General features: G+C 41.0%; 4 protein-coding genes across 4 annotated transcripts; 1 reads left to right on the top strand and 3 right to left on the bottom strand.

Annotated features, from left to right (window-relative positions):
• Positions 1–12,900: 12,900 nt before the first annotated feature.
• LOC104035955 (cytosolic phospholipase A2 beta-like) lies at positions 12,901–44,740 on the top strand. The gene is made up of 21 exons (XM_075713329.1): positions 12,901–12,921; positions 20,355–20,427; positions 21,488–21,664; positions 22,296–22,432; positions 23,125–23,256; positions 25,032–25,090; positions 26,814–26,856; positions 28,084–28,147; positions 28,577–28,704; positions 28,827–28,937; positions 30,001–30,038; positions 30,945–31,080; positions 32,075–32,211; positions 32,469–32,691; positions 33,283–33,400; positions 34,453–34,590; positions 35,794–35,898; positions 36,515–36,700; positions 40,245–40,411; positions 40,951–41,137; positions 44,496–44,740. The coding sequence occupies exons 1-21, from the start codon at positions 12,901–12,903 to the stop codon at positions 44,738–44,740; spliced, it is 2,625 nt and encodes an 874-aa protein (XP_075569444.1).
• An 11,844-nt stretch (positions 44,741–56,584) lies between these two features.
• Positions 56,585–155,243, bottom strand: SPTBN5 (spectrin beta, non-erythrocytic 5). Its single transcript, XM_075712881.1, is given in 69 exon segments — positions 56,585–56,787; positions 56,790–56,836; positions 58,745–58,880; positions 59,374–59,459; positions 59,655–59,746; positions 60,158–60,244; positions 61,774–61,845; positions 62,839–63,180; positions 63,182–63,460; positions 64,482–64,586; positions 65,466–65,642; positions 66,639–66,828; positions 68,343–68,560; positions 69,087–69,242; positions 70,336–70,530; positions 71,266–71,470; positions 72,059–72,255; positions 72,631–72,843; positions 75,702–75,888; positions 76,069–76,325; positions 77,060–77,197; positions 78,822–78,968; positions 79,592–79,682; positions 80,742–80,914; positions 82,344–82,421; positions 83,421–83,609; positions 85,515–85,677; positions 86,324–86,445; positions 87,987–88,100; positions 89,089–89,203; positions 89,846–89,964; positions 92,691–92,786; positions 93,418–93,609; positions 94,242–94,397; positions 98,638–98,823; positions 99,856–99,960; positions 111,712–111,861; positions 113,082–113,285; positions 118,060–118,239; positions 119,416–119,526; positions 121,532–121,646; positions 122,389–122,534; positions 123,359–123,491; positions 124,781–124,944; positions 125,529–125,645; positions 126,826–127,026; positions 128,305–128,491; positions 129,066–129,292; positions 130,055–130,219; positions 130,312–130,482; positions 131,181–131,280; positions 132,274–132,413; positions 133,284–133,530; positions 134,182–134,469; positions 135,132–135,383; positions 136,637–136,767; positions 137,307–137,459; positions 138,213–138,404; positions 139,570–139,776; positions 140,992–141,192; positions 142,093–142,246; positions 142,690–142,922; positions 144,364–144,502; positions 145,477–146,108; positions 148,905–149,133; positions 150,013–150,170; positions 150,988–151,107; positions 152,373–152,540; positions 155,133–155,243. Coding segments are annotated over 69 exon segments (11,691 nt in total). The 3' UTR covers positions 56,585–56,647.
• A 12,421-nt stretch (positions 155,244–167,664) lies between these two features.
• On the bottom strand, positions 167,665–196,197 carry EHD4 (EH domain containing 4). The gene is made up of 6 exons (XM_075712882.1): positions 195,965–196,197; positions 188,619–188,795; positions 183,664–183,761; positions 175,530–175,942; positions 171,317–171,481; positions 167,665–168,782 (listed from the first exon to the last, which is right to left on the bottom strand). The coding sequence occupies exons 1-6, from the start codon at positions 196,195–196,197 to the stop codon at positions 168,246–168,248; spliced, it is 1,623 nt and encodes a 540-aa protein (XP_075568997.1). The 3' UTR covers positions 167,665–168,245.
• Positions 196,198–199,926: 3,729 nt separating this feature from the next.
• On the bottom strand, positions 199,927–242,614 carry LOC104032095 (cytosolic phospholipase A2 epsilon-like). The gene is made up of 22 exons (XM_075713025.1): positions 242,513–242,614; positions 236,391–236,582; positions 235,954–236,040; positions 229,661–229,736; positions 220,423–220,559; positions 219,473–219,601; positions 218,757–218,797; positions 218,150–218,192; positions 217,663–217,726; positions 216,555–216,724; positions 216,340–216,435; positions 215,541–215,578; positions 214,174–214,309; positions 212,558–212,694; positions 212,029–212,254; positions 210,493–210,607; positions 209,919–210,056; positions 207,679–207,786; positions 206,400–206,588; positions 205,336–205,502; positions 204,426–204,612; positions 199,927–200,237 (listed from the first exon to the last, which is right to left on the bottom strand). Exons 1-22 carry the CDS (start codon positions 242,612–242,614, stop codon positions 199,927–199,929), a joined length of 2,889 nt encoding a protein of 962 aa, XP_075569140.1.
• Between the last annotated feature and the right edge of the window lie 8,093 nt (positions 242,615–250,707).

The raw sequence follows: 250,707 nt of genomic DNA on the forward strand, positions 1-250,707 counted from the left end.
GAATGTAGAATCATAGTTCTACCAGTTGCTTACATCTACCAAGTGGCAAAACTTTTACTTGGAAAACTTACAGGTACATTTTCAGAGGATGCTTTTGCAAATATCAGACTTTTGAACATATGCTGAAATCCCAAATGGTCATTGGCTTTGGTTTTGTATACCTGTTCAGATGACAATTGTTCTGTCCAAGTTTACTCTCACCAGTCGTTATAGTTGCATCTGAGCATCTCTAAGCTAAATTTAATAAAGCAAAAGAAAAAGGAGAAAACTCTACATTGCCCTTTCCATTAGCATGTAGTTTCCAGCCTAAGTAATTGGCCGCATGGTGTCACTGTGTCTTAAGGCAGCAAAACCTCTAGCAATAAAGCCTTTATCAATTCCAAGTTTTCAAAGTATCCCAGCCACATGATATTATCTAAGGAGACGCTTCAACAAAAATGCCAAGGTCACAGACACTTTGCTATAGGAGTGTTTTAGGAAGATATTTTATACAAAACATCTCTGTATCTTCCTGGAATGCATCAGAAATATTTTTAGCCCAGAAGTACTTGTTCTCCAGATGTCTGTATTTGGGAGCATGCTTATATGGGAAGGTTTATCTTAAACTGATGCAAGTCAGAGATTTAAAAATTCAGTGGTGCTGGACTCATCCTACACTTCAGTCATAGTGCTTCTCATTTCCTTCTGTCTTTGTATATCTGAATGCACAACATCCTTTGGCTCTGCCGACCAGAGGAAACTTGGCCTAATGAAGCTCAGAGCAATATAAACTGCAGCTCCTGGGACCCACAAAATGCCATTTAATCCCTGCTAGTCCTGAAGAATGCTTTGCACAACACACCTGCTCAAGAGAGCTGTGCCAAAAGCTGATGTACTGGGTGTTTAAGGAGTTTCATAACGTACAGCTATAGCAACACTGAGAGAAACAGTTGTGTACGGATACAGTATAAGCCTTAGCCAAGAAGATGATATCTGGCTCAGGCCATATTGAAAGACTGCAAAACCTCATGCAGTAATAAGCGTTGGTGTGCACTGTTTCTTCTGTAAAATGGTGAGTGAGCCTAGAGTAGCAGGCCTTATGCTAACATCCTGATAGTCTGCGTAGGTTAGATTAAGATTTTATAGAAAGGATAAATGACTGACTCTGGCAATGACTTACCACCCGTGTAGAGTGCAAGGTGCTTTGTTTTTATTGCTAGGTAGTTGCAATGCTTTTCCTAAGTCAGCTGCTCTGCTTTGTACGAAGCTTACTCTCTGCATAGCTGCTGAGAATGGTAGTGCTGGTTTTAGGTGCATATTTCTCAGTGATAATTTTTGCTACTGACTTTGTTTGGGCCAGGAGTTCACCTGCAATATAAGTGTTTTGATGGCCATATCTTCAATTTAAGTGCACGGTCAAGTCACATTTAGAGTTATTAGGTCTACAAACATGGTGCTTTGAAAATTCTGGTGCCTCAGTATGAATGCAATAGTATGAACAGAGGAAATGGCTGTGTTAGTCTGGCCTTGAATGTGACATGAAACTAAGTGCTAAATAAAACCTGGACTGTCAGATCTCACAGGCTAGAGTAGAGCAGAGATGCCCTGGGGTATGTGACTCTCTCAAAGAGACAGCAACAGTATGCAGGTTTGGGTTTGGAAGACCAGAACACATTTGTGAGTAGCAGATTAAGTTGTGTTTTCTCTTGTTACTTGCAATGTAACAACAGCTTAGAAGTATGTTCAATGATGTTTGTTTAGGAACTCTTACTTGAATATGGTTTTGGCCTATGATTCCTCCCCTTTCAGCCTCCTCATTGCTTCTGTAATTATCTTAGCTGGAAGAATTCTCCATTGGCCTCTGTGCTGGTGGTGGCCCTTAGGATGGGAGCTTCTGCAGAGGGTAAAATGTGGTATGGTTCATCCTGGGGGAAGAAGAACCTGAAGCAGAAAGTAGCATTGAATGGTAATGCAGAAAAGCAGGTGGGGTGTACTGTAGGAGAAGGTGGTACAGGCAAACTTGGGAGTGAATCAGGAACATTGCCAAAACAATTTGTCCTTGTTCCGCAAATCTTGGAAATTGCTGACCTCGTTATCTAGACACAAAATGTCTCTTGGTAGTATCCAAGGCAGTTCTATCATAACTATAATTATCCTAATGGCATTGCTGCCATGATGGTATATAAACTATGAACAGGAAAGGCTGAAACCCACTGACACAGATGAGATGCAAATGAAGGGCTGGTGCCTCTACTATAGGAATATGAATAAGAAATGGAAACTGGCTGAGGAAATCCCTCAAGATTTGTCTCCAGGAACTGCCTTCAAAATGCTTTCTCAGGGAAGAAGGGTGTGAAGAAGGGGAAGGATGTGTGTTTCCTCCCCTTGGGGTTTTATGAACCCCAGGCCTTGGAACCAAGGCTCCTTTGGATTCAGCTTTTATATGTTGTCCTGTGCAATGTATTTTATGGGAAGCTCTGTTACTACATATTTGTTGGAAGAGGTACACTATATATCAGTGCCAAAGGCATTTAGTTTCTAACACTATTAGACTACAGAGCGAGTCTCCTTGAAATAATGGGAACAGCTTGTCTCTTCCTGTGAAACTTTTTTATAAAGCACATAGACCATCACTGCCTATGGATATTAGTCAACTACAGGCTCCTAATATATGTTTGAGATGTGAAGAAAAGCTTGATGCATGGAAGAAGAAGAGATTTTTAAAGCTATGGTTATTTGGTCTGACCTACATAATGCATGCATTTTTCTTAGTAATTCCTGAATCAAGTTCCTAATTGAGCTGAGTCTGATTGAGCTACACATAGAAGACAATCATCCAGTTTTGATTTAAATTTAGCTATCATGTGGGAGGGAAATGTGGTGTGGAGGCTGAGAAAAGTCAGGGGTCACAATGTAAAAGGAAGGTGTAGGAGGGAAAATATATAGTTTAGCTATAACACAGCTTTCAAGGATCAGAAATAGAATTTATTGTAATTTGTGGTACATTTATGGCACTGTGAAAAGTCAACAGAGAAGTGAGCACCATTTTGCTAAAAGTGATAAAAGTTCCCAGATAAGCTGTAGACCTTGCTCAGAAAAAAACCTGCAATCTAAATAGGTTACATGAACACCAATGCAAACACCAACACAAATGAGAAAATAGAATTAAAAGCACAGGAGTTAAACAATAATTAAGCCTATGAATAAAATGTGATATGTTTGTTTTTTGTGGGGAGCAGAGAGGGGAGACTGGGCTAATGTTTTGTGTATATTCCTTTGTCTGTTGTTTGGTTGTGCTCCAATTCATCATACACTTGTGCACCTGAGGTGGCACTTTAACTGTGAATAATCCTATCAATATCAGTTAGACTATTCCTGAGAGAAACATGTGCAAGTGTCTGAGAGGATCAAAGCTTTTGACTTTTTAAATGCATGAGATAACTACTAAATGGATAGCAGAAAAGCAGGTATTGTCTAACCAAAAAACCTACTAATGAATTACCAGTAGCTGCACATCAGGAGGGTGTCTCTGAATCTTTTCAGCACATCTTTTTCCAACAGCAAACAGACAGCTTTGAACTTCCAGAATTTTACTGTAGGTTGTTTTTTGGCTGGCTGAGTTTTGACTAGCTCCCCTCAGTAATCTGGAGTGGTGAGGAACAGGAGGTGTGGTGTAAGAGACGAGGACTTTACTTGTGCTTGGCACCACACAGGTAGCAGTAAAAACAGTATGTTTTGTGTTAGACACTGTTCTGACACAGACAGACCACATAATGGTGGTGACTACATATGTCAGAAGGAAGGAAGTGAAGCTCAAATGATCACAACCAGAACTAGAATTAAGAAATCACATAGGTGCATAGGTGTTCCTGTCTCTAGAGGCTGAAATGGATTGGCATGGGTTCATCTGTACAGTTCTTTCAAAATGTTAGGTATAAAAGGAGTTGTTAATAGACAGCTATTAATATCTGTTCACACTTAGGAAGAACTTTACGGTATCTTTGTTTCTTGGTTTTGCAATGGATACTGTAATATATTCTATTGAAGTTATTAATATAGACGCCCTAGTACACGAGTGTATTGAATGAAAATTAAGCTGCCCTGCTCACTACCTCTTATAGACTGTCCCTGGTGCCAAGTGAAACCATTAATTAACTTTCTGACTCCCAGGTTATTCCCCACAGAGTTGAAGGATGTTTTGCTGGGGACAAGTGAATAGCATTTAGCTGCATCTGTAATAATGTAATACAACCATTCATTTAATTTGATTCAGAGCCACATAAGGCTAGACAATGTCCTATATGGAACAAGAAGCATGTTCGAGTATGAATTCAGAGGGTGGGACACATTTCTGGCCCATGCTATGGCTGATGGACATTTTGGTGCTCTCTGGACCATGTGTAAAATGATGTCTCCCCTGGTGCAGATACTTAGTGGGAAATACACTAAATTTCTCTGAACATCAGCAGTGTCAGTACGCAATGTTTGGGTTTATAAATGGAAGGTGTCTAAAAGGGATGTTTTCAAATGATAATTATTTGGAAGATGGGCCAGTAATATTCTATAACAATAAAATCATGATAATTTTTCTTTGCATTGCTAGTTTGTGTTTCTTCTGAGTTGCTCCAGTTTCCCAGATCTCAGGTGAACTGGCTGTTGCTACTTTCATTTCACATTACAAATTGTTTGCTAACTTGCCTAAGATGTGCAGAGAATTTAGGACAGAGCCAAGGAGTATTCAAATGGAGCAGGGGGTGCATTAACATTTTCATTCTCATTTCCTCTCTCCTCTTTTTCCTGTAAGCAAGAGCACACAGTTGTTGCACAAGGCATTCCGTGCTCCACATATCTGTCCATGTTGTCAGCTGTTTGTGCATCAAATCTGAGGAGGAGGAAGAAATACAGGTGTGTTAACAACAGTCAGGTACTTCCCATTCACAGTTTTAGCATACGTGAGGAAGTGATGTCTGATGAAAAGATCCGATCATAAGTTTTCTGATGCAACACTTCTCCTTTTGAAAATGTTGATTGGGTTCTGTATTGCTGGGTTGGCTGGTTCTCCAGCTTCATGGAAACCTGCTTGGAAAGTTGTCATGCTGTCGTAAACCTTGTGGACCCACCTGGCCTGTTCCACTGGCTACCCACCATTCTGTGATGCCATGACACTGCTGGCTTCTCCCGGTTACCAGGGGCTACCCCCTAGGCTGGTCAGCAGTTGAATGAGCTACCCATTAGATGTCCTTCAGCTGTTGGCCAATTCCTTTGCTTCCGCTTCCAAGATCTCTTAGCTTTGAAGCTCCTAACCTGCCCAGGTGACTGCCTAGCCACCCATGTGGTAGCAAAACAGCTAGGTAGGCGGGGTCCTGGCATGTGAACTGAGGCATCAGCCCAGAAATGTTTCAAAATCTTTCTTATATATGTGAGCGAAACCTTTTTGGGAAGGGTGAGGGGAGGTGTGCCAACATGATTTCCTTTGTGGGACAAACATTCCAGTTTCCAGCACTGATGCAGGCAAGTCACGGGACATTTTACCTTTTTGCGGTTCCCAGCTTGTTTGCTAGTACTTGGCTGACAAATGCATTCAGTATGTGTGTGAGTACACAGTAGGGAAGACCAACAATTAGTGGATTTGAATCATACAAGGCGAGAGTCTCTGCCACTTTGTAACTTATCTGTTGCATGGGGAGAGATTGCAGAGTACAAATTGCGCATGTTGCAGAGAAGGCACCATTACTGGTTTGTGCTCTGCTCCATTGGCAGGCTGTGGGTGAGGCTTGATTCCTGGAGGTATTTATGGGAAAGGTCACCACCTGAAATCTAGTCTTCCATCAGATCTCTACCCCTGGAAGCTAGAGTCTCTCAGTGAGTGCATCTCCTCCAGCCCAATCTCTCCCTGGCTAGGGCCAGGAGACCAATTTTGAACCTTTGGTACATAGATCTGGATCCTCTGGCAAAGGAAGCAGTGTAGGTAGCTTATTTTAATGTTCTGCTCTGAACAGACTCAATGCCTCTTATGAACTACATGAAAATTTTCTGGCTTGTTGGCCATATCATGTCTTACCTGCCACATAAACCATGAATGTTGGAGGCTCAAGGTTAAAAACACCCTAGTTCATTGAGATGCTGAAGGCTATAAATTTCTGTTGGCTTTGGTATGAGTTTCTATTCTGGGTTCTCAGGTTTCAAGAAGCATTGTACAAAAACCTTAGGAGCTTCAGAAGTCCCAAGGTACTATATGAATTAAGAGGTTAAAAAAGATCTGTGCCTGTGAAAAATCAGTTTTCTACTAGAATGAAAGCATTTAAAATTGCAGTCAAGTGTTTTATGTGCTGCTGAAACAGAAGAATTAAAACAGACCTAATACCTAATATGCATGCATAGAGACACTCAGAGATAGTATCAGGCTCCATGGATGACTCTGCCTTGGCACAGGTTAGAGTAGCTTTCCTGAGACAACCGAGATGCTCAGTGTGTTTCAAGTGCCAGGCTCTCTGCTCGCACTTGTCTGCCTTCTACACTGGGTTAAGAGGAGCAGGTGACAGAAAGCTGCTTTCGTACTGCTGGAATAAAGCTGAGAGTGCTCTCAGTAATGTGAATTCCCAGTTGCGCTATTAGGAAAAAATTCTGACTTCTTTTTGTCACAAGAATGGTATAAATGGACTAGAAGAACAGACTCATACCTAAACAAGAAATTTTTCTCATCAGAAGTATTTTCTATAGGGATAAGTATCAATGCAGAAGGAGCTTTTGTATTAAAATCCCCATGACTCTGTAGAGCTCATGAAGTAGTCTTCTGCTGTCAGAAGTTATAATCCACCAGAAGTGAGTCACAGGGTTCTTAATTGCTGTAAATAAGCTTGCAAGGCTTATAACTCATAATAGCTCTAGTGGCTAAGTTAAACTCTGGTTATTCTGTTTTAAATTGTTCCCATACCTTGGTTTATGTCCAGAGATTCTGTATTAAAAAACAAAAAAAGATAAAATGATGAACATAAGTGAAGGAAGGGAAAAATTCAGTTTTCAATTTTGATAACCTTGCAGTAACCTTAGAAGAACCATACAAAGAGGTAGTGAAAAGCCCCACAACTTTCTGGTACTGGGGTCAATGAATTGTAATGATCCACTCGCAGGGATGTGCACTGAATTGTCTAATGTCTTTTCCACCTCTGATACTCATTTCCCTCTAAGTATTGATGCTTTAGGCGGCTCGTATGGACAATGCTATTTGCCCATGGTCAGATTCCCACTGCTGAGCTCAAGGTGAGTTTGTATGTTTATAGTAAGCTGAGGTAATGGCTACATGCCACTAAAGAAGGGCAGTCCTGGAAATTCCTCAGAAAAAGGAAAAGAGTCGTTTTCTGTTGCTTCAGCTCCTCAAATGAGCTTAGCATTTGGCCAGAAGAGTGCCAGAGAAAATACTGTGGGGTAGGGGCAGAACTCTCTAAGCTTGGGACTGGGATGGGAGTAAGACCTCCTCTTTTAGTGACAACTAGCTCTTAGATGACTTTTGCTGCAACATGAAACTTCACCCTCACATATTTTTAAGACTTGAGCATTTTCAGATATTTACCAAGGATTCTGTGCCAGTATTCGCTGCTTCTTTGTGACCAGTATGCCTGCTACAAAACCATACTTCGCAGCTATTTCCAAAGCTACTGGTGATATACTTGGATGTATTCAGTTCACCCTGAACTGGTTGTTTCTGTGTTTCTTTGCCCTGCCTCTATGCTCAGATGAGTGGTTTTCTTACATTTACACCTCACTGAAGTCTTCCAGATTACTTAAGCTAGGACATAGGTTGGCTGATGCTGCCTTTATTTAAAAAGCCTACCCATTAACTATACTAACCCGCAGAATAACATAGTGAGGATACCTGCTACTGTCTTTAGTCTTGTTAATTTTGCAGTGCTAGTTAGAGGATAAGTTACTGCCAGGAATGAATGAATTGAACCCTTAATGCATATTATTTGAAATAAATCCTTGTATATCTTTTATCCCTTTCTGAGCCAACATCTAAGGGCTATGCTCAGGTAAAGGTAGAACCTTGAATAAAATCACATACAGGGCTGAAAGATGATTTGACGTAGCAACAGGGTTAGAAAGGAAATACTGCTATGTGTGTCATACAATCACAGTAGCCTTTGTTTTTTTAATTACTGTCGCCCAGTATAACAACATTTAGTAGCAAACATTTCCTTAGTAGGTCCTGCCCCAAAGAACTTACAGTCATAGAGAATGAAAAATAATAGGAGAAAACAAGAGTTACCCTCTTGATTCTAAAAAAGTAATTATCAAAAAAGTGTAAGAGGTTGGTGGCAACTAAGAAAGAAACCCTTCTCTTGATAATTTGAAGCTAAATACCATAACGATAAGTCAAGCCTTCCTGTCAGCCAAGTGGTGAAGTGTAATACTTACCTAACTCTTCTGAGGTCTTTACTCAAGCAATTTCATACTGACATCAGTGTCAGACTATTTGAATAAGATCTGGAGATAAAGGTCTCAGAAACTGGCTTGAGTGGAATAATGCTGAAATATCGTACTCAATTATTTCAATTAGATGCTCTGCAATCACTTGGTTTAAAAGAAAAGAACAATTTCTAAACATAAACACAGTGGGTTTCAACGTGTGGCTTTACATTGACGTGTCTTGGAAAGATAACACTCCAGTCCTCAGATACCCCAGGTAAGTAATAAACAGCTTCCTCCCATCTTGAAGCTGCAAAGATCACTATCTTGCCGTATTTACAACCATACCTGCAAAGTATCTAAGGAAATTAGTAGCTCTCTTACTCTGGCCAGGAAAAAGAGCCAGTGCTACTGGCTTTACTGTATGATATCTTTATTTAAAATTGCAGTGGTTCAGGAGATAGGTAAGAGGATATAGCACCTTTTACTTTTCTGAAACAGGTTTGGCTTTTGATAGCCAGAAGGATGGTTCATTTACAAGTGCTGCTATCACCTGACTGCTACTCAGATAGACAACTTGGTATTTTGTTCTAACTAACATCAGATGTGCTGAAAATGATTGGTTGGAAAGGATTCGAAGATCTAAAATAATTTCAAATTAGCTGCGTTGTTTTGCTCAAAAAGAATGAGGTGGGGGGAAGCAGTGAAAAATTAGAAAGCTTTTATTTCAAAATGAAATGTTTCCGTTTTGAAAGGTCCCCAAATCTGGCATTTCGGAAGCTTTGCTTTATAGCTTCTAGTTTCACATGGCAATGTTGAATTGGAAAATGGAGATGTATTTTAATAAAGATTTTTTATAGCGGTTAAATAACCCAGGTATGAAAAAAAATAGTTTGGGGATGAGCTGGGGAAAAATAGGGCTTTTTTTCCTCAATTTCTAAGAACATTTTGATTTTTTTTGGTTTGAATCCACCTATAGACAATTTTTTTCTCAGATTACTATAATTTTTCTAACTCAGCCACTGAGCTGAACAAAGTATGAACTGATTTATGAGGCAAGGAGAAAGCGACTGTCATCGCCCATTGTCACTGTCTGGCACAACAAGAAGTCTCTGCGAGGCTGCACAGTCTTCCACCTCCATCTCCTCCATGATGTGGCTGCACCTAGCCCTAGATCCATCACTTATCTCTACCTAACAGTTTTCATGGGATGAATAAACAAATGTTCTCAAACAAAATCATAGGAGATTTATATTTATAGGAGAGTGTTTCAGCAATTGCCATCCTTGCTTATGAAGCTGTTAGGATCAAGCATGGAAGGACTATGAAGACAGTACTTCACTGAGGGCGTTTTTTTGTACACCACCACTGAGAGTGTTTGTATGAAATTTTGCTGTGCTGTTGCCATTGGTGGGGTAAATAATGCACTCCACTAAATGAGTATTTAGTACCTTTGGTAAGCTCTGTCCCAGTTAGCTTTTAAGTTTATGCCAGCAGTAGGATGATCCAAATCACAGCCATTTAGAGCTGCTACCACTCTACTGCTTGGTTTCTGGCAGCTCAGCTGTGACTGAGTAGCTTCTTGCAAGGGGCTGTTAGTGAGCAGCTCATGGGTTAAATTGCATGAAGCTGAACACTGTATTAATTAACTTCTATTTCTTGCATACTGGGAACAGCATGGGCTTGCATTCCTTCCATTCTGATTCTGTTTCATGTACTCTCTTGCGTGCATTATCCGAGTGCCAACAGGTAGAGTATGAAGCAATTTAACCTCAGTGTTATTTGATATGCCTTTTTATCTCTTTTTTCCCCCCTCATAGCTTATTTCCAAGTACTTTCTTAATATTAATTCAGAAAAGAAATAAGATTTGGTCATAAAGGTGGAATGAGACCAGCTTAATTAACATGTAAAATCTTTCTAGAATCCCTCTTCTCTTTGTCTCCTGACAGCCTTTTACAAACTGAACTGCAGATACAGTGTTATATTTTCTGAATCTAACAACTCCACTAGTATAAGCCTGGCATGACTATGTTCTCCCTATAACAAGGGAAGGGGGAGGACTTTCTGTGCTGCCTTGAGGGGGGGTTTGGCTAATGTTTGGCTAGTTAGCTAATGCATTGTGCTTTGCCTGCCCTCTTTGCTTTAGATTTAACCTTTTAGTTTTGTCCTTCCTTCTTTATGCAATTGACTTTCTTTGTCTTACTTTCCCCATGATGTACATTTTTTGTGTCTGTAGTAAGGCCTGATATCACGTAGCCCATCTTCTTCATGTCCAGGAGGAAATGGATGTGGTACTTGTCGGTGTGCTTGTTGACAAGCAACACAAAATGTTTTATGCATTTTGGCCATGCTGATTTACTGGAAACATTAACTTCTTGGAGGGGCTATTGGAAAAATCCATTCCATAGCTCTCCAAAATAACTTTTGCACCTTGATTTGAAGACATTCTGGGAGCTTTTTTGATTCTTTCCTGTTCCATTAAAACCTGGGTCTCCCTGCTGCAGCTGTTCTGTTTTTAATGTGTTGCTCCGTTGCCAGGCAGACATACCCCTCTTTGAGTAGAGTTCATTTTTCTCTGGCTGTTTTTCCATTTGCCTTCTCTTTAGGAGGTAAATTTGTCAGCCTGCTATTTTGGTCTCTCAGTTCACTACAGCAGCAGAACGCGTGATCAAAGCTGCAACAGCAATATAAAGGAGGAAAACCAAAACTCCACTGTGAATAAGAGCTTTTTTCCCTTTTTCTCTGCTTTTTTTCTTATCTCTGGAAATGGGATACTACAGACTCCTGTGTCCAAGGGAGCATGGAGAAGAATGCTTGCACTGCAGTCTTGGCTGCTACTGTAAAAATGCCCAAGTGAGGCTGTCAAAACAATATTACTGCAGGAGCACAAGACTTGCATGGTTGATTGATCTGAACCCCAGATTGCTTTCTGATGAGTTTGGCTTATTTTTCTGGGAGTTTTGTAGCTGCCCTTTGATTTGCTGCACATACACAGCAGACCTTTACTTGAGATATCTTTCTTTTTGGTGTTTCAAAGATGGCAACCTAACTAAGCACTCAAGTTCTCACCCTGCTGCTTGGGTAAGCCTGCATCCAGTCCTCACTGCTAGCATGGCGACTGCGTTGCCAGCCACAGCAGAGTCTCTGTGTAATGTCAATTTGAGCTGTTGGTTGTCACTTGCGTAAGCCCAGGAGCATCTGACTAGAACTGATTTTCAATTGGTGACAGTTTTTTTGTGGAAAATGCTTTAAAAAGTGGTTTAAAGGTGATCCACAGTGTGCATCTGAGTTCCAGGAAAAATCTAAAGTCAGGGATCTCAGGTAAACCTATTTTCCTAAACAATTATTGTGGTTACATTTAATTTTTTTTTTTTTATTTTGCCAAAAGCCAAACTCATAACTACTTTTTGATGAAAATTAACTCTGGACACTCTCCCTTTCTATCAGTGTAAGGTGTCCACTGGTTGTTTGGTGAGGCTTGGCCCTACCTGATATTACTGTCCCCCTGTGAGAATGTATCTCACTGCAAACTTATGGTGGCCTCCAGGCCTTTTCCAAATCTGGGTCTGCTCAACATCCAATGTGAAATTGCAAGTGTGGATTAAGGTATAGCCAGAACAGATTGCCTGGAGCAATCTCCTGACAGGCACCTCACGGGTTGTCTATCAGCAGTCCACAGTAAGTATGGGAGAGGTGGAGGAAGCCATGCCTGTGCCATCTCCAGAGGATGCCTTAGGACCCACCACTGTCACCAGGAAGCTGATTGGGGAATAGGATGGGAAGCTGGGAGATGTCAAGTTGTCATGTTCTTCTTATAAGAAGTGTGTAGAGGGGAAAAGACCAGAAGATATGCAGATTTCCCTTTCCCTACCAATATTTATCTCAAATTCACCAGCATCTCTGCCTTGGCCAGGTAATCATCCAGTAGGTACTTCAAAGTAAGGAGACGCTTGATTTACTGGTTGGCTGAAAGATTGCCAATAATATATTAAAACAAGTCCCTATTGTAGGAAGAGTTGAAAAGAGCATTCAGAAGTGGGTTGGTCTTCCACCAGAAATTTTAATAGATGAGATTTGGCTATCACCCTCCTTTGATTTTTTTTCCTGGAGTACTTTGTGCAAGAACTTAAAAGCTACAGAAAATTCAGCTACCGACTAGATAGATGGAAGAGATGGGGAGTGGAGGAATACTTTCTGAACATGGAAGAATCCACCCAAAAAACGGACAGGACAATATTGGGGCAATAGCAAATTGTGAGAAGTAATAAAGTGACAGGCAAAGATATAGTGACTGCAGTTTTCCTCTCACCTCTGACATTGCAGATCTTTCCCTCTCAGACGTAGGCAGACTCTTCTCCACACAGAGGAGGCAGAGGGTGGAGCTCAGCGCCTGTATAAATTATATGTGTCCTTCATGTTATTTCAGCAGCAACAACAAGCTGTGAGTGTGTTTGTCAGCTGACAGATCTGTTACCCAAATTTGGTTTTCTGTTGCTGTCGCCATCTTGCGTGTCATGGGGAGCCCACCAGCCAAGGTAAGAGAATTGCAGCTCTATGCTTTGCTGTGGCCCAGCACCTTGCTGTTGGGACCTCCTGCTCCAGTTCTTGCGAGCAAACTCCCTCCTCTCTGCATCTGCTGAGATGCAGAGACAAACTGCTGCTGGTGCAATGTGGTAGGGTCATCTTGAACTTTGCAAATTTAGCATTTTCCCCTTTTACCTCACAGTAACTAAGCGAGCTTCAGCAAAAATGTGCCTGAAATATGGCTCTTTTCTTTTATCATGAAGCATACATGCTGGAGTGAACACCGGGAAGGAAGAGAGGGCTGGCCTTGATGAGTTTACCTCACTGTAAAATGAAAGTGCTTTAGCCCTACTGCATGCTTTTCTCAGGATAGCACATGTTTGTTCCTTGCCCCAGCTAAAAACAACCAACAGCTTTTTGTAGCAACAAAGCATAATTTATATTACTCTACCTGCAGGGGAGAGTTCTAATGAGCTATTTGGCTGATTTAGCTATCTTTAATGTAATGTTTACAGTGTGTGCGATTCTAGTGGAAATATTTCATGTCTGGACTTGAGTTTTGTAATAGTAAGTTCTATTCAGAGATTTTAACTGATAGTTTTTAGTATAAATCGACAGAATTATTAGCTGAGAGTTATTTTCTCATGTATATCTTTAAAAAGTAATGGATGCAGTGTCTGAAATGCAAGATGTGAATTATTTACAAACTAACCATTTTTATGTATCAAACCCTATGTCAAATTTTGCAGCAAATAAAAGAAATATGGGCATTTACGGGTTTTAAATATAGTGAGAAACAATGTTACATGCTATGGCTTATAGAGAAGCATTAATTATTAAGAATAATGAATACTTGCTGTACTTGTGCCACGGTAATATTTGCAGGTGAAGTTAAAGATTCAGGAAAATATCAGTAGCTTGAACAGATAGCTCAAATGATAGATTAAAAATATTCAAATATTGGATGCTCAGGACAAATAATATAAATTGTAAATGTAATGTACTTTCTGGACAAAATTTGTATCAAATCTGTCTACCTGCTAGACCCAGAGCTATCTATCTTAGATATAAATGTTATCTATCAATTTTTAATATCAATGTTATATCTAATAAGGTAATTCTGGATCTGATGGATGAGTAGATAGCTTAGGTATAATTTTATCTAGAAAGTCTCAATTACAGCAAAAGTTCTTGCATTTCATCCTAATGCTCCAGCTGCTATTCCACGAGTACAGACATACTCCTGGTTAATAGGCAACACAGCCAAAAGTTTAGAGTACAAGCATAGCTTCAGTTCAGAAAGCTTCTATTCCCAAGTAAGGAGATTCATTCAATACTGTAGGTAGCTCTGCCATTCTGTCAGGGAAATGCATTTTTCAGTATGTGTACATTGGTAAATAGATACAGAAATAAGAACAGAGTGGGGTTTGTGGTTTTTTTTTCTTTTATATTAAAAAAAGCAAGTTGTTTAGAAAAGTGTGGATACTTTGAACTATCTAGGAAGACCTACTAGAAGTCTCCCAGTTAATTTTTGCTGTTTAAAAAAGCTACCAAATTGGCATAGAAGTGATGGACAATATTAATTTACAACATGCTGGGAATGCATTTGATATTCATAATGGGGTCTTTTCTGCTGCTCACACAAGAATAATCACTCTTTAGCAGTTTTATTTTGCGAAGTACAGAATAATTTTTATGTGGTAAAATACTCAGAAATTCTGTCAATACAAATCCCCGAGGGACCCACTCATACATGTAAAGAGGTAACTGATAGAATATGAACAGGGGTTGCATCCCAAATCCACAATGACTCTTGAAACAATCCATCAGTGATAACGTGAAATTACAGTAAATATTTGTAAGGCAAATTTGATTTCCTCACTAACTGTTCCACTTCCAATGATACGATTTTGGATAATTGTGATTCCCAAGGAAAACGTGGCTTTCATGGTCATGCTCTCTCCTTCTATTCCCTCTCCTGGTTTTGCATATTTCTTCAGTCAGATGCTTTTCGCACCAGAACTTCATATTCCCCTAATTTTAATGAAAATAGGCAGCTGTTTGGAAGGGCAAATTGCTAGCAGTATTCTCACTGGTGAAGGGGCTAATAAACTCAGCCCATATTAGATGTTAAAGAATCTATGTGGAAGGGAGTGCTTTGGAACCAGGCTGGTCATGAAGCTTTTTTATAGTTTGTAAGTTTATAGCTTTAACCTTAATTTGATAAATTGCCAACTTGTAGTTGAACCAAATCCTCAATATCTAAGATAAAATAAATGGTAAGAATATGCTAAATGATTACATTTGGTGTGAGATCTTGTCCATAAGATATTGTACTGCTTCTAGTACGCCACTGGGGAAAGAAAAATTAATCCATGAAAAGAAGTAATTATTCATGTCTGAAAGATACTGATAAAGCTGAGTGATAAATCTTACAGCTATTTACAGAATGTCAAAAGATAGAGAGCAAACTCCTCATATAAAACTTCATATAACTTAGTGTTATCCCATGGAGACAACTCTGCTCAGAGAACTGCTTAGGGGGAGTGAAACGCTGAGATTCCAGTCAGCCTTCCAACATGTACAAAACAAAGACTTTTTTTAAAAAAAATAAAAGAAAAAAGAGGTGGTGATAGGAAGAGGTTCCCAGATTGCCAGGCTCTGCAGAAACTACCCCATAGAAGAAGAACTTTCTAGTGAAGGTAGCCAAGGTCTCATTCTAGGAGCAGCATGGAGGGGCAATAAGGAGTAAAATCAAAGATATGAGTTGTTGGTAGGTTTTTCTTCTTCTACATCCAAAGACTGTCTTGGTAGGCTCCTCATTATTAATGAGCTTTGAGAAGATTTCATACTTTCAAGGTTGTCTTTTTGGCATGAAACCTTGAAGTGACTAACCACGTGTAAACAGGAGAATTATGTGTCCTCCTGAAGCTGACTGGCATATGACTATTCTCTGGAAGCCAGACAGCAGGCCAGCAAATGTGTGTTATTACAATCAATGAGATGTTGGCAACAGATGTGAATTTTCAGTTTGCTAAGGTTTGACACAGCTGTGGCAATTCTGCCATGTTAGTTTTATCTCCTGTTTATTGACTTTTCTGTATTTTAGACCTGAAATGGCTCCCCTGAAACTTGCTTTGAGAGTACAGAAATGTAGATTAGTGCTAAATGCTATCAAGAAAAGAAGTTTGGAGGTTGGTTTTTTGTTTGCCCCCCCTCCCCCCCACCTTTTTTTTTTTTAACCTACTCTTTGGGAGTCTGGGCATGCTGCTATTTATTGGTCTGGAATGTTATTGTCTAGGATGCAAACATACACAGGTAGCTGAATCCTGCACTCTGTCATTGGCCTCAATGTGGCACTACTAATTTTCCAGCAAAAATAGAATGATGCGCTTCTGGGAAAGCTGCCTTTGACTCTGGATATTTACAGAGGGGTTTTGTTATTCTCTGTGTGCCTATGCAGGAAACTATGGTTATTCTAAGGAAGTGGACTAAAAAGAGCAAGACCAGGACAGCTGCAAGACTGTCAAGAGCTGTCTGGATATGGTGTTTGTGCCTGTCAGTTTGCATTAATCATGAAATTACACGTTGCTCTTCATGTTATGAAGAGCACCTATGACCTGGTGACCCGTCTGGTAGATGATGGAAAGGCTGTGGATGTCATCTACCTCGACTTTAGCAAAGCTTTTGACACCGTCTCGCATAATATCCTCCTCGGGAAGCTGGCAGCTCACGGCTTAGACAGGCATACTCTTCGCTGGGTAAAGAACTGGTTGGGTGGCCGAGCCCAGAGAGTAGTGATAAATGGTGTTAAGTCCAGTTGGCGGCCGGTCACGAGCGGTGTTCCCCAGGGCTCTGTTTTAGGGCCAGTCTTGTTCAATATCTTTATCAATGATCTGGATGAGGGGATCGAGTGCACCCTCAGTAAGTTTGCAGACGACACCAAATTGGGTGGGAGTGTCGATCTGCTCGAGGGTAGGATGGCCCTGCAGAGGGACCTGGACAGACTGGATCGATGGGCCGTGGCCAACTGTATGAGGTTCAACAAGGCCAAGTGCCGGGTCCTGCACTTCGGTCACAACAACCCCATGCAACGCTACAGGCTTGGGGAGGAGTGGCTGGAAAACTGCCTGGCCGAAAAGGATCTGGGGGTGTTAGTAGATAGCCGGCTGAACATGAGCCAGCAGTGTGCCCAGGTGGCCAAGAAGGCCAACAGCATCCTGGCTTGTATCAGGAATGGTGTGGCCAGCAGGAGCAGGGAGGTGATTGTCCCCCTGTACTCGGCGCTGGTGAGGCCGCACCTGGAATACTGTGTCCAGTTTTGGGCCCCTCACTACAAGAAAGACATTGAGGTGCTGGAGCGTGTTCAGAGGCGGGCAACGAAGCTGGTGAAGGGTCTGGAGAACAAGTCTTATGAGGAGCGGCTGAGGGAACTGGGGTTGTTTAGCCTGGAAAAGAGGAGGCTGAGGGGAGACCTTATCGCTCTCTACAACTACCTGAAAGGAGGTTGTAGTGAGGTGGGTGTTGGTCTCTTCTCCCAAGTAGCTAGCGATAGGACAAGAGGAAATGGGCTTAAGCTGTGCCAGGGGAGGTTTAGACTGGAGATTAGGAAGAATTTCTTTACGGAAAGGGTGGTCAGGCATTGGAACAGGCTGCCCAGAGAGGTGGTGGAGTCACCATCCCTGGAGGCGTTTAAAAAACGGGTAGATGTGGCACTTCGGGATATGGTTTAGTCTGGTCTACCCTTGATTAGTCTAGAGTGGGCTTGGTAGTGTAGGTTAATGGTTGGACTGGATGATCTTAAAGGTCTTTTCCAACCTAGATGATTCTATGATTCTATGATTCTATGTTATGAAAATAGCAAATGATATCCCTAACAACCTTTCTGGAAAGGTGTTCTGGAGTGCCAGCACTTTTGGGCAAGGATGTTATTTTAGACCACCCAAATCAGCCCCCAATAGGCTGAAAATTAGCTCTGCCTTTTTCTGATGAAAAGAAGAATTAGGCCAGTTCTGGAAGGTTATCACAGACTGCAGTAACTGCAGTCTTGGGAGCAGGAAGGCTTCTGGCTTCCCCTGGGGATTTGCACAGCCCATAGGGTTTATTAAGGCCACATTTACCCATCTGAATCTGTTTGTCTTTTACCCTGCAACAATACAAGGACTAAGCTGCACCAAATCAGAAGTAGTGAAGAGTCACCTTTGATGATGTTTCCATTGACAGGCAGATGTTGACATGTTTAAGGGAAGTGATTGATGTTGAAAGGGGAAGGGAGGAGGAATGGGGCGCTCTGGCTCTAGTGGGAGAGGATGAAAACATGACACCTATCACAATTGAGAGTACTCTGATGATGAACTGCAGATGCATCATTTTTGTAAGCAATTATGAAATTTTCATCACAGAAGGTTCAAAGCAAACTGTATACCACCATCTGTTTCTCCAGTGAAGGCAGACTCTGAGAATGTTTTGGGCTTCTGTTGAGCAAGGGGCAAGTTGATTACAAAATAACACAGAATTAACATATTAATTAAAAAGTCATCCCTGTAATTGGCTACATAATCCAATATTTCATGTTAATCAAACCCACTAGGAATGCTGACTGAGTGTTCCAGTTGGTACTTCTATGTTAAATAACTTTGCACAGAAAAATTAAAGTAAAATTCTTTCAGTGGGCAACTGGAATAATATGGAAGTGTCCTAACTAGAACTTGTAATGTCCATAATGCATTAAACTCAGAAAGTTTTAAATATGTCAGTTTCAAATTGGAGGAAAACATAATAGAAATGTTTCTTGTCACACAAGAACAAATACGTCTTGCATTTTTATATAAAAAGTGTTTCAATCAACCATTAAAAGGCTAAGAGACAGTAATATCTGATTTTGTAGGTTTAGTAACAGGGTTTCTCTGCTCAGGGTGACTCTTCAATCTTAACATGAATTTAAAAAGGATGTAACTTTAAAAGTGACATCATAAAATTTAGTATTAACCCTTTATTTGAACGTGCTAATTCACAGTTCAAATGGTATCCATTTGATGTAACATAATTTACCTCTGAAGAAAACTGAATGAAACTGAGTGAAGACCATTCTCATCTCTAATAAACATGTCTAGTAGTCCCCACTGCATTTTAAAAGATTTTCAGATTAACTGTAGTGAGTGACTCCTTCTATAGAGAAATTGCTCCATCGCCAGCTCCTTGCATCTCCAGAATGAATCATTTCAATGTTAAGAAAATTAATCATGGTGCTATCTTTCAAAATAAAATTGTCCAATTATTTTGTTACAGTGTAATGGGATACTCTCATTTAGACAAATAGATACGGTGTTTCAGTCAGTGTGTAGTTTAAGCTGCCATTCAAACTAATGAAACACTTCCAACATGGTGTGGCCCTGTTTTAATTTACCAGTGGTAGCAGGACTCTACATTATTATTGCTAATTATTGCTGACAAGCCATGCTAATATGCAAAAAAGTAGATAAAACACTCAAAAGAAAATGAAAAAGAAATTTAAATGTTCCAATTTGAAAAAAGAAGGAAATACTTTCCTGCTTTCACTATTAAAATTGTCACGTGTCTGTATGTTTTCCTTTTTTCAGGCCTATTGGAATGTCATTTAAAAATGACAAATACTTTCTGACCAGCTTAGGTTGGAAAGCTTAATTCTTTGTTAGAGTTAGGAACATGTAACTTGAAATAGGCATTAGAATGATAGCTGGCCTATGATAGAAATAAATCTCATGTCTGGAAGGGAAGTGGTTCCATTCCCATTAGGTATTTTCAAGACACGTAATGATGTGGGATTCTATGATATTATGCCTCCAAAGCAGGGCGCTTTTTTTCTTCATCTGAAGGATCTCTGCTGGGTCTATTGTCCACTCACTCAAAGTTAGTAGTGCATTCCTCTAGATGCCTTTTGGTGAGCTTGGCCTACTAGAAGCGTCATGAAAATTTAGTCCTAGGTGGGATACAAAGTCAGAAGCTTTTAAAGCACTGTGGTAAATGCCACGTCCTGGCCCAGTGTTACTGCTGTGCCAGGACCCAGGCAGGCAGCTGCAAGTTCCTAGTATTGCCTTCCAAAGGCCCACTGTTGACCCACCTGTGGCACAGGACCCTCGGCAGATTGGCAGTACAACTATCACCATGGCCATGCATACATCTGGTTGTATGAAAACAGGCACCTCTAAGGTGACTACAGAAGCTTTCCGTACCATTGTCTGAGCTTGTGTTTTCTTTCTCTGTCTTTACTTCCTCAAGCTACATAGCAAATGGCCCAGTGTGCAATCATGCTATCATCTTAGTGTGGTGTACTTCCACTGGAAGGTGGTCCCCTCACTTCAAACAGACAAACAGTAAGGACAGAGTGTCCACTGTGCTATTAAAAATACATGTGAATTTTTGTATTCTGAGCTGATAAAACTAATTGCATTTGTTTTCTCTGCAGATGGAGTTTTGCCCCATCCACATGCTTTCTGTAAGAATCATACAAGCCAAGAACATCAAGTCAAGAGACCTGTGTGAGTTGTGGTTTGATTGTGTTTTTAGTCACCTCTGGAGTTTACACAATGAGCAATGTTCCTAAGTTCTGAAGGTATACAAGCAGCATACATAAAGCAGAGCAATAGAAATACTAGTGCCAGGGCTATAATTAGATCAAATGTCTGAGGTATCATTAGATTGGAGGACATATCTAGTGGCATTTCAGGGAACTGGTAAAAAACAAGACTCCCAGATGAATTTTCTGGGCCAGTAAGGGAAGGTAGACCTTGTGAGGGCACTGCAATCTGTAAATGTGCTTGGAGTTGTTTATTTTTGATGGTCATAATGGTATAAATCATATCATGGACTCGAATTTTGCCATACAGGCCATGTGTTTAGGAACCTTTTATTGAAATGTATCAATTACACATGATAATCAAAGTTAAATTAGAGAATTCAAAAAATACAGTATCATTCGGGGTATTTGCTGTCCTCAGATGACCAGTCATGTTAAATTATATTGATAGTTTCTGGTTAAGAAGGGCCTCTGCAGATCCAGCCCTAAGCACATGCTGAACATGCAGGCAAAACAGACTTTTCTGTGTACTTTTGTATTCAACTTTCTTTAACTCATTATCTCACCCTCACAGCCTCCTATGGCTCCCTCTCAAGGTGTACTATGGACCAGCCGTTCAGCTGCTATTTTTGCAGAGGTCTCCTATGGGTTCCTCGGTCAAGACAAGGACCTTGAACTGCCTTTTCTCACACTCTTGAAACCTCTGTCCTGTGTATTCCTCTAGTGAAAACCAACATGTTCAGCCAAAAAAGTGTCACTTTGCACTGAGTTACTTGAGTTACAGCTGAGACCCTTTGTGTCTTGCCGTGCAGGGCTGAGCACAACCTTGGCCAAGCCCGGATGTGAGGGAGACCAGAGGGAGCGAACCCCATGTGGGTCGAGTAACTGCCTGCTACAGGCTTCCTGTACTCCTGTGGCAAATATCATGTAGCAGCGCCCAGAGGTGGACACTAGAAAGGTGGTAGTGTGGTGAGGCCTGTATTTCTGAGTTTCAATGATCTCTTCTATCTACTCTATTGAAGGGACAGTTCCACTTTCCTGCCAAAACCTTGCGGGGCAATGTTATTCACTGCTTGATACCAGTCTGAAGTATTTAGGCATCTCGGGCTGCAGTAGAAATCTTCAGTCAAGTCCAGACTCCAGCTCTGAAAGACATCACCTTGGAGATTTCCTTTCACACCGTTGTCAAGCTTCACAAAGTAAATGCGCTTTCCCACCCTGGCTCTTCCCAAAGGATGGCTGCTCGAGGCACTGACTGCACTAACCATAAGGAATAGATGTAGGCTGGAAGTGAGATGAAGATTTCCGACTTGCTCATGCCCTCGTGTTCTGGGGCCTACACCGGCCTTTAGCTGCAACGGATCTCCTTTAGTACCTAACCCTTCTAGATAGCTGTCATGTCCCCTCTGCATGTTTGTGCTGCTAGACTGAGCAAGCCAGTCTCCTCTGATCTTCTCTGTAATATATGTTCTTTCCTGTAATCATCCTAACAGCCCTTTTTGGAACTAGCTTTAGTTTCAGTGAAACTTTTTTAAACATAGGTGACTGGAATTGTAGGGAATATGCCTGATGAATGGTCAGTGGGGTCTTTTATACCTTTCTCTTCACATGGGAAACACGGCTCTTAGTGTACTTTGTGTGTGCATGTGTACATTTGCAATTTGTAGTTACCCAGGTATTAGTATACCAAGATGGTATACTTCCAACCAATGGTCTCTTTACTTATTAAAAAAACCCCAAAAGTAGTATTTATTAGTCCCCAGAATCATGGCCGTGCCCTACTTTTCATCTATAATATTGGCATTGGGATTTTATTTTTTTTCTGTGCAGTGACTGCATCAGACTGCTATGTGCGCTTGTGGCTGCCGTCTGCTTCAAATAGAAAGCTTCAGACCAAAACCATCAAGAATTCTGACAACCCTGTCTGGAATGAGATGTTCTACTTTAGGATCCAGAGAGAAGTTGAGGTAGAAATTTCACCATTTTGAATAGCCGGGAATCCTCAGTTGACACCCCGTTGATCAACTGTGCTAAATAACTTAAGAAAATGCTTGTGTAACAGAATTAGCAACTGCCAGGTTAACCCAAAACAGCAGACGTATGTAGTAGTGTTCCCCTCACCTAGTTATACACATCAGTTATATGAAATGCCTACATCTGAGCTAGTCCAGATTCCCTTTGTTGTCACCTGAGAGAAATAAGTACTGCTGTAGCATGCTTTGTCTGGGCTATTTTGAATGGTTAATTTAGAAAGAGTTTTTCCTCTGTTGGTTTTAAGGGAAGGGTGGAGAAGTTGCTGTGGAGTAGGCAGCAAATTTAATCCTACCCTAAGCTGTGTAGTTAAGAGAATTTTGGGGATGAGGAAACTAAGTGAGTTCTTTGGGCGGGTTATCAGTGCAGTGCAGTGCACTGACATCTTTTCTGTCTCAGGATAGTGGGAGCACTCTGTTATAGATAGTTGCCTTCTATTCCACGACAAGTTTCCCAAGGTTGGGTTTAATGACGGTGTTCCACATTAGCAAACTGCTGAAGGAAAGACCGTGCTTCTTTATTCTTACCACTGTGCTAGTCAATCAGCTGCAAAAGTCTATAACCATTTTTTTGTTTCTGTGTAATAGCAGCTAAATAAGAGTTCTTATTTGTTTTCTTCTACTACCAGAACATTTTAGAATTGGCAGTGTGTGATGAAGATCCGCTCACCAAAGATGACATGCAGTTCACAGTTCTTTTTAATGTTGCTAGAATCAGACCCGGAGAGACACTCCGTGAGATATTTGCTTTGAAATCAGAGGTAAGGGCTGAAAAAACATGGAGAGATCAGCAAGACCTCATTGTCCACATTGGTTTCCATGTTAAGTAAGACTTGGGTCTGCATAAACAGGTATCCATATGTATTGGTATCATTATCAATATTTCATCAAAACAGATATAATTGTGCTGGATTTTTGTGACTTCATTAACCTCTTTTCACAGATTCAGAAAATGAAGCCGCCTCTCTCTCATGCCCACCGTCTCTGTGGGGACAAAATATGTTAACAGTTAGCATCTGTAAATAGTCATGTTTATCTTTGTCGTGGTTTGACCCCAGTCGGCAACTAAGCACCACACAGCCGCTCGCTCACCCTCTCCCCACCAGTGGGATGGGGGAGAGAATCGGAAAAGAAAAGAAGTAAAACCTGTGGGTTGAGATAAAGGCAGTTTAATAGGATGGCAAAGAAAGAGAAAGTAATAATAATAATAATGGTAAAAGAATATGCAAAACAAGCGATGCACAATGCAATTGCTCACCAGCCACTGACCGATGCCCAGCCAGTCCCCAAGCACCGATCTCTGCCCCCCAGCCAGCTCACCCCAGTATATATTCTGAGCATGACATTATATGGTATGGAATAGCCCTTCGGTCAGTTTGGGTCAGCTGTCCTGGCTGTGCTCCCCCCCAGCTTCTTGAGCACCTGGCAGAGCACGGGAAGCTAAAAAGTCCTTGACTAGTATAAACGCTACTTGGCAACAATTAAAACAATTATTATTATTATCAACAGTTAATATTATTATCAACATTATTCTCATGCTAAATCCAAAACACAGCTCTATACCAGCTACTAGGAAGAAAATTAACTCCATCCCAGCTGAAATCAGGACAATCTTTCACAATCCAAATAAATAACTTCCTTAGGTTTTGGCTTTATTCCACTTTTTCTGTGCTGAGAGGACATTTCCTGTTAAATGGCAACTTTTATTAAAAACATGAAGACAATCCACTCACCACTTGAATTAAATGATTCTTTCAGGCTTGTCCTATTGGTGTTCATGCTGGGTTTCCTTCCAGGTGATTCAGGTTTCTCTAGCCCATAGTAAAAGGATGCCTGTTCTGCTAACATCTTTGGTATTCTGTTAAGAAGCCCATGAAAGAGAGTTGTCCAGAGAACAAAGCTTGGGTAGGTCTGTGACAACTCCTGGGCTTGTCTGAGCTGTGGCTGAGGCATTGCTGCATGCTCATTGCAGGAAGGAGACAGTCCGTACCCAAAAGAACAACTACTTCCCTAAATGCTGAAAGCTATTAATGTGGATCTTCCTAGTGACTCTGCAGGCTGGTGCCATGCACTTAGCCAGTGGGCGAGTCACTGGGAAATATAACGAATCAGTCCAGTCCCGAGTACTCTTGCCTACTTCATCTCTGCTGGATTGAGTGTGAATGTGATTTAAATGGTTTGTACATGGAAACAACACTGGTGTTAGTTACATTTGTTGCTGGGCTTCAATGCCTTTCCCCCACGCACACCATCTTCACAGAAAGCCATAATATTTCTGTTTCAGTCAAGCTTTCCCTCTCTGATTGTATCTTTGGAAATATATATAATTCTGCATATCCCACAATGGGAGAATATTAATCTTCCCAAGGCTGTGGTTTCCATTGCAATCTCAGCTTTGGAAAGCGGTAATACACAGCTTTTTTGGTAACATTAGCAGAAGAGATGTCAGCCATGGAAGTGCTTTTTAGATGTGTCTATAGTGCCAAATTCTTGCAGCCTCCAATAATCCATATTTATTTTACCCTTTTCTTTTTAGAATGAGAGGTGCACTAAGAAATGGGAAAGTTTGGAAGTGGAATTCTGGATGGAAAGAATGTGAGTAAAATTCCAAAGCTGAAAGTTATGGATCTGCCAGGGAGCAATAATATCTCGGAGAAAGAGGAACTTCTTCCAGCTCTTCCTCCCAGCAGTGAGCCAAAATCACTGTTTCAACCTTTTTTTTACCTTAACTTCCCCAGCTAATTCTGCCTTTCAGTGTATTTCATAAATGTAGTAACATTGGCACAGTGTGATACTTCTACACAAGATGCATGTAAAACTTAGCAGAGGTGCTCTTCAAGTTGTTAATGTTAATTGAACAATGCCTAGAACACTTGTGGTGTTTCTAAAAGACCGGGAAACTTGTTTTGTATTATTGTTATAATATATACATAGAGTTATGTAGACAGTATTAGAAAAGTCACCCATGAGGCAGTAGCTTAGTTAAACTGAAAAAACATACAATCAACAAATAATAAAATTAAGACCACCCCCCCCAAAGTGATAATCAACATTGTCTGGAGGAAAAGAAATCCATGAGATAAACTTTATCTCTCTTTTAAATGCTGTCAGAAGTTTGGTTGAAAAAAGCCCCTAAACTACTTGTTCTGGCATATTTGAGCTTAGCATTACCAAAAAAAAGGAATATAGTCCAGTCAAAACTGACTAACTGCATGATTAGAAGAAGGAACTGTAAATAAGGCTTCTTATTTAGAGGTAAAACATGGAAAGGCTGCAGAAGCAAATCACTGGTGTTCTTGGTTAATTCCTCCCACAGTGAAATTCAAGAAAATCTATTTAATTTATGTATGAGAGATACCTTAAAAGATGGTATAAGCATATCCTGTGAATGTGGAAGCAATCACAGCCAGATATATAAAAAGGACAGAATGAGATGCAGTGCTTGGAAACTGGACTGAGTAGATTCAGATTAGAAATAAGAGGAACATCTTTCACCATTCAAGTTATATGGCATGTGCAGGATTCTCTATCCTTGGAAGTCAAACCTAGTTAGTTACATTTAAATACATTCTACAGCTGAAATAGAATTTTAAGGCTGGAAGTGGTGCTTGGTAAAATACCCTGCAGAAAGTCAAAGATTACATACTACATAACTTTAATGGTCCTTTCAGATATATGAAAGCATTTTTGAATGTGTGTAACAGAATGATGTTGGAGTATTGGCCTTAATGAGAGATGCTGTTAGTAGACTTTATAGATTACTCATAGTATTAAATAACTACATCCATTCAGTGACCGACCTAGGTCTTACAAGGTAAAATATCTGGGACAAAGACTTTTTATTACTTACCTCTGTGTTTTCCAGTCATACATACAGCACAGTGGGAGCTAATTCTTATTTGCCATTCAGTTGTGATCAGTTGTAAATTATAATCTGGAACAGTCAGAAATGTCTTTCCTAATAAGTATTTGCAGAATACATTAATAGTAGTCTTTGCTTTCCCTAAGTCATATGGTCATTTGTTAATAGCAGGACATGATTCCACATAGACCAATATGTCTTTGTTCTGCTGTATCTTAGCATATAGTTTTAAGCATTGGTATTTTTTTGGGCTCTCCTGCCTTTCTTCTTGTTTGGCTACTACATTTTGGTTCATGACCTTAGCAGGTGATTATGTATTATGCCTTTTAGAAAACAAATTGTGATAGTAAAATAACTGTATGCAATTTTAAGCAGAAAAGGTCATAAAACTACAATTTTTAAAAAATACCAGATACTCACACAGCTTTTGTTTGTTTTTTCATTCTGTCTTTTCAGTCCTGGCCCTCCAGAGCACATCATTACCAATGATGTCCTAGTGGTAAGGTTCACATATGAATTTAGCTTGGGGTGACTTTTCCTCATTTTGATTCTCGCCTCTTCCCCCCAACCATCTGACATTTTATAGAGAGAACAGAAGCTACCATGATAGATAAGAGCATGGTGTGCATTATAAAGTGAAAGATGTGGGACGATTCCCATTCGTTATGGCTTAACTGTTGCACTCTCCATGCAAAAATAGAAGCTGTGTTTCTTGAAGTCCTCAGATATTACAGATGCCAATATTTTGCCCAGCTGTGGTTTATTAATGTTGCAGAACCCCATATTTGTTGGTGTTCAAAGTGAAAACTGCTTGTGTTTCATATAATATAGTATGGCACTTGGCAGGAAAAACAAAGGTTATAAAGGGGATGACAGTGTAGAAGGCAATAGTGAGTATTCAGTGTGCTTATGACTGGAAGGTTATCTAATGTAACAGCTCTTTGGGAAATGAGTTTTTTAAAAAAGAGTTATTTTAGCTGTTGAAACACAGAGTCCTCTTTTGGTATTAGTCATCATGTGGTACATTACCTATCTCCTTGGGCTGGCCCAGCAGCTAAGGAGTACAAAGTACTTCATGCCAACCACTCCAAGCCTGTGCATGATTTCCAGATGCTAGCCTTTAATACCCTTGAGGCAAAGTAACACATATTCTGTTCTTTCCCCCTCATTTTCTGTGTGAGGCATAAGAGCTGTAATGATTGGCATGCATTGTTCCTGAAATGGCTTGGAAAACTGTCCTGGCATGAGTTATTAAAGGTGAACTGGAATGACTCAGGTGGAGGGTAGGGTGGAATAAATCCATGATCTCCCTACATCAGGACCAGCAAGAAGATGCCTTGCAGACTAATCACTGCCACAATACACAGAAACTCATCATCAGGTGTCTTCCCGCACCCTTCCTAAATAATTATCAGATATATGTGCAGCAGTTTGGGCAACAGTGTGTTGTACAGAGTTTCCTGATTTTGGGATAATTTGAATGGGTATAACAACCTCTGGCAATGCACCATGGTATGGACAAGCTAGTTCTGAAGCAGTGTAACTGGGCTACTGTCCTGGGATAATGAGCTCTGAATTTACTCTTGTGCAGCTGGATTGCTTCCAGCATAGAGACCAGTTTAGTTGGCTCTATATTATAGCTAGTGGTTGCCTGCATGATGTTTCATTATTTGCTGCAGATGTGGCATTTGCTATCTTCACACTTTCCCAATCCTGTCTTTTACAGTCCCGTGAGGTTTGCTGCTTGGAAGTGCAAGTGGACATTAATGAAAGCAGGAGGTATTTGAAAGGTATGCCAATTTCTCTGTGAAGTGAGGACATGACCAAATCAACCCTATCATAGTCATTCAGACCCAGATGGAGGCACTTTAGGATACAGAGACGACTAAATGTTCTGAAGACAATAAAACATAACACAGTGAAAGTCCCTGAACGGCCTCCAGTTGCAATGCTGATCTCTGTGTCTTTTCCTTGAAGCTCTCAAATCTGGACACAGTAATCTTTGCTGGTGGAAGTATGAGAGAGTGCTGACTCTGGGAGCACTCCAGGCTATGGGGTAAAGGGAGGAGGACCAGTTCCTGTGCTGTAGGAGACTTGCCAGTGTGGCAGCTTACGGAGGAGTTACCACAGAGAATGACTCCAGCAGAAAGTTTACCAACTTTGTTAGCTATTTTACCCGAACAACGGTATTATCCTCTAAACAAATCTGTTTTCACTAGAGGGTAAAAATCTCGTGCTTACGGTGTCTGCATCTCATGAGGGAACACAGAAAACTACAGAGGACACAGATACTTTCTACTTCCATTGTGTGAAGGCTTGGGAACCAGTTCTAAAAATCAGGCTGCAGGTAATGGGCACTATACATTACTACTGTTCATACTGCTTGCTTATTTCCAGTGTCACCAAAACAGTGAAGAACTGGATTGTTTCTATTCTATGAATAACAAACATGTTTTTTGTTCTCTGTAGAAAGTTTGTGATAAGGAAGATGACAATAGCAATTTAAGTGACATCTTAACAGTACCACTGAAATTTCTTCCTGTTGGACATAAAGTGAAAGTAATCCTCCCTGTAAGACATGTAAGTGCTTCACCATTTATGTGATCTTTTGGAGAGAAGAGCAGAGTAACCCTCAGTATTTAACACCATAACATTTTAAAAAAAAATTCAGTTAGTAAGTCTGAGTGAGAATTTTGTGCAAATACAAGTTTTCTGTGAAAAAGGTTAGTTTTCTCAGAGAAATACCCATTTTCTGTCCATAAAATTAGTAATTGGGAATTCATCCTGGCCAGTTTTAGATGCATTTAAGACCAACTTCTGCTGTCCTTACATGGTTAAAAGACAATATTCAATACCCCTAGCAAGGCTTTGGGATGCCCCACTGCTCTTTATCAAGCCTGGGTGGCTGGCTCAGTCTGTATACCTAAATTTTAGATGGCTAAAGTTAGATGAGTCAAATCTTGCCCTCAGAGAACAATTCTGTCACTTTCTTCTATGCGTACAGTCAGGATGGTAACTGGTGGAGAGATACAACTCTAAGTTGCTTTAAAAGCAGTAGTAATGCTGCTGTGTGGCCAGGTGAATCTGATAACAACAGCCAGACATCCTTTCCCAGACCTTGCAGCAAATGAGAGGCAAAAATAGGAGGAGAAGAATTTCTCAGCAGCCTTTCCCATAAAGAGAAGGGAGAATGAATGTCTGTTTCACCACTAGTGATTCCCCACCCCTCTGTTTGGACTCTTTTTTACCTCCAGTAGGTTTTTGGAAGGATGTGGTGACTTGTATTTCCTCTTCTATCACTGTCCTTATCTGGCTACTGCTCTTCATCCTCAAGAACAGGAGGGTGGCAATGTGATGCTGCTGCTGGGTTAGGATGGTACATGGAGGTATATTCACAGTGAGGAAGAAATCCTGTTTCACAGCCCATTCATCTAGTCACTTCGACTCCTCCTGCCTCTTTTGCTTCTCTGTAGAATATGTTCGGTATTTAGTTGCTTTCCTTCTCTTTCCCACTACAGTTTTCCAAAAAACTGTATGCAGGGTGGTAGTGGTGGGGCATTCCAGGAGACGCTGAAAATCAGCATTTCAAAACTTCTCTTTTTCCCAGTCATTCATGTTCCTACTCTCATTTCTTTGTTTACAGAATGTGCCACTGCAGTTGTACCTCCAACTAAATGATTGGTAAGAGGACTGTTTTTTTCTCTAAAGGTTTTTTTTTGCTCTTTGAACTGTGAATTCTAGAACAGAGTATCCTTTATTTAGATACAAGGAATGCACAAGTCTAGGGGCAAAATATAACAATAGTTAATTCACCGTTGAAGAGTCATCAACAACAGATCAAAGTTAAATGTCCTTGGGGCAAAAGAGTCATGCCAAGATGCAAAAAAAAAATTATAAGAATTTTGAACAGTGAGTAGCATAGTTGCTCAGTGTCCTTTGCATCAAAGAACCAAAGACTGAGATTGGAGGCTTCTTCCAAAGGGACACAAAAGCGGGAAGAAGGCAGAGAGAAAAGGGAATCTGAAATAAGCAAAACATCCAGAGTCCATACATTACTTAAACCACACAGGTATTCTTAAGAAAATAGATTTGTGGCTCTGGTGATATCAGTAGAAAGAAGCACAAGCTAGGGAAGACGAAATGTTACACTGTAAAATAATGAGACAGACAGCAAATAGACCAAAATTATTTGACTATCTTTTTCATTGTACTGGTTCCAGATAAATCTGTGATACAAATCCCCATGGAAGACCATCTTAGGTTCAAGTCACGCTTTGCTCAGAAATTATATGAAGCAGAAATAGAAAGGATTCAGCTTACAAAGCTACTGAAAGACACAAAGTAGCCTTTCTTTTTTCAAATTTGCTATCCTTAGCTGGCAGTAAAACTTACACTGAAACATCAGAAAATAGACCATGTAGAAGCGAAGCAGTTGATTTCTTTGAAACTGGAAGCTGCATTTCTGTCTCTAAATCTGAACAGTGAATCATGATTTTTTATGATATTTAGTAGACTGCAGTTGCTGAAAATAGATCCATATACATTTTATACACCAATCCTGTGCCTCTGGATTTATTTATGTTTCAGCACAGAAAAACTAGATGTGCGCTTAGGGTATGATCTGTGCCAAGAAGAGCAAGAATTCTTGCAAAAAAGGAAGAGAGTGGTTGCCAGTGCCCTGAAAAGGGTTCTTCATCTGGAAAGAGATCTACATGGACACGAGGTCTGTGAGTTGGAATCCAAGCATGGGGTGTGGGTCTGTTGAATTAGGTTTGGCACAACTCCCCACAAAATTTCTAGTAGTTTTTGCATGTTGATGACAAACCCATTGATTTGAATGGCAGCAGAACAGAAGTTCTCAGTGTGGCATACCACATACTCATCTAAAATTTCAGCTCAGCTATTCATGCCTCCATTCTTTTCAAAGGGTCAAATTCCCAAGGACATAATATACCACCCTTCAAAGCCAAAGTTTCCAACAGTGTGATGCAGCGGGTCAGCAATATATGAGGCGTTGGTACATTGTGTTAGACACAGCCTAGCCAGACAACCCAAACCAAGTAGGAAGACAGAAGTATTTGAAATTCGCCTCATAGAGATATTATGAAATCATTGTAATTCCCTTCTTTAGGCTTACGGCTTACCTTTTTTTTCATTTTCAGAACACTTTTCACAAAAGTCAATATTCTTTAGGGTAGCGAAAGAATATTTTATAACAAGCTCCAGCTGAAGTATGTTTTGTTGCCAAGATCCAGGATGAATTTTTAAGTGAACGTCTATTTTCTCGCTGGAATTATATTTGTTGATTGCATACTGTCCAAAGAATCGTTTTGTTTGCTTAATATATTTTTTTTGAACTCTTCTCAGGACTTCCTTGAATCCATTCTCTAATTACATTTATTGAAATTTTGTTAGTTATAATAAAATCTTATCATTATCTGTTATCAATCATTGCAATTCCAATTATAAAGAACAAGGGGAGGAAGGAAAGTTAAAATCACTGCATATTCAAACTCATCCAAGCTTTGGGATTAAGGGAACCCACTGAGTATCTGGAGGTGAATTTAAAGAAGGTACTGGTAAAGGCTGGCTGAATATTGATTTAATTTCACTGTCCTCCAATGAATTCTGCTGAGGAAATTATAAGAGCTGTAATTAGACTTTTCCAAGTAGGCAAGTGAGTAACTTTTTGAAGATAATACTTATGTTTTGAACAGGTCCCAGTAATAGCTGTTATGGCAACAGGTGGAGGCCTCAGAGCAATGTCAGCTATGTTTGGCCACCTCTTAGCTCTTCAGAAGCTAAATCTGTTGGACTGTGTTACCTATGTCACTGGGGCTTCTGGCTCAACATGGTGCGTATAGAAAATGAGATTTGTATTTGGAATGACTGTGACACTACATTTCCACACAGTGAGAGAGATGCCTCTCTTTCGAAGTCTTACATTGTTAATAAGTGAACGTAATTCCCTGGTAAAGCTATTACTGTTGGCTCTTGATCATAACTTCAGTTTAGGCTTGCTGATTCTCTTCTTTGGTGAAAGTAGTTGGGTAAATATAGTAATTTTCCAAACCATCCAAATAAATGGATGATTTTCTCACATTTCTTTAGGACCCTAGCAGACCTGTATGAACATGCTGACTGGTCACAGAAGTCTCTGGAGGGGCCACTTAAGGCAGTGAAAGAACAAGTGACAAAATGCAAGCTCAACCTTATGTCTATAGAGCATCTGAAGTATTATCACAAGGAACTTGCTGAAAGGGCAAAAGCAGGACATGTGTCATCTTTTACAACTTTGTGGTCACTTGTTCAGGAAATGTTCTTACATGAACGGGTATGTACATGGTCCTGCCACACATTTGGGAAACATCCACTCATTTTCTTTAGAGCTTTACTCTTTAAGGGCATGACGTAATGTGTGGAACAAATCCAAAATGACTGAGGCATCCCAGTGTGATTTGTAAATAATGACAGAGGATATTGTAGCCAGGATTTTCCAGAGTAGCCAATGGTTTGAAGGTGCCTCTGTTACCGGAGTGCCTAACAGCTAGCAACTTCAGTAGGCTAACTTTCAGAAAGAACTGAGCAATTCCCCCTGAAAAGTCAGGTCTTTTAAAGTCTGTTTCTAGTTGGACACTTCAGAGCTAGAGTAATCTGTCCTCACATGAACATTAGTCTCAGCCTTGGTAAAGATCTGTGGGATGCAGGCAATCGAGGCACTTGGATATTAATGAAGAGGTTAGTAGATATCAAAAAGGCAACCAGGAAGAAAAGTGCAGGAACAGGAAGGAAGAGGTCTCTCATAAAAATGCGACTCACAGATTCCCCTGGGTTGTAAAACATCTGTACTCAGGTAGATTGTGTCGGTGTTTCTGCGTTATGCACTTCCGGAGGTTTACTGTGATTTTCTTATCTCTTTGATTAGCCAAGAAAGTACAAACTCACAGACCAGCGCAGGGCATTGGAGCATGGACAAAACCCATTGCCTTTCTATGCAGTCCTCAATGTGAAAGAGGAAAAGTTCAGTACTTTCAAATTTAGAGGTAAATATTCATAGAGTTTCTTCTGACTCTGAGTAGGGACTAAAGAGAATTTGGAGGGAGGGTGCGTGTGTGTGGAGAATAAAATGGGAATACATCTGTTGCTTGCCCTGACTCAGTATTCATCTTTTAATAAAATGTTTGTCTTTTTTGTGAACTGCTGGGTGTTGATTAGAAAGAGCAGATCTGCTGGATAACATCCTCAGGCACAAACAGGGTATTTCTGAAGATCTGGGCTGAAGTTCTAGTTTTGCCACAGACATTGTGAGTGAGTGTGGGCAAATCATATGATCTTTTTCTGCCTCAGTTCCACACCTATAAAATGGCTTTGATGGTTCCTTAGTTTGTAGAGGTGCTGTGAAATGTAATTGTCACTTCCCCGAATACTACACTGATGAGGGTATGAAAATGGAGTGGAGTATGATTACTATGATGGGTGTGATATGACACCCTTTAAATGGAGACAGGCTACATTCAACAAAAGGTATTAAAATGAGCAGATACTGAAAAGAAAAAACAGTTAGTACTTACATTTGGTTAGGTTTGTAGCTACTGTTCTACTGCAATACCTGTACAGGACAGCTTGAATCAGGAAACTGCACAGCCATGCCCACACTGTGATACTTTCTAGTTTGGAGCTGATGTGTCCTCAGGCTGCTTTGTTATATCACGTAGACTGACAAGTTTGGGTTAGTAGAGGTTTCGTGCCAGTCATTCCTTGCAGGCTGGATCACACTTGCATGTTGTACATTTGATGCTCTTGATTTAGAGATGCAAGTGGGATCCCAGATTCTTTATATAGAAATATATATCTAAGCTTTTGAAACTAACGTTAGACTCTTTCTGAGCTGAAAAAGCTACTTTCTTTTGTATGCAAATCATCTCTCAGTTTGCATTGAACTAGGCAGTGTAGTTTGCAATACAAAGCCACTGATAGGACGGAGCTGCTGAGAAAAGGAAGATCCATGGAGCTTGTGGATAGCTTTATCCACAGGGGAAGGTTTTGTTTTCTTATTTTATTACAGTAAATATGCTATGTGTCAATTCTTTTGTAGAGTGGGCGGAGTTCTCTCCTTACGAGGTGGCCATACCAAAATACGGAGCCGCCATTCGTTCAGAATATTTTGACAGTGAATTCTTCATGGGAAGGCGAGTGAAGAAGCTGCCAGAATCTCGGATCTGCTATCTGGAAGGTGACCTAGCAGTGCAATATAGTTAATCACAACATGGTAGAAAGCATGGTGCTAGCTAGCCACTGGTCAATGTACAAAACTCCTTGCCAGCAGGTCTGCTCTAGGTCTTGATTCAATGGGCTTTGTACCCCTTTTGTACACTTCTGCTTTTTGTAAAGCTTCTTTCTTCCTGTCCTCCCTTGTAGCCTGGGCAGATTTGGGAAAGTTGCAGCATGGTTCCCCTTCCCATTTTCTGAACCAAACAAGAAGGTGGGGAAGGCAAGTTGAGGAAACAATAAGCCTTTCTTCCCTGACCAGTCATCAACTCTTCAACTTCATCAACTATATTTCTAGATAACACATTGCTGGGGTAGAATTGGAAGGAGCTGAAAATAAAATATAACTCATCTAGAACAACCCACAAAAGTGAGAACCATCTGGACTTCGTGGGTTGAGAATGGTGTCACTAATATTCCCTGCCCATAAGGATGAAGAAAGCCCTTTTAACCTCCAGCAACTGCTTTGACTGGCTCTTCTGCCTCTAAAGGCGAAGAAAAAGGGAAAAGCAGCTAGTCAGAGGAATCCACATGCCCCAGGCAGATTTTAAATCCTTGTCAGAATTTTAGCTTTTGATACAAAATAAAGGGTCCGGTGGAGAAAAAATTGTATTTCTCTCATTGTGAAGTCTGCTAGAGGTTGAATTTGTTCCTCATGTGAGTACCTGGCATGGGGCTTAATGACAAAGGACAGTTTGTTCTTTTCCAAAAGCAGACTCACATATGGAGCCAATTCTATTTTGATCCTGGACCAGTTGCGCTTCACAGAAACAAAACATGCCTGAAAGGAAAAAATGGGTCTTAGATAAATTTAAAGAATAAATCAGTTTAAAGAAGGGCCTTATGCTTATATGGCTTCACCATGCTTTCAAAGCCTGCTTTCTTTCCCAAGTACACAGTAGACACTCTAAAACGTTGTTTGGGTGATGGATACCACTTATTTTGTTACTCTGTACTATACAGTGGATGGTCTGTGTGTGGTTACCTCTTGAGAGAGAGCACTGAAGTGCTGACACCATTATTTTTGAACTCTGTGAGACCTACTGCTTAAGCTGTATCATGACAGGGTCAGTTCACATGGGCCAATAGTATGTAGCATGGATACTTGTAATAGCCAGTGGTTAATATGTGGTGGTGCAGTATTTTTCCCATGTGGTTTGACTTGCAGGTCTTTGGACAAACATCTTTACTAGGAATTTGCTGGATGGCTTGTACTGGTCTTCAAATTCCAATGAATTCTGGGAACGATGGGCCAAAGATATGGTAGATATAGGTAAGAGTTTCAAAATCAGTATTTATTTTTGATGAGACAGTGCTTCCTATTCAGAAGAGGATTAAGAAAGATACACTATTGCTACTGTTTGTGAATAATCTCTCACATGTTCTCCCTAAATTGCTGCATGTTGTGTTGCCTCACTGTGGATCTTTCAGCATGATTTTCACCTGTATCAGAATGATCACTATGTGATGTTTTCACCTTTATTTTATTTTATTTTATTTTATTTTATTTTATTTTATTTTATTTTATTTTTAACTCAGAGGCAAACTTCATGCTAGTTACAAATGTTTTTCATTTAAAATTTGCTCATGGTCTGTTAAATGACTCCTCCCATGTCTGCAAATGAGAAGGGTGGCTTTTACTTGTAGACAAAAGTACAAAGCCAGTGTGTCATCTGAAAGAGTAAAAGACAAAAGCTGTGCTTGCTTTAAACAAAACCAAATATCTCTTTGTTTAAATGGGATTGATCATGTGCATATGTTTTCAAGTAGACTGCAAGAAACAGGGAGGGGAGGGAACCACAGGAAGACAGCAAGGGCAGCTAGCCAGTAAAGGTGCCTGGCAGAACAGATTGCTGATGTTTTTTCTCACAGTTCCTTCTCTATTTCAGAAAAACGTTCCCCTGAGGATGATGTCACTGTCATCGAGCCTCCATCTTGTTTGTCAGGGAAGTTGTATGAAATGTTTCAGGACATTATGACCAAGCGTCCACTACTGGGAAAGTCTCATAACTTCCTGAGAGGCTTAGAATTTCATAAGGATTATATCCATCAGAAAAAATTTATTGAATGGAAAGGTAACTGCAACAAAGAGTTAGCTGCAGTGTGCAGGTAACATCTCAGATTTTTTTTTCTTTGGACTTTGGAAATCTCACATTTAGAGATATTTTCTCAGGTTTTGGAAATCTGCTGAGGTGGAACTATGTTCATGGTGTCTGTTTCTTTAGGGTAACAGGTTAAAATGAACTAGTCCATGGGCCACTCTTTCATCTCCTGAAGATATCTGTAATTTGTGTCAACGCATGCTCTTCTACAGGAAGTTTATCCCTCGCATAGGTACAGTAGTCAAAAGTTTCAGAAAGGGTAGAATCTTTTGAGGTCAAGAAACAAAGGAAGCATAAAATAGCAGGCTATTATGTGGATCGGATGAAGGAGAGGACTGGCTGCAAGCATGTGGTTGCCCGTATGTGTGGTATTTCTGCCTGATGATTTATCCATCCAGAGACCTCTCTTTAACCCTTCAGAAACAGAAATACCAAGATCCAACAACAGAAATTTAAAGCCACATAGGTTTCGACTGTATATATATTAAACAAACAGAATGTGCAGACTTGATATATAAATTGAACAGCAGTTTTTTATGGCCTGTGCTCTGCAGGCAGGCAAAGTAAACAGTCATAATAGTTTTACCTCAAAATGTATGAAACAATCTGTGAAATCATAGAATCATAGAATTGTTTAGGTTGGAAAAGAACTTTAAGATCATCCAGTCCAACCATTAAACTAACATTACCAAGTTCAGCACTAAACCAATTAAGGGGAGAGTAGCAATTTCATGTTTCCTGGCTTGGTGGCTGGATCATTTATAATGAAAGTAAAAACTAGGAATCATTAAGATTGGAAAGGACCTCTAAGATCATCATTCCAACCATCAACCCAACACCACCGTGCCCACTAAACCATGTCCCAGAGTGCCACGTCTACCTGTTTTTTGAACACTTCCAGGGATGGTGACTCCACCACCTCTCTGGGAAGCCTGTTCCAATGCTTGACTACCCTTTCCATGAAGAAATTTTTCCTACTATCCAATCTAAACCTCCCCTGACACAGCTTGAGCCCATTTCCTCTTGTCCTATCACTAGGTACTTGGGAGAAGAGACCAACACCCACCTCACTACAACCTCCTTTCAGGTCATTGTAGAGAGTGATAAGGTCTCCCCTCAGCCTCCTCTTCTGCAGTTGATAGCAACGTGATGGAGCTGAGGTTTCGTGCATCACAAACCTTCCTGTAATCCCAGCGTCCTCATTTATTCCATGAGCAGGTAGCAGTGTGGGAGGACCCCACCCTATTAAGGTTAATCTGACTTCAGCAAGAAAACGTGTTCTCTGCCTCCTCTGAGTCCTTTCCTTTGGCAACCTGTGTTTTCTCTCCCCTGTTTCATGCAAGTTACGATACTTTTTGTCCCTGGCTACCATTGCTACATGGTTTGCTGACAATGGCAAGAGATGGTGGAGCTTTTTTGTGGATTAAGGCAGAACCCACAGTGTGCTAAGTGCTTGCAAAATGTTCAGTAAGAAAAAAGTCCATGTCCTAAAAGAGTCTGCTCTAAGAAAACAAGTGAGGGAAGGAGAAAACAAGTAGAACAAGAAGTGTGGGTGAGAGAAGGAGCAAGTGAGTAGCTTAAGAAGGTGGATGAAGGATAAAATTGTCAGTCAGTAAATGTTAAAAAAAAATAATTTTCCTTATATTTGCTGACTAACAATTTTGTAAAGGCAAATGGGTAGAAGCAGATTTCAAGGAGGATTTGGAGGAAGAGAACATAGGGACACTAAAGACTACCTCAGAGTAGATATTCTACGAATAAAGTAAGATAAGTGGAAAGCATGAAGTCTGGAGTGGGAAAAATTAGCAGATTTTGTATCCTCTTTTGGCTGCCTGCATGAGACCAAGCTGAAACCAGGTATGAATCCATCTCTAGGAGCAAGAGGAGATGCCAGCTCTGTGAGCAGAAATGATAGTCTCATGGTAGGTAAAGTCTCCAGTATATAGCTGTGTTTTAAAGGCTTCCCTGCAGCTCAGGTTATCTGATACATTAAAACAAGACTTTAAATGCCATGTGAAAAAACTAATTTTCATGGTGAGAAATTTGAGAACTCATAGCCTGGAATTAGTGTAATGCATTTCCAGTAGGGTTCATGCTTTCAAGGGAATTCCTGAGGCGGGACTTCTTTAAGTCCCTTTTTTGGGGAGACAAGAGACTCTCCCAAGGAAATGCCTACTTCTGATTCACATATCCAGCTGGAATAAATGCTGCACAGTTCCGTCTCCATGATAAGAAAATCGGGGTAACAGAATTTCAACTAAAAATATTCACCAGGCCAAATAAAACTAAAAAGTATACTCTATTTCTGCTGTGAGGGACTGCAAGAAAATGTCTCTCATTACAGCAGAATCTGTGAATTCCCAGCAGCCATGAATGCTAAAATAAGCAAATAATTTTGTAAAGACCTGACAGTGAGGGAATGGAAAAAATATGAGGTATTACTTCAAGCTGCTGTCAAACATTCCAGGCTATGGAACAAGCTAGAGTTATTCTGCACGGTTTAAATCAACACTACAGAATGAGGCCACGGAGGCAGAGAGATCGAAAGAAGTGAAATGCTGGAACTTACCTGCAGTATTTCTGTGATCAACAGTTTCTTAAAATACCTAAGCACAAATGATTTAGGGCTCAAGGGGTCTGCTCTGGGCTTTGCTACCTCATTTTGTGAAGTTGAGGAACACTCTTAAACCACTATTTCGATATTTAAAACCATGGCAAAATGTTTTGTATTCCATGGGACTAGAAATGGTACTGGGGGAACAATAGTGGACTTGCTGTCTACAGGGCAGGCTGGTGGGGTTGCTAGCAGAGAAATAAGAGTCTAATTATCAGAAACTGGCTTTAGAGCTCAACTTGCCAGGTGGTATAATCCCCTTTTGGCTCCTTCTGGCATTAATGTGAGGTTTAATTAATTCAAGCAATATTTTAAGCTGTTGGTAGGGGATGCTGTGTGCGTGATGTGGTGTTTTTTTTGCAGCATGGCTAAGACAATTTATATGAGAGATCACTGAAAGTAAGTTGAAGTCAGGTTTTTCACCCTGGGAGAGGAGTCTAATCCTGAGAATGCAAAAGCAAAAAACGAGCGATGCAAAAGTGCAGTGATGTACTGCATTTGTTAGATTTGTTGCTACACTATGAAATTGTTTTTGTTGTTTGCATTTTTCCCAGTTCTTAGGGGAAAAAAAAATCGGCTAAAGTCTGTATTCTGTGAAAAATCACTCCTCAGAGCAGCTGTGAGGCCAGTGGAGTCTGTGCCTCACCTGTACTCTGCGTGGCTGCCTCGCGGCCTGCCTTTGTGAGTGTGCCTGGGGGAGTGTGGTAACAGGCCAGATGTGCTCAGACGTGCAGTTTGGAGGGCGTGCTCCTGCGGCCACATTTGTGGGCTCGCATTATGGAGGGAGGTGAGCCTGGTCTTGAGGGCAACCAAGGGGCTGCCCTTAACATGTAGCACAGACAGAATTACTGACTCCTCCTTTCTTAGCAATGCACCACTAACTGTATTCAAAATGTTTTTCAGACACTGTGCTGGACTGTTTCCCTAACAATCTGACACCGCTGCAGAAATATCTTTGCCTGATAGATGTTGGCTATTTCATCAACACCAGTGGTGCAGCACTTTTCAAGCCAGAGAGGAACGTAGATGTCATTATCTCACTTGATTATGGTTTGGGGAATGTGTTCAAGGTGAGAAGATCAACGTGCTCTGCTCCTTGCAGCCCTGGTAAAACTCTTCTTGTCTTATTAAAACTTTTAAGTAAGTGGCTGTCTAAGTCTTGATCATATACTCAAGAGCAATCCAGTCACCATATCTTGGAGGAGGAAAGAAACTTCCTTCAAGACCAGAACTATAGAAACTGTTAGGCTCTTTTCTCTGTAGTGGATTGCAGCATACACTTCCTAGGATCCTACAGGAATTGCAGTAACAATTGGTTGCTGGAGACATGACCTTGATCTCTCCTGGTCTGTCCTCGTGCCAAATTCTAAGTGTGGCTTTTGGTCATTCCCTCTAGCTGTAAAAAACATTATAGGGTGATAAGAAGCATTGTCTGACTTGTGGTGAGTGGCAGAAAGTAGGGTTATGATGTGGCTACTTTGGACTACACATTCATTGCAAAGTGATTCTAGGGACTGAATTAGGTTGCCGTAGTGTTTCTATGATACCTCAGTAAACCTGATTCTTGTCTTAGTGTTAGCTTTAAGGCAATGACATTCTGTGTCCACAGCAATTAGAGATGACATACAAATACTGCAAGATACAAAAAATCCCATTCCCTAAAGTGGAGATAAGTAAAGAAGAAGAGAAGAACCCAAAGGAATGTTACGTGTTTTCGGATGCAGAGGACCCCAGAGCACCCATAGTAATCCATTTCCCCCTGGTGAATGACACCTTTAAGGAATTCAAGGAGCCTGGTAAGTTCAGTCAACAAAACTATACTTTCTAGTTGAGCTCAGGCCATTTGTCTTTCTACAGCATGGATCTTATTTGTCTTTTGTAGCAATAATTTTAAGCGAGGGCACAGCCTTTGTGTGAGTGAGACCATCTTGTCTCCTACCCATCACTGTCATACATGTATATTTGCCTCTTCCATTGGGCTATGAATGAGCATGCCCACTCATCTGTCAGGCCAGGTTTAGGTTACTGCATCAGCATAAAGTGCATGAGTTTCCACCATGGCAGAGGAGAAGGAGGTGTCAACTCTTTCCCTCTTAGCCTAGTCATGTTAACCTTCTCACCAAAACTGGGATTATGTTCCCCATATACAGAGTGAAACTGTGTCTCTCATCCAGTAAACCATGATGTGACAGAGGTAGTTGAGGCAGGTCCATGTCTCTAGTGATTAGCCTCCACGTACTGCTTCAAGAGGCAGGTTAGCAAACCACAGCAGACTTCATGATGTTGAGTAAGACACAGGACAGAACAAGGCTTCAAGCCACAACTCACACTGCTAGGCATGCTGGAGAAGGCAGCACTTGCAATGGTAAGATGTTGGGGAAAAGGTAGGGCCAGGATTCCTCCTCGATCTAGAAGAGACCAAGAACATCTGCCAACTGCTTCTTCCCTCACCTTCCCCCTATCAATTTAAGACCTAGCAGTAAGCAAGCAGGCTGGGCACTGGTTGCTTCTCCCATACTCTCATGCCTTTGTGCCAACCACCATCTAGATGGAGAGAATTAGCAAGTCTCTCCAGCAATAATAAGAATGATGTTTGTAGCCCAAGACTCAGAGCAGAAGGATCGGGCACATGGCTGCTAACAGCTGGGTCAAGTAATTCTGTTGTGAACATGTTCAGAAAAATAAGTAGTAGGAGATGAAGGGGATGCAATGTTTAGTTGGCGTAAGGATAAGAAGCATAAAAGTTACTGATCGTCCTACCTTGGCCTAGCCATTATATGATGTTGGTAGAAGCACTGTGGGAGAAGGAGGTTAATTCCTTTACTAAAAGACAGTGAATAGAAAGAGCTGCCAGAAAAGCTCTGTTAGTCTGTGGTGTACACAAGGGAAAGCCTGTATTAGCTCACAGAGAAGGGCCTTGTCCTGTACTTGCACATGAGTTTGGCAGCCTTGTGCACATGATTAACAGACAGCAAGCCCCTAAGTTTCCCAGGTAACACAGCTCATATCCTTCCTCCCTTTCTCCAGGGAATTCAACAACAGACATGGCTTTGCTGTGGGGACATATGCAGTTGGGTTGGTTCTGCGAGGAGGCGCAGCAGGCCCTGGGCAGTGGAGTCTGCCGTCAGGTGTTGTTTTTGAATGCAGGCATGAAGCAGCAAAGGCCATGTTAGAACAAGAGAGCCTCAGTGTAGACTAAGTTTTTCCAACAGCTTGCGGGATACTCTGCAAAAATCAGACAGGCAGTATCTTATTGGTGCCTCTGCTGTCTGACTTCCTTAACCTGAGACCTTCCTCTGTGCTGGAGCTCTTACAGCAACAAACCCTGAAGTATCTCACACACCACCTTTTGAGTTATCAGGCCATGGTGAACTTCTGCTCTCCCTTGCTACTGCTCAACACAGCAGACAGAGCCTTCACTCTTCTAGAGTTACCCAAAATTATACTGTGGTACTGGGACCACAGCAAAAGGGATGTCTCTGAGGGAACATTTGGGGAAGGTTATGAACAGCAGCAAACCAGGTTAAGTAAAGCTCCTTTTCTGCTATGATGTTCACCAATGCTCAGAGAATATGTGCAGTAAGAGATATACCAATAAAATCATGTTTAGAAACTCTACGGATGAACAGAGGAGATACCCAGTAGAGAGAACTAGGCTTATTAGGTAGAGGCTGGAGATGATCCAAATGGCAATGCACAGTGAGATATGACTATTGAGTAATGGCTAGCAGGTAAAACAGGTGAGTGTTTTAGAGTCTCTCTGCATAAAAAATGGATGAGATTATGCAGAGCAAAGCAGCTACTGCAGCTTCTCAGCGCTCCAGGCCCAAATTCGTGAGCTGTGACACCTGCACATCCCTGAGCAGGCAGTGATTCATCAGTCAAGCTGACAGCCAGCAACTGATGTGGGTGGTTGGGGGAGGAGGGCCCTTGGCAACCTGTTTGTGTATATTTCAAGTTTAACAGTGGAGCTTTTCATTTCCAGATGGCTGAGAGACACCTTGTGGAATGTGGGTAGTTATTTTTCTTGCTTTTAACTATTAAATTTTAGAAAAGAGAATCAGCTTGTGAAGTGCCCATTTACAATGCAACTATAGACCGTGCTTTTGTGTGCTTGAGGCAGATGCAGCTATATCTGGATGTGGATAGCACAGATAATACAGTTCTCTGAATATTGGGAGGCTCAGTGAAGCAAAACTTGCACATTTTTAATACAGCCACTTCTAGTGACAGCCTGTGCCTAGCACCCTGAGATCACACTGTTCAGAAACCACTAGGTTAAACTAAAACCTGCTATGTCTCAAGCAAAATTCATTTGTCATCTTCATGCGGTTCTGGTAGACATCGTAACAAATATCTCAGCAGCCTGTTTGTAGCCCCGCCGACAGTCATCTCACAATACATCTGTGGTTTGGGCATATTTGGTTCAGACTGCAAGGAGATAGGTAAAAAACAGAGAAAAAATGTAACTCTAAATATTTTGTAGCAGCATAAATATGAGGCTGCTGAAGTCCCTGGTAGAGGTAATTAGGGTGTCCTTTTAAGCAAAAAGATTGACGTAACAGAGAGGATGGATGTTGGCAACTCCAAGAGGTTGGGTTAACCCAAGGCTGAGTTGAAGGATGAGAGGCTGATGTGGGATGCTCTGTTCCGTCTGCACCTCCACACTCTGCAACAGGCAATCCTGCGTGATTAGCGTCACAAGGCCTCTTTGTATGTACTAGGTTGTCCACTCGCTCTAGCTGGCAGATATGCTCTCATCACCACTAACTGAGGTCTGGTCATGGATTTTGAAAGGTGCTCCAGGTGTGTGGCTTGTTTGAGAGTCAGGCTTACAGGGTTTGGGAAAGGATGTGGAGCCAGGGGCACGCTGCCCAGGAATGACTGTCTGCAGGGGCAGGATGAGGGGGAAAGTAACAATTCCTGCCAGCCCTGCTGAGGATTTCCAGGTCTGAGCTTTAGCAGGAGGGGCAAGGAGGAGCGGCTGGGAAAGCTGACCAGGAATGGCTCTTTCAAGCTTGGGGGTGGGGATGCAATCTTTCCTGGAGGCTGTTTTCAACAGCAGGTTCTGCAGAGTAGATCAGTCCCCTCCAACACCATGTGTTTTGTGCTCCAGATTCAGCTCACTGTGGTGGCTTTTGTCTTTCTCTGCAGGGGTAAAGCGCAGTCTCTCAGAGATGGAAGAAGGCAAAGTAAATCTGGAAAACAGCTGCTCACCCTATTACCTCATTAGGCTAATCTACTCCTCTGAAAATTTTGACAAACTTGTGAACCTGAGCAAATACAACATCCTCAATAACAAAGACCTGCTCCTCCAGGCAATCCGGAGTGCCGTAGAACGGAGGAGAAGCAGCAGGACTGGGAATCTCCCCAGCCACTCTGGAGCTGGATACCCCTAGGCTGGGTTTTTGCACTGTTCCCCACTGAAGGCTATGACAGTCACATTACGACACATCACAGTCACATTACAACACATCACAGTGTTCATTATTTGCAGGAAACTGAGGAAACCTGTACATTTCTCATCTTGCCTTGTTCAAGTTCCTAGCTTTCAAAAGGGTTTATTTAATCTCCTCCCCGCCAGTTTGCAGACCACGAGAGCCTCACACTGTGGTCTTACTTGTTAAGAAATTAGGGTCCTGGTTAGCAGAGACCTTGCAGGATCTCCCCAATGTTACAGAATATGGTGGTGGTGATAGTGATAGTTCTTCTTTATGCGCCTGTCCCCTCATTCCTGAGCCCATTGTCGGTGTCTTTTCAATGCTTCGTTACAAACCAAGTCCTGGCCATTTGCATTCAGTAATGTCCAGATTTTCAGATAGGCTGAGCAACTAGAATTTGCACTGAATTGGTGGGCTCAGCTTTGAAGTCAGGCCAAAGAGTCATATATATCTGTGAACAACGGCCAAACTGCAATGTGGACAATTGCATTCTGTCTGGCCGATTCCCCTTGCTGATGTAGAAGTTACTCCTTTTTTCCATTCCCCTGCAAGAGTTTGGCACAGAAATGCTGCTCCAGACTGCCACGAGGGGGGCAGTTACATTTCAAGAAGAGAGGACATTAGCTGCAGAGAGTGAGTACGGTTCTTTTGAGCATTGGCTGGAGGAAAAATTCTGCATAAGGCATGAGTGATTATATTGATTTATACGGGTAGTGCCTTTATGCATTAAAATGTCAAGAGCCTGAAAAAAGCTTTTGATACCAGAAACTCAAGGGGAATAATTAACATAGACTCAAGTACATTTAATTTAATAATCATGACTGAGCCATAAGCTGGTGCTCCTTACATATGTAAACTGAATGTAGGATAACATAATGCACAAACAGAGTGCATAGCCATTGTATTTTCACACCCAGAAGATTTTTTCCCTTTACAGTCTTCTATCCCTAACATCATAGGCAAGGTATTTTTAATAGGTGCTACACTAAACTAGAGCACAAATAAAAAAAAGGAAATTCTTTATCACACCTGCTTGCTGGAGGAAAATATTTGGAAAAATGACACCTGGTTTTCATTTGCTTTGGAGTGCAGTGAGAGACTTTGCCTTGAACTGGGAGCTTGGAACATCTTTATAGACCTCCAGTATATTAAAAAGATGGTAGGGAAGGACAGTGAGCAATAGGAAACAGAGCTCCACAGAAGTCAGAGACTTCCTAGGACTGAAGGATTTGGACCTGCTTCTGGATTATTTAATCCAAACACTGCATATTCATTGGGACCTCCAAGGAAAATCTTATACATTTCTTCTGTGTTGGAAATTTATTTGCTATCTGCAATTAGTTTTACTTGAAATCCAAAATTAGTCAAAGAGAGAGAAACAGGAGCCTGCTTTTTTTGGTATACACAGACAGTATTCAAGCTCAGAGGGAGAGCATTTACAAAAGGCTTCATTGTCTGAACCCTACATCTACTGAATGCTTTGTCTGCTGCAAGCGGTGTCAATGAATAAGCTTCAGCAATATTCCTTGTACAAGGCGTTTTACTGAGCTAAGGAATACCATGCAAAACCTGAGGAGTCTTAACAGCTGGAATGCAACTGTACAACTGAATTCAGACCATGAGAAGATAAGAACTAATCAGATACTGGCTGAAAAAAAAAAAAGAACCATTTTGAGTTGAAAGGTGAGATGGCAGCAGGGGGCTATCTCAGAAGAGAGAGTCCTACCAGCAGGATCTGTTACCTTTGCGTAGGAGAGCAGCACGTTCTGGCACAGTATGCTGTGATGCAGGTATGTGCACATACAAGCACATGTGGCGGTGTGCACGCACATGCACAGGGTGTGCACTGTTTTCATGCTCCTCTGGCTGGTCCTATAAAGAAACCCCTTCCTATAACCTGCTTGCACAGAACAAAAACTGATTCCAGCGTGACTGTGAAGAGGCTGCATGCTCCCACGTCCCTTGGCCTGGCGCACCCTGATTCACCCGGGCTCCAGTGCTTGGCCGGTCATTGTTTGACCCCCTGCTCGCCTCGCCCAGGCAGCGGGAGCAGAAAGGATGGATGAGGAGTGAGTGATGCCATTGTGCTGCCCATCTCCATGCCCTCACTGCGTTGGTGCGCTTGGGGTGTCGAATTATTACTCACGTCTTCCAGCATTATGGTATTACACAGGAGGAGCAAAGGGCTGAGCTGGAGGAGAGGGCTGGGGGCTGAACAGCTTATGGGCAGTCCCAATAATAGCAGCCCATAGCGGCTTTTCTGCTGCAGTGGTTAAAGGACTCAGTTCAGTCAAGGGACACTGGTGTTCTCCACAACAGACTGGGATTTCTTTTGACACTAAACCAGTATCTAACTGAAGCTGGAAGACTTGGCCTTCAGGATCAGAGATTCAGAGTAGCCCCACCAAGATACAGTAAATTCATCCGGAGCAAGACCACCAATGATGCTATGTGATTGCCTTTCGTTTACGTCACCCGTATTGTAAATAGGAACACTGTTTTACCTCATCTACCTAATTTTTGTGCTCTGCTGCTGCAAAAAGATATCCCTGTTTTGTTCATGGCCTACAGTGAGTGTAAATCTTGTGAACCTTGGCAGCATGTTCCCAGCAGAGGGGCAGCTCAGCCATGCCGAGAAAATCAGGTCTCTAAATGCTCCCCAGACTGATAACTGGGGTGTATGTGGTGCATTCATAGTGCTGCTAATGCAAACAGAAATGTCCACTAAAATGTGAAAGAGACAAAAAAAATGCACAGGGCTTTCAGGTAACCCACAGTCAGTGGAGAATAACTTTTCTGAGGGACTGTTAAACCCTGTTACAGAGTGAGGGAGGTAGCTGTGGGTAGGGAAGGTGGTGTGACTCTCCCTTTGCCAGGAGAACTGTCACCCAAAGTTGTGCCGACACTTAAAGAAGGGCTGGGGAACTGCTGTTTAATCTTGCAGCCCAGAGGCACAAGCATGTGCTCCTTGGTCTCTTTAGGGCGCCATGTGGTACCCCTGTAGCCTTAAATGACAATAGGTTTTTTTTAATTACAGTTTTGCATTTCAGAGCCTGAAATTATGTGAGGGCTGTATCATTGCCCATCAGAGTGGGTTTTTTCTTCTGTTGCTGTTGTTTTTTTGGTTTTGTAGCATGACATTGAGGGAGTATGTTGCTAGCCTGATGGTGTGGCAGGAGGACATTTGTGAGGGCCAAGGCTGCTAGAGGACTCTGCAGGGTGGAGGGAACCACACCTGGCACAGTCTTATCCATGCAGCTTGTCGGAAGGTGGTGGCTGGCACATGCTGTCCCCCAAAGCACACATGGGCTCTGGGTCAGAGCGTGCTAATTTGCACAGCCCAAACCCCACAAAACTATAGAGCATAGCTGCAGTGACGTGCGGCTGATCAGTGACCTGTGCTCAGGTCTGCTCCTTGGTCCTTGTTTCCTTTAGGGTGTTCACGGAATCTAAGGGAATGGACCGCTGAAATGTCTTGTGTTTGCTTCCCAAAGGTTGTATGTTTGTTCTTCATCCCAGTCTTGCCTGGCCTTGTGCCACAGACTGTCAAATGGCTGTTTGAGCAGAGTGCGTGAAAACCAAAGCAGGCACTGCACAGAGAATGTCTGTCTGCGTCTCACTATAAAAAGGTGTGTGTGAAAAGGCACATGGCATGCTTATAAACCAGGCCTTGCTGTTCTGGCGTTATATTTGCTTAACCACTGAAGATGAATGCATGCATGCAAAAAAAAAACCACCCCTTATCCGAAATGCACCCCAAGTCCCTGCTCTCAGATGAACGTTTTGCTGGAAAACCCCCACAAATACAGAGCCTGCTATCTGCTGCCAAACACAAAGGAAACAAAAGTTTTTTCTTACAACTGTTAGCTACTGTTTATGGAAATTGCTTGCTTGTGTCTTTTAACCATTTAATAATGTATTAATTAAAAATAAACTATTGCAAAGGAGCACCAGACCCATGAAAGTCTTTATGCGCTTAAACACAAGACTACTTCTTTCCCAGTTCGTATTAGCACTACTTATGCTAGATGCCTGCTGAGCACTTTGTAGGGCATTTACAGGTTTCAAGATTGGGTGGAAAAAAATCAGAGAGAAGTTGTTCTGCTTTACAAAGGCATTGAGAGCCCGGAAAAAAGTGGAACAAAATCTGCCTCCTGTGGTAAAACCCCCTTCAGTGGAATGGCACAAGGCCGGGTGGGAAGGCAGCTGTACTGAGCCACAGCCAAGGCACAGCTTTATTTTGCCTCTTGGAGATTTGATTTAAATGTGTACAGAAGTCTGCCTGTCACTGAATAGTAAACTGTTATCAATTAAATGGTGAGTTTAAAATACCTAAGTTTAAAAAAAAAAAAGTTTTAATTTTTTTATAAAAGCAGTTAAAAATGATCAACACTAAAGGAAAAAATGCACCATTTTCCCCTTACTTTCATTTGCTGTATTTTTTTGTGACAGGCAGCAGCTCCAGCAGAGGTACAGCAAATGAGAGAGCTGGATGAGCCAAAAAAAATACAATGATTAGATCACCTTGTTGGATGCGAGTGACTGATCTGAATCAGTCTGAACACATTTAAACTCTAGATGTTGCATGTACCCATAAAGTATTTACATGAACTTGGTGTTAACACACACTCCTTCTCTCCTGCTGGAAAATTAGTCAATGCAGAGGAGAAGACTGCAAGCAAAGAGCAAGAGTCATGCTTCAGACTGGCTAAAGAAGGACCGAGGCTGAAGTCCTTGTCAGGAGTTAAGGACTTGAAGCTTTAGTTTCCACCTGTCAGGGAAGAGCCCCCAGCCGCTACACTGCCCTGTGTGAAAAAAATGCCATTTCTCCCCAGCTTCATGCTGGGTAACTTTTTCTTTGGCTCAGAAACAGAGATAAATAGGGTGGTGGCAGGGGGAAGATACTCTTCCTCATGATTGCACTATACCTTAACAAGTAGAGCCTAAAATCCAAATGCTTGTGCCAGTAGATAGGTATCTAAGCAAAAAAAGGGCTGAATAGTCCCTTTGCTGGGTGTTGGCTAAACAACCCATGCTGGAGGGCTCATCTGAGTGCTCACTCCTTTGTTAGCCTCAGGAGCCTTGGCTAAGTCTGGCGTGGCAGGACTTGAGTCTGTGTCTCAGGTGAACAGTCTCATCGGCATGTTATTCTGAGGTGCACCAGGAGGCTCTTTCTTTCCCTTTTGGATCTGCTCTGCTTCATCCTGACTGGTGAAAAAAGTGAAGTCAGAATCAGAGCTGAAACTTGCTCTCTATGAGCCCATTGCAGGGGGTGGGCCTCCAAATGTGAGCATGTTTGGTTTCTGGACAAAAATGCATGCTCAGCTTTAATTGCATGCCTGCCACTTTCCCGTATTATTATACCTCTTAGGCATAAGGATTTAAAGTACATGAAGATGAGTATCCCAGCTGAATCCTCTTGCATATCCAGGTTCAGGCACAGTAAAAGAAAACACAAAGCCACCAGCAGCTCTGTGCCAAATGTTTTTCTTCCAGGCTTGGACCTCTCCCTGGAAGAGCTTGTGGGGAGGAGCTACATTTCTAAAACCACACTAACTACTAAGTCTTACCCTCTTGAAGAGAAAGGACGCTGTCTGCATCTGCTAAAAATTTCCAGGTATCGCATGCTGCTAACGCACTGTTCAGATAGGACCTCTTAAGAGAAAAATGCCCTTGAGCAGCCCTGGTATATAGACAAATTGGTTTTGTGGTGGTGAAAGGGAAGGGAAGAATAACATGCATTTCACATCAAAACCTCCACTTCCCAAAACAACCAAACCTGTCTAACCTACAGTGTACAAACAACCCTACTAAATTGTTCCTATCAGCATTTTTAATTGGCTTGGATGCTGTGCTGTGCAGTGACTAACGCTGGTAGCGTGCCCCAGGAGTGACCTGTGCCAGGTGGGGTCCTCCAGGGACACGCGTGGGCTGGGCCTGGGCAGGAATTAGGGCGTCGGGGTGGTCAGCAGAGCTCGCTGCTGTGCTTGCAGATCTTCCCTTGGGAAGCAGGAAAGCTTAAGGCAGTTAAAGATGTTCTGGGGAAAAACATGATATTCATAAACATTTAATTAGATAGATAGGGCTTCGTTTTTGGGTTATGGGGGGGACTTGCTTGCTTGGCATCTCCATGAGTTTCTTCATTTCGCTTGCTCAGAGTCCTTGGAAGACTAAAATCTGCGTCTCCTGGCTTTCACCCTCCCGGAAGAACAGTTACTGTGAATTTTCTTTCTTGTGGGAACTCAGGACTGGAGCAGTCACATATATCTAGCTTGGATTTCCCTGCTGGAAACGTGTAATAAACATTTAACCCATTGCACCTCTACGATACCCCATATTTAAGGATGCAAGGGTTTTTCCTAAAGCCTTAGAACAATTAACTGTTCAGTACCAGAGGAGAGAGGAAGTAGGCAAGAGTCCTACCTCCCAGAAATGGCACGCAGCTTCGTATTATAGTCCTGCTGTGGAGGAGTTTAGGTATCATCCTATGTAACCAGGTTTCTTAATGCTAATGCCAATATATTCTATTCAGGCAGCAAGATACCTTGGGCAAGGATTTTAGCTTTCTGCTTCAAGCATTCACAACTAATTAATTAATACAAGTGCTACAAGTAGCTGTATGTAGTGATAAACTACTGACCAGTGTGTATTGCAGAGTGACAAACCCAGGCAGAACCTTAAAAGAGCCATGGGCATATGGAAGCAGCAGTTTTAATAATGGTGATGATACTGTTAACAGAAAATATAATATATATATTTATATCCCACATTCATGGGATATAAACCAGTTCCTGAAGGTAAAAGAGTTATTTGCAGGAGGGAGAAGGAAAGAATTAAGTATTCAAGCACAGAGCACAATCAAGGTAAGACTGGAAAGCCAAACTGATCTCAGTGCCTGAGAGAAAAGTGCATGACATTGCTTCGGGTTGTTCCTAGCCAATTCCTGACGGCCAGCACTGTCGAAAGATATACGGTCAAAATAAGGCTGGTGGTAGTTTTATCTTTGAGCGCACTACCCCCTTCTTGCTGATGCATCTCGAGGGAGGGCCTCCTGCTGCTGCTGTACAGCACAGTGTGTATCTCTTCTCAGCCTCTTCGGGGTTTCTACTGGAAAAGCTTCTCTGGGATAAACAATGTCGAAGGGTCACACGTATCCCAGCTTAAGAGCCACGCTGTCAACAGTTACTGTTGGCAGTTATTAGAGTCTTATTGAGCAACAGCAGCTTATGCCTTGCAGGAAGCAATGGCTCGAGCCAACCCAGCTGCCTCCTCAGTGCCAGGACCGAAGCATGCAGGTAAGGACACGGGACTTGAAATGTAGGTGTAGGGGGATGAGGAAACAAGAGCTGTGTGGAGGTGGATGGAGTCCTCATTTGGGATCACACGGCACACGAGGCTGCTGCTTTGGGAAGCCAGACTTGGGAAAAGCACGAGGACTGGGCAATCCAGCGGGTGAGATAAGCAGGCCACTGCATCTCTCCTATTAGGAAACTCATTGAGAGACCTACACTACATAGAAAATGCTTTAAGGTACTGCCCTTATAAGTACTAGTGAGCCCCAGCTCTGCCTGTGGCTGTGGATGCCTGGAAACCCAAACCCCGCTCATTCTTCAATTAACATTTGCAATAATGCAATAATGAGAGGCTTCCATCTCATGAGCTACTTTTTTTCAAGCCCTCCCCCTCCCAACCATCTGGCAAATGGCAAAAGAGATGTTTTACCTCTTTATTTGCCCATTACAGTGGTAGATGCAACCCCTCTGAAACAATTGCAGAAACTACCTTTGAAAATTGACTATTTATAGCTTAACAAAGTGAATTTTGCAAATGTGACTTTTTATTAGTAAAGTCATGCTTTCTAACCACCAAAATTACAGCCTACCTAGATCTGATGATCATTCCATTTTTTTTTTTTTTTTTTTAATTGTTGAAAATGATTTACAGTGGAATAGCATGAAGTGCACTGATACATTGGCAGGTGCAGAAAGACAAGCTTACACACACTAATTTAATCCCATGGCATCTTGCATTTCTAATGTGTGAATCACTGTCAAAAGGTTGAATGTCTTCCCTGCAAGAATCTGGCAAACCCTGAAAAGTTCGTGTTATTAGGAAATAACTGCTCTTATTTGTTTTTTTCCTGGGAGTGACGCTCAGGTGGCTGCCAAGTGATATTTTTTTTTTTGTCAGATCATAGAGTGAGGTTACTGCTTACGTTCAGTAGCTGTGACTTTGCAGAGTGCCATTCAGAGCACTACAAAAAAAATCTGTTACACCAAAGCTGCCCTAACTGCACAGCTGATTCAATGGGTCCTTTACGTCAGCACCTCAAGGCAAAAATAGAGCACGAAAACATCGTAAGACAAGACAAAGCATTAAGTGCAATTATCTTTCATCTGTGGAGACTAGGGATCAGGTTGCAGTTATTCTTCGTCTGATCTCATCTAAGACCACAGCAATGCACTTTCGTGTGGCTGACGATCCCCAGGCGTGAGGTGCACACCTGACAGCATCTAATTCCTCTTGTTTGTCAGTATGAAGCTTGAATAATTTAAAGACTGAAGCCTTTTACAAGCCTGCAGCTCTGGCCACCTGGATTGTTGTTACAGTTCAATTTCTGAAAATGGTGACAGCTCTTTTCTGCAAATTGCTTCCATTTTGTTCAGATGCTCATTCCTCTCTCTTGGTATATACTTTTGACTTGCCATCTAGTTTCCAATGCAACAAAGTATTGTGAAAGGAAAAAGACCATTTTATCCAGAAAAATCCCTGCAGGACATGTTCTTATTTCACAGTAAAAAACTTTTTAAAGACTTTATTTCATTTGTATCACCACCATTCTATCAGGCTCTATAACTGCTTTAACTGGGATCAGTGGGGGGCCTCATCTTTACACTCTGGTCCTCAGTCTTAGCCACTGAGAAGGAACTAGTAATACAGCATTGCTGTTAGGATGGCAAGTTTGGAGCATGAGTGTCTCACAAGTACAGGCATGTGCAGGCATGTGTGTGGGTGTGCACATGTCTGTCCATCAAGAAGGTTCTGTCTAGTCCCCTGTATGAAAAGATTCAGTTCACCATACCTATCCACTTAATCCAGCAATTTCATAGCATTATTGCCCAAGTTTTCACTCTAATTTGTTCTAATTCTCTGCTCTGTCTCCCAGTAGGGAGACAAATGGAGGAGAAAACCTACTGATGGGCGATGTGGAAAAGGCTGAAGTATTCCATCCTTTTTATTTTTCCTCCTCTTCTTTTTTTTTCTCAGTACTCATAGGTAAAGCCTGGACCCAGGCCTCTGTGTGTACCAGCATGGTTAAGGAAGGAGTTGTGAGATCTATCACTGGGGAAGCAACAGATCAGGGTCTACTTAGAGAAGCTAGGTGTTCCGTAAAGTGCTGCACTAGCAGGCTGTGTGACTCTGAGACTGCTGCTCTGTTACCTATGAAGCATTATGGTGGCTGACGAGGTCTCTCATGATGGGACACAGTCTAATGTGAAGGCAAGAAAGGATCTGGTAAACTATATACAAGGCCAATCAGCCTCATGGCACTGGTGAGATCATGCAGCAAGACCTCCTGGACTTCACTCCAAGCACAGAAAGGACAAGGCAGCAATCAGGAACATTCAACATGGATTTACTAAGGGGACATCAGGCTTGGACCATGTGATTGCCCCTCATGGTGAAATGACCAGGTACGTGGTTATGTGGAGAAAAGTAGATGTAATATACTTCAGCTTTAGTAGGGCTTGTCCCTTGTCTCTAAGAGCATTCTCATTTAGGAGTTGTGGAAGTCTTGCTTGATAAACAGACTGTTAGATGGCTTGAAAACTGGATGAGCTGCCTTCTACAATGGCAACAATTAATGGGTTGACTTCGAGACATTGGCTGGTGACAAATGCAGTATCTGGGGCAAATACTGTGACTAATATTGTTCTGCTACTTCATCAGTGAGCTGTACAGTGAGGTAGAGGACACCCTCAGTACATTTGGAGACAATACTAAAAAATCAGGGAGTGGCTGACATGACAAATGGCAGATCTTCAATCTAGGAGGACTTTGAGAAAACTTGATGATTGGACTAGTGGAAATCTCGTGAAGTTGAACAAGGAAAAGTGCAAAACTCAGCACCAGGTGCAGAATATCCCCCTTTGTCATCCCAAACTGAGCAGCAACTGCCTGAGTAGCAGCTCTGCTGAAAACATCTGGCAGTTACAGTGGATGCCATGGCCAGTTTGAGTAAGCACTGCAAATAAAGCAAACCTCATAATGGGCTACATCAGGAGTGTGAACCCCTTTAGCCACAAGTGACAAGGACATACATGTAATATGGTGAACAGTTTGGGGATGCCCATTTCAAGGGTGAAGCAGAGAGACTGAAGTGGGTGTGATGGAGGGCTACCAAGATGGAGCAGGGGTTTGAGGGCACACCACCTATGAAGGGAGACTGATAGAGTTACACTTGCTTAGTCTGGCAAAAGAGAAGGCAATACGACAGCACCTTCAACGCTGAAGTGCAGGTACAAAGCTGATGGGTCCATGCTCTTCTCGGTAGTGGTATATGACATAGCAGGGGAAAACAGGCACAAGTCCTGGCTTGGAAGGTTCATACGAAACTTCAGGAAAAAATTCACTCAAAGTAGAGCAGCACTAAAGAGGTCACCCAGAGAGACTCTGGCATTGCCATCCATCCTTGGAGGGTTTTTAAGGCTTGTCTAGACAAAACCATACCTGATCTGATCTAGTGCTGATGATTATTTGGCTTTGAGTAAGACACTGAATTACAGACCTCCAGAAGTCCCATCCCACCAACACTTCTGTGCTTAGCTCAAGGAGTGGTATCTCTTTGAAGTAAGCTTTATACTAACTTGCTAAAAAGAACAGACTCTTACTGATGTGGTCACCTGTCTTTATGGCACTGCTGCTGCTGCAGCATGCTCCATGCACTGCGGAGATAAAAGTTTGGTAATTTGTGTGCACTTGACACCCTGTTGAAGTCTAGGAATTTAAGAAGAGTGAAAAAGACCAATAGTGTAATGAGAACAAGATGAGACTTCATACAGGTAACGTACTATTAGACATCTTTTTTCCTTTACCCACATTTTCCCAAAAGACTATCTTATATAATTCCTACTCAACCTGGCTTCCCAATAGGCTGGTTAATCAACCCAGTTTTTGGTCTTTCTGAGAGCAGTGGTCTGGGGACTAGACTTCCTCCTTGCTATCCTGCTTTTCCTCTCCTTTTACACTGAAAGACTGATTGTTCATGCATTATTTTAGTTTCAGATTCCATTAAAAATTAGTAACTCTGCAGGACGTTTTTACCTGGTGACTTCAACCAGAAAGAATTGGCAAATAGTTAGGGAATCATTGGTTAATGTGTTGTAAAAATGAAAAATTGTGGAGACTACAAAACACTGCAGGAATTATATAACAAACATTCCCTTTGAGACTTCTGCTTCTGTGGTGTACAGACCACCCACCCCTCTTAAATCTTACCTGTTGATACCTGCAAAGCTACTCGCAGGTGGCTGCTGTTCACTCACACCTTGCACCTCGAGCTCTGCTCAGTGCTCCCCATTTCTGTCTCGCAGAGTCACTTCACTTGAGCTGTCTGGCTTAAAGGTCCCTCTGCTCTTCCATTAAGCTAACTTGGAGTAGATATCACTTAGGTGATAATGATAAATGACAGAGTTGTTGTATTCACAAAAGTATACCAGATGCAGTCCTGTTTAATTATATTTAATGGCTTTACTAGATTTTAATACATAATTAAAATAAGTTCCAAGGGTAGTGATTAACTTAAAACATATCAATACATTTCCAGAGGGCTGGGTTAAGAGATAATGGTGAAGGGTCTGGTATTCATTGAGGCAAATGTATTTTTTCTCTTCCTGCTTCTAGTAGAGTTGGAAGTAGTTTTGTTTTATTACCACTTTGTTCTAGGCTCAGGGTGGTGATGCAGGCTCCTGTCACTGCAGTCCCATCTTCTGAAAATCTCCGGAAAATTCTGCAGACTCTCTCTCTGGTTTGATTTTGAAGGAAGGTGTTCTCCTATCAACAACATGCATCACCAGAAAATCAGGTACAATCTAGAGAAGTTTAAGTTACTGTGTATATGTAAGAACTTGTTAGGCATCTAGCTCAGCAGCAAAAATCCATCGGGCAAAAGGACTAGGATTTCACATCATAGGCTGTAAGATTTTTCAGACTCCAAATGCAACAGAAATTGATTTACACTACAGGCCAAATTTCCTAATTTGACTGTGGCTGTGTTTTACATGCCTGTGTGTGGATTCTCAAAACTGCCTTTGAGGAAAGTATTCAAACAGTGCAACTTTAGACAACTGGTTTGGCTCCTTAAATTAGGAGGCTGGGTTCCTTTCAGACCCTGCTGGAGAGGATGTTCAGAGGAAAATCCAAGGCACCTATTGTAGACTCCTGCTCTGGCTCCCTCATCTGCTGGAACAAGACTCAATCTGTTGAGCATACAGGTAACCCAGTCTTCAGATCAGATACTTTATTTCAGTAACTTTGGAGCCTACAATAGGTGATACAAGAATTCCTCTGGGTGTCCCAGTTTTAAGTCATCAACCACAGACAGGATATGGCTGACTATAGTGAGTCCATTTTTAAAATCTGGCTGTAGCACATCATAATAACTTTATCAACGATCTGGATGAAGGGATTGAGTGTTCCCTCAATAAGTTTGCAGATGACACTAAACTGGGTGGGAGTGTTGAACTGCTTGAGGGTAGGATGGCCCTGCAGAGGGGTCTGGACAGGCTGGACCGATGGGCCGAGGCCAACTGTATGAGGTTTAACAAGGCCAAGTGCCGGGTCCTGCACTTCGGGCACAACAACCCCATGCAATGCTACAGGCTTGGGGAAGAGTGGCTGGAAAGCTGCCTGGCTGAAAAGGACCTGGGGGTGTTGGTTGACAGCCAGCTGAACATGAGCCAGCATGTGCCCAGGTGGCCAAGAAGGCCAACAGCATCCTGGCTTGTATCAGGAATAGTGTGGCCAGCAGGACTAGGGAAGTGATTGTCCCCCTGTACTCGGCACAGGTGAGGCCACACCTGGAATACTGTGTCCAGTTTTGGGCCCCTCAATACAAGAAAGACATTGAGGTGCTGGAGCGTGTCCAGAGAAGGGCAACAAGAAAGACATTGAGGTGCTGGAGCGTGTCCAGAGAAGGGCAACAAAGCTGGTGAAGGGTCTGGAGCACAGGCCTTATGAGGAGCGGCTGAGGGAACTGGGATTGTTTAGCCTAGAGAAGAGGAGGCTGAGGGGAGACCTCATTGCTCTCTACAACTACCTGAAAGGAGGTTGTAGTGAGGTGGGCGTTGGTCTCTTCTCCCAAGTAGTTAGCAATAGCATGAGAGGAAATGGGCTCAAGCTGTGTCAGGGGAGATTTGGATTGTATATTAGGAAGAATTTCTTCACGGAAAGGGTAGTCAAGCATTGGAACAGGCTTCCCAGAGAGGTGGTGGAGTCACCATCCCTGGAAGTGTTCAAAAAACAGGTAGGTGTGGCACTTTGGGACATGGTTTAGTGGGCATGGTGGTGTTGGGTTGATAATTGGAATGATGATCTTAGAGGTCCTTTCCAATCTTAATGATTCCTAGTTTTTACTTTCATTATAAATGATCCAGCCACCAAGCCAGGAAACATGAAATTATTACTCTTCCCTTAATTGGTTTAGTGGCGGACTTGGTAGTGTTAGTTTAATGGTTGGACTTGATGATCTTAAAGGCCTTTTCCAACCTAAACGATTCTATGATTCTATAAATGACACAAATTAATTGAGGCAGGGTCATACTCAAGAATAATGTATTTTACTGGATTAGTGATAGAGGAGTGGGACTTTTTGAACTAAGGACAATCTCCCTTTGTAGGCGACTGCTGCCTAAGCACAAGCAATGGTGACCTCGGTTCAGCCTTGCAGCACAGAGCCCCTACCTCAGGAGTGAGCTTTTGCTGGTTAGTTTTTCAGCAGAGTCTCTGTCTGGAAAGTCCCACAGTCTTGTCTGGGAGGTTTCTGTGTTTGGAGCAAAAGGCTGCAGCATCATTGTGGAATGTGATCTGTTACTGTGTCCTGCAGAGTCAAAGAACACAAATAAAAACCTTCCGAAGTAGTGTTAGAGGCAGAGTATGCCATTTCTGGGTCCATAAAAATTTTCTCCGAACATCATTGTTATAATTGTGCTCTGGCTTCCTTTCCAGTAAGCCACTGCCTAGTGAGGTGTCCAGAAAGAGATCTAGATTCAGAAGAAAAGCTGTTGATCAAGATCCAAAGCAACTCCTTAATAAAAGGATGAATACAGCCCTTGGGCAAGGCCCCTTCCTGGGAATAACCTGATGTCCACTGCAATACAACTGAAAGGCTGCTTTGCAAGTCACCCTGGGCATTCTCCTGCCGGGTCATTACGTCCCAAGGTGGCAGGTGAGTTGTGCACTTCTGTCTAACAGAGGCAAAAAGGACAGCTCGAAATGCCCCAGATTAAGGACACTTTCTCATTCTCTTATCTTTCTCTCACCTTCACTTGCTAAAACACCACAGTTCATTCTTGAAGGAAGTGAGAATGTACCTATATTATTCTGCAGTGATTGCAGCCAGTCCTCCATCAGTGATTGAGAAGGTGCTGCGAAGAAATACTCTGCACCATCTCTCAGCCTGTAAATAAGGATAGGAGAAGGTCAATTCTAGTTAGCCTTGCCTTATGCCTGCTGTCCTTATGAGTGGGGCAAGCACTGTAAGACATTTCAGTTATGCCTCCTAACAACATACAGTCTTAGGTGACTATAGGCAAATACAACTGTACAGGTAGCTGTGTAGGCTTTTATTAGTGTACTTCTCCATAAGACTTACCGCAACATGAAGGTGTTCTCTTTCCTGATGTAATTTACCAGCCTCTCACATTTGGCACCAGGAATGCTGAGGGACAGGAGTGTGGATACGTTCTGAAGGAGGGTGAAATTATAACAAAATGTTGTCTGTGTCTTTTCTGCTAGGATTCAACTCCATACCAACCTGCAGGCTGACTACACACTCCTACTATCTTTTTCTGCTTTCTAACTAGGACCACTGAATAGGAAGAACCACAGAGGAACAATGGACTATTGCATTACATCTTGAAGGCAATTCTTGAATAAGATACTTCTTTTAAGGAATATGTTTGAAAATTTCTAAAAGCTTATTATTCTGTCTTATAGTTAGATTCAGTTGAATAATTGTTGAATTTTCACTCAGCTGACATTTGAAAGAGAACTGATCACCCCATCCCCAAAGCAAAGCAAATGTAACATTCTTTTAAATGCATTTTTAGGTAGGTAAACACAGAGAATACTAGAAAGATTCAAAAACCAAATTACCTTAGATGCTTCTTTTTCATCATTATAGAAATCAAGCTTTAATCCATCAAGTTTTACGTAGAAGGATTTCCAAGACCTTGAGCCTGGCTACATGAATAGAAATGGCAATGAAATCCAATTATTAGCTATATATTTTATTGGAGTAGTGAAATCTTTCATGTGCAGCTTCCACAGGAAGCCAGGAGCTGCCCAGATTATGATCACAGAAGCTCTCTTAGTCATGATTATCTCCTAGAAAAACAGAACCTGCTGTAGTTTCTGGTGTGGGTGATTCAGGAAGGGTCTCTCTGTGAGTCATGACTGAACAAACAATATAACATGGTGCAAGCAAGCTCTACACCATGTTGTGGTCAGCAACATCTTTGAGAGAAGGTGGGTAATCAGTTATGCCCTATTTTTGGCCACTAAAAGCTCCACTTTTTTCCCAGCTGGAATGCTGGCCCTTGCCTGCTGGTCACAGTCTAGTTTTATGAAGTGTGTGGTTTCAATTTAATGTGGCTGCTGAATTCTTCTTCACTTCCTAAACTAACCCCACTGGAATGCTACTGAACACAGTGCAAAAGCAGCTGCTATTTCCTACCCCAACTATGTACCAGTGAAAAGTTAGCCTAGTGCCGTGACACCCTTCTGGATGAAGGATCCTACTACTTGTGTATATTCTTATTTTGTTATGCCACTGAATCAAGTTGACAATTTGGTCATTCAGAGAAAAGGAAGGAAAAAGTCCTGAGGAAGATAAGTCATAGTTTTTCTTGTTTGGTAAGATGGAAGTTCAGTATCACAGCAGACTAAATTCAGTGTATCCAGAAGAGAAGAAAAACTAAATTTCTCTTCCAGAAGACAGAGTCCATACCCGATTCAATTTTTTAGAGGTCTTTCAAGTTAAAAGTTTCAGAGGAAATATTCTATGGGACAAACAATTCAAGACAACTTGTTTACATGCAATACCTCAGCAAACACCCAGATGTCTACAGATTCTGGTGAATATTAGAAAATTTCCTGCCCTCTTATGATCATTAACCTACTGACCTGAAGTGATCCTTTCCCAGGATGAGAACTTAGATTTCAGTTTCATTCAACCTTGGATTAAACAAACCACTTCAAAGCTAAACAGAAACTTTAATTCTCTTCTAGCACAGTTAGAAATCATAACCATTGGGAGCATGGGAATGAGGGCTTTCTCTGCCAACAAACCATCACATGCTGATACAAGCTTGTATTTTTTTTTTTTTTTAATATTGATCCCCCCCCCCGCCCCCCCCCCCCCCCCCCCCCCCAATTCAGCTGATATATTGATACCTGTATTTATAATTAGGGGAACATAATTACATGTTCATACAGCCTAGGCTCTGGTTCATAAATCCATTAAAGTAGACAGACCCTGTTCTGCATGATTCCCATGACAGGCAAGAATTCCATTGTCTCTTTCTCTTAAAGACTGATCAGGTACTGCCAAAGTCAGTGGACACTTCTGCATGCATTTTAGTGGTAACTGAACTAAACCCACAGTCCTGACCTCCTCTTCAGCAAGAGCTTATCCTGAAGAAGTTAGACTAGATCTGGACTATAACTCAGGGAAAGATGAATTAACCCAGAGTGATGGTATTTGTTTCTACCTGTTGTCTTCCTGGAAGGAGCTGGTCTCTTTTTTCTAGGTATCCCTCCATGTGCTGGAGACTTACAGAAACCTGAGACACACAAGAACATTGCTGTTTAACTTTAAAATGGCCCTTAAACATGTATTATAATTTCTGAAAGTCTTTCTAGATAAATTCCACACAGAGAAACTGACCTCTACTGCCTCTAGCCTTTACATTCACAGCACAGCAAGAAATCCTCTCTAGGTTGCCGTTACGTCTCTGATATACTACCTAAATGAAGAGAATTCATGTCCTTCTAGAACAATTTGCTCATGGAATTTGCTCTACCATGGTGTATTAATTAATTAATATTATTTTTATGTTATCAAATACAACTTACAACTGAAATTGCTAAAGTCATTCATATCACTCCTGCAATAATACTGAGTGACACCAATGTGTAGTGCTGTACTGGCACACTTGGGTATGTGACAAACACATTCCTCTCAAAGTGCAAGAGGGGAAGGGAGGAATTTTTACCTGTCCATGAGTTCACAGTGCATTTCCTGCCAGGGTGAGCAAACAGGAGTTGCTGGTTCTAGTCTTGCACCAGGTCAGCTCTTTGGCAAGGGTGCCACTCAGTCCTGCCTCTCTCTGACTTCTAAACTCAGTGGACGCTAAGCACCACCACCCCACATAGAGGGCATGGGTAAATCAGCAGTCTTGCCTTTTCATGAGACAGCATCTCCTGGCTCTTGTTAAGTGCTCTGCTGAGTATTCAGCAGCAAGAATAACCTCTAGTTTGAGAAACAAAACCAGAAACCAATACAGTTTTTAAGACCTAGGCTATAAAGCTGAGCAAATTAAAAATGCTTTTAAACTATACCTAGCTGCTTAAGTCAACAATCTTTCTGGGAAGTGTATCAGCTGCAAAGGCACATAAAATGCCTCTTGCTGCTCAGATCCATGAGTCTATCCACTGAAATGCCCACTCTATAGTGGTCTTTGTGACTTTCATACAGAATTTCCTATATTTCCTTACTTTAACTAGCACAGGATAGCAATTTTGTGAGGAGAGAGCCAGGAATCCCTGGGACTTACCGAAGGTGTATTCTCTAATCTCTCCCAAGAGGAGTTAGACAGCAGTAAGTTTGGTGATTTTTCTAGTGGCCTTTGGCCAGGATCAGGTGGAGTTGCCATTACTTTTGTCTGCAGGTTGGAGAAAGAGGAGCCTCTAGCACTTTTTTCCTGAGGTGATAAAAGGCCTGTGGCATAGGATTCTGACACACTGCTGCTCCATTGCTGGCTTATGGGAGTAGGAGATAAAGGAGAGCTTAAAGAACTGTGCCTTTCCAAAGATGTAGCTCGTGGACCCACCGTCTTTGGTGTAGGTGGAGTGATAATCTCACTGAGCCTCTTCTCAGCTTTCATTTCTGTTTTTTTTGCTGCTCAGCACTTCTGGGACTCCCCCAGCAATGAATTGTTGGAATGTCGATGGAGACTTTTCAATGGGGGAGAAAATAGTTTCAAGTGGGACCCTCCAGGACAGGCTGGCTAAGGGCACAGATGGCAGTGGTGTTGGGCTCTTTCTCTCTGTCACTTTTGGCGGTGCATTCCTTTTGTCAGATGTTTTTCTTTTCAGAGAGGGAACTCGTACTACTTTGCCTTTATCCTTCTGCTCACTCTCTTCTGTGTCCACTTGTTTCAGAAGATTCGTCTCCCTCTGTAGGACACAAGTATTACATTTTAAAAAATTGCTTTCATTGCACTCATGGGTACTACCTAAGCTTTTTTTAATTTTAAGCAGGAATAGTTTTTCAAATACACTCTCTCCTGACACTGAATTTTAAGGCCTGTACCTCCACTGGCATTCTTAGAGTTAGAACTGAACTTAATTGCTATGTGCTGAGCATTATTTTGTTGCCCAAACCATGAATACTGATGGCAGTTAATCTCAAATACAGCGAATCCTGTCCTTGCTAAGTTCTCTAGAGGCTGAGTCTTTAATAAGCTCTAGAGAGACTATGCTTCTCTTCTGTGGCACTACTTCTTTCAGTTTGCTGTAGGAACAGTGAGTATCCAGGGGTGTTCTCATGGAAAATTTTAGAGTGGAGGACCTTTGTCCCTTCATATAGCCAATTTGCAAATCACTGAAAAAAAGGCAGGCTCAGCTAAGCTAATTTTTAGCCTAATGCCGAACACAAAAGCTATGTTTTGCTGGTTATTTCAGGAAAATAATTTAAAACCAAATTGAAACAGGATCTGGGAGGCTGACTGAATATTTTTGGTACCTAATACAATCCATTGTAGAACTCTGATGCCAGAAGGAAAAAGGCCTATCTCTGCCTTGGTCTCCCTTTATTTTCAGCCCTTTACTATTCTCCAGCACTGTCAGGTGGCTGCAGTTCCCCACTGAAATCCTGAATGAATCAAAATCTCTCCATCTGTGTAGTGACGGACCACCCTGTTTCTCACACAGCAATGCGCACTACACACCCTTTTTGCTGCTCCTGGCAGAAGAAAGCTTCCACTTCTCCCCTAGAGCTTTGCAAACTAGTTGGACTCTTTTGATCCACATACAGGTGTTGGTCTCAGCTGGTCTATCTGTAGTATCTCAGCTTTGGTCACTTGTTTACTCCATCTCAGCACAGGAGTTCATTCTTACATGGAGTGACTGAGCCCAAACATTCAAGGACCCACATTATCCTGTCTCATACACAGCTCATCAACCTTCTACTACTTACCTTAGTTTTCCTGCTGAGCTGAGCAAATTTCTCCTCCTGAGCTGCAAGCATCTTCTCAAAATCATGGTGTTTCTTCAGTAATTCCTCTACTTCAGACACTGAATCCTGAATGGAAAAATGATCAGATACAGAAGTCCAAAATCAAGCCCATTGGAAGAGATTATGCCAAGATTTTCAGATTTACCCATTCTATTTAGCCAAATGACGATTCTGAAATTTTTGTAATTGAATATCTAAACCCCTGGTAATGTGTGAAAAATCTTAATTTACACTTAAAAAAAAGGTCGGTAGCTTGCAGTCTGCCTGCTGTACATGAAAAAAAGAGCTCAAATAACAACATTCTTTTTTTTCTGTGAAGCCATGTGGTACCATTGCTTCCAACTGTAACTGTTTACATACAGATTAAGTACTTGGATTCCAGCTTGTGCTAGATACAGAGTTTATTCCTGCCCTGCAACACATGCATCTTAAACCTCTGTCTTGCTTAGTTTTTGATACCTGACTTTATGACATTGTTTTCCCATCTTATAAGACGACAGTCAACAATGAGAAAAAACCAAACCCATGGTTGCTGGTGTTTAAATAGGAATTTACAAACTAGCTATCAAGCCATCTGTGCAAAACATTCTACCACCCAACACAAGGTGGGGAAAAACCCTTTGTCGTTTTGAAACAGGCTCTCAGCATGACAGGGAAGGTTGAACCCTCTGCAAGTTATATTATTATGTGAAAAAATGGTCTGGAATTCTCCCCAGTCTTCTACCACCCCCTGGAAGCCACCATCTCCTGGAGCTCATCACCATGTCAAATGCAGCAACTGTCCTGGGCTCACTTCTCTAAGAGGACAGAGCTCCTGCTCTTTGTAATCTCAAGGGTGCATTACTATTTAGATCGTGATTAACTTCAGGCCTGAGCTGATACATGCTCCAAGCACTCTGTATATGCTAAGAGACATTTCAGAAGTGCTGCACTGTTGTTACTCACCCCGTAGCTAGGATCTGAAAGAAAGCTCTCCTTGGCAGCCAGCCATGCTTCTGCTTGTTCTAGCTCTCTGCGGAGCAATTGAATCTCCCAGTTTTCTTCATATAACTCTTTCCTCATGTCCCAGCTCTCCTTTACCTTCTTCATCAGCTCTGACAGCTCTAACAGTTTTTCTTCAATCTAGAAAAATAACATTTGCAATGCCAGGAGGTGAAAAAATCCAATCAGACTTTCCTGTGACAGCCAACTAGTGTGTAATCTGCCCTCAGGATCCAGAAGGTGACCTCTAGATAACTTTGTGGTGTTAACATAGTTTAGAAAGGATGTCCGAGTCCTCATTTTTCTTACTTGCATTCATTTAGCCTGTATGTTGTATAGCTATATATTATAATTGTATGCATATTCCACATACTATATGATCAACATTCTGCTACATACTTTCCCATGATGAAACTTTATACCCAGGCAATTTGTATTATAGAACTAGCGAGAATCAGAAAATTCAACAAATGCATCCATTTATGGCAAGACAACAATGGAGAGCTGTAAACTGTAAAAAGTTCTCTAATTCTTTCTACAACAGAAGTATTGTGATCTTGCATAAATTCTGAAGATGTTTTTGATGGTGTGATCTCTGGATCTACTGACAGTATCAAGACAAGCTTGGGACCACTACGAAGGTCAAACTCTAAAGGTACATAGATAACGGGATCACAGAAATTTTAACATTCTTGCCTCTTTGGCTCTATGACATTTCTGAAGAATTACATATCTTCTGGTGTACTCAGGGACATCACTCCATCATATAGTTGATTGTATTATGATGTATTTTTTTCTAGGTCTTGTGTAGTTAAATGCTAAAATCTCATTTACGTGGCACGTCTTTTCAGTGGAATAGGAATACATCCCTACCCCCCCGACTATTCCTCCCCGCCATAATCAATCTAGTGACTATTCTTTTATGGTCAGCTTCAAAATCAGTTTTTAGAGGAGTAAGAACTTTAAAAGGCGTTTTCTTTTTCTACATGTCACACAAAGTCTGCAGCTTTCAATAGTAGAGAACCTGACTGTCCTGTTTAGTTCTTCTGTTTTGAAAGACACAAAGCCGCAACTCCTGCCTATTTAATGTCTTCTTTATTCACTCTTGTTTGTAAAATATTTAACTCATCAACACACCTCCACAGACATGAAATGTCCCTTCTTCATTAGGTCACCTCCTGCCCGCTCCATTTCTTCATATTTTAGCCACTGCTTCTCTATCTCACGCTTGTATTCCTCATGACGCTTGATAAGCAGTTCAGCTCCCAGGACATCATTTGCCAGTTCCTCAGATATCACTAGTGCATGCATCTCATTGGCCCAGGCCCTACAGAATAAAGTCCACATGGTAAAACCAGAAGGAATCCGAGTCTGTTGGATACTCAGGAATGCACACATCCCATGGCTGTAGACACATGTATACAGACTTTTATTTGCTCACAGAAGATATGAATATAGTAATACATTGATGAAGGTTCACTCATGCATCCACAGATTTTTATAACCTGATATAATATTCCCAATGCTGTTTCAGTACGTAGCCTGTTAGAAAGGCAACTGGAGAATCTATACATACTAAAGCATTGCACATTCAAATCCTCAGAAAGAACCGTAACTGCAATGCCTAGGCTGTACACATTCGCAGTACTTTTATACATGGCACAGGGAGACCGAGACTTTCAGATGTCCATCTAACCTTAGCCACATGCATGAAAGTACTTCATATGCATACAGAGCACTCATGCAAAGAAGCATATTGATAGATACTTTTCAAGGAAAATTTTCTACTCCATGAGCCTCAACTGGCATAAACCAATGCATCTTGATTTACCTGAGCTCAGGATCAATCCCTTAGCATAGTAAATGTCCAATAGTCAGTGGGAACCACTTTAGTGTCTTTGTATTTCTACTTCTGTTATGGATTAACTCTTTCATTAACTACACTGAACTAAAAATGTGCATATTTCTTCTGTGAGAAATCCTGTTTAAAAAACACAATTTCCATCAAAAAATACATCAATATTGATGAAAATGACATTAAAATGATAAAATATAATATTTTAATGTTAGTCTGCCACTTTGACTATAGTATATTTCCATTATTTATTTCAATTTTTACATTAGACCTCTGCTTATAGATGTTTTGGCATGATTGATTTAAAAAAAATGAGATGTTTAGCTCAACATATCTTTTTTTTAAAAAGCATGTTTTGCAGATGCTTTAAATATTCAGCATTTTGTTCTAAGTCATATTAAAAAAGGGAATTTCCCAGCAATTGAATTCTTGCAAAAAACCTGACCCCTAATAAGAATGGACAGAAGAGTGTGTACATATGGGCAATGGCATTAAGTACATGTGTGCAAAACAATTTCAGCACTTGAGCAAGTGCTATCCTGTTCTAGAAGATTATCTTTAATGTTGTTGCTTTGACTCAGAAAAATAGGCACTAGTGTCTGTACAGCTGAACAAATTACTTGACTATCTAGCAGAGACTCCCCCATCTTCTTACAGAATCAACAGTATTTTCAATTGGAATTGTGAGACTACCAAATCTATCCAGAGTGACTGAATTCTCCAAGACTGTCTAGGAAATAGTCTAAAAATATGCGTTTGTCATGCACACTGTGCTGAAGTGGAGTGGCATGGTCACCTCTGATGTGCAGTAAATTCTCTGAAGTGCTGTTGAGAAGATGTCATATATTATTATCCAAAGAGATTTGCAAGTAAGCTGCAGACCACCTGGGACAGGAGTAAATAACTGACAGGTGTAATTTAGAGAATCTTGTATAGGAAAGACAAGAAATAAGGTCTACCGCCAAACTCAAGGGGCCAACACATACATCAACTCCCTGCAGTCATTGAAGTAGAGCTGGACTTGTTCTGCCTGGGTCAGTCTGGCCTTCCTCTCCAGAAACTTCTTGCCCAGATTTTCCCAGCACTCATCCACATCTGTGAGTCTCTCCATGATGTTTTCCTTGACTTGAGGGTACGTGCGGCTGAGGTGCCAAGCCTCTCCCCGAATCCGATCCAGCTCTTTCGTGATGGCACCTAGATCTCTCTGGAACAGAGACAGAATGGATTGTAAGACCAAGTCACTACGTACACCTATCAAAAGCAGATTTTAAAGATGGTGCATATCTTTTCTAGCCACTGGCTGCACAGAGGCTGGAAATATGACTCTGTCAAGACTTTTCCTCTCAGTTTCCTCCTAATGCCTTTTAACATTTATCATCAAACATCAAAGAAACTTCTTTAGATGTGACACACTGATTATTTTTATAAGTGTGGAGCTGAAGTCTCTTGTAGTTCAGAAGACACTTTTGCAATTATAACAATTTGGAATAGATTTTAGAAGAGAAGCTCATCCTTAGAAGTAAAAACCTTAATAACATAATATCACAATGTTAAAAACAGGACAAAAAGGCCCCGTTCTGTGAAGCACAAAGAATATTTCAGTATGCAATAAATTTATCTTTTGCTGGCCTGCAAACAAGGCACTTGAGAGGATTTCAAATCAAGCATCAGTCTCTTTTTTTCCCCCCATTTATGCTTTTCTGCCACTGCTTCATGACAGATCCCCTTACCTCTACTCCCTCAAGCTGGCTGAGAAGTGTCTGTACACTTGGAAGATCATACCCATAATCTTCTATATCCACCACTGCCTCTTTCTCCTGCATCCAGCCCTTTACTTCATCCACATCATGATCATACTGGTGAACTTGCTGGGCTGCTCTTAGATTCTGGAATAAAGAAACAATTCAGTGGTAATACTATATATCATGTCTGCAGCACAAAAAAGGGCAACCCTAATATGTCCTAATACAGTACAGACTGAACAAGAATGGGAGTGAAACACCTTCCTGATTAAGACACCTGAAAGTGATGTGTTCAAGCTAACCTAATTTCCCTTCTCTTTGTCAATGGAAAGAAACAGATGTCTCTAAAGAGCAATTTATCCCTACATAAGATGAATGATCAAGATGGAGAGCATGAATTGCCCTCTAAAGGTAACTCTCAATCACAGAAAGCCTCCTAAAAAACTTGCTTGGAATAGAAGCCTACAATGCAAATGGTGAAAATAAGAGGAGTTAAGTGAAAATTAGGTTTTCTGAAATGAGAGGATTAAAAAACGTTCTAATACTGTTTTACATTCAAACTATATATTAAGAATTATCATGCATTTACTGCTGCTAACAGACAATAGTGTATGTAATGGTAGTGAAAAAAAGAGTTCAGGACATCTGACATTTTACGTTCTCCTTAAAGCAAACAAAAAAGTTGAGTTCTACATGTCTTCTCTGCTTTTCCAAACACATCTGTGACTGCAGTTTCATGAGAGGGGGTAAGCTGATTTAACATCTAACTGCTGACAAAAGGTAGTTTTGGCTCTGTGTCCTCTATCACCTTCTCTCCCATACCCCTTCTTTTACTTCAAGTAACTAACTCAGCAAAAAAATCTGAAGAGTTTTCATCTTGTTTAATAAGCTGAAGTAGTTCAATAAAGAGTCCAATGAGGGCCAGAGCCAGCCTCCTGTTAGTGGTGGTAAACCGTTAGATTGGCTTAGTTTTTCAAGAAACCAGAGCTAGCAGTGAATTAAGGAAAACAGAATTACTCTATGCTGATAAATATCTTTCAAGTATAAGCCTTGCGAGGAACAGTAGGGTAAGCAGTGGCTGTAAAAGGAAACAGATCAAGAAAGAATAGAACAGAATACACCCATTGCTCTTATAAACCTTGTGTTTCAACATGAGCAATGCACTGGCTTGGGAAAAAGAGAAGGACATGGGAAACTGCAGGGAATTCAATGCCCCAGTTTGTCATGTATTTCCTACCTCTGTCCTTGTCTGGATGGCATGGCACAGTTTCTCCCACATCTCATTGATCTGTTTTGTTCTCTTCTGGATAATGTCCATCTTGCTGTGGCCCTCCTTCTCTAGTTTAGATGCTAACTCACCTAAGACGACAACTTTGGAATGTCCCAGGGGTTTCACCTCATTTACAAAATCTTTAAACTTTTTCTCCAGCACCTGTGGGATAAATGGGGGCAGAGACTTAGATATAAGAATTTCAGCCTACCTCTATGAGAGAGGCAGAAGGAATCGCTTTCTCTGTACTGTATAAAGCAAAAGCTATGTATTGCAGTCTACAAGTGCAAATCACTTGATAAACCCAGATGATCTGGAGTCAGAAGGCTTCTATTGTCTTGATCATTTAACATCTTATGTCACAGAGAAAATTCATCCACATCCTGAGAAACAGGTGCTGCCCAGATCGTAAGAAACATAACCTGTTAGGCTGTCCACATATGCATCAGTTGTTGATAAGTGGACACTATGAATTATACCTCTCTGCACTGTGTGCCCTGAGGAGAAATTTATCCTTGAAGTCAGCAGCTAGAGGGGTGAATGCTGCATCCCAGCGTTTTCCACTGAAATTGTTACAAGACCATGGCCCTGGTCATGTCAAATTTTTTAGGCCGTGTCAAATTTATAATCAGGGCCAGCAGTGAAGTGTGCTGACCTCACCTTATCCCAAGAAAAAGCTAACTTTCTGATGCACCTACTTTTTCTGTTGGAAGAAGCTACCTCAGAGAGCCCTGTATAAGCAGACAGAAACCAGTCTGAGTTCTTGCTGCAGAGAGAACTTGTTTGCTAGTTTTTGTCACTGTAACATGCTTCACTGTCAGCAGCTACACAAAAATTGCAGCAAATATATTCCTGCTTTGCAACACAATACGTACAATACCTTTTATTTTCTTTTACCTCAACATCATCTAAGTCCTGCCCATAGTCATCGGACTCTGCTACAGACTGTTTACTGGAAAGCCATGCATCCACCAGCTGGAATTCTCTTTCAAACTGATAGAGCTGGAATTGTTCTTGCAGGCGTTTTCTCTGGGTCTCAGCCTTCTGTAGGAGAGACTGATAGTCTCCTAGGACCCCCTGGAGCTTTGAAAATATGGGTTGACTGCAAAGAACAAGAATCAGAAAGTATGTCTTTGTTTTACTGTTCTTTTTGAACATTGTCTTTTCTCACTGGTTGAATTTGCAACACCCTCAAAATACAGAAGAAACCAGGTAACATGATGGAGTGAGTTATGCCGAGGTGTTAAAACCAGCTAGTTCAGGAAATTAAAGTATCTCATATGAACAGCCGTTTTTTTCACTTCCTCCTCCCCAGATATAAAAGCAAACTGGCAATGAGAAACAGTGAACTGTCAAGAATGTCCACTTCCTTTCCCAAGCATGGTCTTTTTTGAACCTTTATGGTGTAAGTGAGAACTAGATGATAGTTCCTGGGAATAGACAATGGACAAAGAAGCTGATCTGCACTAATTGGCCTGTTGTTAAAAACAACAGTCATGAAAACATTGAAATAATCATCAAGCTTTTTGAGGGCTGAGTGTGTGTGATGGTGGTGAAGGAGGGATTGACGTCCCCTGGACTCATATTTCTGAACGAGCCAAACAGCTACTGAAGGTTGAACTTTTCCATATTTGCCTTCACTGGGCATTTATGTTAGACCTGGAGCAGAAGCCTTTTTTCACTTTCCTACCTCTCTGGGCTGTCTTTCTTTATTAAGCTGGCACCTGTCTCCTGTACTTTCTTGATCCGGGGCCTGAAACCATCCATGTCCAGCTTGGTAGCTTCAAGTTTACGCAGTAAAGCTTGTGTGGATTCTTCATTCTTCCCATAATCAGAGGTCTCCAGAATGAAGCTCCTCTCTGCCAGCCATGCCTCCACCTCCAGTAGCTGTATGAAATACAGGGTTGAGCCTGAACACAGTTGTGATTTAGGTCAAGAGAAAGAAAACTGGAAAGCAGTGGTGCCCGAAGAGACACATCAGTGATAACAGAGAGCAGCTTAGGTGCCTTCCTGTAATGCAATCTAGCAGACACTATTCAAAAAAATGTGTACCCAGGACCTGGTAATTAAGGTTACATGTTTATCCCTCATGCAGTTACTTGGAAAAGACACTGTTATTTCTCTACTGCATCCATATTTACCAGATGTGAAAAATCAGGACAGTGTGAATTCTGCTCCTGTCTCAGCACTTGCACCCATTCAAGATATCAGTTCTTTTAAGCAAAGAAAGACCAAAATAAATGTCTCGTGAACCATCTTTACCTCATTCAGGAACAGATGGGCCTCATATGACTGCATGAGCCGCTGTCTCCTCTCTTGAGCCTCTGCCTTCAAGGTTTCTACAGAAGTCTCAAGCTCCTTCATATGCTCCATAATCTTACGAGAGGCTGAGTGGCCTCCCCTTACCAGTTTCTGCCCTGTACTGAGCACTGCTTTGGTCAAAGCATCCCGACTGCTTATCTCATTCTCCAAATTCTGGAAAGAGTAAAGAGTAAAATGAGAGACCAAAAATAAAAGCTATGGAGATTTTTATACCAGATAACGTAGTCATGTAATTCCATTATAAATCTTATACATGAAGATGGGTCAGTGGTGCAAAGGCTGATTGAATGCTTGAAGTGGAGTGGAGGAGTTTTTTGGGGGTGATGGAGTGATTATAGAAATCAAATATAGCCATGAAGTTTGGACCCTGCTGTGTATCCACCTCAGAGTGTGGAGGGAAGAGGTTCTAACCACAAACCTCTTATCTGTAGATTCCACCGAAATATACCAGCTTCCACCCCATTACATGGTGTTTCTTGAATTAAAATGTGTCTAGGGAAGAACAATCAATTCACCTGCTCATCAGTATTTGTCACTTGCCAATGCCTTTGTAGAAGATGCAGCTTTGCATAACAGCCATTGCAAACACTGTGGGTACACATACTACCAGGCAGCCAAGAGGACAGGGAAAGAAGAAAACTACCCGAACCAGTTCTCAGAGACTTGAAATTAATTTTTGAAGACTGGTAGATTTTAAAACCATATGCATTCCTCCATATAGCCCCTCATACAATATTTGCCTGGGTGGGCAAGGACCGTGCCATCAATTCATCTGTGGGTGGATGTGCATTCAACACCTGGCTATGCCTGAGCACCTTGAGCACAAACCAACCCCACCATTTTACAATTGTTCTGTTTATTTTCATAGCTATGAAACAGGCAGTTTCAGAGTTAGACTACAGTGCTATGTTAATGTAGAAGAGATGCCCTTTCTGAGGAGAGGAGCTGCTTTTTCAACTTAAGTATCAGACTTGGCTGGAAGAGAACTCTGATTCTAATCTTGCCTTTAACTTCCTCCTATTAATTTCAAGACAGCCACTATGTTGTTGAAAAGTGACACTGTATCTGACCCCAGCAGAATGGAATCCAGTGGCAAAGATTATAAAACATCTTGTACTGTGTATTAATAATAAGCTAGCAGCATGAAGACCAACTTTACAGTTGAACATTTAGGAACATGTATTCACAGTACTTCATTTATAACAACAGGAATTTAAAAAAAAAAAAAAAAGGGTAGGGGGGTTCCAAGCCAAGCAGCTGTGTCTGTGCATATTATATTTGTGTGTAAATGCAGTTTTGCAAGACAGTGTTTTTTGGGTTTTGGGGTTTTTTTTAGGTTGCTACATTTCACACACAATCTCTTCTGTGGCAACAAACCAAGGACTGAATTTTGCAAATCTGGCTCAGTAGACAAACAATAGAGGGTGGAAGTAATAGTATATTCAATTCTTGACTGTTATGTTACCTCTGACATTTGTTTTTCTGTGAGCCAACATTTAAAAAAAAAAAAAAAAAAGGGTGTAGAGACTCTAACTACTAAAAGATTGAGAATTCAAAGCTTATATTTTAATCCTGCTTCCAGGAGAATAAGAAGCAAAATGGCAGGAAGAATTGGCATTTTATTATGCACTGGTATTATGGTCTATATCTCCCATTCTCACAGTTCATTGAAATATTTTAAGACCTGGCCAATTAGCACAAAGATAATTGCAGCCTAAAGCAGTATCTCCACTGTTCCTTCAGTTATCCCAAATATTTTATCAGATTAATTCAGTTTAAACATTCCTTTCTTCCATGAACCTAATTAGTTCCTTACCATGTCAATCAGCTCATAATTTTGAGGAGTAATTGCACACATAACATTTACACTTTCAAACATGATCAAACAAGCTTTTTGTTCGTACTGTCTAATCTCAAAGTCACCAACTGCATCTTGCTTAAATACAGAATTTTTACAAATACAAGAATTACACCAAATACTAAGAAGGTGCAAACTATTCAGAATATACCCATGGGTCTTACTCAGGAATATTCTGGAAGATGCATTTAAAAACATTTACAATTGTTCATGAAATTGTGAGTACACCTAGGATAAATCGACTTTTTAAGAGACTTTATCCCTGTCCTAGTATGTCACCTGTAGCAGTCTTAACTTTTCACCCTGGAGACACTTCAAATTTTTTGTAAGTTCAGCTTTTTTTTTGTAGACATGCAGATTGCACCAAATGTTTGGGCTTACTCTCTCTCTCTCTGTATAAAAATATCACACACACTCCCACTTTATAAGATATTCTTTCACAGTCCTATTGCAGATTGCAAAGATTTTCCCCAGAGGCACTTGACCTGGCACTTAAACAGGCTGTCATTTGCTAACATTAAATACCAATAGCTGCTGGAGACTTTTAGCAGGATTTTTTTTTTCCTTCCACCTCATGTTTGCTTTCTCTGATGGCCCACCTGAACCTTGTGAAACAATTCAGCAGCTATCTAGAATGAAGGTCAGCTAAGGATCATCATAATAACCTGCTAACTCCTTCCCTCCAGAGCAGAACAAGTTTTGGGGAAAGATGTTTCCCTGGGAGGTTATCCTGAGACATCTGAGCAATGAACTGCATTGCATGTACTTACTGAGTTTCAAAGCATATTTTTTAGGACATCTGAAGCCCAAAGAAGCTATGACAGCATGCACAACAGTTTGTAAAATCTATTTTGTATTGCAAAGGCCAGGTTTTGAACTCAAGTCACAGAAAGAGCCTATGTGTCCACAGAAAAGCGTATGGTGTGGTACCTGCACCACCGCAATGATAAGCAGCATGGAATCCCATATGTTGCCAAGTCTCAGACACATCTTTCAAAAAATGTCATTATTATCAGACAAAGATAACAGTAATCCCTGGCATCATGAATCCTGGTAGCCAAAGCACAGCAGATAAAGTTTGCCCAGAGGCAAATTGAATTCCATGTTCTCTCTTTGATTCTAAAGATTGAGAATGGTTCTCACATGACATTACCTGGTGCTTTTCTTGTAGACTCTGAACAGTTGCCAGGGATTGGCCATAATCCCTGGAGGAAGCCATGGGGAGCTTCTCATGAACCCAGGCCAACTCCTCATCAACATCTCGGAAGAACTGGTACTGAAGTCTGCTTGCCTCCAGACTCCCACGTCTCTCCTGCAGAGGATCACGTAGACTTTTGTATCTGTAGGTTTTAAAGAGAACCCAATGAGGACTGCAGATTAATAAGGAATTAATGCAAAACATTCTTTTCAGAATAATGTAGAGAAGAAAAGAAAAAAAAAATATGCAGGGAAGAAAAAGGTTGATAAAAATAGGAAAAAGATGGCTTCTACCATCTTCTACAGGCCAGACACACACACACCTCTGCACCAGTTGATCCACTCTCTCTTCTAGTTCATCAGCAAGGAAATGCTTCTCCTTCTGGAACTGCTGAGCTGTGATCACAAGCTCTTGCAGCCGGTCCCTATGGCCAGCAATATCTTCCTCCAGTTCCTCCTGTTTCTTCACATGACTGTTCAAAACCACCAGGTCATTGTTACTATATGGTGCTTTCAACTCATTTTCCACATCTTCCAACCATTTCTCCATATCCTCTACACTTCGCTGAAAATGAAGGCCCTGAGGACAAGCAGGAAGAAAAGGTCATTTACACCTTTAGGACAGACAATATGATATAAAAATCTCATCCAATTTCAGTAAGAATTACACACAAACACACAGAAGCTTCCCAGTACTCAGTGAACTCTTCCCCGATACGATGGTGGTCCAAATGAAGAAAGGAATTCAGTCAGAGTGAATGCAAGAACAGAGGCACAGAACATCAAGAGCTAATCTTGCTTGTGTTGCACAAATACAAATGATGGACACGGTACCTTAAAAGGAAGCCATTTAAAAGGAGAGCTCTATTTTATACCCACAGAGTGTCTGATAGCCCACTGAAAACTCACAGTCATGAGAAGTCATGTGCCTGGAGCTAGAGGAATGAAAAACAGATGTGGGTTTCTTTCTCAATGTTTTGAAGAAAAGATGCCTTTGGGACTGATGCGGAGAGTTGACATATATGAGCGAACGCATTTTCCCCTCAGTACCCTTTCTGGAATCCTGATCTAAACCAGCAGCAGAAAGCAGAAGGGAACATAACCTACAAATCCTTTCCCCTCCATAGGGATCTCCAGTTCTCCTGCTGATTCCATTCAATCAGTCTACACTTCGTAGTTTCTTTGCTCTAATGGTCTTGAGGAATCAGGTCTGATTGTATCAAGTGACACACTGGTTGATGAGACATGTAGCAAGGCAGCTGTGCTATCTCTGGAAAGGACACCAAGACACCACCGCTGGCATCCCTGTATTACCTTGTAAGCATCCTGCAGCTTGGCCCGTTTATCCTGGCAACTTGCTAGCAGTTCCTCCCATAGCTCTTCCATTTCTTGTAGTCTGGACTGAATGGCTTCAGGGGCATAGTGCCTCTCACGGACCATCTTCTCCCCTTCCTGTAGCAGAAAGAACAGTAAAAGTTTTCTTCCTTTGCTGAATGCACCAGAATATATCACTTTTTCCTCCACAAATGAAGTCTACTGGCACTGCTATGTAAAGGGCCAGCTGCAGCCATTGCTTCCTGACGTAACAGATAGAGGCTGCAGAGACGAAGAGAAAACAGATAAAGGCAAAATGCTTATTGAAACTAGGGCAGAGACTGATTTTCCTGTTCTTCTGGCCTCTGAGATTATTTGAAATGCTAGAAGGCAATACTAGAAGACAAAGGGTAAAGAGAATCTTCATTACACAACAGCTACATTGCCTAAAAGCTGGCAGGGAGCCTTGTTTGCAAGCACTCAGTTTTTTTCTGTGATGTGCCACATTCTATGATCACTGTTTGAGATTGCCCAGCCACCTATCCTTTTCTATTCCCTTCCTTGAATGTTGAGAGGACTATCTCATACAAGTGAACCACTGTACGAGATAATAAAAGCTCTTTTAACCATGTACTGTTGTACCACTGTATTATGTGACAAAAGTCTATGTGCATTTCTAATCCCTGAGCTGCAGATGCTTAACAGGTTGGTAGAAGAAGAGGTAGGGGGGCACAGCAAGACCTCCATCAGGTAGAAGAGTCTGTAGATATATCCTTAAGCTGGGACCAAGTTTGCTTTAGAAAGCTAAACTGAGCTATTTCTACATTTTGCAGTGGGGAAGAGGAGGCAGAGCAAGAGAAAGATGCTGTATCAGGACAGAAGATGTTAATTTTCTTCTAAAGAGCAACTACTAAGGCTATTCCCAACAAAAAGACAGGGCATCAAGAAATAATGAGAAAGAGATTGTGCAAACAACTCTTTAAAAACAGATTAGAGAGAATTGTAACTCCACCCTTTAACCCCTCTGTTGTCTCTGCATACAGGGGTGTTAAAAGTTTGTTGGGTTTTTTTTTTTTAAAAAAAGGTGGTTTTTTTTCTACAATCCTGGATGCAGGTGAGTCTGAGGAGGGAATCTACCTTTAATGCTTAGTTATCTATTGCAAAATACAGCTAGTAAGCACTGTGCTGAAAATAAGATTAATAAACATGTAACAGTCTGTCCTTCCAAACTCATCATCTGATCACAGTTTCTGCCAAGTATCTGACAAAGCTTGCCAGACTTCCCTCATATCTCTCCTACTAGCATGTCTCTGCAAAGACAACACTTGAAAACTCTTCTTGATCCTTTTTGTTGGATACTTCTTATCTGACTTGTTGAAGTTGTGCATCCAATCAGCTAGCTTCCCTGCTGGAAAGAAACAGGTGTACCTCTAAAGAGGTATTCACCCCAGAGAGAAGTCCCTAAAGTCAGCAGACTGAATCTTTCACTGAAAGCACCCATCTCTTTCCATTGCGTGCACAGTGAATATAGGTAGCAAGCTCACACTAGACAGTAAGAGAGAAGTTGAAAGAAACCAACGGACACAGAAAGCTCTTGATGGACTAAAGGAATAAGATTCCCAGTCCCCTCAGAGACAGCATGAACATGTCAGTGAGGGGACAGTGATTCCCCCTTGCTTGTTTGAGATCATTGTAACTCAGACTGCCTGCGGAGTCTTTTGTGCCAGTTGCCCACCCTTGCCATCAACCCCACTTCTCTCACAGATTTAATGGAGTCCAGGCGATTTCTGTTTGCCATGATCTCTGCTTGGAAAGTCTGGTGCTTCTGCAGTTTGGTCTGCAGATTGCTTGGATCCTTCCAGCTATCATCCTGGGCAATGCTATTCTTCTCATTGATCCAGGCAGCCACCTTTGGGGAGGAAAGAACAGAAGTGGACAAAACCTTCAGTGTTTCTTCAGCTCCAGCCCGCCAGGCTCTCCTCTAATATGTATAAAACATGGGACTAGTGACACAAATGAGTTGTCCTCTTGAGGTTCTGCTTCCCTAAGCTCCTTCTGTCTTTCATAATGAAGTCATCCCTATATCTCTGTTTACCAGCGCTGTTACCTGGAAAGGGGGCTGTGTCCATGAGACATGCAGTGAGAAAGTGCATGGGCACATGTGTGCATGGGGGAGAAAGGGCAATTATCTCCCCATTTCTAATCCACTGTCAGTATTTCACAAAAAAATAACTGATTTGTCTCTTCCCATGAATTTTAAAATGGTGGCACATTCACTTCTAATGCATTTGTTTCTTCTGCACTTTGCTGGCATCCAGTGCACACTAGATCTTTCATCTGGTGACTGGAGGGAAGCTGTGACTTGAAAGCTGAAAAATATCCCTTCACTCTTATCCTCATCTTTCCCAATATCATCTCATTCCAGAGTCAGTTCCTTGATTTTTCCTGCAGTAAATCCCTTCACGGATTCAGATCTATGCAGCACAGTATGTTTTAAGAGACCAGAATACCATGAATCCTTTGTAATTGTACCTCAAAGGAATTCCTCAGCAACTTCTGCAGAAGTCTTGATTCCTCTAGCAGATGTCTGCGAGCAGCAGCATTCTCCAGCAGTTTCTCTTTTCTGAGATTAAGACAGATGTGTAAGGTAAAAGCCACAGAGTGAATTAGACAGGATAAGGGTTGTCAATTTTCATCTCTAAAACACACGTGATGTAACCCTCCATTCTCTAGGAGAGAACTGTCCATAATATGCAGCCTCCCATGATTTGGATTGTCAGAGAAGATGCTCAGGACTCTACGGGAAGGATTACTAGCAGATAGCTATGTTTAAAGTACACACAAATTCTGTATATATGATATTTGCCTCTAGGAATCACCATTATTACCTTTCAGGGAACAAGAGAACAAAAACTCAACACATTTCTTATATGGAAAGCCTGTGAGTATGATAGTATTTGTTGCTAATAAACCAAAGCTAAACCATCCTTTCATGTTTTTTCCAAATGTGGACCTGTAGCACTTTATTCATGTTAATGCAGGCATGAGATAGTTTGATCATATCAATAAATTCATATGGTCACTTTAATCGTAATGTATCTCCAATCTCTCTTCGTAAATTTTATGTATACCTTTTCATCAACCATAGCACTGAATACAACTGCTTCTACTGTCAGCATTTAAGATGAACAATATGCAACATGCTAGGAGAAATAAAGTAATTCACATGAAAGGGTAAGATCTGATCAGAAAAATTACAAATGCCCTAAAAGATGATTTGAACAGGACTTTAAGATCAACCCTATTAGAGCAGTGAAAAAGCAGTTGTGTAGCAAATTACTTCTGTTGATGGTATTTAATGATAATGAACTATTTAATGGTGCAGCAGGCCTCTGTTTTTTGTTTGCAGCACTGTCCCTAAGGCCAGGCCAGGATACAGAATTACAGGAAAACTGCTTTTTTCTGAATCCTGCTCCCTCTCCACTTAACTGTATTTTGGAAACCTCCTAATGAAATATTGACTAGACTCAGGCCAATTTGGCAAGACCACAGTGCAAGGCACAAAGTTGAGTAAATGCAAACCAGTTCATGGTTCTCGTAAAACATTTAAAGATATTAGTCACATGGGAGAGTCTCATTGCAAAAGAGATGGGTGGCTAACATGGGAAGGGTTTGACATCACCTCCTCAGAACAGCCTGGCATCTGTTGGTGATGTTGTCCGAGTCATAATGCTTGTTCTGCGTTAGCTGCTGAGCAAATGAGGCCATCTCATCAATTTTCTCCATCTGAGCTTCCAGGGCTTTTTCAAACTGTGTGTGCTTCCGCTGTAGGCTCTCCACACTAGACACTGAGTCCTGGATAGAATTCCACAAAGGGAAGCTGCTTTCAGTCAGAGTTTTTGCATCCACAACACTGATAATTCAGAACCTAAATGGCATTTACCCCATACTTGCAAGCTGTCAAGAAAATTTGTTGGTCTTTGAAATTTACTGACATTGAATCTGAGACTTGGGGGCTAAACACATGGTATATGCATGGTCTGAGGCCATTATTTCAGGGTCAAAACTGAACCAACTGGTGGATGCTTAGCTTCTCTTGCATGTTGTTGTGCTGCACAGAACATATCACTTCTTAAGAGATAAAGCATCATCTCCTAATCGTAAATCAATCTTAAGACAGATACTATTTTGGACACAAAAGTGGGGTGCCAAACTGAGATCAGAGTTAAGTGAACAAATATGTTGCAGAAAGATTAAAATTAGAGCCTCGGTTTCAACCCGTGGAATTTGGAAGAGCTCAGATCCAGATTTGAATTTGAGGACTGGAGTGTGATGTTGCAGTAATGAGAGAAACACAGAATTTGACTTGTAACATTCGTGAATCCCAAGCTTAATGACTCGGAGTTCTCTTTTTAGCACCCAGCATCCCTCTGCACTTTTGTTTAGAATCAGTGGTATCAAAATGTTGTTACCACAATAAACTCTGCTTTCCCACTATTCTAAAGGAAGCAATAAAGCTCACATCAAATGCCTCAGAAACAAATCTAGGCTTCTGGGTGCTTACATGAGTCATTGGAAGGGAAGGTACTCACAAAGCATTTTTTTTGTGCATTCCTGAGCTAAACATGACTGGAAAATGAGTGTCTAAGTCTCATATACTTCAATGGAGGGACTGTAAATACATACCTCCAGGCTGAAAATTACAGACAGACACCAGCCACTAGCATTATATGTTTTTCATACCATTTGTACCAATTATGTCTACACTGAACTCTGAGATGTAATTGTAGTACCTACAGAGATAACTAATTTAGTAGCACTACCTATACAAGGTGCAGGGTAAGCTAAGCATCAGAATGCACATCCATCATCCTGCATAGCTTTTGCAACCCATCATCAGTCTGCAGTTTCAGTTACTGCAGTGTTACTGGTGCCTGAGGTAGGTAATTTAAAGCTACACTGGGTATGTCAGCAGTGACAGCAATGATGACTTGCACACTGCTGGTAAACGTATTTGAGTCAGATATGATCAGTTAGAGAGATGCAGTCTCATTTTCGTGCTATAATCGGAGTAGTTGGACAGTTTCATTACTCTTGGGGCTGAGAATACTATCCCATGTAAAGTATCAAGGAAAGAAATCTGATCCTAAACTGTCAACAAGACGGAGCAGTAACTTCAGAAGGAGAAAGATCACAGGAAGGTTCAGAGCACATCATCATACTTCACAGCTCCCTTTCCTCCAGACCAATTGCAGAGAAAATTGTAATTTCTCAGAGCACCTACCCCTAAGTCCTCATTGGCTAGGAAAGCCTCTTTGCTGCTGAGCCAGCTCTCAGTCTGTTCCACATAGCCACAGAATTTCTGTAGAGGGAAAAAAAGCAGTCATAAACATGGTGTAAAACAGAGGCAAACCTGACTTTGGCAGAGTACACTGAAAAAAACAAACTTCCAGGGCTACTCCAAAAATTAACTGCATAGCACTAGATGCTACAAAATCCACACATGTAACAATTATTATTGTAACTTCCTCCTTTAAAATATGATTATTTCTTTTTGTCTAAGACATAGGATACAATACAAGTACTTGTAGCTAGTTTACTAATAGTGTAGAGAGTGCTGTGTAAGGTAACTGGCCAATAAAAAGAATGGTAACATGGCCTGAAATAAGTAGAATGTAATACATAAAGAAGCATGAAAGCAGCCCTTACCATATGGTTTAAGTTCTCACATATATGAAGCTTTTGAGATGGGACTGGTAGCACCAGCTGTTATTTAAGGTACTTGACATTCCCCATTGTAAATTTTCCATTTCAGTTATTTCTAACTTCTGCCAACAAGGCATTTGAGCAGAAATTTTTTGAGATGACTGTTACAGGGAAGTATTTCTGGAAAACTGCAGCCAAAACAGTTCTTTTCTTAGAAAAAAAGCAGGGAAAAATACAGTATTCTCTCTGTGCTAAATTTTTCTTCAGTTTTTTTTTTTTTAAATACTTGCCTGCCTCCATGTTTTATGGGGGAGGTTAGAGAATTTGGTAGAGTAGTGATGTTTCATTTTAAGTCTGTGCCTTTGGCCAGCTGCACGAGAGTTTGACCAAATTTTGCTAAGTTTTATAGCCTTGAAAAACATATGAGCACATATTCCACAGAAATTTCTTTGATTTGTAAAGGTACAATTTCTAAAAGTCCTGCCACCACTGAATGTGCTTGGCCCTCAGCATGCCTTCCTGAAACTGGTGAAACAGACATGATAATGGGTATTATTAGCATATCTTTCATAATACCACCTTATAAGTTTGCTGTTTATACTGAGAAAAGTCATCAGTGGCACATGCATTCTCTGTTGAATATCTTTTTACTCACCTGTAAATCTTGTGCCTGCAACAATTTTGTGTATTGCTCCTGCCATGCTTGGATCAATTCAGACCAGGCTTGCTGTAGTCTGGAGAGGGACTGGTGAATCTCAGGGTTTGCGTAGTGACCAGAATTGGCAAGCTCTTGACCATAGTTACTGAGAGAGTTGAATCTTTCCACTCGTGCTTCAATCTCCTCCTAAAATATATTACTAAGGTTGATGTCAAGGGTTTATGGAATGCCAGTTACTCAGAATACAAGCCTTAAGGGGAAGAATATGGGCTGTAACTTTCCAACACTAATATTTGTATGGAAAATCATTCATCTTTGAGCTATGTTACTGAAAGAGCATAGAATTGCTGAAGAGAAAATAAACATGGACAATAAATGACTTTATTGCTCTAGGAACAACTGGTGTCCTACAAATCAAAATTAGGATTAAATTAGAAACAGATTAGAAAGTGCTTAGATATAAATGAACACATTTTTGAATATCCATAATACCGTATCCCCCCCCAGTCTTCCTACATAAAGGTGGATCTTATGAGAAACAGTGCCTAGAACTTTTCTTCTTCTGCCAAATAGGTCAGCATCAGTTTATTGCATTAAAGACATGTTTTAACTTTATTTTGTGGTGTTAAAATAAAATACATTTAACTTTTTCACCTGGCTTGAGGAATGAGTTATGCCTATATACTGAATCCTGAAGGTGAAAGCATTACAAGCAACTATAACCCCAGCAAACTGAGTGTGGAATTCCCAATGTAAATAATTTGAAAATAAAAATAACCATGCACTGAAATAATACCATGTATTAACTCATAAACCACCTTAAAAACTATGGCATGTACTATTAAATGTCTACAATTAGAACTGCTGTTTTAGGGCTTTTTTAGGGGGTGGTGTTGCCCAATCATAGATAACACAGCTGTAAGATAGCTGTTCTATTTTTTTCATTCAGATTGGCATCTTTTATTCAACTCCAGTCTCTCCTAAGGTCTTTGGTTTGAGCCACCAACCTGAATGACAAAACCTGTCCATTTTTCTTGCCTTGTCTATAATTTTAGTTTAGTCATTCCAATACAAAAGAACATATTGCCTGGATTCCTCCTCTTCTGTGTGACTACCTCCTTAGAGCCATTTGGATTCCTTTATTAACAGATATTAAAGACTCAGATCTTGCTGCCATCTAAATTTGGAGTACACTACATCAGCAGTTTGGGGTATTTCTGTTTTGACAAAGTATCATTAGCAAAAACATTGTTAAGTATGTGACACGAGAGATCATTGTTAAAATGGAAGACTCTGTAAAAGGAGGGGACTTCAGGTACTTCATACTAAAATTCAATCCTAGAAAATGAATCAGAATCTACAAACTATTTGTGCTAACAATGGGACCCACAAAGCATTGGATATTAGTCATGATTTGGGGAACATGATTTTTAGAAAAAGTAACATAATTGCAAAGAAAATGTAACACAACAGCTGAAAGATAGCTATGACACTTGGGAAAAAGTAAAATATTAACTTTTTTCTAAGGTTAACGAACAGTATCACTTCTTTTAGAAAATCCACCAAAAATATTAGCCAAATTAGCTGCCAAAAGATTGTGTGGTAATTAGTACTGGGATATGAAGTTTTTCAGAACGGAATGTGTAGTACCATCCAATGGTGATTTATTGCCTTGCGTGAGACAAACGGCTGTTTTTATCTTCCTCTCAGGCAAATGGAGTTTGCGTGACAAAATCTAACTCAAAGCTAGAATTAACTGGCATTAACTTTTTGGCGATATGAATAAAGAGATCGGCAGTGAGCATGTTTTGATACTGAACCAGCTTTTTACCTACAAGGTTGGACAGCAGTACAGGTGAGAGATAATGGGTCTTCCTGAGACTTTTTGCGGAGACATGAGCTGCCAAACAGGCCATGGGATAGAGTTATGTCAACATGTAGCTGACTTTTGTCCCTAGCCTGTTACTGAAAACAGTCTTTTCATCATGTTACTGACAGATGCATGCAGCAAAATTCTGCTGTGTCTGCAGCAATTAATTCCCATGGGAAAGATTCCCAGTATGTTCAACTGGAAGCAACGATGATACTTGCCTTTCTCTCCTGGTGCTCCTCAATCATGCTTTCCGCTTCATTTGCACTTTTAGGAAGCCCCCCTGCTTCCATTAAGCCTCTGATGTTTTGGGTCCAATCTAGCATCTCCTTCACCTCCAAGTTAAACTTCTGCAACTGGTACGAGGCTGCCAGCTTCTCCTTCCTGCCACAAAATGTGCAGTTCAGCATTATCCAACACAGAATTATCTAGTTGCCTCTCCCTCCCCATTTGCAGAGGAAGGTATCCTAGGAGAAGCTAAATGAAGTGAATTCAAGCCTCCTAGCTTTCCCTTACAGCTCCTAACAGTCCTCGCATTAAACCAAAATCACAGGAGATGCACACTGCCTTGGAAACAACATGCTTACCTTATTTTCTACATCAGTTCATTAGGACAAGAAACGTGAAAAAGCTTTTATAGCTGTTGCTTTCGGCAGTGACTACAGCTCAGGCCTAAGTCTGTCTTGTTTTTGGAAGATTCAAGAAAAAAAAAAATCTTCTAGAACCATCCAAAAATACATCTTTCACAAAGGCTTCATGACATATTTAATCTGATAGCCTGGAGGCATTTTAATAACATTATTTAGTGGGATAAGCCACAAACTCATTATATTAGTTTTCCCGAAGTCACATCAGTGGAACTTTTCTTGTACCAAGTCACACTTGTTCCAATGCAGGTGTCTTAGCTGTCTGTATAAACTTTGTAAAGGATCCTCAAAAACTTTTAAAAAGCTCCTGGCAAGCCGATTTGAGACTCCAGGGAGCAGCTTTGCTGCTGCTGAGAGACATTCAGACCACTAGAAGTCTTTACCTTTGTTTGGCCTGTCCCTGGAGTCGCAGCCAGTTGTTTTTCATCTCCTGTTGCTTCATAGTCAGTTTGTCATTTATGGATGGATTCCTTTTGGAAAGGCGGAAAGATTCCAATTCCAATGGCTGGGAAGAGATTTATAGTGGAGTGAATTTATGCCAAATGCTTATATTTGTTCCTGAGTTTGCCTTTCAGGAAAAGTAGTTCATTTTAAAATCTCAGCTTTCAAAAGCAGGTACTTAAATTACAATAACAAAATATACAAAGGGACTTGTTATATGCACAAAAAAAATATATGCACATTTGTGAGCAATCATCCAAGTGAAGAGAGGTGTGTGTTGCTTCACATGCACAAATGTTAATTTACAATTAAGAAAGTACTTTTGCAGACTAAGGACAAATATACAGGAAAACTAAGTGCTAATTGTAGCCTCTATTAGCTTAATCTAATTAAGATGGGTAACAAAAGCCATGAAATACGGCAATACACAGAAGCAACCCGATTTGCCTTTCAGCAGAAGACTCAAAAATCGTTTGTATCTATTTCAGCTAACAGCAGCATCAAAACACTACTTTTAGTATAGACTTCTAGTTGATGTCGTTTTCCTTAGCACTGCCTTATGAACAGTAATGAACACTCACCAACCCAGGTTTAAAGTTGGTACCTTTCTCAAATAAACCGATGAAAATGGAGAATTTTAATTATGCAGAAAGGAGAATATGTCAGGCTGGTTTTAATCCAGAAGAAAAGTACAGAGGTACTTTGTACATGGTATTTGTAGCAGCACCAAAAAAACCCCAAACCCAAACCTTGCTCATCTTTCTGTTTCCATGCAGCACTCTCCCATACAGCCTTGCTAATGCTATCTGTAGAATGCTGACTAGTAATTACCCATGTTTCATATGAGAATTAGCTAACAAGCTCACAGTGTGTGAAGGTATCACTTCATATTGTCACCATTTGCATACTATCATAAAGAAAAAGTTTAGAGAAAGTTTGCAAAAATATTTTCTATATGGGTTTAACACTCTGTCCAACAATGAAAACCATGAAAGGTTGTTGTAGGATTTCTACTACTGCAGTTCACCTGAAAACATTTATTTTTATTAAAAATATGCAATTATATAGGAGCTCAGACCCATATTTAATACTCAAGATTAGTCCTAAATAATGCAAACTGGCCATTTTACAAAAGCCAGAGCTGATCAGGCAGGTGATTAGAACCTGAGATTTCTGGTTTTGATGTCTACGTCAGAAAACTACATGCACTGTGGGTCTTGCATTTTAGTTCAAACCAGAACTAGTTGTGATTTTGTTTCAAGTCAGTACAGAAACTGGGGGAAAGATGGAGAGTTAAATTTGGATTCCACACTTTCCAAAAGATATAGGACAGTCTAATCTGGCTTGTAGGTGAGGGCCAGAGAATCAGCTAACATATTAAAAAGGGACTTCCATTCTTAGATTTGGTGCATCAGGAAAAATAACATTTGACACAATAAAGTGGGATTAAGCAGCACAGTATTTTACTGAGAAGAAATCTGTGCTGCATTTGCATTGCAGTGCAATTAATGAATCTGAAGAGTCATGCTGTCATCTTTGCACCATGTTTCCAAGAAGGAAAAATGAACTTTTTTACAGTATCCTCTGTACTTCCTCACTTCTTACCTCCATTTTGGACTGAATAACACTGATTTCTCTCTCCATCTCTTCATGCCTTCGAATCAGGTTTTCCACACTTTCCACATCTTTCCCATAATCCAGTGCTTGTATCAGTACACTCTGGAGGGGGTAGTAGGATGTGTAAATGGTGAAGATGACAAAAAGCAAAAGGATCATATCTTAATCCTTTCAAATAGTCTCCTCTTTCCCTTCTTTGTATTGTCTCTGAATGTTCTTATTGTCTTTTTAAATATCAGCAAGGCACGTTGTCTGCACCCCTTACAGAGATGGAACAAGAATTCACAACTCTTTGAACAGCCGCAATCCTACTTAAGGATTCTGGCCATTCACATATAAAACAAAGACAGGAATGCTTCCCTGCATTTCTCAATGTTTCTCTTCCATTTTTTTCCATACACCAAAACAGCCAAATATTTGCCATTAAATTGTGGCACAGAAATTTTCAAGTGTGTTTTATGAAAATATGGAAGATAAAATTGACCCTCAGAATCCTACCAGAAATGAAATCTCAGACAATGAAGAAATATATTTGTAAAAGTTGTTACAAAAATTTCAAACCAACAGCCTTGTAACCTTTAGTACCACTATGTATCTGCCTACTGACTTATAGTTAAATATCATTAGTTACGTGGATGAAATAATTAGGTTTTATATAGCCTTTTTCTTCTATTAATCTCAAAATTATAATCCAGGATAGGCATTTTTACCTCAATTTTCTGAACAAATAAGATTTTTATACAACTTTTCAAACTTACATATTTAATATGTCTGCATTGTGCAGCAGGGAGAGATATGCAAGCTAGTATTGAATGAACTAAATTTAAATTTGGAACACCAGAAGTTGGTATATTCAAACTAAATAGAAAATTCAGAAAAAGCTCTATGGTAGCTCAGCTAAATGGCTTTTGGTATTCAGAACTGACTTGGCTCAGCACTGTGAAAGAGATGCAAACTTGATACACAGACAGCTATCAAAGGTCACTGCTGGATATTCAGTATCTCTCTAGCAACTGGCATGCCTGGGTTTATCACTGTTAGCAAAATAGAACATTTTCCCATTTCAATTAATCAAAATCTGAGAACTCACCTTCTCAGTAATTCTCTCTGTGATGTCATCAATTTCTCTGATTAAGGCATGAATCTCTAGGGCTCCGTCTAACTTCTTCCTGTATGCATTCAGGTTACCATGGAAACTGTTCCACCTTTTATTGAAAAGAGTATTTTAGAGGTGTATTTCAGAGGTGAGGATTTCCACAACTGAGTTTCATGATGCTCAGATTGAAGTAAAAAGATAGAATTTCTGAACTGCCTTGTGTATTGATCCCCACTTCCCCACAATGAGGGGCGTATCACAGAGATAAAGCATTATCCTGACAAGACTATCTGGTTATATTTGTTCCAAGTTTTCAGGATGGCATGGGGCTTAAAAGCTAAAAAGTACTGATCCAGTTTCCTTAAACTCTCAATAACCTCACAATCCCTTTCTTCCTGCTTTGGGTTCTTTGCTAGGGGGCTATGAAGTAACAAAAGCAATATGCACTTCACCAGGACAACTATGTGAAGAGATGGAAGTGTCTTAGCTTCATGGATCTAGTGTGTCAAGTGCTGTGAAACATCATATTTGCCTCCAAGGCTAGAAACAGGACTTTGGCCCTGCTGGATTAGAAATCCTTCTGGCTAACTGCTCTGAGAGTATCGAAAGGCAGCTCCAGTGCCTGATATTTGGTAGTCATGACATTAAAGAAGAAAATATATGTTGCAATTCATCCATTTATCCCAGCCGAAGACACCTAATTGTCCCTTCTTGTTTTTGCTTTACACAGAAGCTTTAAAAGCATACTCACTTCTCATTGAGCTGCTTCCGGCGCTCATATATTGTCTTTGTTTCTTCCTTGTTTTGTCTCTCCAGTTTCATGGCCAGGGCATTGATAGCCCTGATGTGAGCATCGTCTACTGTTGTCTCCTGTAAAGTGAGAAAGGGAACAAAGGTATGTGTTTGAAATGCTTGTGACTGAGTTTTCCACTGAGACACGAAAAATAACAATAACAGCAACAGGCAAGAGTTTTACCTCACTACCAAACATTTCAGACATGTGGGGTTTACTCTACTACAACTGCTGGTGTAGTCCCCGATGAGAAGACAGTAAAGGCAAGAAAGGACATTAATGACTATAGATACAACAATGATCTAGGTCTCGATGAGGAACCTCAGAGCTTAATTTCTGAGCCAGGCATTCCAGCAGGGGCTTGTTTGTTGAGGAAACATAGGTGCAGTTGCTGGTTACATAGGTGGCTGCTGTGGAACAGCTGATGTGTGGCAGATTATTCCTGTGTCAAACAGGTAGTGACTTGTGGCTCCTAGACCTACTCACTGGTTTTTTTGAGATAGGCTTCTGTCCAGATGTGCCTTCTGTACTGTGGACAACAGGCTTAAAATCCATACAGCCTTGAGAAACCCAGACAACCCATGCCATTGTGTTTTCTTCTAAAGCAACATCACTGCATTTTAAAAGGTATGCTAAGTCTTCAAGGCAACTTGCTTCCTATGTATATACCATAGAAAGGATAATATTTGCACATTACACATATCATCTGGACTATAGTGGAATAATTGTTCTTTTGGAGCATGACAGATGGACAACACTTAACACTGCTCCAATATTCAAAAACATTCTCTGTTTTTCTAAGACCAGTAAATCACAAGCTTAGTGGGGAGACATCAATCACTGGTGTAATAGAAGCACAGCTGCAAGATGCCAGCACACTGTTAATAGAAGTATTGACTCCATTTGTATTTTATTTATGCTACATCCATACCAACATGCATGCTTCCATATGTGCTTTACTATTATACACATCCATAAAGTAAACAAGAGAAACCAGCAGACAGCCAGATATTCTTCAGAAACCCTGCAATGTCCTCTCCTGGGAAATAATAGCAGCACAATGTGACAGAATATGAGTAGAAAATCTGGCAGGCATCAATGCAGGATGATTGCTCCCTACTCTGACCTCAGATTTGTCTAGTGGGGAAGCTTAGACCAGATGGATGCACACATTGGCCAGGACCACCCTGCTTCTGTTTGTATCACCCTATGAAGTACTGTGTAACCAAGCATCAGCTATGATGGTATCACTGTCCCAGCCTTTTTCTGTAGGAGTCATGTTCAGAGTGGTACAGGAGCAGTAGCTACAAGCTGATAGTATCTAAGGCCAAGAGTTTCCTGTGGCACATAAAATCTACCTTATGCTGACTGGGACACTGGGTTGTTTCTGTCTCTTTCACCATCCTCCTTTTGGCTGGTACAACCTGTAGCAGAGCCCTTGCTCCATCCCTTAGATCACAGTTCAGCTGGTGAGGACTAAAGGGCCACTAATTCCTTGGTGCTGAAGCTTGAGTATTTTGGCTCTCTACCCAAATCCAGTACTAATGCACTGTCACAGGAAATTCTGCCAGCCTCTGGAAAGGGGAGGTCAGGGTTTTCTCCCAACTGTCAGGCATATCTATACTGTTACTTTGCATAGAAGAGGATTGTCTCCTTCTGCTATTAGGCAACAGAAATAGAAGATGGGAGCTGCCATAACAGGAATTGACAACAAAATAACAGGCAAACAAAGGATAAAGAATATTAGGAGAGAACATTAGAGTAAGCCTCATTCATGAAGTCCTAATATACCTCTTTCAGACCTTCTTCACAGCTTCCATATTAACAAATCAGCACAGTAATCTTTCCTGCATGACACTCAGACCTGTTAGTCCACATCTGTAGCAGTTCACACAAACAGAGATCAAGAAGCTGCTGTAAATGCATCCCCTCAACATATGGCCTCACAGCTCTCACAGTGGGAGCTGAAGCACATCACAAGGAGGGCCTTGTTGTGGCAGGGCCTGTTCCCCAGCATTCCCAAGGTTTGGTGCCCAGGTTAGCACATCTCACTGGGGGCAAGAGAGGCAGCTGGCATGACTCAGCACCACAAAAGAGGGTCAGAGATCTCAGCACAGAAAGGTGAACTGTGCAGCTCAGCTGTCTTGTCACATGGCTGCCATCCAAAATGTAAACCATTGCTCTATTTTACTAAATGTCTGATTATTAATGTTATGATTCACAACCTACCACATGTGCTGTATAAACAAAGTGTGTGTGTGTGTGTGTCCCAAAGTGCTTCATTTGGATGAAGGAATATGAGAAACGTGACTGTTCCTCAGGAGGAGGGGGAGGGAGAAATAAAGGAGGGAAATGGAGAAAGTGGTCAATTTTTTTTATGGGCTTGTTCATGGAAGGTCTATATCAACTTTCAGATTCAAACCAACATGGCTGAAACAACATTTTTAATCCGCTTTTGGGTGGAATTCACTGTGACTTGTGGACTGCATGAACCAAACTTGAAATTTGTCCAAATTCAGAGTCAAATTCACAGCCAGCTTTCCAGTCATGCAATACAATCCAAAATTCAGGTTGCGTCATGAGTGCCAGACAGCTCATTTAGACATCGTCTAAGCAGAAGGCACAATGAAAGAAAATTCTATCTATTTTAATGGCTTATAAAGTGGTAATGCTTCCTAGCCCCCTGATCTTTCACCTCCTCAGGGTACTGGCACTATATTTGCTACCTGGACATATTGCTGGGATGAAAAAGTAACTGCTGCTTCCAGCCATACAAGGAATGTGCGTGAAAAACACCTCTTACCCCTGATGTTGCTCCGTGGAACTCATTCAGCTTTTTCATGAGCTGCAGGCAGTGTTCATAGTCATTTCCCACATCACCTACATTAATCATGACTTCCTGGGGAAATAAGCAACAGACAGGCAAACATTCAGGCTAAGAGTACAAGAACACAGCACATCCCAATGCTTATGCTGATGCAATCAGTTCTGTGATGTGTCTGTAAATCATTGACCTACAGCTTCTGAAGTAGTCTCTTCTAATCTTTAGGTAATTATGAGACTTAGTCCAAACTCCCTCTCCAATCTATTACTGATTATGAAAGCAGCCTCTGAATGAAAACTTAGTGGATCAAGTGACTCTTCCTTCACTCTTACAAAGAGAAACTTTCAGATTTGATACACAATGCGAGTGACTGCCAGTTGCCAAATGCTTCAAGTCTCTTCCATTCTAGTCTGCTTTCATTTCTCTGTCTCGATACAGACAATCGAGATGACCACCAATAATCACAATCTCTTCATGTGCACATTTTACATGAGAACTGTCCAACTGACCCTGGCATAGAAACACTACAGAAATTTTTAGAATTTGTTGAATCATTCCTTCCATATTGTTTGTAGAGCATGTCATGATTCTTCCAGGCAAAAGCCACTAAGAAAATGTCCTGTAAGATGACACATTTATCAGAAGTTCACTGCTAAATGGCAAGTATCTAGTGTGTTGCTTGGGTTAAATACTATAATCCATGTACCTTCTCCCTGATCCAGGCTTCCACCTGGTCCACCTTCTGGAGAAATTCCAGGAAGTCCCGGCTCTCCTCCAGCATCTTTCCACGGGCAGCCACAGCTCTCTTCAACTTCTCCCAATGCTCCTGAAGCATGTGGACTTGGCGACGGATCTCTCCTGATTTTGGGTGCCCTTTTGATACCAGGGCTTCTCCTTTCTTCACATTCAGAAGAAAAAATTAGAAATTAAGTTTGCCACTAATTTTTAATGTGATTACCATGTTACATGACCTCTCTAGAAGGACTCTCTCACTTTCCTAACCTGGACTGCACAATAAATTACCAATATAAATTCTTACTGCCCAAATGATACGGCTCAGCTGGAAAGCTTTTATGTCTGGAGGGAATCAAGAACACCAGGATTTGAATGTTTCCCTGCCAAGAATGACATTCATGGAGTGGGAGAACTAAGAGAGGTATTACAGATGATTGCGCTTTTCAGCTATGTGATTCACCTAGTTTCAACAAAAATGTTCACAAATTGGGCATGAAATCCTATTTACCTTTTGTAGGGGTAATCACCCCAGGCAAGGAAGAAATCAATGATATCTTTCTATTCAGGCAATAAGGAAAGATGGAAGTTCCCTGGATAGAGCAATTAACAAATCTCTCTGTTGTAAATTAACAGCATTACATTTCCATGGCATAGCAACTGGGTTCTTGTCACACAAGTAGCGTAATCGATACAGAAGCGGTGAACAAGCTACTCTTCCTTTTCATTCCATCTATCTGTCCTTCTTTGGATAACCAGCAATAATCTGTAAAAACACTAGCAGAGTGAGAGAGTTACCTTATTAACAGCTGTGATGATTTCTTCATTTGCTAGAATCTCTGCCTCAAAGACCTGATGTTTCTGCAGCAGCTTCATTTTGTCCTGTAGACTGCTGGGGTCTTGTATGGAAGGATCTTCTAGCTTCTGCATGCGCTCACTGATCCAGTTTTCTGCCTGCAGCGGTGTGAGGCATCAGAGTTAGCATGACATGCATGGGCCTCCTCCCAGAACATGTTGTTGTTCTATGCAACTGCCTATGCCTGGGCTGGGCAGATTGATCTGGGAGCTGAATAGCTGAGGTGGCTCTCCAGTTTCTGAACTATTCTATTTGCTAGGAAATAAAAGCAGGTAGGGATGAAAGTAATTTTTATCTGGCTACCACAATAATGAAAAATTCCTTGAATACCCCAAATTTTATCACAAGCCATAAACAGATTATACAATCTCCTAGATTAGATACAGAGAATCCTTCAGCAGATATGCAGCTTTGACATGGTAGACATTTTTAAAATGAGATTATGACAGCTGAGCTTTGGATTTAGGCATCTGAGTGTCATCTCCTATCTCTGTCATTGACCTACCTGTGAGCTGGGTTAAGATTCTTAAGAATTCTGTGCCTCACCTATAAAACAGCACTAACATTTCCTGATCTCAGTGATGTTGTGAGACCTAAATGGAAAATGCAAAGCAAATAAAGCCTTACTGATGGGGCCAAGCACTAGTCAGATTATTTGAAAGCAAATACAACTCTATTTGCCTTTACATTTCATAAAATTCAAAATGGTCTAGTCAGGAACATCTGATTCAGACAAGCAGGTGAACCATGAGGACTAACAAAGCAAGGATTATGTGTTTCTCTTAGGAAATTCCTTTTTAGGGGATTTGAATGTGTGCAGAATAAAATGGACAATAGGTAGTGAGTTTTCCACAATTTTCTTTAAAGTCTGCTAAACTTTAGCCCTTAGCACTATCCACCAAAACACTGAGAAGTGAACACCTGACATACATTGTAACTGATCCTGTTGTCCTCAGACCAACTGAAGTAACCTAATGTTTTGACAACACAAGGACAGCAAATTGAGGCCGGCTTTATCAGTTTCAAAGCATCTTGGCGGTCCTTGTGGAGCTGTGCTACATGCACACAAGACTTGACAACTGGAGGATTTTCTCAGTTAATTAATGATTTGGAGTGCTGCTTCAGCTGCTGAAATTCTATAAACAAGAACAGAAATAGCTTTCACTAGCAGCATGCTCTCCAGAAACTCTTCCCCTCCAAAGCACAGTTAGAGACTGAAACAGGAGCATTATGTCAACGTTGCCCAGGACAGCACACTGTCATCTGCTGTTTTCATTTCTGACATCCTCCTCACAAGCAAGGGCCTTCTCCCATTACCCAGCCACACATTAACGCTTTAACGTCACTTAACTGACTTATTTGTATGGGAGAGGCTCACCCATAGAGCTAGGATAAGAAACAAATGAATCCCCTCTATATAGTCACTTAAAGGGTGATTTCTCTCCTACTTTTTAATAATAAGCAATGGCTTAATGACAGACTGAACAAAGCCATTTTAAAAAAATCACATCTGCACTCTTAGTGGCTTGGTTTATTTTAAGGCTTACTTAGGATGGCTCTAGAGAGTGAGATCCTTCTCCTGGCCCCATGTCCACTTTCAGATGTGAAGCAAGGCTGACCTGTTGTCCCAAGATCTTTCTATGGAAAGACTTATGGTTGTCTGGACAGGCATCTTCACTTTATGGAAGACAACAGCGAGACTAGTGTTATGCTCAGTGTAGGCACATGGGACTAGTCTTATTTCTATGGGACTCAAAAAATGTGGGCACTATCAGTTTAGAAACCTACATTTTCAAAATATCAGTTACTGTAACCTCAAGAGCATAAACTTTTTGTAAATTACACTGATTTTTTAATAACAGAAATATTTAAAGCATATAAAGGGATGTGCCTGTTCTAGACATTTAGAGATAACAACTAATTCTCTCTCACTCCTCTGAGATAAAGTAGTAAGTGGGTTTTATTCTTTTGTACAGAGGGTGAAAGGGAAAGGAAGTTAAGTGACACTAATATGATGAGCAAGTTTCAAAGTCACCATTAAAACTCAGAGCCAGCTTTAGAAGTCAAAACTTTCAACTTTATGATCTTTCCTCTGCAATAACTTAAATACATACACATATTTCTAAGTAGCAACATGCTTATCTGCCTTCCACGTTAACACTGACGTGCAGATCTTGTGACATAGTCTATATCTGTCTCACTTCTTTGGGACTAGAAAAGAACCCTATTTCTACTGTAGGAGAGTGTGTCCTATTTTGTGAGCTGCATGTGATCTCCTGAGCTAGTTGTTGCAGGTTTTGCGCAGAAAAAAAATGAAGTCCTATGTCCTGAAAAGGGTACAGACTGCAGCAGTTAGCCTTCTAAGCAGACCATATGATGCTGAGCTCTCCATCCTCTCATCAGTAATCACAGACTGTGTTGTCTTTGTACCAATGTGTGTAGCTCTCTCTGTAATTGCTTCTAGAGAGTAACTAGGAGACTTTTAATGATGACAGTGATCACTGTTTTCTGCTGACACAAAAAATTCTATTTGATCAACAGAAATGGCTTAAGATGATTGCAGGAGGGAGAGTTTTCAGGGGAGTGGGACCTGAGCTGTGGGACTTGTTCTCCTAATGAGTAAGAACAAGCAATGACTTCACTGATTTCACAGCTAAACTCAAAACTCATCTCCGCAATTTAACATCCCTGTGGGGACTATTCTCATATATGAACTTGTACACACCCAGAACATCATTAAAATCAAATTAAACATTCCATTCTACTCAACAAAGAGGAAGAGAGATATTACTGTAAGAATACATTTTTTCACTTCATTGGTGGCATTCACATTCTACAGCAGTAAGCAATGAATTTAGATTGGTGAGGTAAATGAGCAGGTAGTTTGAGAGCAAAAACTCCCTGTAGAACTCTTGGCTAAATTTATGTGGAGAAAGTGGATGAGAAAAGGCAAATGTTCCTTACTATACAGGGCCAGATCCTCTGCTATAGGTGTGTGATTCAAGAATGAAGGGGGATCCAAGCCCAAGCGCTGATTTGACAATTACAGAGAGATGGGAAGAAATGCAGAAGTATTCCTACCTAATGGGTTGATTGTATCTCTAGGAGGGCATTGACAGTTTCTGTACCAAAGGGGATGTTGGCAGTTCTGTGACCTTTACATCAGAGGTACATTGCTCTTTTGAAAACGTCAGCACTGTGCAATGCACTGTGCACTCCATCTGCCCCCCTCTGCTAGTCCACAAGGTGGACTGGCCATTACTGGTGGACTGGTTCATGTGATAGAAAAAGCATAGCCAAATAATACGAGTTAATATTTGGCTGTGTAAATAATTCCTGATAAAATTTATTTAAAAAAAAAAAAAACAGTGTGCAGCTCTGGCTCTTTAGTGTAGCCAAAGAAGAGGGTATTTACATGTTTGATTATTTTGGGGGGGAGGGGCAGGGAGTAAGTTCTAAATATATTGTGCTGTAAAGGGAATTTTAGCAGCCATTTATACCTTAGATTACTCTTTTAAAAAAAAAAAAAAAAGTTGTCAGGAGCAGCTGCATTACAGACATTCATTCACTGTAATTTGACCTGTGTCAGGACATGTGTCTTTTTCATGGGCTGGGAGGTGAGAAGCACCTGCAGTTTTTCTTTAAATCATGGAGGATGTTCCACGGCATGCAGCAGCAGAAGGGGTGCATACCAGACCAGCAACAGAGTTTGCAAATGTCCCTCCGGGCCTGTATGCTGTTGTTTATGCCAGCACACCGGATGCTAGCACGTTTTTCGGTCACACACATTGTGTTGCCCTCTGAAAGACTGACCTAGTATGTCTTTCCAACAGTAGTGCCAGCAGCAGAGCTACTCAGTTACAGGACTACGGCCAGAACAGGAGACAGAGACAAACATTCTGCAGAGACCAGTCTACAGCAGCTGAAGAGCTATGCTAAGTTACAGCACTGTTTTGAAGGCCTTTGGTGAATGCTCACTAGTAAAGCTTGGCACCCCTGCCATAGCGCTTTCTACTTTATATTCACCCTGATTTGAAACATCTTTTCTTCCCCACCAAAGGAAACATAAGGTAGTAGCTGGCAGTTTACCTTTTATTAGTTTTATTTTAGCAGAGCTCCTGATGCGTAAAGCAGCTGTAATGGGCACAATGCCGCAACGATGGTATACTAACAGTAATAGCATTGGAGCACCTACCCCTTCGTGTGAGTGTGGCAGAACAGGCCATACCAGAGTAGAGTATCAATCCACCTGATCTCTGGCAAGGGAGACCACTTTATCCAACAGAGGTGGGCAGCTCCTTTGCCTTCCACCCCCATCCCAGTCTAAAACCCCCTTACCTCTTCCAAGTTCTGGTAGAAAAGTGACAGAAGAAGGGCGGTCTGCAGCTTCTCTCTCCTACTCTGGGACAGATCCTTGATCTGCTGCTTCCTCTCACGAATGGCATTCAGTTTGTGCTGGAACTTCAGCCCTTCCAGTCCACCAACCTTTTCTAGCTGGCTTGCCTGTTCTTGAAGAGATATCATCTGAGAAGGCAACAAATCTGAAATTAATTTTATGTTTCCAAGTGGTGTGAAAGAAACAAAACACAGGCTCCCTTCCATACCTAAAAGATTCTCTTTTTTTTCTGGAATGAACCAAGAATAGCAAGGACAAGTTAACCAGCATTTCCCCCACCCTCACCCTGTATTATGTTACATCTATGATGTCCTTGTCATTGGTCTCTGTAGTGCACCCTGGCTAGTTAAATGAATTAAAGCTGTAGCTCCAGGATTCCCTATGCAACTCATCATCCAGTGCAAGGAATCATGGAGCAAGCCTGACACCCATGAGTGCTCAGGTTTTATTGCTTTGTGGAAGTCAGATGTTGGAAGGTAGCTCTCAATATGAGCAATCAGTGTGGCAGGGAGCTGGCATGGGTTCTGGGAGCTTGTTCCTTCTGGGAAACCCAGGCACATCCCCAGGTGTGAGTTCAGCCTTAGCCTGGGTGAATTACAGCAGTGGCCACCATCCAGGCAGATTCCTTTACATGCAGGTGAGAAATTCAGCACCTATTCCAAAGGTGCAAAGAGGCTAGTGAATTTGGTGCAGACATTGTATATCAAATGTATATTTAAATAGTTAGGCAAGTCATCTCCTCTGACCTACTCTATTTTACTTGCTTTAAAAGCCACTGATTTTTTTTTTTAATGAAAAAAGCAGAAACTTCTGATATCCATAACACAAAATATGGCCTGTTTTAAATGTTTCTTCTGGTAAGACCCACTATTCAACATACTAAGTGGTTTTCCTGTTTACTGCAAGACAATACAGGCAAGATTTGGGCATGGAGTGTTTAACACTTGTTCTCCACTGCTCTGCCTCATATTTCACTAAGCTTCACCACTTTGTCTTTGGTTCAAGCATATCAGGCATATCACACCTGTCAGCAATTTAATGTGTTGCCATATTAAAAAAAAACCCAACAAACCAACCCCCCAAAAACCCCAACCAAACAGAAAAAAAAAAAAAAAACATTCTAGCTCATGGGTTGGTAGAATATTTATTGGGTTTTGTACCTTCTCATCCTGTGATGCCAGAAGCTTCTCAAAAGCCTCATGTTTCCTTATCAGTTGCTCTACTTCATCCACAGAGCTTCCGAGATCACTGCTTTTCAAATAAATCTATAAAAAAAAGTTTAATATTTTTCTCAGTGGATTAATTATCACATAAACCTGATTCATAAATGTGAGAAGAGTTATTAACTCTGCAGTTGAGAGTACACTTGAGAGGAAAAAAAGGAACAGAAGGCAACTGAAATTGGAAATTAAATAGTAGAGCTCCATGGTCTTGAGCAAGAAAGAAAAGCTTTAACAGGTCCGGCTAAGGAAAGTGACCTATCACTGCTTATCACAATCACTAAGTCACAAGGCTGGCAGTGAATTTCAGGGGTCTAAGCCATCCTTATAATCCAAAGCAAGATCAACACTGTCATGTCTGACAGATGTCTGTATGATTCCTTCTTAGAAGACTTCTAGTAACAGAGACTTTGCAACCTCCCTGGGCAATTTATTCCAGTGCTTCATTACCTTTACCATTAGCAAGATTTTCCAAATATCTAGCCTGAAAATGCATTGCTAACACTTCACCTCATTACATGCTGCCCTCTTCATTACAGAAAGGGGATAATTCCTTTTACATTTGCTTCAGCCTTGTACGCGTTTGAAGGCTTTTTGCATACTGGGATATCTATCTTTTCCAGGCTAAAACTACCCTGATCTGATCAATCATTCTACAAAGGCTGTGTCTTCTTGTCTCTGCTGATTCTTACTGCTCTCTGTGTTTTCTCCATTTCCACTTATTTTGAAACAGGGTTCCTAATACTTGATGCAATAAGTGGCAATAAGCAACAAATTTGCCAGAGTGAAGGCAGTGAAGACAGCAGAGAGCTTATGTATGCTTTCCAAGCTGTAATCTTCTGCATGTATCTGCGTATGGTGCTTATCTTTCGCACAATAACATGAACTCAAGTTCACCTTGCAATCTGCTATAAGCTTCCAGAAACTCTTCAGAAGAACCGCTATCAGACCAGCTTGTCCCCATCCTGTATTTATGCAGTTGATTATTCCTGAAAGATGTTATAGCTTGCACCTGTACCAAGTGCATTACCTTTGTTATTTTTTTCAGGCGATCTTTCCAACTTGCCTGCATTATTTTTATTTACTGTCTGTCCTGTTAGTCTCTGATGCAGAAAGAGCTTAGTCTAAAACAACAAATGCAGTTTTAAGGAAACTGACCTCTGTGCTATTCGCTTTTAACTCTGTGAGGACCTTTTCTAACTAATCCACATATATCTCTATAAAGCACCACAGTGTTTCTTGACTCTTTTCTGGTGTTAAGAAAACTGACTGCCCAATTACTTCTCCCAGGCATTGTTACATTTGGTTTTGTCAAATGCAAAAGAATAGACAATGTAGTTACCTATTATCAAGAAAAAAATAAGCTTTTCTGCAGGCCAGTAGGAATTTATTCTTTTCCAGTGGATTTAATTCCCTTTAATCCCCAGTTCCTTCCCTTATTCAATGACAAGACAACAGCAGGACAAAAACCCCAATCAGAGGCTCTGATGGGACATGAGCAAAAATTACCTGTGGACAAGGTTCACAGTGGACTGAACATGCCTGGACAGACTTTTGGAGTTCAGGCTGTTATGAGGGACTGTATTTATAATTTGGGACATAGCACTGTGTAATCCATTCTGTGAGCTCATTGAATCACAAGTATTTGGATAAGGATGAGAAATTCCAACCAGTAATTCTACCTGGATACAGTGCAATTAGCAGGGGTGGAAGAAGAATTTGAGATCAGTGTGAAAGAATTAAGAGGCAGGAAAGAAACAGAATAGAATCAGTGAAACAACATGACTGCTAATAGTTTCAGAAGAGGGCTGGTAAAGAACACAGGTAAATCTGTGCCTTAAAACCATAGACATACACAGGAAAAATAACATCTAAAGAGATCTCTCTTGCTTTGCAAAACATTACAGTCCTGTAGCAGTCTGACAAGGTGTTTTTTTATAGGAGAGAAAAGATATTCTTTGTAGCTACTTTAGAAAACTAGTAATGATGTTCATCACCTGGACAGAAGTATTGGATGACTGTTTAACCCCACAGGTCATCTTCTGAAGGAGAGGTTTCCCAGGCATGTGTTATGTGCAGGGGAATCCACACCTACTTGTCAGGGTCTGAGTGCACCAACAGGCTCTGGTGGCCCCGACCGTCCCTTGGATGGCCCCCCTGCTCCCACCTGGGGGTCCCTCTGAGGCTCAGCCCTGGCCCCAGCCCTGCCTGAGCTTCACTGAAGGGAGGCCTGAGCCCTGCCCTGGTCCTCCTGGACAGACCCCAGTTTTCAGTCATTACCTTGTTTTGTCGCCTTGATCTCTGTCTGGTCGATGGACCTCATTACTGCTGCCACCACTCAGCCCTCCTTGGCAGCTGTGGCTAAGAGGACTGACAGCCAGACTTGGCCTGACTTTCTGGTTCATTTTTGGGGAATTAATGAGAGGAATATTTTGCATATTCAGAAAAATGCGCAGAAGAATATCATGCCCAGGCCAGATGTTCAAACCACTCTATTCTAATCCATGCCAAGTATCAGAAGAGAGGTGAATAAATCCCAACACAGTAATCACTGTCAAGAAGAGGGGAAGGCTGCTGTACAACAGTCCTAAGTTTTTAATAAGCCTGGCCCACAAATCTCCAGGATAACTAAAGAAATACATTAATGCCTCTGTTATGCCTCTATATGTTAAATACAACCCCCTCCAGAAGGCAGATATTCTGTCATTCAAACTTTAATCCTTTGATCTGTCCTACTCATCAAGTGTATGAAATTATGACAGTTTGGTTTTTTTTTTAAAGTTTTTGGATTTGCCTTGCTCTTGAGGAAGATCTCCACACGTGTGGGCTCCATGTCTGTCTACTGTAGTGCTTTGTTAAACCACTTATAATTACCATCCATAATTACACTGCTGTTACTATCACTGAAATAAAGTTCTTGGCTGAATCTAACTCACTCCTGTTTGGGGTACACAAACATACAGCCACATGCTGCGTGTCTATTTTGGTGTTTTAAACACTGCTTTAAAAGCACTGTAGCTTCTCTGCCATATTTTGTGGATTTTCTACCATTTTTGGTCAAAAAGGATTTACCTGAGAACCAGAAAATTTTCCACATATCACTCCAGGACCTTTATTTAGTAACTGTTAGCAGTGAAACTGCAAACTCTGTGATACTTGAAGAAATGGTCAGCCACTAGTTTCCCTGCTCCTATATCTGTGGTGGAAGAAAAAGGCAAGGGACATCTACTGGTAAAGATGGTTACTTTCTTTGGAAAAAGAGAACAGAGACATCTGAGAGCAGGGGTGTGGGATGGTGAGTCATAAGCAGCTGCCACTGGAGTGCTCAGTGCCTTGCTCCCACTGAAAATCACTACACACAAATAACATTGAGCATTCAAAGCCCCATCCCTTCAGCTGTTAGAGCAGCAGGAAAAAGTCCTCCTGACTTCTGAAAGCTTTGGACCAGGTCCTCCAAGTAGAAGCCCATGCAAATGCTCTTTGGAACCCAGGTTTTAATGCTGAGAAAGAAAACTGGTGCACAAAACGAAACTTGGTGCAAAAGAAAACTGGCTGCATACACTACAGGAGAGGCGATGGCAACATGTTTAGAAGAAAGCAGCCCCAGTAGCACTGACAGTGCTACTTGGAAAGCTGGTGAGGTAAAAACTTTCCATTTGTCTTTTAAACAGAAATCTTATGACAGCAATTGCTAGAATCAGAACCGCAACTTTTTTTTCATTTAAGCATTTGTTATACCAATCTGAAAGCAGAATGGAAACTGGCTCCCACACCACAATGCTGGCCTGTGGCCAATTACATCACTTTTTGGCATACTTTTAGACAGGTCCCCAAACTCCTGCTTTAAATGAGATGTATTGATTTCAAATACAAAACACTGTATAGCTCTCCTCAGGTAACCTATGAGGGTCTCCCACAGCACACAGCAGGTATAAACTTTCTTTCAAGCTTCTGTTATGAATCATGGGCCATCATCAGGAATTTAATGCTCAGCCACAAAAAGCACCGAGGACTTGACTGCTCACTTTATAATGGACTCATTTTTAAGTGAAGACTTGCAAAGATGCTTAAAACCACAAAATGGACTTGGTCCTTTTTGAGCTTTGAAACAGAACATGTAACAAATAGCCAAATTAACAATGCAAAGCACAGAAACAGAGGGTTTAATCCTACTTAACTGGAGTTTTTCACTATTTCTGAGCATATTGCATAGATTTAGCCACACTGTCATAAGACCTCTTACATACAAGTTAATGCAGAACTAAATGCAAAATCCAATTTAAGAAAATGTTCATTTAAAATAAAATAGTACTATATACACACTTATGTGACAGCACAGGCCAGCTCTAGCTTTTGGAGAAATACTGAATGAAACATTTCAGTCATTAGTATACCTATTTTCTTTGCACACCACAGCTTCACATTTATACATGCTGGAAGCTGACACAGCCCCAGAAGAAATCTGCCTTCCAAGAAGTGTCATTTTTACTTCTCTAGAAGAAAAATTTTAAGTATTTGTGCAAATCCACTCCCTTCTCCTGCTTCTGCTCTTCACAGTATAACAAGATCCACATATTTTGCCCCCCACTGCCTGCCCTGGGCTTGCTGCTGAGATTGCTGGAACTCCACTGAAAATCTTTCAGCTCTAAGAATGTACTAAAAGCCAGAATTTCTCCCAGTTTTAAATACCTTCACTTAAAGCATGTAATCAAGTCCAAACTCTCTGCCCAGATAGATAACAACAAGGTTTGATTTGACTTACTTCTGATAAAAGTAAATACAAAAAAGAACTAATAAAAAAAAAATGTAAATTTGTTTTAGCAAAGTAAATAAATGTGCTTAATACCATGATTATATATGGTTCACAAATATGCTGTACTATGCTTAATTTCAGTAAAAGTTATAACAAGGTATCATACAACAACCATAAGTGGAATAAAACACACTGATGTTGTTTATAAAAAAAAATACATACACCTTTTCTAGCATACTGACATCACTGTATTATTGGCCTCTGACCTCACAATCTAGATGTGAAATTCTAATGTTAAACGTATTTAAAATTTCCTTCCCCCCTCCCACAGCATGCTGTCTCATCAGCATAAGAATATAATTATCTGATATTGGAAATGTATATGGGACAAACACAGAGAGAAGTCAGTTCTTGTTTTCCCGTAACTGCTACAATCCCTTCCTCCCACCTATGCCCTCCTTGTTCAAAATTTGCAAGCGTGACCCCTATCCTGTAAGTAGTGGGTTTTAGACCAGAATCCTATGCCCATACAACATAGTCATTAAAATATTTACTTATGAAACATTTGTCTGAAGGCAGACAAAATTCCTCTTAAACTGCCCATAGTTTCACTGCTAGAAACTTTGCTGGAATATAAAAATTTGAGATGCTGTAGAGACTAAATTCCCTTTATTTCCCTCAGGAAAGGATGGTACCTCTCTTTTTCTACATGGGAAAAAAGTGATTTCTTCCTACACACTTAAATATTTTGGGGTTTGAAAACAAGTATTACTTTTAGAAGTTACAAAACCAGGAATTAGCCATTTAGAAATATAGCATAATCTGACAAGTAAGACAATGAAAACAGTGAAACAGGAAAATCTAAGAAAAACTACACTGAGGATTTGTCCCAGGTCCCAGACCAACTAGCAGAGAAGAAAACCAGTTCTTGGCCCTGAAATTTTGAACCTTCAAAGTGCTGAGCACTATGGCCCAATTATATAAAATCTGTAAGCACACACATAGCATTGAGCATGTCATGTTGACAACAGTACTCTAATGGTTAAAATGAAACACTTGTTAAGTGCTCGATCAGATCAGAGTGCTCAGCTACATTTAGGATGGATCAAGCTGTAGCTGCAGCCTTGGTGACAGCAGAACACAAGTAGCTTTCTGATTATCCCGTAAGTCATCTCTAGGAAGTGGGAACATGGCAGGAAGCATACAAAAAGAAATCCACATGGCTTGATCAACACAACTTAGAACTTCTGTTTGCAAATGTTCCTAGAATGGAATGGAAATCTTCACCACTCTCCTCCCAGATCCAAAGGATGCAATGTTGACAGCGATAGATGGACACCATGCACCTTCTGTGTCTCTGTGAGTTGAAGATGTGGTGTGAGCTGGTAAGTTTGTCAAAAGGTTGTCAGGGCACATGCTTTTTAGAGTGCATGTTTCCTGGGAAGGTCTCAAACCAGATCTTGCCCAATGGCTAGAAAGCAATCCTGAGCAGCAAACTGGATTCACTGATAGAGAGAGGCCAGCTCCAATCTCCACAGGGTGAAAGGGTGGACCAGCTATTTCTGAATCATGTGTTTTGATAAAGATTGTTGGACTTGGGCTTCTTCTAAATTCTCTTACCACCTGGATAGGCATAGCAGTCCAAGGGGTGGCAAGTATCAGGGTGATTTTGGAAACCTTGTGGTGAGCAGGTGTTAGACCACCACATGGAGTCTTCCTAAACTCTGGCCTAGATGAATGGTGGTTCTGAAAGACAATTAGCTCCGGGTTTAAATCCTTGCTCGTGACCTCATTCCCACTAGCTGAATTTTCTCTTCCAGTCAGCACAGCTGGGGACAGCCATGTATCTTTGGAGACAGTCTGCTGGGGAAGGCCAGGATACTTAGAGGAAGTCACGTGAAATCTTGTGATTTGAAGGGCTGGAGACCCACCTGAAGGGAAACCTTGTTTTGGTTGCTGGGAACCTGTTGGAAGACCAGCTGGAGTTTCAGGCACTTTCTCTAATTGTGGCATGAGTAGACTTGAATGAGCATGACTGCTTCCATGGGTAGCTGTTCGAAAAGGCTTTATTGTCAAGCTGCAAGTTGAAATGTAAAGCTTCATTGAAGCATGGAGGTCTGGCATTTGGACATTGCACTGGCTACAGCCTTGCTGGGGTGGGAGAGAATCGCAAGGTTCCAGGGCTGCATGCAGATTTTTGCTGCGGAGTGTAGAAACAGCTGGAATAGCAGACAGATCAACGTCTAGGCGTGATGTCCAGCTTGGTGGAGCTTGGCAGGAAAGGACATCAGAGGGAAAAGATACAGCAAGCTTCAAGGGATCATTTTTTTCAGGAGAAATACAATGAAGATTTTTTTCTCTTTCTGAATATTGCTTGGAAGATGCAGTTGTTGACCAAGTGCCAGAACAACCATATCCATGGCCCCTAGGGTCCCTAGGAGGACTGGAACACCTGGACGTCTCATCAGAAGGATTGACACAGTGACTAGCACTCCTGAAACCTTTCCTCCGCTCTGTGTGTGCCAGGACGACATCTAGCCTTGAACAGTAAGCTCCAGAAGACACACTGCTTGGTGGTGAGCTGGCATTTCCTGGAGCAAGCTCTGCAACTGATTGACCAGTGGGAGGATGCCATGCTGATGCTGGCATCTTTTGAAAAGGCCTGTCCTGCACAGCAGATTCAAAAGGAGGAGGCGGGGTCATTCTGCTGGAAGACAGCATCACTTCTGCAGTGGAGACATAGGTTGCAGATGAAAGTTTGCAGCGATGGTCCCTGCATGACATTCTGAAGCTTAGTCCTAAGCGAAGCAAAAATCAAAGCCACAGAAACTTGCCTTTCCCCCTGTTTTTAAAACCAACTCCTAATCCTTTTTCCTTTGGCACTGGAAATTTCCATTCTTCCTCTGAAGCAAAGGAATGAGAGATGAATAAACGTTCTCCAGGAAAAAAAAAAAAAAAACAAACCACCTAAAAAATTCCACATTCAAAATAAAAATGCACAGCTCTTCTAATACTGCTACCACCGCCTATCACGTCTGCAAAGTGATATGAGAGTGGGATGGGCAGAAAGATAAATTACAGAGCATGAGGCTCTGCTCCCTGAGTGTTCTGACAGTGAGACTGCAGACAGAGTAGGAGGGAGCCAAAAATGCCTGCCAGAGACAGCCTGCAAACTCGCTGTTATTTCGTTTGTGAAAAAAAGGAAAGCAGCTAACCTGAGCAATGCATCTGCTGCCGTGGAAAGGTTAGAATGGAGCAGAGTGTACTGGACACTGCTTCTGCTTAAAGCAAAAATGTTTTTTTTCTTCGTTCTCTTTTTCAGCTGTTGCTTGTCTGCATTCCAAATGGCAAGATCTCAGTTCACAGGTCTGTAGGAGAGTTTCCTACAACAGTTCCATGCAATGGCACAACTGAATTAATAATAATAAAAAAAAATTAAAAGACAGATGTTTGCCTAATTTTCTCCACATGTGCTCTATTTTCTTTAGCATAGAACAATCCTAGGCTAAATTCTGCAGAAATCCTTCGAAGGTTTAAGTAACTTGGATGTAATATAAGATGCTGGCATAAAGTCAAACCTGTCACACTAGCACAGACAGCAAATGAGAGAGCAGTTCTCAGTAGTAGTTCTTAGTTTAAAACACTCCTCTGTTGCCTTCTTCCTTCCCCTGTTCCTTGCTGCTGGGGGAGAGACTTGGTCTAAGGCATATGAAGTACTGGGAAAATAGGGTCCAAAAATTATGGGGTGACAGAAGCTGCTTTCTTACACACATATTGTGCAGGTGTGCAAAGTGAAATGCATATGACTGAGTTTTGCCTCAAACACAAAAGTCAGAAGAAACACAAGGGGTGGAGAGATTACTTATATTTGTTTGCCTGATAGGAATCTTTCTTGAATGTGTGTTTGCTTTTATCCTTTCTGAAAACAGCAAATGAAAATACTCCCATTGGGAAAGTGGTCTGGGAGTCTTCAAGTGATGTTGTGGCTGAGTACTTTTTGAAAACATGTTTGAAAGGACTACTTTCCTACCCTCCTGCCTGTCTCCCTGGGGAGCAGAGTCTGTGTCACTATGCAGCCACATTTTAACTCCATATAGTAGTAATAAAGCTCCATCCAAAAGGAACAGATACCTCTTCCAATTGTTCTTCAAATGCAGAGAGGTAAAATACAAATAGTGACTAAGGAACCTCAGTTCACTATCAAATTGTATACACTGATCCATAAGGCAGATGGTGGCAGCTGCAAAAGTCAGCTTTGTGGTTCTTGCTATTTCTCCCTCATTTAGATGGGAGTCCTGCAGCACAGGAATAACCCTTTTGAAGAATGATCACTGTCCTGGTTTCGGCTGGGATAGAGTTAGTTTTCTTCCTAGTAGCAGGCATAGTGCTGTGTTTTGGATTTAGGATGAGAATAATGTTGATAACACATCGATGTTTTAGTTGTTGCTAAGTACTGCTCATGCTAGTCAAGGACTTTTCAGCTTCCCATGCTCTGCCAGGTGCACAAGAAACTGGGAGGGGGCACAGCCAGAATAGTTGATCCAAACTGACCAAAGGGCTATTCCATACCATATGATGTCATGGTCAGTATATAAACTGGGGCGGGGGGTGGCTGGGGGACAGTGATCACTGCTCGGGAACTGTCTGGGTATCGGTTGGCAGGTGGTGAGCAATTTCAGTGTGCATCACTTGCTTTGTATATTATTATTATCATCATTATTATATTGTTATTATCATCATTACTATTTTACTTTATTTCAATTATGAAACTGTTCTTATCTCAACCCAGAAGTTTTCTCACTCTTACTCTTCCAATTCTCTCCCCCATCCCACTGGGGCAGGGGGAGTGAGTGGCTGCGTGGTGCTTAGTTGCTGGCTGGGATTAAACCACGACAATCACACTTAGAGATCAGAGAACAAAAGCAATGAGGGATATTCTGGAAATACAGGAATTCCAGCTGTAGAGGAATGAGAACAATGTTGCCATTTCTATTCAGGGCCAGGCTGATGCACTGCTTATTAAGGAAGAATCCAGTAGAAGGTTCTTCCATGAAGAGCAGCAAATGAGCCTGTTCCTGCAATGATGTGCTTCCTTTGTTGATTTCATCCCAGAAATTCTTCAAAGATACAGCTTATTTTGTATGTAAACACACGTAGTCTCTGTCTTCTCAGCAGCATAATAGCCTAAACCTGCATCACTCTGTATTTGTACTCACTGTGGACTGACACTGCCCTGGACACTGAGGTGATCGGCAACGTTGCCAGGTCTCAAATGAACAAAATTGACTTCAAGATAGCAAAATATGTTTTAAAATGAGCAGGTAGCAGTGGAATTTGTGAAGTACAGCTGAGATGTGCTTTCACCAATACTCTAGCTCTGAGGCAGGCTGATGTTCCTGGGTAGCTGCCTTTTCTTCATGGTACTTTTGCTCAGTGTCAGCTGTGGATTAAAACCAAGATGACAAGAATGGACAACACAGGATTGAGTCGTCATGATGGAGGAAAGCTAGTAATTCCTGAAAGGAAAGCTGTTCACAGTATCAGCCTGATTGGTGTATCCAGAGTAGTGAGAGTTGAAACTCATCCTGAATGCTCACAGCTCATTGAGGATCTGTTTGGTTGCATCCTTGGATATGAACAAATCCAGTCTCTCTTCTTCCCACCTAACAGCACTTTTAAGTTTCCTGGATTAAATTTGAGCACTAATCCATAACAGTCTCTTCAGGGCATTGTGGTAGCTCAGTGATGGTAGGGACTGCGTCAGTGAAGGAGGAGACATATGGTGTTATAAAGATAGGCATTTCCTTCAAGGAATGAGTAGCAGAATGCTTCAAGCCCATGTGTCCCAAAGGGTTAAATGTCACTGCATGGCACAGCTCAGGGTCAGTTTTCCAAAAGATTTAGTGCCAGTGGCAAAGCACTGGTGGAAAAAAGACCTCAGCACAGAGAGCCATTATATTACACTGCCAGTGGTCCTGGAGAATTAAGAATTATTTTTCCTTAATAAGAAATGATCCAGAGGTACAACCTCCTTCAGCTTTGCTTCCACCCTTCCATTTGGCAACCTTCAACCAATTGATGTGGTTTGCATGCCAAGTCTCAGCACAGTCAGACCAATCTATCAATCCATGAATTTGCACAGAGTGACTAGAAAAGACTTCTGAATTCTGCACTATGTTTTGTAATAGCAAATGTCAGGCCTCAAGCTGGAATCTTTTAAAATGGTTCCATGAATCCAGGAAGGTGCAAGAAAGACAAAATATAACTTAATATAGTGAAAAAAAAAAATCAATTTCAAGAGCTGCAAAATGATAACAACATCCTTCTATCTCTTTGCATTAACTGTATCAGCCCTCTCTTTTCATGAGTGGGCTTTTTTTCACTAGCTCATCTTTCTCTACTGCATTAAACAGAAACTAATATTCCTTACAAACAAATTCTTTCATAGTTGTTCTCCACACTGCTATCAACTCCCTTGCAGAACTGAAAAGTCAATTCCTTTTCCTGGATTAACTCACACTGCCAACATTCCTTTACTACTAGTTGCATTTCCCCAGCACTAACCCCTCAGCTTGGGGTGAGGTTTCCAGCAACACCCACAAAGTAATCTCCCTGTCTTCCTTCAACCCCTCTTTACAATTTCCCTTCTCCCTGAAGCCTACAAAACAACTTGCCAATGGTTAAGCAGTTCGTATGCTGCTATCTGTTTGTAAAGCTAATACTGGACCATTGTCTCCCTCTTCTGTTGTGACTTTCATCTGTTAGCTCTTATGTTTATTCGCAATGAATTATCATGCAGGCAATGATCACCTTTTTGTTTCTGGTTCCACACCTAAGCCCCATAAGAAAAGGGGGGGTCTTGTATACTCCTACAGTCTCCAAGTGATACCACAATGCAAATAATAACAATAAAAACAGTGTCTTGTCTATACACAGACCCGAGGATTTTAAGTTGTAGGTGAACAGTAGTGGCCCTTTTAGTTTGGAAGAGTTCAAATGCTTGAAGAGTTTAACTGCTTATTTCAAGTTTATAATTCACATACCTCCTGTGAATTCAGGAGCATGTCCAGGTGATCCCAATCCTTGTAGAACATTTGTTCTTGGTGTATTTTCTCCAGCCACTCCTTCTTCTGTTTCCATTCATTGTATACATTTCCCTTCTCTTCCAACAGAGCCTGTAGCTTCTGCTGAATCTGAACACAATTTCCAATGAAAACCCCATGGATCAGGGTAAGGTGGGAGGAGAAAAGATTAAGTAGAGTGGTGGATAAGCCCCTTAAATTACAACAAAATTATCAAACAGAAACAAGTAAAACAAGTTCTAGCACTTATAGTTGGGCACAGAGATAATTAGAGGTGCCTCGTTTCAGGAACGGAGGAGCGCTTCTTACAGCATATATAGTAGTCCAAGCTAAGAGCAAAGGTAGGTAACTGTTTCTCAGGTGTACCTTCTAGAATCAAATCCTAATTCTCCATTATCTTTAGTCGTAATGGTGCAATTACAGCACTTCAACTTGGGATAGGACAGATACTTAAATAAGTTATCAACACAGCGTATTCTCCTAATCAGTGAATACATGTCTCAATGTTAGACTTCATGCGATTTCAGCTTCTGAACTCTGTATATCCACAGGCCTTCTATAAATGATTTTTTCCTACATTTTTCTACAGGCAAAGGACTTTACAGTCAAGAAGATTTTTAGTTACTACAGTAATACATTGCAATATTCAACAAATTTTCAGGAAATAGCTTGGTCAGATGGGAGAGTAATTTGCACGAACTGCAGTTTTCTGAAGATATTCAAAAGACATGGTAATGAATTGTCAGGGGAGAAGTAAACTAGTAGGTACCGGGAAAGAAATAATGCTGTGAGAATCTTAGAAGCTATTTGTCTTGAGTAAACTGACATTTTGATTTCCATCTTTCATTTCTGGGGAGTTAAATATACCAGCATAATTCATTACTACAGAAAATGTTTCAATTAATCTTTAAACTCTCTCATATGTCTGAGTGTTTTCATTCTTTGGTTGACAGGTTTTTGCCCACCCTGCTCTGGTATGGATATAGCACTGTAATGTGAAGCATAGTATTTGTGTGAAAACCCAGTTTGGGAAGTGGGTAGAATTATCTCCATTGCTCAGAACATAGCAAACTTCTCAAATAAGCCCAGCTTTGCTGCAGTGGGCCCTCAGGAGATGCCAGCACTCATCTACTGCTGAGGTGGGAAATGGAACAGATCATTTTGTGCCCAAGCCAGGTAACGCACCGAAGCAGATGTAGGTCATGCACATGGATATGTGTGAGTGTATAAATGCATTTGTATGCTTACAGCGCAATAGAGTATAGAGTGGTAGTTACAGTGGTGTTGAGTAGCTGAATATGTGTGACTGAACTCAAATGAGTTTCAGTTACCTCTTTTGATCCTATTTCCTCATCTTGCAAGAGTGACTGTCCTAGCTGTACAACATGATTATACTCCTCTTCTCGTGCTTCAATCTCTGCCAGTAGCTGTTGATGCTGGGTAAGTCTTAGGCTGCTAGTAGATATGTCCCGAATAGTCTCCTTGGCTCTCATTTCCCTTATTATTTCTGCTGTCCATGAGAAATAGTCCCACACCTGGAACCCAAGAAAATGTGAAAGTTGAGGTTAGAGCTCAAACGTGGGTTATCAGACAGGAAAATCATAGGCTGACTCTTCAACTTGAAGTGAATAATAGGTAATAAAATCACAGATAAAAAAGAAAATATTTCATTAGGGTTTAGAGTACTTTTACAAATTTTAACAAGGGTGGATAACATGATTGCAGGAATTTCCACATACTGTGTTAAATCATACAAGTTTTGTAATATGATAATCATAACCAAACTGTATCATATCACATCAATGACAACATTTGTTTTAGAGTGGTTTTGAGGATTCCTGCGGAAAGAATGCACACACACACAGACTATCTAGCAGCACAAAAGACTTTATTAACTACACTACAAGCGTTCAGCAAAGCAATAGTCTTACCGACCCGAGGACCGTGAGGAAGATGGTCCATCCGTACAATCATGTGCCGTCTTGCACTGCGAGCTCAGCCCAGCAGTCGATAGGTGCCAGCTTTACGTGGGTGTCCCCACGGAGGCAACGGTGACCTCGCCGTACACCTGCCCACCCCTCTTCAGGAAATCCCGGTATTTATATTGCAGAGGAAACATGTTTTGACACACGTGGCCAGTGAATGCCAAAACACGCCTCGGTTGTAACAAAGGGAGCCTATGGCACATGCGCCCACTGGTCAGGCGTGCTGCACACCCATAAGTATCCCATCTATTGGTTCATGGGCTTTGTTCACGCGGCGTATTACCATAATCCAGCAGTCATGTATCGACTATGCTCAAGCCAATAACAGGATGCTTGCAAAGCAAGAAAAATCATGAGCTGTACCTTGTATCTTCACAGCTGCACATCCTCCCTAACATTTCTCAGCTTTCTTATCTCTGTGGTCAGCATTTCAAACAATAAATTATCTGTCTCCTGTGCTAGCTGCATTCCTTGGCTACCTTGTTCTCACTCAGTGTCCCTCCACGGACCAAAATTCCATCTTTTAACCCTTCTGTACACAACATTATATCATTTATTGCTCTTTAGTCCATCATTCCTTAAGTGTTTTCTGGTGTTATTCTTTCACAGAGGATAAAACAATACCACCCTATTCTTCTGAGACTTAGCTTTGGCTAATACAAGTCTGTTCAAAATTTAAGTTGCACACATATTCTAAAATGAGAGTGAGAATTTTCAGGTGAAAAACAAATGAGCTCACTCTAATAAAGGTGGAAAAAAGGCAAATCACAGGTCATAAAAAAATTGCTTAAGTGTATCAAGTATGCAGATTCAGCTCCTAGTTCATGCAACTATATGACTGAGATTGGCACAGAAACAATTCTGGAAGGAATAACGATGTAATGCTAGTTTTCTTTCAAAATCTGATGAACTGATAAATACATTTACAATATCTTAGAATGTCTGAAGCATTCAGCAGAGGCAATTATGAGCAAGAAAACTCTTAAACAAGTCTCAGAATTATTTTCTGATCGTGACTGAAGAAACTTATGCAATTAAAAATAATTTGACATTTTCTGTGTGTCTTTCTTTGCACTTGATTCTGCACCTTCACTAGTCCACTTACTTTAGGCATCTCATTTGAATCTGTAATAGGTGTTGTGCTCTTACATGTCAGTTGATAAATAATAGGACTGCAAGGGACTGTGCTGGGGATTATATGGAATGATTAATTAAGTTTTGTTATAGTTTAATTGTGTTTGGATCAGTTGATTCAGCTCTGAGGTGGTAAATGGTCTTCTAGTTTTTAAGTGTATTTTAAAAGACTGTTACGGATAGTAAGTGCTGAAGAAAAATGCTCTTTTACTGCAGAGAGCTAAAATTTTTTTCTTGTGAATGGTTGCTGGCTTTTCCACTGAAGGAAACTATGTAATGGAAATGGCTTTTTGTCTGTTCCATTTTACCCATGGATGTTTACCCCTATCATCAATATTTTGTGCTGCTCAAAGCTGGCTGGTGAACCATCCATCCAGGAAAAAATATTCTCACAAAAGCTCCACAAAGCTGAAAATGGCCAATCTGGGGTCCTAAGAGTTTAGACTTTAAAGCCAAGACACTCTTTCCTTAAAGCCAGTGAACACAGTTACTAAATGACTCTTTAAAAGGACTCTGGTCCTTTTAAAGGTGCCCATGTAGTGCACACATGTTGGCGTCATTTTGATTCGCAGAACTAATTCACACACAGCTGGATGTCACTGTAAACACTGATATTGCACTTGGCACTACAAATGTCTAAGACTCCCTGAGCTTTTAAGCTAAGCATTAGGAAAAAATCCATAAATCTCAGGACACTTAATGCAATGGAACAAGTCAAAAGCCAATAAGAGGTTATTGGTCTGCCACTGCCAGCAACATTGAAGGATAGACTAGGCATCAGTCTGCAGGAAACTCCTAAGCAGAGCCTGACTGAGACCATGCAGATCCTAGCACAAACTTCAGAATGAGAACCTCAACCCATTCAGAAATACTTTAAGTCTATGTCTAAATTCCTCTTCCTTGACAGAGTTTCTTGGAAGATTTGGAGCCCTCTGCTGTTACTGTGTGTTGTCAGTTAGGGCCAGCTCTGCTATTGAATCAGACTAAAATTGTACTTGATGGGATGCAAGGAGATACACTGGATGATTGTGCAGAATTCTCATTTCATGGAAAGGCTGATTTGTTTTTATTTCACTTCTTAATCTGTGTACAATTTCATAACAAAAAAGCCCCATGGACTGCATATGAACAATACTAATGAAAAAAGTACACTGAACAACTGTAACTAACATTGTTTATGGACCTCTTGGCACGTCTGAAAGAGGAAAGGGAGTGAAGCTTCCTCTTTGCGCTCAGCAATCTGGGGGATGTTCTGCAGCAAAGCAGAAGAACCTAGAGCTACTGAGATTCTTATAGCCATTAGACATGACTGTATAACCCTGCCTTGTCCCATCTGGGCAGAAAGATGAGCTTACCCAATTTGCAGAACCAGCTTTTCACTTCTTCAGGAATTATTGTCAGGAAAGGATGTTAAAACTGGGACATCAGGAATAATTTTTGCCAGTGGACTGACATCAAAGAGACAGGGAGATGCCTGATGCATAATCCCATCTAGGCATGTCACTGAGAATACAGTCACCTGGCTTTATCATTTTGTTTTATGATGTTAAGAAAGTGCATTAATGACTGTGTAGCCTTATCTATTAACCACTGACAGATTTATATATTTTTAAGGTGTTAATTGCTTAGGAATTTACCAACGCAGATGAAAGGACACACTGTCAGATTAAGAAATGGGCTATAGATTTGCCATTCAGATCACATGATGCATCACAGATTTCAAACAAAATTAAAAGCAAAGGTATTTTGTATGGTTCCAGCAATAAAAAGAAAGAAGCACTCCCACCAACAGGACATTTTCTATCTGAAGTCAATAATTAAGTTTATGACATAAGTTATGAAACAAATCAATACCAAAATGAACTCTGAGTGACTATGTTTTAATGGATAAATCCATCAAGATCCATCTCCTGATGAAGATTCCCCCAGGCTGAAGACTTCCAGGATCTAATATATGTTAGAAGAATACATACTAGAAGATGTTTGCCTTGTTCTTACTATCATCCCTAGATCAGTGTCAGAAAGACAGTGGACAAATGAACCTTTCACTTACATCAGTAGAACCACTCTAATTTTCCTCAAGTCAAATTCTAATTAATTTTATTTCCCCATCAACAGTTCTGCACAAGATAATGGACCAAAGTGCCACAAACATCCTTTATCTCTAACTGTACAATATATTTTCAGATGAAATATGACAGGTAAAGCTGTTTGAACACTTTTAAGAGACTTAAAGCGGATTAGCCTAATGTGCAGAAAAGCCTCTCATGATAACACAAAAGCATCATGTACACTCTATTGTGGTCTTGATCCCAGCTCACAACCTTAAGACAAACTTGTGGGAAGGTTTTTTCCAGGTAAGCATACCCTGGATATTCTCTGCTTCCCAGCAAACATGGAAACAGAATGTGTACTACTAGAGGTATTTTTAATTGACACTGAAGTTACACCTGGAACAGTTCAAGAATATGAAGAATGTAAAGGTATTCTAGAAATCTACATGAGCAACTTCCTTTGAGATAAAAGGTGGCACCCTTACTGTTTTAGTACTTGCTGATGCTGTACTTGAAGCAATGCAGTAATCTACTAATTTGCAGTGGTATAGTTCACATGCCTTCACTGACACTACTGACATTCTCAAAGTATTCTGTGGCAAATCATAGCTCAGTGACCTACTGAGTTCTTTGGAGAGAAAACTACTGTGCATTGCAGATGATGATATTATGCTGATACGTGCATATCACTGTGTTTAAGCAACTTGAGAGGTTACTGCAAAGACCAGTGAGTTGCATTTGATACATTCCATAAAGTAAGTTAGTTGAGGGTTATTGCATGCCCTGAGAGAGAGACAACAAACTTCTAGCCATTATAAATGGGAGTCTAACACCTGTTTTTATCACTCTTACTCAGTGGGAAATGCAGAGTCTTTGAAAAGACTACGGCTACTCCTGTGAAGTGATGACCGTTTCTGACAACTATCAATTATTCCATACACAGTTGGATACAAGCTTCCCTTCCTACAGAAGGTAAAAGAACCTTATCCTCTAACACCTTTCTAAATATCTACAAGCACTTAAATACTTGATTAATAACACAGATAGCACCTGCAGCCTTTTACATCAACCTTCGCAGCTTGGAAGTACACCTATGATTCACACACATTGAATGGACAGAAGGCAGAAGTGCTTACATGTGCCTGAAACTGGTAAAGCTTGTATGCTTGTTCCAGAAGTTTCTTGCGCAGTTCCACTTTAGACTTCAGGGCCTTCCAGTTGGTCGCTATTGCCTGCTGCTTTGCTTTCAGATCTTCCACCTGCTTCTTTGAACAATGGGTCAGTACATGACCTGCAGAGTGGATGAGCTCCTGAAGCTATACACAGGGATGAAAGAAGAGGGTGGAGAGAGTCATAGAGATCCAGCTAATATCAGAAAAGTTATGATAAGGGCTACGTTAATTGTACATGAAACTACAATTCAAGCAACATTTTCTGACCTAACTTATCTCATGCTAAACAAAAGATTCCCTAATTTAAGTTCTGTGGAATAAGACTGACATCCAGTGTTTGCTAAGGCTCATCACAACGGTGTTTTTTCAAATAGGCAGGCAGACTTTGTTTCTCCATTTTACTATACTGTTTATTACATGAGCAATGCAAATAATAGCTAACCATACCTTGTTTTCCCCAGTGACCATATAGATTAAATGTGACTTCTTTCTCTGTATGCATATCTCATGCTCTTTTACCTTTAAAAGTAATAAGCAGCTGGTGGGATCAATTCTAGTGTTATCTGCCACAAGGCCAATATATGAGGCCACTGATAAGTGACACTGGGATAACTTCTTCAGTAGTTTCAATATAACACATGCTGTGTTAACTATACCATTGCATTTACTAAACAAAGAGATGAAGAGAAAACTCATACTAGTTGTATTGGTCTAGTTGAAGCTAATCAAATCTCCTATATACAAGGAAGCTTTCTAAACAACAGCTGTCCTCATGAGCTGAAACTTTTCACAAATTTGTATAATAAACCCTATGCTTCTTTCTCACAGTCCAATTGCTACCCCTCTAAACTTGTTGAAAATTCCAGAGTGCTGCCCCATCCTTCCTTCTATGATTCTCTCCAGTTAATCAATGCATTTTATGTTCAATGAATATTCAGTTTCTCTGCACATAGAATAGATTATGGATTTTTCCTTGTAATCACCTGGAATACTTTGAAGAAGACAGTAAACACATCATAAAGCCTGGCATAATCATACATGTCAAACAGTGATCAAAAATATCCCTGTAAATCACTTCAGTAGTCAGCATTCATTATAATACGTCCCTTATAAATAAGGTTTTGAATGACCTAGTGTATCATTGCCATCAAACCTTGAACATGTTAAAAAAGCAGAAGACTAAGGAAGATCCTTAGAGACTTCCAGGCTCTCACAGAGAGCCTGTAATGATTTGGTTCACAATACTAAATTATTACTATTGATTGTCTTGGGAACTTGAATTTTGGCTACACATTAAAGACCACAATTGACTTTCATTACCTGCTGCTCATTCCCAGAGAGCTCGTGCTCCAGGGCCACATGGTTCCGGAGCTGGGTTTGCACACCTCTCATGTCCTTAGCAACATCATCTGGAATACTTTTGGACTTCTCCTAGATGGAGGAAGTCAGAGAAAGCTTTGTTACTTTCTACTTCAAGCAAAACACACTACAAGCCTGCTTTAGTCATTTTACGTAGTGCAACTCATACTGCACAGTTAAGGGCATCCTGGGTTACTCAACTATGAGAGGTAAAAGGAAGCTGGAAAATCTGTCCTAGTACATCAGTCCCAGTAACTCACTTGTAAGTAACTTAGTGATTAAGCCACCCAACTGGACTGTGAGAGATGAATGTTCAAGTCTTTCCTTGATCAAACAGTACAGGAGACTGTCTTACAGGCTTTGAGTTGAAAATCAATCTTGAATAGCTACTGCAGTGACATATAGTGAATTCTTAAAGTAGCATTAACAACCAACAGTTTCAGGCCATTCTTTGGATACAGGTGGTCTATCTGCGAACCGCCTTTAGATAAAAATTTAGTTACACATGCTCAGGAAAGATGAGTTAAAATTAGCATATATGAAAAGAAAGATTACTGCAGAGATGAGAGAAATGAAGAAACCATCACATAAAGAAAACTTAAAGATTTATTTAGCTCATCAAAGGTTCTGAGGAGATTTAGTTGTTACACAGACACGACTGGGAACACAGCAAGCAAAAAGAAAAGGCATTTCAGGTGGAGGACAACACTTACTAAAATAAAATGATTAGAAACTTGCTCTGGGTCAATTTAGGTGAAAATTAGAAGAATATTTCTAACCATTCAAGAAGAGCATTTCTATAACAGATTCACAGGCTAGTCTGGGGTACCAACAACGCATCTTGGTAAGGTGCTGTAAAAGGAGATGCATGTTGTAGTTCCCTATGACATGATGGCACTGGAGTTGGTGATTTAAGCAAGATCTTCTAGTACTATGTTCCTAAGAGAAATGGTTTTCCCTGCTAGACATCTGACCAGGATACACAGGAAGGGACGGGCAAGATGACTGAATTGCCCTCCCCCTCAGTACTGAAGCTTATTAACAAGATGTGATGCAAGAAGTGTGTATTGGTTGCCTGGGCCAAACTCAGCATGGGGATGAACCAGCAGCTGGTCTGTGAAGTGTTTCTGAACTATCACTTGTCACTGCCACAGAATTAACTACTTCATCATTGAAGTTAAATATGCACCAGGTTCTGAGAACCCCAGCTGGTATACAGTGAAATATTATGATGTTTGATTTTCCATTCATGACAGGGACAGAAAACAGGAATAACATAGTTGAATAAGGCAGCCTCTGCCAGCACAAGCAAGTCGAAAATCTACTGCACATAACATAACAAAGCGCTGTTGCCTTGCAAACAGTGGAAGCTCTGTTGGATCACTGCCTCCTGTACACATCTGCGTTAGGGAAACCACACCTCCCATTACAGCAAGGATGTGGTTTCTCCATTAAATTCTTCAGGATGCTCAGATAAAACAGAAGCCTGAAGATTTTCATTGGGACTTCTCCCCCCAGTTTTCACACTGGGACTATTTGAAATTATTGCCAGTACTGGGTACTGAAATGACAGGAAAAGATTTATGGCCCAGCTTTTCACATCAGGTCACAGGACTGCTTGACAACCTTCCAGGCTAATGGTCACTGTAATCCAGAAAAATGCCTTTTTCACAAGACAGTTCTTTCTTCAGCACAGAAAGCTACAATGGTGTACAAAGAACAACCACAGTAAGGCAGTAAACAGTTTCTTAGTTAGGCCTGATGACTGCAAACAACACTACTATATGCATTGCACTGTGAGACAACTTAGTTCAAGCCCATGTCTTCTCAGCTTATCCCACAGATTGGCAACTCTAGCTGCGCCTGGTTTCACCAATGGTTCTCATAAGGGGACCAATCAGGCATCTAAGGATTACACAGGATATTTTTTTTTTAAACACTTTGAGTAATCACACAGGTTTCTTACTGATAATTTTTTCTGAAGTTGGCAGTAAGCACGCTGAGAATCATAAGAATACTCCACAAATTAAGCTGAAATGAAGTTCTCATATAATGAGATTTTCCCATTATTTTTTACCTCAATATGGACCAGAGCATCTGTCAGATCTTGGTAACACTTGTGAATTATCTCAGCATCTCTCAGCCGCTCACCTCGTAATCTGGTAATTTCCAACAGCTCCTCCCAGGAGTTCCTACAAGGGAGGATGGGGAAAAGAACCATGTAAAACATTCAAACTAGGAGTAAAGGAGATTAACAGTCTGAAGAAAGACTGAAAACAAGACCTCCTCTTACTTTGTTTTTCATTCCTGCCATTAAATTCTGTTGGAGTGATTCTCTGAGGGGCAGCATGTCTCTCACCCTATTCTGTCCATGTCCTCCTGTCTGCTCCAGGCACTTAAATACCTGATATGCAATATGCTTTTCAGGTTATGGTCCTATATAAGGGTGCCCCACTCCAATATGCAGGACTTGGAGGACTGAGTCAGACCCTACTATTCCTTCATGCTTCTCTTTTTGGGCCAGTTTGGACCAATGCCAGACATAAGAAGCTCAGAACATATTAACGTTCTGCTGAGCAGTCATGGGATTCAAACTCAAAGATCAGAAGCAATAAAGAAGCAACTAAACTCCTAGCCTTTCAGTTTGGTGATCCTGTTTCAAAGGGCAAAAAAAGTTCGCTCATCTCTTACTTGTAAAGCACCTCTGATGCAATTTACAAGAAGCCAAATCAGCAAGCAGATGATGTCTGCATTATAATAGTCTATCTTTAAATGACACATAGCAGCAGCTCTGTGTCAATGAGCAAACCACATATTTTGCAACTAGAGAATTGGGAGGACAGGCCTTATCCTTTTCTAATTCCTTCTCACTTCCTCCTCCTTGAGAGTGATTTGAAAGGACAAAGCATTACAGAGCTAACACAAGTGTCCTACCTTAGCTCTTTCTGCTTCTGTCGAATTTCCCGGGCCTCAGAATGCCCACAGTTCAGCAAGCTGTCTGCCAGCTGCTGGCAAGCCACAACTCTTTTCCCAGCTGCTTCCAACTGGTGTCGGAACGTGTCATATTTGGCACAAAGTTGCTTTTGAAGGAAAAACAACAATAACAAAAAGGCATTTTGAGTTCTCTCTTTTCCCACATACCTGCTCAGCTACCAGAGCACAGCCAAAAGACAGGTAATAAGCTGATCATATTTGGAGATGGAGAAACTGCAGAGAATGACTGGATTTTACTTCCAAAGACCATGAGGAGCTACAAACTATTAGCGAAACATGAGGTTTGTGATGCAGATGGGAGGCAGAAACGTTATTACTGGGGATAGAAGGAAACATTCAATGTACAATGAATTTCAGTTATTAAATGATATGCTTTCACTTCATGAATGCAGATGAATATTCAGTACTGTAACTGAATAATGTTGTCCAATTTTAAGATTTAGGACACAAGATATTTTGAGATTAATTATAAAAATGAGGATTCTGAATGGTAATTGATTTCTAATGGGCTGACATTAGATTAGTTTCTGTGCCATGTGAAGAGGTATAGCTGTAGGTGTCCATACATCAGCATTTGTGATGGAAAAAATCCTTAATGGGCACCACACTGAAATATCTGTTTACTACAAACAGAAAGGAGTTTGCTCTCTGAAGGCATAGACATTTTAGCATGTAGTTGTTTCATGCAGTTCAGCCCCCATGGTAACAGGATATGTTAGCCAATGTTGCCTGCCTATCATAATGAGTCAATCCTTCCCACCCACTCTTCACCCTTTTCTCTTCCTGTCTCCCAGTTATTATACTTATTTCTTACTCTGTCTTATAAGTTTTCAAGGACAACCTTAGAATCTTTTTACAGTCTCATTGCATACAGTTTGGTTGATTTTTGATCTGTTACTCAAAATCTCACCAAGACATGTTCATAATCATTTCCATAGTCTTCAGAGCTAGCTGTTTGTTTCTGGTGAGTGATCCAGTCTTGCAGATCTTCATATTCTCGTAGAAACTCATGCAAGACAAGAGTCTCATCCAGCTTCTTCCTTCTGTTGGGGGAAAAAGACAAGAGAATATAATTAGACCAAGGGAATATAAGAGGAGGACAATCAGTAACTTCTTCCTATTAATCCCCCAAACCTCTCACCATCAAGACTCATTCACTTTAATGAAAGAGCTGACTTTATTTCTCAAGATTGGAAATTACATTTGTAGGATGACAGCTGTCAGCCAGGTCAGACTCATTGGCTGAGTTTCCCAGAAAAGCACTGTGCCTAGCTGGGCTCTCTCCCTGGTTTTGTTTTTTGGGTTTTTTGGGTTTTTTTTTCCCTTCCCATGAGAACACCCTTCATATTTTCCCCAGATTTGTCCTGATCTGGCTGTCTAAAGGTAATTGCAGTACTTACGAAAATGAGAAGGAAATCTTTCTGAGGATGGTGCACCAGGAAGGCAAGTGCTATGAAAGCCATTTTATGCAATTTTGTTCATATTGCCTGTTCAGCAAAATTGCTGCAACCTGCGGCATATTTCTGATTGTCTAGAGTATCTTACAATACAGCCTGACATGTTACAGGCCTTCCACAGTAAACGAAATACCAATTTTCCATCTGCTAACACTGCCTGGCCATTGTGCAAATATTCCAGGAAAGATGAACCTGGCTTCCCTGTTTGAATCACAAATGCTTATCCCAAGAGATGTAGTCTGCTGAGAGAGTCCAGCCCGCCAAGGAGAATGCAGATCAGACATACAAACCAGAGCACCAATAAGGCACCATGAGACCCAGGTTAACATTAAGCATGAATGAACACAAAACATTTCTGTGTTCAACACACACAAGCGTTTTGATATTTCTAGATTGAGTACTTCTTTTTCTGAACTTTTCATTCACAGGATTTTCTATGGATGCTTTTACTTTTTAAATTGTAAAAAAGAATAAAAACAATAGGTAAAATATCAGCATTTTCTCTAGGCTTAATTATTCTAGTATTCAGACTCATTTATTTGTTATTCTATTTGCAGAGCTCCATTCCTTTTCTGAGTGAAATTTTTGTGGAGGAAAAACCTAAACTATTCAGACATTTGTTCCTTCCTGACAAGAAACCAGAAGTGTTTAAAAAACCTGTACACAAGCAAACTGAATAAAATGTAGAGTTCTTGCTTAGCAATAATGAAAAGCTCATAGGTGCACAGAATTCTAATACAAAACCAAGCAATTTCCTAAATACAATTGATAATGGATATGATCTAAATTCGAGTGAGGTAACTGGAGATATTCTTTACTGACTTCAGTGGGCTTTGAACCAAACCTAGGATCCAAGAGACAGTTCTAGTTTATACCTTGCTGCTGCTAGTTCCTGCAGCTCCTGGAGTCTTGAATGAACTTGTTCCTTTGGTGCATCAACCTCAACATACTGGATGGAGCCCACAAGAGGAAGAGTTTTGGCACTTTCACTCAGTTCTTTCATTAAATTTTGGTAAATGGCAATCTCATGCTCCAGTGCCTGGCAGAGAAAAGAGCGGATTGAGAGCCAGTTGTCCAAGATATCCACTGTTTGAACTTTTGCATCAGCCTATGGTGTAGTCATTGAGACTTTAAAAGAGGAGAAAAACTTTCTGGAAGTATATGACATTTCCAAGACTTGATCAATTTTAGATCATTTTCTGCAACATTTTTTGGAAAAAAAGTGTACAAAAATTCAAACAAATTAGGTGAATGAAGACTATTAGAAGTTTCTGATGCATTATTAGGCAGAGAAAAGTATTTCTGGAAAATACTCTGTCTGTATCTTTGATTCTGGGAAAAAAATAAGGCTTCTGCATGTACCTGTTGAGACTGAAAAGCAGATATCAGATCATAGTCAGTTTTGGCCTCAAAAATAATATGAGAATATCCTCCTTTTTCCCCAAACTACCCTTTTTCCAACCATATTAGTAAGCTGCATTGATCTCTTCTACCAGTCCATTCACACATAGACACACATCAATGTGAAATGTGTTGTAGATGGCTGGACACTTCAGTCCCAATGAGACAGAAAATTTTACAGCTGCAGACATACCAGTGTACAGAATTTAAGCAGAGAAATACCTTGTGTTTCTTGAGGAGTTTCAGTGTTCCATCTTCATCCTTACCATAGTCCTTGCTTGTCACAAGTGGATATTTTTCTGCTATCCAAGCCTCCAGGTCTGAAGTATTCATTAAAAACTATCAGTTAAAGAGAAAGCAAATTAGTTTCTACCTCAACTTTCAAAATACTCATGTCATTTTTTTGACCTAATAAATTCTAAATGGAGGGTGCATGGTAAGATTTCCTGTGATGTTTTATTAAATAACACATAAAGAATATTTCATCCCAAGAGCTACTATTCCACACTGTTGTTCTGTGAAATCATACAAAGGTGAAGGAGGCCAGAGATGGAAGACTTCAGTGCAGGATAACTAAGGTCTTCTCCAGGCATCAAAGCTCTGTCAGTAGGTTTCAAGTGTCTCACTTTTCTTTCTTCACATCACTATCCTTAGCTGACTCTTCCTTTACCTTATTCACTAAGGGTAGGGGCTAACAGTATAATATCAGTGTGATGTTTCTCCTTCCCCTTCCTGAGAAGTTAAATCACCTATAAAAATCAGGCTTTATAAAGCCTATAGTATGGACAGCTGTTTCTATAGATGGAGATAAAAAGAGCCACATGATCAAATACCCCAGGGAACATACTTTAGGTAGGCCTGTGAACTCTGTGCAAATGCTGTTTATGTCTACAAAACTGCATGTGTTATCTGAATAACTGCACTCCTACATGACCCACTGATGACAGAAAATTTGGATTATCGAGATAAATACTTGCATGCAATTTTCTTTTTTTTTTTAAACAGGCTAAACATAAAGGTCCAGTATCCCATTGAAAATAGCAGGGCCAAAGTTCTAACTTGGTCTGAGAGTGAAAGAGTGTTATCAGTTTCTCAGTATCATTTTGTTACCTGGAACAGGCAAAGATTGGGTGGCACAAGAGATCCCTTCTTTTCTGATTTCCTTGTCATAATTCTCCAGTCTGAAGGGCCAGTTCAGGATCCATTACATTACTTAAGTCAAAGACTGAGGCTGTATAAAGGTACTGAGAAAGGAGCTACTACTAGGAGAAATGTGTGTTCTATACACACAACCATAAGGGGTGGGTACAGAGTCCAAGGCAAAACATCTAGAGTGGGAGCTCTAGACTGGGGGCTGCATTTAGCTATGCAACCCAACCCTCAATTCCCACAAGTCTGGCCTCAAGCAACTGAAGTGAATACCAGTCCCAGCAAAGCTGTTTTGTTATTCACTTTAAAACTTTGGTCCTCTCGTTTGTCTGAAGAAGCTACTGTGTAAGCACTTTGCTGTAATTTGTACCTCCTGGAAGCCAACTGAGTGCTGCAGCTGCTTCATCCTTTCCTCACAGGCCTTCTCCAAGCCCTGCCAGGCAGTCACAAGCTCCTGGCATTTCTCACTTATTTTCTGAGCTGATGGGTGCTGGCCTACAACCATTGTCTTTCCTTTATCCAGGACCCGCTGGACTTGCTGTTTGTGGGCATTCACTTCTGCCTGCAGTTCCTGGGAATGAGACAAAAGAAAAAAATAGGAATAAAGGAAGGGTATGTGAGGACAAAGTAATTCTATGTGCTCCTAGTGCTAAGCAAAACTGGCAGCTGGTGACAGTGGGCAGAGTATAGCCAGTGGACACAAGGACTGTCTGTTTCTACAACAGCTGCAGCCTCAGCCACCAGCCCCAGCCCTGCTTGTATAATGCTCTGCTCTTGTTGCTGCCACTGAGGGAGGAGATAAGAGTCTGTAAGGTGGCAGCAGACATCCCTTAACTTCCCTCACCCTCAGCATTACTCACTGAAGTTCTCAGCCTGGTGCTTTGGCCTAATTCTACCCTTTCTCCTTACCATGCACCTGCCCTTCCCCTGCCCAGCAGCCAGGGAGGTTTGAAAGATGGAGCATGACAAGGGGTGAGACAAAGCTGGGGGTTTCAGAAAAGAGTGTTGAGCTGCTGATGGGAAAATAAAACATCCCAGAAGATGAATGGGCTGCAGGATGATGGGAGGAGAGACACTGTCAACAGTACCATGAAAATCATTAGACTCTTGCTCCATAAAGCCTCCCCATTGGTCTTCATAACCTTTCTTATGGAACTTGCAATCCAGGTGCTGCAAATTCCAGTGTTCCCTGTGGTGCAGGGCAGCTCTGAGGTGCCCCTCTGGCTGTGAGGAACTGCTACAAAGAATCAAACTCACCAGAAATCAGTGTTAACTTGTCTTTATAAATATATTGACTTTGGCTTGTTCAAACCATTTTACAAGCAGTACAGAACTAAAATATACATTAAATGGCTGTTATATGCTCTCCTAGAGAATCTAGCATGTACATACCTCAAGACTGCATAATGAAGCAGTAAGCATAGAACTAAAATAGGATGAGCATATAAACAGCCAAAATATTTGACCCAGATCAACCCACAAAGCAAAAACCTCATTTTTTCTCCTTAGTGTGAGGTACACTAGCTTTTTATCCACTTTTAATGGGAAGAGCTACAAAATTTCTCAGAGTAATAGTACTGCAAAATATGACAAATTTTGCAGTTCCCACAGGAATTTCATGTTTGCTCTGCAAATCATTGCTACTTTGCTGACTTGTCTCAATTCACTGGAACCATTTTAGCTGGGCTAGTGCTGGAATTAGTGAATGTACTCATTGAAAGCGTGGCAATACATTTTGCTCGCAATGGCCTTCCTGAAGATAAAGGAGAACTGTGCAGGTGCCGGTTTGCAGTCCAAGGTGAAATGCAATGTGCCAATATGCTATAATACACTTGATTAAATGAGTTACCTTGTGTTTTTGCAACAGGCTTTGAGCTGCATCCAAGGACTTCCCACAGTTGGTGGAATGGGCAATAGGCAATCGCTCATTAATCCAGTTCAGTTCCATGTCATGATAATGGTAGAACTCATAGAGATCCACTGCAGCTTCCAGCAACTTACGCCTCTCATCAAGAGGTGCTTGCAAAGACTCGAACCTAGGGGTCATCCATTAAATATATGATAAAACAAAACTTTATCCTGATTCTGCCAAGGGAATTAGCCTATGATAACGACTGTGAAGATTAGAAAACACTGACTGCTTCTTTGCAATTAAATTTCAATGGTTAGTGCTGGCTGCACAGACAAGAATCCCTTCTCCAGAAGGCTACTTTTGGCAGGTAGACTTATACAATAACACTAAATGTAAGCAGAGGAAAAGTGATTTACACTTTTGAAGTCCTAGGCTTGTCCTGTGATGTTTTAAGGAACCAGTCACTATTGAATGCTGGATCACTGCACCTCTTAGAAAGCAGTGGATGACCTATGGATAAGCAAAGGACTAAAGGAAGAGTGCAGCAGGCAAGGAGCAAGGTCCAGTAATAAAGGTTGGGGTCCATCAACAAGCAGCTGTGTAGATGCAGACCAAAGCACAGTTGTGGTACAACTGGGAGGAGAAATCATTCCTGAGTATGTATTAAACCTAATCAACCAAAAGACATTTTCTAGAAGGTAGAACAAAAAATGCTGTTTGTCACAAGGGGTGGAGGCAAAAAGAGAGTTACTGCTCACCTTTTCAGATATTTCTGTGTTTCATCCAGAATCCTCTGGGAATCAAAGTGATTGGTGGCCATTTTCCTGGCATGAGATACAATAGAGTTCATTTTCTCCGCCAGCTCATGTGTCTCATTTTCCAGCTGTCTGTGCTGCTTGAGTAGATCACGGCTGGAGCGCAAATCATGGCCCGTCTCAGATTCCTGAAGAACTTTCTCAATTTTCTCTATCTTCTTTTTGGCATCCTGCCAGGAGAAGATTACAGCATGCTCATACTGACCTTTCAACACTGTTTTCTTTCACTCAGCCCTTCCCATGACAGCTTCCTGGACACAATTTTTAAATCCATATGTCCTTTCTTAGTAAGGTGACGGACAGGTGTCTCTAAGAGGCACCTCCTGGGAATATTTTGTTTTGCACACTATTTTGGAGTACTCTTCCCTCTGAGACACTAAAGCACATCATTAAAAACAGTCTCTCTGAACTATCTTCAGTGTCATAATACAAAACAATCAAACAATCTTCAAAGGCTTCAGATTGTAGCTACAACACAACAGCAGTTCCATGACATACTCATGTCAAAACAGCTTCACAGCACTTTGTTCCTCATACACAATTTGCCTGGATGACAGCATACTTAATACAGTGCCATGCCTCCAACCCCCAAACTGACACCAAGCAAGCAGTTATGTTTGCACAGCCTTGGCCCATGCAGAGAGTTTTGGTGGTTTTCCCAGTACAGGATGGCCACACAGATGGAGTGCTGAGCCTGAGTTCAATAGCTTTGTGTCTTGGTGCTGTGCTGGCACTGTTATTCTGCTCATAGCTTTGGAGTAAGCTTGGTCAGTTTTATGCTGGGTTTTCTCTCCTGAGACTGTAGATAAAATGGACACCTTAAAATACACTTTTATCTGGATGGTATTCTGTTCTTTTTTTGTGAGGACCACACAACAGAGGAACCAGGCTCCTGGGACATTCCTCCCCTTTGTTCCCCATCATCTCCTTACCTGGAGCAGTTCCATGAGCTGTTCTTGCTGCCCAGCTTGTCTCAGCTTGTCACCCCGTTCTATCATCTTGCCATACAATTCCTTCCACTTCTTTTGAAGCTCTGACATCTTCTCCTGGATAGAAACTGCAGCATAATGGTTGTCTTGAATCAGTTGATTTCCTTTCTGGATAAACACAGCACATAATTTTTTTGAGTAGATCAGCATCTATGAAGTTTGGGATAAGATGGAAGACTTAGCTCCAAAACTGCCTTCACCTTTATCAGTGTTGCAAAGTGCTCCTCATTAGCCATCATTTCCTTCTCAGCAGCCTCATGCCACTTCAGTTTGCGCAGAACATTTGTTGGATCACGATAGGATTCATCTGATGCAATCTTGTACTTCTCTTCCATCCATATCAAAAGCTCAGCAGCATCACGATTAAACTCCTTACAGACACAAACAGAATTAAATTGATTTAACTTCTGATTCTGTGTGGGTTTGTAGTGCATCCTTGCTGTTAGGATCAATCCTTGAATTTTTTCTAACAGTTAGGAAATGTGATATATTTTCATATAAAAGTTGTTCTACATAATCAACACTTAATTGAAGAGGTATGATCTTGAACCATTGATGAGTTTTTAAGCCCTCAGAGTAATCTCTCTTAGTCCCTTTTTACCACATTTACTAATCTGTTCCCTTTAATTCTCAGTGAAGTTCTGCATTTTTGATAGACTATTTTAACCATAAGTGGTCCAATCCTCCAGTATAACTTTACATCTCAGCACTGGAAGCTAAATTTGGTGCAAAAACTACAGTTACTGTAAGTAACGGATGAATTATTAAGACCCAGAACAATAATAAATAATGAGCAGAATAAACTCATCCAGTAGACAAAATATTCTGTTGATATTTTCCATTCAATACCTCCATTTTTGTTTTGGTATTTTGTTATGGTTATAGCTTTGTAAGATTTATCACCAATGCATCTCCTGCTTCCTGGAAAGTGAAATTCTCTGTCTCGTAGCCAAAGAGAAAGTGAGCTGCAGTAGGAATGCTCAGCAGTTTGAGATTTGTCCCATATTAAGACAAAGGGTAAAATTACTTCACACATGCCTGACCATATCTGCAGTATCAGTCCTTTTACCTGCAGCTGTAGAGAATCCAACAACCTCTGTTTTCTCTTGGCATTGCTTTGTATCAGCCGCTCCCACCTTTGCCGGAGAGTGACCATTCTCTCTTCAATACTACCAAGAAAAACAGGAATTCCAATGCAATATTAATCATATTGGTTCCCCTTGGTTGTACTGTAGTCATGGCTATGATATAAATGGAATCTAGTTCAACACCTCTGATGACAGGATGAAGGGATATATGGCCCTATCCTATGACCATGCTGGGCTCATTTGGAAGGCAGCTATTGCTTGCCAGCTGCTCTGGATTTTCCTTTTGTATGGCTGTGTTACATTACTGAATTGCAGTCATGTATGTTTGACTAAGACACCCAGACCTTTCTCTTTCCCAAATATTCCACCTTAACCAATAATTTGCTCTGTGATGTAAGTGCAATGAGGCTCTGGAATGGCCTTCTCATGGTAGTAGTGCTGGCAAGAAATCAGATTTTAAGAGCAGTTTTATAAACTTGTGGAGGGAATTTTCAAGATATTATCACTTGTGATCATAAGAACATGGTCTTTTTGACACAAGAGGTCCATTCTGACCCTATATTTCTAATTTGTGTTTATGCAGACATGCCCTTACTAGTTAGTAGTGGCTCTAGCACAGTAAAGGAATTACAGATGACAGTTCAGCTTCAACAAAAACATGAAGGAGCTGCTCCTGATGAGTCATATCCTTGTGAAGTCTTCTGTAACTTTTTGACAGCAAACATTAATTCTAATATGTGATACCGGTAACTGAAGGAAAATTTGTTTTGTGTAGGCATTTAATGAGTTTATATTAAAGAAATTTTAACACTAGATGTAATTTATGATACAAGGTGAATTATTCTAGCGTTCTGTCAAATGCCACTTTTAACCGAAAGCATTTTGCTTATTTGTCCTGAGAGCACAGGGAGTTTGTATTTTTTTGGAAAAAATCCCTTCCCCTCCTCCCCCCATCCAGCAGATCACAGCTTGGAGGTCAGCTAAATCCTGGCTCAGAGAAAGTTTTTCATCTCACCCTGATCACACTGGATTGTTTATTACAGCTAAATAAAAAAGGAAGGAGTTTGGACTCACACACGAGATGCAAAGTGCCTGCTCTCTATTAGGTTCACCCCATTTTCATTAAGTGCTTCAAATCGTCTCTTCAGCGCCATCAGCAGTTGTTCAAATTCCTGATGTTGCTTCAGCAGGCTTCGAACAGCATCTACATGGTCCTGCATTTAAGAAAGAAAGTTTGATCAAGTTTTTTCTTCATCATATGTTGTTTTTGTAGCAATGAAAAAAATTTGGGACCTTATTTTCCCCCTTCTCTTTCAGGCAGGAGATATAGTGTACATTTTGCATGTGCCTAAGGATGTTCCAGGCTACTAACAAGCAGCAGGTGTTTAGGTTTGTATCATATCTGGTTCTTCTGTTTTATGTTTCCATTATGGTTCCATTTTCACCTTTTAAGAAAATTTGCATTATGAATTTATGCCAGCACTCTGGCACATCTAGTTACACACAATACAAAAGGCCATAACTAAGTAAAACTTTATTCCACTTAGTTGAACCAAAAGTATCGAAGTTTCAGTTTCAGCTGAAGACACGAAAGATGGTGAGATACCACAACCTCCTCCTTCACTGATCTTGTGAATATTGCCTGCATTTGTTTTTTCCCTTCATTTGTTTTAATGTTCTTAAAATACTCAATGAAAAGAAAAAGCTTTATTTTTTTAAAGTCAGGTTTTTACTTCACAAAAAAAAAAAAAAAAAAATTAATTATGTTCAAGCCGAAACCTTTTTTTTAAATGTTAGCCACCAAACTAATGAGTCAATTGTATGTAAACCACCTGACATGTACAAACACAGCAACAAATCACAACTCTAGCTGGTTTTCAAATTTTTTTGAGAGACAATGAGCTTCGTTCTCATTAAGATGAGTGAGAACATAAGAACATTAATAAGAACCTGAAAGTGTAGTTTTCAAGTATTAAAATGCCATGACCATAAGAATGAGGAAACTGATCTAATTAAGAACATTGTTGCTACTCCCTGGATGGGGAGACGAAGTAGGAGAAAACAAAATCAGCTGCTGTACATACCCCAAGGTCATCCCCACGGAGAAAGGCCTCATGGCCAGAGAGGGCTGCATTGATACGGTCTCCCTCCCTATTGAACTTCTGCAATTCCAGGCCATCCTGCAGCTTTTTCTGTCTCTGTTCCCACATTTTCTCCACCTCTTTGTTCTCCTTGGCAAGCCTCTCCATGGACTGGTGGACATCTGTGGTCCTGCTGTTACTGGGTTGTTCATGGATTACTTTGCGCCCTAGCTCTTCCAGCCGCACAAATCTTCCCAGAGTCAAAAAGAAAAGTAAGACATCACTGCATGACAGAATATGAATTCTCTTTCATCAGAGCTCTTTCCTCTCTTGGCAGTACCTAGACATTAAGTTTCCCTCCCTCCCTTTCACTCCTTTCCTGCTAGCCATGGTTGTGCACTACAAAGTGCAGATGGTTGCTTGCTCAGGGATACGTGCTGGAGGCAGTAGGTGAGATTTCTCCATTTGGATTGAAAGCCTATATAAGCAGGCTTTTCCATTAAAAGGGAGAGGAGGGCCAAATCAGTATGTGGAACTTCATAACAGTGCAGAAGGAGAACGGAAGATGATGGCAACTGGAAGCATAAGGCCTGAGAAGGGAAGGACTGGGGGAACTGAAATACAGGGCAGATGGCACTGTACGAGTGTCAGAAGAGCTTGTGGAATACTACTCCAAACATACAGCTCCTCCTTCTTCCTCCATCAGCCATCAGGATAAGTATGCAAAAGCTAACTGGATTTTGTGTTTCAGAGTCTCCTTTTGACACTAAGTTTCAAGAGCATTTGAATAAACTCTCAGCATCACTTTCATACACAATGTATGTACAAGATAGACATGTTTCATCTCACAGTACTGTTGTCACATCACCCCGCTCTGCCCACCCTGACAGAATCTCTGTACCTTTCTTTCTGAGACCTAATTTCTTTCAGCAGGTCCTGATGTTCCTTCAGCAATTGCTCTGCAGAAGCCACATCCACACCCATTTCTTCACTGCTCAGTTTCTCCCGAATGCCTTCTGCCCACAGCAGGAGCCTGTGGCTGTCTTGCAGGAAGGACTGTTGATTTTGGGCCCGCTGCAGAATGTCGTGCTTCTTTTGGGTCTCCAGCTTGAGCTTTGCCAGAAGCCTCTCCATGTTCTCCACCTGTGCAATGATGGCCCTGCTCTCTGCAGGGTTGGTGTCCTTAATCCTACAAGAGGAAATAAAATAAATTGAATTGGATGAACACTTCAGGCCTTCAGGGCTTGAACCAATAGCCTTTCAAAGGAATGGATTTGGATATTTACACTTCCATTAGAAAGCAAGTCGGCTAAGGCAACAAATGCTCTACACTAGCAAGAAATATTGGTGTGAATATGGTGTACTGCAGAAAGTGCATCCCCGAAAGACTCTGGTAACAATGTTGTGGTCCAATTCATTCCCATTGCGAATGTACAGAAAAATTAAAGTAGTAAAAAACTTCAAATTCGTATTTCAAATGCAAACTCCTGTGCACAATTCTCTGCTGTCTGTCTTCCTTCATCCTTGCTTCCCCTCATTACCCTCTTCCAGGACCTAAATGATACCTAGTTCAAAATGTGGAAGTAACTCCCATTAGTAGATATAATTTGTTAGATTTGTGGTATTCATCCTCCTACAACAGTGAAGTCTGGAAGCAATCATTTCACCAATCACCCAGCCGTGCTCAAGAGAGATGATCTCAACCCAGCAGGCAAGTCAGTTCTTCAGGTTGCTAGAAAGAGAAACTTAAAGAGAAATTTTGTAAGCTGCTCTTTCTCTTTACAGCCATAATTTACAACATGATCTCAGAGAGCTAGCAAAGAATATGGAAACAAAGGGCAGATTCCTTACGATTTTGCAACACTCCTCAAGTATTCAATTTTCCTCTCTATCACCAGGACCTCTCTCTCTACTGTAGCCAGTTTGCGCTTGTCTGCTTCCAGCCCAGCAGATGAGTTCCCTGGTTCCAGATCCCTGAGTTGGTCCATCTTGTCTTGCAGTAGTACTCCTATGCTCTGACAGTCCTGAAGAAACATCCTCACATCAGCCACTCCGATCAGCTCAGAGCCCTTCTCCTCCTTCAGATTTTCCATGCGTTGCCACCTTGGAGAGAAATAAGCTGGTTACTTGCATCTAGCCTCAGCCACTACTCCAAAACTTGCCTTCACCTAGACAGCAGATTCAATTTATAGCCTTCATTATACATGAGCTATATCCTTTTTCTATACAGAAAAAGGCTTGTATAAAGATTTTGTCAGGACTTATGTGGGCTGAGGGGGTGAACACTAGCACTCCCCCACAGCCTCAAAGTTCATCTCAGTGCTATCTTAAGCAAGGGGACGCTGCTCAGGTGACCAAAACACACTGGACATGATGCCAATAAACAGTGGTCAAAATCAGGACTTGGCTGTGCCTCTCAGTTCCAGCTGGGTGGCATGGTGCCAGGAGTACATACACAGCAGGTGCTAAACATACTTGGTGAAGTCAAACAGGGTTTGATGTTCCTTTCAGTATTTGTGAAGGGCACCCTCACCCTGATATTTAAGTAACTAAATCAGCTGCCGCAGCACAATACAGACAGAACTGCTCTGAAGCCATCACCGTCATCTGAGGGTGGATTCACGTTGTGCTTTAGCACACACAGATGAATCGTTGCAGTTTAAATATCTCAGTGTCAGGGGTCTAGAAGCACCCCCCAGTCCTGGAGGCATGACACCAGGCTCAGGGGCAGTCTAGAACCACTGTGGCTGAGGGCTGCCCCCCTTCCCACTGGTGACAGTGGGAACAGGCTGCCAGGCAGCTCTGAGGATTGGGACTCACCTCTGGCCCTGGCTACCATCCCAGGCCTGCCCTGCTTGCCTCCCTGTGGGACTGGCCCTGCACGCTGAGGCCCCTCTGCCCATGCCGGCTCCCCGTCCCAAAGGGAGCAGCTGGCCCTCACTGCACCCTGACAGTCTGACCCAGGCCCAGGCCCCACATCAAAAATGGGCTTCCTGGCCACGCCACAGCCCTGCCCCCTCACCACAGACTAGTTGGGCCGTGGGGACTACAGGCTGCCCACCCGCCTGCCCTGCTCCCTGGCTGGGGCAGTGGGACAGGCCCAGGCTGCAAGGCCCAGCCTGGGCCCCAGGGAGCAGCCCCTGCTCCTTTGCCCCAATCCCTGTTTGGCGGTGACAGTCGCACCTGAATTCAGCAGACCTCAGTCACATGCGAAAACCTCCCCTCAGGCTGATTCTGGGATTTGTAAAAATCTAGCAGACGGGTATTCTCTCAGTGTAGTCTAGATCAGGCATGAAGGGTCAGGTCTCCAGCTGCCCCCATGAGACAATCCTCTGTTTTATCAGTAGCATCTTTACCTGCTGTTGATCTCTTCCAGCCAAATCTGGATCTCCGAATGTTTGCTGAGACTGATCTTTCCATATTTAGCAGCTAAGTTTTCAATATCCGCCAGCTGGCCTTTGCCTGCAGCCAGTTCCACTAAAAAGATCTAAAATAGGAAAAGACACAAGAACACAGAACTTGAGGTTTCTCCATTTCTATGGACACGATTCTCAATAATCCATCATATCCACTCATCTCCCACTTTCACCGTTGGCTTCTCCGTTCACCTGTCTGCTGACACCATACACACCTGAGCATGTAGTTCCCCTATAGCACCCCGACCTCCTCTGGTGTGCACACTATGCCTATGCACTGATGTCTCACTCCGCTGGAATGCAAGTGCACTGCAGGATTTTTTCATTATCTGGCATTTTTCTTAAGTGGCATAAGATAAACCACAGAGAGTCCTTTTGTACCATGTTACTTGTACAGGATACCACATCCACAGGAGAAGTTAAAGGGACATAATTACATCAGCTTCAATAAGCTTGGCATAGTTAATATGAAAGAAATATCCGATCTATGCATGACTCCATAAGTTGAAATGAATGAAAAGACTCTCAAAACTTCATTTTTTAACTTCATCTATTCTCCCAAGTCAATCCAATTTAAAAGGTGTCATCTGTGAGCAAGGAAAAGGGGTACCTGATATTTCTGCTGCATGACTTCCACATTGTCTGCTTGAGGCTGAAGAGTCCGGAAAATGTTCTCTTTATCTTTCATCCATGACTGAAACTCTTTGCAAGAGCTACAGAAGCGGTAATATCCAATCACCTCCTCCAGAGCCTTTTTCCTGTCCTGTAAAACAGATGAAGACTTAAGTATTGCTGTAATAACCCCTTGGTGTTTGAAGGAAAAAAAAAAAAAAAAAAAAAAAAGATCCTTGCATTTAAACTACAATACACAGGTGGTAGCTTAGTAGTTTTGCCAGACACTGCTGAAAGGGAACAGAACATGTTAACTTAAGATCACAATACTTCTTCCCAGAGCAACAGTGGTTTAAATGCATAAGAGAAGCAGTCGGAGAGTGCTCAGCCCCTGACAGGCAGCAAGGTTGCTCTGCTGCTTGCTGTGCTGCTTGCTGCTGCTGACTGAATACTTACCTCAGTAATCTCAGGAATATGTAAAACTCCCATACAACATGTTTTTGTTGGTCTTTAGGGCAGGATGGTGGCAGGTGGGAGTGAAAAGTAATAAATGGAGAAAGTAGATTATGGTTGTTTATTTTTTTCTGGGATCAGGTAAGACAGCCCAAAGATTTAGGAGCTGCAGCAAGCAAACATTAGGAAAAAAAAAAAAATTACACAAAAGAATCCACTCTTCATAAAGCAAAAAGACTAGAAGGTAAATGGGAAGTTTGCCAATATAAAATGCATTTTGATACAAAACTTCAGTGATAATCTCAAGCCTTGAAGTCCCACAGCACTTCACAGGATTCAGGCACATTATTAAACTAAAAAGCAGAAGCCAGCACAGCGCTTAACCTCACTTTGCACTGCTTTGGACTTGATTATTTTTGTGAACTGCAAAGCGTTGGAGGGGATACTATACCTCAGCCATGCTCTGTAGATTTTCGTAAAGTGAATGTATTTCATCTTGGGTCTTCCAGATGTTTTCTGGAAGAAAATGAACATCTGGACTGGTGGTTCCAGAGAATGCAGTTTCAGATGTTGCCCAGGTTCGACTGAATGGTAGCTTAGTTGTCTTTTGATTTAAGTCACTTGGGGCTTCCGCCTTCACCATCTGTTAAGTAAAATTTAACAGAATCAATGGGTTAATATTTCTTATTTGGATAAAAATTTCACACGGAAGCAAAATTTGGACTTGCTAGTTCAAATCACAGCATCCTGACCCTTTAGACAAAACATATCCAGTACTTGTTTGAAACTGTTTCCTTTGTTCTATTCTGAAAGAATGAACCAAATAACTGAAAAACATTTTAGTCTTGTTTAAAGAAGAATTTTCATTTAGCTTATTTTAAAATAATATATTGATTCAGTAAAAACTCTCATTTTGTGCCCAAATCAAGGTTGTGTGGGTTTTTTTTTTTTAAACTTTTAAAATTGCCAACAAACCAAGGAATTGACAATGCTCACAGGTCTATTTGTGGTGATATTTTAGTACCTGAACATTTCCAGTTTCAAAGCCTGTGAGTGCCCTAGTGAAAAAATGCTTTTATTTGCACATCGATACCATCTTGTCACATGCTTTTTCATGTTTAATAACAAAGCAATAAAATTTTTGTTCTAATAAAAATTAATGTTGGAATGATGAGGTAAAGGAAAGACCCAAAGTGCTCATAGCTTTCAAACTGGTTTGGCTAAACATTGAGTGATCATAGAAGTCTATGAAAGCTATGAAATGTGTCATTCATCTTCCCTGACTTCTGTTGTCAAATGAGCTGATCTCAAGTCAAAAGTTCCCTTTCTAGTCAGGTGAAAAAGAGGGGCATCTGCAGAGGTTGACTTCATCCCATGTGCCTTAAACATCCATCCTGGGATGGTATGAATTGCTCCTGGAGCTGTGGGACAGTTCATCACTACATTAGGATGCAGAAAGAATTTGTATAAATGTTTAGAATAAATGTCTGCATTTTAAAGCTGATTGAAATGAATAACGTTATGAGAATAAAAAGCAAGAAGGTATTTGGGAGGACCAGTAGAGGGAACTAATATAGGCAAGCATATTTCTAGCATTTCCCAGAACTAGGTGGGCTACAAGTGGCCAATGAACTTCTTTGTCATCTAAAAATTTGCCTCAATTATAAATTTCTTCCAAATTAAAAAAATACTCTTGTTTAGGTCATTTGGAGTACTCTGTTCTGGTAAAATCAAAATATTTTACATAATTAAAAACCATTTCATTTACATTCTTCAACAAAATGTGACACCACCCGTCATCTACTTACTGCTGCTGGAGCTTGCTCTGCTGCAATGTCAGCCTGCTCTTTCAAGCGTCTCATCTCAGAGGAGTAGGCTGCAATCTCCTTCTCCAGGCGCAAGTGACGATGTAACAGCGCTTCAGCGCTTGATTCATCTTTTCCGTAGTCCTTGCTGGCTAGAAGGGGCTGCCTTTCTCGTAACCATGAATTTGCTTCATCGATGTCAGCAAAGTACTGAAGGAACACAGGGAAGAAAACACTTGGTTTCATCCTGAAAGTATCATATCCAGCTCCTCCTTCTTTTGAAAATAATGAATAAGGCAGAAATGCCATTAGGTCTGTAGCTATAAGGTTACTTCCAGGTGTTGTGAAAGCTATGAATAAGGTAGCTCTAAATCCATGATGTATTTCATGATCACATCAAGCATGCATAATTCACAGAATCACAGTGAGTAAATAGATTCAAGGATTGCCCATATAACTCTTTAAAAACTCCTAACTAACTAAAACTTTATGGTGCTTAATAGCAGCGGTAAAAAGAACCCACAATGTACAATGTTGGTAGGCACCATGTAATTCCAACAGATATTTACTAAAGGTTCTAAGGAATAGTCCAACAACAAACAATGAACTCAGTCTACAACAAAAGCTTTCTTCTTTATTCCAGAATTTGCAGTCTGCCTGGCTATGGTTGTAAAAATCAAAACAAGATTTTGAGATATAGACTAAAGGTGCAACAGAAAAAAAGAAAACCCATAGCAGCGAAGGAAAAAGAAAGAACTAAAACACCATAATGATGTTAAACTTACTAGAGAAAAGAGAGAATTTAGACTTTGTCAAGAACAAAGCTGTTAAGTTTTATTCAAGCATCTCATGGGAACAAGAGACTGAGCAAAAAACTTAGGAAAGGGAGAATAAGAATACCTGAGACAATGTTATGATTTGTGAATGCTGCTTGTATAAGAGCTCTTTTTTTTCAGATGTGTGAATGTTTGTAGGTGTAAAAGTGTAGATCAGAATGACAGGGTCAAACATTTCCCAGGCTTTGGGAAGTTCATGGTCAATCCAGGTCTTACGGCATGTTTCTTTTGTTGTTGGTTTTTTGGTGGGGTTTTTTTCATGTTAGAAAAATGTCACACAGCTGCCCAGAACCCACCCTCGGAAAAGACTCTGCATCAGCACTATTACGTAGAGCTATTTCCATTAGCATTTTTAACTTAGAGCAACTCCCAGCTGCTCAGATCTCCTGCCTGGCTGGCTTGCAGGAGGATTGAGACTTCGCTGCCAGAGATCTTTTTGAACAAGATCATCTTCTTCAAAACCTGAAGGTTTTTTGAAACCAACACCTGAAGGCTTCCTGCCACTGTTGCCCTGTATGTGGGGGCATGGAGCAGAACTGAACCACATCCATGTCCCCCATACCACACACCACAGCAGAGCCCTGCTTACCTGTTTGATGAGAGCCGCTGCCTGCAGGCGGCTTTTGCGATCAGCCACCTCATCTTGGAGCTGCTGCCACAACTTCTGGAGGTTGTCTGTCTGCCTCAGAATGTCCTCCTGGCGCATGGGGTTCTTCTGGCTCAGCTCCCAGCCCCTCCTCATCACATCTGCACATATAGCCCTGTGGGAATTGCACTCTGCTTCGAGAGCCTAGCAGGACAGGAGACATGTCAGCACAATTTACTCCCCACCAGCTGAGAGTGAAGAGGGGGTCCTATTCTCCGCTACTGTAATATGTATGTGTGCAAGAGCCCTGTGTCTTATCCATGCCTATGACTTTCCCCTGAGCCCTGAGGTGATTGCCCCTTGGCTCCTCACACACAAGTTACTGTCTTACTTTTTGCCTTTGATGTGAAGTTTGTTATGCAGTCTCCTCTGAAGGAGATACTTGTTTGTCACCCACTAATTCAGCTGTCTTATGCCTTCCAGAAGCAACAAATACATAAACAGATGCACACAAATGTATATTATAACTACAGAAGAGGCTCCTGTTTCAGTTTTGTCATGCAAGTTCTCAAGTCCACAGGTCTCTTCACTTGTTCAGAGTACTTCTTTGCTGTAAGAAGCTAGTAGCTCATATAGCTAAACTTTTGATATTAGCCCACAGCAAGCTCTTAGGGAAAGTGGTAACAGATTTGGAAGCTCACACAATGTTACCCAACCTGACTGCTGATATCTGTCTCCTTTTCACCATCTTTTTTTTCCCCCCACATCTCTCTTGGCCAGGAAAGGTGGGTGGGAAAAACAAAAACTAGCAACCTTTTTTCCCTCCCATCCAAAGTGAGCTAATACGGAGTCCAGTGTCTTCACTAGAAGCCACACTTCTAGTCAGTTTGAAGCATATTCCTTCTCTACCCTTTCCTTCCCCTCTTGGGGAAAAATCCCTCCCCTATGCATTTTTTAAAAATTCCAAACACTGGTCATGACACTTGAGATAGTGAGTGGTTGACTGCTTGCTTATACTGACTGTACTGACTGAACTGAAGGACACAGGTGTTCTAAAATTTTCCTATAATATGAAGACAAGGCACCACCAGCAAAGTAAGATACCTTGTGCTTCTGAATAGAGGCTGTAATCTGGCTGACATCTTTCCCTAATGTTGTCGTTCTTGCTAGCTTCCATTTCTCAGAGATCCATGATTCTTCCTCTTTGCAGTCACGGAAGAATTCAAAAAGCTTCAAAGCATCTTCTAGCTGAGATTTTCTGAAACAAAGAAACAAACAGTATGTCTCAGTCAGAATTAGGATCCCATGGAGACAATGGTAGCATAATCAAAGAAGAATTAGAAAATCCAAAATGTGAATGCCTTTAACTCCTCATTGTTTTAGATTAATTTATTCGTGGAAGAAGACAAAGGAAACAAAATTACATTTCCCTCTTCCTCTAAGAGATGAGGAGATAATCACATGCTATTCAGGCTTCACATAAAGCAAGTCATAATAAATGCTGAGAATGAAGCTATTTTTCACCCACGAAAGCGAGTGATCTCTTTCAGTCAACTGCAGTCAAGACACTCAAGTTACTTGTGTTGTGTCTTTATAAATGGAGAAATGAAAAATTTCAAATGCTGGGAAGCTGTGTCCTCTGATTAAGGGAGCGATTGGCCATCCTAATCAGGAAGAACAGAGCCATAAGCACAGTCCTACCGTGACTTGCTCACAGCTTTAAGGTTCTGATACAGCTGACGAAGCATCTGAACTTTTGCATAAAGCACTTCTGTTTTAACTGTGCTGTCCCTGCTGATTTCTGCTGTCCTCTGGGTGATGAGTGTCAATCTGTCATCATAGGAAGAGATCTGCGAGTCAACCAAGTTGTGCTTCTGCAGCAGATCTACTACTTCCAGGAGCTGCTTCCCACAGTCCTGGGAATTCACTAGCACCTGCAAACAAAGTGAGAAACAAAAGGCATTGGCAGAGAGTGATTCCAGGGGCCCAGCACAAAGAAATCAGTTGAAAGGTTCCTGTTGACTCTTATAGCTTCTAAATGTAAAAGAACATCAGATAAGTAATGCTGAAAAGCTGCCTAATTAGAGGAATCATACTTTTCTTTTAATTTCATAAGCTAATGGCAACAATCCAGAGTTTGTCTACTGCAGTGCAAGTATTGTCTCTTGAAATAAGAGTCTGTTTTCACACCTAAGTTATTTCTATTGATTAAGCAGTCAAGGTCTCAGAATTTGTGGGTGCAAGGAATAGCCCTTTGCTATACACCCATCTGTAGGCAGATTGATTCACAGTCTGTATTTGAAGAATTCTACAATATCCCATTTTATGGTATGTTTTGACTGCAATGTTTTTTTTTTTTTCATTTGTTTGAGGAACTTACTTGCCTTTGCTACCTAAATAATGAAAATAAGTACTTCATAGTATTTAATTGGTGGCTGATGAAGGTACCAAGGGCTTAAAAGTCTGTCCTCTTTCTAATTGTATCAATGGATACAATTATTAATCCTATTGTAGGATGTTATCTTTCCTTACCAATCTTCTCGCATATCCTCAGGCTATCATGGTTCCAATAACATTATTACCATTAGATGCTCTTTGCTGACTAACACTAGGACAGAAAGATTCATAACTTACAGATAGCTCTTATCTTTAATTTGAAACTCACAACTTCATATAGCCTGTTGACACTTTCAACTTAGGTACAAGGCAACCCGTAGTCATAAGGATTTTTCTGGCTTTAAGTAAGACAAGGCAAGACCAAAGGATGTATATATACTACCTGTCATTACAAAATCAATATGAAGCCAGTTATTTCCTATGACTAAAGAGAAGACTTTGATCTCTGACACTCTGGTAACACTTGGAAATTCTTGCTAAAAGCAATCACTGTGCATTTACAGTGGAACTTCTCTCTCACAAGTTTAGATACCTGAAAGCTAGACATATGCCTGAGCTAGTCCTCATGTGTATAATCAGTGGAGGTACTTCCAGAAGGTAATTCAGAAGAATTATGTGGAATGGGAACAGGAGGCTGTTTTATTCCACTTTTGCTTTTACAATTCTAAATTTAGGTGAGATTATTTCCCATCTTTGTTTTACTACATAACTTGAACTTGTAGTGCACTCCCTCTAATACCGTATCTGGCTTTCTGATTAGGGAGAGCCCCTGTAGCAAAGCCTTTTCTTCGTCATGTATCTACCTGCAATAAAGAACTGAAATGCAGTTAGGCATATAAGTAAAAATGGTATATTTTTTTCTATAGCTGATAGACTTATCTTCTGTTGGCACCAGGCAGCCCCTGGAACATGGGGGCTTTTTTAGGGACATCCACTGGTAGCAGTGCAAGCTGCGTGCCAGTTGAGAGGGCTCAGTACCTGCAGCTCTTTCAGCTCCTCCATAATGGCATCAATGTCCCTCAGGAGGCCCAGAATTTCCTGCATTGTGCCCAGGGAGTGTTGTCTTCTCTGCAGCTGATCCAGAAGATCCTGCCATTGCTTTGAAATGCTGTTTTGCCTACAAAGGAAGGGAGAGAAATGACCAATTTGGACCAAAAACTTTGCACAGCACTAGGAGATTCTCAGTGCTTGCAGCTTTAGAGAAGCTAAATGAACACACACAACTCTTGCCACTAGTGCAAGAGGACAGCCCATGATCAAAAAACAGGTCAAAGCAATGTTGTTATCTAATTAGTGTGATCACGGGGAGCAATTTTGACTAGCAAATCAACTCTCATTGACTTTTTAAATTTAGACGTTATGTTTTATGGATCCTGACATCACACATTGCTTTCATCTGAGACAATGGAAAGGCTTGGGAAAAAGAAGCGGTCTTTAAATGGCTGCCTAAAATAAAAAAAATAATCTAAACCATATCATGAGTCACAATCTGATCTCATAAAGAGTTTGGTTTACTCTTTTATAACTGTTTTTGTTAGTTTTCCCACAGGTTTCTGATTTTGTCTGAACTTAGAAAAGCACTGAAATACTACAAGAGAAGTTATTTGTATGGCATTCTTAGCCATTCCCAAATCAGGCTATATTGACAATCAGAGAAGTCATAATTTCTCAAGATTTGCTCCAAACTGGAGTCAATCTGAGAAGGCATTGTGCCTTCACTAATCTGTATCTCCCCAGACTACACACTGAAAAAGAAATGTGTTGATTTGGAAAAAAAATGTATCCCTCTAAGCATTTTTGATGGAACATAGGATTTTTGGCAGAACAAGTATTTTCATATACAATGAAAATATCTTAAAATTAATTTTCATCAGAAATCAGTCTGAGGATTTGATCATTCAAGAAAAAAAATAAAATTTTAAAAACGATGAAACATTTGTCTTATCTGCTGAAACTGTTCACAGGTAGAACAAATTCCTGCCAGTTCTACTCATGAGGAACGGAGCTACGATTCATAGCTACAATTCATTTTCTTCCACGCACCATAGAATTTCAGCTAATTTCAACCTCCACCACTACACAGCCACTCACTTCTTCACAATTTGATCTTTGCCATGATAGTTCTCCTGGCTGATGACTGTGGCCATTTCATCCAAAGCTGTGAAGCGTTCCCTCCTGGGGAGTACATCTGCCACAATGGCTTCTAGCTTCTTACTGGCAGCCTCCATCCTGTCTGCGCTCTCCGGCCAGAAGTCCTGCTTCCCAATCACTTTCCTCATGTCTTCCAAGTAGGACTCACGCAGGGCTGCCTTCCTCAGGAACCTCTGGACTAGCTGTTCCAGCCTTTCTAGCCTCAGCATCTCCTTCTGCAGTGCTTTTCCCCGGTTGTGCTCTGCCTTTTCCAGGATAATCCAGTGCTTTTCCACATCCTGCAGCATCCTCCCCTCTGGGGGCAAGTATGGCCGTTGGTTGTTGGCTCTCTGCTTGGTCCTGATGTTGAAGAGATGAGCTTCAATCATACCCTTCTCTTGATATTTGGGGGGTTTCTCCACAGTGCGGAAAGTCTTGAAGTTGGCCATGAGCAGCCACATTTCCTGAAGAGAGTTGGGGAAATTACGGTCATCCAGTTCCGCCACCTTCTGTTTAATCCATTTCAGGAGGTCAGAAACCATCTGCTCGTATAGAAGCTTCAAGTCATCTATCTCCTTCAGGAAGAACACGATCTGTGATAGGAATATGAGGTTACAAGCCACATAAGAAGCAGAATGAAGCAAGGCAGGTGAACAGAAAACATCTTCATAAATCAAACATGGGATTCAAATTGTTGAATATGTGTCAATAAGTATTTAACAAGCAGGTTGTCAGTCATCACATTTTTATACCAATATGGTGGTAGCTATCACATCTGAGGCCAGGTGAAATCCTAGAATAACCTTTTATAAAGCACAGACAAAGAAATATTATTTAATGTCTCATTTCAGTTTTTATTTAAGAAAAGTTTAATTTTGGAATAAACAGCATGCATGTGGAGACAGTCAGCAGCTCCTACGCGGGCTGACTAGAAAGCAAGAATCCCAAACTGAGGGTTCAGGTTTTTTGTTTCACAATGGAAAAAATCAGGGTTTTTTTTCCATTCTCATTCCTAAACCCAAACCAATTCTATCCCATCTAATATGCACCACCTAGCTTCACCACCTTAGGCTGTAGGAGACCATCTGACAAGATCCTGGTTCTCTCACATGCCCACAGCAGACAGTGGTCAAACAGCCCCTTCTCAATCTCTTCTGTTGGAGCTGTTTTTCTTTATATAAATTATTAAAGAATGTCTAGTAGCCAAACAGGGGTTTGGTAAGGATGTTAACTCTGATTTAATACTAATTTTCCAAGTCCAGGACACTTATTGGTTTCATTTGTGGTCTGACCTGCCTTTATTTCAAGTTCAGGTAAACACTGGAGCAAACATTTAGAATGAAATCCATAATGAAGTAAAAAGTGTTAGAGCAAAATCACCCTTTCTTTCCATTTTACCTTTTTTTCCCTCTTTGTCTTTTTACTTTATATTGTATTTTTTCCTCACCCTAACTTAGTAGCCCTCCTGCAGACATCAGGTTTAATGCTGAACGATGTCTGCCTCTGTCATTACCCTGAGCCCGCCTACTCCAAACAGGCAGATTAGTAAGGGAGGTGGCACTGAGCGAAGACCCAGTCCCTGCAAGTGGTAATCTGCATTTACCTACCAGAAAGTGCACTTGCCAATGAATAAGTGTCACAGTGTTGGAAGAGGAGTAAAACAGCACCAACTTTAGTGCAGGAAATGCAGACCATGACATCAGGGCTCCCTTCTGTATTTTCTGCCATCGTACCCAGTTCTTGCTGAAAGATCCTAGCAAATGCATGATCACCTCGCATGGGAGGGGGAAAGGAGTTTTACCTCCCCAGGCTGATTCTCTCTGCCATCCTAGTCACACACTTAGTCTGAACTCAAATGGTTCCTTGACACATTCAGGCTTCCCTCCCCAATCCTATTAGTAAATTCAGAGCTGCCTATTTGAGTGGCCTAAGGACATGAAGAGATTAACATCTGTTTTGTTCTCCTCCTGAATGTTTGTATGTGTCAGAAATGCAGGAAGACAGGAATGCGGTATTAGAGACAGGCTAGAAATAGGGAAGGAGGCAAAGAGAGAAAAAGAAGCAGGTAAGTGGAAAGAGAGAGAGAAAAGAAAGAATAAATATGCTTATACAAAATGGAAAGAACAGTGGAGCACAACAAGAGCTGAAAAAGGACAGAGTAAGAAATAAACTTTCTGGTTTTTCCCATAATACAAAAGTTACAGCCTATTTGATCCTTACAGTTCCTCTAATACATGCTTAGTGACTCAAGGACTATTTCAGGTTTATCAGAAGAAAAATAGTGTCTCCTGGCCAAAATCCAGACACTCAATGTGTAGACCAGTCAAATCCTACTGCCCACTATCCTCACTGATGCCCAATCTTAGTTTGACTGAATTCCAAGTCCTGCTCTTATCTAACACTTATCTTCAGAGAACACCACTGTTACTGATACATGTTTCAGGATCATCTTGTTCTTGTCCCAGGCCACTTTGTTAGCTGAGCAAACCCTGCTTTGCAAAAGCTTTTCACCTTGTCACCACCAGGAAACTCTTAGTTTGGATTTTTGTGCCTTCTATTAAGCAATATATTGCCCCTCTCAACTGCACAGGCAGTTCTCCGAGTCCAGATGTTCATGTAGGACCCATCCGGGGTGTGTAGGTTTTCTGCGGGCTATTTGTTTTGTATTTTTGACAAAACCAGAAGAGGTTATTCTGAAGGTAGAAAACAAACTGCTCAAAGGAAAGTGGCCTTCAGTTGAAAAACCACAAAGTTTTTTCAGTTTTCCATCAAGTTTTTAATATAAGTCATGATCATAAGTGAGACAAAATGTATGTGGAAACTGAAAAAAAAAAAATTTTTTAGCTCTGGGTTTTTTTTCCCTTAGTAGTGTTTCCCCTTCTTTTGCACTCCCTCGTTTTTCACGTCTTTCACGTCTTTTTTTTTTTTTTTTTTTGGCATTTTGTACCTGACTAAGGAGTTAGAAAGAAAGGATGAGGCTTTTCATAGGAAATAAAAATCCAAAGCAGTCTCATAAAATAAGGGATCATGTTTCCTATCAAATCAGAAAATTGTTGACTACGTCTGTTTTGCCCAGCAGCAATCCTCCCAAGATTAACGAGCTCTGTATGCCTCAAGCTGCCTTGGAGCCACATCAGTTCTCAAACAGAAACTGTGAGGTCAAAAAGGGATTAATTTTCAGTGAGATAAATGCAATCCCCTTTAGAGATCAGAGAGTCTACAGACACTTCTCAAGATTCAAGTGATGATAAAAGGTCTTTCAAACGGCTGTGCATTTGATTCAGTTCAAATGATCCTGAAATTGAGCTTGCACAAGAAAAAAATAATTCCAATGCAAATTTAGCTTTATGTATTTACCTTTTAATTTCTGAAGATAGCAATGCACTTACTTTGGTAAGTCGCTTTTGTATTGTCTGTCCTTGTTTCAGTCTAGAGAAGTAGTGGTAATACAATGACACATAAGTCATGATGGATTTCTCATCAGGGAAGGGTACTGCCACATCCTCAGCATCAAGCAGTTTGCTGATTCCTAGCTCTTTCTCAGCGACATCGAAGGCATTGTTCAGGTTTTTGATAGGCTGGTCCTGCCGCAGTGAGCTATAGTGGATAAGATCAGGCCTGGGCAAGGAGAAGAACAGGGCATGGAGGTGAAGAAAGATTTATGTTTGTCATAAATTCTTTCAGATTATAAACCATAAACTGTTTATGAGACTAAGGAATGGGACATTAATGCTGAAATTCCTCTGTCTGACCCTGAGGTTCGTTCAAGAACATCAGCCCTGGCCTACATAACAGGAAGAAAATTGTCCCTTATGAAATTGAAGTACCACTCCCAGAAAATCTCTGCCCTTCACTTATTTCTCCTCTTCACTGATGGGTGAAAACCAAAGCCCACTAGAGAGGCAATTCTGAAAAGGGATGTGTCTCCCAGCTGGGGAAGTTACAGGATTACACTGTGGTATCCTGCCAGATGATGCAGCAGAACTGTTAATTGGAGAAGAAATGTTCAAGGTTCTCCCAGGTGGTCTGTCTCTCCTGCCTTGGGCTGTTTTCTTCACACTTTTTCAAAGGGCCAGAGAAGGAAGAAAGAGACTGAGAGTTTTCTTACTCTGTTACAACTGAACTAGAAGGTATACATGCTCACAAAGTTCATACAACAAAACCAGTCTCTAAAATAATAACTTTTGAAAAAGAGCAATGGGAATGTGACTGAGGGGCTAAGACCAAATAATGAGCAGCATTGGTCAGATGTGTGTTATTCCCTTGGAAATTCGATTTTATGCCCAACAAAAGGAACTACCAAGCAGGAACTTTCAGTCCTTCCTTCCTCAGAGAGAGAATATCCATTTAAGAAAGGAGAGTCTTCAGTAAGAAAGGGCAAATGGAGAATTTGACAGTTTCTTGACAAATACTTGTAATTCAGACCCTGGAACAACTAGTACCAGAGCTAGAAACAGCAATGAGCAACTTGTCCTGAACTAATCCATCAGGCCTTACCTGTGAGCATGTATGAGTGCATTGAAGGCCAGCCCATCACTCCAGCTTTTGGAGAAGTCCTTCACATTCACATTGGAATAGCTGGCAGTTTTATGCTGACACCAGAGTAGTAAGGCTTCATTGGCAAATAGAACATCAGCTTTGCCTCCAAATTCTTCCTGTGAAGAGAGCAGGAAAAAGGAAAATCAGTGTGAACAATATATAGAAATAGCATCAGTGGATTTACGCTTATGTTCCCAAAGATCACTTTGTATTACTTCTGTCCTATTCCCAAATCCCCTCAAAGTCATGACTTGCAGACTGTATCTGCCATGAAGGTAGAATGGTTTAACATGAAGGTAGAATTTTTGTCTTAAAGTAAAAGTGAATTGAATGAACATGGAAATTATAATATGAAATGCAGGTGTTAAAAAGTTATTAAATGTTTCTCTTCTGCAAGGTTTGTAGAAATCAAGTGGAAAGCAAAGCTCAGTTTATTTGCTTCCTTAGCTGTGAACTAGAACTCAGAAACAAAATATAATGTATCCTGGTATAATGTAAGAAATTATTTACTTTGATTTCATAATACCTTCATAGGATCTTAACTTCCATAAACTCAGAGTACATATTAAATAATTTGAAAAAGAATACCATTCTTCAGAGAAAGAGCGAAGGAGAAGCATGCAGTTCAAATCTAGAGAGAACTGTTGTCAAAGAAATTCTTTCTGGAGTGAAAAGTCAGTAAAAAGTTTGGAAGAGAGTGGGGAACAAGAATATGCCATCTATCTCCCAGTTACTGATTTCTGTCTCTTTGAGAAACTATAAAATGGATTCAATTGCTTTTAGAAATTGCTGGCTGAGAAACTGGGTAATATTATAAGACCCGCATGATCAAAATGGTCGAGAAATGTTATCAAAATGGTCCTTGCTGGCCTGAAACTCTAAAAAGTCTTTGAAATACTCTATTACGGCAAAAAGACAAAGACACTGTTTTACCTTATCAAGTTTGATAGATGAAATCTGAAATCGAAGTATAATGATCCAGATAAGTCCCAGGATTAAGGTTCTATCACCATCTACGATATTCTCAGGACCAATCACTTTTACTTGTACCTGCTAATAAACCGATATCCGTTCAGCACAAAAGTACTCATGTCCAGCACTCTGAAAGAGGTATCTGTGTAACAAGCTGTTATTGAAGAGGGTGTTCAGGCTGTTTTCTTAAGGAAACGGGTTTTACATGATGTCTTCATTTGTCTATATACCTGCGAGCTCCCATGTTCACACCCTAGCTCTCACGTGCACCAAGAATGAGTTTCAGCAAAAGCCTGGCAAAGGGATGATGGTCTCAAAGATTTAAAGTTCTTATAAGGGTTTTGAAAACTGGTGGTTAAGGAGAGGAGAGAAACACAATTCAGTGCTCCTTTCCTCCAAAGGAGTGACAGCAGGGCAAACTCAGAGACCATCTCCTCTGTCTGGTCTCCATCCAACTAGTCAGCATTTTGTTCTTGGACTCACCAAACAGTACAAACGTCCTACTAAACAAGCCATGGCTGCCTTCTCCACTCTTACTTGAGCAGCAAACAGGGTTGTAGTTCATGTCAACAAGGCAATATCTCTTCAAGAAGTCTGAGCATGCTACATGGGCTCCTGCTATCTGCGTGATCCCCTCTCTGGAGGCTGGACTCATGCGACAAGTGACGGTTGGCTGGTCCAGCTGGCAGAGCCTGGATGTCCACATACCACCGGGCCTTACACGACGTGTACCCTTAGCAGGCATGTGTCAGCTGGAGCCCCATGCTGTACTGCATTTATTCCGTAATTAGCAAAAATACAGACATTATATACTTTCCCATATCTAGTGCTATGAAATCCCTCTGCTTCTTTGGGATTCATATCACAGAGTTGTGTGTGATGATTTTCCAGAGAGGTCTACAATAAATTCTTTGCTCGGAAAAGAAAATAAATGACATACTAACTTGTAGCTGAAATGAAGATGCACAACGGGAACAAATAAAACCACTGCAATGACTTGCTGAGACTGTTAGAATCTCTATTTTTATACCAGGTAGATTCACCTTTGCCTAATGATGTTCGCTATCCCCCAACATCTGATAGTTATAGAAAGATACAGAAATGCAGTACATTTTCATTTAGGTGTGACTTGTTTTAGGGGAACGTTAGCTGTTTATAAGTAATTTTACTCAAATAACAAAGAAATTAAAATCTGATGACTTTTTTTTCTTTTACTAAAACCCCTGGTCTGTCTTCAAAGGATATCTTATAGTGTATTAGAGGAGGAAATCATAATGAACATAATACTACAATTAGTTAGTAACATACATAAGTTATTGTGATCTCTAATATCAATATTAACTTACCTTGGATTTCAGAAATGTGATGGCTTTGCTGTTGTTCTCTAGAAAATGCACTCTCATCTTTCCCCGGTTTGGTCTGGGCAAAGCTTCTCCAGAGAGCAGCTCCAGGAGTTGCATGAGAGAGATACCATCCTTCAAGTCTGTGTAAATATCTTCTATCTCAACCTTTACCTGCAAAGACCAGTTAGACAATACAGACTCTGGCTGAACATTTGGCCCACAGAACACTCTACTTCTAATACTAAACAAACAACACATTCTTCCTGTTTCACTGAGTCTTCTGTATGTCAGTGTATATATGCAAAAAGTAACAAATGTTAATTCACAAAAAATGAATTTGCATGACAACTGACATTATTTATGAAAGGAGGCTGAAGTAAGAAATAAACAAACAAACCAATAAAAAACCAAACCCACAACTGGCAAATAAAGAAAAGATCAGGAGGTTTTGAAAATATATATAAAAAAGAAAATCAGCATTTTCAAAAATCAAACATTTTGGAAGTGTTGACATTTTTTTATTTCAATTCAAATTAATCTCTTCAACTTTTTATTCTGAGCAATGCATTTCATTTAAAAATTGAGCTAATAATCCCATTCAATGACTCTGTTTTTACTCCATAGTCTCAACAAAGTCTGTTATGTCCTGCTTAGACCTGCACTACCACCCAAAGTCTCCATGTTTTTACCCAGAATGTCACGCTAAGCAAAAGGTTAACATCTTTTACAAAAATGTATTTCATTTCTGCCAGTAGTGAGGTCACCCAGTGCTTAGGTAATACAAGGTGACATAGTACGTACTCTGACCTAACAAGAACTTGCCTTGGTCATTTCCTTTTGGCCTTATGCCACTAGCCATCAAGAAGTGACATTAAAACCATACCACACACCCAACAATAATTCACTGTGATTTTGAAATCACAGTAAATAATACTTTTGTCTTCAGAAAAAAAAAAGTCTGAAGTTAAGTAGTGGCTTTTTTAATTCTGAGAGTAGTTACATGTAGGGGAAAAAATGGACAAGTAATAGACGTGCGCGTCTTCATTCCTGACCAGTTATTAATCAGTTTAACAATTATTAATCTTTCTCCAGAGAAAGAAGAAAGTGTAAAAGCAACTCAGAGAGACTTTAAGTCTGTACTGTCTGTGGAACAAGAACTTACAGTTTTCTCTGACTGATTATTTCCATGAATAACTCTCTATTTAGTTGCCAACTTTATTTCTTTTTGCATATTAAATAAACTTAAAATTCTGCCTAGAGTATATTACCATAAAAAAGTTAAAGATGTTATATTCTGTGACACTTCTACAACTGAAGAACAGTTCCATTTAAATTTGTAAAGAGACAGCCTTCATGTATCTGCTTTATGCCTCACCTAGCAATAGTATTAATAGCTTTGTTGCATCATTCTTCTCATAAAGATACCAATCACAGATTGCTTAACAAATTCAATCCAACAGCATCCTTAGTGCTAGACTTGACGTAGTCAACAGTGCAGCTGAGAATACTGCAGTGTCCTGCAGTATGATCCAATCACGTTGAAGTGTGTGTTGAAAAGCTGAGACTACATTGCTGAGAAGACCTAGATAAGCTGCCAGTCTCTGCACCATTTCTTACCGTATATGGTTGGAAAGCTCTCACAGGCTTTTTTCCCCATGCTTTTATGATACATTAACAAGTACTGTGCAGGAAGTTAAGACTGACATTTTAATCTTTGAACTTGAAGATGTTTTTAAAATCAGAAAGTATATATATTTATCTGTAGCTAAACAGAAATAATTTTCTACACCATACAAATCTAACTTTCTGCAGGTGGCAAAATGAGAATGTGTTTTGCAGTTGTTCTCTCACGGTAAGAAAAATAAATTTAAAAGTTTGTTTTGCTCTGAGGCTGCCTTTGCACCAATCACCAGCTTAAAATATTACACTGAAAAAAATGCATCTAGTACTGAAACATAATATAATAGTGATGAGCTAGAATGGAACCAAGAGGCCTGGTCCTGCTTGGTGTTGCCAAGGTCCATTTTTATTAATATCAGCTACAGAATCTAGGAAAGGAAATTGGTTTTGGATGATGTAATTTGCTACTGTGTGACACAGCTACATCAATTGTGCCTGAAATGAGTTTATCTGCAGTAAGCCTGGAGGCGTCTGGAATGTGTTGGAGTTACCTTGCACACACAAATCAACTGTACGCTAGCTCTGAAGCTTTTTGGAAGCCTGAGACTTATTGAAACCAAACTGGTCTGTACTTCCATGGTAATATGTTTGAAATTGCTAGACTTAAAGCAACTTTTTCAAAGCCGTTGAGCAGCAGCTCAAGCTGGACTGATCAGGCAAAGCAGAAAGTCTTAAATTTTGGCGAGGCAATTAAGAATTGAGCATTGTTTGGGGAAATCCAGATATTTGCAGATACTTTACTTATAGGAAAAAGAAAAGCAAATAAAGATCTTCCTCTGAGATGATCACCAAGATACAGTGGATATCACAATATGACAGGGTTATAAAGTCTACAAAACTGAACCCTGATTTCAGGGAAGACAGGTAACATGGACAATGGAGACAGATGTAAAGTAAAAGATACAGACTGAAGCAGTCCGGTTAGTCAAAGGCTTCCTTGCTTGCATATATGTGTAATGACAACACTCAGGAAAAACATACAAAAAATAACACACACAGAGGAAAGAATACAGTGGGTGAAATAAATAAAATAAAAACAGAAAAAAAAAAAAACCCCGAACCCAGGTTGAAGGAGCTACCTACATTATTCCTGAAGAAGACATTGTTCATCCAGTTGGTGAAGGTTTTCTTTTGCATGGACATACGCTGCTCCTGCAGCTTCTTTATATGATCTTTTTCATATTCAGTATCCATGGTCGCCTAGGAAGTCAGAAACTCCAGTGAGGTGCTCAGTGCTGAAGAGATCTGCCTGGCCAGCTACAAAAACCAGTAACATGCCCAGTGTATGTAGGGAACCCAGCCCCAACAGGTACAAGATTCAATACCACACCCAGTATAATACCTTAATTTCCTTTTGTTTGTACTTTGCACTTTAATTTGACTCAACTTTGTTTATAACTTACTTGAGTTCTCCCTTTTAAAATGCATCTCTACTTTCAGGATGAAAATGTGACATGTATTTATTCAGCTTTACTTTCTTTCAGTCTCTCCCCAGTCACTTGATCCCATGAGGAGCACCATGATCTGAAAGCCATCTATTACTTCCTTGGGTTTGCTGGAAGCACATGACAGAGAACTGATCTTAGGCCTGTCAGAAAAAGGGATCTGCAACTCACTTCCAATGCAGTGCTTGAAAGCGTGTTATGTTCTCTGAGGACTGGCTGAGATGCTGCTGTTGGCTTTCAGACCACAGTATTTCCAACAGAAATCAAATAACTGCTTAGAGAGGAAATGAAACTAACTTGGTTCTTTCCTCTCATGAGCTCAGTTTTTGCATATCTGTCACTGTAAGGATGGTGACACAGGTTCATAATCCCATGCACAAGGTCCTCGGCTGGGAGTCGGGAAGTGCTTCCCCCAGCTGTTGCAGACTTGTCTGCTTCATCCATACCAGTGAAAAATTAGGCTTGTGATTCATCACAGCACCCAAGCTGAACATTCAGGAAGATCAGAAAGAAGCAGTCTTCCCTTTAGAGTCTGTGACACAAACTGGATTTCAGCTCAAATGAACAACACTTTTGGAGTCATTTGGCTTGCAGTATAAATCTGTAACAGCAGTGACCTTGCTGTTACGAAGGCAAGAGAATCACTTAAAAAAAAAAAAAAATCAGTGAGAGATCCATAGCTGCAGACATCTTTAGTGACGAAATATCATCTGCTTGGACTACTGCCATAAGTATAAGTATTACCTGGATATCAGCCTAGCTGCAAAACCAAGAAACCTGTTGTAATGGTGGAAGAGGAGAGAGGTGTCTGCTGCTGTCAACCCACTGAAAAGAGAGAAGGGAATGAAAAATTAACAAACTGACAAACTGTGGAGGTGTGGAGCAGGGTGACCTGCTTCCCAAATATGCTGTGTCCATTTTGTGAAGGCCCAGTTCTGAGCTATTCTGGGCTTTTAATTCATAAAACTGAAAAATAAATTCATAAATACTGAAAAAAAATCCCATTATCTGTATGAGAAGACATCTGTAGGGAACTAACAACAGCAGCCACTGCAAATGGGAAGTTGCTTGCCTGATAGTTTTCCGTGCTCTAATAAATATGAAGAACTTTGCCATTTTACAAGATGTTAAGGTGTGGGAAATGCAGAAGCAATGATTTGTTACTACATTGTCATTTTTTTTTTTTTTTTGGCAGATGTTTCTTAACCCCCAGTGCTTGACTTCTGCAAAACAAGGATGTCATTGAAGTCTAACAGTTCAGCAACAGCACAGGGAAGGATCATGACCATGGAAGAAAACATTATGAAAGGAAGAATTTAGCAAAGTTGGACATGGAACTATAAAGAAGATCCTCACAATATTTTCTGATCCTTTGGGCTAGTTCAGCACTGCCCACTTTCTCCATCTGGAAAGCAGATATTCAAGGAATTGCCTTTCCCTGCCAGAGGTGTGATATTAACTCCCTCCCACGTAATAAACCCATATAGTTAACCCATATCAGAATGCCATTTCTGAATTTGCCAAATGGTTCTCAGAATGTCTCTGGGCCCCTTTTTTTTAAAGGGTTGTTATCCAAGTATTGCAGCTACCCTGAACAATGACTAAACTGATTTAATTTAGGTGCAAAGGAAGATTATTTGTTGAGCTACTGTCCCATACAACAGCTCACCTGTTTTATTAAATTGTTAGAAATGCTCCCTGCTTTGGTAGATGATTACCTGAAGACAGGTCTGTAATATGCTATCTGCATTTGCAGGATGCAAAGGCAGTGCTAAGAGCCAAATCTGGCTATAATGATATGTTACAGAAAAAAGATCAAAGAACATTTAAAAAAATGGACTTACTCAGGTTTGGAGGAGCTCCTTTCTGACATTCAGCAGCTGGTCATTCTGGAGAATGACTTTCAGTTATAGATCCACTCCTATCCCTATGTTCAGCTCGCTGTTTTCATACAAAGCGACCTTTGAATTCAGGAACAGAGACCAAGTATTTATGATCTACCTATGAACTTTTCATCTGATCTGAAGGAAATAACCCATCAGAACACAATGAGTAAAGCTTGTCACAGGTCTTGACAGATTATTATGCTCAAAAATAATGTATGAACTGCACCAAAAATTGCTATAAAGCAGTGAAAACAGTAATCCACCATGCTGATGATTTGGTAAAAAGCATCTTTCACAATTTCACTGAAGGCTCTGACTGATCACATGCTGCTTCTCTAAAGGAAGTCTTACCTGGGAAATTGAACCCAACAATGGAGTCTGAAAATGAAAGCACAGAAGAGGGTACAAAGACCAGAGCAATTCCCAAGTAGTTAAATTGGGATACAGCACATGAGAAGGTGAAATTGCAAAGCATTAGGAATTTGCCAGTCACTGCTTTGATGAAGCTCATGTGCACAGATACCTGCTGCTATCAGGGCAAACGGGGATTGAGCTGGCAGTGCCAGCTGCTTCCAAAGTTTACTATCGATAGACTTCTCGTTAGTAACAAAAGGGAAAATAATTCTGGTAACGTATATAGCAATGAGTCCTTTCTGTCACTTAAAAGGTCGCACAAGCACAGAACACACTGACCTGGCACCATTGCCGGGAACCAGAGGGTTGCTGCTGGGAATCACTGCTAGAAAACAGGCAGACATCTGAAATCAGAAGCTGTAAGTGAAGATGTCCAGCTCAGAGATAAGGTAAGGGAATAGCAGTCTTTTCCCTTCTGGCAAGTATAGTTTAGTTAGCACCCAAAAGTGATGGGAGGAAACATGCAAGAAATTAAGCACCCTCCCCCCCAAACTCAGTACAGATAGAAGCTGATCAACAAAATCTGTATCTTCACACACACCCTAGAGAACTGTCATACACAGTGTCACATAAGACAGCTAAAAATAAAAAATTGAATACATATGTTACAGGTATTATGCAAAATATTCCCTCCAAATTCCTGGACTTGTGTTCACCAGCCAACTAATACAATGTAATTCTTAATGATCATTAAATGGGACTAGGATGGCAGGAGGAAAGGGATATAGATTCAGCAACTGTTTACATCTCTTCTGTAAGCTCATTGCCTGGTTATAATTCCACTGTTTTCTGTCTTGCTTTTAGTTATACCTATGTTCTTCTAAAGGTAGGATTATAGGCCGTTGGCTTAAATCTGGTACAGGTTAACTAGGTTCTGTGTGTTGAGAAAATGTCCTTCCTCCTATCAAAACAGAAGGCAAAGGACCAGTAGGTGAATTGGCCCTGGATGCAGGCATTTCTCCCTATTGCAAGTTAATTATTACCTAAATGATTAAATGTGTGAAACACTGGCTTTGCTTTTTATGACAATACAAGGTAATCAAAGATCTGGCATAAATTTTCACTAACTCTTGAATATCTATCTCCATTTGTAGTATCTATCTACAGTTCTAATTTTAAATGGTGGACATTTATGTGACACTGATAAATAAAGCCATTTCCTCAGTTATTTATATCTTAACAAAGTAAAAGGAAGGGCACAACAGTATTTGTGTGCAGTTTCCTGGAGGGACCCAGAAAAAAATCACCCCTCCAGGCTAATTATGGTCCCTCTCTTGCTGCCTTTGCAGAGAAGGGGAGCCTTGCCACCGACCTCAGGAAGGAGAATGGCCTAAAGAGCACGCTCCCCTTGCCCTGTTTTCACTCTGAAGTGGTTTTCCATAATGGCAGCAGCATGTTCTTGTTTCTTAACAGGAAGGACCCTGATGTGGGATTCCCTTCTGCAAAGTAGCAGCCACATAAGACATGTTAGGTTTTTTCAGCACCATTTCTTATCTGCCCAGTCTCTTGTTCTGCTTAAGAGGGAAACAGAGACCCTGGAGATCAAACAGACTTCACAACCAAGCAGCCTGGCTTGCAGCCCCAAAGCTCCTCTGCCCCCAGCTCTTCCACTCCTGGCAACACCATGTGAAACAAAGAGGGACATGACATTTCTACCTATTTGAAATTTTGTTTTCGTGAAATATAGTCGTCCTCCTCCTCCCACAACATGTATGTGAATTCCCAGCTCCTCTCCAAGATGGGAAGAAATGTTTCATCCCCCTGTCACAAAAAGAAAAAAATCCGACAGTCACAGGACCAGCAGAGGGTTGCAGATGCAGAGTTTGCTGCTCCCACTACAACCCCTGACCTGAGTGAGGGCTGATTGCCATGAGCTTTCCCAGGACAGCAGAGCCCTGGTGCTGCGGAGGCCTCCCTGGCCCTGCTCTCCAGGCAGCAGTGCTAGCTTCCCCCCATCATTGCCCTCACCCACTGGGATGGAGGAGTCTGCCAGAGGGGAATACATTCACACAGGTGGGTGCAGATGCCTTCATGTGCCAAAGTGTCCCTACATAAAGCCATTCACAGCTGACAGTCCTGTAACTAAATGAGCCCTTCATTGTACCAAGCTACTACATCCATGCTCTGAGCTGCCACTGAGCAAAGCCAGTTCCAATTTAAAAGCCATGTGGCCATACTCATGCCTGCTCTTGCAGAGGACTGAGTTTATTCACACGGCTCAGGTGAGAGATTTGGCACAGCCTGCCACCCTCCATTACTCATGTTTTGCATACACACATTCCTGAAGGTACATGAAAATCCTGTCTGATCTCTGCTGAGAAGGTTCCCCAAATCTCAAAGAAAATAAGTATGTTAAGTGCAAATACATGCATGACAGCTCAGCCCTCTACCCCCCACTGTGTCTCCAGCCACATTGCTTCCACATGTAAAAGTCTCAAAACAACAAATATCTGGTCCTCAACTCTGTGGAGTAGGAAGGCAGCCCCCTCTCAGGACCATGGTCTTGTAGCCCACAGCATGCCAAATAAGCACAGAAACTAGCCCGCTGCCTGGGGCCAGCAGCCCAGGTCCCACAGGCAGCCCTCCCCTCTCCTGCCCTCCCCAGCTCCAGCAAACAGCTGATGTTCACTCTAACCAAGGCAGTGTGGACACAGGTGAGATGAACCATGATCCCAGAATATGTCCTAACCACATCTTGAATTACAGCAAATGTTAGACCTCATCGTGGCACAGAGGAGCTATGCTTTGGATATTGAGAACACCAGAGAGCAGCAGGCAGTAATTATTGCAAGAAGCTGTTTGCTCATTTGGGATACTAAGGCTGAAGAAAAGTGGTGGAGTTCATCAAAAGCAGGTTATGAGAGGCATGGAGACCTCCAGCCGTCAGTCTGCACAGATTCCCTGCTTTCACAGGCCTCTCAGCTGAACTTTGCCCCTAAATAGCCAAATACTTCCCTCAGCTTCTCTCCCCGAGGGCCTCCAGCTCACCACCCCCAGGCACACCACCCCTCTGCCCCCCACATACCTGCCTTCCCAGTGCTGCTGTCACCAGCCACCCCAAGTTGCCACCCACCTGTGGGCAGGGGGGGTCCCAGCGGATGGAGCCCCAGCTCCTCTTAAAGCTGAGCTCTGCCTGGAAGGTTCTAAACTGGCATCCCAGTATGCTGCGTTGTTATAACCCTCAGCCTCCCCATGCTCTAGTCTAAACTAGAAGTTTCTTTTCTCTTTGAACAGTTGGCTAGCGGCGACATGACATCAACAGGGAGCAGAATTCAAGCAGAACAGTCAAATTACATCATCCAAAGGAACTGGAGCCCCTCGCTGCACTTGAAAAAGAGGACAGCTTAAAGCAAAATCAGATGCATTTATTTTTCCTGGCACGAAGAAGTTCAGTCATCTTTTGGAAACAGAAAATATATGTATGCTTGTTTAATCATGAATTAAAGACATTTTCTCCTTGGAGCTGTTTATATTATCTTGAAATTTTCTTTCTGTTTCTGAACCTCAAACAGTTAACATAAGAGTTTCAAAGGCTTTGTGGGATGAACACGTGGGACAGAGGACTTTAATTCTCTTTCCATTTCATACAAACATAGATAAAGGGTTTCAAGTGACAGAATAGCCTTAATATTTTGAACATCAAACTGAAAATGGGCCTTAGAAATCACTGCATTGGCAATGCCAGATCAAACTAGTGCATTTTTATCATATGGTTTAGATTTTTTCATTTTTATTCATTGCTACTAAGGAAGACCACTGCATGAAGGCAAAACTACTTCTTTACAGCTGTATTTTAGGGGGTTATTTGTATATTCGTGTGATAAAGCATTTAGCTCTATTTATCAATGAAACAAAATTGTGAGACTTACATGCAGATTGGCTCCAAGCACCCTTAGTGCCAGAGCATTGCACCCTACCCACAGGGATGGCGTATGCCACGGTGTGCTCTCAGGTTTTGGTCCCCCACTGCTCCAATCAGCAGATTACTGATTACAATCACAGCTTCCTCCCAGGCCAGACTTCCCAGTTTCATTGTGAAGGCTACCCCATCATGTGGAATGATTGAAGGTAGATGGCAAAAGACATAGCATTGTATAAACAGTTAACATTAGGGGTGCAAATTTTAGCAGACAAGAGATAAGAGAGGGTAGTGCAAAATGAAGAAAAATTGCAATTACTCTCCATTGTAGGCTAAAATTGCCAGGCCTTGAACTTATTGGTAATAGTTACAGTGTTGGTTATATTCTTACTTTCAAACTAGACACGAAATGAGTGCATTTTGAGAAAAAAAACACAGAATGATCTGAAATAGGAAATCACTAAGTATGAGCAGCATCTCTCATCAGTTCCTTGTTTAAAATGTTTAAAAAATGACAATCATATACAGAAATCTTACAGTGCCTCCAAAATACAGCATCTGGTGAGAGATACATACCATCCATGTAATATGAGCTACTTCCATTACAATGAAATCTTCAGAGCTCCAGATGGAAGTGGAATATGGGATGCCGAGCTAGCAACACCTTGGAGAGAACATGGACAAACTGTCTCAGAGAAAAGAATAGGTGGGAGAACAAGTTAGACTTGGCATTAATGAGTTTCCAGTATTTGTTGGACCAGAAAGCAACGGTGAGTCCACAGTTTATCACCAGGTACAAACCTGTGCTAGCATGAAATCCTGTGGGGAAAGGGAGAGGAACCCACCTCAATACCATTGTTTCCATGAGAGAAGATTTTTTTCTCTCAGAGGTCAGAAAAGCTGTATAGGTACAGGACTTCTGAATATAATTGTGAAAAACATGTACACCTCCTCCTGACTGTGTGTTGATCACAGCAGGTGTTTTCTGTGTTTGAGCATTTATTTCCAGAAGACAGCTCATTGCCATGAATCCCGAGTGAAGGGAGGCACCTTCAGCAGATGTGCTTGTTCATCTAAGCAGCGCAAGGCAGCCAACTCTTTCTCCTGAGGTTTCCTACCCAAGTCAGGCAGGCTAGCCCAAGGGCCAAGCTTTCTAAGAGGTCCTCTGCACTCACAGCTAGTACTTGCAGTGTGATAAAGCCTTGGATCAGAGAGGCTCGGAATAAAGTAGTGTCTGCTCCAAAGCCCTTACAAACACAGTAAATAAGGGAGCCAATAACAAGGTTTGGAGAAACTAAATGGTACAGTAGGCATAAACAGAAATATTTCACAGTTTAAGGGTGCCAAATACTAGAAGTAACAATTATTGCAAAACTTACAGTTGAACTGGTAGTGTGGACATTCATCCACTTCTCCCATTGTTCAAATATAAACCATGGATCAGAACGTCTAACTAAGTGTGCTGTAAATTTTTCAAAGTCTGTAATGTCTCATCTGTGGAGTGTGTAAAACACCTTTCTACTAAAAAAAACAACTCTCCACCTCCAAACCCCATTAAAACTTCATCATTTCCAAACTATTTCTGACTTTTATAAGGAACAGTTCAAACAAGCCACTGCAATTCAACAGCAGCGTAGCCTCCAGGACCCCACAACATACTGTTTGCATGTGAAACACTTGTTTTCACATGACATACGGCATGACCACCATGAGCATAGCAGCCTAGCTTGCTAACACTGCTACATACAAACACTTTTAACTCTGCAGTAACTTCAATCTGCTAGTATTAGGACCAATGGCTAAACTGTAGCAACCGGGTGGCACAGGTGTATCTTTGGAGATGCTTCAAGTAAGTTATGTGTATACGGGAGAAGGAGAGGGGCAGGAGGAATTAATTTAAACACAACATTAATATGTCTATTCTATTGATAAAGTTTGTTATTTATAAGTAGTAGGTAGCACAGCGTGAAAGATGCCCTTGGATTTTTTGGGACAAACATATCAACAAAGTACTTTTTGCTGAACTGCTATTTAATCTTCTCTTATTTTTCAAGGTTAGTACCCCCCACTGAAGTTAAAAGAAACACCTCTCAGCTCAAGTTTTAAGCTTTCAATCCACACACAAAGTTTTTGATTTATCTTCCACGCTTGAAGACATTTCCATGCTTAGACATTAAGAAAGTCCAAAATTACATTCTGCTATAAAAAGCTAATTACGGAGGGGTGCTGGAGGGTTTTTTTTTTCCTTTTAAAAATATAAATTTAATTCTGGACTCAAGCCTTGGCGTGGGCAGTAATTTCAGCAACAAGTTCAAGGACACAGAAGAGAAATAGCCATAGCCTATTATGGATACATAAACCGAGGTGGGAAAATAAGCAGCTTGCCAAATAGCTACTATGCCTATGAGCCTTAAGTAGCAGGATTACAAAATTCTAGTCACTGAAAGATTACCTTCCAGAAAGAAGCTTACAAAAGAAAATCTCAGGTAGTTCAATATTAGTTTATTAAATCAGCAATTTTTATCACCACTTTCTAAAAATGATTACAAAGCATATTAAAATATATTACAGCATCTGCAAGGAATTTATTGCATAATAAAAGTGCAACAATAATGAACTTACAACTTTGCCTAGTTGGACAAACTGAAGCACGCTGCACAGATCAAGCCTTCCCTCAAAAATTAGAGTGCCTTTGAAGTGAAAACAGAGTATTTAACAAAAATATTAGGAGACGTGAGCATGTGAAGTAGAAAACAAAGTTCATGCTCATTCTCTCAGTGCTCAGTTACACATACCCATCAAACCATACACTTCAAACTCTGAATTCCAACCATATAAAGAGTCACCAAAGTGAGTGCACGTTGTGAAGGGAAGGAAGTAAGAAGAAAAAGAGGGCACATTTCAAGTACTGGGGATGAATGATGTTGAAAGTCAGGGACCGGATACTGCTGCTTTGAGACCAGGTTCCACACAAATCCATACGAACCCCAACCAACAACTGGGACCTCACCCTGATCTAAAAAATCTTTGTAAACTCACCATTTCCAAGCTGTCACAGCTTTAAAAGGCTCTCGCTGTCCTGTAGAGTATGGTTATGAGAGATAGCCCCACATTTTCTGTTCCCATCTGCAACAAAATTCTAATTAATTTCTACGGGAACAGAATTAGGGTTGGGAATTAAAACTTTGCAGAATAGTTGGAGAACAGGTAAAAGCAGCTGTGTCTACTTTGCTTTACGGCAGCAGACTACACTAGTGGGCACTGATTTCACAGGATGAATTACTGACAGTTTTGAATGGCCTCAGAGCAAATGTAATCGAAATCCTAGGCATAAAATGGCCAACAAATCCAACATCTTAGTCTTTATTCAGTGGATATTAGTAACATCAAACTGAACACCAAAGGTTACCTCATACTGCTGTTCCCAATAACTACTTAGAGCTCAGTTTCACAAGAGAAGGTACTCCTGCTCACTTCTCATGTTCCTAACACATGGACTCAGTAACTCTACAGAACATTATCCAAACTGTTGCATGTGGCTAAGTGAACAGGCTTGCAGGATCTGACAAGCCAGAGAGCCAGCAAGGTAAATGGAGTAGGCCCACAGGTCTGCAACGAGGAAGTGAGAAAAGAGATCCCTTCCCCTGAGCAACAGCAACCTACTATATCAGTTTAGCTGTGCAAGAAACTGCTGTTTAAAGTTCACATGAAATGTACTTTACTCCCATTAACTAAGTGCGATGCTAGTGCACTGCACCACATATCTAGAAATACATTTATGCATGTAGCTCTGCATGCCAATCCTGAAACACTTCTATTCCTCCAGATAAGCAGAGAAAAATCCACCTCTACTCCTATACATGCTTCATGCATTCCCCTTCCAAATTGTACAGGAAAACAAAGCAAAACATTTCAACCCCATCTAGACAAAATATTTCAACTTAGCAAAATGATGCATTTTTGTCTCCCATAAGCCCAAGTTAGCCACTGTCATGAAGACTGAAGAAAAGGCTATTTTCTCCATTTTACTACCAACAGAGCTAGAAAAGGAAAATAACTGAGAAACTACCCTGCTCCTCTCACTGAAGAAGGATATTTCTACTGGCATGGGATCACATGGCTCCAATGCATTTAGAGCATCACCCTTGGAAACTACACACAGTGGGAACTCAAGCATGGGTCCACCCCTGGAACCCTGTGCTGCTGAAGAGTGAGATAAGGCAGACAAAGTCAGAAGATCAGTGACTTCCCAGGTCCTCTCAGCTTTGCCCACACTACAGTATTCGCAATACACAGGCTTGCTTTTTTTCTCCTGGTGGCTTTCCTTACTAAGCTAGTCAGGTTGGTCATTAGTGTATGAATTTGTTACTGACTGCAGAAACTACACACAAACAAACATACATTACTACTTCTGCAGCCTGGGTTTTTTTTTTTTTTCTTTTTTTTTTTTTAAACAACTCCTGTGATGTCTATAGACTACTTTTTGTTCAATCAAAAATAAATTACATAGAAAATCAGTTACTCTGCAGATGTACAGTCAAATAGGTAGACTCATGGTGAAGTTTCACAGCTCTACTAAAGTGCACAGACATGCACTAAGGCTAACTTGGCTCCTAATTTAGACCTAAACAGAAATAAAGTCAGTATGCTTGAATGATAAGAGAAACCTAAGAATTAAAAAAAACCCAAGCAAGTCCTCAAGAACAATTTAACTATGCTAGGATATCCTTGATACAGGCCCAGAAGCCTGGCAAGGTAAAGGTGTTCTGTCATTACTTAAAATAGCTTCATTGTTTTCCCATGGTAGAGCCCTGGCAAAGTTCATGGTAATTTCACATCAGAATAGAAGAAATGCATAAAGATAAAAGGTCTGGAAAGGTCTGAAGTATTAAACATGATTGACAACCTACAAATGTATGATTTGAAAAAAAAAAAAAGCTGAGGCTCTTCTTAGGTCACCTACAAACCTGAACATGTGTGACTCAAACCTCAACTGTAAAACAATACCTAAACTACTTCCCTCCCCACCCCTATTGCAAGGGTGCTAAAACACTTTTTGGCTTGCTCTGTCTCAGAAGGCACTACTGCTACCACTTACTGAGACTCAAAGCAAAAGCACTCAAAACTACAGTACCTTTGACATGTAGGGTCTTTCACACTACAAATGGAATACCTGTCAATTCTTGCTCACGTGCACAGAGCAAAACTGACTGCCAATTTTGATTTTAGAAAAGAACTGGCCCTCCCTGTAAGACTCAAGTTCACAGGGCCAAAAATTCGCCTACTTTTAAGGTACTGATAAAAATCAGTTGTAAGCAGCCGATATGTTCAAGTTTGTGGTGTTAGAAAAATGGATGTTTATTAAGCATCCATTCCAGTCATGGATTGTTTTCAATAAAGGAATAATACCTGGAGGGACCAGTCTATCATTTATTACAGTCAATGTAAAGATTCCTGTTAGCCTCCCCATCTTTCAAATCTGCCACCATTGGAATCAAATCTCTCTTTTGTGGTTGTCAGCTACATGTTGGCAAAAGAAAGAGTTAAAAGCTTTCCTTAAAAATTATATGTAAAAAAATATTTAGAGATAACAGTATAATTACCTGTAGGTAGAAATTAAATACCAATGAAAACTTCCCAAGACAATTTGATGTGCTTTGAAGAGGCTGACTTTGAGCAATGCCCCTTTTCTGAACAGAAAGTAAGGCTTGATTTCAATGGTAATGTGTTTTATTTATTTTTCTTTTAAGTTTATGAAAACATTCTGCTCTCACTTTGAACAATTCAGGAATTTATTGTCTGCAGAGCAGCTAACCTGAAACCTCAAAAGGAACTCCAAATCCAAGGAACAAAGGAGATTCAGTTCTTCTAATGATAAGACTGAGTATGTAGTGGTGTATAAAATGGAAGAAGCAGTTCTTCCGATAACAACACACAATGATGACAGTTGAAAGAATCATTTTAATATTTTGCAGTTCTACCTATAATCAGTAAAGTTTTAAAACAACAAGTCTGCTCATATTCTCAGCATTTAAAACACACTCCCCATTACTATTCTCTTTTTCTAACCCCCTATTAAATTATAAAAAGAACAAAAATAAAATTTCCTTTTATATAGGCCTTTTCTTAAACCACAGAGATGCTGACATTCACTTGATGCCTAAAGTATGTTTTTAGCATAGAAAATGTTCCTTGCATAGGCAGGCGAATTTGACATTTAGAGCTTCTTTGTGCTATTTAAAATAGTTTGGAGAAACTTCTGGTTGATAAATATTTAGGTTTGGTGAAGGTCAGTGATTTTTATACATGTTTTTTTCTGCTTTATGGTTGTAAAGCATATGGAAGCAGGACTACAAAAAACATTTTCACCTTACAATAGATCTATACAAGGCACTTCTGATAAGCATGTCTGAGTGAAGATCAGCAGGGACAGCTACACAAATGTTTCCCTGCTGCTACCATGCTTCTAATTTCAGTAACTTGTGTGAAATGCACTGTGAGGTTTAAGGACCTAGGCCTAATTTCAAATTTTGGTGGTTTCAACACGTTTTTTGAAAGATTTCCAAAATCCTCATTCTTCTCCTTATATTTTTCACTCTGCTGTCTGGAAAGGTTTCCTGTGAGACGGTGGCACCAGGTGGGAAGGTAGCGTGCCAGGCAGTTCATATCCATCCAGTTTAATCTTGATGAGATGTTTTGCTAATGCAAACTCCTCATCATCCAACATCCCATCACCATCACAGTCTGCAAGTTTCCAGATCTTCCCCAAGACACTGTTGGGTAGTTTAGAAGTCACCATCTCTTTCTTTGCACTAATCCCAGATATTTTGCCATTGATTGGTGACAGAGTGTAGAAAATCTCGTCATAAGCAGGTTTGTCTTTGGCAACAACCCATTCGTCTTCATCAGCTCCTTCCTTAGCACCTTCTCCGTATCCATGACCAAAAGGTCCTGCCATGGTGCCATCAAATGCTCCACCATGTACAATCTCTGTGGGCATATTGCCCTCTTCCTCTCTGATCAGGCTTATCAGGGAGGCAATTTTGTTGGCCAGCATGTTATCCACAGCTTCAATTAGCTTTGGTTTCAAAGAATGAAATTTAGTGAAGTCACAAGTCTCCAACAGCTCCTGTCAATGACAAAGGTTTCAGCGACAGCAGTTAGAAACATTTCCAATACATTGAAGAGGTTAAAGAATGGGCTTCAAATTAAAATAATCTGTTATCTTTTGAAGTAGTTTCCATAACTGAAACACGTCTTGAAGGAAAAGCAAACCTGACATATACGTACCATACACCAAATATATTGATCAAACACACTAAGACAATTTTGCAATAGCGTATGAGCTTCTCTATTAAATTACATTTACAATACAATTTTCAAAATGGCAATGCATAAAAACATGGCAGTTGATGAATGTTACCCAATAACTTTCCATTTGGTGATTTTCTTCCAAAACATGAAAAAAAGCATGCAAGTAGGTCCTCATTCTTGCTGGCACTTATGCAAGTGTTTAAATTTAAAAATAAATCCAAGAGTTTGCAGGACTGATCTGATTTTATACATTAAACTTCTCGTTTGTAGTTCAGTCATGAAGAAGTGTTCTTTACCAACAAAGAAAGGTTGAGTTGGGATAGCAGCAGCATTTTTATAGAAGTGCTGCCAGAACTCATGAAGTCTTATGGTCCCTGACAAGTTTTCATCTTGTACATAAACTCCTACTAACCTCAGAGATGTTTGACTAGGTGATATGTGCTATTCCAACGCAAGCCCAAGCATGTTTTACACCAGAGTGCTGGAAAACTAAAAATGCTTTAGGCAATTATTAAATCATTTCTACATGCAAAATGCTAACTGGGAAGAGAGAGTTACACTGGAAACTGCTAAAAAAAAAAAACCCCAAACAACCCCCCCAAACTTGTCTGAAAATGGTATTAAACTGCTTTAACAAATCACATCTATCACCTCAGGAAGCTGCTCCCATATATACTGGAACTATAATGATATGAACCCAAGAAACCTGAAGCTCAGGCCAAGTGGCTTTGCCCATGCACACAGAACTTTGGATTTCTTCGAGGAAAACCACCAACCAACAACCATCACTCTGTTCAGGTGACATTTATACACAATCACCTGGTTTATGGCAACTGATCAATATAAATTTATGATATGCAATAAATCTTAGAAAGCAAAGGTCAAATATGCCATATGTTTTGGCACAGATTTGTTTTATGTAATGAGGAGGAAAACTGTGAGAAGTGACTGATCTTTCATATATATATTTGCTGCCATCTGCTGCTGAGGCTTAGCAACATGCACTATTAGTTTGATCAAGTTCCCTTCAAATTTTGTTTCAAACTGACAAGTGATCACTTCTCATTCTCTCATTTTGCATCACCAACAAAAGTGGCAAGGGAAGAAAGAGTCAACTTTTTCCACACAACCCCCTTTTAAAGCCTAACTCATTAAATTCTTCCAACCATCTTGCCTGTGAAAACCTAGCTGAAATAGATCTTGTGCTTCGTCTATAATTTACTGTCTCATGCCAATAATTGATTCCCAAGTTAAATATTGTAGTTCATAAAAGAAACTTGTGCATCCCTATAGATAGGTTCATAAGCCAGGCATCACTCTTTATGATTAGCGGTGTAAGTGTGCCACATAAATTGTCAGAATGATATGCAAGTGTCAGTCTGGAAAACATCCTCCACCACACTCATGACTAGCCCACAGTCAGACCAAACTGCAGGCTCCTCATCTCATGTTCTTCAACTTCCAAGCTGAATTATCTTCTAATTCAAAGGCCATTTAAGAAGCCTATGATCAGAGACCCAAAAGTTGCAAACTGAGGCTTGAGGAATAAATTGAAAAGCATTGCTAACACAACATTAGCTGTTCTTCCCTAGGATACTCTCTAAACAACACACCTCAAATCAAGAGGACAGAAATAAAAAGGTGAGAAAAGGACAGAAAATTGGTAGTAAGATTGCATAAAGTTCAAAAGAGGAACAAGAGACAAAAGGTATTTAAAATTTAACAATAAGAGTATAAATTGAGAACTTCTATCTCTCCTTCATAGAATACAAGCTCAAAAGGACAGGAAAAAACTGCAAGGCACCCTTTTCAGAAGAGATAGGTTTTAAGCTGGACTTTTCAGGTAACATATTGCCTTTATTACTCGCTGGGAAACAGTAAGAGCAAGAACAAAGTAGGGTAAAAATGAATAATATGTGACGAAGGATACCTTCACCTACACAAGGATATGATAGCATTACAAAAGCAATATAAATACCCACATTTAGGACACAAAACAAGAACAAGTTTAACCCATGTCTGCTGCCATTTTATTTGCAGAAAACCTTTAGTACTATCTGCCATGAGGGACCAAATATTGACTAAAAGGACAGAAGGTCTGATTCTTTATGGCAATTTCTATAGTCCTGTATCAGTGGATGCACACTAAGCAAGTTAGCAATTTTTTTTGTTCTGCACTGCTTCCAAGTCATGCTAGCCCTATAACAGACACACGATTGATGGTCATTTCAGCTGCTCTATTGCTGAAGACCCTAAACTTGCCAAGATACTCTGTCCTACCTTTTCCAATTTGGCAATCCTGTTGGAAAGTTAGCATTATTTCAGTGGAACCATAAACTATCATTTTACCTGCATTCTCTTGACTTCAGGGAAGTCCCCTGCTGAGATATGGTATTCCCTTTGCAGCTGGATGTAGATCTCCGGTAATCTGTTGATCAGTTCCTTCTTCTTGTTCTCTTTTCCAAATACAGAGGGCATTTCTTTTTTCAGATAGCTGATGATATAAGCATGAACCTAAGAAGAAGCAAAACTGAAATCAAGACTACTGTTTATCTACACTCCACATTAGTGTTCTTCACCCAGGCCATAAAAAGAAACAGAAATAATGTTTCCCTAAGTCAGCTCAAGAATAAGATATTATCAACGATTGTTTCTGGAACTTCATGTTTACATGAACAGTTATCAACTAGCTTTTGCTGCTTTCAGCATTCCTTTGAGGGGCTGAGAGAAAGCAAACACATTTAAAAGAAATACAGCTGTACACTTGCAGTTTAAGGAGAAGCATGGTACAACATCTATCAGTACCAACAGTGAGAGAAAAAGCAAGGCCCCAGAACCACGTCCTGACACTATGTGCATGGTTCATACACAGAGCACCAGCCATACTGGCTCATTTGTCTCAGCAGTAGAGATTTGTAACTCCATTTGCCTTGCCAATTATTGTGGGAAGCAATGGGATAATGCCTCAAGTAATCAGGTATGCTAAGTGGCAGGGCTATCTAATTGAAGGGACAGTGCATCCCTATGTATTTACTCCCAGAAAAGTGAGTACCTATAATCTATATTTATGCAGCTACCAGAGGATGACAGAGCAGTCAGTATACTATAAGAACAGCATGCCATGGCTGCCTTGCAAAGCCTTAGGGAGAAAAGTAGAGCCTTTCCAGCATTTAAGGAAAGACATTAACTTAGGGTGGCAAGTCCTAAAACACACTGATACTTGCAGAGCTCTTAAGAGTTTCCCATCGCCGTGATCAAGATAATCCAGCACTGCCATCAAAACATCCAGTGTGCCCATGCACCCTCCTTCCATCCTTACCCTGAACCATTCATCTCTTCCTCTTTACCACCCTCCCACCACCTTTCACCACCAAAAGCATCTGCTTGGTCACACAGCGAGTGATCAGGTCCAGGACAGAAGCAGTGGTTGCACCTCTTAACTGAGGTGAGTTCACTTATCCAGTTCATTGTGTGGATACTGGTACTCGTTCTGCACGCGAGAGGGAAGTGCAAGGGCAGCCTTCTTTTAGAAGCAATGCACGTCTATCACAGCTTGACATAATCAAAGTGCTTTCCTAAGCTCTGACCCGGCCAGGACCACTGAAGCCAAATGACCTCCACAACAGGATAAATCTTTACAGAACTCAGGTCCTTCTTCATTAAAAAAGGATGCAGCTGTTCCCAAAACAGAAGTTACTTACAATTTTCACACACAGAAAAAAAACAAAAGGTTAAAAAATAAGAATGTCTACCAAACCGCTGAGCAGTAAAAACCTAAGATTTTGAAGACTGGGGGAAGACAGACTACCACAAAAAAGCATCAGTAGAAAAAACTGATTATGTAGATGTGGTGTAAGTATTATACTTAATACCAATCAAAACATGACAGAATGTGCCTTTTAGTATTCTGTACAAACCTGTACAGGGGAAGTGCTCTCCCATTCCTTTCCTTACTTATTTAGGAGGCTTACTGGAAACTGGAAAAAAAAAAATCTCTTTGTTTTTAAAGAAAAATGGTGTAACCAGTTTTTATTTGCATGTCTTAACATCACAACTTTCACACATCACTTCCTCATATCTAAAAAGAGTGCATGCATTTTAATTGCAGATACATTTAAATTTCTACAGAGAAGAAAAAAAAAAAAAAACCACCAGCATAAAGAAGCAAGGTTTCTGCATAAAACCATGACATTCTCTAATAGGGAAGATATGAGTATTTCTCCAGAATGACAGAACTGATTCAACAAGGATATTTCTAAGAGGGTTTATAAATAATTGTAAGTAATTTTATGGATCGTATGTTTAAAATAATAATTCTAGCAAAACCAGAAAAGTATGTTTATAGTTCCCAAGCACTAACAGTTTCACATGTGTATGCTAAGTGGTCTAAGGTCTGTCAGTACGCACATGTGTTTCTTGTAGATAAGAACAGTTCTCATCTTCCAAATGGGATAGTGAGTCACAGGACTTTAAAAAAAAAAAAGAAAAAAGAAGAAAAAGCCTAATGCCCAAATTTGACAGCGAGTTAACAGTTTGCTTTTGTTTTCAGTTACTGTACATGTTTTAGAAGAGATTAAGAACAGAGTGGCATAGAAATAGGACAAAAAAAAATACCATGCAATGCTGTAAAAATGATTTTTGAGTGTTGGCACTTTAAGTTCAGTTTGGAAGATAGAAAGACTACATTGCTGTTTTCCTGCAGATAAACAGTTTATTCCACTTCCATAGCTGTCTAATTAGCATACCCTATAAGCACTGTATTTTGTATTCATCTTTATCCATTTTTATTTTACATTACATAGGAACACCTAAAGACGATCCACGCGACACTTTTCCACTTCCAGAATGATTGTAACAAATGAAAGCAAAGAGCTGCCAACAACATCCACAAAACAGACTAGGATTGTAGCAACTTTTAACACAACGTCATCAGGAACGTGATTTTAAATGAAATTTTCAAAGAAGCAACTGCTACAGGGTGCCCTAAAGCTCAGGCCCCAAAAAAACCTTTAAGCGTATCACCGTATTCAGAGAGTTAAGTAAGCCAACACAGGAAGTGGTAAATATCCCCGCACGACTATTCTTATATCAATGTAAGTGCAAGTCCTCTTCATTTTTGCTTAGAAGTCCACAGGAAAATGTGTTCCAAGACAACTGCATTAACTCCACTCGCATTCTGTTTGATAACTGCATAGGAAATTAGAATTTTGGTCTGGTACCACCAGCTTTCTCCCCATGCATTTCTGAGTTTAGTTTTCCTTCTTTTCCAATTTTCCAATGACAAATCGTAATTTTTGCATCACCAATTTTCATTTTGTTCTTGAGCTTTTCAAAACAAAAAGAAGCTTGGCAGTGCTTTTAACTATTATTCTAACAGCAGCTGCAGGGCTACAGTAAGAGAAACTCACTGCAGAATCACAGAAACAGGCAAAGAAGTATTTCAGACTGCAACCAAAGCTTATTCTAGTCAGGCTGGGAGAAGAAAGGAGAGATGAAGCTAGCATTGTTAAGCAGGGAGTCTGAAGATTAGTGTAAAAATATAACCAGAAGGTTTTACAAATAGGTAATTAAAACTTGGTGACAATTAACAAAGCTTTAACGTGACATCCACTCATTCAAAGACAACTAGAGACCTATCAAAAAAATTAAACAGGTTTTCAACAGTCAGCTGTAGACAGTCACAGCATTGTCACACACAGCCTGCCCACACACACTAGTTAGTGACTGTAAGTTGCACACAATGCGTGTACTCCCTCCATAGCTGGAAACACGGGGAACGGTGACAGGGGCTACTTACAAGTGGGGCACATAACTCATGTTCCTGGATAATGAGAGATGGGTTTTTCTGGAAATGATGACACAAAGTCTGTATCACCCAACTATCTCTGTGACTGGGAACGAAGAAGATATAATCTGAGAGTCTCAAGAGTTTCAATCTAATGCACAAGCACCTCACCAATTCATCAGCAACTGTGCTTCAGCAAGAGTGAGGCTTTTAATCAGTCTTGTATTCTGGGGTATAATGTAAATGCATTTAGTCAAAGTGTTTTTCCACAGCAGCTGATTGACAGTATGCATTAAGGCATTAACATGCAAAAAACCATACGGAAGGTTGCATGTGAATAGTTTTGGTTGTGTTTTTTTGCCTCCTTCTTTCTTTTGTTTATTAATGTGTTCTCAACATGCCAGCTATTGTTAAAAAATGTGGTTTATCTCCAAAAAGTAACATTAAGATTACCTCACTGCACAGTGTCGGGAGGCGGGGGGGGGGGGGGGGCTGGAATCACTCCCTTGCCAAGCAAACAAGAGCTTTAATGGCCTAAAAAGCATCAAATCCCTTCTCTAAAGTTAGGGAGGCATGCCAGCACAAGTCTCGATTTCCTCCTAACTGCTTCTATATCCTGAGTGGCTACCTCTTCCTTGAAAAACTGACAATTCAATCCATTTACTGAAAAACACAGTTTATGGGTAGAGAAAGATTGGGAAGGGTGAGAAAGGACACACTGAAAGAGACAGAACAGACTGCTCATTCAATTAATTTAGGTTTTTTATCTTTTCTTACCTTTGCAAGTCTTGCCCTCTTAATGAGGTCGTTGAGTTTCCGCACAGCAGCCTTCTGCGGGAGACTCTGGATATCCTTGAAAAGATCCTGTGCCTCAGCTTCAAAGAGTCTTCGATTCTCTGTGTTTTGGAGAGGATGGGCCCAGAAGGAGCCAATGTAGACCCGCAGCACTTCTGGAGTGTTGATTACCTTTCCCAGGGACCACATGAGTGCACCGTAGACCCTCATCAGCTGCTGTGTGTCCACTTGGTCGGCTTTATTAAGCACCACTCGAATCTTGTCATCCTGGCCCCGGAATGACTTAATAGCCTCTGAAAACTCATCAGATATATCCAGCTTATGGGCATCGAAAAGGAGGATGATGCGGTCGACCCTCTCAGCAAACCACTGGAGGACTTGGCAGAAGTCATAGCCTGAAGGAAGAATACACTATTACAGTCCTACTGTTCAGAAAAGCGAGAATCAGAGAAGGTAGGGCTGTGGATAGAGAACAAGGGGATCATAGCATCTACCTGGGGGAATAGAGGAGACGGACTACCTGGAAGAGAGTGTCTGTGGACAACAAGGTCAGGACAAATGTGTCCTACATTTCCTTAAGACCAGTCTCACTATTACTGCCTTTTGTTTTTATCACTGCCTTTCTCTCAACCTTGCATCCATCTCTTACGTCACTATCTTTTGTGCTGCTGTGAGTTATCATCTCACACCCATGTTTGCCTCTTCCCAGGAGTTCTGGCTCCAGCAGAGCACCCAAGCTAAGCAGCTCTGTGAGGCTTTTATCACAAGCTCTCTTCATCACTGTTAACACTGGCCACTTTGGTAGCACTGCCTATCTGTAATAACAAGGAAAACAGTGCAGATGCAGCACTCCAGTGTAAGTCAGCAACCAAAAATATTTTGATTTTAAAGCAATTTCCAAACTCATCTCTCCTTGCATTGCAACCCTTGCTGTTATTTCTGCCACAGCAGACTCAGAGAGCCAATTTACAAGTAATGTGCCTGTGTTGCTGATGGCTTTGGGGACATGACAGATTACAGAACACGAGCAGTGACCTTTCTGACCATCTGAAACAAACTTTTTGATGTTCTAAAGGAAAGCCTATTCGTAGCATCTGTCTGAACACTTTTGTAAGTGCAGCTGGTACCTAAACCACACAACAAACAGTATTCAGGAACTCCTTATTCATACGTGACACATTTAATCCACAGAGTCACCACTAGTGATGTGGCATTGGGCTTGGCATGGGTGTGACTCATCTTGTCTGAGTAAGGAACAGCATGGTATGACCTGGGAGCTGACATCCCACCGCTCCTCTTCCTCTCAGAAACAAATCCGAGCTAAAAGAGGGAGCAGTCAAAATGCAAGGACTGGTGTAAAATAACCCAAACAAAATCAACAGTTTTGCTCCCAGTGGCATATATTTAAATGCCAACAGCAAAGAAAACTCAGTTACCTCCAGTGAGCCCTCCAGGGTGTCTTTGGTCATTTCTCAGCTGTGCAAGATAAGCCTTTAAACCTCCAATCCCCCAGCAAAGAAAGCCCACTTAGACTACTCATACATGAGCCAATTATCCAAACACTTCATACACCTGGTCCACACACAAGCAAAAGACTCTTCACCACTCCTCATTCTGCCTAGCACCTTTTAAACAGTATAAATAAAAGGGTATGGGGACATTGTAAAGTTGCTTAGCTTTTCTTAAAACAATGCTGGGTCAAGTCATTATTATACCTTCAAGTTGTTGGTCTTTAACAGGGAAACCAATCAGCTTTTTTTTTTTTTTTTTTTTTTTTGCCTTCCAGTAGAACCTGCCTAGGGCCAACATCAAGAAAAGCAGACATACATGGAAGTAATAGGAAAAAATGGTGAACTCCAGATTTGTCAGGGAGCATACTTGTGCATGATTAGCAACACAGGAAAGAACTCAGTCTTAAATCTTTTGTTTAAAAATTACAAATAGCATATGAAATGAAACCCAGAAATTCTAGTTAATAGTAAGAAAATGTGCTCAGTTACCTGTCTTCCCCCACCCCCCCCAAAAAAAGAGATCATAAAACTTCACTAAAAATCCAGCACAGACACATCAAACTGAAAGGAGAGGGCTATGTTAAAAAGGAGTTAGGATCCAAAAGGATGCAGGTCAGACTCATTAACTAGCTATACAACAAAAAAAAGCCAACATAACCCTTCCTATTAAAAGGATTACTTTGCAAGGAATGCAAAATCCGGCCCCTTTCCAGATACTGCTGCTTTGGTATGTTCTTTCCTGTGACCAGTTCTTGAAGGGCTGAATGTGAGATGAAAGGTGGGGGCAAGGAAGAAAGTTGCACAAAACACAGCTGGAATAGAACTCTTTTCACTTCACACTAGCAATCCATTCAAAACCAGTATGAATAATTTATAAAAATTTAGCAGGAAAGAAAGAGAGAAGTGAGATCTTATATGTCACTTGCATGTCACGACATAGTTGCAACAGTACACAAATCTGAGCTACGCAATAACCTGTTCTGATTTCTCTCATGTAGAAGGAAATACGCTTGAAGTGAAATACATAAAATTGCAAAATGAAGCAAGCTAAATTCTATTAAGTTTTCCACAAATGGATATAAGAAGGTGACTTATAAGGCTGGTTAAATAAATATATAAATTCCCACCACACATTTGATGGATTTTGAACTGCAAAAACAAGTGTACATTAACTAGCAAGAAATTTTTTAAATATGAATTAAATATTAATGAAGCATTTGCTTTGAGAAAGAAAAGTCTGCTTGTTGAAAATGGGTAAGAAAAATACCTCAAAAAAATCTGAAAAAATCTATTCATTTTAATGAAAATTTTTCATTAGAAGTGCACTTATTTTATACACAGATTCAGTGGTTGCACGTTAGAGTGTATCTGAACTAGAGAGAAGTGATACATGGTTAAGTATTTCAGCACTGAGACACAACACATTTAGGATCCTGTCACACAGAGCACCTGTGTGGATTAGGGCTTCCAAAGTTAAGCAGTACTAGGTCAACACTGATCAGTTTGGAAAACTTGACAAAAAAAAATTTGGCGTTGATACTTCTCAGCCTCTTGCTGCTCTACTGTTGCTATTTCTTCAAAGGTTTTTTCCCAATGACTGATGTCAGCAATTACATCCAGCCTGAGGATCTATGTCTCACCAGGCACAACATCTACTTGCAAATGTGTATTAGAAAGTCACAGGTCACCTTTGTACCCGGCTAAGGGACAGCGGTAAGCAGCAAATCCACAGAGCAGAGACCACAGAGGAGAACAAAATGAAACAATGCAGCAGAGATGAAAAAGATGGAGAGAAACCGTGTGCGGTTACCAGCCCTGGAAATACTGAGAAGAGGAATGATCATGAGCCCTCACGTGTCATTAGCAAAGTACCCGCCCCACGCATGACAGCCACCAGCCATACTCAAAGATACAGCTGTGCAATCATGCAGTATGAGCGTGGGTCAATTTTCTGTGCCAGTTAGTAATAAAGATTTAAACAAACGATAGGCTTTCCCTTGTGTTTCCCTTGTGGGACCAAGGTAAATCATTTTTGACTTCTCTAATACCATCTCCCAAAGCTTCTGCAATTCAGAAAACAATTAGGGGGGCCTGATGGACTCCACCCATGTGCTGTGAGCACAGACAGGCAGAGTGTCCAGTTCTTCCACCCCTGGGGCTTCCACAGAAGAGAGGCATCTCTCAGACAAATGCCGTGATAAGGAGCCTCCAAGCCCAGGGAAAAGTACCCACTTACCAGATCAACCGGGGTGGGCAGAGTGCTGGAGCGATCCTACCTGCCATTGCTGTCTAAGTACCACACAACCAAGGCTACAACACACAATTTGGACGTGCACAAGAGCAGCCTTTCCCCCCTGCCCAATCTGCTGTTCTTCTAATGGTTTGCCACAGGCGAGCATCTAAACTTCCCAGTCTTTCAAATGGAGCTCAGTCCCACATGGAAAGATGCACTTTTTGCTGTCTGGGTGGAAGTTTCCAGTTATGCGAATGAAAGCCTGTCTCAATCCAGCACTCCTGGAAAACACTCACTGCACTCCTGCTGGTGGACTAATCCTAAGGAGAATGTAAATGTACAGTGTCTCACTGCAAAGGAAAGCCTGACACAATATACATCACCTTAATCCATGACTACATTTTCACAAGCCAGATTGAACTGAGAGTTACCTGTATTTAAGTAACTCCAGTTCTAAAAACGCAAGCTAACCAACATCCTCCATTTTCCTCTGAGCTCTTTCCCCATACTTGTTGAAACCCTTGCCTTCATGCCATTCAATCATGAACCAAACTTCCCCTCCCTTTCTAAAAGCAGTTCCTCCCCACACCCTGCCAGATATTGCTTCTCCTTGCTCCTCACCTTACACTCATTGTTCCTTCAAAATCTTGGAGACCATACACACATTTCTGTCTGACATGGGCTTTGTGAACGTCACCAGTGATGCTGCAGAAGCAGCACAGGGGCAGGCATTGTCTGACCGGGGACAATGCTGGCACATGTCTGCACATTCTCTTCCAGCCACTTACGCAGCCCCTGAACTGACAGGCAGGAAGCTTCTGGCACATCCTCCTGCAGACACCAGGAGTGGCAAAGGCGTGTCAACAGAGACAGCTTTGAATGCTGCACTCTGTGTGTATTTTTGACCCTTCAGAAAGCCATCAGCGCCTTCATCCATGGTCAGGATGCTTTCCAGAGTTATAAATAAAACATGGGAAGCGGTGCATATCCTGTATTTTTACATAGTCCCTTTACTGTTTTCCTGCATTTTAAAACTGAAAGTTAACATTTGATTGTTTTATCGGTCTCAGAAGGCTTCACCTTACTCCTAGTGATACCTGCCAAATTCTATCATTATGCAGGTGTTACACCCATTCATAGGTAAATAGTTAAGCAGTTGGTCACGGGAAGATGGAAAAAACCACGAACAGCAAGGACTGAAGGTTTTACACTGAGGTCCTGTAATGTTATTCTTCCATCAAACACATTAAAACATCACCAATAAGAAAAGTTGCTGCTCACCAATGCTAAAAAGAAGCTAAACTTCTAGAAAGATAATTTAAAAACTCAGTTATGAACAGACACCAATAATGTGCAGAAAAGAAAGCATCTAAGAATACTTATCAGGTGTTATTAAATGTCATATTCCATTACTGAATTATGAAAAATCTCATCTTGTATATATTACTTAGAAAATAGCAGCAAGATTCCTAAGAAAAACAAAAGTTTAAGAGAGAAATAGAAAGAAACAAAAAGCTTCAAAAATTTGCTGAACTATAAAATTTTGAAATACAATATGGTGAAATTGTCAGAAAAGAAATTCTGAAGAATCACCCTGTATATTTAGAGCTTTCCTGGCAAGGACAGAAAAGCATCCCTATATTTAAGTCCATCACATTTACAGTGAAAGGAAATGGCAGTTCCCACAGCAAAGCACACCAGCAGCAACCTCTTTCAGTGAGAAGCAGCCAGTGAATTTAAGGGGTAACAACACACATTTTGCAGGCAAAACCCTTTGTTGGTCTGAAGGTGTACAAACAGAACCTTCTCCGACAGAGACACACTTAGGGACAGCAGAAAACATCTTGTAGAATCCTGCTTACATTTGCACCCAGTGATTTAAAAAGTAAGCATCTCAAACTTCAAAAATGTACTAAATTAGACTTGTAGCATAAATATGTTGAAGTCAGTCTGACTCCTTCAGGAAGCAGGTCAGACAGGCCTTGCTGTGTGCAGCACCACAGGACAAGTCAACTGTGTCCTCCATAAAACCACCTGTATGGAAACTGCATAAGCAGCCCAAAAGTCATATACAGGAAATGTATGCAGTATTTCAGACATGGGTGAGCGCTGTATTGCCTAATCATAAGAGCATGCAATAGGTGCATGCAATAGGTCCATACAGTGACTTGTAGGTACTTCATGTATGCTGATGCTTAGGTATATGAAAACTTAAACCAAACCTTGGCAGCAGTTGCCCTGCAAGAGTGGGGCACGGAGAGAACAGCACTCCAGCTGACTCCCAAAACCTTATTTATGGTACAACCACACTGGTTAAAGCTAAACAGCATACACGAGAACCACATTTGTGAAAAAGAACTATGCCAAGTTACCTATTCAAGACAACCCTTAACACATTGAAAAAAAAAAATCATGAAATGCAAACCAGTAGAGTTAAGGCCTGTGAACCAGTCTGAGGTTATCACTGAGCACTGTCAACGTAGGTGAAAGTCTGCGATACCAAAGGGCAGGCCAGCTAGGCCATAAAAACAATTGATAAGGCACATACCATCAAGAAACAGAGTTTCTCAATGATAAAGGAACAATACTCGTATGTTTTGTTAAGTCACAAGAGCAATTCTAGATGGCAGTGAAGAGCCATGGTCCTTTAAGCAACACAGAACTACCAGCGAAACATAACCTGGAGTGAAACACAACTCTGTCCCACACATGAAGTCTGGGACTTCCACAACAATCCCTAATGGTGCTGAATTTTGTCACACAATTGCTCACTTTTTCAGTGGCATGTTAATATGATGCTCTAGTTTTCGGCTTATTTCATGTTCACATCCACACTGTTATGAAAGTGGCAACAGATACCTGAATGTTGCATCATTCAGGTATGATATACCTGAATCATTTTCCCTCTATTTAAGAAGCAGAGAGGGAGCAAGATGCACCTAATTTTTCTTGGTGGAGGAAAAAGGGAGCTGAAATCGACAAAGGAGAAGCAGAAGTAGGAGATTTAAGACCATCTTTGATTTCATTAGACTCTCTGTGTAAACGGAGACTTAAAACATTTTGTGGACATCTTATGAGAAGATTTTTCAGGATTAAAGATCTTAGTTATACGCTTGGTTAGTTCTGCCTAGAAATAAGAGTGCCAACATGCCGTATTTGTTTTACTCATCTGGTTTCACAACATTCAAGCCTTTGCTTGCACAGATGTAGAGCACTTATGCTGTTCACCTCTACTAGTTCACCAATGTATCATGTGTAGGAAAACACAGCTCCCTCCCCATGATGAATGCTTTACATGACTGTATGAGCAATAAAGAGGACGAAGCCCCCACATTCTGTCACTGAACAAAGAATCCAGAAACATGTAGTACATCAGTTTACTAAGCAAGCATAGTTTAGAACACAGTCCTGAGAAGTTAGTCTCTTGTTCTGTCAGTGCAATGTAAAGACAAGACTATGGTTACACAGCTGCCATATATTGTGCTCATTCCAGGATTTCCTCAAAAAATCCCAGGTGTGATATGTTAAAGAACTGGTTATTTCCCTTCCCACAGACATGAAACACACAAGTTTCCATTTCTTAGGCAAAAGTCTGAAAACAGAGGGCAGTGTAAGCCACACACCGGATCACTACCATTTACAACTCCACAGAAATCTCTGACATGCACTTAAATGCAGCTGAAGGAAACAAGGAAGAAAGTAATTTACATTATGTTGTTTTAATAGTTTCTCAAAGACAGGCTAATTTCTCAAACAGCATGTTAAAACCAGGGTTCAGTTCTTTGCAGAATTTTCATTTTATTAAAAATATTCTCACTCCCTCTTCCCCTTCCTACCTTAACTCTTTTGACTGAAAATTATATTATGGCATGATTGAGCAACCTTAAGAAGCAACACTAGCAGCTGTGCCTATAATAAAAGCACCTTATTTATAGCCCAACCCCCTCATTTTTTCAACATGACCACCTTGAAGAGCTGTAGCTATTATGAAACATTTCTTCATTCGTGAACTTCAATAGTATATATATGAGCCTATTCATTATTACTTTGTGGAAAGCAATTAAAATGATGGAAATAAGGCTTTTTTCTCAGGAGCATCAAAGCACTAATTAGTCAACAGACTATGCAACCATAGCCATTTGCAGCCATAGTAGCAGAATGAGAGAAATTCCAACCCACCAGTTTTCAAGAGAAAAAATTCCACACCCTGCATCCAGGCTTAAAACATGGGCTTAATAGGCCTTGCAGTAAGGCAGTTTGCTACACACCACACCTCAATACCACTAAAACAGGCCCCCAATAGATTAGGATGATGACTTGTCCAGTACAGCAAGAATAGCAAGCTTGGTTATTTTCAAGCCCTGCAACTCACCTCTGCTGATGCGCTGCTTCTCTCCAGAGAGAATGCCAGGGCTGTCAATGATACTGATGCTCTTCAGTACCTGGTTAGGTAACTGAGAACACATAAACCTGCAGGAAAGGAGGGGAAAAAAAAACCCAAACCACATTAACAATAGCTCTAGCTCACATGTAGATTGTCCCTTGAGAGCTCCCCTTTATGTATCTGCTTTTAGAAATACTCAAGTGAGACTTTTTTAAAAAAAAAAGTTTCTCAAGTCCTAATGAACCCCTATGTTTGGCAACCATATATGTTTAAGAAAACAAAATGTAAACAGAGAGCTTGTCATCAAAAAGGAAACACAGGAAAACCTTGTAAAACCGTATGTCTAAGTGCTGATAAAATTCCAAATTTTGCAAGAGCTGACAACATGGGCCATATATGCAACATTAAAGACTCCATAAAGCAAACATTTGGCTAGGACCAAAATTAGTATGCCAAGAAACAATTCTTCATGTACTCCAACTTTTGACCAAATTCAAAGAGATTCAAAAGAAAAGGGAAGCAGGCAGAAAGCCATACTGATGATACTCCAGTCACTGGCAAGTCACCCTCTCACCCACTCTGGCAGCATTTGAACAGTCCCCATCTCTAATCCACCACCCTCCTTAGGTGGGGCTTGCGGATGACTCAAAACAGTATTTCTCCTACAAACCGAGCAAAAGCTTTCACGCTGCCAGAACCAAGAGTTCAAATTACACAAAGCATGCTCTAAACAATAACCTCCTGCTGCTGCAACAGAGGACAAATTCAATGGTGGCATTACGAAAAAAAAATAATTCACGAGGCCTCTGAGAGTCGTGCAGAACACTTTGTGTGTTAAGTTCAAACTACTCTGATGCTTCTGGGATAGTTCATGACTGAAGAACTTCACCTCCCTTCATCATAAACTGCCTTTAAGAGATTTGCATACGCGTTTAATCTTCTTACTGGGTAGCAGCTGAAGACTGTCCTAACAAGCACACAACATAAGCTACCCTCCTCCTGTGAAGCTGCCCAGAGGCAGCCTAGCACAGGGTTAAGCTGCAGGCTCAGGCTGTAAGATGGCCACCCTGCATTAACCCATTGCTTTAGAAGGCACACTACCTCAAGAAACAGGGCATCACAGACAGCAAATTTTAACCGTGCCAAGGTCAAACAAGAACCTTAAGACCAAAGACAATCCGAGTTAGGAAGAGTTCAGGCAGCCAAATATCAGATACAAAATGGAAGATACATCAAAATTTGGAAGCTATTGTTGGACAGGTAACGATCCAGATAATTCCAAGGAAATCAGGAAGAAAAAAGTCCTTACACCTCTCTTCACCTTGTTTTTCAGGTGATCTTGTATCAAGGAGTCTGCGACAAAAGCACACAGCACCCCTTCTTGGGTACAACAGGAACGGCAGCATCAGCTACGCCTCTCCCTGAAACCCAAGAGGGGATAAGGAAACAGCAGCCATCTTCACCTGATAAAACCTTAGGGTATGTAAACAGCACCATCCTTTTTGTTTTTTTTTTAGTGGAACACCAGGTGTAAAAAATACTGCATATCTGAAGCAAACTCTTCCACTAAGGCTGATTTTCTACTAGCTTAAGAGATGCTTTTGAAAGAGCAGTGAGGTACTATTGAACACAGTAACATATTTTAAACTTTCCAAAACTTAGAGGAGACACTATGTTAAAGCAAACACATTTTGTGGAAGCATAGTGGATGTGCATAAACAACAAAGAAAATACATCTGACCATGCTGACCATTACAAAAAAATGCATCGCTAGTATGTACAACATGAAGTAGCTTTCAGAAATTTGGAAGTGTGAAGACTGAATTTTCATATATGTTTTTCCTTATCACTTTATTTCAACCTTAGAAAGCCCAGCACTTGTTTAGTATCACTGAGATGTTTCTAGGCCTATCTTACAGGAAGACGGGCACCATTATTCCAGCTGAACAATACAGCAGTATTTTGACTTAGGCATCGCCCAAACTGGGACAGCTGGAAAAGGCCATGCAAGAAAATAGAGAACTACAGGCCTCAGAAATGTAAAGATACTGCAATCGTCGCAGCAGTCATTAGTGGCCAAGGAAGGAGGAAAATATATAGGAAAAGGATATGAAATAGAAGGATAAAATTGGAATTAACTGGCTGTAGCTTTTAGAATACATCCATAATCTAAAGACAACAGATGGGTTAAAAATTACATCAAACCAGTATTTCAGACAACTTAAAACTGTAATGCTAATTGTATTTGAATATCTCTTTTTGACATTGAGACTTGGCTCTGAACCACTATATCTTACATGACCTGTATGAAGTGTGATTTAAAGTGCTGCATCATAAAAAGCAAAACTACATACTATCTACCTAAATGACAACAGACCTTCACAAAAAAAAGTTACAAAAACAGTTGTGCAAATGAGATGACTGTAACTGCTTATGACACACCAGACCTTTGATACTGTCATGTTTTTCAGATTATAAAACTATTGTTAAAGAAAACAAGCAATATTATAGACTATCCTTGCAAAAATAAGTTACATTGTTTGCAAAAATTAAATCAACCACCTTGTACTCATCTGTTTTGTTTTTTGTTTTTTTTTTTTTTTTTTAAGATTCATTTTGGATGACTCAAAGAATCTAGTAAGAATTTATACTCCTTTGTGTGTCCATTCAGATACCCACTAGAATAGAGCGGGACCATGTGTTTCTTCTCAGCAGTGCCAATTCATTTCCGTGATCTGGTATACTGCAATATTCTTTCCTCACTTACTTTAACCAGCACCCAAGGGCACACTAGGTCCTGTCCCCACCCCCTTCCCCCCCAACTTTCCTTAGAAGTACACAGGAGAAATAAGAGACAAGTTTCTACACTCAGGAGCCTTAGAGACATCTATGACAAGCAGTGAGATACAGGGGGGAAATAAGAAGGGGTCATAGAAAAAAGAGGCAAGGTAACATCAATAAATTAATGCAGCTAATTAGTAAGTACAAGCCTTGACTGTGCTTCTGTGTTCTTGTTTGGTTTTAGTTTCTCCATTACCTTAGTCACTGTTTCCTTTATGTTACATTTAGATGAAAAGGGCACTTGACTTCATAGTCTAAGCGTCCATAGCCTTGTAAAAGTAATACCTTAAAGTTTTCCGCAAAACAAAACACTAGGATTGTAAAATCAGTAAAAAAAAAACCAAAACCAAAAGCAAGGGTGAGGGGGAGAGAGAAGTAGAGAGAAATATATTAAGACAGGAGTGAAAAATGTAACATTGGGTATAAAGCACTGTCACTGCCAGTATGGCAAATGAGAGAAGGCAAAGCAAAATATGTAGTATGATCACAGGTAAAGACAACAGGGAAAAGTTACTCAAAGATAATGAAATAATACCTAGTTGAAAATGTCTTAGGCTAAGTAGGAAAGAGAAATGAGTTGACAGTGTTGAAAAAGCAGCAATTCGATCAGAGTGGCAGACAAAGCGTGGTGCTAGGGGAATATAAGCACCTAGATCTCTGCTGCAAAACTAAGGAGCAAACGTGAATGCTTAGAGCACTGCAATATAACAATACCACAGTCAGCAAAAGAACTGGAATAATTTAGTTGGTTACTTTGAACGTACATCTTTTCAGCTAGCAAATAATCTTGCTTGCCTAAGATTCAGGATCTGACACAACTAGTTAGACAGATGATTTAGCCAAAAAATTATGTAACCCATTCATCCAAACAAACGTTTAGTATTATTACATGTTCTGTGTCAATATCTGAATACTGTGCAAAATACTACTTACAGTATAATTATATTAACTTTTCATAGAGCACACAATGGTGGGGAAAGACAGAAACTGAACAGTGATCTGGAGGACAAGACTTAGCCAATAATCTCACAGAAAGGGGTCTTGGACCACCAGTTGTTTATTTAAAATGGCACTTGACCACAGCTTCCCACAGCACATACTCTTATCTCTCAGCAAAGTGATAACCAAGCCAACTATAAGCAGCTATAAAGTTTCTTCTGTGAATAAGCACAGCAAGAGATAAGACTGTACATGACAAACTTTTAACACATATGCCATTGTTTATCAGCCAAACAGGAAAGTTTATTGTTAAAAGAGAACCAATTTAGATTAATTGGCTTGCAAAACCAAGCCTCCATGTCAAGCCACCATCAAATACAGGAAGAAAACAAAGTGATTGCTCACACAATGAGAACAAAGTTATTAATAACTTTTAACTGGAAATATTTAGCCTGCTACTTAAGCTACCCAATATTCTCAGCCCCTAAACAACTCTCCCCTTTTTGGAAATACCCAGCAGCCACCCAGAAGCTAATGCTACCATCCTGGTCTATGGGACTGCTTGAAGACCAGCTAGTTAAAATGAAACACTTAACAGCTTGAATATGTATTTCATCCAGGAGGCATATTCAAATATTCTCCATTCTTGTAGGCCTTTTTACATACCCAGCAATTCACAACTTTAAAGAGCTATACCAAGACCTCAGGCAAGACCACTGTAAAGGAACAAGACAGCATCAAAGTGAAAAGAACTCTTCCTTTTCTGAATGGTAGTCTTTAATAAGAGTATTAATCTACCAGTTTTACTGAGCAGGGAAATTGGTGCCCAAACTGATCTTGAGTTCCAGCTAGCGTAACGCCTTACAAACAAGTTAGATGGTGGAGCGTTTCAGCAGTTTTCTGTGAACCGGTTTTCACAATGATTTTCTGTTCTGATAACTGAATACATATAAACACTCCTTACCTTTTTTTTTTAGTACTACCCTACCTAGTACTGCCTTTTTTTTTTTAAATTCACTCCTGCTTGTATTTGAATATTTATTCCATGCTGTTCAAAACAAATACAGCAGAAAAAACTTAGTAAAAAACATTGATGCCTGAAGATGGTATCGAGTAGAAATTTAAACATTAAAATCAAAAGACAGCAAGCAAACAGATCTCACCTGTTGAGGAAAGCATTTCCAAAGCGGCTGAGTTTGCGGAACGGCTTCTTAGGATCAACGACCAAGGCATTTCCAGGAATATTTCCTTCTGAATCTCCATACATCACGGCAATAAAAGAATCTGTGGTAGGCTCTGGACCAATCCGCATGCCTGGAAAGTCTTGTTCAAGCAGGTATCTAGAGATGGAGAATACATGAAGTAACAGAACAAATGACTGGGAACTATAGCAAAAGCAAATACCTATAATTCACTTGAAAATTCCCAAGGATATACACACTCTAGAATAATAAAATTACATTTTCCTGCATTTCATTATTTCCATTAACTAGGGAGGGGGGAGAAAAACCCCCACAACTAAATTCCAGTTTTTCACAACTAGGTAAAAGGATAAAGTAAATCCCTTTACAAAAACAGCATGGAAGTATTCCCTCAACTGCAGCACCTAAACCACTCAAGTGGATGCTTCTGCCACTGATCCCAGTGCTATAGGTTACACTACAAGACATTGCTGCTTTTGTGTGTATTTTCAAGCCTCTACAAGTGCTGCTGGTACTAAAAGGGCGAGGTTTGGAAGAGCACATGAGCAGTGTCAGTTTGCTGACAGATCTAACCCTTCAATGAACTCAGTATGCCTTTACTAACTTTAACTCATCTTACCACAGGCAGAGATAACACAGTTATGAGACAATACAGTTACATCTGTTTGGAAGTGAGGAAAGGATTTTCTTCTTTTGACACGTGTATCAAAAAGTAATTGTTAACTAAGTCAGACCTGCAGAACTTGAGGCCTAACAGTAACGTATTTCCAAGAGGCATCAAGTCAGGCCGTGCTGTACCAACAGAAACCATCTTGCATCTCCCCCTTTGAGTAATCCCCACGCAGAGATGCAGACACCACATACTCAGTGGACCAAGTCTGATACACCAAGACTTGACTTTCCAGAAAACAAGGTCTCAAACGAAGGACGTGAGTATTTAAATGCTAAAACTTCATGGAACTGGAGCATGTATTTATAGAAAAAGGCTGTCTGCATCCCTTCCTGGAAGGCAAGTGAGAAGCAAGAGAAGCCCCAAGCCTATCAAGCAAGCCTCCAGCTTACAACGTTCCTCCAGCCTACACTATGATAACTGCCACTTTTCAAAAACAGAAGCAGACAACCCTGCTTAACTTTAAAGCACGGGCTCCATTGTCCTCATTCACAACAGCACCATCTTGAAAATGTTCACCTCAAGACTAAGACCAAATTGTTTTTAAGTATGCTGTAATTTGACATTACAGGAGCATTAAAATTCCCCAATCAACTCATCTTGTAATTATTAATTCCATGGGTTCCATGTCACCCTGGATTTCTTAAAAAAACCCACAATTTTAACCAACTACAATTTAACTTTTTACATAACCAAAGCTGGATTTAAATGAAAATTCTTCTCCAGGCACAGGTGATGGTCCTACATCCAATGACAGCACTAGTTAGATTTGAGCACATCTGTATTAACATTGGTCTTTGAATAATAGGTTTGTTCTGGCCCTTAATCCAACAGCACTATGCCTGTTCTGCTATCATTTCATAAACCAATATTGATTTGACAGGACTTGCAGGCTGCTTTTGCTGCAAAAAAACATTCTACAAAGTATTTGTACTTGCTGAACAATCTCTGTTTGTCTTTAAATTTGATACCCAAACATTCACAGACTTTACAGATCAGTGCACAGAAGCTGAATTTAAGGAACTAACATATACTACACTTTTCAAAGATGTTTTTCCACTAGCCTTAGCAAACTGGCTCCAATTAGCTCAAGCTATGATCTGGAGGCTTAAAGCCTAGAACAGTTATTTACATGGGATTTCCTGCAGCTTTCTGCTTCCAAACAAGCAAATAAAAAAAACGCCAATGCTAAAAACTGGAAAAGGAGGAACACAGGAACAGTCATGCCAGAACACGCCAAAGTTGATTTATTTTACGTCTAGAATAAGCCGTACCTAATGCACAGTAACAGGGAAATAAAACTAACCCTCTCCAAAAGGAAAAAACCCGAAACTAAAACCTCTCTGCACATGCAGGTGTGTACAATGCAGCAGATCCCTCATCTTTACAAAGTAGATCATGTATCAAAATGAAGACAAAACTCCTTTGATAGCTCAGCAGTTGAACCCTTTATGCATGGAAACCCAGGACTTTCAAGTGTTGTAGCAAACAGCTAAACACCCGAAACACAAAAGTGTGCTCCTGCCTCCTCACAGAACACCACTGCAGACTAGAGCCCTCTAAAGCAGGATGCAAAGGCTAACTCACAAGAGCCACTACCATTTTTCACTAAAGCCATACTGGACTTATCCACAGCATTGATTTTGAAAGTTCAATTATACTTCTAAAATAAGATTTTTTAACTTGCCACAACAAAATGTTCTACGTCAAAGTCTCTCAATTCTGCTATTCCTGACTGCCCTTCTTTTAAAAGGGGAAGGATCTCTATGAGACTCCTCACTAAGTTCTTCTCTTGATATGAGTTGTCATTCCCGGACTCCTGCTGACAGAGACAGCAATTCATAAGGTGGCAACACATACGGCAAGAAGCTCCCAGAGCATCAGTAAAGAACATTATACTGAATCAAATGCACACAAGAGAAGTCCCAGATCCCGTCACAGAAAACTACGTGATGGGATCTGAATGCAGGATAGGACACCTCCAGGGTAATAGGACAATTGCTATCCACTGTAAGCTCAGGAGCCTGCCAGGCATAGTTATGCACATTCAGTGGTGGTGGTCTTTCAGATGACTAAAAAACCATATCTCATGGCCTGCTCATGAAGTTGCTGCACACGTAACACTTGCAGAATTGACACAGAGTTGGAAGTATGGAGCACCTTTCAGGATTTCCAACAACTGTTATTTTCAGCTCAGAACTCAACAGTGCAAATTCAGATTAGCTGCTTATCAAAATGACTAAACAAGAATAAAGTGCTACTGAACTGCAGCGATACTTCCAAGTTAATGTCACAAATGCAGCTTTAAAACCCAGGCTTTTATAGTGATAACAATCCAGGAAGGCAAGATCTCCTTCCAAATACAAAGTCCCACCCAACAGTCACAGTGCTGAGCCTGGTACAGCTATTCAATAGACACAGGAAACACTTTGCAAGGCAGGTATTTTCCATTAAGACTAGCTCCCAGTCGCACATCAAGAATCAGTGCTGACTAAAATAAACCCTGGTTCTTGAGCACTGGCTGTACAAACTGTATCACACTTCCTCTCAGCATGAAAATACCAGTTTCACTTAGGCACACAAAAGGGATGAGCAGTCTTCTATACACTGAAAAGCCGCAAATGTTTTTTTACGGTCTGCTATCTTAACACAGGAAAATACCTGGATTTTTAGCATCCGCAACTGCATGCCCTTCTCAGGAATTTTCAGCAGAGAGGGAGTTCAAAAAGGTTCACAGGAAGAATGCTTAAAAATAGCAAGTGTCCCAGAGACAGTCTAGATCAAACAACAGACATCCTGTTGACTCTTCTCCCTTTGTTTTTACCTGGGCTATAACCTTTGGGCTTTGCCAATAAACATTCATCTATGTTCCTTTGCAAGATCTATAGCCAGACAATGGGAAACTGGTTTACAAAGTTCCAGAGATAGCAAAGATTACTCAGTTTGGGATACTGATAATCATCAGAAGTCTAAATGCTTTAGCTAAGCCATACTAACGCACAAACACAGGTGAGCTGGACAGAGCAGCATTGGGCAGGGATACCGTGCGATGCATGGGGAGACAGACTCAAGTCTCCTTTCATAAGGCTGTTCACTTCCATACTGCACCAAATCCTCCACACTGTTGGTTTTTTTTTTTAACACAACAAAACTAGCAGATGTTTGCTTTAGTGTAAGAATTCTGCTCCAAATAACTCAAATAAAACTTTAATGTAGAGCTAGAAACAAAGAAGTTCCATCTTGCACCCAAAGAAATTAAGAGAGACCTTTTCCACCCAGAAGAAATAGATGCAGCCCATTCTTGCCATACAAGCGATTGCACGCTACTTTGAGACTCCAGATACTATGCATACAAAAGGGTGGTTTCACAAACCCAGCTCTGGCTGAGTTAAACAGAAGGAAGTTTACCATCTTAACCTCCAAGTAATACCTCTGAGCAAAGTAAAAGCACAGCCTAGCAAGCTGAGGAATTTACTTCTGTTTTTCCTCAACTTGATAAGTTCTTTAAAAAAAAAAAAAGTCAGTCTCCTACACTTTTAAAATAGAAAAGTTATTAACAAGTTAAACATTATTAGACTATTAGTTTAATGCATTGTTACAAGGAAAGAAAAAGGTCAGCAATTACAAACTTGTACTGACCAGCTTCTTTCTCTTTCCCATACACTACAATTCTCCTCTCCTGTCCCTCCTTTCCCCACTTCTTTCCCTATAGCAGCCAGGAGAAATTGAAAGAATTACAGAAGCTGCAAGGCCAAGCAGCTCACACACAAGATAAGCATTTGGCCGTCACCCATCCTCCCACCCATTAAAACAATCAGACAAGTATTAACATTTGAGCCTGGATATGTCTGTTTGAATTGTCAGCATTGTCAGACACTCGAATAAAACAGTATCACCACGCTACACCTTAGACAGTGAAACTGGCCGGTTTCACTGCATTGTTCCAAGTGCAAAGAGGATAAACAGCATCAAGTGAAAAAACAGAAAAGCTGTTAGAAACCTGGAAGCGTTTGTTTGCATATCTTACTCCCCAGAGACATTCAGTCATTGCTAGATCAGTGTTTTCCATAAAGACTTAGTGGAAGGAACTGGGTGGATGTGGATGTGTCTGAGGTATGAAACTGTGAAGTTCTCACGCTAATGCCTAAATCAAAGTAAATCCCAAATGAATACTTGTCAGCTAAACAGAACTATTATGTTCACACATAAACCTAATAGTAAACACTTAAGTAGATCCAGTATGCCCTCCTAACTACAAAATGGAGAAATGTGGAACAAAAAGCAGTTTTAATTAAGATATAAAATAATGTTTGCTTGTTAAAAGGCTAGCGGCAGAAAAACTTCATTCTAAGAAAACCTTGTTATAATTCTGGGTTTATTATAGAAATCTTGAGAGTGTATGACATTTTTCCATGAGAAATTCAGCGTACCAGAGGGGAAATTTATTTGTGGCTGTCCTGGACACTATAGGATTTTCCCATGTCTTCTTCTAAGTCTTGCCTTCAGTATACAAGCACTTCTCTTTTTTGCTTTTCTTTTTCTCCTCTAAATTGGATTTTCAGTAACAGTCACTGTGACACTATTGTCTAAGTCGCTGCCCATCTTGAATGGAGCATTTTCTCATGCCAATTCAGCCAATTATTATCTATTCTATAGCAAACACTGATGTAATGATTGTTGATCATGGTGAGGTCAGACTGTGGCCCTTTAGAAGCAGTAACAGCTGTTCTATTACTGATTTGGGGCTCAACAGTCAATTCCTGTCTTCTCCAATACCTAGTAAGGGATCAAACCACCCCGCAGTCTACCAAAAATGGGGACAGGAGAAAGGGGTAAGTGGGTGAAGAGAAGGCCACACCACAGTAGAAGTCACCTCCTCCACTGAGTTAGATATTTTAATAAAACGCACGAGGAAACATCTTTGAAAACTTTATCTCTGTCAAATTTGTCTGGGCACCTTCACCCAGCTTCACCAATGCTAAAAGGAAAAGCTGGAAATAGCTGTAATAAATGATACTTCTTTTCAAATTCAGAATGTACATTAGTATCAGTCAACCCTATTGCTCAGTATTTTACAGTTAAGGTGAAAATAAGTTACTCATAAAGCAACAGTACCAAAAATACATCTAAGGCACTGCAAGGAATAGCAGCGTTTCTAAGCACAATATTGACTTGCACTCCAGTCAAATACAGGCAACTGCAAAGGACAGAAAAATTGAATGTCCATAAATCGAGAACATCTGTTCTCATCCAAGGCAAACTCTTACAGGAGGTGAAAAAAGTTTCCTATGAATTGCAAATGACACAGCAACTCAGCTGACAGGCAGAACAGGTTCCGGTATGTACGTATTTGGGACCGTTTTGTCTCCGTATTACCCACGCTCTCACCATCTCCTGTCTGTAAGCCAGGTAAGAACACTTACCTGGAAATGTATAGAGACTAACAAAGCAGCTGTACTTTCAAAGAAGAAAATGAATCAGCATGGCTAAAGAAATGTTAGGAAAACCAAAATCACCTACTTTGCAGGAATTCAGTAATAATGGGTAAAGAACCAAGTTCAGCTTTAAGCTTCCAATTAGCTAGCTGTAAAACCAGAAAAGAAACATGATTAGCTCTGTAAACATCTGAAAAGCTCTCAGGTGAGTAAAGGTAAACACTCTTCGATGGAGAAGAAGGGAGGCAGGTCTTTCACACTGTAAAGAGAAAAGACTCTGCCAGTAACCTTTGGAACCGAAAGAGAAACATTTGTAAAATCTGTGGAAGGACTATAATGAACTTCAGATATACTAAGTAGGTCAACATTTGATCCAAGTGACCTCTCAGTGTCTTTTGCAGAGTTTTGTATAATCTTAAGACTGATTTGTAAGGGGCATATGGGAGGCAAACACACTCAAATATATGCAAAATATTCACAAGCTCGTAATACCCGAGGCACACTTCAACTTCCCAAAATCAGTTACTAGCCAACTTAGGAATAAGACAGGCAGGAAAAGACAGAATATACTATGACAGCACCAACACTGTTAAGCTCTCTTAGTAGTCATAACGCTTGGTCAATGCAATTGACCAAAAGAGTTGGGGAAAACAAAAAAAAAAGGAGTTTCCAGATACCGTGTGTTTTTTGCCCAAAACTGTTGTCACGTTTCTCTCTTCACATCCAAGCTATGCATTAAACTACTTTTGGGCAAGAAAGGGGAGGAGGTAAGGTTAAATGGTCTGTGACGGCCGAAGCATCACGCCATTTTAATGCCAAGTGCCTATTTTTCCTTTGAAATAATTCAGGGATTAAAAAACCAGTTAAGAGGAAGTAGACAGCGGCGTTAGACTTTCTCAGAAGAACACGAAATCGAGATGATACTCTTAACCAGGAAGTTGGCAGAGCACGGAGCAGACCCGGGAGCGGCACCCACCCCCGAGACGGCACGGGAGGCACCCACCCTCCTCGGGAGGCACCCGCACGGCGGCCACCGGGCTGTCACGGCTGCCCCGGACGAGGAGGCGTTCACGGCGCAGCAGGAACGCCCCGGGGCGGGAGGGGAGCGAGGATTACCGGGCAGGCGGCGGGGGCGCCGGGCGGCGCTCCCCGAGCGGCCTCGGGAGAAGGAAGCCCACAGCACCGGGGGGGGGGTCGCTTACCGGATGAAGGTGGTCTTGCCGGTGCTGTACTGCCCCACCAGCAGCACCATGGGCTTGTTCTCGAAGTCGGCCTCCTCCAGGGCGGGCGAGTGGAAGTCATGGAAGCGGTAGTGCTCCTCCAGCGGCAGCAGCTTGCGGAGGTAGAGGTCCCGCAGCCCCCCGGTCACCGTCTGCACCACGTCGCCGCCGCTGCGCTCCTTCCCGCCGCCCTGCTTCCCCAGCCAGCTGAACATCCCGCCGCACTGCCCCTGCCGCCACCCCTGCTGCCGCTGCCGCCGCCGCCGCCCCACGCACGCAGCCGCGGGCGGACCCGGACCCGGCGCGGGGGCGGCGCCAGCGGAGCGGCGGGGCCGGGCGGGGCGCCGCTCCCTGCCCTGGGCGCCCTTGGTGGCTGGGTTTTTGGTTTTTTTTGTTTGGTTGGTTTTTTTGCTTTTTTTGGGGGGGGGTATTGTTATTTTTTCAGAACCAGCGGACTGTTCTTTTTACCACACGTCCGCCTCTGGAGGTTAATTGTACCTGCTGCTCTGCCCCGCTGAAAAATTTCAGCCCCTTGAACTGAAATCCGGAAACCCTTTGACAGCTCAGATCTGAACATAGAATCGCCCAAATGCTCTTCATGCTTTTCTGATGATGGTCGCTGTCTTCGGATGCCAGAGAAGTGTGGGACTAAGCGCCGTGGGGGTTAGCTACGACATCGGGCAACTATTTTAAACACACTGAAAATTCTTAGTAAAACATTGACATTTTGCTGTGGGACGTGTGTAGCAGATACGGCCATTAGTTTGAACCTTAGGTCTTGATATTGTGTTAAGCCACATGGGAGGATCACCTTTTCCATTGATTTTACAAGAGAGTTTAATGGCATACAATACTGTATCACTAAAACATTGAAGAACAGTAAAACGATCTTGTTTTTCTCTGACATAAAAGTTTGTCTGTGCTCACTCACTACTTAGAAAACAAAATCTTGGGCTCCCAGTTAAAAAAAATAAAGGAGGCGGGGGATTTTTTGCTGAATCCGTGTGTAAACATTATGTTAGAAGTGTATCTTTTGTGCTACACACTTATGGCCTTGGCTCCTTTGCAACATCCTTATCATTTAAATCCCTTTTTGCTGGCCCAGCACATCTACTGATTCATGTTTTTAGCTACGTACCTTTCTTCCTCCTAATTTCCATCTTGAATACTACCTTTTTCTCTGTATGCCCCAGCTCTTTTCTAAACACATCAGCAGGTTTAGATGTGCCATTTCCATCTCCCTCCTCCCCATGCTGTTCCTCAAAGAACAGATGTTAGGCTTTAATAATGCTCAGTCCTGAGCAGTTAACCACTCTGCCTTTTCCTGGTTTCTTGCTTCACATTTTATTTAGGGCTGTGCATGTGTTTTGCAATTCTTTTGTTGCAATTGCCATGCTGAGTCTAAAGATTTTATACCATTTCACGTAGGGTCTTGCTGACTGGCTTCCTCATTTTTTTTAAATCCCCTTTTTATAGTTTGGTTTTGCATTCCTCTCATTTTCATGACTTTTCCCTATAGGTTAATCCATAGGTAATTAAGTTATCCTTTCAGTTACTGACATCTTCTCCATGTTACTGCAATAATTTCCTTTAAATGAGTCTTGTATCACCACATCTTTAAGAGTTCTGACTACTACTGATGATTTATTACCTGCAAAAATATTTCAGCTCTGGAAAACCTAAGTACTGCAGTCTGGGGTGAGACCGCTTTCCCACTTGTCTTTGATGCACCCAGTATTTTGTGACTGGAGAACATCACAGAAAAAGGGCAGGTACATGTTGTCTCAGGCTGTCCTCCCAGCCTCTGGGAATTGATTGTTCAGTGCAGGACTGAGGCAGATGGGGAGCCTTTGTATTTTTTAGTCCTTAAACATTTTCCAGTGAATGCACTGACCAGTTTTTTTGAACTCAAACTTTTATCAACAACAACATCCAGGGTTGAAGAGGCCTGCGACTTAATTACACGTTGTGCGCAGAACTACCTTACTTCGTTAACACTGAACCTGCTGCTTGCTGGTTTTGTCTGATCCCGTCCAGGTCTCGTGTTAGAGGAGAGGTGCACAGTCACTCCCTGTTCATTTCCCACAGGGCACTCCAGATTTTGTAGATCTCTCTCTTCTCTGCCTTTCACTCCTGTTGTACTTTTTCCAGGTTGCAGATTCCTTATCTATTCAGCCCTTGTGTGAAAGCTGTTCCACCTCTTTGATAAGCCCTGAAATTTTCCTCTGTATTCTTGTTGAACAGAGAGAACTCACAGATACTGAATGATTATTTCTGTTCCCCTGTATGCTTTTTGAAATGGGGTAGAGTGTTCATTGTTCTCTGTGACCCCTTTGTGGCTGCTGGAAAGCTGCAGGAAGGGCAAGGAAGTGTTTGCATTCACACACCTCATTCTGCTTGTCTTCAAGCTTCCTGCCTGGATGCTTCCTGCTGTCAGTGGGATAATTTTTGCCCTTCAGACAATAAAGCTCTAACTGTATACGGGAACCTGGGAGTGCTTCCAAATTCCCAGGTCTGGCTGTGCCCTCTGGCTACATCCCATCCTATATTGCGATGAGATCCCAGCATGCATCAGCATGACTGCTGTCATTGCTCTCTTGTTTCCATGGAAGGTAAACCCTGGGCATATAGCCCATACAGGACCTGTATCGGCTGCTGTAGTATGCACCACAGTGCACAGTGTTCACTGACCTAACTGGTAAACAGAAGGATTACGTTTCTGTGCACCACCTAGGAGAAGACCCTCAACCTTGAGGGCAAAGGGATTTGCAAGGCATCCATTTTTGGCCCATAATAACAGGATCTCTTGACAAAAGACACTGCAGCAGAACTGAGGAGCAGGGAAGCCTGTAGGAAACATGGGCTTGTAGATACAAGACATCTAATAAATAAATCAATAGCATTTAAATAAAAGTTAACTTAGAAAAAGAATAAATAGAGACCTGGGATTCCATCTGGTAAAAAAACAGATTGCTTGCTTGAAAGGAGCCATGTTAATGTGATGACCAAAGTGTCAGAAAGTTGAAAGTTAATATTCTGTTAACTTCAGTTGCAATACTCTACAGCAAGTTAAAAAAATCGCATTTGGGTGAGTGATATTAGGTATACAATTTTAGATCGGCTTTGTCTGTTTCTCATGTCTTTTCAGACGTAATAGTCTCAAAAACTTTAAAGCTTTAAACCTTTGGTATATAACATTTAAATCCAGCTTAATAAAATAAATTAACATGAGTCAGTTCTTGTAGAGATGGGTCTTAAATGTAATGCTAAACTCAAGGGGTCCCAGGATCCTGGGACAGTTCAAATCTAGATCTGGAGCAGGCATAATTTCTTCTTCAATTATTTTTCAGCAGCTATGAAATAAGTCTGCATGTTGCCTTTAACTGTCTTGCTAGTAGAGGAAGAAGCACCTAAAAGAAATGGCTTTAACATGTATTTGGTGTGAAAAATGTTTATTTGCTGTAACTCTGACTCCAAAAAAGTGTTTTATTATACAAAGTTTAATATATATTTACATTCACATAAAGACTCCTTAGTTCACAAATGGGCTTCTTCATTTTGTTTTAGAGACAATGGATTTTGTTGTCTGCTGCATTTCTGGACTGACAAGCCTCTCTTTTTATAGCACAGGTAGAGCGCAAACACGGTCAACGTAAACTTCCTCATGCTTCCTTGTCCACGCATCTCTGCCTTGGCCTGAAAGGTCAATTCTGCAAGCATGAACGGAGCACAGCCTCACCTAGCCACGTTCCTGAGGTTGTCAACAAGGGAAGCGCATTAATTCATTAAGGAAGAGCTCTGCTTTTTGTGTTTATTCCCTTAACTGTCAGACAGGCTTTAGCATTTTCGATGACAAACACAGTGCTATTCTTAGCATTCTTTGGCTTTTCTTCACTTCCTAATCAAATGCGTTTCTTTCTTCATTAACAGGATTCATAGATATTTTATTTCATTTCCCCTAGTGCTGGGCAGCCGACCAAATGCTGGGTTGCCTCTCTATCAGGCACACACATACCATCCCCACTGGGTGATCTTTGCAGCGGTTGTTCTTTCTTATGCTGCTTTTTCCGCTCCACGGCAGTACGCAAGGCCTGAAGAATCAAATCTTTATTGTTCTGGACGTTGTAGTAACTTAGGTTCACCAGTTTGTTAAAATCTTCCTCTGAATAACTCAGATTGTTTATGTAATATGGACCATAGGTATTGGTGACATCAACATCACCCTCTGCCATCTCTGAGGGACTACGTTTCACACCTAAGGGATAAACAATGACTTGGTTAATTAGCAAAAAGCGATCTGGGTGTTTCTCAGGTACGCACACACAGTGGATCACAACCCCAAATTTTCTCTGCACAGGCGTTTTATTGCTGGAATATTTGGTTGGCAGTGGGCGGGGGGGGGTGGGGGAGTAGAGATTGTCCTGGGTACTCTTGGAAATGCCAAAATGAGTAGCTCCTCTTTTGAGTACAGGACGGTGAGAATCTCTGCCTCCTCTTCTAGCTCTGGGGTGAGCCATCAGCATGGTCCCCAGTCCCCGTCAGCACTGATGCTCTTCCAGCCCCGGCCCCCAGCATGCTGCTGTCTCCCAGCCATCACAGTACCTTACAGTTCTAGCCAAGGTGCAAGTAAATGGCAACTACTCTTTTTCTCTTTCCTCCCCTTCTCCTGAAGCAGACAACTACAGCAAGGACCTCATGACAGCATGGGTGATGGGCCTGAAGCCACTGCCACTTTCTGTGTCTTCCATCTTCAACTCTACATCGTTTCATTTTTCTCACTACTATGCTTTCATGCCTTCAGAAATAGGCTGCTGAAAATCCATGTATTTCAGTGATTCAAGCTTTCCAAAAGCACACCTGCCTTCTCAGCGACCTGACAGATATTCTTTCATCCAGCACGACCTAGCATGTCCCCTAGCACAATCTGCTACATCAACTCTTGGTTCCTACTGGGAAGAATTATCAAAAAATACAGAAGATAGACCTAAAAAAACCTAGATTCTATTATCTAAACAGAAAGACTTAACAGAACCATTATCTGGACGTATCCTGGAAGCAGATGGCACAAATATTTACTGTAATTTCCTTGAGCTACCTACTACTATAAAAAACTGCAGGTTTTGTGTAAACTCAACAGTGAGAGTGAACCTGATATTCCCCGAATCACTAAGATTTGGCATGGATAATGAAAGAACTTTTCATGCCCATTTCATCATCTAGGATAATCAGCATATGCATCACAGATCTAGGCAAAATAATTAGGCAGGTAGTCCCACAAATGTCAAATCTGGAAATATTACATCCATCATATCTTATGATCTAAAGACAAATTAAATTAACTTATTTATTTTAATTCATTTGACAGTAGAAACCAGGTCCAAAGCTAATGCAGAAGTTTATTTGCAGGCTATCACAGAGAAAATATTCATAGGGACCTCCACAGTAGGTTGCTGGTACAGGGAGAAAAATACCCAAGGCTTACCATGGGAATTGCAAATCTCAACAAATTCATGGATGCAGAAGATGTAAAACACATCTCCTCACTTGTTTTTCTAGGACCTTCATGAGTCACCTGTGATTCAAAATGATAGCTGATCTCAGCTTCGACCTGGCCATCTGCTCTAGACAGTGACACCATGAGTGTTTTTGATTTAGCTACTTTTGAACACACGGTCACTTACTGAGTTGGTGGAAATACATCTGTACACTAAACTCAGTAGACGCAACATACACCCTCTGAGCTGAGGGTGTGTTTAAGTGATATACTCAATGCACAACAGGCAAACTTGCCCTTCCTGAACTCAGCAAAAATGAACATTCACTGCCTGCACTTAGGGAGAGTAAGAAGCCCACTTGTCCATACTAGTTTTGGCTCGACTCTGCACTGATAGGACACAGCATATCAGCAGGCTGAACTTATATTTACCCTTTAGTACATAGAATAAACAGGTTCTTGGAAGGGAAAAGGTCAGTTAGCTTGGTTAGATTCTGCAGATTCCTGAGCTCCAGTATATGCCTTTGACTGCTAAAGGACAACTGAGGCTCCCACCCCTGGGCCAGAGACCTGAAGATGTGGAGATCCAGTGCTGTGCGCTAGCCCGTACGCCTGGCATAAGGGCTCACACATGTTTTTTTCCTTCCCCGTCATTCCCACAGATGTCTTGGTTTTCTAACAGCTGGTGTGAGGGAAAGAGAGCAGTAACAACCTCGAAATGGGTACTAATGGTAGATAATACTGTCAGGGATAGGTAACCCAGGTTAACACAGACAGGAAGTATAATGCTTGATCCCCCCTCATCACAGATGAGAGAGCATCAGAGACAGGAGAATTTTTCCATCAGCCTCCAGTAAGACCATCACATTGGCAGGAGGTTGTTACCGAAGCAAAAAATCCACCTTCACAGTCACAGATACCTGCACCACCTGTACCAAAGCAGGGCAGTAGGCTTTGTGAAAAGTCAGCATCTCTTACTGACAGGACAACATGCATTTGGGGGATCTTCTCTAACAACATTGATCTAACAACATTGATCAAAGGGTTCTGATTTTCCTGGAAGGGTTTCTCCAAGTCTGATAGATGTACTCCTCCTGGCTTTGCAGAGAGAGTTATAAGCAACTGGTACTGCTCAAGTGAAGCAGTCTAAGCTGCCTTGCACAAAGGATTTCCCCTTCCTACTCCAGTTGTGGAATAATCTAACCAGTGCAGGAGTAACCCAGTTTGAATATGTCAGTTTTACTCATCTACTGCCCAGGCTCTAAACTCCCTTTGCTGAACAAGCTGGTGGATGAGCTGGCTGTGGAAAACCTGCCCATTCATGTAATTGAACTAATACTTCAGATGCTGTACAATCTAGATCTGGGCTAGGGCATGGTATTGAAGTGCTATAAATGAAGCTGATCTCAGCCTGTCACTAAGCAAAGGGCAGACATCCATCCCTAACCTCCAGGCCTTTCTGCAGCATCTGTCCTGCCACCATGGAGGCTGGCACGTTGAGAGGTGGCAGCCCTCCCAAAAAACTGCATGGGCCAAGCCCTTCCATGTCAGCTCAGCTGAGACTTCACCTGTGGGGGCCCAACAAGGACTTGTTCTCTCTTTTTCTGTTTAGTCTCAGCTTGCAGCTACCTGCTGAACTGGTCAGGCAGCACAGGCTTGCCTCAATATGCAGATATCATGCAGGTCTTCATATACATCTTCTGTATGTAGAATATAATAACACCCCTTTTTAGATTCCCTGATAATTTGTGTTGACATGTAGCATCTGCTCATCATCTGATGTTCACCTGATATTAGATAGCTGAGTTAGGAATAACATCCCTGGGTTCTGGAAGTTATTGAGGGGGAGAGGGGAGGCAAACTCCCTCACAGAGCAGTACAGAAGCTAATTCTCAGATGCAGTTTCTAGTTCTTTCTCCTTTTCTCCCTTCTCTAGTTCTTTCTGCAAAGGGCAACTACAAAACCCAACCTTTCAGTTATCTGATCTGTGTTAAGAGCTGGAGTAGAATGGTGTGTGTGCGTGCAAAAATACCCTTAGACTATTTGAATCCTATTCAAAACCCCAGTTGCATACCTCAGATGTGCAATGAACTCAATCCAGCGTATCTACAAAGCAAAAGTACTCTATGACTTTTTTATGACTTGCTTTTAAAAAAGAAAGGAAAATAATTAATACAATTGGCACAGTAGTTTCTGCATTTGTTTTGTTATTAAATTTAATGTACTGTATACAAGCTCAGAACTTTTGGTTTTCAGTATACTGTGGGGCTTTGAAGTGATTAAAAAATAAGTGTGCTCATAGCATGAGTTAGTCATTTTATCATCTGGAGAAGGAGTAACTTTTGGCTCCAACAGGGGTAGTATGGAGTCATGGGATATGGTACCAGGACTTAGAAACCATCTGCTTTGAAGTGACTGGCAATGTTGCTATTGAAACTCTTCTTAAATTTCAAAGTAGGAGGAAGAGAACAGAAGCTGTCAGCATGGCTCAGTGTTATACTTTCATCACTTTGCTAGTTCACACTTTTGTTTTCAAGGTTATCTGCTTAACTGTAAGCCGGGAAATGAATTCAAACAATTAAATCCTTAGATTCCCCAGAGCATTCTCTAACAGGAAAGGATGACAAGTATGAGACGAAATAACCCTGCTAACTTCTGCCACTGCAGAGAAACAGAACATACATTTCAACAGTAAACTCTACAATCTACCTATGAAAAACCCCCAAAACAATCTGAAGAGGGGCATATGTGCCAGAGGCTGATCCCAGGTGCTGCTCTACTGTCCAGGAAAATTTACATATTTTAAGCTTCTTGATATGGTTCAGATCTAAGCAAAGGGAGACTGAATCTGTGTTTACAGGTTGATCTGAAGAACAGATACTGCACAGTAAAAAAGAGGAAGAAGGCAGCCATTGCCCCTGTTAATGTGAGGGGTAGCTATAAACTTACCAGGTGCTTTGTAGTCCCTGAAGGTGTCATTTACTAGAGGGAAAAATATCACAATAGGTGTTTCTGGGCTCTCCTTGTCACCAACAATATAACATTCCTTCAGATGTGGAGTTTCTTGATCATCTGGCACCTTTGTAGGGAAAGGAATCCCCTGTTTTGCAAAGTATTTAGAGGCTTCTTTCAGGGGCTGGTTGACACAATAGGAAAACAAAACAAAAGACAACATCAGAACATGGGGGAAGCATTTGGACTGAATTTGACCAAAACCCCATTTCACTGGGAATGTTTATGGGGTAAGGGCCAAGTTCTGGCAGATTATATCACATGCCCAACTTAGCTGTTGTGGACTGTATATGGAGCCAAGATCTAGAAAGCCAGAGTAAAATGGGATGGATCTGGTTCCACATGCCTGTCTTTGAAAATCTACATCCCACATTTGGGTGTTAAAGATGCTGCCTTTAAAGGACATTTTATTTCAAATGTATTTAAAGTTCCTAAATACAAACTGTGCTTGCATTTATTTGTATATCTGGCCTTCTGCAACAACAACAATTGTTACGATTGTATTGTCCTGAATGTATATTTTCTCCTGCATAAGAATATGTATGATTGGATTGAGAAGTCTTAGACAATTTTTAAATACATTTAGCTTCATTCATTCAACATCTGACTGCCTTGAGATCAGCTAGAACACATTTACACATAAAAATGGGAAGATTCATTTTACTAAATGCTTACTTACTGATAACACTTGTACTGTTCAATAAAGATATGTGACCCTGGTAAACTGTTAGCTTATTTAGACTTCCCAGATACTGGAGAAAAAAGTTTCTATGAGTAGAGGATCAGCCATTCTAGGAACTCAGTGGTGAAACAGAGATATCAGTAAAGAAGAATGTACGAGGCTCACCCCTGTCTGGGAACCTGAACTGTAGTTGAAATGCAAAATGACATCCACTTTTCTTTCCGGTCTCATAAGGGGTGGGTAACTGGTAGCAAAGGCAAATGCCGTATCAATCAGGATGAGGTAGTCTGTTGCTGCTGTCAGGTGGTTGGGCTGAGAGTCAAGCTCACAGTCTAGAAAAGAAGCATTTTTTTTTTTTCAGGGGTGGTGCTCAATACAAGAGATGTGCTGAGGAAAGTCAATTGTTAACAAAAAGAGAATTCAGCTTTTCTTGGGTCTTAGACCTACCTATATAGCTGATAGCTGCAGTTCAGTCATTTCTCAGTTCCTTATCTGGCTTCCTCTTTTCACTATTTACTCTGCAATTTCTTTGGCTTTCCTCTAATTAAGAGGGATTAACTTGAGGCTCAGGAGCATAGCATTAATCCCATCCCCTGGTTTTGTGTGTGACTCTGATCAGCCTGATTTTTTTTTTTTTAATATAGAAAAAATTGAAATGGCGCCTCATTGTATCAACATACTAAAGATTAAAGATGTTTGGTGCCTTGCACACTACAAGAACAGGTACACAGCTACTAAGGTACGCAGCCAAGGCAGGCATAACCCCTTGTGCAACATGGAAGACCTGGTACCAGACTGAGCACTAATTCCCAAACTGTGTAACAGACAATACTGTTATAAAGGTTATATCTTACTTGTAAATAAAATGGTAACATGAAACAGGGCACCTTCACACATCCTTTGAGTACTGGCTGGGCAAGAGTCAGCATATGATGACACCAGTGCCATGCCACAAGCGTGCAGGCTGGCTGGCTGTCACATCAGCAGATGTATGCTGGTTGACTAATCAGGGTCTGTCTCATCTATCAGTCTTCATGAAATTTTCAAGAACTTATTTTTAAAGCCTCTCCTGCCAGCTAGTTTCAGTTTTTGGTAACAAACAGTTTCAAATATTGTCAGAGGATGGGAACAGAATGAAAAGGCAGTCAGCTTGATAATCTTTTAAGCATTGTTTCTTTTTCACAAGAATGGTTTAAAATGTATCTAAAACCAGGGTGCTACTACCATACCTTTCCATTTAGAAAACTTGCTCTCTAGGTAGTTGTTGTTCATCTGGAGGCCCTTCAGGAAGTTATGGATTTCTGAAGCTGCTGGACGTAACATGGCAACATCTCGGAAAATGTGTGAAAAGCTGTCAGTGGGACAAACCACTCGTGTATCCAGCTCATTTGGTCTTGCAGGGAATAGGGTTTCATCATCTGCAGAAGAAAGAATAACAGTTCTTGTATGTGATCTCACTGTTGAAGTTAATATGTGCAATCATAATTTGTTTTAACATGTTTGCCAAAACTTCTTTCTCTTTTTATTTCCAGGTTCTCCACAAATCTCACAGTTTTTCAGCTAAGCTTTGTAAAATTCCATTTCTTTTTTCTTAGTCCGCAGTGGTAAAGGCCTTGTTTGTACTGTAAATTAATCCATCTCATTTACTATAACTTCTTTTGCTTTTCTATGATTTTATGCACTGCAATATCCTGCACTTATCCTGTCTTTCTTTGCTGCTCCATGTCACAGTTTATCTCTCAGCCACACACATAAAAAAGCCACACAATCACAATCTCTTGGCCACACAAACATAATTAATGTTCCTTACTAGCAAATGCAAGCTCCTTGGTTTAGCAACCAGAAACACCCCCTACAACTGCAAGAAGATAAAATAAATCACCCTTTTTGCTACATTTCTCTTCCTTCTCATCTTTTTTTGCTGTAGTACTTCTGTCTTGTGTGTCTCTCCTTGAAATCCCACCCTGCAGATCTTTCTTAATTTGGTAGCGTGTTTTGCAAATCTCACCCTTAGGACTAGTTTGGAATGACTTGCAATAGTACTGAAGTTTGTATCTGTGCTTTGTAGACTCCAGAGAGGCAGGGATGGTGATTGCTGTCATTTCTGTGAAGCTTCATGCCATAGTCCAACTTCCAAGAAAGGAACTGGAAGACTGTGGATCACTAGGGGAGGCCTTCAGCCTCTCATCGTCTACAGGGATATTTTTGTCTGGTTTTACCCTTGTGGTCTGAAAATGGCTCATATGAGGGCCATTCTGTCTTTTTTTTTTCTTCTGACAGAGCCCATGGATTCTTTTCTCACACAACTGAAATGATTGCCATACTGCAATACATGGCATGAATTTCCTCTCAGTTTCCATATGGATTACAGAAAGCTCTGAAGAGGGAATTCCAAAATGGCTTTGAAAAATTCACTGAGAGAATAGCAGCACAGAGGGTGAAAGAAAGAAAAAGAAAGAAAGAAAGAAAAAGACAATAAAATAACATAAAGGCATAAGAATAACCCACCTATGTCAGTAATTTTGTCTCGGGTCCATTTGTGCCAGAAGTCTTCTGAATTAACAGATATATACCAAGCATCCATAAGATTCAAGGAAAATACACTGCTCCAGATTCCTGTGGCATACAATATATTTGACAGAAAGCAAACTGGTAAAGACCTGGAAGCATTTTCATTTACAATGACCTTCAGTACCTTCTGCAGTCTCCAGCAAACTTTATTCATTACATTATCTTAGTGCACACATAAAATGGAATGTCTTTATGAATTGGCATATAAATCCATAATGTATCCAAAGAATCTACTTTATTGGGATGTATGAAGAGGACTGGTAGTATTTTCAGTATAGGTGCTAACACATTCATTTTTGTTACGTGGCAAATAATATTTTGTCAAGTACATCTTAATATTTTCCACCTCTCCTCAACATTTCCTATTGCCCAAGTTCTCAGCATTTGTAATTCTAAAGGTTTATTTATTTCTAGCGTAATCCTGCTACAGGTATGCAGTTATCATGCAGAACTGTCAACCACATAGAATCATAGAATCGTTTAGGTTGGAAAAGACCTTTAAGATCATCCAGTCCAACCATTAACCTACACTACCAAGTCCACACTAAACCAATCAAGGGTAGACTAGACTAAACCATGTCCCGAAGTGCCACGTCTACCCATTTTTTGAACGCTTCCAGGGATGGTGACTCCACCACCTCTCTGGGCAGCCTGTTCCAGTGCTTGACTACTCTTTCTGTGAATAAATTTTTCCTAATATCCAACCTAAACCTCCCCTGGCGCAGCTTGAGCCCATTTCCTCTCGTCCTATCGCTAACTACGTGGCAGAAGAGACCAACACCCACCTCACTACAACCTCCTTTCAGGTAGTTGTAGAACCACAAAATGTTCAAGATTCATATACTAATATCCCTTATAATAAGGAAGCTGACTTAAAAGTTTTGAAAACAGAAAGTGTAAATGTATGAGCCTTTTGATTTGTCTTCTGATTTTTGAGGGTTTAAGGCATATCTGGGTTACATTTTCAAATTCCTCTAGTAACAGATGTAGAAAACTTGATGGCAGTTCAGACAGCCACCTATCTGCAATCATCTTTCAGGCTGAGAAAACACCGTTACCTTGTATGGTTAGATGTGCCAGGTGTGCAACGGTGCCATCCTCAACCCTCCAAACTGCAGAACTAAATCTGGCACTCTGGGGAGGAACGGTGTGATAGATGGAAGAGGCTGCATGTAAGCAGCCTGGCAATCGCCTGGCCCAGCAATGCCAGCCTGTAGTCAGAGGGATGGGCTTGGCCATGCAGGAAAGAGCTGCAGGACCTATATAGTCAGTCCCTGCTCTGTTCGGGAGCTGGGGTGCAAAGGAATTTGCTGAAAACCTTTCAAATTACTGCATCGCTGAAGTAAGTAACACTGCCTGAATGAAGGGACTCTGGGTCATTGGCAGGGAACAGGGACACAAATGTCCCAGCATTGCTCTGTAGAAGGGAAGAAGAAAGTGCCAAGGTAGGAGGTGAAGGGGGCTGGTGACCTGCTGGCATTTCTGACCACAGAAGGGGAGACCTGGGTACCTTGTTTGATATTGCAGCCGGGGACGGGAAGATTCTGACTGCTTCCTTATACCTCACCACTAGCTGTAGTGAAATCTCCACACAGGCAAATAGTCTTAACTTCTCAAAAAACCCCTGAAACTTCCTTTATGCAATTGGTGGAAGTAGGAAGAACAATGAGGCAAGAGATCGCTTTCGCAAAGGGAAAAAAAGATTTCCTTACTGCTTTTTCTGTTCTTATGCAAGAAGGAAAAAAGGTAGATATTATGACCTATTTGCACTCTGAAATGGAAGTGTTATCCTGGAGGATTATTCAGGGTTAGCTGCAGCAGGAACATTGTAGATAAAAGGCTGTATTTTAGAGACTCAGGTTGTAGAAGAGACTGATGATTTAACTTAGCGGCAATGTTACACAACTTTTGTTGCTGACAAAGACATATAATTATTGCAGAGGCCTCATGTCAGTAAGCATAACCACATATGAAATCAAATAAATCTGTTCAGCTGAATAAAATTGCAGAGACAATAAAAAATGCTGCAGATAGTGACCTGTTATCAGTTCTAATATTTTACCATATACTGCTCCTGGCAGATAAAAAATATACTAACTGCTTCATTTCAGTAGAGGGGTTTGTGCAGGAGTGGATTATAATATATTATGTTACATTTCTATAGAGCAACAAATCACCTTCCAAAAAGCAGATTCTGGATTCTGGGATTTTCTTCATCAGGCGACCCATGAAGAACTCACTACCAAAATCTTCTGCACGAATGAAGGTGCCATATTTCGGGAATCCTACCTCATAAGGGGTGAATTCCACCCATTCTGAAAGAAAAAGCAAAAGACAGACTGATTACAGCAGCAGAGGCACAAATTAGTTGAATAAAACATATGATATTGGCCAGGTTAAGGCAGACTCCTTTCTAACTGACACACTTTGCAAACAGACATTTGTTCACTGTACATTTCACAGTGTTGAACATGAAGAGTGAATTGTCCTCTTACATCTAAATTTCTCTACAAACTTCAGATTTCTGAGGTAATTTGGCAGGTAATTTCATGATAATGCCCTCTATCATCCTGCTTTTGATCCTGAATACAGCTGAATATAGTAAGACATTCAAAAATTTAACTATTAAAATTCTACTCTTAGGTGGACTGGCCCGTTAGAGGATTTGTGCATTGAACTGATTTCTTTACATAGCTGTAAACTGAACCCTATTGGGATTAAACATTAAATGCAATTCTGGAGTATTATTACCTCTAAAATCCTGGTCGCTGATTTTATCCTTCACATTGAGAGAGAGGTAGATAGGCAGGGGATTCTGACCCTGATTTAGTGCCTGCTGCTGATCTGTGAGCTTATGGGAGTCCTCCTGTTTCAAAGAAGGACAGTAGCTGAGGACAGTTAGATGACACAAAGAGCCTCCCACTTCCTCTAAGCCTGGGCTCTGACAACACAGCGCATACTGGACTCTGACCAGGACGTTTCCCACCAGTTTAGTTCAGAGAGGTGCTGTCATCCCTATCTCTGACTGTCCCCAGCCCCAGCACTTCAGCACACAAATAGTCCTAAGTTAATTTCACATGCTGAAAAAAATCTGAGCTTTCAATGGTAGGAAGGAAATGTTCTTATTCACATTATTTCAGGAAAATGTCTGGAAATATTTGAAAAACACTCTTGGCATTAAACATTTCATTCCTAAAGAGTAAACCCTGCCCTGACTGCCTAGAAAATCATCTTTTCCTTAGACCTGTGACAGAGCTAAGCCTCAGAGTTAATATTCAGTGAGCCTTGACCCTTACTGCTTCTGCTGCAGAGCGTCCTGCATAGTCAGGCAGGGTGGAAAGGGCAGAACTGTTTGGGAGCTGTGCCAAGGCTTGAGAGGGTGCTGAGTTCAGATCCCCCTCAAAGGAGAGCTGCAGGTGCTCCCCCTTGCCGGAGCAGCCCTCGGAGGGATGGCTGTGCCACTGGGCTTCCCTTGGCTGGTGCCGTCCAGGGACAGGGCTGTGGCACTGCAGGGACACTCACAGCTCCCTGCTGAGCCACCCCCAGGGAGCCTTTCACACTGTGCTGTGCTCAGGCAGCAGAAATTGGGATGTGTGTGGAGTTACCTGTATTACAGGGGGAAAGGTTTCTCTTTCTTAAGTATTAATGGCCTATTGGGAAGGAAATATTCATGAATACTAAACCAGAGCCTGAACATTGCCTTTTGGTGGAAATGTTTACAGGGCAATATAATCCCATTAACAACTCAGAGATATTGTCTTTGGGTTTGTGTTTGTGATTTTTCTTTGCCTTGTCACACTGTGCAGCTCTTTTAAAAGAACAGCAGGATTTTCATTTAAATATTTACATATGAATTCATTTTATAGTTGTTCATACTGTAAGTTTCCCATTATTTCTCTTTATCCCCACCCTTCCTGTACCAGGTGTGATGTTAAGATCTGCATAATACAGCCAACAAACACAAAGAATGATACCGCCAAGTCACATGCTTTAGGCATCTACCTGAAAAACAAACGAACAAACAAGCAAAACCCCCCTTTTCAGTAAGGGTGGTCAAACACTGACATGTGTTGCCTAGAGAAGCTGTGGAGTCTTCATCTGTGGAGATATTCAAAAGCCTATGGTCCAGCGCAGCCAGGTCTAGCTGACCCTGCTTGAGCAGGGCTGTTGGACAAGATGACCTCCAGAGGTCCCTTCCGATCTCAACCATTTTTTGATTTACTGTCTGCCCTCACCTCTATATTCACTAAATATGCAAATCTGAAGAGAAAGGTGCTGCTATTGTACCTTTTCATGTAACATGGTTTCAATGATGAGTCCCCATAGATCTGTGAAACATACGTGATGTCCTTCCTGTTCCCTCTGGCACAACTCTTTCAAGTAGTATTTCAGACGATTGGGGGCAAAACAAGTAAAGAACTTATTTTTGAGCACATGCTTTCGGGCATCATTAAGTGTTTCCTTAAGATCCTTTTGGGACCAGTCAGGATCTTCATACAAGTTGGACATGGTCCTAAAAAAAAAAAAAAAAAAAGAAAAGCAACACAAGGAAAAATGTGAGTTCTGAAGCACAGCTTTGGCAAGTTATCATGCCTTGATTTACATGAAAAGCACGTGTGTGTGGTATCATCCACATGTTTAATCAGGACTGAATTAGTTTCAAATGCTGGCAAATACCCACCAAAGGAAACAAGAAAAAGCCACAGCAGAAAAAGAAAGTCCTTTCTTGATAGTAAAGATGATACAACTTTTCAGATCACTTCTTGATATCACATATAGAAAATTCCTATGAAGGCTTTGCTTGTCTTGGTCTTACCATGTTGTGCCAGATAAACCAGTGATGTATGAGACACAGTCTAAGACGTTCAGTTCCTGCACACTGAGAAGGTGAGCGTACATGGCCGTCAGAGCTCTGGTTCCACCACCGGTTGTCATGATTGCCACCACAGGTACCTGTTTGATCCCAAAATACATGCATTTAGTGACATGGTCTGAGAACGGAGAGAGACATCATTGATTAGAAAAGAGAAAGTTACGGCACTGATAAAGTAATAAAGATGCTGCATGCAGAAAAACCTGAATTAACCATGGGTCATAGAAGCAGTAAGAAATACTTCATATTTCTTCTGCCAAGCATCTGTGCATTAGGACTGAAATCCATCATTTCAAACATCACATTTTCAGTGCTCTATTGCAAAAACAACAACACAGACCAGAAAAAAACTAGAGGGAATGGTACCCCCTGCCATCTGAACCAGATTTATATCAGATGCAATACACCAGAAAACATAGGTGCTGTCTCACATTTTCCATGTGAGTAGTAATAAACTCTGTGTTGCTGAAGTTTGCTAAAGACAGTTTCTACTATTGTTTAGTTATTTCACAGGCCATACTAGATGTATCATGATGGGTGGGTTTAGGAGCACAGACCAGATCCCCTGAGACCAGAGGCTGGTGACACCATCCCCTTTTACAGTTGCTGGAGGGAAAGAGAAAACATACTCCACCTACCACATATGTACATACAATACTAGGCATGCAAGTGAGCTGCAATTACTTCATTCTGTGATGATACAGAAACCCAGGGTCTGGTAGTCTTAGAAGAAGGATTAATCCTTAAATATGAATTGGCTCTGTTAACAATAAAGGTAGCTGCCATGCATTGTGGGGAATTCATCTTTTGTGCAAATCATCAGGAGACTCTAGGCAGATTGTTCTGCAGGGAAGTATGGGTGCCTCTACATCTAAGGGGAAGGAAATGGCCCGCAGCTTAATGCTGGCATTTAAAGGCAAGATCTTGTGTGTGAAAGGTCCAGCTGTGCTAAAAACCCTGCTGAGCTCAGTTTAGGGCAAAACAAGGAAAATTTTTCATCTCTGCATCTGAGTTCAGGCTTCACACTGCAGTCGTGGGAGTATAATTTAAAAAGAGAAACATGAGTTTTCCCTGCCTTGGACCCCCTGTTATGGTTCCTATTTTCCAAGCAAGTGCACGCTCTAGCTGCAGCAGATGATGAAGTCAGACTGGCAGCGTGCTGTACTCACACAATGGGAGCCTAAATGCTGGCACAAAAGGCACAACAAAATGAAGTCCAGTTTGAACCGTGAGGGAAAGAAGTGCTGAATCAATGGTTTAGGTCTGGCTGAGATGACTGTGAGGCCTAAAAGAAGCTTTGGCTTTGGTCCTGAGAGCACCCAGCCCTTCTCTGCATTATTGTGCAGACTGCTACTCAACACAAAGCTAGATCCTGTAGCAATAGGTCTACAGGTTTTTATTAATGTTCCCTATGAGCACTCATTTCTTTCCTAGCATAAGTCAGCCATAGATTGTACATGAAACTTTACACTGTTTCCAGGAAGATGGGAATTGAACACAAACACTACATCTTGACACTCAGCTGTGGAGAAAGCAGAGAATAATTATGTCTCAGGTACCTCATCATCCTGCAAGTCTTCCTCCAGCTGGAGAATGTCCTTCAGAGCGGCTGCAACCACCTTCTTCCTCTTGCGAATGAAATCCTGTTCCTGGGCACACAGGTCAAACCCCAGGCGCACATCTAGGTCTTCCTGGCTGGAACAGAGGATCAGGTATCTCACATCACATTTATAGTCTAATTCAGCATTTTAATTGCTTCTACTTCATAAATAGACATGCCTTCACCACCAGGACTATATAAAGCAAAGCAGGAAGAGATGAAATGTTTTAATTTGTTCCTGGAAAACAACAGTACATCTTCGTTTAGACTGAGAGGGTTTCTTTTTTTTTCCTCCTTGCTGAAGATGCCTGAAATTAAATATAGCTACAAGTAACAGAATTGTTCCCTTTCAGACATAAAGCTAAAAGCCTGCAGAGGGCAGTGTTTTAAAGGTGGCTTTTAAACGCACCTTCAAAAGTTGTGCAAACTTTCACCCATACCTGCGAATCGTGGACTGGAGTTGTGGACTTTTGTGTTTGGATTTTTTTTTTTTTGGGGGGGGGGTGTATATAGTCATTTATGGATATTTATAAGCACTATAGCTGCAGTTTGGAAGCTGCTGTGAAAATCTTTCCTAGGTGTGTTAAGGAAGAAGTTTTTAAATGACAGCTGTAAACTGTATGTCTATTTCATAGCCTATTTACTGAAAATAAACAGCAAGATAGAAGATGCACCTCTTTTGTAAGGGAAGAGAACTTCCTACATAATGTAACATATTCATCTTATCAATTTTACTAAGGCCTTAACCGTATCTCAAAATACACAATGTGTTTCTTTGGTTTAGAAATAAGCAATCACTTGACAGAATTAATTTGCATTTATCTTTTTGAGTAGACATTAAAAAATAAATGCAGGTACATTTTTTATTTCAACTTTTTTCATATCCCAGAGTGACCAGGCACTCTGACTTTGGTCTTTTATTTTTTTTCTCTGACCTCAGGAAACAAAAAGGTTTCTTTCAAATACTTCTGAAATGCTGCTTTTATTGAAAATCTGCATTTGGCAATAATTTGTAGAGATATCAAAAAGTGTCTACTGTGGCCCTTAGCACGTAATTTTGATTGCAGCAAAATATCAATAGAAAATTGGTGTGTTCTTTATAAAACCTTTTCTTAACTCCCTGTATAGTCCCATTATAAAAAACTCACGGCCACTGAAAATCTCTGTATCATGTACTGAGTCCATTTTATTTTATAGTCTAAAATGAGGATGAACCAGCATTCAGGATGCAGGTAGTTACAAAGGGATTGGAACTTGATTGACAACTATCCAAATTCAAAGAACCAAGGGGAAAAACACAGAAGGAAGATAAATAAGATATCTTACCATTTTTTCACCTTAAAGTGCAAACCAAATTTTCTGTGCTGAAAATTAAAAAGGTAAAATTATGAATATTGATATTTTGTTTAAAACAGTCCTTTTCCCTGACTCAGAATGAGGCATAGCTCTTTTGGGTCACCATTACATCTGCAAAGCTCTGAAGTTCACTAAACAGAGATTGGGAGATAGAGTCTCCTCTCAGTGTTTCATTAGTACCCAGTGCACTGATTTAATAAATTAAGACTTTGGTATTATCTTCTATAGTCTGCATCTTCTCTGTTGTGAAACTCAGGTGTAGCTTGCGCTGGTACTTCTTAGCTACAAAAATAAATAGCAGAAGAGCTGCAGTGCTACACCTCACCTCCCTGGAAGGGTCCCCCGATAAACACAGGTCTTGAAACTAAAGTCTCTCACACAACAACGTGAAGATACAAGGGGAAGCCAAAGAGGCTGAGCACCCCATAAGTGTAGCACAGGTTTGCCTCCCACGGCAATGTGCCAGGCTGCAACCTCACCCCTCTGTCCCAGTGTCACCCAGTGACCTCCAGCCTGGCTGAGTACATGGACAACAGAAGAAGCATGAGCAACAGCTTGGACATTTTTCTTCTTCCTCCTTCTCCCCTGGATTTCCCATTTTATTTTGCTCTGAATAATTTGCTTCATTATGCATCGCCCTAGATTTGTAAGAGGTTAGAAAACAATGGGCCCTGTGTAAAGAGAGGTGGCCTTCCATTTCTGCTTCTTGGGAACCAGCAACAATTTGTAAAAGCTTGCAAAAGATTCCCCATGGCCAGCGGACACTTACCTGGCTGACTACTTCCTGCTTGGAGGGGAGCGACTTCAGAGGGAGAGTCAGGGGGACGCCTCTGCTCCTTCTTGCTCCGCATGACACACAAGCACACTGAAAAGGAGCACATTTTTGGTTAAGAACAGAAATGTTCTCCTCTTGCTGCCTACTCACATGTAAAGGTCAGATCATAGGACTGTCTTTGTTGTCTGCTATGTTCTGGGGTAACGTACAAAGGTAGGAAGCCTCCTCTTCTTTGTGAGTACAACATCCAGGGAGGGTTGCTTGTATTTGGCATAGTGGAAGAAAGTGGCATCTGGGAGAAGGGACTGGGAGTCACAGCCCACTGAAACTCTCTGTGTGTCTTCAAAGGATCCTCTCACTGTAAATGTTAGCTCATTCTCTAAAACAATGAGATAAAATGCACACAAAAAGTTAATTCTAATTGCAAAAAACGATAGAAAGGGAAAAAAAAAGAAGCAAAAGGTAGCTTTAAAAAAAACCCCTTCTCCTCTTCCTTTGTATTTGGAAAGCTGTTTTCTGAAAGTGATCCAAGACCCAAATGTTACAGGTGGTTGTATCTTTATAATGGGCTGAACAAGAAGCTGGATGGGAGGAGTATGATGTGAATGGTACTGAATTTTGGACTGCTGCATTTCTATTGCATCATGACATAGTGGATGCAACCACGTACTTTGCATTGTAAATCATTCTCATCCCACGCCAAATAATGAGCAAAAGAAGCTCTCAGTCCCCTAAAATAAGATCTGACTCTGCAGCAGATGACCCTATTTATATGAAGAGATCAGCTAATCCTGCCAGTGTGTGTTATGCACGCTCTGAGATTGCCTACCAGATCCAGCCCCTCAGGGGATGTGGGCAGAGGAACTTCTAGATTCTGGATCTTGATCAGGGTCAGGCGGGAGCCAGCTGCTGAGCGGCTAACCCCTGCAAAAAATGAGGTGTTTCTGTGTGTATGCAGAAGTCGAACTGTCAGAGATCCTGAGGAAAGTTAAGGCCATGGACTATCATGCCTAAGGAAGTAAGCTTCTTCAGGGTTTAGCAATACTACAGCAGAGGTTTTCAGGATCTCAGCTTGGGGTTTAGATACCTTCTGTTCAAGCATCTGATGTTGTTTCTGGTCTGGCACAAGGCTCCCTGTGAAGTCAGAACCCTGAATCTACACCTGCTGCAGAACGGGTGGCGTTCCCTACTGCAAAGTTTTTACAAATCGCCTTAGATGTGGTCAACCAAAGCCTTAGTATTTGGATGATGCAATCTCTAGGCATTGTTAGAGAGAGTAAAATCACTAATATTCAGTTAAAGAATTAATAAGCTTACCTGAAAAATGCTTCTTTTTCATCCTGCTGTCCAAGTGAACTTCCAAGCAGGCTACTTCACGACACTAGAATAGACATGATCGGGACAGAGAATCAGATTACGCATCCAGCCATCTAACCACCAGTACTGACAGATGTTGGAAGGATCATTGTGGGAAGGGTCAATGCTTGAATGTGGGGGCCAACTGTGTTGGAAACTTCTGCCAGACCCAGTGAAAGTGAGAATTAACTTCATCATCACATGGGAAGATGGTGCTATGCTAAACAGATTACAGTTTTCAATGGATGCAGACAAAACAAGGGAAAAGGATAGCAGTCTGAAGAGTGCTCTAAGCTCATGCTGCCCTCCTCACAGATAAAGCTCCTCAGAGAAAAAGTATCACTAAAGAATGAAGACTTGAAATGTTTCCCTCACTGCCATCATAGTCAGCTGAGGTAAGGAATGATGTAGGAAAGGACACAAGAGAACAAAGCAAATAATATTTTACCACTATTGCACCATTTGTGATGATGGTTTCAGGAGGACCCCGTCTAGAAAACAAGAACAAATATGTATTTTATAAACAATATAATGGATACTGTCCTGAACATGACAGATTTTTCTCTCTTAATTTTTTTTTTATTTGCTCCTTCGTATTGTTTGTAGAGGTATGCTGCCTTTCCACTAGATGCCCCATAACTATCTAGCAGAAATGATTCAATTGCAATAAAGCACCTGGAAAGTGCTTGTAACAGCCTTGATAACACAGGTGTGTCACAGATTGGGTAGCAATATCCTCCTCAGCCATGAGCTGCCCAGAGAATCCTCTCCAGAAAATCTATAGACTTACTGCAGTGGGATTTACCAGCCCCAGAAAACCAACTCTGAACTATGTAAGTAATACATAAATTTTAAGAGAAAGTCACAGAATTAAAAATTCTGAACTCATTCTCCATATCATGGTATTTTTCTTTCTTACAGTGATTTGCTGATGCACACATTATGTTTGGAAAAAGGGTGAATCTGGCTATTAAGATGATACTGGCTGTACAGGTTTCCCTGTACTGATACACCACTCCAAGCTGCTGCTCCCTTAATAATGGGGTTTTACTCACATGCTCTCCAATACAAACTCAACTTCCAGCTCCTCCCTCCTCTGAAAAGAAAGAAAAAAAAATGTAGCAGTCTCAATTAACATGTGCAGAGGTTTGCAAAGTGACCTTCATTTTTGCAAGCACAGTTTCCTTTATGCTTTAATAAGTAACAATATTCTGTTTCGTGCTTGCTATTGTCAGCATTAGAGGACAGAAACAGCTTTTCCTTCCCCAAAGAAAAGATCTCAATTGTACTAGCAGAACAAAAGGTGTTTGGTGCTTACAAGTCTCCCTAGTAAACCTTTATTTTTCACACTTTCTTCCCTGCTAGCTTCCATGTGCTGAACAAGATATGCTAAGACTTAGTGTTTAGTAAAATATTGTGGGAACAGGCCATTTCCCTGTCCTTGTATTGTTTTTCTTTTTATAATCTTTGTGAGAATTAGATAAACTGTCATTTTCTGTCAGATTATTAAGAGTGCAAAGCTTCCCTGAAATTGCATCTGCTCGGGGCTTGAGAATTTGGCTGTAATCTGTGCCAGTGGAAACCGACAGGAATTTGAAAAGGCCATCTATTTTGTCACCGGTGTGCAATTTCCAAGATTTTAATCAATTTTGTTACATTTTTACCACCAAGCTGGTCCTGGTGGTAAAAGACAGAAGAGCCAGCACACCTCTTTAATCAGAGGGGAGAGAATGGAGGTCAAGACGTACTAAATGTCTGACCGAGCTCTTACCTGTGGATTTAGTGGGAATACCGTAAACACTCTTTCCCCAAGAGGAATTTTAGCTACATCAAAAAGCACAATTGCATGGTCATCATCATGAGTGATGTCATCATCAGAAACAGTAATTTCCAGAATATTCTGGGAAAAGAAATAAAAAATGTCCAATTTGTTAGCATGTACTCAAGAAGTACGACATTCTGCAGCTCTTCCAGGTTCAGTGCCTGCTTTACAGAGAGGAAATAGGAAAGTATTGATGAAAGAGTGTCACAAGGAAGAGTAAGAAAATGAGTGTAACCTCCTTTATAAGAAACAGCTTCTAGCTTCTAGTCTCATCAATAAAGGCCAAACTGAGATTTCTCTTGGGTCACCTTTTATGCTTTTAAGTAGCTCTCACCAAAAATGGAATCTTCTAGGAATGAATATGGGTAGCCAGAATTCCTATATTGCACCTTATCAACAGGGGCAATAGAGGTCACTTCATATCAATAACTACCTTTCTGTGTCCTTGGGCTTTCCACTTTCAGCCACCTGTTCATAGATATTTGAGTATAGTGTAATTATCAGCAGCAAACTGAGTAAAGATCTTAATCATACCAGAATTTAGCAGCTTCCTGGTATTGATATGCCATTATTTCATGTCCTCTCAGGGAAAGATGTGTTTTTCTGTTACAGTGTTGCTTTATATTTTAATTTCATAGTTTCTTTGTGTTGTCACTCTGTCATTGGTCCCATCAGCCTTCTCCAAGGAGGTCAGGCTCACATTACCAGTATATAAATAATGACTGTCTGTTAGGAGAGAAGTGGACTCCGGCAAAAGCCAAAATCATTTTGCTCCAGCTTGCTAGGGCAATTGTAAGTAAACTCAAGAAGGCATTAGGAGACATGACATCCTGTTTTAGGCTAAACCCAAAGAAGCTGCATAGAGATGAGATGAAGAAGATAGTTTTTGGTTTATGTACCTTGACTTGTCTCTGTATCCGGAAGTAGAAAGTTTCATTCCACCTGGGATTTCTGCAGTTTTTGATGGTTTTGGTGTGGAATTTTTCATCTGAAGCAGTTGGCAACCAGAGGCTCACGTAGCAATCAGATTGGCTTACTATAGAAACATAGGCACAAAATATCTGGCAGTGGAAACACAACACAAGAAGTGGAGGCATTGAAATGCTCTGTAGCTTGAACATCAATGAGAGATGGCCAGTTCTTTCTGATATACATCAGCCAAACCAGGAAGATAGAAATCACACAGCTGGATAAAATGTATTTGTTGTTCATCACAACGCTGTTTTTAATAAGCAGTGTATTCAAATAACTATGCACAATCCTACACATTTAAAAAAATTACAGTCCTAGCCAGTGGATAGCACAGTATGAATAGCCAGGAGTCTTATATTGCCCCTTAACAACATTGTGTCAGCTCTCGGCAAATTTGGAAGGAGGAGAAACTGCAACTGATGCATCAGAGAGTGAGCCTCAGACCCTGAGAGAGACTGGGTGTAAATTGTCTCTTTCGCACTTTAGTTTTAGGAGAAATATTAAAAGAATCAGGTTTGAGTCTGAGTCAGATAATAAATGTCTGGCTTACCTGGTTATTAACCATTCATGATGGAAAATTAATTATTCCAGCTACCTACAGCATTGTCTCCTTAGGTGGGGTAGGAAGGGAGTACAGTTGCTGCTTCAGGAGGTCAATAGGTAGCGTAAGCCTTTGCCTGGTGTTTGCTGATGCCTGAAAGACCTAGAAGCTATTTTCTACTCCACATCTCTTCCCAGGAAAAATGAAGTGGCAGAAAGGATTTGGATCTTGTGGATGAAGGAGTGAAGCCTGCACTTATTATAAGGGATCATCTCCCATAGATCATATACCAAGCAAACATCAAAGAGATTCTCAGACCTTGGACAGGAACTTTTCCAGAGGCAACTGGAAGGGCTGATCCATCCTCCTGTATAAACACAGGCTTTGGTGAGAAAAGAGAAGGGGAGAAGTCTGGTCCCATGGCAGTCAATAGAGATAACTACCTCATGAGCAGAGACACGAACACTTACTATCTGTAAGCATAGCGCAGGTGTTGAGTCAGTTCCTCAAGGTTAAAAGAGAGTTTGTCCTGACGTCTTTGCTCAGGATATCAGATATATTGTTTTGGGATATTTTGCCTAAATATAAGGTGTTGCCTGAAATCCAGAGGCCCTGTGACTGGGACATCCCTGGAAGATGATGCCTGTTGGGCAGGGAGATTTCCAGGTAACTGTTCATGCTGAATCTGAAGGACTTTCTTGACACTGCTGGGAGTTTTCCCTCATGAAGGATGTAGGTTGCCTTTCTGCCTTTGAAATTATTTCCACGGACAACATTTCAGTGTCTCAGATTTTTACATAATTGAAGTGACAGGATAATATATTGACTTTAGCAATTACCAGTTTAAGATTCGATCTACAACTTGTGGGAGGGCTGTGATTACCGAGCTGTCTGATAACTGAAATGTCTCCCCTCACCGTGCTGTCTGACAGCCTGCCGAACTGTGACATGCTCATCCTGATAAGTGGTATTGCTGGCTCTGATCTACAGAGTTTCTCAAGAGCACACAGGAAGCCTGTACAAAAGCCAAGAACCAAATGTGGCTTTAGGCCATCTAGACCATCCCTCCTCTCATTAATGCATTTGTCACTGCTGATCACGAGTGTTCTGAAAACATGAGTCTGGTGTCCCCAAAATTGCCAAAGTGGCTGAGATGGAATGTACTTCAGTAATGTTACACTGATCAGAGACATAATTTCTCTCCTTTTTGGTTTCTGGCCATCATAGGGTGCAGGAAAGACACATTCCTATATTTTTGCTGTAGTTGCAAAGGCCAATCCTTTTCCTTTCTTCTTAATGAAAACTGAGATGCTCTATCCGTTTTTAAATTCCAGCTTTCAACCACACAATGTATAAAACAAGAGTCGCGATAGAACTGAGAAAGCTGGAAGTGCTAAAATCCTGAGCCAAGCATGAATGAACAGCCACAGCATTTATGAATGTCTTTTGTTACTGTTTTATCTGGAATTTACTGATTTTCCAGAGTGGTTTTTTTGACAAAACATTTTCATGAAGCTACTTTCTAAAATTATTTTTCCATATGTGTGTTGCTTTCATAAATATTTACTTAAAATAAGTTATTGACAATTCTTTGTCAAGCTGATGAAGTACAGGCTAGATAAATGGACAGTGAAATACAATCATAGAATCATTTAGGTTGGAAAAGACCTTTAAGATCATCCAGTCCAACCACTAACCTAACACTACCAAGTCCACCACTAAACCAATTACGGGAAGAGTAATAATTAATTTCATGTTTCCTGGCTTCGTGGCTGGGTTATTTTTAATGAAAGTAAAACTAGGAATCATTAAGGTTGGAAAGGACCTCTAAGATCATCAGTCCAACCATCAACCCAACACCACCATGTCCACTAAACCATGTCCCAAAGTGCCACACCTACCCGTTTTTTGAACACCTCCAGGGATGGTGACTCCACCACCTCTCTGGGCAGCCTGTTCCAATGCTTGACTACCCTTTCTGTGAAGAAATTTTTCCTAATATCCAATCTAAATCTCCCCTGGCACAGCTTGAGGCCATTTCCTCTCATGCTATTGCTAACTACCTGAGAGAAGAGACCAACACCCACCTCACTACAGCCTCCTTTCAGGTAGTTGTAGAGAGCGATAAGGTCTCCCCTCGGCCTCCTCTTCTCCAGACTAAACAACCCCAGTTCCCTCAGCCACTCGTCATAAGACTTGTTCTCCAGACCCTTCACCAGCTTTGTTGCCCTTCTCTGGACACTCTCCAGCAACAAAATGTCCTTCTTGTACTGAGGGGCCCAAAACTGGACACAGTATTCCAGGTGTGGCCTCACCTGTGCCGAGTACAGGGGGACAATCACTTCCCTGCTCCTGCTGGCCACACTATTCCTGATACAAGCCAGGATACTGTTGGCCTTCTTGGCCACCTCAGCACACTGCTGGCTCATGTTCAGCCAGCTGTCAACCAACACCCCCAGGTCCTTTTTGTCTGGGCAGCTTTCCAGCCACTCTTCCCCAAGCCTGTAGCATTGCATGGGGTTGTTGTGACCGAAGTGCAGGACCTGGCACTTGGCCTTGTTGAATCTCATACAGTTGTGAGTTGGATTAAAAACTGGCTGAACTGTCAGGTTCAAAGGATTGTGATCAGCAGCACAAAGTCCAGCGGGAGGCCAGTCACTAGTCGTGTACCCCAGGGCCTGATACGGGGCCAATGCTGTTTAACATCTTTAGTAACAATGTGGGTGATAGGACAAGAGTGCACCTTCAGCAAGTTTCTAGGTGGTAAAAAACTGGGAGGAGTGTTTGACACACCAGATGGCTGTGCTGCCATTCAGAGGCACCTGGGCAGGCTGGAGAACTGGGCCAACATGAACTTCATGAAGTTCAGCAAGGGAAATGCAAAGTCCTGCACACGAGTAGGAATAACCCCATGCACAAGGACAGGCTGGGGGCTGACTGGCTGGAAAGCAGCTCTGCAGAGAAGGATCTGTGCATTTTGGTGGACACCAGGTTGAACATGAGCCAGCAATGTGCCCTTGTGGCAAGCAAGGCCAACAGCCTCCTGGGCTGCATTAGGAGGAGTGTTGCCAGCAGGTGGAGGGTAATTCTTCCTCTCTACTCAGGACTGGCAAGGCCACAATTCTGGGTTCCCCAGTACAAGAGAGGTAAGGACATACTGAAGTGAGTCTAGCAAAAGTCCACAAAGAAGGTGGTGGGATTGGAGCATCTGCCATATGGGGAGAGACTGAAAGAGCTGGGACTCCTCAGCCTGGAGCAAAGAGCTGGGACTCCTCAGCCTGGAGCAGAGAAGGCTCAGGGAGATCTTATCAATGTATGTAAATACGTGATTTGGGGCAGGGCGGGGAGGGAGGAGAAATAAAGAAATCAGAGTCAGACTCTTCTCAGTGGTGCCCAGTGAAAGATAAGAGGCACAGGACACAAACCAAAATACAGGAAATCCCATTTAAACATAAGAAAAAACTTTTTTTACCATGAGGGTGGTCAAACACTGCCACAGGTTGCCCACAGAGGTTGTGAAGTCTCTTTCCTTGGAGATGTTCAAAACCTGACTGGACATGGCTCCGAGCAACCTGCTGTAACTGACTGTGCTTTGAGCAGGGGGCTGGACTAGGCAATCACCAGAGATGCCTTCACACCTCAGCCACTCTGTGTGATTCTGCAATATCAAAGCTAGTTGGTCACAGACAAGTTACATATAATTGTTAGTAACTACTGAGTGCAATTTTGACCTTGAAGGTAAGGCGAGTTGAAACCACTAGGGCAAAGCACTTCCCCTTCCCATGGAGAAAGGGAACTATGCCGTATGTGGTTTTGCCACAATTCATCTACAGTCCCTACTGATAGGGAGAGGTTATTGTTTCCCATAAAATACCTGTGATTTTCTATATTTTCTTTGAATTGTACAGACAGTATCAGCTATTGCCCATGCTGTGACTCTAACTGAACTCAAGTATTTCTGTAGAAGTGGCAGTTCATTTGAAGCTAGGCTAAGCTGTGAGACAAACAGTGGGACAAATCAAAAATAAAAGGATAGTTGGATGTCTGATGAATACTGTGAAGACAATGATACCCTTATTACATGGGAGCACTAGAAATGACTAGCCAACATTTTTTGCTCTCTCTTATCCCTGAAAAAAGTGTACAAAAGAACTACTGAAAATCTTCCAGTTTATTCATTGCAACCGGGGAGCTAATACAAAAAACTGTATTTGCATTTTCTTCATGCTCTAATTTTAATGCAATTGCTGGGTATCATTAACAATTTCATGCCATGCCAGGCCCTTACCTCAGTGCACATGTTGCAACTCCATTCCCTGATGACGTAATGTCACCCCATATGGATGCTGAGACATCGGAATTCAGTCTCTTTGGAAGTCAGCACTAAATGACCCTGACATCCTTTCCCAATTTTTAACAACTTCTGATTCAATTGCATTTGTGTGTTAGTGGGACTATTTCTCATCTCTGCCTTCAAGCTAAAGATGGGCTAACAATTCAGGACTGAACCTAGAAGTTAAGAACTGCAGCCAGCTGTTTGCTGCTCTGTGAGAGTACAGTCCTGTGACATGTTCCTAAAATGAACCATCACGTGCTAAAATCATTCATCTCCCTCACAAGTAAGAAGAAAATTACAGCACTGAAAACCAAAGCATATAAGAAAAACTAGTCTCGTAAGAACAATGAATGTAAACTATAAAATCCCATCTGTCCTGTTACTGCATTTCATAATGCCAAAAAGAAGAAATAATTTTCTCCTAGTGAATTCCTCTCCACCTGCACAGACAGGTTCCCCTTGAATCTGAGTTTACTACAGTTCACCTAAAAGGAGGAGGAGAACCGCTCCCATTTCTCAATCATTGGACATGGTCTCCAGGGACATTTTTCCTTACCAGCATAGTATGATGCAATCAATATTAAGAAGTTACCTGTAACTGCTGTCTATCTGAGAGCTGATTTGAACTGAACTCCGTCCTCTAAAGTATCCAGATGCAACGCACTTTTGTAAGTGTAATATTACTCTCTGTAGCTTGCTTGTGGAAATAACAAAGGCTCATAGATCTGCTGTGCTTAGTCAGTGACGTCTTTCACCAGGAATGGACAGAGTCCCGTGTGAATGAGCCCTCCACCCTGTCCAGCCATTTCGGTCGAGTGGCAAAGTAGGATTTGTTCCTGGAGCACAGACTCAGTGGGTGCAGTACCTGCTGCAGCCACAGATCAAAGCTTTCGCACCCTGGGTTGCCTTTGCCTTCTACGCCAACAGCACCACTTGCATTCTTGGGGTAGGACCATGAGTATCACCTGCACTAGGTGTATTCTCCCTAATTTGCTTGCATTTCTTTTTCCATAGCAAAAATAACCCCTGATGTCTTTGGAAAACCACTCTGATTTGCAGACTCCAGGTGTATCACCCCAGAACTGACTCATTTCTTCCAAACAGATAAAAGAGGAGCTTCCACAAAATAATTTCATAAGCTGGGAGAGGAGAAAGGCTCTGAGCTCCTCTTTTATAAATATGCAAGGTCTCTCTTCATCCAAAGCTGAAAAACAAAAGGAAGATCTGAAAACAAAAGGAAGGGTAAAGGGAGCAGTGTGATTGTTCTGACCTCCCAGCTGAGACCAATGGGTTTCCTTCCACAGCTGAGACAGCTTCCACATGCACCTGATTTCTACAGTTAGAAAATATACCTGATAATCACAGTCACATTTCAACCCCCCCCAAGATTTCACCTTGTCCTACCTCAGCTCTGATAGCTGCATCACAGGGAACAGCCTACCCACAGCCTCTTGAATTGTCAGGACAACACCCAGCAGAGAAGTTTCTGTCTCCAGGAACAAATCAACTGACAGTCTGAAACTCAGTCCAAGTAATTTCTTACTGGGACACACAGCTCAAATTTGCCTCTGCAGTCCAGGCAGAGTGTTGCAAACACCCAGCACCAGTGAGGCTGAGTATGCCAAGCCAGACCTTACACCCCTCCTCTTCACCCCTGCTGAGTTAATGAGCCTGAACATGCTCTCCAGCAGCAACGGTTAGCTCTTAGTATGTGGTATCAGCTGGTACCCACATAGGCTGCCATGGTTTCAGAGAGCAGCCTGTCACAGAGACCCCTTTACTCAGGTCTTCAGGATTATGTGAGATCTAGTGGAGTCCAAGAGAGCCGCTCTTTCACGTTGTACTAAACTGTAGCAGGGAGGGTCACACTGCTGCAGGTCTGCTTCACCAGCGTTGCCCAAGGACCTGGGAGAGGTCTGCTTCCACTCATGGTGCCTCAGGGCAGTTCCCCTTGTGCCAGACGAGGCAGATTCCCTCACTGATCGTCTGTTTTTTCCATGGGAGTGGGGCAAGGGGGTCAGCTCTGGCCGTGGGCTTTAGGGGCTGCTGTAAACCAGCAAGTAAACACTAATGACAGTGTAGGTGGGCCAGGCTGGGAGCTTGATGTAGCTCTGTGTGGCCACCCAGTAACTCGTTTATTTAAGGAGAGCAGCTGGAAAGTGTTGGAGAGCCTGTGCCACCATGGCCCTCCTCTCCCATCGCCTGTCTCCTTTCTCACTTTCTCATCCTTTTGGGAAAGAGTCACTGGAAAAGGCATTAGTAGTGAGGAAAGGAGCTAATACACCAGTTCCCTCCCACCTCACCCTGGCCAGATATTCATCCTACATGTGGGGAATTCTCTAGGAGAATTGATGCCATTTATAGAGTCAGGAAACTTGAACTTTTGTAAAAGCCTCTGGCACTAACTCCTTGCTGAGGAGGAACAAATGAACACACCAATGACAAAAAAGTCATTCTTTTATCCAAGGCTGTCTGCAGTCTCAGACTGAGGAGGGGAACACCGCTGCAAAGCGGATGCCAGACTGTAAGAGTCCTATAAACTGCACTGGAATTGCTTCCTTTCTAGCATGTCCACCACCTCCCCAGCCTAACTGTGTACGAGCATTAGAGCCTGGTGATGACACAGCACCTGCAGGGCAGCATGACGACCTTCTTTGCTATCTTATGATATTTCTTCTATTCTCTGCAACCCAGTATTACAGAACATGTGAACTGAACACTTCTCTACATTTGGTCCGAAAATCAACAATGGTGACATCCATGTTCTTGAAATACCAAAGTGAGTGGAATACAAAGAGGTGGTGAGAAATTTTCTTCGTAGAATATTGTTCCATCAGAAGATGAAGATAAAAGCAAATGGTAGTGTTTGGGGTGAAAATATTGTAGTCTCTGAATTATCCAGTGGAAGTCAAGTAGAGCTCACTTGGAGAAAACAAGAAGGTATCCTGCCATGTCCTTAGCCTTCCTCAAAGTCTGTCTGATGACTTGCTGCCTCATGGAAAGATGGACCTTTAGAGCTGCCTGTCTGCTAGTGAGGTGTCCAGTCCAAAGTAGTCTTCTGAAGCAAAACCTGTGGTGTTTCCAGGCCAAAGTAATCTGGAGCAGAGCTGCTGGTTTACTGGCAGTATGGGGCACCTCATCTTATTTCTTTGGAAAGGTTGTGCCTGTCATAGATGTTGCCCAAGTTTCTAACTTCAGGGAGTGTATCAAGACATTCTGAGAGTCCTTGACATGCAACGTCCAGCCATTTCCTCTGACAACTTTGGCAACTGCACCAAAACTACATTTTGCAGTACCATAGCTAAAGAATTGACTCTTGGTCTGTGCAAACAGCAATTGTAAATGACTTTTCACTTTGATGGATCCTCTAGCTGTACTAAAAATATTAAAAAGTGGGAGGACAGAGGAGTGAGGTAACAGGTTATGTGAAATGTTGGGCAGTGGAGAAGCTGTGGTGTTAGTGAACTTCAGCATGATCTCCCAAAAAGGAAAGAAAATGCACAGCAAAAGGAGGAAGAACAGTATGGTAATGGGATATGCAAAACTGTAGTTATTACTGACCTGCCAAGTTCATGAGGTACATGTAGGAATGGCAGGAGAAAATTCTCCAGAAAAAAACCTCTGTGGAAGTGGAACACCAGGTAAGGGCTGGCCAAATACCACACATTTTCAGAACACTTCGCATGTAAGCTGTAACGTACCATCTACTACAGTCCCCAAAAGATTTCTGTTATACATCTTTCAGTAGAGGGGAAGAATCAGAAACATCCATAACAACATGGCTGCTCAGGACACGTACGCTACACACCTCACTGAACTTCTGAGATGTGGCGGGGCTCTTCAGAGCAAAGAATTAAGAACAACTGGTGTGTAAAGATTTCAGCCCTATATTCTATGTATTTGTTATAGACATGCAATATAAACACCTGGGTGTTAAAACTGGTGTTAGGATATTTTCACACCTCTGAAATAGCCAACTTGTTTGTGCTTTGCTGACTGATGAAAGTCTTAAAGATTTAGTCAATACCCTAGCTGGCATCGACCTTTGCTGAATTCTTAAAAAAAAACCCCCAAAAAAACCAAAACCAAAACCAAAAAACCCCAAATCCAAACAACAAAAAAACTCTGAAATGGTAAACAGATATTCTGAGGCAGATATTGGCTTTGATTGTGATTTCTTAGCTGGTATGATTTCTGCATTTTGCATTTGTGCAGTGGCTAGCACAAACAGGGGCTGATCCAATACTTTTAGAACTGTATAATGTCAGTAAGAAAATCTGGTACTTACAAAAATCTGCCTGATGAGCATTTCTCAACTTTATGATTCTTACAGTGAGCAGGGAGTAAGGTGACATTTCTTCCTGCTGAAAAAAATAACAAAGGATATGTGCTTTAAAGTTTGGGATATGTCTATTTGTTGTAATGACAACCAAACACTGAAAGGAACCCAGGTTCTGCTGAAGCCATCACTCCCAGTTGACATCACAGCAAAGATACAATAGGCAACAAAATGCACTTTCTCCACAAACTTCATCAGCCCGTAAACTCTGCAGTCACCTAAGCATACAAACAGAAAGCAGGGAAGTAGAGGATGAATAGGAAAGTGGAGACAGGAGGTAAATAAACTGAGAAAGTTCAGTTAGCCAGCTACATTAAAACATACACATGGTCATCAGCATCCAATATGACAACACAAAATTCAGTGAATCACAAATCAAAAATGCTCCAATTTTGGTTGGAAAAAAAAAATGAGGGATCTTTTTAGGTTTTCTACTTTGTTTTTAAAAGAATGATTTTCATGATGGAGAGGTATCTAAGGATTAGTATTAGCACCTTAGGGAATGTCTTAGGCCACCAGGGCAATAGGCAGCTTTGGACAAACACTCCTAGCTTGCTTTGTGGGAACAGAAGTTTTCCTTACCAAATGCGGTTATCTGATTGATAGATGTGGAGTAGTATAACAAAGTACATGGTTTTGACTATAATCCATCTCAAAGGCTATTTCCAATTCCTTGTTGAAGATGCCAGCCCTTACTGACTGGGTCTGTAAAAGTTGTGCCAATCACATGTGCTTTAGGGTTTTTACATCTTCAGAGAACATGTCCATCAGGAGCAGCTAGAGTAACTAGGATAGCAGCAGAAACATGCAGAAAATGGCCAAATCTTACTATGGCTGCAGCACAGATGGCTCTCTGGATTCCCTTACTGTGGGAACAGTTGTGGAAAATTTGCCAAAAAAGCTGAAGTTTATAGAAAGGAAAGAGAGTTGCACCATGGTCGTACATAAGAGACTGAATGAAAAGGGTGAATCAGCACTGGGGATGGCTACCTGTATCATAGTTTAGGATCAGAAGCAGAAGAAAAGAGGAATTTCAGACTATATTGAGTAATAAATTCCCAAGCTGATGTATGATTATAATAGGAATAGGTCTTGTTAGGTAGTTGGGGTAATACAGTAAGACTGCAGTGAATGCCAGAGGACGAGAGTCTGCACAGGAAAGAAAATGCTCTTTCAAAGTCTGTAAAATCCTGAGGGCTGACTGCATACAAAGATGTTATCAGCAGATTCTGAATTCTTATTTCCAATAAGAGAGGAAGAGATAAATAGTATAACATCTATATTAAAAAGTGACCTTGAGAGAGTCAGGTTATGGAATAATAATGATTTTTAAGGACTTCTGAGTAAAACATCAATAAAACCAAAAAATTGTAGCATTAAAATGAGGTAGATTTGGGAATAGGGAAGTGTTAGTTTGCAGTTCTAATAGCAAGGGTCTGTGGAAGTTATAAAATGACCAAACTAATTATGATGACACTTGTAGATTTGCAGAAAGATAATCAGCCAAATAATACTGAAGGCAGAGTATGTATCAGGGTCAAGCAATAGGTGGCCGCTTCAGTGATGTGGAGGCCTGATGATAATCACTGATATCCAGGAAGAGCTTAAGGAGGAGTTGAGATAATGGCAGAAGGCAAATAGATCAATAATTCTTAGTAAAGTCACCTCATGAAACAACAACAACAGGCGGCCAAAGTAAGAAGCTATTGTGAAAACTAATGACCAAAATTTGAAAAGATCATCTGAAGGAAAAATGGAGGAGTGCTGGTGGAAGATGATTAAATAATTAGGAGATGTTATCTATTTTCTGAGAAACTTCAATTAAAATAACGGGAAGAAACTCTCGAGTGAAATAAGAGAAAGCACATTCACAGGTGCTGCTACTGTGACAAAAGTCAAAGACCGCTAAAAGGTCAAAGTATAAGAAATCAGTGAGACAAGACAGTACATCAGCTGAAGTGTGTAAAGCATTGGACCACAGGGAATTCATCATGACAAAATTTAGCTTAACCTCCCAAATCATTTCTATCTCTATGAGGATGAAAGGCATGAAGGTCATAGAAAGAATTTGCAAAAAATCACAGTAATTCTCAAGCTATGAAGTTATCCAATAAAATGGCAAGAATGAATTTTTAAGAAAATGCTGGGTAATTTAAAGGCATATTAAATAAAAGTTAACCAGTACCTAAAATAACCGGAAAGCTTTGCCCACGAGCTCAAGCTTATTAGCAGGAATTCTAATGTCAGAATGTTTCCATAATTTGGCCAGTTAAAATGCTAATTCTTTTTGCTGTGAGGTACAGAAGCAGCACACCCAAAACAAGAGGGCTATTAAGTGCTGAACAAATGCATTCTCTTTATCAGGCTATAAGGAGTAGAAGAGCTTGGCTTCTGGGTGGGTGTATTCCAAAACTAAATAAGGCAATTAATCACTGTTGCTTAAAGTCATATGTAGGGCACAGGATATTTTGTAGGGCTGTTTGTTTTAAACAAGGGAGGTAAGATCTCAGTATGCCTGAGAAATCTGACTCCTGCGAGACAGCAAGATACAGGCTATGTCAGCCAGAGCACACCCAGCGTTCAGCCATGGAACAAAGACCACAAGAGAGAGAATGGAAAATGAGACTCAAAGAATTAACAACAGAGGAAACAGCTAGTGATGTGAACCTCAGAGATGCATTCAATAAGTGTGTTTGGTGGCAGAGAACACGCAGCCAGGCAAATCATGGATGAGCTTCCCTCAGCCGGAGCCTTCATTGGGTCAGCATGGTTCATTAGCAAAATCCCTTCTGCTATTAGCCTGCCCCCAAGAACAATGATTACTTTAGATTTGAAGGAATAATGAAAATGCTAGTTTTATCTCCATATTCTCAATATTTTTACCAGTTAGAAAAGGGTTTTCACAGCACTTAGAACCAGTCTGTACTCTGAACCCCTCTTGCTTTCTCTCAGTATAACACTCAGATAGCCATATCACCCAAATCAAAGTCCTTCAGAAGAACCCAATCTGTTCTAGAAAACATTTTCATCCCCTCCTTAGGGCAAAGGAGGAACAATATTCAGTGATCATCATCATCATAGTAATTTGAGACACCAATGCCTTTGAAGAGAACTGTTAACTTAAGAGAACTAATAACTATAAAGCAAATCTCTGAAACAAATGAAAAGGAGACTTACCCTCCTTAGAGAAGGCTGTTAAGGAAAAATTACTTCATATAATACTTTTCTGATGGCCAAATGCCAGACATGAAAACTACTCCAGAAAATTCAAAGAGCAAAATAACATCTTCTTATAACTGAAGCTCAAGTTCCTGGTGCCATCAGTGGAAGTCATGCAACTAATCGTCTTTTCCCTCTAGTCATCATATCATTGCAATAATACATTGAACAATGCTAATAAACTAAAAAGCAAGTGTGTTGCTGCTGCTGATTATCATTGGTGCTACATTAAAAAATGGTCAGTTCAGGGAGTTGGTAATGTAATCAACTATCCATGAGTGACTAATTATCATAAACAGCCATTTTCAGCACAAAATTTGCATTCTATATTAAGCAGTCAGGAACAATTTCTGACACCTAGAATAAAGAAAGTATTACCAAAATGTGAGAATCCACAGTATGCAGGTGAGCAAACCCTCTTGCAGTCCCCTCTAACAAAGATAAATCTGTGCACCCTGAACCTCTGAACTTATCCTTGCAATGACAGTGATGGTCAGACTGAGCAGCCTTCCATAAAGGCTCATTGTTACACCTGCAAAAGGTAACCTTGCATGACACGCTTCAATCACAGATACTTTTTTAAAGAGGGAAGGGTGACAGGGCCCTTGGTAATGTCATGGTTTTTTCTATTTTTGTGCAAATGGTTAAGGAATGTGCATAATTTTATGTGTATCACTTACATAAATCAAAAACCGATTAAAATTCTCCTAGTTCTTCTCTGGTTTCTGATTTCATGTCCAGCAGAATACTTTGGTGAGCATCCCTGCCCTATGTTAATGCTACTAATCTTGAGCTGAGATTATGCTTCCTAGTTTCTTGCTCTGCGTACTGTATATAAGTTTTCAGCACATTCACAGATGATGAGCCAACAACTATTTTTTAAGCTGATAATTTGCCAGGGAAAATGCCATTGTTTTTTTCATTTTTGGAAATAACAAAATATTCTGTATAAGACAATGCACTAACAAATAATATCCAGTGGTAAATATTCTAGATTTACTGTAATTATGGGCTACGTTACTTACAACTATTTATGATCTTCCTTTAGTATGTTTCATCTTTTCTGTATTCATGTGTAAGGTGCTAGAAGGCAAACTGTCAACTTGGGACTCCCTGAAACAGCTAAAGAGATGCTCCTATCCATTTTAAAATATGGAGGAGGTTTCACAAGGTTGTTACCTTTTCCTGAAAATTTAGCAGAGGGGCACATTTGGCTTTGCATTGTAGGTAGGCAAAACAGATAAATTCCATGTGCAGCCCCTGGACATGTTTTTCTAAACCCAATCCAGTAACTATTCAGTTTATCACACAGCTATGCAAAGTCCTTTCAAACTGAAGCAAGTACTTGGGCAAATATTTGAGCATTAGCATTAAGGAAAGCTTTGCACCTCTTTACTTGTTCTGGGACTCAAGATCTGCCATAAGCGTGTTATCCTTTATAACACCTCTCTACTAATGTTTATCCTCCTGTTGCAGATGGCAAGCTATGGCTTGCAAAAATCAAAGGAATTACCGAGAGCTGCCCAGGAAACCCAGTGCCAGTAAGAGGCAGAAATAGGCCAGCTTGCACAAGTCTGTGCCTTTAATTCCAGTTTTCTGCTGAGCTTTATTACAGAGGAGAGAAAACATATTCAAAAGCCAGGAGGCAAATAAAGAGTGTCTCAGAATGTCTTGGTTGTTAAACACCTGTGGATAGCAAACAGAACTTTTGGAGGTTCATTTGATAAGGAGGAATTATAACAAGAACAACAAATTGAAGCTGTGGAAAGAGTCCCATAGCCCCTATATGCAGGGGTTTATGGCCACAGGATTTTTTTTTATATTATTTTATGTACATTCAAAAACATGTACTGGATTCTAACAATCTTTATATACATGGAACTACCTTAGTGGTAAAGAAGTGTTGGATGCTTTTAGCCATGGATATTGTAAACCAAAGCACAACTTCAGTATAGATACAGTAAATCATTACAAAAATGCTATGGAGATTGGGTCATTGCACTCCCCAATAGTTGCTTTTCCTGCTTTAGTACATTCCCTTGCTGACCTTTAGCACACACAGAGCAAATTCTGAACACCTAAATTCCATGTCAGTTTTGCTTATGCTACTTTGCCATTTACATCGTTTCATGCCCCACTGATAGTTTGTCACCCTTTTTGTTCACTAATTTCCATCTGTAGGAGCTGCCAGAATGCGACTAACAAGAGATCAGTTTGATAAGGTTGTGGCGTACATAAGCAAAACAATGTTTGTAGTTTTCTATTGATTTGGAAGTCTGGTAGCACAAACAAGAAATTGAACATACAGGTTTCCTATCAGCTATAGACACTTGAATCACATGCCATTTAAGATAACATCAAAAGTAAGTTAGCTTTTTGTTTGGAGACCCCTGGTTTTACTTTGAGGCAGCTTGACACAAAGTATAGTCAGCTGCAAGCTAACAGCGAATGGAGACAAAAATCATCACTGATACAGCTGGTATGCGTTTGATGCAAATATATCTCTGTCACAGGCCCTGCAAAGGTTGCTAGAGTTGTTCTTCTTTTGTTGTGATGAGTTGCACAGTGATCAAAGTGGGCATTTGTTCTGGAAACTAACATTAATGACCAAACCCCAAAGGATCACCAGCAACCATGCTCTGACTTTCCAACACTGGCAACATTCTCCAGTCACGTTGGGCTAAAACTCCATTAAAGTCAATAGAGACAGATAGCATTAAAATAAGGCCAAATTCAGTCCCATTTTAACAGTAAATTGAGAACATTTTCCCTAAGGAATTTCTCTAAGGAATAAAACCATGAAAATAACACACTTTGTGTAAGTAGATAAAGGAATGGAATAAAAAAATAATGAAATGCAGATTGTTCACCTAAAGAAAATTTTCTTTCATAAAATGTTCCTATTTCTAAATAAGCATATGAATCTTTAATAACCAAATTTGGGGGAAGAAAAATAAGATCCTACCCTTCTCAAAGAAATAGTGATTTAGTCCCACCTATTTTTAGTTTGCTGAAGTTGGTACCTTAACATCAACGTTGCTCGGGGCTACGTAGTGCATCATCCATTTTCTTTGTTCATTTTCCAAGAGGCTTGATTTGCTGCTTGAATGCTGTTGAAAGAGGGAGAACAAGGGATGAAAAAGAGAATAAAGACCAATTTTTTCTACTTATTTCAACTCCTCAATGTGGAATTGCAATGTGGAATGGGCAATTTGCACCTCCTCATTGTTTGTGGTGGATAAAATGAACATGTCAGGAAAGTGGCAGCTGTTTCTGTGCTATATGGAAAGATATTGACTCCAGGTCCTTGTAGCTGTAAATAGCTAAGGAAGGACAGTCTTGTTTTCTTGGAGATTTATGTCTTACGGGTAACAGTGGACTTGACCTGCTTATAGTCTGGGGACAAATCTAAATCCAATACTCAGAGACTCCTGCCAGGCTTTTTCTCTTTTCCACTTACCTGGGGGAAGGCAGAGGTTGATGCCATCAAGATCACTGCTGCATTAAAAGCAGGTGCTGCAAATGGCAGCTGAGTATTAGGCTCCACAGTTGCCAATGCCTCCTGAAACAGATTTACAGCCTTGAAGAGTGTCAGAAGTTGCTGAACAGCTGTTTTATTACATTGAGTCAGAGCTCCACCCCTCCATGATTTCTGAAACAGGAAAATTTCCCACCCACTTTACTTGTCCAAAGAGCACGTCTGTTGTAAGGTGTGAACGTTCATATCTGCAGGTCTTGTGACTGAGCACAGTGTGCTGAGAGACCAAATCATTCCCACCTGGGGGCTCATGGAAATGTAATAAGAACAATAACCTGATTGATGATCTGATAGAGATCATCTGAGAGGTAACCTTACAGTGATGATCTAAAAGTGATGATAATAATAGTCTAATAGACACATCTACCTATTGTGTCCATGCAAAGACCCTGAATTCCACACACTATTGCCTCCATAATTAAAAAATTTAAAAAAAAGAAAGATGAGGATGATTATTAGAAGGACGACATTTATGTATGAAGATATTAAGAATTCTTCTGCAGGAATATTTTTCCCTGAAAAGTGCTGTTGTGTCATGATTTGTGCATATATGTTTGCTTTCATTGTAGTGTTCTACTTCAAAAGAAATGAAAGAAGGGAGAAATTTGATAAGCAACATTTCTGTGCTCCCTAAAACACAATGTATCACTTTTCCATTTGAAATGTTTTACTTAGTTCTGGGCTTTATATTTAATAGAGTACGCAACTTAACAAATTTAAATGAGATTCAAATATTTCACCTTGAAAAATCATAAAGCATTTTAACAAACTAAAATAATTTAATGTTTTAGGAGATTTTAATTCTTCATTTTTTTCCCCAGTTCAAAACTGTCATTTTCTGATGCAAAACCCATTCATATTTCTGAGCAACTTTATTCAAATCACCAGCTGGCTGGGCATTACTAGCAGATTATTGGAATTTAATGGACTAATACTGTACATTTTATGTTTTTTTTATCTAATGAGGATCTGCATGTGTTCATCACATCTCTAGGAAGCTCAGTGATTAAATATTCTAATCCATTATGCAAGCATTATTAGGCACACATACATTTGTATTGAAAGTCCTCCCAAATGATTAAAAGTAGTGCTTATGAAAAGACTTGAGATTAATAGGATGACAAAGCATGATGCTTCCTATTAGAGACCTGCATACGTATGAAATCACAGCCACTCTGACTGTGGCAATGAGTGTTGTACAAGGACCTTGACTGACAGAAACTAGACACAAACCCAATCACTTCTAGCAGTCTCATTACATACTTTTCTTACACGCACAGAGGAATCAATATGAAAAACTTGTGTTACAAGGAGAACGAGTTAAGACCGTTTGATCATCTTACCTGCAGCATTCCATCCTTGCAAAAGTTTGATTTCTGAGTTTTAATTTTATGCCTATGTTTTCTGTTTTGTTTTGTTTTGTTGTTTGTTTGTTTGTTTGTTTAATTAAACACATCTATTTTTGCACATCGTGCAGGGGAAAGGCTTGCTATGAACTTCCTTTCTCACCTTCATCATACCGAAACTTCTAATGGAACAGGAACTGCTTAATTGAAACCAGAATTAGATAAACTTCAGCAATAGGCAGAGGATAGTCACAAGCCTCTCCCACACTTTGGCCAATGCTTTGCTTAGTAGGAGCACTTGCACTTCTGTAAAAAAATTTTTTGAATCTGCCTTCTTTTTTCTGTGAAAAGGCTGACCAGAAACAGTTTAGAGAAAAGTAACTGTACACACAAAAGCACAAACATTTTCTATTTCTTCTGCTACAGCCTATCTGTATCCTTGATTGAAGTGCCTAGAAGAGGTGCAGTACCACAACAGAGAAATGAGAATGTTAGCTACAATTTCTTTGTAATTGTGCCCCACAGAGGTTATCAGCTCCAGGTCTTGTTTCTGCAATGCATGGAAGCTAATGGGTGGGAGGTTTTTGCATGAGAGCTGGTTTTCATTTGCGTGTGTCATATTGCACTTTTGGTTCTAAGACAAAAGGAAATGAGGCAGGGGAAGAAGCCTCCAGCATCCCTTAGGAAGGTGACTAAGAGTTGCTTGTTGCCTAACAACTAACTCTTCTTTCCTGACTCAAGCCTTTCCTGATATGAAATACCTGTTCTTTAAGCTCAAGTCAGAGGCAGCCAAAGGTACCTTTGACTCAACGCTGGTGCTGGTATTGAATTTCCTAAATTAGTTCAAAGTTCAAATTGCTTTTCGCTATGAAGCACTATTCCTTTTGAGGCAAACATGGCCTTTTCACAAGGCATGCACTTAGGATAGGCTTGACCTCACCTAAATTAAGTCATCTAAAAGTTAGACTTCTACTTGAAGCTGGTTGCCTGTGTTCCCTGTGTAGTGAATGGAGGAAAAAGTAGGTGTGGCAACTGCAGGTAGTGACGAAGCCCCTCTATATTGGATTCTTCTTGAGCAGCCTAATGTCCAGGTGACACTTGACACCTAACTTCTGAATGGCTGAAGGTAGGTGAGGGGAATCCCACCCTGAGTAATCAGTATATCCTCTTTAATACCTTGTTTCCAAAGTTACTGGTGCTGAGGGAACCTGACATTGAGGAACTTGGTTGTGTTCTTAACGTGTGATTCACCCTGTCGAAATGTGAAGCTGCAAAACACCCTTGGGCAAAAGCTCTATTAGCATATAAATGAAAAATCCTCTCATGGATTCATTCAAATAACAAGAGTTTTTGTGATAACCAAGGTGGCAGAGATTGCAAAATGTAGTGCTGCAAGTACCAGTACAACTAAAAACTTGCTGCCATGTTCCAGTTTGGGATCACCTAAGGCCCCTGTGATCATGAATGGGACGGCTTGACTTTGGACTGCTGTTCATAAAGCATAGGCTGTGCAGTGGTGGCTCAAGCCCAGGTGTTGTAAAGGAGAAATATGAAGTTGGGTTTTCTGTGAAACCCCAGGCTGCAATCTGTAGAAGTTCAGCAGCTGCTTCATAAGCATATGAGACATGTTTGGGACAAACGGAGAATGTCAGAGGGAAGGACAGAGAGGAGAGGACTGCTGCAACTATCTGAAGGTAATGCACTCCAGACTTGTGGGGCAGAGCCCCAGAGGTCAAATGATACATTTATTGCAGCTCAAGGAGCAGAAAAACTATGCCAGGCCACCCTCAGATACCCACACTTAACGGCAATTTTGCGGTCTGTCTGTCAGCTGGTGAGGTACTGGTGAAATGCAGATCACCCCAAAGTTGCTCTGCCTTGAACTGGTTGTCATCTGAAGCTTTTTTCTGTAAAAATTTTTTCTTTTTCCTGACTAGTCTGATGCTATCTAAGACTACAATCAACATGATCTGAAACTACAACCAATGACTGAGCCAAAACCAATTTTAACATTAATACTCAAAGATACAGGTTGGATCAAAATTAATTATTCAAAGATTTATTGAAGTGACAGCTAAGGACAAATAAAAGATCAGCTAAATTGTGTGTTTTCCTTCGACTTTTCTCAGTTGTTCTGGATGAACTTTCCCATACTTTTCAGCTCCTCTGCAGCCTACAGACTCTTCCTTATGTCTCATTCCTATATCATGGGATTTTTCATATCATGCCCTAGCAATGTCATCAGCCCCTCTTGCTTCAGCATATCTTCCCCTCAGATTTCCCAGACCACATTTCCGAACATAGGAGAAAAGGAGGGTCCAGATTCCCTGAAAGCCCTTCTGGTTTACTCCTGATTAGTACCTTTACTAGAAACAACCATCTTCTACTCCCCAGGGATACAGGAAGATGCAGCTAATGTGACTCATAGCAGTATGATGCTTCAGGCATATTAAAAGTAATAATACATGGTGGCCTATCTGAATGAAAGCAAAAATGTTCAAGCTCATGTCAGAAATTGAGAGATCATAGCAATCTCCATGACAGCAATGCCAAATATCATTCACAAGAATCAGGCTTTAATATGGCAATGGCTGTGCAACTTTGCCTGATCCACATCAGTGCTGCAGGTGACCCATACGCCCTTTATTTTAATAGGATAAATATATTGATCATCGTGAGAAAGGTATGTATATATTTATCTATAATTCAAATATGAACACATTAGGACAGAAAAAGTGAAATGGCTTGAGAAAATTTGGACAATAAAGTTAGATCAGCAGAAAAAGGGGTGTTTCTGTCCACCAGGAGTATTACATTGCTTTTAGGAGGGCTCTGTATGCTCCTCCCCATGACAGATATGGGGTATAGATATTTGTTGTTACATATATACTAACTTTACCCAAACTCAGAAAAAACTTAAATTCAGAAAATATTTCAGAAACAGTCCAAGAAGTAAATGTCCTGGACAAATACTGACAGTAGCTCAGATTTGCAAGGTTATTTGGTCTGGTTATTCTTACATAGAACATAACCTCTCTTCTGATAGATCTGACTTGTAGGAGACTGTCCTGGTTTCAGCTGGGATAGAGTTGGTTTTCTTCCTAGTAGCAGGCACAGTGCTGTGTTTTGGATTTAGTAGGAGAAGAATGTTGATAACACATCGATGTTTTAGTTGTTGCTAAGTACTGCTTATGCTAGTCAAGGACTTTTCAGCTTCCCATGCTCTGCCAGGTGCACAAGAAACTGGGAGGGGGCACAGCCAGAATAGTTGATGCAAACTGACCAAAGGGCTATTCCATACCATATGATGTCATGCTCAATATATAAACTGGGGGATTGGCCGGGGAGCAGCGATCACTGCTCAGGAACTGTCTGGGTATCGGTCGGCGGGTGGTGAGCAATTGCATTGTGCATCACTTGCTTTGTATATTATTATTATTATTTTATTGTTACTATTATCATTACTATTTTACTTTATTTCAATTATGAAACTGTTCTTATCTCAACCGAGGAGTGTTTCTCACTCTTACTCCTCCGATTCTCTCCCCCATCCCATCGGGGCAGGGGGAGTGAGTGAGCGGCTGCGTGGTGCTTAGTGCTGGCTGGGGCTAAACCACAACAGAGACCTATGCATGTGCATAAGTGCAATTCTTTTTTATTACTGAGCTTATATATAAAGTTCTTAAATTAGTCGTTCTTTTTATAAGGCGCGCCCTGCATAGGATCCTAGTTCTTACCAGCGACACCATAGTCTCCCATCAAACACTAAAAGACATTGGGACTGCTAAAGCAACTTATCCTGAAATAACTGGCTTCTAAACCTTTTCAGTATCTTGGTATCTTAATAAAATCAGCAAGTGCTGGTGGGGTATGCCTTTGAGTTTCCTTTTCTTGTCGAACATATGGGACATCATACGCTATCATCAACTTTAAATTTCCAGTGTTCATTGCAGCTAGCTCCAAGGGATAAAGTACATTACAAGAATCTAGACCATGCATAAAACTCTTGGTCACCAGAATGCATTTGCCGACTATAGAGAGAGAAATGTCATTTCCCATGAGGACTGTTATTTGAGAGTCCCAGGCAGGATCAGGGAGCCCCAATGCAGGTGACAGGTTTGCCACTGATTCTGGCAGTTCCTCAAAGCCTTCCCCATTGCTAAGCAGGATCCCTTTTATTTCCTCAGTGTAAGGGTGAGCATGGCACCTTTGTGAGTGCATTGCCCTTTCAGCCAAGAGCGGCATAGCCAGAGTGTTTCAGCAGACATCAGGAGACTGCTTTTCTCAACATGCAATGGCTCAGGTTTTGGTATGAAGAAATTCCTAACTTTTCTGTCATTTTCCATGTTACAGAAGAGGATAGGACAGTGCACTGTGAGACCAGAGCCCACATCTGATGCAGTACTGCAAGAGAATGAAGTTTCTGCCTCCTAATTAACCTAGAAGGACAGAAACAGCCAAGACATTCTGCACTAAAAGACACAGCTCCCTTCTCCTCCACAGCTTGGGGCAGGTAGCTGCCTTCAGTATGAGAGCCCTGGTGAGCAAACATAAGCTATGGGAAAAGGAGATCCTTAGTGAAGGCATACCCGACTGAGGAAATGCTGTTAGGCACTGTGGGCATTTCCCATCTTACTTGAGGGAGGGTGAAGAGGAAGAGGAAGCACAGGGTTAGGTGATTCATTCACTCCATCTAACCTTGCAGTGCTGAAATTCTTGGTGCCTCTTTCTTGCATGAGAAAGGCCCAGCTGTTGCAGAAGCTCTTGCATCCAGTATCTCTCCACATGTGCAGAAGCCATGTTCCATTGCCATGTTGACTTCAAGCCTTGTGACCCATTGTGCAATCTGAAGAGGTGTGCATGGCCACATATCTTGCCCTATATACAGTGTGTTGTCACTGGGATGATGGAGTGACAGCCTTTCCAGGGCACCTGGTGGATCAGTAAGCAGTGCTTAACAAACCCAGGCTCTGCTGGGAGTCACATGGACACCCCACAAACCTTCATTTTGTGCCATCTGAGATTGAGCTATCATCCATGTCTCATGCCAGCAACCCATGGGGTGTGGTCTCAGTGATGCTACATGCACGACTCCACATGGCTGCTAACACAACAAAGCAATCTCTCAGGGAGTCCCAAAAGGCTTCACAGTTGTCTGGGGAGCCAAGTGTGGGAGAATTTGGGGCTGGTAGGCAAAAGAGTCCAGCTATCATTCCACATGCTCCCGCTGAACGAAATACACACCTGTGCAGGAATCTAGTGTGGCCACTTACTCATAAAAGGGCTGATCGCAAAGACTAAACTATGTTAACAGCTCGACATGGAAAGAACTTTAAAGAAACAATTGCAAAACATCTTAAGGAAGTGTTTCAGAACTGCGTAAGGAAAGAAACATTCTCCAGGAGATCGAGATAGGCAATTATGTAAGTACATCCTATTACATGCTAAATTAAATCACTGTTGCAACACGATACTGTGCTAAAACTCACAGACATCAAAGACAAGCATGACTCTTACATCAGGTCAAGAAAACACAGATTAAAGACAAATGTGTAGTGGCAAAGATTGGTGACTATCCATTACAATAAATGTAAGGCAGCCACATGTTACCAAAGCATGTGGAAACCTGTCTAAACAGCTATTGCATGCAACACTCACATCGTTTTGATATTTTGACCCTATGTGATGCAATGACTAAAACCCTACTCAATTAGATCCCATTGCACAGATATGATGTGAAAGGAAAATTAATTATTCCTTGTATTTCCACAAGTCCAAGACAATGATAAGGTCAGACTAGCTGTTGGTAAAAAAACTTGTGTGATTGACAAAGAGAAATTTCTATTGCTTTGGAGGCTCAACATCGCAGCTTCATGCTAATAACCAGTGGGAAACGTCAGGGTGGGCTAAAAGATGTCTCTGGATGCATAACTATCTGTTCCTGCTGCAGCTGAGGAAATCTCAGTGGTATGATATGTGCTATCCCAATTTCACAATTTTGTCTGAAAGCCTGACCTCTTTCAGAGGCAGCAGCTGGATGTGGAAAAGCAATACACAGTACATGGGAAAATGGGAAATACGAAAATTTCAACATAAATTACAACTTATAGAATACAGAAAAAATATGGTTTCCAAGGGCGACAATACCAAGCATATATATACATATGTATATATGCAAATGTAAAGGAAATTTATATGACAAGAAAGCAAAATCCTCTCAAAGGTCTGTACTTACTAATTCATAGAGATAGCAAAATAATTACTGACAGTGCAGCTAAAGTAGGAATGCTAATAAAACACTTGTGTTCTATGTTGGGAAAGAAGAAACTTTACATGTTTCATTGATGGATATTATGAAGTGCTTCACAACACATAGCCATACGACACATATTAAGACAGAACAGAGATCATTCTTACCAGTTAGTTCCAAAAGCATAGTCTAGGAGTATTTTTGACTGTCTATGGTTCAGCTATTTTAATTCTTGGGATACTGGAGAAAATTGAAAGAAAGTGAATATTGTGCAATTTTCAAAAGTAGCAAGAGGAATGAGGTAAGGTGCCAGCAGATTGGTTACCCTGGCTACCATTGCAATAGCGGGCACAGTATCTGATTAATTAAAAATCAATTATCATATATTACCACTCTTGGTTATCTTGCTATTCCTCAGAATGTGGGCTGGTAGTCATACACACCAATGTTCTACCATCCCTGAAGTAGTTAATAGCAATACCTATTTTAAGTCAAGAGTTAGTTTCAGGTTACACGCATTCTTCTCATTTATGTTTCATATGTTTTGTACAGCATTTGTTAATTTGTGCATGTTTATATTAAATACAAGTTTCAGCATACAAAACAATTATACACTGAAAACTACACTCCACCACACAAGGGAGTGTTTTCCCCAAAAAAGATTGATGACATGTAATTAGTTAGCCTTAGGACAGTCATTAACTAGTACAATTTACTGTCTGGACAGCACATGGTTCCACCAAGTCAAATTCCGTGTGTGTGTATGCATGTGCTTATGTATGTATACACACACACACACATATAAAAACACCCAGGGAGATTTGGAGTAAAAATGATGTCTGAAACCCTTTCCATGAAGGCAGAAATAAGGGACCTACCTGACTTGCGTATGAACTGAATGCCTAGCCATATGGTTGTTAAAAAGCCTAAAAACTATATAGCTGGAAAAATAAGAAGACAGGAAAAAAGGACAGGAAAGCTGTTGGGAGCTGATCTTAATAAAGGTAGATATAATTGTGCATTTCTTTTTTTTTTTTTTTAATCTATTTCTATTAAGCTTTGCGAAAGTCTTACTTGTGTTTGGATTATGCACAGAAATCCTTCTTTAATTTCCTTATCTTAGGCATGTGCTAGAGGTGATGCCAGTATACTGCCAAACCTGAAAAACTGAAATGTGCTCTTCCTATGGATGCATTGATCTTGCAAACCAGGGTACTGGAGCTGTCTTTCAGTGATGGGAATGCAATAAAGCTGCAAAGGATATCAAAACAATTGCAGGATGTTCCTCCAGGAAGGTGCGTGGGATAGTAAAATGGTGATGCAAGGTGACCGCATGGAAAAGAAATCTTTCTGGGGTTAGCATTAGCTAGAGGTTCTCTGTAAGGTGATGAGCAGTTTTGGTAAGCCCTAAGCTACCTTCTGGAAGCCAGTCAGTATAAAATAGTAAGTTTTTTAACAAGAAGAAATTGATCTTGTTCTATCCTGCAATTGCAGGGTTTTTTTTACTTATAGTCTATTGTGCAAAGATAGTAAGATTTTGTTATGCAAAGACTGAAAAAAAGTATATATTACTAAGGTTAAGAATTTGTTAGCTAACTGATTTCAGAATTAGTCCTCAGTGAGAAACATCACTGAAAAAAAGTTTTCTTCTGAGGAATTTTTAAGAATTTACGAGTCTCAAACTCTATTCAACATTTTCATGAGTGATTTGGAAATAAACATGACATCCTGACTGGCCAGAGATGCAGTAGAACAAGGATTGATGGAGTGCTGAGTAATACTGAGGACAGGGCAATCATACAGAATGATCTGGCCTGCTTGATAAACCGACCTGATTAACCACAGTTAATTCTAATGCACTGAAGTGTGAAGTTCTGATTAAAGGAATGACAAATGTATGTTACGATTCACTCCCCCTTACAAAAGAGAAGACTGTAGTGTGAAAAACGCTAACTTGCCAGCTTATGGAAGACGAGGAACTCAGCAGAATTCTCTAATGGCAAATGAGGACAAATGGATTCTGTATGTAGAAACTGGGAAGTCATTTATATGTAAGAATGTAAGAATAACAAGGTAATGGTCATCTCAGTGAATAGCAACAGTAGGAAGGGTACTGGAGTTTGCATTTGATAAAGGGACAACGAAGAGTTGGAGGGAGTGCAAGAACAGAGATACAGCTGGATATAGGAAATAAAGGCCTTTTTATAATGAGAATGTGAAGGGCTTGAATCTACTGGTTTGATGAAAAGAAGACTGTGATGTAACCTTGGTATATTTTACAAAATTGACCCTAATGAAGAAACAGTGGTTATGCAATGGCTTTTAAATTACTAGGAAAAGATTTAACACAAACTAATGTCTGGGCTCTGGCTACACTAAATGAGGCTGGAAACAAGGTGCATACTTACTGCTGGAAGATGATCACCTGCTAGAACATACTTCCACAAAATGTGGCGACTTCACCATTCCTGATATCGTTAAAAGAAGAGGGGTCATTTGTCTTCAAGATAGACTTCGGTCATCCACAGGTGATCAGGATTAACATTTAAGTAACTGCATGTCATGTAGCAGGTCTGACATGTAACAAGTGTAACAAGGTGATCTGATGGTACTTCTGGCTTTTATAAATCTATGGGAAGAAATAAGATGAATAATCTAGTACAAATACAAAACTGTATTTGCTGGTTTACTTTGTTCTCCCACAATGTCACAGGAGCTAACCAGAGCTAAACAATTCAAGAGCTCTGCACAGTGTTATAAAATGGACTTAGTAAAGAAGTGTATGCTGGTAGGGCCATTTAGCAAGCAACAGTGGGAAAACCATGCCCCAGAAAACTGTCCCCCAGCATTTTCCTAGAGGCTTATCATTATGTACTTGCAAACAAGGATTGCAAAGGCAAAGGATGCAAGCAACATAAATATCCCTCTAGGCTTAGCTTTAGCCTCCAAGAACATCACAGGCCTTCCTCACCTCTCCCAAGACCTTGCAGTCTTATTTACTGCAGCCTGCTGCTGGTCCTTGCTGAACTTCCTGTTTTGGCTTCGTGTGTGAAAGGTGTAAAAAGCCTCTTTCAAGCTTGTTGAATCTTGAGTGAGACCTGACTGAGCAAAACCATGCCCCAGAAAATGTCTAAAATGAGAAATTTTGCAAATGACCACAGTCATTTAAAAGATCCTATCCATTTGCGGGGGGATCCTAGAAGAAAAGAGAAGCACAAAACCATGTGGGAGATACCCAGCTCTCCACTGACTTGTGAATGGCTGAAGCTGGAAGCACTAGTGATACTCTGTAAGGAAATTACATCTGACCTGTTTCTATCTGTAAGAACCATCCCTTGAGAAGTTCACACTGGCTGTGCAAAGAAAGTGAACTGGTCATGAGAAAATCAGTCCAGGCTAACTACAGGAAGACCAACTCTCCAAGTTTCATTCGGGAAGGATAAATACAAAGAAAAGAGGAGCTGAGAGCCATAACCTGTCCATAATCCACAAAAAAAAAAAAAAATCTTCTGAGAATCTACCCTGGACAAACCACACTGTTAAAGCTGCAACTTTTCAGCAGTACAGAAATAAAAGCATGACTATATCCAGAGAGCTCCCTTGCAGGAACAAGGCAGGCATTTCACAGACACCCCTCCCAGCCACCGACACTCCTTCCCCCCTGTATTTTAAAATAGGGAGCTGCACAGAGCACTTTTGTCCTTGTCTGGCATGTCATTACAGAAACACTGTGTCCTGCTGCCTCTGCCAGGCTCTGATGATGCTATTTAAAGCTTCAGAGTGACATGACTCAGCCAAGCACACTGTGGATACCTTTATCTACTCATTTGGAAAGTAGAGATAAAACCCTGCACTTGAGTCTTGAAATATGGCTGGAAGCCACAGAGGCCACCCCAGCAGCACCCCACCCTGCTACCAAAACCTTGCCATGTAAACCCAATAGAGTCCTGTACACCAGGCACAAGTATAAAATGGGAGAGGTGTGGCTGGTGAGCAGCCCTGCAGAAAGGGATCTGGGGGTGCTGGTCAACAGCAGGGTCAATATGAGTCAGCAGTGTGCTGTGGCAGCCAAGAGGGCAAGCTGCATCCTGGGGTGCATCAAACACAGCCTAACCAGCCAGTCAAAAGAGGTGATTATCCTGCTGTATTCAGCGCTGGTGCAGCCTCACCTTGAGCACTGTGTGCAGTTCTGGGCCCCACAATTTAAGGATGTGAAGGCCCTTGAACGCATCCAGAGCAACAAAGCTGATGAAAGGGCTGGAAGGAATGGCCTATGAGGAATGGCTAAGGACTTTGGGCTTGTCTAGTTTGGAGAAAAGGAGGCTGAGGGGCGACATCATTGCTCTCCCCAGCTTCCTGAGGAGGGGAAGTGGAGAGGGAGGTGCTGATCTCTTCTTCCTGGTATCCAGTGATAGGACACATGGGAATGGTCCAAAGCTGTGCTGGGGGAGGTTTAGACTGGACATTAGAAATAATTTCTTTATGGAGAGGGTGGTCAAACACTGGAACAGGCTTCCTAGAGAAGTGGTTAATGCCCCAAGCCTGTCAGTGTTTAAGAGTCTGTTGTGGTTTAACACCAGCTGGCAACTAAGGACCACACAGCCACTTGCTCACTCTCCCCTGGCAGGGTGGGGGAGAGAATCAGAAGAGTAAAAGTGAGAAAACTTGTGGGTTGAGATACAGACGGTTTAATAAGTAAAGCAAAAGCTGCGCACAGAAGCAAAGCAAAAGGAGGAATTCATTCACTACTTCCCATCAGCAGGCAGGTGTTCAGCCACCTCCAGGAAAGCAGGGCTCCATCACACATAATGGTTATCTGGGAAGACAAAATGCCATAACTCTGAATGTGCCCCTCTTCCTTCTTCTTCCCCCAGCTTTATATGCTGAGCATGATGTCATATGGTGTGGAATATCCCTGTGGTCAGTTGGGGTCAGCTGTCCCAGCTGTGCCCCCTCCCAACTTCTTGTGCACCCCCAGCCTACTCGCTGATGGGGTGGTGTGAGAGGCAGAAAAGGCCTTGACTCTGTGTAAGCACTGCTCAGCAATAACTAAAACATCCCTGTATTATCAACACTGTTTTCAGCACAAATCCAAAGTCTAGCCCCAGACTAGCTACTATGAAGAAAATTAACTCTATCCCAGCCAAAACCAGCACAGAGGCATTTGGACAACACCCTTAATAAGATGCTTTAACTTGGCCAGCCCTGAATTGGTCAGGCAGTTGGACTAGGTGATCATTGTAGGCCCCTTCCAACTGAAATATGCTATGCTATGCTATTCTATTCCTTCTGTAATCCGAAGAATTTTAACATTGAAACATAACCACAGGTAGTTTCAGTTGGCTACAAATTGTAGATGCTGTACTGTTATGTACACTGAGAAACTCAACACAACTTAAGCTTCATCTTCCAACCTAACCTTCTAAAAGTACTACAGCATAAAAATAAAGAAATGCATGCATATGTTGGGTAGGCTTTACTTATTTTGAGATATTTGTCACATGCTGTAAAAACAGGATGGCTCTATTTTTATTATTGCTTCCAATATTACTTCAGTTAATAAAATAGATACCTATAAAGAATTAGGGAATTTCTACCCGCTGTTAATAACTGAGAAGTGAATGCTCTGGGAGAAACATAAAATAATTCATTTGGCCTGTAAAGTATTAGTGTGTTTTATGTTATCAGTTCAACCTAGAGCATGGGTTACCTGCAATGAACTTAATCAAAATAAGCTTATTTGTGTGTTTGGAAAGAAATACTCTTGTGTACTCATATTGCTATGACTGTGTGATCCAGATTTGCATGTTTTTTAATCTCATGAGGCTATTTCTCTACTGTTTTGTTTTGGTTTTTTTTTTTTTTCATTGAACAAGTAAAGCATCTTAACCATAGGGAAAAAAATCACGCAGTGAGAAGCATGCAAGAGGAGCTGGAGGATCTTTGCTACAGGTGCAAGCAAAGCGCTTCTCTGTCTCCTCCTTCCTGGGAACAGTGACAGATGCCTAGGTTAGACAAACTCTCATCACAGTACATTTGACCCAAATAGGCAAATTATGCCATGTATGTGCATGTCTGTCCTGGGTTTGGTGCAGAGCCACTCCAAGAGAAATTACAGCTCAGGAGGCACAGATCCTCCTGCACCAGCTTGCCATGCAGAAGGATGTGCTTGCTATAGCAAACCTTTCCAGAGCTTCTAAGGATCTCTATAGGTCTTCACGTTTCTTGTCTTCTTCTCAGCTGGCACAAGGCTCACAGTACACTATAGTTAAAATAAATTTTTGCTATTTCGAGAGGGAAAAATAACATTCCTCAAGCAGGATTTCCTCTTCAGATGCCCTACTGCAAAACACAAAATATTCCTTCTTGCACTGAGAGCATGTAAAGCCCTTTCTCCCCAATGTGGGTGCCTCCTAATTCTGCAGGTTCTGAGCTCATGCAAGACCCAGCCAATAGCATGGGCAGGCAGAGCTGTTCAAGGGCCTACACATCCTTGCTTTTGTTTTGAGGGGGTTTAAAGCCAGCAGAGTGTTGTTCTGTTCAGCTTGTATTTCTACTTACTATGTTACTACTGCTCACACCAGGAGTGAGAAGACGGAGAAGTAGCAAAGAAGCAGTGAGGAAGTGCACAAAGGAGCTTGGC

This window comes from Pelecanus crispus, chromosome 6, assembly GCF_030463565.1.
Source record: "Pelecanus crispus isolate bPelCri1 chromosome 6, bPelCri1.pri, whole genome shotgun sequence".
Classification (NCBI taxonomy): Eukaryota; Metazoa; Chordata; class Aves; order Pelecaniformes; family Pelecanidae; genus Pelecanus; species Pelecanus crispus.

Excerpts from the sequence above, each read along its gene's own strand:
- LOC104035955 (XM_075713329.1), top strand. The coding sequence starts at position 12,901 with ATGGGGAGCCCACCAGCCAAG. Across the intron at positions 32,212-32,468 it reads GGGGCTTCTGGCTCAACATG|GACCCTAGCAGACCTGTATG; the intron begins GTGCGTATAGAA and ends ACATTTCTTTAG. Across the intron at positions 33,401-34,452 it reads CAGTACTTTCAAATTTAGAG|AGTGGGCGGAGTTCTCTCCT; the intron begins GTAAATATTCAT and ends ATTCTTTTGTAG.
- LOC104032095 (XM_075713025.1), bottom strand. The coding sequence starts at position 242,614 with ATGGCTTCTGCACATGTGGAGAGATACTGGATGCAAGAGCTTCTGCAA. Across the intron at positions 229,737-235,953 it reads CGAGCAACGTTGATGTTAAG|CAGGAAGAAATGTCACCTTA; the intron begins GTACCAACTTCA and ends TATTTTTTTCAG. Across the intron at positions 205,503-206,399 it reads CAAGTTTTCTAAATGGAAAG|ACTGTGAGCTTGACTCTCAG; the intron begins GTATGGTAGTAG and ends CTTCTTTTCTAG.
- EHD4 (XM_075712882.1), bottom strand. The coding sequence starts at position 196,197 with ATGTTCAGCTGGCTGGGGAAGCAGGGCGGCGGGAAGGAGCGCAGCGGC. Across the intron at positions 175,943-183,663 it reads GAAGCAGCGCATCAGCAGAG|GCTATGACTTCTGCCAAGTC; the intron begins GTGAGTTGCAGG and ends TTCTTCCTTCAG. Across the intron at positions 168,783-171,316 it reads CTGAAGTCAAGAGAATGCAG|GAGCTGTTGGAGACTTGTGA; the intron begins GTAAAATGATAG and ends TGTCATTGACAG.